This window comes from Neoarius graeffei, chromosome 4, assembly GCF_027579695.1.
Source record: "Neoarius graeffei isolate fNeoGra1 chromosome 4, fNeoGra1.pri, whole genome shotgun sequence".
In the NCBI taxonomy this organism is placed as follows: Eukaryota; Metazoa; Chordata; class Actinopteri; order Siluriformes; family Ariidae; genus Neoarius; species Neoarius graeffei.
The window spans coordinates 104035706-104324063 of record NC_083572.1 but is presented as its reverse complement, the minus strand read 5'-3'; the positions used below and the strand labels follow the sequence as shown (position 1 = coordinate 104324063).

At 42.3% G+C, this 288358-nt stretch overlaps 4 protein-coding genes across 6 annotated transcripts in view; all 4 read left to right on the top strand.

Annotated features, from left to right (window-relative positions):
- The window catches only part of uroc1 (urocanate hydratase 1), a 55670-nt gene extending 11421 nt beyond the window's left edge, over positions 1-44249 (top strand). Inside the window, exons 3-19 of the mRNA XM_060918393.1 lie at positions 9139-9232; positions 13542-13601; positions 19408-19536; positions 19662-19723; positions 19855-19921; positions 23093-23236; positions 27284-27372; positions 31051-31113; positions 31207-31386; positions 31587-31684; positions 32229-32301; positions 37814-38003; positions 40473-40571; positions 40934-41033; positions 41154-41235; positions 42127-42226; positions 44109-44249. Coding sequence (XP_060774376.1) covers positions 9139-9232; positions 13542-13601; positions 19408-19536; positions 19662-19723; positions 19855-19921; positions 23093-23236; positions 27284-27372; positions 31051-31113; positions 31207-31386; positions 31587-31684; positions 32229-32301; positions 37814-38003; positions 40473-40571; positions 40934-41033; positions 41154-41235; positions 42127-42226; positions 44109-44249 — 1771 coding nt within the window. The remainder of the gene's footprint in view (positions 1-9138; positions 9233-13541; positions 13602-19407; positions 19537-19661; positions 19724-19854; positions 19922-23092; positions 23237-27283; positions 27373-31050; positions 31114-31206; positions 31387-31586; positions 31685-32228; positions 32302-37813; positions 38004-40472; positions 40572-40933; positions 41034-41153; positions 41236-42126; positions 42227-44108) is intronic.
- A 13322-nt stretch (positions 44250-57571) lies between these two features.
- si:dkey-197j19.6 (actin nucleation-promoting factor WAS) lies at positions 57572-98623 on the top strand. Of its 2 annotated transcripts, none has more exons than XM_060918391.1 (8): positions 57572-57679; positions 58339-58482; positions 70216-70302; positions 70554-70641; positions 70753-70843; positions 96298-96523; positions 98229-98277; positions 98360-98623. In XM_060918391.1, exons 1-8 carry the CDS (start codon positions 57602-57604, stop codon positions 98368-98370), a joined length of 774 nt encoding a protein of 257 aa, XP_060774374.1. In that variant the 5' UTR covers positions 57572-57601; the 3' UTR covers positions 98371-98623. The 2 variants fall into 2 exon arrangements, with proteins under 2 accessions (XP_060774374.1, XP_060774373.1); XM_060918390.1 differs by having other exon boundaries at positions 58339-58488.
- Positions 98624-123589: 24966 nt separating this feature from the next.
- Positions 123590-247622, top strand: col28a2b (collagen, type XXVIII, alpha 2b). 2 transcript variants are annotated; one of them, XM_060920103.1, is made up of 36 exons: positions 123590-123704; positions 129128-129307; positions 138737-139311; positions 167742-167762; positions 167909-167968; positions 168939-168992; positions 171630-171674; positions 171765-171791; positions 172147-172191; positions 172310-172354; positions 174451-174504; positions 179241-179309; positions 186167-186235; positions 186380-186448; positions 187047-187115; positions 190870-190938; positions 191949-192017; positions 192334-192402; positions 203621-203692; positions 204910-204978; positions 205125-205196; positions 205329-205397; positions 205479-205547; positions 217237-217305; positions 217426-217494; positions 217594-217662; positions 226574-226642; positions 227044-227112; positions 227204-227284; positions 230067-230102; positions 231599-231635; positions 231737-232294; positions 235799-236151; positions 246722-246911; positions 247211-247402; positions 247518-247622. In XM_060920103.1, exons 2-36 carry the CDS (start codon positions 129133-129135, stop codon positions 247523-247525), a joined length of 3735 nt encoding a protein of 1244 aa, XP_060776086.1. In that variant the 5' UTR covers positions 123590-123704; positions 129128-129132; the 3' UTR covers positions 247526-247622. The 2 variants fall into 2 exon arrangements, with proteins under 2 accessions (XP_060776086.1, XP_060776087.1); XM_060920104.1 differs by lacking the exons at positions 235799-236151; positions 247211-247402; positions 247518-247622 and having other exon boundaries at positions 246722-246880.
- Positions 247623-262994: 15372 nt separating this feature from the next.
- On the top strand, positions 262995-279492 carry klhl41b (kelch-like family member 41b). The gene is made up of 6 exons (XM_060920110.1): positions 262995-264181; positions 270911-271068; positions 273153-273260; positions 275316-275501; positions 276182-276328; positions 279233-279492. The coding sequence occupies exons 1-6, from the start codon at positions 263084-263086 to the stop codon at positions 279342-279344; spliced, it is 1809 nt and encodes a 602-aa protein (XP_060776093.1). The 5' UTR covers positions 262995-263083; the 3' UTR covers positions 279345-279492.
- The last annotated feature ends 8866 nt before the right edge of the window (positions 279493-288358 follow it).

Genomic DNA, 288358 nt, shown 5'->3' with positions numbered 1-288358 from the left:
GACCAAGCACTTAACACCAAGTCGGTGCAGCATGACACAAGTACGACTCATTTAAAGTATGTGGAGAAGGAATGGAAAATGTCACCCACATTGTGAGTGCAAGTAAGTGCCTGGTACAGAAAGAGTACAAATGACAGCCTGATAAGGTATGCCTTAATTTCTGCTGGCTTCTATATAGATGAGATGAGCATGAGGTAGGTGAAAAGTGGTATGAGCACACACCACAGGAAGAGATGGATGATGAGGGTAAAGCGAAGATTCTGTGGGATTTCGATTTTCAGACAGATCAAGTACTTGAACACCATAGGCCTGATTTGGTGCTTTATAAGAACAAGCAGCAAGAATGTCTGACTACAGATGTACCTGTAGCTATTCTGAGTGATCATAATATTGTATCCAAGAAGATCGAGAAAATAGTGAAGTATGCAGAACTTAAGGTGGAGATCTCACGGCTTTGGGGATTACCAGAGTCGAAGGTTAAAGCCCTGTAATCATAGGGGCTTTGGGATCAGTCCTAAAGAAACTGAAGCCCTATCTTGACATTCTTGATGTTAAATATGATATTAAAACCTTGCAAAAGTCAGCACTGCTTGGAACAGCACACATATTACAGAAAGTTGTCTGAGGTCTGTCTGAGAAAATTGTCTGTCTGAGGTCCTTGTGACTTGACAGACTGCAGAAAATACCAGTACAAACTGACTAATCCAAAAAATTATGAATTGTGCGATGTAGAAATAATAATAATAAAAACAAACTAACTAAACAAACAAATAAACAGGAATAATACATACTGTATACTGTATTTTTTCTATATTTATTGACATAATTAGGGGGCCAAGAACCTAAATTGCTTAGGCACCATCTAGTCATTGTATGCTTCTTTCTTCTTCTTCTTCTTCTTCTTCTTCTTGGAGACCAAGGACTGAAGGTTGGGAGTCTTCTTCTTCTTCAAGTCCAAGCACCAAAGGTTGGGAATCTTCTTCTTCTTCGAGTCCAAGCACCAAAGGTTGGGAATCTTCTTCTTCTTCTTTTAGTCCAAGTACCAAAGGTTGGGAATTTTCTTCTTCTTCTTCTTCTTCTTGGAGTCCAAGCACTGAAGTTTGGAATTTTTCTTTATCATCTTCTTCTTCTTGGAGTCCAAGCACCAAAGGTTGGGAGTTTTCTTCTCCCTCTTCTTCTTCTTCTTCTTGGAGTCCAAGCACTGAAGGTTGGGAATTTTCTTCTTCTTGGCTAAAACTGACTGTGCAGACTGTGCTGACTGTGTAGGTCCTATAGACATGAAACTTGGTCAGTAAGTAGTACTCCCTCCCACTACTCAGGCAACAGAGATGGACCCGATCAGCCTAATGGTGATACTATAGAGATGCATTTTAAATTTTGGCCGATATCTTGATAATGTACCGGTAAGTCCAACAGTAAAACTTAACTTCAAAATGTCTCATTTAGCTCTGCCACTTGGATTTTTAGCTAATTTGCATACACAAACCCTACCTTTGATAAGTCATTCTAGTACACATGTCCTATCTTCATGGAGCGTCTAAGGATGCAAGTCTCAGGACATGTTTGTTCTGAACAGAGATGATCATATTTGAGTTGCTCTTTAGTCTGTTTTCAAAAGCTATATATTTTCAGTATTTGCAAAGCAGATATATTTATTAAAGAAACAGCATAAATAAATGTTCACTCCATTTCTGTTTCTGGTTGAGAGTACGCCATTCACATTTTGGTTGTCGCTTCTCACCAGAGATTTTCATTTTTCTTTTTTCCCCTTTTTTCTTTTTTGTTTGTGTTGTTTTATGTTTGTTTTTTGTTTGAGTGTTTTGTCTGCCAGTTGTGATGTCGCTCCGGATCTGGTTTTGGGCATCGGTTTCCTTCAGGCCTTGGTGCACTGTGGGTGATGCCTGTGTTCCTCACTATGGACTGCAGTGAGCTTGTTGTTCTTTTTGACATCAGGGTTGTCCAGTGCTCTGTGTGATGGTGCTTTTGTGTTTGCTTTGTGGATCCATGGCGCGGTGTTCTGAGTAATGTTGCCCGGTGGTGGCATGGTGACTGTGCAGGCAGTTTGGGATTTATCTTCGTGTGCCTGGTGGGATTGTGAAAGCTACGCCATTGGAATTACATCCTGACCCTCTTTTGGTGGACTTTCTTTTTTATTTATTTATCCCCCCACCCCCCAATTGTAACGCGACCTTGGGTGCGAGAATGACATTATATAAATTGAGATTATTATTATTATTATTATTATTATCACCCAATAGTAAATACCCCCTTGAATCGCCACCTTAATGTGGTGGAAGGGTTTGAGTGCCTCAGGGATTCTAGGAGCAATGTTGTCAGGGCAATTGCCCCTGGTATGGTCTCCTAAGGCAAACAGGTCCTAGATGAGAGGTCAGACAAAGAGCGGTTCTAAAAGGACCCTTATGAACGAAAAAACAGGTATCCGAGTACCCTCGCTCGGACCAGGAATACTGGGGCTCCACCCTGGAGCCAGGCCTGGGGGAGGGGCTCATTGGCGAACACTTGGTGGTCGGGCCTATATCCGTGGGGCCCGGCCGGGCCCAGCCTGAATGAGCAACACGGAACCACTCTCCTGTGGACCCACCACCCGCAGGAGGTGCCGTAAGGGTCCGGTGCATTGTGGATCGGGTGGCAGCCAAAGGCAGAGGCCATGGCATACTGATCCCCGGTTGACAAAACTGGCTTTTGGGACATGGAATGTCACCTCTCTGGTGGGAAAGGAGCCTCAGCTTGTGCATGAGGTTGAGCGGTACCGACTAGATATAGTTGGGCTCGCCTCAATGCATAGCTTGGGCTCTGGAACCAATTTCCTGGAGAGGGGTTGGAATCTCTTCTATGCTGGAGTTGCCAAGGGTGAGCGGTGCAGGGCAGGGGTGGGGCTATTGGTAGCCCCCCAGTTTGGCGCGCTAACACCGGAGTTCTCCCCAGTCAATGAGAGGGTCATTTCCCTGTTCCTTCAGGTCAGGGAAATGGTCGCTGACTATCATTTGTGCTTATGCGCCAAATGGTAGTTCAGAGTACCCGGCCTTCTTGGAGTCCTTGAGTGGGGTGCTAGACAGTGCACCACAAGGGGCTCCATTGTTTTACTGGGGGACTTCAATGCTCATGTGGGCAATGACAGTGAGACCTGGAGGGGTGTGATTGGGAGGAACGGCCTGCCTGATCCGAACCTGAGTGGTGTTCAGTTGTTGGACTTTTGTGCCATGCATGGTTTGGCCTTAACGAGCACCATGTTTGAGCATAAGGATGTCCATAAGTGCACATGGCACAAGGACACCCTAGGCCACAGATTGATGATTGACTTTGTCATTGTTTCATCTGATCTATGACCGTATGTCTTGGATGTCTTGGATCTATGACCGTATGTCTCGGGTGAAGAGAGGAGCAGAGCTGTCAACTGATCACTACCTGGTGGCGAGCTGGACCAGATGGCAGAGGAGGAGGCTGGACAGACCGGGCAGGCCCAAACAAGTAGTGAGGGTATTCTGGGAATGTCTGGTGGAGGCTCCCGTCCATCGGATCTTCAACTGTCACATCTGACAGAGCTTCAACTGCATACTGGGGGAGGATGGGGACATTGAGTCTGAGAGGACCATGTTCTGCACCTCCATTGCTGAGGCGGCCATGCAGAGCTGTGGCTGCAAGGTTGTTGGTGCCTGTCGTGGCGGTAATCCCCAAACACGCTGGTGGACACCTGTGGTGAGGGGAGCCGTCAAGCTGAAGAAGGAGTCCTATCGGACTTGGTTAGCCTGTGGGTCTCCAGAGGCAGCTGACAGATACCGACGGGCCAAGCAGAATGTGGCTCTGGCAGTCACTGAAGCAAAAACTCGGGTGTGGGAGGAGTTCGGATAGGCCATGGAAAGTGACTTTCGGTCGGCCTTGAAGAGATTCTGGCAAACTGTTCGGCGGCTCAGGAAAGGAAAACAGTGCTCTGTCCCTACTGTTTACAGCGAGGATGGAGTGCTGTTGACCTCAACTGGGGACATCATCCAATGGTGGAAGGAATACTTTGAGGATCTCCTCAATCCCACCTTCATGTTGTCCGAGGAGGATGCAGAGTCTGAGGGTGCTTGGGCGGACTCGCCTATCACAGGGGCTGAGGTTGCCGAGGTGGTTAAAAAGCTCCTTGGTGGCCGGGCTCCGGGGGTGGATGAGATTCATCCTGAGTTCCTGAAGGCACTGGATGTTGTTGGGCTATCTTGGCTGACATGTCTCTTCAACATTGCGTGGAGGTTGGGGACAGTGCCTCTGGATTGGCAGACTGGGGTGGTGGTCCCCCTTTTTAAAAAGGGGGACCGGAGAGTGTGTTCCAACTATAGGGGGATCACACTTCTCAGCCTCCCTGGGAAAGCCTATGCTGGGGTGCTGGAGAGGAGAGTCAAGTCGATAGTTGAACCTCGGATTCAGGAGGAACAATGCAGTTTTCATCCTGGTCGTGGAACACTAGACCAGTTCTTTACCCTTGCAAGGGTACTGGAGGGTGCATGGGAGTTTGCCCAATTGGTCTACATGTTTTTTGTGGACCTGGAGAAGGCTTACGACCGTGTCCCTCATGGTGCCCTGTGGGGGGTGCTTCGGGAGTATGGGGTTCAGGGCCCACTACTGTAGGCCATTTGGTCCCTGTATGACCGGAGCAGGAGTTTGGTTCGCATTTCCGGCAGTAAGTCGGACTCGTTCCTGGTGCATGTTGGACTCCGCCAGGGCTGTCCTTTGTCACTGGTTCTGTTCATAACTTTTATGGACAGAATTTCTAGGTGCAGCCAAGGGGTGGAAAGTGTCTGGTTTGGTGGCATCAGGTTCACGTCTCTGCTTTTTGCGGATGATGTGGTCCTGTTGACTTCATCAATCTGTGACTTACAGCATGCACTGGGACAGTTTGAGCTGAGTGCGAAGTGGCTGGGATGAGGATCAGCACCTCTAAGTCCGTGGCCATGGTGCTCAGCCGGAAACAGGTGGAGTGCCTACTCCAGGTCAGGGGGGAGTTGCTACCTAAAGTGGAGTTTAAGTATCTTGGGTTTTTGCTTACGAGTGAGGGTAAAGGGGAGCGGGAGTTGGACAGAAGGATCGGGGCAGCATCAGCAGTGATGCGGAAGCTAAATCAGTCTGTTGTGGTAAAGAGAGAGCTGAGCCAAAAGGCAAAGCTCTCAATTTACTGGTCCATCTATTTTCCCACTCTCACCTATGGTCACGAGCTATGGGTAGTGACCGAAAGAATGAGATCACGGATTCAAGCAGTAGAAATGAGTTTTCTCCGCAGGGTGGCTGGGCTCTCCCTTAGATACAGGGTGAGAAGCTTGGTCATTCAGGAGAGTCTCGGAGTAGAACTGCTGCTCCTCCACATTGAAAGGAGTCAGTTGAGGTGGTTTGAGCACCTTGTTAGGATGCCCCCTGGATGCCTCCCAAGGGAGGTTTTCTGGGCATGCCCCTCCGGGAGGAGACCCCGGGGCAGACCCAGGACACGTTGGAGAGATTAGATCTCTCGGCTGGCCTTGGACCACCTCGGTATTCCCCCAGAAGAGCTGGTGGAGGTGGCCAGGGAGAGGGAAGTCTGGGCTGCTCTGCTACCCCACGACCCGGATCCAGATAAGTGGTAGAAGATGGATGGATGGATAGTAAATACAGAATAGATGCTATTTGCTCTTTTTTTCCCTTGAAACATCTTATTTGACTTTCAGGACAGGTTAGTGGTGGCAATCAGTTTAAAAACTATGTTTAAAATAACTTTATTTTTGACCCTCAAAGGTTCATAAACATGTTGATATAGCCTGGACAGAATTTGAGTTTTATGTGCCTAGTTTATCTCAATACTAAACTAGACATTCTATATAAAATCTGTGTTGTTGTTTTTTTTTTTAATGTGAAACTATCCAAAATGATGCACAGGCATACAGTAAGGTTTAGGAACATTTTTTAGCTTCACAATGAGGAGTGTGTTAGTCCAGTGAGTGCATTCAACTTTTTAACCCTACCAGTGTTTTGTAATGAGTTTTACATTATTTTAAATCTCATGAAATGTTATTCAAGTAAGATGATTTTCTGACAACAGTAGTGTTAATTCAATTCATTGGTTCAGATTTGACTGAAATTTAGGTGTAAGGATGCTCTAGTTGAAGAAAATATGACAAAATACTCATATCATCCAGTAGTACAACTAAAAATATTAGGCCTTTACTCATCTTCTAATGTTATCAATATTAATGGATATGGTTGTGAAATAGCTGCACACAAATTAATGCTTTCTCAAAGTCTCTATAAGACCTTTTAGTCCTGCATTTTTTTAAAAACAATTTCTAAAGTCTAGCTAAATGTTTGGTGAAAACCCTGAACTTTATTGAGGCTAATCAATGTCCTGCAACTGCCTCAAAATCTTATTTTGAAGCCCATCACATCACCAATCCAATATCACAGTTATTTTAAACAGATTCAAATCTGTAACATCAACAATCATTTTTCCCCCCACAGGCAGTACATCATGACCCGAATGTAGAACACAGGCACTGATTTTGACTATAAATTAATCAGATGTAAAGAAATCAGATATGCTATTATTCTTCTATTTAACATATTACTGGCTGCATGTAAATGTAACCAATAAGAATGGAGTGCAACTGTTTGTAGCTAAGAAGTCTCCAGGAGTCCATGTGAGAATCCAGGACTAGAGGAATAAAACACCGTGGGCATGCACTTCTAGGAAAATAATCAATGATGAGCTGGTGTGATGCATTCCAGCACAAAGTGGAGTTACTCTTACCATGCTAGAGTTGATTATTTTCCTATTTGTTTAATTCTTTTTATACCACAACCAAAGAGTACCGGTACCTTTTATATTCATTAAAGACTGACACATCATACTTTCTTATCAGTTTATATTTATAGTTATTCCACAAAATCGAGTCATACGTGAGCTGATAGCCGATGAGGTGCATAGCACCTGGTTGGCTATAAGCCATGTATGATGAGATTGAGTGGAATAACTGTTTTATTCTATCCACATTCACTGGATTTTGAAAAACAGAGCATTTTCATTTTTTGCAAATTTGATAAATTAAAACTTTATGCAAAACGTCCAACAAAATCATTTCCGCTTAGAATGTCAACAAATCAGCGAAATGACAGTATCAATTTGTGGAAAATGCTATAATAATAATTCTTGAAAAATAAAAAAAGATACATTCTTACCATCACATACTTGTATTCCATATTTTGTTGCTTTTTTGTATTTTTGGGGGGTTTTGTTTTTGAGTAGAGTTTTTATTTCATCCTCAGCTGGTTCAGCAACATGCTCTGCCACTGTGTTTTTCTCTACTCACAGTATGTGAGCTGATAGCTTAGTAGTAGAGTAGCCAATCAGAGCATGCGATTGCTCATATCCAGTGAATGTGGATAGAATAATTACAGTGCCTTGAAAAAGTATTCATACCCCTTGAAGTTTTTCACATTTTTCCACCTTACAACCACGAACTTAAAAGTTTTTTTTATTGAGATTTTATGTGATAGACCAACACAGAGTAGCACATAATTGTGAAGTGAAACGAAAATGATAAATGGTCTTCAAAATTTTAAACAAATAAAAATCTGAAAAATGTGATGTGCAATAGTATTCAGCCCCCTGCGTCAATACTTTGTAGAGCCACCTTTTGCTGCAATTACAGCTGCAAGTCTTTTGTTACCACAAAAGACTCTACCAGCTTTGCACGTCTAGACACTGAAATTTTTGCCCATTCTTTTTTGCAAAATAGCTCAAGATCAGCCAGATTGGATGGAGAGTGTCTGTGAGCAGCAATTTTCAAGTCTTGCCACAGATGCGCAATGGGATTTAGGTCTAGACTTTGACTGGGCCATTCTAACACATGAATATTTTTGATCTAAACCATTCCATTGTAGCTCTGACTGTATGTTTAGGGTCATTGTCTTGCTGGAAGGTGAATCTCCTTCCCAGTCTCAAGTCTTTTGCAGCCTCCAACAGGTTTTCTTCCAGGATTGCCCTGTATTTAGCTCCATCGATCTTCCCATCAACTCTGACCAGCTTCCCTGTCCCTACTGAAGAAAAGCATCCCCATAGCATGATGCTGCCACCACCATGTTTCATAGTGGGGATGGTGTGTGCAGGGTGATAAGCAGTGTTAGTTTTCCGCCACACATAGCATTTTGCATTTAGGCCAAAATGTTCAACTTTGGTCTCATCTGACCAAAGCACCTTCTTCCACATGTTTGCTGTGTCCCCTACATGGCTTCTGGCAAACTGCAAATGGGACTTCTTATGCCTGTCTTTCAGCAATGGCTTTCTTCTTGCCACTCTTCCAAAAAGGCCAGATTTGTGGAGTGTATGACTTATAGTTGTCCTGTGCACAGATTCTCCCACCTGAGCTGTGGATTTCTGCAGCTCTTCCAGAGTGATCATGGGCCTCTTGGCTGCTTCTCTGACCAGTGCTCTCCTTGCTCGCTCTGTCAGTTTAGGTGGACGGCCATGTCTTGGTAGGTTTACAGTTGTGCCATACTTTTTCCATTTTTGAATGATGGATTGAATGATGGATTGAACAGTGCTTCTTGAGATGTTCAGAGCTTGGGATATTTTTTTATAACCTAACTCTGCTTTAAACTTCTCCAGGACTTTATCCCTGACCTGTCTGGTGAGTTCTTTGGTCTTCATGATGCCATTTGTTCTTCAGTGTTCTCTAACAAACCACTGAGGCTTTCACAGAACAAGTGTATTTATGCTGAGAGTAAATTACACACAGTAGGACTCTATTAACTAATTAGATGACTTCTGAAGGCAATTGATTGCACTGGATTGTATTTAGAGGTATCAGAGTACAAGGGGCTGAATACTAATACACACCACATTTTTCAGATTTTTATTTGTTTAAAATTTTGAAGACCATTTATCATTTTTGTTTCACTTCACAATTATGTGCTACTTTGTGTTGGTCTATCACATAAAATCTCAATAAAAAACTTTTAAGTTCGTGGTTGTAAGGTGGAAAAATGTGAAAAACTTCAAGGGGTATGAATACTTTTTCAAGACACTGTACAGTTATTGTTGTAGAGTGCATGAATTAATGAACTTGATTGAGCCACAATCATGTCTGATGTTGAAAACATCATGTCTGTGTGTTGCAGGGCGTATCCCATCGATCAATACCCCTGTAAGACCAGACATGCAGCAGCCATCATGCACATGATCATGAATAACCTGGATCCTACTGTAGCACAGGTATTCACACATCCACACTCTTAGTACATCCTCATCTATCACACCAGCACTAGAAGTGGGCCGGCATGCCTCCGTATGCAGTACCAGCTTGATTGAGTACTGGAACTTCTCATAAGCCCTGCTTTACTGAGGACGAGCAAAATAATGGTATTTTTGGTTGCACAAATAAACTAATTCCCTTGGCTCCTTATTAAATGGAATTTAAATTTCATTACTAATGCCACCAGATGAGCTAGTGTATAGCTATCATTTACATCAAATGTTTGTTTAACATCAAGCTAATTATCTATTTTCCCCCCCAAACCACAGCTTTAAACTGAAGGAACTCCTGCACTGACAGCACTATAAGCAAAAGCTTGGATATATTAATATATTTTGAATATTTGAATAATTGGTCATCCAAATTCCTCTTTATTTATCTTCTAATACACAGATCTTGTCACTGCAGAGCTGTGAGTAAGGAATAAAACACCCCAGAGAATGCTATTATAGGAAAAACTTGAAGTGTACTTGGTAGAGCACATACCTCCACCAAGCCACATATTATCAACATCAAAATCAAATCACTTGAACCAAGGATAATACTAAAGCTGTCCACCAAATTTCATTCATTCAGTACTTTTTTAGTTGCATTGGGAACAGGCAAAAAAAAAAAATCCTGGCTCTGCATACATATCCAGATTTGTATCAAAACCAAACCAATTGTTCCTTGGCCCATGGCTCACCTTTCCTCCAAATTTCATCCAAATCTGTTCACTATTTTTCTGAGTTGCATTAGGAATAAACAAACAGACAAATGGAGGTGAAAACATAACCTCCTCCAACACAGTTAGTGGAGGTAATAATCAAAGACGGGGTGTTGTAATGAAGAAAAACTTTCACTATTTTCCAAAAACACCATGTTTTATTTCTTTTATATGACACCAAATTGCCAGAAGTTACTCTTATTTTTATTAATTAAAGAATGTCATACTTTTTATCCACTTATAGTTTCATTAATTGTTTTGGAACATCTGCAAAACAAGTTAGATCCTGTTCTCACTTATGTTATAGCAGCTATAAACAGTTGTTTCCTCATCAGCCCCACCTTTTCTCTCTATTGAAGTTAATCAGACAAAAAAAAGACCAATGCAAAGCATAAACTCTATCTTGAAGACTTTGTATCTGAAAATGTCTGAAAATTATCACTAATGCCGCTTTTCCACTACAAACGCGGCTGAGCCGTGCCGTGCTGAGTCGAGCTGAGTCGAGCTGAGTCGAGCTGAGTGGGGCTGTTGGAGTTGCATTTCGACTACAACCGCGCTGAACCGTGCTGGCTGGAAGTGGGTGGACACATTGGGTGGAGTTAGCGAAAGTGGGTGGACGTCACGTGATGTCATTAAGCAGCGCAAACAGTGACATCAGTGACAGTGGCGGAACAAGTCAGAGCCGGGCCGGGGGCGGGGCAAATGACCGGGCCCTTTATTAAAGCTTATCATAACATCATTTTAGGCTACAAAATGTCCGCAACTGCGGTGTTTACCAATTTCAACACTACCGGGTGCAACTATGTTATTTAGTACATCAAATCCTTCAAACGAACATGTAACTCAGAAACAAAAAAAACATTAGGATACTGTACATGGCTCATAATAAAACATCAATAGCCTATACTGCGCACATTATTTGAAGGGCATACGAATGAGCGCTCAGAGGTTGCAACGGTGACAGGAAGAGTCAGAAATAAAAGGAGGGCGGTGCAAACCTCACTGAATGCACTGTGTTTACCAATTTCAGCACTACGGGGTGCAACTATGTTATTCTGTACATTAAGTCCTTCAAACGAACATGTAACTCAAACAAAAAAACATTAGGCGACATACTGTACATGGCTCATAATAAAACATCAATAGCCTACTGCGCGCATTATTTGAAGGGCATACGACGAGCCTTGAGCTCCGCGAACTCGTCCACGATGCTCTGTATGTCACTGATTCAGTGAGCTTTTAAGCGGTAGTCTCACGACCCGGATAGTAAACAATAAACATGGAGGACATGGAGTCGTTAGTGTTGCTGGTCTTGGTGCTGTGGCTTGTTGTCACCAACAACGCCAACAGATACTGGCAAGAGCGTATAGATGAGGCGAGGCGCATAAGGCTTCAGAAATTCTCCTAATTCATAATTCTTCTTCTTCCGGGTTTGCGGTGTTTACAGATCCCAGCGTGCTCGCGGGGCATGTGTGGGCATGTGAGGACACTCCTCCTCACCAATCAGTGCACAGGGGAGTGTCTCCTCACGCCCCAGCCCCACTCGGCACGGCTTGGCTCGCTTCAGCCCCACTCCAAAACGGTGCGAGTTTTGGGGGCTAAGCAGGGCTGAAACGAGCTGAGTCGTGCTGGTTTTTGGTAGTCGAAACGCGAGCCGTGTCGGGCTGAAGTGAGCTGAAGCGAGCTGAAGTGAGCTGAAAAAGGGTAGTGGAAAAGGGCCATTAGACAGACAGACGGCTTTGTATCTGAAAATGTCTGAAAATTATCACTTAGACAGACAGACAGACAGACAGATAGATAGATAGATAGATAGATAGATAGATAGATAGATAGATAGATAGATAGATACTTTATTCATCCTGAAGGAATTTATGGATGAAATTAAGGAGTTTAAGGTTATCATTTAACCTCTAAGCAGTGATTCTGCAGACTCCTTCCATAAATGTTAAATAAATGTCTCTTTAAAAGGCATGTAATGATTCACCCAATTCATGAATCGGTTCGATTCAGGATATTGAGTTCACGATTCAATCTTCCCACAATAAGATAAGATAACATAAGATAAAACTTTGTTAATCCTGGGGGAAATTATTGTGCCAAAAGTCACTCTATAACAAAACAATATAAGTTAAAATACAACAGTACAAGCTGGAGGGGAAAAAAAAACCCTGAAAACTGTGCAAGGAATAAATGCCTAAAAACAGTGCCTAATAGAACAACAACAGAAATACTGTAAGTTACATTAAGGGGAATAGAAAATACAAAAAACAGTGCCTCGATGGTTAGCATTCTAATAATAGATCAGCTGTCCATCTTACTGTCTATCAATATTTTTGAAAAGGAAAAAAACAGAAAATGCAGCATTTATTTCCCTATTCTTTATCAATTTAAATAATCCTTTTTGTTAAATAAAAAAATACTTTTGTTTCCAAAATAATTATTTCCAAACTTTGTAAAGGTGTTAACTAAAATATCTTAGCTTATTAAAAATGAAAAAAGTTAATAACAAATATTCCTTTTCTTAATAAACTTTTATGAAAATTTCTACTCCCTCCATTTGCTTCTCTTTTCTTTATCTTTCAGTACAAACAGAGCTCAGATTTTTTGTTAAATCTATTTGTACACAATCACACAACAGCTCTTGGGTAGTTCCTCAGTAATGGAATTACAGTCACAGCAAAATGTGGTAACTTTTTAACTCAAGATAATGGTATTAAATAAAAAATTCACACTGTATGGGGTATCTTTTGACCCTAAAAAAGCATAGAAAAAATGGCTATATTTAACTCTGAGTGAAAAGTCAGTAAAGGAATTACGTCAGAAAAAAAACTGAACTTTCATTTCTTAAAATTCAAACCAAGATTTCTCTGATGTGACATTGCTATAATTGGAGTAATGCTTTTTTTAAATATGGTTTTCAGTACATTTTGCCTTGGATTCCATACTTTAGCAAGATCACTGAGCTGACAAGTTAAGGCCATCTTAATAATTTCATAATTTTGACCTCTCTGCTCAAGAATTTCCCTCTTTCACATTTTAGATCTGTTTTTTGTGTGTTTTTATAGTATTAGAGCTGTGTTACTTCTGCTTATGGTGATGTCACATGCATTCCTGCTATTTCCCGCCCTCTGCTGTCTAAACAATGCAATTACAGCTAGGAAAAACTAACAGATTACACAGCCTGATAATAATAAAGGTTCATTATTCATTTCCTCGATTTGAATCATCATAAATTTGTACCACTATTATATCATTGTACGTGACATCGGTACTTCATCATATCAACAATTATGTACTTTTTTATTTCTTTATTTATTTTACTATTAAATGTAGTACACAATGTGGAGCATCCACCCTACAGGTCCCTGTGTAACTTTAACAGCTTCTTAGGAAAGCCCTACCATAGAAGCACCCAAATATAACTGTTGGAGTTTAGTGGAACACTGAAGGGGTTAATTCAATGCTGTACATTTTGCTGTGTAAACTAGTTCTTTGTCCTGGATTCATGTCATATAATCTGTAATCTGAATCAGTCACTCATTCACATCTGTATCACATTGCAGTTTCCACAGGAGCTGGTTACTTACGGAGGAAATGGACAAGTGTTCAGTAACTGGGCTCAGGTAATGTCTGTGTATAATTTAAATACATATCGATAAATGTGCATCTGAACTGTCAAAACCATTAACACACATATTAATTAGTGCTAACTTCAATATTCTGTACACAAGCTAACAAATACCTGCAATATGGCTCGCAAGAACAGGTTCTTCCATCACTGGCTCTCGGGCTTCACTTAAAAACATGAGATGCTGATCAGGCCCGGCTAGTGTACATGGGCTCGGAAACAAATGTCTTAAGAAGCATGCAAAAAAAAAAGAGAGAGAAGTGAAGTGAGCATGCCTGCGACCCTGTAGAACAGGATAAAGCGGCTAGAGAGAGAAGCTAAGTGAGCATGCCTGCGACCCTGTAGAACAGGATAAAGCGGCTAGAGATAATGAGATGAGATGAGATGAGATGAGAAGCGAAGCGAAGCGAAGCGAAGCTGGGGCTGATTTCTTTCTAGCCCAGACTGTAGATTCATGCAGCCTATCAATGACACTTCCACATTCCCCAAATCAGCAACAAGCAGGCTGTTTCGTACACAGTGTAGGCATGATAATTAACACTCCAAAGCATAAAAATCCAAAATTCCAGTCAGGGAACAGAATCAGCATTCCAGAACGAAAGGAAATCCAAGCCGGGAAAACTGGAAAAGCAAGGCAGGGTCAAACACAGTGATCAATCAGAATAATAACAGCTCAAAAGACAAAGTTTACTCACACTTAGGCCAAGTTTACATTAGACCGTATCTGTCTCGTTTTCTTCGCGGATGCACTGTCCGTTTACATTAAACCGCCTGGAAACGCCGGGAAACGGGAATCCGCCAGCGTCCACGTATTCAATCTAGATTGTGTCTGGTCCGGTGCTGTGTAAACATTGAGAATACGCGGATACGCTGTGCTGAGCTCTAGCTGGCGTCGTCATTGGACAACGTCACTGTGACATCCACCTTCCTGATTCGCTGGCGTTGGTCATGTGACGCGACTGCTGAAAAACGGCGCGGACTTCCGCCTTGTATCACCTTTCATTAAAGAGTATAAAAGTATGAAAATACTGCAAATACTGATGCAAATACTGCCCATTGTGTAGTTATGATTGTCTTTAGGCTTGCCATCCTTCCACTTGCAAGTGGTAAGTGATATGCGCTGGGATCACACACACAGCGGCTCAGTTCCGAATCACAGCTTGTGCACTACACTCGCGCGCTCTGTGAGCTGCGCAAGGCCGGAGTGCGCACCCTCCAGAGGGCACTCGCTGTTCAAGGCGGAGTGATTTGGAGCGCAGGATGCCTGCGGAGCCGAGCGTATCTGTGTATTGGTGTTGCTGTGTGCACGCAAATCGTGTATTAGTGTTGCTGTGTGCACACTAATCGTTTTAAAAACGTTAATCTGATGATCCGCTGATACGGTCTAATGTAAACATGGGCTTAGTGTCAAGTTCATGAGTCCTTCAGATGGTGCAAACATCAAATGAGTGTAACAATTGAAGAAGAGCTCAGTGAAAGTTCAGAGGAGGGCTCCCTCTGGTGGCTTTCTGGAGTACTGTCTATGATGGACGGATGAGGCGAGCTGTTTATCTGCCTTTAAGTGTGTGTAAAAAAAAAATATTGGATTTTAGGACTGTAATCTAATATCATCAGCACCGGTCTTCACTGCATATGAGCTAATCAGTCTACCCTGAGTTCATATGCAGGTTAGTGCAAATGTTTGCTCGCCCTGAGAAGAATTTACAACCTCAATTCCAAAAAAGTTGGGACACTGTGTAAAACATAAATAAAAACATACATATCAACCTATACGGAATGTCCGTATTTTATACGGATTTGATTCAATAAACGTAGTATACGGGCGTACAAATAAAGTTATACGGATTCTTTAAAAAAAACTTCAATATTTATTTAGAGCTATAATCAATTCCCACAATGATAAAAGAGCGCATAACATTTACAAACGTACTGTACACCACAGAAAGCACAAACAGCCTGTCACAGAGTGAGCCGTGACACTCGCGCACACACACACACACACACACACACACACACACACACACACACACCTCTCACGCAAGCGCACAGCGCATAGGCAGCAATCTGCCGGCAACATTCAAACATCTTGGCTGACCTGTCGCTGTGAGTTGCACTTCATTTCCATTACTGTTTTCTGTATGGGTATTACTGGTTTTCAAGCATTTCATACTCCACCGTTTGCCATAGTTTCTAACGAGAGCAGCATTTGTTGCGAGTGCAGGGAAAGGCCTACCAGCATTCTAGGAACATTTGTTTGGCTCCACTCAGATGTAAAACGCATCACACATTTCTAAGCATTTTCATCTCCCATCTGTTAAGCATTGTCTCTGGTCTAGGAAACACACGTACAAACTGGTTATTTCTAACGTCAAGTTTATTTAGTTCTAGCATTTTTATAACACAAAATAGTTTTTAGTAACTCATCACGCGAACTCCACATACTTCCTGTTTGTTGTGAGAAACCGAGGGACTGTACCATTGGCTTGTTATGGAGGGGTTTCGCGGGTGTTTGGTAGAACGGACTATTTTAACGGGGGTGTTTTACTGGTGTTGGGGAAACATGTATTTTACTATGCACTGAAGGGTTTTTGGGTAATGAAAATTATTTTAGATGTTTGTATATTTTGTGTTTGTTTCTTTAAATTGTTATTTTGTATTTAGGATGTCATTATTTAGTTGATTGATTAATTTTGCAATTTGGGCTCACCTGTGGGAGGGGCTGCGGGTATGTAAGCTCTGCAGTAGCTCCAGAGCCTCAGTTGTGGTTGGAACGTCTTGTTTGAAGGTACTGTGGTTTGGCTGACTAATAGTTTTGTTCAGGGTCTTTTTAATTTAGTCTGGCAAACTTGAAGCCGCTTTATTTTTGTGTTTTCTTATTTTGTTTGTATAGTTTTCTTTTTGGCAATTTGAACCTTTGGTTAGTGCACTGTAAATATTTGCACTATTTTAAGAAAAGTTTTGAAAATAGAAAAAAATATATATATTTTTGGAGGAAGAAGTTTTCCGGCTCTCTGTCTGCCCCACCGCCATCCATCCTTGCAACACAGCCAGTAAAGAGTCTTATGAAATCGCGCGTTATCTTGTGGTAGCCACACTTCATTCCACTTCTGATCATGCGCACACCGCATTGCGAGAATCCCACCAACCATGAAGTAACATTTTCTTTGAAAAGCGTATTTCCACCTGAGCGACTTTCAATAGCGACAGAAAAGATTCTGAATGGGCACTCCGGCAAAGAAATTCAAAACAATACAGTGGTAGGTTTCTCCCTGAATGGAAGGACCTTTTCAATGGCATAATCCAACCAGCAGCCTCCAAAAACGAAGAATACGCATACTGCATACTGTGTGTGCGTGACATCAAAGTTGCAGCATCGGGAGTGTATGATGTGAAAGAACATTTCAAATCGAAACTACATCAGCGGAATGCAAGCCAAAAGCAAAATCAGCCACTGATGACAGTATTTGCGCGCTCAAAAACTGATATGCCAACAACTGGAAAAGACAGAAAACACAAGGTAGTGGGGGTTTTAGTTCAAGTTAGGCAGTGCTCTGTTTACCCCACAGTAATGCTGACTGTGAGAGAGTTTTCTCTCAAGTCAGGAAGATACACATAGAGAGCAGAAAGAACCTGAATGCAGACACACTGACCTGGCCTACTGCAGTGTAAGATCAACACAGACACTTGCTGTGACATGCAGCCTAGTGAGGTATTGGTGCAGAGTGCTAAAAAAGCTGTCATGGAGTACAATTCAGAACATTAGAGTGACACTTTGTGTTTTTGTCAAACATTGGAGCTTTGTATTTATTCTGAAGGTTTATTGTTATTAATATTGAATAAAAAGTAACTGGGATATATCATTGTTAATTATCATTCAAATTTTAGGTAAATGATTTTAATTTGCATCTTATAAGGATTTTATAAGGGAAATAAGGATTTTGGAGGTTGGTTATACAGGTTTGATTGACCAAAGGTTGACATGTATGTAAAAACCGAATGTGAAGATTTGGCAATCATGGAAACCCTATATTTAATTGAAGCACAAACCCTATATTTAATTGAATACAAGCACAACATATCAAATGTTGAAGCTGAGAAATTTTATTGTTTTTTGAAAATGCTCATTTTGAATTTGATGTCAGCAACACATCTCAGAAAAGTTGCGACAGGGGCAACAAAAGATTGAAAAAGTTGTGTAATGCTAAAAAACAAATAATTAGGTTAATTGGCAACAGGTCAGTAACATGATTGGGTATAAAAAGAGCATCCCAGAGAGGCGGAGTCTCTGAGAAGTAAAGATGGGGAGGGGGTTCACCGCTCTGTGAAAGACTGGATGGGCAAACAGTGCAACAATTTAAGAATAATGTCCTCAATATAAAATTGCAAAGAATTTGGGGCTCACATCATCTATGGTACATAATATCATTAACAGATTCAGCAAATCTGGAGAAACCTCTGTATGCAAGAGACGAGGCTGAAAACTGACATTGGATGCCTGTGATCTTCAGGCCCTCAGGAGACACTGCATTAAAAGCAGACAGGTGTCTGTAGTGGAAATCACTGTATGGGCTCAGGAACACTTCAGAAAACCATCGTCTGTGAAAACAGTTCATTACTGCATCTACAAATGCAAGTTAAAACCAGATATAAACGATATCCAGAAATACCGCCACCTTCTCTGGGCCTGAGCTCTTTTACGATGGACTGAGGTGAAGTGGAAAATTGTCCCGAGGTCTGACGAATCAAAAGTAGAATTTTTTTTTAGAAATCATGAACACCACGTCCTCCAGGCTAATAAAGAGAGGGACCATCTGGCTTGTTAACAGTGCACAGTTCAAAAGCCAGCATCTGTGATGGTATGAGGGGGCATTAGTGCACATGACATGAGTAGCTTGTACATCTGGGAAGGCATCATTAATGCTGAATGATATATACACGTTTCAGAGCAATATGCTGCCATCCAGACAAAATCTTTTTCAGGGAAGGCCTTCCTTCTTTCACCAAGATAATGCCAAACCGCTTTCTGCACATATTAAAACTGCATGGCTCTGTAGTAAGAGTTTGGGTGCTAAACTGGCCTGCCTGCAGTCCAGACCTCTCGCCCATTTAAAACATTTGGCGCATTACAAAGCACAAAATACAATAAGGGAGACCCTAAACTGTTGAGCAACTGAAACTGCAAGAATGGGACAACATTTCTCTTTCAAAACTACAGCAATTGGTCTCCTCAGTTCCCAAATGTTTACAGAGTGTTGTTAAAAGTAGAGGTGATGCAACACAGTGGTAAAAACGCCCCTGTCCCAACTTTTCTGAAACGTGTTGCTGACATCAAATTCAAATTGAGCATATATTTTTCAAAAAACAATAAAATTTCTCAGTTTCAGCATTTGATATGTTGTCTTTGGACTATTTTCAATGAAACATAGGGTTTCCAAGACCTGCAAATCTTCACATTCTGTTTTTATTTACATTTTACAAAGCATTCCAACTTTTTTGGAATTGGGGCTGTATACTGACAAAATGTTTAGTCTGTTGTGTTTCACAGTTCCTAAACTATTTCAAGTTATAATGATCAAATAATGTATGTTAAGATATGAAAAGGTGAATCAATAAGTAAAGTATCAGTTCAAAAGCTTGCAACGTCCATTCTGAATAACCTGTATCATCACCTATGGCCTTTATACAGTAACTACCTCTAGCCTCATTTATATCCTCTCTTGGATCCTCTCTGTTTTAAAACATAAGCCTGTTGAAATGTGTTTAAAATATTTGTGCGTCTGTGTGTGTGTGTGTGTGTGTAGTTCTGGCTGGTGTTTCATTACCTCAGCACTATGACTGAAGAGCAGACTCTGGTGATGTACAGTGGTCACCCACTTGGTCTGTTTCCCAGCCTGACCTCCTCCCCACGCTGCGTCATCACTAATGGCATGGTAACACACACACACACACACACACACACACACACACACACACACACACACACACACACATACATGCACACACTTCATCTTACTCAGAATCTCACCATTTGATTTTGACGCTTATCATTTTGCAGGTCATCCCAAACTATTCCTCCCGGGAGAGCTATGAGAAGATGTTTGCTCTGGGAAACACCATGTGAGATCCATCCACACTGGCTCATGTTTCACACCACTATCCTCCTAATTGGACAATTACACATTTATTCTTAATCATGCATAAACTATTTACTTCACTGAGTTGTTTCATGCCTGTGTGCATGTGGTCAGGTATGGACAGATGACTGCAGGAAGTTATTGCTACATTGGTCCTCAGGGCATCGTTCATGGCACCATGGTAACAAACAGATTGCACATCTTATTGTTGTCCTAGTGTGTGTATGAATGACATTATAGCACAGTGCTGTTGAATTTTTCATTCTGATTGGTCAGAAGGTGTTGATTAATTTTCTAGAACAGCAACTCTGAGAGTAATACAGTTGCAAATCAGGTTTATATGAATGCTCTCATTGTTGGAATATGTAATAATTTCTATCAATCAATCAGTGGTCCATGGGCTTGAAAAAACCCTGTTGGTGCTTCATTTTCTGACATTTACCACTACCCTCCACCATTTTCCATCTTGCACCATCTTCATCATCTGGTGAAGGGCCCGGTCCCACAACACTGATAACGATAACCAATAATCTATACACTGGTGCTTGAAAGTTTGTGAACCCTTTAGAATTTTCTATATTTCTGCATAAATATGACCTAAAACATCATCAGATTTTCACACAAGTCCTAAAAGTAGATAAAGAGAACCCAGTTAAACAAATGAGACAAAAATATTATACTTGGTCACTTATTTATTGAGGAAAATGATCCAATATTACATATCTGTGAGTGGCAAAAGTATGTGAACCTCTAGGATTAGCAATTACTTTGAAGGTGAAATTAGAGTCAGGTGTTTTCAATCAATGGGGTGACAATCAGGTGTGAGTGGGCACCCTGTTTTATTTAAAGAACAGGGACCTATCAAAATCTGATCTTCACAACACGTTTGTGGAAGTGTATCATGGCACGAACAAAGGAGATTTCTGAGGACCTCAGAAAAAGCGTTGTTGATGCTCATCAGGCTGGAAAAGGTTACCAAACCATCTCTAAAGAGTTTGGACTCCACCAATCCACAGTCAGACTGATTTGTGTACAAATGGAGGAAATTCAAGACCATTGTTACCCTCCCCAGGAGTGGTCGACCAACAAAGATCACTCCAAGAGCAAGGTGTGTAATAGTTGGCGAGGTCACAAAGGATCCCAGGGTAGCTTCTAAGCAACTGAAGGCATCTCTCACATTGGCTAATGTTAATGTTCATGAGTCCACCATCAGGATAACACTGAACAACAATGGTTTGCATGGCAGGGTTGCAAGAAGAAAACCACTGTTCTCCAAAAAGAACATTGCTGCTTGTCTGCAGTTTGCTAAAGATCATGTGGACAAGCCAAAAGGCTATTGGAAAAATGTTTTGTGGATGAATGAGACCAAAATAGAACTTTTTGGTTTAAATGAGAAGTGTTATGTTTGGAGAAAGGAAAACACTGCATTCCAGCATAAGAACCTGATAACATCTGTAAAACATGGTGGTGGTAGTATCATGGTTTGGGCCTTTTTTGCTGCATCTGGGCCAGGACAGCTTGCCATCAATGAATTCTGAATTATACCAGCGAATTCTAAAGGAAAGTGTCAGGATATCTGTCCATGAACTGAACCTCAAGAGAAGGTGGGTCATGCAGCAAGACAACGACCCTAAGCACACAAGTCGTTCTATGAAGAATGGTTAAAGAAGAATAAAGTTAATGTTTTGGAATGGCCAAGTCAAAGTCTTGACCTTAATCCAATGGAAATGTTGTGGAAGGACCTGAAGCGAGCAGTTCATGTGAGGAAACCCACCAACATCCCAGCGCTGAAGCTGTTCTGTACAGAGGAATGGGCTAAAATTCCTCCAAGCCGACTGATTAACAGTTACCGGAAACATTTACTTGCAGTTATTGCTGCACAAGGGGGTCACACCAGATACTGAAAGCAAAGGTTCACATACTTTTGCCACTCACAGATATGTAATATTGGATCATTTTTCTCAATAAATAAATGACCAAGTATAATATTTGTCTCATTTGTTTAACTGGGTCCTCTTTATCTACTTTTAGGGCTTGTGTGAAAATCTGATAATGTTTTAGGTCATATTTATGCAGAAATATAGAAAATTCTGAAGGGTTCACAAACTTTCAAGCACCACTGCATATTACAGATTGGTTACTGATTTCATACAAATGATGCATCATGGATAAAAAAAAAAATTAAGAAGTCTAAAACAATTAAATGTTTGGACTGCCAAAGTTCATAATTAAAATATCTTACCTGCATTTTTGTTTACTTTATTAATTTACTATTGATATTTCATGGAAAATCACATATCTGTGAATAAAAGCTCTGTGCTTTGTTTTATATTTTTTATTTTCCATGAATCTGTATTCCATGATTTAATGATGCAAAAAGGATGTACAAAGATGCACGGGGAAAATATTACTTGCTCAGACAGTGTCACATGTAAACAATTACCTGATTGGTCAGATGTTTAGATCCAGGCCTGGAAAAATGGCTCCTGAAGCAACCTTACTGATACGGATAAACCCAGGCCTGGGCTATAGGTATTGTTATTGGTCTGGTGTGACCACCAACCACATAAACTGCGAGGGACCCATTTATTTATAGTTATCATTCTAGTTATAGTTATCTGTATTGTAGGACCGGGCCTGAAGGGTCTGTCCATTCTGTGATGTCATCAATCCACGCCCATCTAGGCTGCCCCTTTCTTTTGCTTCCATCAACCGTATCAAGCATGATTATCTTCAACAATTGGTGGTCCTTCATTCTACACACGCACCCAAACAGCCGAACTTTCCTCCTTTTGATGCTAGTTACAACATCATCTTCCTGGTACGCACATTGCCTGATCTCTTCATTCGTCACATAATGGAAGAACTTCACATCAAATAACCTTGTATAACGCTTCTTCATCTCGCATGTTTTGGAGGCATAGAACTAATAACACACTGAAAACACAAATGTGTAGCAGTTGTAGTTTCGTCCGTAGACTCAGTTCACCAGCATTCCACAACTTGTTGAATCCAACCAAAACACTATATGCCTTCCCAATCCTCTGGCAAGTTTCCTTACTGTAGTCATGGGCCCGTGTGATTAGGCGAATAACAAAAGACAAGCTTCCATGGAGGTATCCACACTTTGTAGCTGAGATGAAAAATTCCCATTTCTGAGTTATATAGAATGCAGCATCCCGTTCCTGAAATGTTCATTTGAATCACTTTAAACTTTCTAGATTCATGATTTATGACACAAGTGCTTTAAGTCAGTGTGCTTGAGTGCAAACCTCAGAAACAGAATAAACTTTAACCCATGACTGATTTCTGTTTTTTCTCTGTGTGTGTATGCGTGTGTGTATGCGTGTAGCTGACTGTGTTGAATGCAGGACGGCGTTACCTTGGAACGAGTGACCTGAGAGGTCGTGTGTTCGTATCCTCTGGTTTAGGGGGTATGAGTGGAGCACAAGCGAAAGCTGCGGTCATCGCTGGCTGTATTGGAGTCATTGCAGAGGTCAGACACTGATCAGACATTACCAAGCGATCTGAAGTTTACAGCTTAGCAGGAGCCGTTAATCTACTGTTCAACCTCAGAGTAATGATTGGATTAGATTAGATTAGATTAGATTAGATTAGATTAGATTAGATTAGATTAGATTAGATTAGATTAGATTAGATTAGATTAGATCCAGTGGTCAAAATCAGTGTTACTCAATCCTGGTCTTGGAGTAGCACATAGTTCTGAATCCATCCATCCATCCATTATCTGTAGCCGCTTATCCTGTTCTATTGGGTCGCAGGCAAGATTTTTCTGACTCGGATATTTATAACATCTCATTCATCTCATTATCTCTAGCCACTTTATCCTGTTCTACAGGGTCGCAGGCAAGCTGGAGCCTATCCCAGCTGACTATGGGCGAAAGGCGGGGTACACCCTGGACAAGTCGCCAGGTCATCGCAGGGCTGACATATAGAGACAAACAACCATTCACACTCACATTCACACCTACGGTCAATTTAGAGCCAACAATTAACCTAACCTGCATGTCTTTGGACTGTGGGGGAAACCAGAGCACCCGGAGGAAACCCACGCAGACACGGGGAGAACATGCAAACTCCACACAGAAAGGCCTTCACCAAGCTGCGCTCGAACCCAGGACCTTCTTGCTGTGAAGCGACAGTGCTAATCACTACACCATCGTGCCGCCCAGTTCTGAATCCTATCATGTTAAATATATCACACTGAGTTGCTCCAAGTGGTTATAGAACATGTAATGCTCACTGGCAGCTGATTTAGTGCCACTGCAACCAAAGGCATCTGACTACAGAAATCTGACAGTATTGAAAAAGTGTAATAAATTCTCAGAGCATGAGTGGTGCTAGAACACTTGTCTAAAACCCAGCAACAGGAAAACAGAATAAAATAACGCAAATCTCATGGTACAGACTGCAAAAAGTGACAGCTTAGCAAATGGAAATACATTTACTATACACACTCACTGGCCACTTTAAAAGGAACTTGTTCTTGATTCTAAGATTCCTGTTCTTGGCTGCAGGAGTGGAACCCAATGTGTTCTTCTGTTTTCTGTTGCATGCTGAGATGCTTTTCTGCTCACCATGGTTGTAAAGAGTTGCTATGAGTTGCTATATCCTTCCTGGCAAAAAAGTTCAAACCAATCTGGCCATTTTCCTCTGACCTCTAATCAACAAGGCATTTGTTTCCACCTACAGAACTGTTGCTCACTCAACGCTTTTGTTTTTCGCACCATTCTGTGTAAACTCTAGACTGTTGTGTGTGAAAACCCAGGAGATCAGCAGGTTCTGAAATACTCAAAAAACCAGTCCATCTGGCTCAAACCAATACCCATGCCACAATGAAAGTCACACTTTGAGATGACAATTTTCCCATTCTGATGTTTGAACATTGTGAACATTAACTGAAGCTCTTGATTTGCATCTGTATGATTTGATGCATCATGCTGCTGTCAAGGGATCGGCTGATTAGAGCACTGCATCAACCAGCAGGTGGATTTATGGGTGTTCCTAATAAAGTGGCCGGGGAGTGTCGTCTTTAATATATTATCAAGTATTTCCTATTAGAAGATTGCAGTACACCACCACCATGCGAGCGGCACCTCATACTTAACAGAAATGCATCAACTTGATTTTTGATAGCTTTTGCGACCATACGACGTCCGTACGTACAAACGATATACGTGTACCACTACAGGGAATCCGATAGTAAGTGCAAGGTGATGTATCTCAAACACTTGACCACCAGACAACAAAATTTGTATCTTTATTTACATAAGATAGATGAGTCCAGTGCTTATTTTTAATTTGCTTTTTAAAAAATAATGTTTGATTATTGGCTAACACGTTTTATAGAAAATATTCACGATGGTTTCATATAAAACTAGTTAAAACGGTTTTATTAGTCCACTAGCTTGTTGGACAGTTGACAGTTTCTGTCATGTAAGGGCAATAGACGGATGTAAATCTAGGAAAACATTGTCATAAGACGATGCAGGAATTTATTGAGGTGAAATACACGACGCTACACAATTTTACTCATTTCAAGCTTGAAACAGTCTTTGTTCTATTAGCAGATAATGTTGCTCATTTGAAGTACAGTATTTATTTCTACTGTAGAAAGAAGCAAATAAGAAAAGTGCAAGTTTGAAATGACAAACATGGCCACCATGGGTTACAACATCCAGTAACTACAGAGATCGTCATGTTCAAACTCACCATTTGAATGCACAATTACACTCACACAGTATTTAATGACTCACTTCCCACCAGTTCATTGTGAAGTACGTGCTCAGTGTTCATCCCAGTTGTTACCAAGACTTACTAACTTTGTCTCCCTGGTTTACGGATCTTGTTTTGGTTTTTACGTTTCTGCCATAACAAGTCTAGTCCATGCTGTTTGTTCATCGCCTGACCATTGTCTGTTTCTTAACCAAACTCTTGTCTTTCATTTTGGATTTCCCTGCAACTTTGAAAAGCAAAACTGCTGCTTACCTGCATATACCAGAGCTGCCATCTGATGTAAAGATCTTATATTTGGTTTATTGTAATTATATGTCTTATAGTAATAAATACTAGATAAATTTGACTATATTCAAGATATTTTCACTTGATGAGATTACTTTTTTTTTTTGCTTGTTTTGCTTTGTGATATGTAGACAAAACATATATTAATGGACTGAAAATTATCTTTATTACCTCAAGCTCACTTTGAAGAATGTTTGCATTTTCTGCAGGCTGATTTCCAGTACCATTCAAAAGTTTGTACACCCGTCCTCTACTCATTCATAGATTTTTCTATATTTGGACTTTTTAATTTGCCCTAGCAGCACTGGCACAAATTGTTACTCTCACGCAGGATCTTTCTTGTTATTATTATTATTATTATTATCCTAATGTTTTTTGAATGCTATTTCTCCCTCAGTTTTCAACCAATCATCACCAAATTTCACATGAAGAATACCTCTGGGCTGAATTATGTTGCTATGACTTTTGGTGGTGATCTGGATCACTGATCCGGAATGATCCATGAAAAATGGGATTTTTTTCAATCACTTATAATTCTGTCAATTTTCAGGATTCTTTCAATCAGTTTCTTTCATTTAGTTCAGGGTAGCAGGGTGCAACTTTTCCTCACTAAGCATCATTCTCTATCTCTTACGTTTCCAGATCTATAGGGTACAGTGTCCAGACATCCCAGTTTGTAACAGCTAGCACAAATTACTGTGACTTTAGTCACAGGCTCTATCTCGTTTGTACAGTGTACTGAAGACATCAAAACTATGAAATAACATCTGGATCATATATGGAATTATGTGGTAAACAAAAAAGTGTTGAAAAAAACAAAAAATGTTAGATATTTTAGATTCTTCAGCATCTCCAGTATTTACCTTGATGACGCTTTGTACACTACTGGCATTATCTTAACCAGTTTCATGAGGTAGTCACCTGGAATTCTTTTCAGGTAACAGGTGTGCCTCGTCAAAAGGTAATTAGAGGATGAGTTTCTTGCCTTCTTACTTTGTTTGAGATCAAACAGTAAATAGTAAATAATAATAATACAGTAAATAGCCCTATTCCACAAGTGTATCCATATTACAGTATGTCAAGAGCTGCTCAAATAAGTAAAGGGAAACAACATCCATCATTACTTTAAGACATGAAGTGACTTTTAATGAATAAAAATAAAGAAAAACACTGAATTCAAGTGTCTCCAAACTTTTGACTGGTACTGTTAGCAATTTGCTATTAAATGCAGGTCTGTCTTTAGAAGCTGCTCATCATATAATCTCACACACAGAACATGTTATTGCAGCCTGTTATAGAATCAATTCAAGATTTTATGAGGATCATCAAGTAGCATTCTTTCAATGGTGCTGAAATTACACAGTCTAAAACAAAAACTAGCTTTTGTGTTTGGAAAACAGGACCAAGACTGAGAAACTTTGATCTAAGTTCCTTGAAAAAGCCTTCAGAGCAGAAGCAGTGCTAGAGTACATATCTAACCCAACATCTATTTTTCCTGAAGGTGGATGAAGCTGCTCTGAGGAAGAGGCATGAACAGGGCTGGGTGATGGAGGTCACGAAGGACCTTGACCACTGTGTCCAGCGCATCAGGTTCCACACACAGCACACACATTCCTCTACTTTTTACACAGTCTCACAATCACCATCTCTGCCACACAAACCTATCGAAACGTCCTCTCACACAGCATCAAATAAAAACTCCAGCAGTTTAATCTAAGCTACATCCGCTGCATCTGGATCTGAGTCACCAACTAGGATCTGAAAATTGTTTTACTCCAAAATCATTTAGAGGTTAAATTGTGTTTAAAGCAGAGTTGTAGTCGAGTCACTAAACCTCGAGCCCGAGTTCAGTCTTGAGTCCCCAGTCTTCAAGTCCGAGTCAAGTCCAAGTCATTAAAGAAAATTTCGAGTTGAATCCGAGTCAAGTCTGAGAATAAGACTCCAACTGCACCATTTGACGGTGGCTGTTGCTGCCTTTATGTGAAAGCATCTCTGCTACTGTGTTGGACTAATGTTTCTGCTCAACTGCCCCATTTTAGTTAATAGGCTACAGATAAAAAGTTTTTCCATCACTCAGTAAGCCCTGCCCACTATCAACAGGGCAAATTACATGAGAGAGGGTTAACACTAGCTAGTTCATCGCTCAGCAAGCAAGCCCCGCTATCAACAGAGCAATGAACATAGTGTGTCACTTCCTTCTCTGGGTGGAATCTTGCCAAATGACGATTGAAGTTTGAGGTTGTCCCCGTCGTCTCCTCGATAGTTTTTCTACATATGGAACACATAGCAGTGCATTTTTACCACTGCACGAGAAGTCTGTATAAGCAAAGCGGACAATCCTAGGGGCATTCTCTCCAGGCATTTTAGTGCCATTAACATTAGTTTGTTCCTGAACATGACATATGAACAGGTGAATATGCATTCTCTTGCACAAAATTAGTATAATAATTAATGTAGATATCTTATGCCAAATTATTATGGCATGTTGCAAAAAATAAAGAAAAAAGCTAAGTCCTCATCTCCAATTTATGAGTCCGAATGCAGTTAATGCATAAATCCAAGTCTGAGTCATCAGTGCTCAAGTCCAAGTCAAGTCACGAGTCCTTAAAATTGGGCACGAGTCGGACTCAAGTCCGAGTCCTGGACTCGAGTACTACAAGCCTGGTTTAAAGCACCTCTCACAAGTTTATAACACAAATTCAGTGCTACAGCTATCAGACTGGAACAATAAAGGAAGGAAGATGACACAGGCCTGAAGGAAAATCTCACCAAAGCTATACTTTCCACCACTGGAGTAACATGTTCCAGTTACTTTACATTTTCTAGAAGGTTTCATGGTATCCCTATGCCATCAGATGCACTCAGCTACACTGGCTATGTTTCCATTCGCTTTATGCACATAATGTTAGCAAGAAATGTGTTGAAAAAAATTCACACCAGCAGCTTGTTTGCAATGAATAAACATTGTCGCATACATTTTCTTTTTTGCTCACAAAACGTTGTTGATGTAGATGACAAAAACATAGTCGAAATCTTTGTGTGCTAATTAACATGCTGTTTTATTGGTTTGTTGTAGCAGATGAATGTGATTAGCGATCACACATTTACATATTATATTATGTAAAGTTTTCATCCTAAGCCCTTCTACCCCGTAAAGCTACATATCTTAATATGTAACTTAAGATACACAGATGATATTGTATTAATAGCAACATCAGAAAAAGAACTACAAAAATTGTTGGACAGATTAATTAACGCAGGAAAGGAGTATGGTTTACAAATTAATACCAGCAAAACCAAGGTTATGAGACTTAATGGTAAAAATATTGATGTGGTAACTGAGGGGTCAAAATTGGAACAGGTGTCTGAACCTTGGCTTCAGAATTAAAGAAGATGGAGACTGTTACAAAGAAGTAACAGTATGTTTGGGACTTGGAGCAGCAGTAATGTCAAAGTTGAATACTATATGGAAGAATAGAGGGATTAGCATAGCAACAAAATACAGATTGGTAAAGGCACTTGTCTGGCCGGTGGCAACATATGGTTGTGAAGCTTGGGTAATCAGGAAGAATGAAGAGAAAAGAATTGATGCATTCGAAATGAGGTGCCTGAGAAGAATGATGAGAATACCATGGATACTCAATCGTCAACTGCTGGAAATAGTTAAAAGAAGGAAACTAAGTTACTACGGTCATGTCTCGAGACAGTTGGAGTCATTAGAGAAGGACATTCTATTCGGCCTTCTAAATGGAAAAAGAAAAAGAGGAAGACCAAGAAGAAGATGGATGGATGACATTGTCACGTGGACAGCGCTGTCGGTGCCAGATGCATATAGAGCGATGAAAAATAGAACAGCTTGGAAGCAAATTGTGGACACTGCAGCCCACCGTCGGAACGATGATATGGGCAAATGATGATGATGATGAAAGTTTTCATTTATTGGCAAACAATGTTATTGCCTTCCAAGTTGCACTACTGAAAACCCTATTGTCTGGAGATTGTGGGGCCAAGAGGGTGAAATTTGCTATGCTTTCTGGTTGGGAGGGGCATACTCTCGCTCCAGTGTCAGTCAAAAGAATACGAGCCAATTGTTGGCACCTGTGAGCTCATATACAGTCCTGTGCAAAAGTCTTAGGCACATGTAAAGAAATGCTGTCAACCAAATATAGCTTAAAAATAATGAAATGAAATGTTTCAACATTAAAAAAATACTATAAGCAGTAAGCCATAATAAATAAAACAAAGTCAATATTTGGTGTGAGACGACCCTTTGCTTTAAAAAAAAAAAAGCAGTCTCAGGTCCAATGAGTGCAGTTTTATGCGGAAATGCATAGGTTTTACTGAGCATCTTACAGAACCAGCCACAGTTCTTCTGGACACTTTGACTGGCACACTCGCTTCTTCATTTTGCACCAAAACCCAGCAGCCTTCATTGTTTTCTTTTTTAATCTGAAAAGTGTCTCTTATGTAATATGCTGCTCAGATACAAACATTTTTTTCTGTAACATTTAATGTTGTGCTGGAAAAAAAATGAATGTTTGGATTCTAAATTGTTTTTGTAATCTTTTGACTTGATAATGTAGAAGTCATAAAATAGAAATCTAGAACAAAGTTTGTATGAAAAAATAGGGTGCTAAAGACTTTTGCACAGTAATGTGTGTGGAAGAGGGTGGACTGTGCTTTATCAATCTCTCTATCAGTCTTCAGTCTTTTATCTGCAAAATCTGGTCAATAAGAATATTCAGGGGGCGGCACGGTGGTGTAGTGGTTAGCGCTGTCGCCTCACAGCAAGAAGGTCCGGGTTCGAGCCCCGTGGCCGGCGAGGGCCTTTCTGTGCGGAGTTTGCATGTTCTCCCCGTGTCCGCGTGGGTTTCCTCCGGGTGCTCCGGTTTGCCCCACAGTCCAAAGACATGCAGGTTAGGTTAACTGACCGTAAAATTGACCGTAGGTGTGAATGTGAGTGTGAATGGTTGTCTGTGTCTATGTGTCAGCCCTGTGGTGACCTGGCGACTTGTCCAGGGTGTACCCCGCCTTTCGCCTGTAGTCAGCTGGGATAGGCTCCAGCTTGCCTGCGACCCTGTAGAACAGGATAAAGCGGCTAGAGATAATGAGATGAGATGAAGATTATTCAGGAGAAATATTCAAGCGAAAATTTATGAAATGAAACACCATCTAGAACATTTCATGGAGTTCCTCACTGAGTTCCTGAACACAGTATTCATATTAAGAGTGTCTGATGTGAGACTCAGCTTTTTTTTTGCCTCACAGGGAAGCCAGGAGATCCAAGATGGCACTGAGTTTGGGTTACCATGGCAACATTGTGTCATTGTGGTGAGTGTTAATTAATGGTCAAGTTCACAAGTGCTGTCGAGTTTGACCGAGTAGATGTCCATGTGTTTGATCTGTGTGTGTGTGTGTGTTTAGGGAGCGTCTGTGGCAGGAGTATGAGCGCACTGGAGAATTACTGGTGGATTTGGGTTCTGATCAGACATCACTACACAACCCGTTTAGTGGTGGTTATTACCCGGTCCAGCTCAGCTTTACACAAGCCAACCAGCTCATGAACACTGACGCTCAGAGATTCAGAGACACTGTGCATGAAAGGTACACACACACCTACTACATACAACATACAACTTTTAAATTAAATACAGCTATTATGAGATCTGTTCACATGTGATTTGCAAATTAGGAAATAAATTGTAAACAATCTCATAAAACCATTCAATAAAGTAACTGCTGAGAAATCTGTGCTAAAATGGCTGCAAGGTTAACTCTGAACCCTGCTGCTGTTCTCTCTGAAGTCTCCGTAGACACGTTGCAGCCATTAATAAACTCTCAGAGAAGGGAATGTTTTTCTGGGATTATGGCAATGCCTTTCTACTGGAAGCCAAACGAGCAGGTGAGTGTTGTGTTATAGCTCATCTCAGCTTCAGGGTTTTCAGATCAGTTTTGTGCACATGTGGCTCACCTTCTCCTCCTGCTCTGGGTGGGTGGGTAGGTGGATGGATGGATGGACTGATGAATGGATGGATGAATGGATGGATGGACTGAAGGATGGACTGATGGATGGATGGATGGATGGATGGATAGACAGATCGATGGATAGATTGAAGGATGAATGGATTGATGGCTGGATGGATTAATGGATGGATGGCTGGACTGATGGATAGATGGATTGATGTATGTATTTATGAATGAACTGATGGATGGATGGATGGATGGATGGATGGATGGATGGATGGATGGATGGACAGATAGACAGATCAATGATAGATGGATGAATGGATAGATTGAAGGATGAATGGATTGATGGCTGGATGGATGAATGAATTGATTGATGAATGGATGGATATATGGATTTCTTTCTTTCTACATCTGGATATCTGTAAAACTGCTTTGTGACATTGTGCCTGTTGTTTGATTTGAATTGTTTTATGTTCCAGGTGCTGACGTGGAGAAGACAGGAGGAGGTGCTACAGAGTTCAGATATCCTTCATATGTTCAACATATAATGGGGTGAATTACTTACATAGACATGTACTTTTACACAGTGCAGCATGGTTCAGGTACTAATCTAAATCCAGAACAATCTATATGCTGGACAAGTCTGTTAACTGTTATAGAACCATTCAACTACTACTACTACTATTAAGTCAGTTTATTTGTAGAGTGCTTTTAATAGTAGACATTGTGACAAAGCAGCTTTATTGAAAAATAAAGATTTTAAATATATGAACTAATAAATTTATCCCAAATAAATGTATCTCTAATGAGAAAGCCTGAGGCAATGGCAGTGAGGAAAAACTCCCTGAGATGACATGAGGAAGAAACCTTGAGAGGAACCAGACTCAGAAGGGAACCCATCCTCATCTGGGTGATAACAGATAGTGTGATAACAAATAACTCACTTCTATAACTGTGTCCTATTGAGTCACAAAGTACAACTGTGTAACCAGGAACTTCATTATAGTTTTAGCATGAAGTCTGTTTTGTTGAAGTTATCAGCTGTTCATTGATGGAGACTTGAGTGCAAGGCTGTTCATGACAACTACAGTTCTAAAGTTATCATGGTGATTGTAGTCCAAAACCATTGTAGCAAAACTAAGAGTCCAGAGCCATCTTCTAAGTGCAACTTTCAACTGTCCATATGGGGCCGTCCTCCACAGGAGCAAATGTGATGAGACTTGTCATGGATGTCTGTACCTCAAAAGTAGCCAAAAAATATATTTACATGAAAGAAGTTGCCTGAAATGCTTTTATTGCACAGAACCAATGCAAGTATGAGTGATTCTTAGAAAAACACTGAAGTCTAAGTTTCTTCCATTAGTTTTGAAGTTGGGTCCCTTTTTGGGAGACCCGCCCTAGGGCCGCCCCAGGACCAGCCCAAAACAAAATGGAGACTCTTATTAAAATCATTGTAAAAGGACTTTGTTTGAAACACAGACTTCTGATTGGCTGCCTAATATGAGACTTCATTGGCTAAAACATATTTTCTGCTATTTTTCCAAAACAGACATGCTACAGTAGCATTTACCATATGGCATTCTACAGATTTTACTATGAAATGACAAGTCTGTGTTTGTCACACGAAATGATAATCAGTGGGGGACAACACAAGATAATCACATACACACGAGGTCCTCTAAACATTTAAACTCAAAGTGTACTTAGGCTCGGCTGAAGGAGCTTGATTTTAAAATACCTCCCAAGCATATCCATCATAAATTCATGCTAAATAATACAACAATTTCACCATGATTTCAAAAATAAGCAAGCTAAAAGATTTTGTGTGTGTGTCTGGATATATATATATATATATATATATATATATATATATATATATATATATAATTCCTTAGGAATTTTGTAATCCAAAGAGACACACAAGAGAGACACACACGGGAGAGAGAGAGACGAGCGAGACATGAGAGAGAGGAAAGGCGAGCGAGACGAGACGCATGAGAGAGCGGCGAGCGAGACAAGAGAGAGCAAGACAGGGGAGAGAGACGCATGGCAGCACAAGAACAGGCCATAAGCACAAGAGCCATAGAGGCCAGGATCTACCAGAGTAGATCAGACCCAAGATGCAGACTGTGCAAAGAAGCCCCTGAAACAGTCCAGCACATAGTAGCAGGGTGTAAGATGCTAGCTGGATCAGCGTACATGGAGAGGCACAACCATGTGGCTGGGATAGTATACAGGAACATCTGCAACCAGTATGGAATAGAAGTACCCAAGTCCCAATGGGCCATACCACAGAAGGTGGCTGAGAACAACAGGGCCAAGGTTCTGTGGGACTTCAGCTTCCAGGCTGACAAACAGATCCTGGCTAACCAACCGGACATAGTGGTGGTGGACAAAGAGCAGAAGAGGGTGGTGGTGATAGATGTGGCGATCCCAGCTGACGCCAACATCAGGAAGAAGGAACATGAGAAACTTGAGAAGTATCAAGGGTTGAAAGAGCAGCTGGAACGGATGTGGAAGGTCAAGGGTTGTGTGGTCCCCGTGGTAGTGGGGGCACTTGGGGCAGTAACCCCCAAACTGGGAGAGTGGCTCCAGCAAATCCCAGGAACAACATCTGAAGCCTCAGTCCAGAAGAGCGCAGTCCTAGGAACATCGAAGATACTGCGCAGAACCCTCAAACTCCCAGGCCTCTGGTAGAGGACCCGAGCTTGAGGATGACATGGATACCACCCCCCCGCCGGGGGTGAGACGGAGATTTTTTATATGTGTGTGTGTGTGTGTGAGAGAGACTGGGGGTGTGAAGCCTATAAAATATTGAAATGGTAGCACAGTCTTTCTAAACTAGTCAACAATAGATCAAAAAGATAACTGTGGCTAACAGACATGAATCTTCACACCTTTTGGTGCTTCCAGAGACAGAAAGGCTATGGGAATGCCAACACATTCTGAAGCTCTAAACCACAAGCTAGAGACAATTTTTTCTCACAGACTCCAGCCAGAAGTAGGGCATCAGAATGGATGAGGCAGGTCCAGAGAGCAGGAGAGGTCAGCATCACTGGTGTCTCAGGATCAGTGATGGGAATAACGGCGTTAGAAATAAACGGCGTTACTAACGGCGTTACTTTTTTTAGTAACAAGTTATCTAACTAATTACTTTTTACATCGTTATAACGCCGTTCCCGTTACTTACAATAAAATGCTCTGCGTTACTTTATTAAAGCTGTTCTCATCTGGCACGCTGCTCGCTCAGCCTTTCTTTACTCTGCTTTAGTGTGGGGCGGGGAGATGCGAGACAACGGCATAGTCAGCCAATCAGAGTAGATTTGGACAACATACGTAGGTAGGCCACGCCTACTACACTACTGCGCACTCTTTCAATCGGAAGACCCAGCGATGGCGAGCGGTCAGCCCAGCACTGCGCTTTCACATTGGAAATACAGCCATTACTTTTCATTACTTGAAATAAAAGGCAAAAATGTCTACGTGCAATGCACATTATGTCGAGGAACAAAGCGTTTGTCCTCGTCAGTGGCCAGTAATTAGTAACAATTTTAATAACTACAAAAATATATTACATTTGATAGATGTCTTATCTCACATTGTCCCACAAAAATATTAATATAGTGTAGATAACATTACTAACTGGTTCTGTTAATTGTCCATTTTGGTCATTAAACACATTTAACATTCACTTTTATTATGATTACACTAATTGAATTTGTTTTTTGTTTTTTGTTTTTTTTGGGGGGGACACAAAATGTAACGGAATAATTACTTTCCCTGGTAATTAGTTACTTTTATGACAAAGTAACTCCGTTACTAACTCCGTTACTTTTTGGGAAAAGTAACTAGTAACTATAACTAATTACTTTTTGAAAGTAACGTGCCCAACACTGCTCAGGATCGACATGTAACTCAACAGAGAGAGAGAGAGATTGTTAGATTTTTGAAGGGTGAGCACCATTTGATTTACCCAATATGCTACAACTTTAAAGATGCAAATTGTTGTTTTTTTGTGACACAAACAATAAAGATGAAAAAAAAAAAACAGAAATCTGGAGTGTACATAGATATTCACTCCCTTTCATATGAAACCCCTAAATAAGAGCTGGTCCAACCAATTCACTTCATAAGTCACATAATTAGTTGATTAAGATCCACCTGTGTGCAATCAAAGTGTCACATGATCTGTCATATGATGTCTGTATAAATCAACCTGTTCTGGAAGAACCCTGACTCTGCAACACTACTAAGCAAGCAACATGAGAACTAAGGAGCCTCCAAACAGGTCAGAGACAAAGTTGTGGGGAAGTATATATCAGGGTTGGGTTATAAAAAATATCCTAAACTTTGAATATCCCACGGAGCACTATTAAATCCATTATAGCAAAATGGAAAGAATATGTCACCACTACAAACCTGACAAGAGAAGGCCCCGCCCACCAAAACTCACAGACCGGGCAAGGAGGGCATTAATCAGAGATGCAACAAAGACACCAAAGATAACACTGAAGGAGCTGCAAAGATCCACAGCGGAGATGGGAGTAGCTGTCCATAGGACCACTTTAAGCTGTACACTCCACAGAGTGAGGTTTTATGGAAGAGTGGCCAGAAAAAGTCATTGCTTAAGAAAACACGTTTGGAGTTTGCCCAACATCATGTGGCAGACTCGCCAAACACATGGAAGAAGATTCTTTGGTCAAATGAGACTAAAATTGATCTTTTTGGCCATCATGGGAAATGCCATGTGTAGTGTAAACCAAACACCCTGAGAACACCATTCCTACAGTGAAGCATGGTGGTGGCAGCATCATGCTGTGGGGATATTTTTCATCTGCAGGGACAGGAAAGCTGGTCAAGATTGAAGGAACTATTGATGGCACTAAATACAGGGCAATTCTGGAGGAAAACCTGTTTGAGTCAGCCAGAGGTTTGAGACTGGGACAAAGGTTCATGTTCCAGCAAAACAATGACCCGAAACATACTGCTAAAGCTACATTGGAGTGGTTTAAAGGGAAACAATTCAATGTCTTGGAATGGCCTAATCAAAGCCCAGACCCCAATCCAATTGAGAATCTGTGGCATAACTTGAAGATTGCTGTACACCAGGGGTCTTCAATCCTATCCACAAAGGGCTAGTGTGGCTGCAGGCTTTCATTCCAACCAAGCAGAAGCTACACCTGATTTCACTTGTTTAATCATTTCACCCTCGTCTCCAATCAAGTGAGCCTCCAATTTGACTGTAATGAAAGCCTGCAGCTACACCGGCCCTTTGCGGATAGGATTGAAGACCCCTGCTGTACACCAACGCAACCCATCTAACTTGAAGGAGTTGGAGCAGCTTTGCCTTGAGGAATGGGCAAAAATCCCAGTGGTTAGATGTGCTAAGCTAATAGAGACATACCCCAAGAGACTTGCAGCTGTAATTGCAGCAAAAGGTGGCTCTACAAAGGATTGACTTGGGGGGTCTGAATACCTATGCACACTCCAGATTTCTGTTTTTTCATCTTAATTATTGTTTGTGTCACAATAAAACAATTTGCACCTTTAAAGTGGTAGGTATGTTGTGTAAATCAAATGGCGCTAACCCCCCAAAAATGTGTTTTAATTCCAACTTGTAATGTGACAAAACAGGACAAACACCAAGGGGGATGAATACTTTTGCTGTATATTAGACCCAAAGGCACACTGTATATTAGACTAGAGGAACAGAGATCAGTGTGCCTTTGGGTCTGGTTAGTATTTGGTGGGTGGCTGCCCACCAAATACTTCCCGCTGGCACAGGAAGGACTTAATATATGATTATTTACGAATTTTAAAGAGTTCTAATTGAAACACACTCTCTCAGAGTGTACTGTTAGCAGCAAAAAGAAACTACAAAAGCAACAATGGAGATACTAATCAATCTAATATTCCTTTTGTTTTATACAAAGACACATAAAGCTGTTGTTACAGAACAAGGTCAAAACATTACCACACCATGCCAAACTGTTTAATGGAAAAGCAGCATTATTGTCACAGAGAACCAGACTTGCTAATTCTGATCTTTGTCCTCTGTGTGTAGTGATATCTTCTCTCTGGGTTTTGGGCCATTCCGCTGGGTCTGTACCTCAGGAAACCCCTCTGATTTGGCACAAACTGATAACATTGCCACTACTGTGCTGGAAGAGATCAGCGCTACTGTTCCTGAGCGAGTTCGACAGCAGTACAGTGACAACATCCGCTGGATCCGTGAAGCTGGAAAACATAACATGGTATAGTCCAGTTATAATCCAGTACAATCCTGTATGTAGAACAGAGAATGGCTTCACCAGCACAGTAAGGCATTACACAGTCCATATGTTATTTGTACTAGCTGTCTGTACATGCAAAGGTTTTGAGTCCTATTTGGACTGGATTAGTTTGATATGAGAATGGAGTGGGGCAATATAATTATTACCAGTGTATCTCTGGGATTTTAGTCTCAACTGAATCTGTCATTTTTACAGACTGTGCGTTCCCACTTCTGGAAAGATCACAACACTATAAAAAGACAACCCAAATCCATCCATCCATCCATCCATCCATCCATCCATCCATTATCTGTAGCTGCTTATCCTGTACAGGGTCACAGGCAAGCTGGAGCCTATCCCTGCTGACTATGGGCGAGAGGCAGGGTACACCCTGGACAAGTCACCAGGTCATCGCAGGGCTAACCCCAAATACACCATATGGCTAAAAGTATATGGACACCTGGCCATCACACCCCTATGTGGTTCTTCTCCAAACGGTTACCACAAACTTGGAAGCACACGTCTTTATACACTGTAGCATTACAGTTTCCCTTCACTGGAATTAAGAGGCCCAAACCTGTTCCTGTTCCAGCATGACAATGCTCCTGTGCACAAAGTGAGCTCCATGAAGGCATGGTGTGTTAGGGTTGGAGTGGAACAACTTCAGTGTCCTGCACAGAGCAGTTTTGACTGAACTCAATCCCACTGAACACCTTTGGGATGAACTGGAGCCTCCTCAACATCCTAATATTCACTGCCTGATCTCACGAATGCTCATGTAGCTGAATGAACACAAAACCTCTTAGCCACACCCCAAAATCTAGTGGAAAGCCTTCACAGAAGAGTGGAGGTCATAATAACAGTAAATGGGGATTAATCTGGAATAGGATGTTCAACCAGGGCATATCAGCATGATGCTCAGGTGTTCACAAACTTTCGGCCATAATAGAGTTTGGTGTTTTTCTTCAGTATAAAGACCCAACAGAAAGTGCTTGCTATTTTATATCATCTCTTGCTGAAACCAAACCAAGGATCACTGAGATCCTTCTGAACGTACCAAGCTGCCACGTCATTAGTGGAATTTAGTAATAAAATTGTTTTTAAATAAATATTTTCTGTCAAATTATTGATTGGGGGGCGGCACGGTGGTGTAGTGGTTAGCACTGTCGCCTCACAGCAAGAAGGTCCTGGGTTCGAACCCCGGGTCCGGCGAGGGCCTTTCTGTGTGGAGTTTGCATGTTCTCCCCGTGTCCGCGTGGGTTTCCTCCGGGTGCTCCGGTTTCCCCCACAGTCCAAAGACATGCAGGTTAGGTTAACTGGTGACTCTAAATTGACCGTAGGTGTGAATGTGAGTGTGAATGGTTGTCTATGTGTCAGCCCTGTGATGACCTGGCGACTTGTCCAGGGTGTACCCCGCCTTTCGCCCGTAGTCAGCTGGGATAGGCTCCAGCTTGCCTGCGACCCTGTAGAAGGATAAAGCGGCTAGAGATAATGAGATGAGATTATTGATTGATTTTTTTTTTAGTAAGCAGCCATGTAATAAGTGGTATAATGTACAGTGAACTGTACATCATCATGAAATAAACCCCTTCAGAGTGAAGACCTGCATCATTCTGTTGGGGTTTATTTTGCAATAATGACCATCTCACATTACCCCTTACATAATATCTAAAATACCTTCACCAGCCACTTTAATAGGAACTTGTTCTTGATTCTTAGGTTCCTGTTCTTGGCTGCAGGAGTGGAACCCAATGTGTTTTTCTGCCGTTGCATGCCGAGATGCTTTTCTACTCACCATGGTTGTAAAGAGTGATTATATGAGTTGCTATATTGTTCCTTCCTGGCAGCTCGAACCAATTTGGCCATTTTCCTCTGACCTCTCTTAGCAACAAGATGTTTGTTTCCACCCACAGAACTGTCACTCACTCAATGTTTTTTGTTTTTCGCACCATTCTGTGTAAAGACTTTTGTGTGTGAAAACCCCAGGGGATCAGCAGGTTCTGAAATACTCAAACCAGTCCATCTGGCTCAAACCAACACCCATGCCACAGTGAAAGTCACACTTTGAGATGACAAATTTTCCCATTCTGATGTTTGAACATCGTGAACATTAACTGAAGCTCTTGATTTATATCTGCATGATTTGATACATTGGCTGATTAGATAACTGAATCAAACAGCAAGTATATGTATGGGTGTTCGTAATAAAGTGGTTGGTGAGTGTAAATAAAAATACAAATAAATAGTATAAATGGTAATATAATTTCCCAAATCAACATAACAGTGAGAAGTTTGTCTTCAAATTCTAGAAAGAAGCTTCCACTAATGTAAAACCTGTCCTTCTGTAAGCTTGGAAATTAATTCATGTTTTACAAACACACCCACACACACCTTGCGTAAATGAGGGTGTAAGTATGGAGTGATGATTTGATTGGTTCTTCCTCTGTGCAGGTGGTGGGCTCTCAGGCTCGGATTCTCTACTCAGATCAGAGAGGAAGAGTGTCTATTGCTTTGGCAATCAACCAGGCCATTGGAAAAGGCAGCATCATAGTAAAGCTGAACACACACACACACACACACACACAATTATACTACATCTTAGAATAATCCTTATACTTACTGCCCTTTGCATAAGTATTCACCCCTTTGAACTTTTTACAGTTTGTCATGTTACAACATAGGTAAAAAACAAAGCAATTTCTTGGTTGAAGACGTAATCCCTGATCTTCAGGACATGTTTTGATAATTCCTTGATCTTCATGAAGCAGTTTGTTTAGGTATGAAGTATCTCTTCATACCAGACCTGAACAAACTGCATCATGACTTAGAATTCTAATTCATTTAGTTCAAGAGGGGTCAATACTTGTGCAGTTCTCTGTAAGTGACATTACAATGAGGTTCTGTCTCTTCAGGCACCTGTAGTGATCAGCAGAGATCATCATGATGTCAGTGGCACTGACAGCCCCTTCAGAGAGACCTCCAATATATACGATGGGTCTGCTTTCTGTGCAGGTACATACACTGAATGGTTATTTACACACACACACACACACACACACACACACACACACACACACACACACACCTGAACAAGACAAACTCCTCGTGAATGTGTACGTTTGTGTTTTGTAGATATGGCCGTGCAGAACGTTATTGGTGACGCTTTCCGTGGTGCCACGTGGGTCGCTTTGCATAATGGAGGCGGGGTTGGATGGTAAACACACACCACTGTGTATTCTGTTATCCATAAACACTGATATATTATAGGGCTTTGTTACTGACTGTGTAATTTATTACAACTAACATCAGATAACTTTCTGCAAAATGCAGTATTTAAACTAATTCAAGGTGGTTTTGTATAGAAAATGTGCAATACCATAAAAAATGCCCTTTAGATAATTAGATTTGTTATTAATGATTAAAAAAAAACAAATATAGCATTTATTTCTCAGCATTTAGCCTAACAAAGTTTGCTTTAACTTTTCAGAGCAGCTGTTATAGAAAATGTATTAACTGATGAATCAGAGTTGAGAATTCAACAGTTGTGTACAATATTAACACCACCCGATGGGCAACATGGTGGTATAGTGCTTAGCACTGTCACCTCACAGCAAGAAGATTCTGAGTTCGAGCCCAGTGGCCAATAGGGGCCTTTCTGCATGGAGTTTGCATGTTCTCCCCGTGTCTGCCTCTGGGTACTCCGGTTTCCCCCACAATTCGAAGACATGCAGTTAGGTTAACATGGCCTGGAGGACACCCATGCAGAAAGGCCCCAGTCAGCTAGCAGGTTCAAACCTGGAACCTTCTTGCTGTGAGGTGTCAGTGCTAACCACTGCATCACCAAGCTGCCCCCTAATAATCCTGATTAACAGTAATAGCAATACTAAAACAACTACTAATAAAAGCAAAAAAAAAAAAAATTATATCACAAGATACAAGACTAATATTATAAGTGAGTTTGAAGTGAAACATTTTGTCTACAGATACAGTACAGTAGATAAATCAGGATTAGGAGTATCCCTTTAAGGGTTTATTTCAGAGACAGATTGATAACTCTGCTCTGATCATTGGTTAAAATAATCGATTCATTTTTCATTTGATACAGGGGTGAGGTTATGAACGGAGGCTTTGGATTGGTTCTGGATGGTTCTGAGGAGGCTGGAAAGAGAGCCCAGATGATGCTGAACTGGGACGTCTCTAATGGGGTAAATGAATTTCTGTTTACCTGTGTGAAAAAATAGACACCAGAGTCCATATATGAGAAAGTTCTTTGAACTCTTCTTCAGTTTTGCTTCATTTTATAAAATACAAGAGTTACTGTATTTATTCACTGAATATGTTAATTTAACATACTCTTGTATATGTCTAGGAGAAGACATTAATTGTGAGCAACAAAAAAGGGCTGAATAGTTGGTGACTTTTAATGTTTACCAGATCATGTGTAAGATTGGAACTTTTAGGATTTATTTAGAAATGGAACTATAATTCAAAAACACAAGACAACCAGTGTGGAAAACATATACAGATCTAGATGTCTAACATTAAAAACAGCAAAAACTACAAGGGCACTCAGTAGAGTGTATACCTCTGCCAAGCCACATACTCAGATTTGCATCAAAATCTATTCAGTTATTTCTTGTCCCATGACCCAGCTTTCCTCCAAATTTCATCAAAATTTGAGAGGGCTTAAGTGTGGGTGCCTATGCATGGCTGGTGCACCGGGTAAGGCCTCCCCGTTGCAGGCCCCAGTCCCAGGCCCTTTGGTCCTGCAGTCTGTTTCTTGGCCATGCAACAGGCTAGAGGTTCGTGCCAGGGCTCGTTGGAAAGGTGTCATCGAGGCAGAGGTGCCTGTGAAATCTGATGGTTGTGGGCCACAGCGTTGGCAAGTTATGGGCCTCAAGTGTGCAGGGTTCCGGGATGAATAATGAATGGACCCAGGGAGGTACTGGGCCATGTGAGGGCTCACCTCAAAGGTCTTGGCAAGGCAAAGGTGGCTATGAAATCTGATGATGCTGGGCCATGGCATTGGTGAGTTATGGAGCATGATGCCCACGGGTTCTAGAACAAATAACGGAAAGAGCTGGGGTCATACTGGGCCAAAAGGTCTTGGCAAGGCAGAGGTGGCTGTAAAGTTTGCTGGAGCTAGACCTTTCCATGGGAAGGTTAGGGATTTTTAAAGGCTGGCCCACGAGAGTGGCTCGAGCCAGGGATCCTCGGAAAGTTCTCTGCAAACCACGTTTGGGTTTAACATCAGATTGGGCCATGCATGAGCATCTCCAAAATGGCACATCTTGTGGGTTGTTCCCGGTATGCAGTGGTTAGTACTGAACAAGTATGGTCCAAGGAATGACAACTGGTGAGCCAGTGACAGGGTCATGGGTGTCGAAGGCTCATTGATTTTCATGGGGCACAAAGGCTAGCCCATATGGTCCAATCCCACAGAAGAGCTACTGTAACACAAACTGCTAATAAAGTTAATGCTGGCTAAAACAGAAAGGTGTCAGCATTAACTTTCAGCAGTTTGTATTACAGTAGCGCTTCTATGGGATTAGCGTATGGTATTGTTTGTGCTTTGTAACATTGTTTACTGCTCTGTTGGTGAGGTCACTCTTGAAAAAGAGATTACTTTTAATCTCAGTGAGATTTTACCTGGTTAAATCAAGATTAATTAAAATAAATTTAAAAGTGCATCAGTAGCAGGTTTTCCAAGCCACTTGCTCCAGAGGTGTCCCTTAAATGTCAAAAAGTCCCTCCCATGTCAGGACCTGATCTTCCCAGGTTCCCCCATCCCAGTACTAACCAGGCCATTAAGGTGCATCAGGTGGTGCCGATCTCCATTTCAGTAGCCCTCAGCCTCTCGCCTATTATATAATTAGGGTTACAGTGAGGGGCTAGTCCTCTGGTAGCCATGAGAGTTTGACTCCCTACTCACATCTGTATTGCAGCACTTCGCCAGATGGCAGATGGAAGACCATTTTTTTAATGGTCTTTGATATGACCCAACTATGAGTAGAACGACTCAGCCAATGTACTATTGTGTAATTTAGCTTTGCTATATTTGATATTCTGCTGTATGTTTTTCTGTAGGTGGCTCGAAGGTGTTGGTCAGGAAATTCCAATGCATATGAGACAATTCGGCTTAGCATGGAGGATAAGAGAGAGCTGAGAGTTACCATGCCTTATCATGTGCAGGATGAACATCTGCTGGAGCATGCACTGCAGGGATAGAGCTACACTCTAGTATCAGGCTTTATTTCACATTTCTCTCTAATGATGTTTAACCTCACAGATGAACTCCACTATAATTTGCTCACCATGTAAATTTATGAGAATTACAGACTTTCTAAACCCCTGAATGTGACTGGACTGTGACAATAAACACTGGAATGTGATTAAACATTACAATATTGTGGTTATTTGCAAAATTATGTATAAAATAAAAATAACATGTTGTAGGATACTGGGATTTATGATGATATCAAAAAAGTGGCTCACGCAATCTATAAACAGTAACCATAGCAACACACTCCAGTTCTAGCTACTATTAGCTAGCAAATTATCCTAGCTTGTGCACTATGTAAGACTTATTATCAGTAATGCAAATGAAATTATGATCTGGTCTAACTGATGATGAAAAGGCTGTTTCATCTTATTCTTTGTGGAACCTAAAAGTGATTTTAACGTTAATGAAAACATAAAATGTAGATCTTGGAATAAGAAGTACATCACAGCCATACCAGAGATGTTCTTAATACAGGGAGATAGCAAACATAGCAGTTTTCCCATTGATGTAAAATGTAACAGCTAACAGATAACTAGCTTTAGTTTGGGGTCATGCGTCTCTGTGAGTCAGGGGCAGAGCTAAAGGGGGTGGGCAGGGCCATTGACCCTGGGCCTTGGGCCCTCCCCCTAACTGTACAGGGCCCCACCCTTTGACATTCAGGCCCTCCCAATAAATGTGCCTTACGTGATTTCATTGGAAATTCCTTGAAACCTACAAGTTTTCACATGATTACAGAGTAGTTGACCTATATATCTCTCATTTTTGCTACACATTCTTATCATGGTTAAAAAAATAAAATAAAAAAAACCTGTGAAATCAGGATAGTTGAGGCTTTTCTTGGATTCGAGATAACTGTGAACGCATGTGCTTCTGAACTGGAGGGCCGAATTATTAGCTGCATTGAAGGGAATGGCTTAGATCTCTCCAGATGCCGTGGACAGGGTTATGACGGCGCAGCGAACATGGGCGGAATTTATTCTGGTGTTCAAGCGAGAATAGCGGAGCGGGACCCCCTTGCTTTGTACGTGCACTGTGCAGCTTATTGTCTGAATTTGGTACTGAATGATTCTGTCAAAACTATCCCAGAGATTAGACAGTTTTATGATGTGGTTGCCAACAGTGTTACGAGATGGGCATTACTTGGCGACTTATTGAGCCCAGAGAACAGGGACATAACCTTGAAACGCCTCTGCCCAACCCGCTGGTCCTCACACGACGATGCACTTGTTGCGTTAAAGTACAGATATGGAGATGTCATTAAAGTTCTCACTTACAAGCGAGAAAATGAATGAACGAGATGAGGCAGATGCACTTAAAAAGGCCATTACTAAATTTCAGTTCATATTTGTAATCAGCCTTCAGACAAAGATTTTGGAGTGCACTAATGCCATCTCAAAGTTACTGCAGGAGAAGACCATTGATCTCTTCAAAGTGTCTGCATTATTGCAGAATGCTGTACGAACTCTACAGGAGTACAGGAAGCAGTTTGATAAGGCAAAGGCTTCCACTCTGGCATTGGCTGTGAAATGGGGCAGTTAAATGCAATTTGTAGCCACCAGGTTGAAAAAAGTGAAACGCCACTTTGATCACCTTAGCGAAGACAGTCGGTTTTCCGATGCAGAACGTTATTTTCGGGTGAATGCGTTCTATGCATGCCTTGATGTAATCATTCAGCAGCTGTCACAAAGGTTTGTCAGTTTAAATCGGACTGCTCATTTGTTTGAGGCTATTCATCCAAATATGCTCCAGCATGCCAAGGACAAGGAGCTATACGAAGTGGCCCGTCGACTGTGTGATCACTATAGTCGGGATATTGACTCCAGCTTTCCTGGTCAACTAGTGTCATTTAGGGCTTGTTTCAAGGAGCAGATAGCGAGACACACATCTGTGCTTAGCCTGGCCAGGTTACTGGTAGTAGATCATCCAGCAGTAACTTCTACATTTAGTGAGCTGTGCACAGCCTTCTTGCTTTTTCGCGCTCTTTCTCCAAATTAAAATTTATAAAAAATTATCTCAGGAGCGCAATGGGTCAAGAGAGACTCTGTGGATTGGCCATCTTATCAGTTGAGAATGAGCGACCAAGAGCACTTAACATCCCTCAAATAGTCGACGAATGCCTTTTTAATGATGAATGCAGGTTTCCGTGTCGGCTTTGTAGTTGAAGACATGCTTACACAATATGCGTGTATCATTCATGATTGCTGGATTTTTTTTTTGTTGCTGTTGTTTAGTGTCTATTTGGAACATAATAAAAAATGATTGGAAAATACAGGCTATGTAGGCTTATAAAAAAATTAAAAATAAAATAATAATAATTAAAAAATAAACTTTGAGCAAGTTCTGTTCTAATATAGCCTGATTATATGCCGCAGGCCTTCTGTTTATTTGCAATTTCGCCATGGCTAGGTCCAAAGGCTACGTTCTTAAAAACTGCTTTTTGTTAAATATAGCCTGAGTAGGCCTATATGCCACAAGCCTTCTAATTTGTTTGCTTGCAATTTCGCCATGTGGGGGGGGGCCCTGATTGGTCTTTTGCCCCGGGGCCTTGTGTGCAGTTGTTCCGCCACTGCTGTGAGTCAATGGTATCAGTTATCTGAAGTTACTCAACATTCCCCTAATGTTTACAACAGTTCTTATAGTTCATAGCTAGCTAACTTATTTGCAGATTGGTGGGGTGGTTGATGTCAGAATCAAATTGAAGAACTGACCATGTGTAGAGTGTAGAGCTACTGTAAATGGCTTCCATTTGTCACAAAACAATCATTCTTTCCTCTCCGATCTTAGCAGGTGGCATCATAATTTGCTAGTCTTTGGGTAAGATGTTAAGGTAGTCTAATTGTTATGAAATCAGTTGTTTCACAAAATAGGAGTTTGTTCAGGGTACTGAGACACTTCTTCCATCGGAATCCATTCAAACAGAACAACCTCTGTCGTGGAAATCTGTATCTCAAAAGTAGCAAAAAATATATATTTACAGGAAAGAAGTTGCCTTAAACACTTTTACTGCCCAGAAACAATGCAAGCATGAGTGATTACTGGAAAAAAAAAAAAACACTGAAGTCTAAGTTTCATCCATTAGTTTTGACATTGGGTCCCTTTTTGGGAGACCCATCCTAGGACCACCCCAGGACTGCCCCAAAACAAAATGGCAGCTCCTATTAAAATAACTGTAAAAGGACTTTCTTTGTTTGAAACACAGACTTCTGATTGGCTACCCCAATATGGAACTTCTCAGTGGTTAAAACATATTTCCCACTATTTTTCCAAATATTTGGATTGTTTCCATCATGGCGCCCCCCGTGGCGAACGTGTTTGCGATGCACTCCCGACACCGATTGTCTTTATTGTTTATTTTAGTACTTTTGATTGTGACAAATGCTCAGTGCTTGTACACTAGGATCACCTACAGCAAAGACACACTTCTGGACATTGGTAAAATTCCCCACAGGCCCAGTCCAGTCCTTCTGGACTGTAGCTTTCTTCTCCTCGCTGACACCGACCGGAGCTACACTGACACCATCCGGCAGGCCGCATCATCACCAGACTCGAGTAGGCGAAACGGCCGACGATCCACACACCCAAAACGGAGGCACGGTAAGAGAGGTGGGCTACATGCTAGGCTAAAGGCTAGAGCTACAAGACCACTGCTACCTAGCCTTCTGCTAGCTAACATTCGCTCGCTCGAGAATAAGATGGATGAGCTGAGAACCAGGATAACATCTCAATGTGAGATCAGAGAGTGTTGTGCCCTGATTTTTACGGAAACCTGGACTACTACAAGCCTGCCAGACCTGGCCATTGAACTACAGACCCACTCCATGCACGGCGGAGACCGCACATCTGCTTCCGGTAAAAACAAAGGTTTGTTTGTGTGTGTGTTTATGTTAACAACAGATGGTGTACAGATGTACAGGTGGTTGAAAAACACTGTTGTGCAGACATTGAAGTGCTGATGGTGAAGTGCAGACCCTTTTATCTACCGAGGGAGTTCAGTGCTGTGTTTATGCTGGCTGTTTACATCCCGCCGCGGGACGACCGCACTACAGCGCTAGGACTACTACATGACATCATCGGCAAACACGAGACCACACACCCAGATGCCATGTTCATCGTGGCCGGGGATTTTAATCATTGCAACCTCAGGACTGTGCTACCGAAGTACCATCAACACGTGAGTTTTCCGACAAGGGACAACAACATCCTGGACCATGTCTACAGCAACGTGAGAAATGGCTACAAGGCTGTGCCCCGCCCCCACTTTGGACAGTCTGACCACATCTCTGTGTTCCTCTACCCAGCTTACAAGGCCCTTCTCAAACAAGCCCCCCCCCCCCCCCCCCCCCCCCCAGTGAGTAAAACTGTTAAAGTTTGGAATGAAGAGACTGATCTGGTGCTCCAGGACTGCTTCAGTTCTACAAACTGGGATGTGTTTAAGACTGCTGCTTTGAGAGAAGACTGTTCTGTGGATTTAGAGGAATAATGCATCTGTGGTCACCAGCTACATCAGTACTTGTATTAATGACATTGTCCCCACCAAGCGCTGCAAAATATATCCTAACCAAAAACCTTGGATTAACAGTGAAGTACGCTCCATACTACATGCATGCTCCACCGCTTTTGCCTCTGGTGACACAGATGGATATAAAAAGGCCAGACATGACCTATGCAGATCCATCAGGGAAGCCAAGAGGCAGTACAGACTGAAGCTGGGAGGATATTACAACACCTCAGACTCCAGATGCATGTGGCAGGGCCTGCAACACATCACCAATTTCCAGCAGAAGAACAGCAGGGTCACAGCCAACCACAACACATCACCAGATGAGCTGACTGAGTTCTATGCTAGCTTTGACACCCTCAACACCAACCAACACAGAGGGATTCTACCAACAGAGGCAGCACAGAGCTCTTCACCTACTGTGACCATAACCAAGGTGAGCAAGGTCTTCAGGAGGACTAACCCCCGAAAGGCTGCCGGCCCTGACAACATCCCCGGCCGTGCTTTGAGGGCCTGCTCCACACAGTTAGCAGAGGTCTTCACAGACATTTTCAACTTGTCCCTCTCCATGTCTTCTGTGCCCACATGCTTCAAGACCACCACCATAGTGCCCCTCCCAAAGAAAAACAATATAACATGCCTGAATGACTATTGCCCAATTGCACTCACTTCAGTTGTAATGAAGTGTTTTGAGAGGATAGTCATGTCATACATCAAAAAGGAGATCCCAGACACAATAGACCCCCTTCAATTTGCATATCGTCAGAACCGTTCAACTGATGATGCCATCAATGCAGCCATCCACACAGCCTTGTCACACCTGGAACACAGGGACACCTATGTTCGAATGCTGTTTGTGGACTACAGTTCAGCCTTCAACACCATCATCCCCAGCAGACTGACTGAGAAGCTCTCCACCCTTGGACTGACATCCTCCCTCTGCTGCTGGGTCCTGGACTTTCTCACAAACAGACCCCAGGCTGTCAGAGTCAGTACCAGAACATCCAGCACCAAGACAGTGAGCACAGGGATCCCCCAAGGCTGTGTGCTCAGTCCACTCCTGTACACCCTCTTCACCTACGACTGCACCCCCACCCAGAGCAACACTTCCATCATCAAGTTCACTGACGACACCACTGTCATTGGGCTGATCACCGGCGGAGATGAGAGAGCCTACAGGGAGGAGGTGGCTCAGCTGGTCTCCTGGTGCCGGGAAAATAAGCTCTCCTTGAATGCTGAGAAGACCAAGGAGATGATTATTGACCCGAGGAAGAGGAGGAGAGACCAGCACGCCTCGCTGCACATCAATGGGATACAGGTGGAGAGGGTGAAAACATTTAAATTCCTCAGAACTCACATCAGTGAGGATCTCACCTGGACACACAACACACAGCAGACCATCAAGAACGCTCAACAGAGACTCTTCTTCCTGAGGAAGCTGAGGAAATTTGGACTGTCCACCAAACTCCTCAGCAACTTCTACAGGTGCACAGTGGAGAGTGTTCTGACAAATTCCATCACTGTGTGGTACGGGAACTGCACAACTCAGGACAGAAAGGCTCTCCAGTGCGTCATTAAAATGGCACAGTTCATCTGTGGCGCTGTCCTCCCCCCACTACAGGATATTTACAACACCCGGGTCACAAAAAGGGCACAGAGCATCATCAGGGACCAAACACACCCACAACACAGACTATTCATACTCCTACCATCTGGCAGACGCTACAGGAGTGTGAAAGCAAGGACTACTAGACTGACAAACAGTTTTTACCCCCAGGCCATCAGGCTTTTGAACCACGGATTATAATCACCATCTACCTCTATATTTCCATCAGGCTTTTGAACCACGGATTATAATCACCATCTACCTCTATATTAGCAATTTTGCACAAGACATTGCACAGTATATCTACCTCTATGTTTGCACATTGTTTGTTTGCCTCTTTTTTAATGTTATCTGCATTTTTCATTCTACTTTTATATTTTGCATTCCATATGCACTTTATATTTTATATATCGTATTTTATATATACGGTGGTGTAGTGGTTAGCGCTGTCGCCTCACAGCAAGAAGGTCCGGGTTCGAGCCCCGTGGACGGCGAGGGCCTTTCTGTGCGGAGTTTGCATGTTGTCCGCGTGGGTTTCCTCCGGGTGCTCTGGTTTCCCCCACAGTCCAAAGACATGCAGGTTAGGGTAACTGGTGACTCTAAATTGACCGTGAGTGTGAATGGTTGTCTGTGTCTATGTGTCAGCCCTGTGATGACCTGGCGACTTGTCCAGGATGTACCTCGCCTTTCGCCCGTAGTCAGCTGGGATAGGCTCCAGCTTGCCTGCAACCCTGTAGAACAGGATAAAGCGGCTAGAGATGATGAGATGAGATTTATATATATATATATATATATATATATATTTATTTTTATATTGGTAAGCATAGTTTGGTCGGGCAGTTGCAAAATAAGAATTTCATTACCCAGTAATAAACCGCTGTGTCTGTTATTGTGTATATGACAAATAAACATCTTGAATCTTGAAGAAAATGGACATACTTGCATTTATCATATGGCATTCTAAGGGTTTTACTACTTAATGATGAGTCTGTGTTTGTCATGCGAAATGCTTTTACAATGATAATCAGTGGTGGAGAACACAAGATGATCATATACACACAAGGTCCTCTAAACATTTAAACTATTAGTGTACTTAGGCTCAGCGTAAAGGAGCTCCTAAGTATAACAATCAAAATTCATGCTGAATAATACAGTAATTTCACCATGATCTCAAAAATAATTGTAGCAAACTAAGGCCAAGTTTACATTAGACCGTATCTGTCTCGTTTTCTTCGCGGATGCACTGTCCGTTTACATTAAACCGCCTGGAAACGCCGGGAAACGGGAATCCGCCAGGGTCCACGTATTCAATCCAGATCGTGTCTGGTCCGGTGCTGTGTAAACATTGAGAATACGCGGATACGCTGTGCTGAGCTCTAGCTGGCGTCGTCATTGGACAACGTCACTGTGACATCCACCTTCCTGATTCGCTGGCGTTGGTCATGTGACGCGACTGCTGAAAAACGGCGCGGACTTCCGCCTTGTATCACCTTTCATTAAAGAGTATAAAAGTATGAAAATACTGCAAATACTGATGCAAATACTGCCCATTGTGTAGTTATGATTGTCTTTAGGCTTGCCATCCTTCCACTTGCAAGTGGTAAGTGATATGCGCTGGGATCACACACACAGCGGCTCAGTCCCGAATCACTGCTTGTGCACTTCACTCGCGCGCTCTGTGAGCTGCGCAGGGCCAGAGTGCGCACCCTCCAGAGGGCACTCGCTGTTCAGGGCGGAGTGATTTGGAGTGCAGGATGCCTGTGGAGCCGAGCGTATCTGTGTATTGGTGTTGCTGTGTGCACGCAAATCGTGTATTGGTGTTGCTGTGTGCACACTAATCGTTTTAAAAACGTTAATCTGATGATCCGCTGATACGGTCTAATGTAAACCCCACCTAAAAGAGTTTGTGTTTGTGTGTGTGTGAGTGAGTAAGTGAGAGAGAGAGAGAGAGAGAGAGAGAGAGACCCCAGTGTGTGACTGAAGGTGTGAGGCCCATAAAATATTGAAATGGGAGAGCAGTCTTTCTAAACTAGTCAACAGTGAATCAAAAAGATAACTGTGGCTACAGAGACTGAGATCTTCACACCTTTCGGTGCCTCCAGAGACAAAGTCTACAGGAATCCCAACACATTCTGAAACCTAAAACCATAAGCTAGAGACAAAATTCTCTCATACCTCAAGTTTCCCTTCGAAGATCCCACAGCTGTGATGCATTTTCATGGTCTGGAAATTGGAATCTCCCCTTTTAAAAACATCCCTGGCCATACTGTTATTCACACACCTTCACATCCTGTTTTTCTCTGTTCCCTTTTCGTCCAACTTCAAAATAACAGTTCTGTTTCATTAGGAACCTGACAAGTGTGTCTCTGTGTGTGTGTCTCTGTGTTATCGCTTTTCAACCAACAGGAAATGGGTTCTTGAACCAGTTCCATTCAGGAGTCTTTGAACCTTGGTGTCAACTAGCAAACCAGCCCACATTTCCACCAGTTTTGAGCAGAACTGTTGTAATCAAGGATGCATCATGAATGGAGGATGTTGCTCAATTCACAAAGGGATTAACTAGTAGGAGCAAGATAGTGGAGCTCATCAATTACCTCCAAACTTTTGTTATTGCAGATATTTGTTTTTGGTCCATTTTTTCCGAAGATGTATTTTTACCTTTTCTGTTGTGTTCTCCATTGCTGCACTCTGCTTCCTCTCCAAATAATGTCACACCCACTGATATCATCATGGTTCATGCTGGAAAGATCAGCTGTATTTTGGTTCCAGCTGGGAACTAACTTTTCAGATTCTGAACCAATTTATTTTTTGTCAGAATGCTCTGAATGGTTTGAAATTTGGTGCACGAACCAGAACAGAACCTGTTGATGGAAAAGTGTATCCAGGCCTAGATTGACCCTCAGGAGACTTGAGGGAGAACCTGGTGGCCCAGTTTGGTCAGCTAGCTTTTTTTTTTTCTGTGATGCAGGGAAACATCAGGCAAGTCCTACAATCCTTAACAAAGCCATTTGGTCCTTATAGTCAAACACAATTGGGTAATAAACCACTATTACATTTCAGGCATTTAGCAGACACTCTTATCCAGAACAACATACCCAGAACCATGTGGGGTGCAGTTGGGGGTTAGCTGCCTTGCTCAAAGGCACTTTAGCTATTCCTGCTGAACCAGGGAATTGAACCAGCAACCTTTTGGTCCCAAAGCTGCTTCTCTAACCCTTAGGCTGGGGGTCAGCAACCCGCGGCTCCAGAGCCGCATGGGGCTCTTTAGCACCCCCCTAGTGGCTCCCTGGAGCTTTTTCAAAAATGTGTGAAAATGGAAAAAGAATGATTTTTTTTTTTTTAATATGGTTTCTTAGGGAGAAAACCTGACGCAAACATTCTTATGCTGTAAAAATGTATGTAATATATTTCTCATCTCATCTCATTATCTCTAGCCGCTTTATCCTTCTACAGGGTCGCAGGCAAGCTGGAGCCTATCCCAGCTGACTACGGGCGAAAGGCGGGGTACACCCTGGACAAGTCGCCAGGTCATCACAGGGCTGACACATAGACACAGACAACCATTCACACTCACATTCACACCTACGGTCAATTTAGAGTCACCAGTTAACCTAACCTGCATGTCTTTGGACTGTGGGGGAAACCGGAGCACCCGGAGGAAACCCACGCGGACACGGGGAGAACATGCAAACTCCGCACAGAAAGGCCCTCGCCGGCCACGGGGCTCGAACCCGGACCTTCTTGCTGTGAGGCGACAGCGCTAACCACTACACCACCGTGCCGCCTGTAATATATTTAAAATACCGAATTTCAGAATTGCGCCAAATAGCAGAATTGCGTCATAGCCCTGCGGCACACAGTGCAGCACGGTGACAGGCGAGTGGCTGTTGTAAACAAACGGTTGTGTGTGATGGGCAATGGATCCAAAAGGCAAAAAGAGAAAGATTGCTGATGAGAACAGAGGATTTAAGGAAGAATGGACAGAAACGTTTGCTTTCATTGCCAATGCTGAAGGATTGCCTGCATGTTTGATTTGCAATGAGAAGTTGTCAACAAGAAGAGCAATTTGGAGCGACATTTCCAGCTAAAACATGCTAAATTTGCTACCGAGCACCCAGTTGGGACTGAGAGAAAAAGTGCAATTGCAGTGCTTGTGGAGAAATTAGAGGACCGCAAAAACAGTTTGAAGAAGTGGATTGCATCTCCAAACTCTACTACTGCTGCAAGTTTTGTTGCAGCCCGGGAGATAATAAAAAAGGATTCATTCATGAAAATATCAGAGTGCCTATTTTCGGACTTCAAAAACAAAACCGAGATAATCCAGAAAATTAAAGACATGCCTCTCTCCGCAAAGGCAGTGAAGGAAAGGGCCATTAAAATGGCAAACAACATCACCGATCAGCAAATCAAGGACATCAATTCAGCTCCAGCTTGCAGTCCTGCGTGAAGATTAAAGTTACATCTTACATGCCCGATGTTGAGAAGCTGTCCAGTGATGTCCGAAAACAGAAGTCACATTGAACAGGTGCAGGGGCGATTCTAGCATCTGATCTTTGGGGGTGCTTAGCCCCCAGAGCTGACAGAGGCACCTGGCTTGAACGACAGTGTTTCCACATTTATTCCGCATTTAGACTAGACTTAACTAGACAAGAAGACTAGACTAGACTTATGCAATGTTTTAACAGAAGCTGACCCAATAAACTATGATATCTACACATTTACAACCACTGACACAAATATTTACGTTATATTTTTAACTAAATAAGACCTACTACTGCATTTGTAATGTTGGAGCTATTCATTTTGAACAGTGGTAATTGTTACTTAATGTGTTATTGTGTATTGTGTAATAATAGTGTGTATTATTATGATTTTACATTAGTTTACATTAGTTTATATTTTTTGTTATATTTGTTATATTTTGGTCGTGTTCTTTTGATAGTCATTTGTTTAATTGTTTGCTTCGTGCATGTACGTTTCAGTGTCTGTTTTGATTAATTTGCTAATTATTATTATGTTATTTATGATAAATATATAAATATAAATATATAAATGATAAGCAAACGTAAACGCTATGTTACAGTAAATAAAATTGACTAACACACGGTGGTCCTAGCACCGTAGCACTTGTACAGCTCTGCACAAAAGTATCTCGATATGGATGATAAATGTCGTTTTTATCATTCTGTTCATAGACCAGGGAACATATTGCATTATGCATATTATTGTGTTGTGTTTAACAATTGTAATTCCAGTCCGTACCTTCACATCTCGCTATGCCAGTAATACTCAGGTGCTACTTCGAGTTCCTCATCGGCGTGGAATCCAGTTAAAAAAAACACCATGTCGTAGCAAGCACTCGCGCGGACAGGCAACCCAATCAGAGGGGACGCAAGGAGGAGAGGGATTTTACTGCTCATAGAACTATCACCTAACAGGTGAATTCAAGAACACACACACGGCCGCGCACACATTCATTGCGCAGTGCGCAAGGGCACTTATTTCTGAAAATTACGTCCAAAAGCAGTGTTTTTGAGGGTGCTGAGCTAGGGGGTGCTGAGATCGTTTTTGGGGGTGCTTGAGCACCCCCAAAAATAGGCTAAACACGCCCCTGAACAGGTGAGAACACAATCCCGTCATAGGCGCATATTTAGTAACAAAGTGGCTGTTTTTATGAATGGATTTCTGATTTTTGTCAGTATATATTTGGAAAGACACAATTATTGTGTTTTATCACTCAGGTCACTCATTGTGCGTGTCTGTTGCTGAGATAAGAGGGGGAAAAGAGAAGAGAAGAGAAGAGAAGAGGATGCTGCTGCGTTTGACCCTTGCACTGACTAGGCTACTTGGCATTTGCAGTAAACGAAAGAGAAGAGGATAATGCACAGAAATCGAACTTTAACTGTCTTATTTTAATTTTATTAATTTCGCTGTTCTACTGTGTTGTATTTTTTAAGCACGCTGCCTTCTAATTGCAGGCTGTTTTATTACTCGTTTGCGATTGTAGCCTGTGTATTTGTGTCTGATGCCGCGTAAGGGGGAGAATTAAAAAGGATTGTTTTAGTTACTCATTTGCACTGACTTAGGCTACTTAACTTGGCATTTGCGGAAAACTAAAGAAAATAGGATAATGCACAGAAATTGAAATTAAACTGGCTTATTTTCATTTTATATAGTCTACTTACCTTTTCAAAAGGCTGCTGTTTTATTTTTATAATTGCAGGCTGCTATTGCACTCTGTTGCCCAGATAAGGGGGAAAGAGAGGAGTTGTATTGAGGTTTGAAGAGGACTGCATTTCATTTCCATACTAAGGTCTGAAATTACAGGAGGCCTATGCACATCCCATTGTGTTTTTTTTTTTTCTCGAATCCTCAAAATAAAAAAAAGACACCAAAAATCTGTATTTCTATTTCTTGTATTTCTATAATTTAATCAATGCAACAAAACATAAAACATTAATATTGTAATGGAAGTTAAACTTGAAGCACCAAATATCGTAGGCTACAGCAGCGTAGTCACGTGGTGCGTCATTCTCTCCAGGATGCGCTGCAGGGAAAATAAACATTTAATCATGAATGCTCATTTTGTATTTGTAGCCTACTTAGTCGTTTTAATAGTAGGCTTATATAGCTAATATACTGACAGCCTATGTTGCCTTCATATTAGGCTTAAGGCTTTTAATTTTTTGCGGCTCCAGACAGGTATGGTTTTTGTTTTCTTGGGCCAATATGGCTCTTTGAACATTTTGGGTTGCCGACCCCTGCCTTAGGCCATGGTTTACCCCAGATGAATAGATGAACCAGACTTGGTGTACAGCATTATAGTTGTCAGTTGCTTCATCTGAATCCAGCTTAAATAAGAGCAGAGTGAAACAGAAAGCAAAGTAGAGACACTGAAGTATGTACAAGAAATGGACACAAACAGAAAAGCCAAAAAAAAAAAAAAAACATGAAATGTGAAACACTTTAAAATAACAGACATTTATAAAGTGACTTCAAGTTCAGGTCAGTTTGCAGGCTTCAAAATTTGATGTGTGTGTGTTGTATGGTATGCAACAAGACTTGTTTGAGCATAGTGTGCAATGATTTGCATTAGGAAGCAGGTGTGTGTGTGTGTGTGTTGACTCAGATGTAAATGTGTGTCTGTTATACACATTCCGAGAGCACAGTCTGAGAAGGAAGGTGATGGAAAGATGTCCCGGATTTTAAGTTCTCGTCTGTCGATCCGTGAGAAAGGCCTCGTTGTTACCCTGCTTGGTTCCAACTGCAGTGTGAGTCCACTTTACTCTTTCCATCAGTTCTCTTTTTTGCTTATGCACATCCTTCCTTTTCTCTTCTGAACTTTTGTCCTGCTCTAAGAACCAGCATCTGGGAGACTGAGACATTCACCTGGTCTTTATATCTGTAACAGGTATTGTTTAAACACTTGGAAGAAATCCAGGGTGCTTAGGGTTTCCTTCTATAACTAACAGCTTGGTACTTCTTCAAAAAGGAAGCATGGAGTGTAAACTCCTCTGTCCTGAAGATATCTGAAAAGTGAAAGGTACAGCTTGACCTCTGACTGAAAAAAAAGTGCTGACACTGGAGACTCCTTCCGTAAGTGTTGAATAAACTGAAGAAATGATAATTAATTGGAACAAAGCTGTGATCTGCAGCTGCACTTCTTTCATAGAGCTGCTGTTATAGAAAATTAATCAACACCTTCTGACCAATCAGAAATGAGAATTAAAGAGCACTGTGGAATAAAGCAGGATGCAGTGGCTGTTTATTTCGAGGCTCATTTGTTTGTGGGTTGTTTATTTCTCTTCCTGTATTACTGATTTTACTGGCAAATAGAGTACAACAGACAGCATTTGCACTACTCTGTGTGTGTGTGTGTGTGTGTGTGTGTGTGTGTGTGTGTGTGTGTGTGTGTGTGTGTGTGTTTTAGGTGTCAGCATGTGCCGTGGTGCAGTTGTACCTGGCAACTTCAGCTTGTAAAGGAAAAAAATCTGAATGGCAGATTCACAGTTGTGGAGTGGTGTGTCTGGTGCAGGATAAAACACTGCATTCGACATTTATACGGCTCTTTTGTGTGAAGGTTACACACACCACACACACACACACAACACAAGATATCATGCAAGTCTCTGATTTACTAATGTGTGTGTAAAAATGTGAAAACGTAATACCCCTTGTAAAAAAGTGTACAAATGATTGGACAGAGAATTGTATTTTTTTTAAACAGCAGAATAGCACGGTTGTGTTTGTTTCCCTTCATGACGATGTAATTTTTGGGTGTTTCTATAAAATTCAGGGCGGACTTGATGCTAAGATTTATTTTGCCTATGAACTTTAAGAAATGTCATTTATTTATTTGTGGACACCTGAAAAGTTGTGGTGTTGTGCTTGAGACCGGTCTTGATCTCAAGACCATTTTTTGATGATCTCTGTCTTGTCTCGGTCTCAAACGTAGAGGACTCTGAATTTTATTTTCAAGACCGGTCAAGACCAAAACTGTGGGGATTTCACTAAATTGTCTGTGCATTTTCTGATTTATTTGTGTACATCCTTACTGTGATTTGTTGTAAAATTTCCTGCTTCAAATGTGCCTCGTTGCTATTTTGAAAATTTTCTTCCTGTTAACGGCTGTCACCCCTCCCGCACCACACACACTGGTCTGGTCTTGACTTGATTTCAACCTCTCAAAGGCTTGGTTATGACTTGATCTCATTTCATCCCCTTGGTCTTGACTTGATCTCAACCCCTCAAAGTCTTGATCTTGACTTGATCTCAGCCTCTCAACATCTTGGTCTTGATTTGATCTCAGCCCCTCAGTCTTGACCTGCTCTCAATCCCTCAGTCTTGACTTGATCTCAACCCCTCAGTGTCTTGGTCTTGACATGATCTCAACCCCTCAAAGTATTGGTCTTGACATGATCTCAACCCCTCAAAGTCTTGGTCTTGACTTGATCTCAACCCCTCAAAGTCTTGGTCTTGACTTGATCTCAACCCCTCAACGTCTTAGATTAGATTAGATAAAACTTTATTGATCCCTTTGGGCGGGTTCCCTCAGGGAAATTAAGATTCCAGCAGCATCATTACAGATAAACCGAGAAAAGAAATAGAGAAAACTTCTAGATAAATTAAAATAAATTAAGTATTTACATATACAAATATAAAAAGAATAAGATATGGGGAAGAGAGGAAGGGGGGGAAGGAGGGGGAAGAAAAAAAATATTGCACATTATATTGCACATTGTCCAGTATTGTTAGGCTAGGCTACTGCTCCTTCCCATCTTCTGTCCTCCTGTTACCCCCCCCCCCCCCCAGAAAGGAGTTGTACAGTCTGATGGCATGAGGGACAAAGGAGTTTTTAAGTCTGTTTGTCCTGCACTTGGGAAGGAGCATTCTGTCACTGAACAGGCTCTTCTGGTTGCTGATGATGGTGCTGATTAGCCTCCTAAGGAAGTATAGCCTGCTCTGTCCCTTCCTGTATAAGTGTTTGGTGTTGCAAGTCCAGTCCAGCTTGCTGTCCAGCCACAGCCTGAGGTACTTGTAGGAATCCACAGCCTCCACCTTGACTCCCTCGATCAGAACTGGTCATGACCTTGGTCTGGACCTCCCAAAGTCAATGACCAGCTCCTTGGTCTTCGAGGTGTTGAGCTGCAGATGATTCCTGTTGCACCACACAGCAAAGTCCCTCACCAGGCTCCTATACTCCTCCTCTCTGTTGTCACTGATACACCCAACAATGGCTGTGTCATTGGCAAACTTCTGAATGTGACACAGATATGAGTTGTAACAGAAGTCCGCGGTGTACAGGGTGAAGAGAAGAGGGGCCAGTACCGTGCCCTGGGGTGCTCCGGTGCTGCTAATCACAGTGTCAGATGTGATGTTGTTAGGGTTTTGCTGGGATTCGAACCTGGTTCGCTGGTGTGATAATCCAGCAAACCCCCACTAGGCCACCAGGGGGATGACTCAAATGCAGAGGCGTGAGGCGGAAGTAGAAAAAGTATCAAAAGGTTTATTTACAATATATACAGTCCAAAAGAAATAATCCAAAACGCTCAGAAGATGAAGGGAAAAATAAGAAATATCCAAAGAACAAAAGTCAAAACAAAAGCCAAAAAAACAGAAAAGAAAAGGCAAAAATACCAATGCTCAGAAGATCCAAAAAACAGTAAATACTAGGTCCAAAAAGTCCAAAAAGAAAAGCAAAGTGAAAAACCAAAAAGACAAAGGCAAGGAACATGGTACAGAGGAAACTGGAGCTAAACATAACAGCACAAAGACTCCGTGACAAGAGGACTGAACTCAGGGGTATAAATACACAAACTAATTAAGGACAGGGTGGGGCAGGAAACAGGCAATAAGACAAAAACAAAACCCAGAACACAGTGGTGACCTCTAGAGGCCAAAATAAACATGACCAGAAAAGGAAATAACAGCGGCCTCTAGAGGCCAAAACAGTCCCAGTCCTAACAGGACCCCCCATCTAGGAGTGTCTCCTGACGTTCCCAGGATGATCAGGATGGGCCGAATGAAAGTCCTGACAAAGTTCTTTGTCTAGTATGTCCCGAGCTGGGACCCAGCAGCGCTCCTCAGGGCCATAGCCCTCCCAGTCCACAAGATATTGGAGACCCCCGTGAACCCGGCGGGAGTCCAGCAGGCAGCGCACGGTGAAAACAGTCTGACCCTGGAAGATGCGGGGGGGGGTTTCCTAGGGGCAGGGGCATACGTGGACGTCAGTACGGGCCGCAACAGGGAAACATGGAATGTGGGGTTAATCCTTAGCGTACGTGGTAACTGGAGCCGGTAGGAGACAGGGTTAACTCTGCGTACAACCTTGAAGGGGCCAATGTAGCGAGGAGCAAGCTTGCGGTTCTCCACCCACAGCGGAAGGTCCTTGGTGGACAGCCAAACCCGCTGCCCAGGGCGGAAAGTGTGGGCAGGTCTCCTGTGGCGGTTGGCCTGAGTCTGGTTGGTACTGGAGGTCTGGATGAGTGTCCTCCTGACCTTGCTCCAGGTCTTGCGACACCGTCTCACATATTGGTTGACCGAGGGCACCCCCGCGTCCTCCTCCTGGTCCAGGAACAGAGGTGGCTGGAACCCGAATTGGCACTGGAATGGTGACAGCTTGGTGGCCGATGACTGCAGGGTGTTGTGGGCATACTCTGCCCATGGCAGCCAGGTGCTCCACGATGTCGGGTTATCCATAGCCAGGCCTCGCAGGGTGGTTTCCAGGTCCTGGTTGAGCCTCTCCGTCTGGCCATTGGACTGGGGGTGGAACCCAGAGGAGAGGCTGGCAGTGGCCCCGATGAGCTTGCAGAAGCCATGCCACATTCGGGAGGAGAACTGGGGCCCCCAGTCAGAGACGATGTCCTGTGGAAGACCAAAGACTTGGAAGACGTGATTAAATAGCAATTTAGCAGTGTCAAGGGCAGAAGGGAGTTTGCACAGTGGTATAAAGCGGCAGGCCTTGGAGAATCTGTCCACAATGACCAAAATGACAGTGTTACCTTGAGACTCAGGGAGACCCGTGATGAAGTCGACCGCCACGTGGGACCAGGGATGCTGGGGAATAGGCAGAGGATGCAGGAGACCCTGGGGATGCTGTCGTGGGTTCTTGGTTCTGGTGCAGACCTCACAGGACAGGATGAATGACCTTACTTCCTTCTCCATGTTAGGCCACCAGAAGCATCTTTTCAGGAAGTCCAGGGTCCTCCGAGCTCCCGGGTGGGTGGTGAGAGGGGAAGAGTGACCCCACTGGAGAACCTTGGCCTGGGCTTGACGAGGGACATACAGGAGGCCCGGTGGCCCCATCCCAGGATCAGGGTCCCGGCGTTGAGCTTGTCGAACAGTTTCCTCAATACCTCAGCGGACAGGAGCCACAATCTGGGATACAGGGATGATAGGCCCAACTTCACTCTCCCTGTTGTTGGGTGAGAACAGCCTGGAAAGCGCATCCGGTTTGGTGTTCTTAGAGCCCGGGGTGAAATTGAAATGGCTGAAAAACAAAGCCCACCTAGCCTGTCGTGGGTTCAGTCTCTTGGCTTGCTGGAGGTACTCCAGGTTCTTATGGTCCGTCCACACCAGGAATGGATGTTGCGCTCCCTCCAGCCAGTGCCTCCACTCCTCAAGGGCTTGTTTAACCGCTAGCAGTTCCCGATCCCCCACATCATAGCGGGACTCCGCAGGGCTCAGGCGGTGGGAGAAGTAAGCGCAGGGGTGCGGCTTTCCTTCCGAGTGTTGAGAGAGCACCGCGCCGACACCACTGTCCGAGGCGTCCACCTCCACGATGAATGGTTGGGAGGTGTCCGGGAGAACCAGAATAGGTGCCATGCAAAAGCGGTGTTTGACGTCATTAAATGCCTTTTCCGCCTGAGGGGACCAGACATAGGAACCACCAGTCCTTTTGGTGAGGTCCGACATAGGTGCTGCTACGGAGCTGAAGTTCCTGATGAACTTGCGGTAGAAGTTAGCGAATCCTAAGAACCGCTGAACCTCCTTAACGGACTTGGGAGTAGGCCAGTCCTGGATGGCCAGGGTCTTGGCTGGGTCCATTTGGAGTTGCCCCGTTCGTACGATAAATCCCAGGAAGGAGACCTCGGGGACATGAAACTCACATTTCTGGGCTTTAGCAAACAGATTATTCTGTAAAAGTCTCTGGAGGACTTGGCGGACATGGTGGCAGTGCTCCTGTAAGGTCTTGGAGAATATCAGGATGTCGTCAAGGTAGACGAAAACGTATTGATTAATCATATCCCTCAAGACATCGTTGATAAGGGCCTGAAAAACAGCTGGTGCATTGGTGAGTCCAAAGGGCATGACCTGGTACTCATAGTGCCCTGACGGGGTGTTAAAGGCAGTCTTCCACTCGTCTCCCTGTCGGATACGGACGAGATGGTATGCGTTCCGTAAGTCCAACTTGGTGAAGATGGTGGCACCTTGGAGCAGGTCGAATGCTGTGGACATCAGTGGAAGGGGATAGCGGTTGTGCACGGTGATCTTGTTCAGGCCCCTATAATCAGTACATGGCCGGAGCCCCCCATCCTTCTTGCCGACAAAGAAGAAGCCAGCACCAGCGGGTGAGGTGGAGGGTCGAATGAACCCAGAGGTCAAGGCCTCCTTGATGTACTCCTCCATGGCCTTGCGTTCTGGCTGAGAGAGGGAAAACAGTCTGCCACAAGGAGGGGTAGTCCCAGGGAGCAAGTCGATGGCACAGTCGTAGGCACGGTGCGGAGGGAGAACGGCGGCCCTGCTCTTACTGAAAATTTCCTTGAGATCCCAGTACTCTGTGGGAACTTGAGATAACTCGGTGAGATCGGGAGGCTCGGCAGGAGACACAGGAGAGCTAGAGACCAGACAAGAGGCATAGCAAGCAGGACCCCACTCCACAACCTGGCTAGTGACCCAGTCTATACGAGGGTTGTGGCGGGTAAGCCAAGGAAGACCTAGAATAACTGGGAACTCAGGTGAAGGAATCAGGTGCAGGGATATTTCTTCCTTGTGACCTTGAGACTGGAGGAAGACTGGAGAAGTAACTTGGGTGACTCTTCCATCACCTAACGCTTGGCCATCGAGGGCAGACACAGACAGTGGGACTTCAAGAGGCGCAGTCGGGACATTGATGCTTTGGGCAAAGTGGATATCCATAAAGTTTCCAGTCGCCCCTGAGTCTAACAAGGCTTGACAAGAGTGGACGGACTCACCCCAGGAGATGGAGACCGGGATGTAGATTCCTTGGCCAGGGAGTCCGGGAGAGAGGGTAGGCCCCGTCACAACCCTCCCTCGGCTGGATGGGGTAGTCCTTTTCCCAAGAGCTCGGGACATGATGCTCGGAAGTGACCGGGCTTGCCACAGTAGATGCAGCACTTGTCCCTCCTTCTGCACTCCCTCTCGGCTATGGAGAGACGAGTACGGCCAACTTGCATGAGCTCTGGACAGTCACTGGAGGAGGTAGACGGGCTCCAGGTAGAGGCAGGGAGGCTGGGGAGGCTCAGGACTTGGCGGCATTCTCTCATCCTGTTGTCAAGGCGAGTAGAATGTGAGATCAGAGTTTTGAGGTCACTTGGGCATCCGATAGAAGCCAGACCGTCTTTGATGGGGTCAGACAGACCATGGTGGAAGGCTGACACCAGGGCAGTCTCGTTCCATCCACTTACTGCTGCAAGGGTCCAGAACGAGATGGCGTAGTCTGCAATGCTTCCCTCCTGTCGGACAGACATGAGCTTCCTGGCTGCATCTTTACTGATATCTGCCTGATCGAAGACCCTTACCAGCTAACAAGGTTATCACAAAGGCAATCTTGTGGCGATCTGTAATGTAGGTGGTAGGCTGGAGCTCAAAGGTGAGTTGGCACTGGGGAAGGAACTCCCAGCACTCACCGTGCTTGCCGTCATACCTCTGTGGTGCAGGAAGGCTGGGTTCACGAGGTGAAGGAGACAGCGTGGCAGGAGGCACTGGAGCGGGAGCAGGAGCCGGATCAGGATGAGGAGATGCAGGCAGAGGTGTCAGCTGTGCCAGGGTTTTCCCAATTTGCTGAAGCAGTACCTCATGGCGAGCAAGGGCCTCACGTTGGCTGGTGAGCGTTCGTCCATGAGCGTCCATGGTCGCTCCGAAGCGTGTCAAAGCTGCCATAATTCCCTGAAGGTTGGCCGGGTAGACAGTTGAAGCAGCCTCTGCCGGTCATGACAGAGTCTTTCTGTTAGGGTTTTGCTGGGATTCGAACCTGGTTCACTGGTGTGATAATCCAGCAAACCCCCACTAGGCCACCAGGGGGATGACTCAAATGCAGAGGCATGAGGCAGAAGTAGAAAAAGTATCAAAAGGTTTATTTACAATATATACAGTCCAAAAGAAATAATCCAAAACGCTCAGAAGATGAAGGGAAAAATAAGAAATATCCAAAGAACAAAAGTCAAAACAAAAGCCAAAAAAACAGAAAAGAAAGGCAAAAATACCAATGCTCAGAAGATCCAAAAAACAGTAAATACTAGGTCCAAAAAGTCCAAAAAGAAAAGCAAAGTGCAAAACCAAAAAGACAAAGGCAAGGAACACAGTACAGAGGAAACTGGAGCTAAACATAACAGCACAAAGACTCAGTGACAAGAGGACTGAACTCAGGGGTATAAATACACAAAATAATTAAGGACAGGGCAGGGCAGGAAACAGGCAATAAGACAAAAACAAAACCCAGAACACAGTGGTGACCTCTAGAGGCCAAAACAAACATGACCAGAAAAGGAAATAACGGCGGCCTCTAGAGGCCAAAACAATCCCAGTCCTAACAGATGTCTTTCAGCCTGACGTACTGCGGCCTGTCAGTGAGGTAGCTGGAGATCCAGGTGACCAGGCAGGGGTCCATTCGCATCCTGTTCAGTTTGTCCTGAAGCAATAGGGGCTGGATGGTGTTGAAGGCACTTGAAGTCCAAGAAGAGGATCCTCACTGTGCCATTTCCCTTATCCAGATGCGAGTGGGCTCGGTGTAGCAGGTAGAGGATGGCGTCTTCCACACCGACACCTGCCCGGTACGCAAACTGCAGACAGTCCTGGGCATGTTGTACCTGGGGTCTGAGGAAGCTGAGGAAGAGCTGCTCCAACATCTTCATCAGATGTGAAGTGAGTGCCACCGGTCGGAAGTTGTTCAGCTCGCTAGGCCGATTCTTTTTGGGAACTGGAACAATACATGATGTTTTCCAGAGGGTGGGCACTCTCCCCAGCTTCAGGCTAAGGTTGAAGATGCGTTGGAGTGGTTCACCCAGTTCAGCAGCACAGGTCTTCAGTAGTCGGGGACACACCTTGTCCGGGCCTGCTGCTTTCCTGGGGTGAAGCTTCCTCAGTTGACCTCTGACCTGGTCTGCAGTAATGCATGGAGATGTCTGTGTTGAAGTGGGGGAGGAGGGGGCTGCTGCAATGACTGGGGGGTGGTGTGTTGAGGGAAGAAGGAGAGATGGCTGCAGTGAGGGAGAGGGTGGGGGGGACGTGGGCTGGTTGAACCGATTGGAAAAAGTAATTCAACTCATTCACCCTCTCCACTGTCCCCTCAACGACTCTGGTCTTTGTATTGTGGCCTGTGATGGTTTTCACACCTTCCCAGACCTCCCTCATGCTGTTCTCCTTCAGCTTCTGCTCCACCTTTCTCCTGTAGCTGTCCTTAGCTTCCCTCACACAGCGTTTTACCTCCTGCTGTGCTGCTTTCATTGCCTCCCTATCCCTGCTCCTGAAGGTGGCCTTCTTCCTGTTGAGGACAGCTTTGACTTCCTGTGTTACCCATAGCTTGTTATTAGGGTAACACTGTACAGTCTTAGCGGGGGAGACCATGTCTGCACAGAAGTTAAGGTAATCCGTCAGACAGTGTGTCAGCCCCTCTACGTCCTCACAGTGTGGGCTAAAGGCCAATTTGTGCTGACAACCCAGTCCTCGCAGACGGCATCGCAGATAGCGTCTGCGTAGCCCCCCCACCTTCGCAGACGCTCTGTGCGCACCTCCCAAAAATTGTGACCACTGCAGAAGCCTCGCAGACAGCGTCGCAGACAAGAGGGCTCTGATTGGTCCACTCTACATCCGCTGTACATGCATTTCCGCTTCCCTACTTTCCCGTTTTGGTTTGTTTTCACGACTGCCATTTTAAAAACACGAGCGAAGATGGAGCAGCATGAAGAGCGGTTGATCGAGGAAGTACATACATCCATAGACATAGGATGTCTATGCGTACATCTATACGACTCCAGTTCTAGTCATTATAAGTAACCGGAGGATAAACACTCCACTAACCACACCCACCAACTACTCCTAGCGATTTCGTAACTTCACACCCCCTTGCGTTGTGGCGGTGAATAACATCGTGCACGCCTATTACTCCCCGCTCAACGATAAATTACAACTGTCTGCGAAAAGCTATCTGCGAAAGCCTTGTCGCAAGAGCATGCAGAGAGCACATCCCAGTCCGTGATGTCATAACAGTCCCTGAGGGCATCTTCCATTTCAGGGGACCACCTCCTGATGGAGCTAGTTGTTGCAGGCTGCCTTTGAACCAGAGGGGTGTACTTCGGCTGTAGAAGAACCAGGTTGTGGTCAGACTTCCCTAGTGGGGGGAGGGGTGTGACTCTGTATGCATCCCTCATATTAGCATACAGCAAGTCAATTGTCCTGTTGTTCTTTGTTGAACAATCACCAGCCTGGTAAAAAGCAGCCAAAGTAGAGTCCAAAGTAGCATGATTAAAGTCCCCAGAAATGATGATAAATGCCTCAGGGTGCTGTGTCTGCAGCCTTGCTGTTACAGAGTGAATCCTCTCACATGCAGCGGCTGCATCTGCCCTCGGAGGGATGTAAACACAGATGGTGATCACGTGACTGAACTCCCTCAGCAGATAATATGGCCGCAGGCTAACAGCTAGCAGCTCCAAGTCCGGGCAACATAAAACTGTCTTTACGGAGATATGTCCCGGGTTACACCAGCGGTTGTTAACATAAATGATGAGTCCCCCACCTTTGCTTTTCCCGCATGTGTTAGTGTCTCTGTTGGCTCTCACAGCAGTGAATCCCCTCAGGTCCATGTTAGCATCTGGTACAAGGTGTGTTAGCCATGTCTCCGTAAAGATAAATAAGCTGCTCTCCCGGTAAATCCGCTGGTTGTTCAGAGCGGAAAGCTCGTCGACTTTATTCGGCAGCGAGTTCACATTCCCCATGATAACAGAGGGAATGGATGGTTTGTAGCACCGCCGGTTGTCCGCTAGCCTAGCCTTTAGCTTAGCTCCAGCCTTGCAGCTCCTGGGTTTCCTCCTCAGCTCGGCCAGGATGGGGTGTCGTATCCTGGCTCATCCCATTGTTCTCAGGGCCAGCAACTCCTCTCTCGAATAAGTGAGAAAACTGGCTCCTGGTTGCGTGTTAAAGTTAAATATATCTATGTTATATAGTAAAATACACTATGTCATCGTAAGAAGAGCAGAAAAGTAAAAAAAAAGGTGGAAAGAGAGGTTTAAAGAGCTAAAAACTACAGAGCTACTGGAGAGGCAGCCGTCTCACACAGCACCCATATGTCTTGGTCTTGACTTGATCTCAGCCCCTCAACGTCTTGGTCTTGACTTGATCTCAACCCCTCAATGTCTTGGTCTTGACTTGATCTCATCTCAACCCCTCAAAGTCTTGGTCTTGACTTGATCTCAACTCCTCAAAGTCTTGGTCTTAAATTGATCTCATCCCCTCAAAGTCTTGGTCTTGACTTGATCTCAGCCTATCAAAGTCTTGGTCTTGACTTGATCTCAGCCTATCAAAGTCTTGATCATGACTTGCTCTCAGTTAGATGGACTTAATTACAACACGACTGAAAACTATTCTCAAAATTCTGACTAAATTTATCAGAAATTATTTATCAATAAAGACTGTGTTCCAGACATACTGTATAACTTCTTGTTTTTTGGCTTGGGTGTGTGTGTGTGTAATATTCTGAGAAAAAAACTCAAAATTTATTAATTTAATGTTGTACATTTAATAATAAAAGCTAGCAATTTCATAAACTGATGTTTTGATGTCACTGATATAATCATCAGAGTAAAATAAACAGTGTTTGAGTCAGTGATTTAAGAGTCAGTTCAAGTTTTTATAAATTCTCAAGAAAGTGCATCAAGTAAAAACTTGAGCACATACAGAATCAGATTGGATGTTGAATTTAGGCTTTTTTCGGATTCTATATGTGCTCAGGATTTTACTTGATGCACTTTCTTGGGACTTTATAAAAACTTGAACTGACTCTTAATCACCTTAAACACTGTTTATTTGACTCTGATGATATCAGTGACATCAAAACATCAGTTTATGAGATCGCTAGCTTTTATTATGAAATGCATAACAAAAGTTGTCTTGATGTTGTATATTTACGAGAAAAAAAATTAGATACTCTCAGAGATTATAAAGTTCTTAAGCATTTTTGCTCAAAAATTCAGAGAATAAAAAGTCAGAAATTCCAAGATAAAGAAGTCACAAATTTAGGAGAAAAAAACCCCCTCAGAAACATTTTTTTAAATTCTGAGATTAAACTCGTAAATTTACAAGAAAAAACTTGGATAATGTCAGCGATTATAAAGTTTTCAAAAAATTTGCTCAGAAATTACAAGAATAAAAATTCAGAAATTCTAAACTACAGGAAAACACAAATTTAAGAAATAAAAACTGGAAATTTCCAAGATTAAAGTTTTAAATTTACCAGAGAAAAAAAATTAAAACTTGGAAAAATATATATTATTTTTGGTGGGGGGGGTTCTTTTTTCTTTTTTTTTTTTTATGTGTGTATGTGTGTGTGTGTGCGAAGGAACCAGATCACCTCCCTGTGCAAGGTTGGATCAACATCACCACACCACAGACAGCACGGCTGAGCTGAGAGTTAAAGGAAATGAAAGGAAATAAAAGAATAATTCACTGAGACATTTTCGCCTACATTTCCCAGAATACACTGTGGCCTGGAAGCCACAGGACATTTTTTCTTGTATATTTGTGATTTAGTAATGTAAACATTTTGGAGTCTTTTTTTTTCTTCTTGCAAATTTATGACCTTATAATCTCTGATAATATCCGAGTTTTTTCTCATACTGTAAATGTAGGATTTTCATCTCGGAAATTCTATTTTTTTTCCCCTCAGAATATTAACCCCCACCTCAGCTGTTTTTTTTTTTTTTTTAATGGCCCTAAAATGGCCCTAATACTCTGTTGTACATACTCAGCCTTAAAGAAATGTAACTTTGTTCTTTTTAAAATATATTACCTGTATTTAAGCAAAAGTACCAAGTGTGGAAAGATACCAATACTATTTCTGTGATTGTCTCTGCAGAGGGCGAAGCTGCTCTGGGAACAGGAGTTGTACATACCTTTCATGTATACAACACCCCGCCCCTTTTTCCACACCTTCCTCAGTGACGTTAGTGACAAGTCTGAATTTCACCTACGCTCATTTTTAGATTTCTGATCTCCATTTTAAATGAACAGTCAACACTTTAACCTCATCTCTATCTATATCATTTCTGGGAATACATGGGAAAACCCCAAAAATTTTTTTACTTCAATTAACTGATGTTTAAGGGCACATGTTCAAAATGTTCAACTTGTGATACACTTGTACTTGTTCTGAAAAGAAAAATGGCAATAATGCATTCTTCCTTGTCTGTGTAGGAATGTTGGGCAGGGCTGAATTTTTCTGATGAGGAAGAGGCGAGTCGTTTCCACACAGCGGTACAGAGCTGCATCAGCAATATGAAAGGTTTACACACACACAGTGAAGCCACACAGTCTGTCACACTCATCAGGTGAGTATCAAGCCATCGCCTCTGCTTCGACTCTGATCAGCATTGTGTTGTATTGTGTTGTACAGCGCATCCTGTGCTTGTGCGGACTCACAGTCTGGACTCGACCTCCGGATGGCTGCTGAGGAACAAACTGAACACATGTCTGTCTGTTAAACAGTAAGGACCTCACCATCATTCATACTCACTTCCAAAATCATGGATCTTTGAATCTATTTCTCAAAATATAACCCGTCCAGTAGCTTCAAAGGAACTGACCAGGCAGGTACTAAGGATGAATGAATCAATCTGTAAAGGCATCGTGCAGCGACTGACATTTATATTAAAAGGTTCTGAGTGCAAAGTTGAATTCTGGGTAAAAATGTTCTATTTCACACACACCGTGTATCCTGTGTGTAAATGTTTTGCCAAGATAAAAAGCGTCCCACATTTTACGATTCCGGAGATTGCTGAAGCAAGTGAGCAACAATATCACGTGACCACCGTGGGGTGTGTTTGATCTACTTTTAACCAAAACAAGTCGGTGTAGGCAAACATGGTGGACTTGGCTCTCCCTCCAGCTAAAAGTCAGTGGAAAAGGAAAGGAAAGCCTGCCTAGTGAGCGCAACTATAAGCTAGAACAAGGTTAGATGACATGTCATTTTTCTGGACAGATAACTAAATCATTCTAGCTAGCACTTAGCTATCTTAGTCTTAGAATGCATGGGCTCAACTCCACGGTAGGGAGTATGGAGTTATATACCTAATGTTTTAATCTTACAGAGAAAGAAACAAGAACAGGAAAGCAGTAACAGAGAAAAGATCTATTTATATGTCTTTTGTTTCATGGATCTAGTTCAGTTCAGTGCTTTGCTAAGATGCAAACATCCATGGCCTACAAAGAGTCAACCATAAAGCACACACCCCCTCCCCTTTACTTGCCCGAGTCCTTTGTTCTGTCTTGCTGGTAGTAGGAAGTAGATCATATCACCCAATGAACCATCAGTGAGGGCAGGACTAAATACTAGGATGTCATTCTTGTAAGCCCAGTAGTAAACAGAGTCAGGGTTGTTGATTTCTTTGCCTAGTCTGTGGATCATTTTTGATGGAGTCCAGCATGTGCCCTTCGTTTTCTGCTCCAACACCATCTGGTCCACTGGCAAACAATGAAACCCTCCGGTGTGTGTGATGGCATCAGCTACACCTCTGTAAACACCAAAACACAGCAGTTTCTGATTCAAGAAACTCCAGAACTCCAGCATGCTTCCCTCTCTTTGTTTTCTTCTGGCATCGCATGAGTAAACAAAAGACCCAGAGGAATGCGACAGCGATATCAAAAGCTGGTTTCAAGTCCGAACTGGCTGATGGTCATAACTTCAAGAGAGTTTGTTGGTCACTACTGAATGCATGGTAGCACTGCATGTGCAAAAAGACCCAGTAATACAAAGTAAATAAACACTAATTTGCTGAGATGACTCGGCGATCTCATTGATGTTGCCATCTTGCAGTGCAACCAGAAGTCATTTGCGAATATGAACCACAAATTATATCCCTGCGACTCAAAACTCTCCGAGGTCGATGCAGAGTCATGGTGTTTTCTTGGTGGCGTCGCCATCTTGGTGTGACGCAGTTCCGTAGTTATGCTAATTAGTTAAAGCTCCTCGCGTTCGGCTGTTTCCTGTTTCCATAGGTTCGTACTGTTTACCTCAAGAGGGAGGAAAACATCCCAAAATGGAGAAAAGCGACCCTCAGGACATCGAAATGATCACATCTTGTCAGCATGATATTGTTCTTGTGGGACAGAGGAATATGCCATGCATGATTAAAAAAAATTAAAATTTCACATGACTTTGCAGTCAGTACCTTTAACCAGTGGGACCTTTTCTGGTGTTTAATATCTGTATGAAAGTACAGAAAAAGCTTCCTGCCAAACCCCATTCCTGATGCACACCTCCAGTCTTAAATAAATGCCCTATGTGGAATGTGATGGAGTGCCCATCACTACAGTTGAATATATGCTGTGACTGCCATGCCAATGAACCAGGTTTGGCATTCTGTAGACCTGGGTTCAAAGCAGGATAAGGTGACTGTTCTCTCGCTTTGCTACAGATGGTGTCAGAAGTGGGATGGCTTGCCAGGAGGCCATTGGAGGTGTGCCCTGTGCAAGGGCTGGGTGAAGCATGAGTGTGTGGGGCACCCTGGTATGGGAGGAGGGCTGGGGATGCATGAGGGACACCTGTGTGCACCTCCCGAAGGGGAGGGCAGTGTCACAGAGTCACAGGGGCCACCTATCCTGGGTGTCCCTCACAGGGCACACCTCCAATGGCCTCCCGGCAAGCCATCCCACTTCTGACACTATCTGTAGCAAAGCTAGAAAACAGTTACCTTATCCTGCCTTGAACCCAGGTCTACAGAATGCCAAACCTGACCACAACACCAAAGAGCCAGGCTCGTTGGTATGGCAGTCAGAGCACATACTCAACTGTAGTGATGGGCACTCTGTCACAGTCCACAGAGGGCATTTATTTAAGACTAGAGGTATGCATCGGGAATGGGATCTGGCAGGAAGTTTTTTCTGTACTTTCAGAGCACATACTCAACTGTAGTGACAGGCACTCCATCACATGGACAAACTTTCTCATCTCATTATCTCTAGCCGCTTTATCCTGTTCTACAGGGTCGCAGGCAAGCTGGAGCCTATCCCAGCTGACTACGGGCGAAAGGCGGGGTACACCCTGGACAAGTCGCCAGGTCATCACAGGGCTGACACATAGACACAGACAACCATTCACACTCACATTCACACCTACGGTCAATTTAGAGTCACCAGTTAACCTAACCTGCATGTCTTTGGACTGTGGGGGAAACCGGAGCACCCGGAGGAAACCCACGCGGACACGGGGAGAACATGCAAACTCCACACAGAAAGGCCCTCGCCGGCCACGGGGCTCGAACCCGGACCTTCTTGCTGTGAGGCGACAGCGCTAACCACTACACCACTGTGCCGCCCGACGAACTTTCTAAAAAAAAAAAAAAAATCCAAAAAGTGCACATCCTACAGTGGTGCTTGAAAGTTTGTGACCCCTTTAGAATTTTCTATATTTCTGCATAAATATGATCTAAAACATCAGCAGATTTTCACACAAGTCCTAAAAGTAGATAAAGAGAACCCAGTTAAACAAATGAGACAAAAATATTATACTTGGTCATTTATTTATTGAGGAAAATGATCCAATATTACATATCTGTGAATGGCAAAAGTATGTGAACCTCTCTGATTAGCAGTGAATTTGAAGGTGAAATTAGAGTCAGGTGTTTTCAATCAGTGGGATGACAATCAGGTGTGAGTAGGCACCCTGTTTTATGTAAAGAACAATGATCTATCAAAGTCTGATCTTCACAACACATGTTTGTCATGAACAAATGAGATTTCTGAGGACCTCAGAAAAAGCGTTGTTGATGCTCATCAGGCTGGAAAAGGTTACAAAACCATCTCTAAAGAGTTTGGACTCCACCAATCCACAGTCAGGCAGATTGTGTACAAATGGAGGAAATTCAAGACCATTGTTACCCTCCCCAGGAGTGGTCAATCAACAAAGATCACTCCAAGAGCATGGCGTGTAATAGTCGGCGAGGTCACAAAGGAGGCCAGGGTAGCTTCTAAGCAACTGAAGGCCTCTCTCACACTGGCTAATGTTAATGTTCATGAGTCCACCATCAGGAGAACACTGAACAACAATGGTGTGCATGGCAGGGTTGCAAGGAGAAAGCCACTGCTCTCCAAAAAGAACATTACTGCTCATCTGCAGTTTGCTAAAGATCATGTGGACAAGTCAAAGGGCTATTGGAAAAATGTTTTGCGGATGGATGAGACCAAAATAGAACTTTTTGGTTGAAATGAAAAGCATTATGTTTGGAGAAAGGAAAACACTGCATTCCAGCATAAGAGCCTTATCACATCTGTGAAACATGGTGGTGGTAGTATCATAGTTTGGGCCTGTTTTACTGCATCTGGGCCAGGACGGCTTGCCATCATTGATGGAACAATGAATTCTGAATTATACCAGTGAATTCTAAAGGAAAATGCCAGGACATCTGTCCATGAACTGAATCTTAAGAGAAGGTGGGTCATGCAGCAAGACAACGACCCTAAGCACACAAGTCGTTCTACCAAAGAATGGTTAAAGAAGAATAAAGTTAATGTTTTGAATGGCCAAGTCAAAGTCCTGACCTTAATCGAATTGAAATGTTGTGGAAGGACCTGAAGTGAGCAATTCATGTGAGGAAACCCACCAACATCCCAGAGTTGAAGCTGTTCTGTACGGAGGAACGGGCTAAAATTCCTCCAAGCCGGTGTGCAGGACTGCTCAACAGTTACCGCAAATGTTTAGTTGTAGTTATTGCTGCACAAGGGGGTCACACCAGATACTGAAAGCAAAGGTTCACATACTTTTGCCACTCACAGATATGCATTACTGGATCATTTTCCTCAATAAATAAATGACCAAGTATAATATTTTTGTCTCATTTGTTTAACTGGGTTCTCTTTATCTGCTTTTAGGACTTGTGTGAAAATCTGAAGATGCTTTAGATCATATTTATGCAGAAATATAGAAAATTCTAAAGGGTTCACAAACTTTCAAGCACCACTGTATCTGTAGTTATATCTGTTTGAAAGATTAACTGTTCATTCTGAAATCATACAGGCTATTCATATGCAGTTACATCCCTAACATCTAGACAATTGGTAAGCATTCCAGATTCATGTATCAACACATCCGCTGTCGATCTGGCACTTCAGCACATTATTCATATCAACTGCTAACAACTAAGCCCACATGCTCGTAATAGACTTCATAGCATCTCTGCGTTAATAAACCAAGTTAACCCTGCAAGCTATTTTTTCAACTTCACGATTTGAATGTGGCCTTTTGCTGGATATTTGACTTCCTGAGCAACAGAACACAGGTTGTAAACACAGGAAAGAACACATGCTCTCACTCCCTCAGCACTGGCACACCCAGGGGTGTTTCTGTTCTAGCGATTGAAAAGACCAGGGGCTAAGTCCGGCTTTCCTAGGGCTTGTATCTTTTAAGGGAGATTGGCATCGATAGGTTGGGGAGGTTATATCTAACTTTACAAAACAATATTATTACCCACATACATTCAAAGGTTATGACATCTTTATTAGTTATTTTTGCACTGCTGTTTTTAAATTTATGGAGTTAACTTCATTTTTTCTGTCTCATTATTATTAAGTTATCATCATCAACACTCAATGTCTCAGGAACTGAAACGTGTCAATTGATTTAAATATCAGTAGTAAAATTTATCATCAGGTTAATAAAAAATATAATTTCTCACTCAAGTATCTCTCCTTTAGGACCACAAAGATAAATTCTAACCTACGTTATTATATTCTCATCTCATTATCTCTAGCCGCTTTATCCTTCTACAGGGTCGCAGGCAAGCTGGAGCCTATCCCAGCTGACTACGGGCGAAAGGCGGGGTACAGCCTGGACAAGTCGCCAGGTCATCACAGGGCTGACACATAGACACAGACAACCATTCACACTCACATTCACACCTACGGTCAATTTAGAGTCACCAGTTAACCTAACCTGCATGTCTTTGGACTGTGGGGGAAACCGGAGCACCCGGAGGAAACCCACGCGGACACGGGGAGAACATGCAAACTCCACACAGAAAGGCCCTCGCCGGCCACGGGGCTCGAACCCAGGACCTTCTTGCTGTGAGGCGACAGCGCTAACCACTACACCACCGTGCCGCCCGTTATTATATTACAACATTCAAAATCCCAGATGACGTCCCATCTCACAAGACTATGATCATATAAATACGTCTTCCAAGTTTCTTTCTCTCTCTCTCTCTCACTCACACACACACACACACACACACACACACACACACACACACATATATGCAAATACCATTTTCTCCAATGCATCCAGTCTCAGTTGACTGCAGCAGCTCATTAGATTAGATTAGATTAGATTAGATTAGATTAGATTAGATTAGATTAGATTAGATTAGATTAGATTAGATTAGATTAGATTAGATTAGATTAGATTAGAACCCCGATTCCAAAAAAGTTGGGACAAAGTACAAATTGTAAATAAAAACAGAATGCAATGATGTGGAAGTTTCAAAATTCCATATTTTATTCAGAATAGCTCAAGTTTAGGGACAGGAATGTTAACCCATTCTTGTCTAATGTAGGATTCTAGTTGCTCAACTGTCTTCGGTCTTTTTTGTTGTATCTTCCGTTTTATGATGCGCCAAATGTTTTCTATGGGTGAAAGATCTGGACTGCAGGCTGGCCAGTTCAGTACCCGGACCCTTCTTCTACGCAGCCATGATGCTGTAATTGATGCAGTATGTGGTTTGGCATTGTCATGATGGAAAATGCAAGGTCTTCCCTGAAAGAGACGTCGTCTGGATGGGAGCATATGTTGCTCTAGAACCTGAATATACCTTTCAGCATTGATGGTGTCTTTCCAGATGTGTAAGCTGCCCATGCCACACGCACTAATGCAACCCCATACCATCAGAGATGCAGGCTTCTGAACCGAGCGCTGATAACAACTTGGGTCGTCCTTCTCCTCTTTAGTCCGAATGACATGGCGTCCCTGATTTCCATAAAGAACTTCAAATTTTGATTCGTCTGACCACAGAACAGTTTTCCACTTTGCCACAGTCCATTTTAAATGAGCCTTGGCCCAGAGAAGACGTCTGCGCTTCTGGATCATGTTTAGATACGGCTTCTTCTTTGAACTATAGAGTTTTAGCTGGCAACGGCGGATGGCATGGTGAATTGTGTTCACAGATAATGTTCTCTGGAAATATTCCTGAGCCCGTTTTGTGATTTCCAATACAGAAGCATGCCTGTATGTGATGCAGTGCCGTCTAAGGGCCCGAAATCACGGGCACCCAGTATGGTTTTCCGGCCTTGACCCTTACGCACAGAGATTCTTCCAGATTCTCTGAATCTTTTGATGATATTATGCATTGTAGATGATGATATGTTCAAACTCTTTGCAATTTTACACTGTCGAACTCCTTTCTGATATTGCTCCACTATTTGTCGGCGCAGAATTAGGGGGATTGGTGATCCTCTTCCCATCTTTACTTCTGAGAGCCGCTGCCACTCCAAGATGCTCTTTTTATACCCAGTCATGTTAATGACCTATTGCCAATTGACCTAATGAGTTGCAATTTGGTCCTCCAGCTGTTCCTTTTTTGTACCTTTAACTTTTCCAGCCTTTTATTGCCCCTGTCCCAACTTTTTTGAGATGTGTTGCTGTCATGAAATTTCAAATGAGCCAATATTTGGCATGAAATTTCAAAATGTCTCACTTTCGACATTTGATATGTTGTCTACGTATGTTCTATTGTGAATACAATATCAGTTTTTGAGATTTGTAAATTATTGCATTCTGTTTTTATTTACAATTTGTACTTTGTCCCAACTTTTTTGGAATCGGGGTTGTAGATAAAACCTTATTGATCCCTTTGGGAGGGTTCCCTCAGGGAAATTAAAATTCCAGCAGCATTATTGCAGGATAAACAGAGACTAGAAAATAGAGAAAACTTCTAGATAAATTATTTAAGTATAAATTAAGTATTTACACAAATATAACAAACAAGATATGAAGAAAAAAATGTAATGTAAGAACAATGTATGATACAGGGAATCTAGCACAAGTAACATCAGAGATGAGACAATACAATTTAGATATCCTTGGAGTAAGCGAAAGCAGATGGACAGGATCAGGGGGACTTAGGACTATCACAGGAGAGGCAGTGTTGTACTCATTTGTAGTATCTGGACAACACAAATTTATGCTGACATTAATATTGTGTGGCAAAACAAAAAATATCTATATTTTATCCTATGGGATGGTCAGCTGGCTGGTTCTGTGTAGGCTACATGCAGAATTAAAACATACGATTAAATTATGTCAGGACAACTATTGGTGTTTACGTGAACACAAATTGTTGCTGATCTGTTAAACTTAGTTGGGGCAAATAGACCCTGCTGTAGATATTCATTAAACCACTTGAACCTTTGAGCTAGCCTGCACACTAATCACACAGATCCTACGCTGTAAATTCAACATAACCAGGTGACATAGAGCGGTTTCTGTGCATCAACATAATTCGACAGATTACAGTGTTGATACATTCTGTACACTCCCCATTGGATTGCAACCTTGTCGTGGTCGAGGAGCTTGTGTGTCTCAGTGACCCCTAGAACTATGCCAGCAGGAGATTTATCTCCTGGTAGGGCCCTCCATTCTGGACAGGTCAAAGGGTTGAAGCAAGATGAAAAGCAATCCACTGGTCCTCGAGGTTGGGGGGGTGGGCACAGGGCTAACAACCCTGTCCCACAAAACAAATATGTTACAGAAACAGCAACAGAAGGAATCGACACTACCAGGCATGATGGACTTCCAGGGCTATTGATAAATGCCAGGATGAGTGCCAATGGTGAAAGCTGATTGGAAGCCAGTGGCAGGAAGGTGGAAGTTCTGAATGCCAAACATAAGACTAAGATAGGATTTTGGAATGTAAGAACAATGTACGATACAGGGAAACTAGCACAAGTAACATCAGAGATGAGACAATACAATTTAGATATCCTCAGAGTAAGCGAAAGCAGATGGACAGGATCGGGGAGACTTAGGACTATCACAGGAGAGACAGTGAAGGATGACAGACTCAGGGAAGGATGACAAACATCACAGAGAAGGAGTAGCTATCATTCTCAAATGCAGGATTTTTTGGCCTAAAACCAGATCTAATCAAGAGCTACTCAATAGATGCCAGATAGAGAGCATGGAGAATATCATAATGAGATGGCGCTGGAACTGGATAGGGCATGTCATGAGAAGAGAGCCAAACAGCGTCCCTAGAGTAGCCCTGCATTGGACACCAGAAGGTAGAAGAAAAAGAGAGAGACCCAAAACCACCTGGTGTTGGACTGTGGAGGAGGAGATGCAAACCATGAATCTGACATGGAGAAGTGTCCAAAAGACAGCTCAAAATTGTCAGGAATGGAGATCCTTCATTGCTGCCCTAAATGCCAGGCGGCATAACGGGCAGTAAGTAAGTACATTCTGTATACACCCACGGTTGATAACTTAACATCTGTTTTCATCTTGAAAAATCCAACAATAGAGGATTGTTCTGGGGTATTTTTTGAAGTCATCTTCCAACCAGTTCTGAATGTTCTTCTTCTGTTGGCGGTTACCAAAATGTTGAATGTGCACTGTGCAGCACTCAGTTATGTCCCCATGTTCCTCCTCCATCTTCGAACACTGCAAGCCAAGTTACGATCGGTTTCAGTCAGTTGCATGTCCAACATGTGAGACTGGATATGATGTGATTCATGAGGCAGCAAGTCTCCAATGTTGTTAAAAGCCCAAGCTGAGACAGTAGCTGTTTAGTTCGCAACATAGCACCAGTTGAGCTGCATCACAAGCAATTTCGCCTTCAACACAAGCAGCCAGCATTTTTTTTTTATTTCTGTCCTTCCAATTTCCAGCCATATCTGCTGATGTTTTCTTTCCTGGTTGCTTTGAATTTGCTGCCAGTCAATTTACACTCACCGGCCACTTTAATAGGAACTTGTTCTTGATTCCAAGATTCCTGTTCTTGGCTGCAGGAGTGGAACCCAATGTGGTCTTCTGCTGTTGCATGCTGAGATGCTTTCCTGCTCACCATGGTTGTAAAGAGTGATTAGTTAGTTAGTTGCTTGCTTGCTTTATACATCCCGAAGGAAATTAAGGCATCCAGTAGCTTATATACTGTAACACACATACAAATACAAAAAAAAAAATTGCAGAAGACAATTGTGAGAGGATTACAGATTCTAAAGCAAAATGCATAGTCCAAGTGGTTCAGTAGGATGCTATGGTACCGGTATAACAGAATGTGTATCATGGCGGTAGTGCAAAAAGTGAACAATACAGGGATATACCAGTGCAATTACTCTCTTATACAAAATACGAATACAAAATATACCAATCCAAGAATGTAAACGGCAATAAAAATTAACTATACAAATCCTTTAATACCCGTAAACAAATACTAGAATTAAAAGACAAAAACAACAGGTTAAAATTTAGGACAATACAGACAAGATTGTTTAAAAAGTCAAGATTTAAAAGATTCTTTTTTTTTTAGAACTTTTTATTTATTCACATAGGTAAAACACATAAAGATGTACAGTTTATAATTCGCTCAGTCCACATCATATTACCTTCACTCGTAAATACATACAGTATCTCCTTTCCATACAAGTCAAATATGAGTCACCTACCACATTCTTGAATTCTGACTTCTAGTATTCCACCAGTACAGATAAGTGTATTTGCAAAACCTAAACAGGTGCTACTGAGCAAAAAATAAATAAATCTCATCTCATTATCTCTAGCTGCTTTATCCTATTCTACAGGGTCGCAGGCAAGCTGGAGCCTCTCCCAGCTGACTATGGGCGAAAGGCGGGGTACACCCTGGACAAGTCGCCAGGTCATCACAGGGCTGACACATAGACACAGACAACCATTCACACTCACACCTACGGTCAATTTAGAGTCACCAGTTAACCTAACCTGCATGTCTTTGGACTGTGGGGGAAACCGGAGCACCCGGAGGAAACCCACGCGGACACGGGCAGAACATGCAAACCCCACACAGAAAGGCCCTCGCTGTCCACGGGGCTCGAACCCAGGACCTTCTTGCTGTGAGGCAACAGCGATAACCACTACACCACTGTGCTGCCCAAAATAAATAAATAAATAAATAAAATAAAAACAAAAAGAGGTATTTACAGCTCTTGTATCGCTTGAATGATTGGTTTCCATCTTCTCTCAATTTTTTTTAGTTTCAGTTGTAATCTTGCTGTAGTTTTTTCCATAATAAAAACCTTTTTTACTTTGTCTGTCCATTGCATTATGTTGGGGGGATGTGGCTTCAACTAGAGGTCTGCGCGGGTCAGATTTTTCAGTCCCGTTCCCGCCCGCGCCCGCATTGTGCAGTCCCACTCCCGCTCGCGCCCGCCCGCAAAGAATTATGATTTTCAGTCCCGCTCCCGCCCGCGCCCACAAAAAAATTATGATTTTCAGTCCCGCTCCCGCCCGCGCCTGCCATATCTTGTCCCGCTCCCGCCCGCAAATCCCGCATGATGCAGACGTTCGCGTTATTTCTCAGGAAAGTTCTTGTCTTGACACAGCATGATGGTGCCCAGCCCCCTACTTTGAGTGGATTTGAGCATAAATATCTACAGCTCACATTCACGTTTGTTATTATTTACCTTGTTTCTGAATTCAGCATGTAGTGTCTCTAATAATAATAATAATAAGTGCTGTCAAGCGATTAAAATATTTAATCGCAAATCGCATATTTTTATCACATGAGAAACCGTTGTAATTCTCTGATCAGCATTAAAAAGTGAATGGGCTTACTTTGTACCAATGGTGTGGTTTTTTTTATTTTTTTTTAATTGCAAAGCAGAGCTAGTAAGAGAAGTGAATTGATTTACTGCTTGAGTTAGTCTACAACTCTAATCAGAGAGACAGGTTACGCAGTGACGGTAGGCTTGACTCAATGCTATCCCAGAAATCCTTCCTGTAATATGCAAATTTGGCCGCCTCTGATTGGACAGCCAAATTTGCATATTACAGGAAGGATTTCTGGGATAGCATTGAGTCAAGCCTACCATCACTGTGTAACCTGTCTCTGATTAGAGTTGTAGACTAATGCAAGCAGTAAATCACTTCACTCATGGTTCTCTTGCTAGCTGGGTGTGAACTGCGAGTCATTAGAGTGATCAAAGGATTTCCCGTTAGGGTGATCAATGGCAAATTTAAGATGGCGTTCCTTACTCAATCTGGCAATCTGACTCTCTCTGCAAATTTAGGCATCTTAAAATGTTTTTATTAATGCCAAATAAAATATCCAGCACAAATTATATATGATAGACATAAATTAATAATTTATAAATTTTATTTCAAACACGTTTTTAGTTAGCGGGACTACAGCTTATCACCGCTCCCGCCCGCACCGCATATGTGCGCTCCCGCCCGCGCGCGCATATGTGCACTTCCAGTCCCGCCCACGCCTGCAATGAGCTTTCAAAATTTGTCCCGCACCGCACTGCTTTGCGGCGGGTCCCGCGAGTCCCGCGGGACTCCCGCGGGAGTGCAGGGCTCTAGCTTCAACCAACTGATTGTGATCATTTTCTTTGCTATCAAAAGCAGAACTTTCAATAAGTAGCTGCAATCTCTGTCTATCAGATCCTCAGGTAGTATTCCAAGTATATACAGGGTTGAGTCAAGATGCAGGTCAATATCCAAAATTCTTTTTATTTTTGTTTTCACACATTTCCAAAAATCTATGATCTTTGGACAATCACAAAATATATGAGTGAAGTCACCCACCATGCCACACTTCCTCCAACGTAAATCTGATGTTTTACTATATTTTGCAGTGACAGATGGGGTGTTAAAGTAACGCATCTTTACTTTCCATTCAAACTCCCTCCATGTTGGACTGTTAGTTAATTTATGTCCAGGTCTGAATGTTTCTTCCCAATCATCATTTGTTATTATTACATTTGCTTCCAATTCCCATCTTTCTTTAACATCCAAATTATTATCATTGGATTCATATTGTAGTGCTTTATACATTTTTGAAATCAGCCCTTTTTTTTGACTCTTCTTCTGTAAATGACATAAGCAGCTATTCGACCTTGGTTGGTTCTTTGCTTATTATTTCCCATTCATTGTGTTTCTGGAGGTAGTGTCTCAATTGCAAATATTTATAAAAATCATCATTTGGTAAATTAAACTCCTGTTTGAGTTGTTCAAATGATTTCAAAATTTGCCCTGTAAATATCTGTGCTATATATATTAACCCTTTATTAGTCCATTTCTCAAATCCTGCATCCATAGTACAGGGTACAAAGTCTGGGTTTTTGGCTATTTTTGTAGCTTTACTTACAGAGCTTGGTATATTTAATTTCTTTTGTATTGTCGACCATATTTTCATTGTTTCTATAATCAGATCGTTTTTTAATTTTAAGCTTCCTTTGCACCGGCCTGGTTACAAATGGGAGTGACTCCAAAGACACAGTAGGGCAAGCCCTTTGCTCCATCTCCACCCATATTGCATCTTTGTCTTTTGTTATCCATAATATAAGAGCTCTAAGTTGAGCGGCCCAGTAATAGTTCCTTAGATTTGGTAAGTTTAGCCCTCCCTTATTTAGGGGGGCTAAAAGTGTCTTATATTTAATTCTTGCTTTTTTGTTTTGCCATAAAAACCTTGACATACTTTTGTCCAGCATTTTAAAGGTGGAACCAGAAACCATAACTGGAAGTGATTGAAACAGGAATAATAGTCTTGGAAAGATATTCATTCTAATAGTTTCTACCCTCCCAATGAGAGTCAGGGGTAAAATCGCCCATCTATCCAAGTCTTTTTTAATTTCCTTTATCAATTTTCCGTAATTCGCATCATATAACTGCGAAACATTAGGAGTAATAATAACACCCAGATATCTAAACCCTTTATCGGTCCATTTAAACCCAACCTTTTCTTTTAACTCTGCTGGACATTTACCTGAGATCATCATAGCAATTGATTTGCTTTCATTGGTCAGATACCCTGAAATTTTCCCATATTCTCTAAGATTCTCCAACAGGGCTGGTATCGATAGGGATGGGTCATTTAAAAGTATTAGCAAATCATCTGCAAACAGAGATATTTTATGTTCCACCCCCCCTTTATCCCTTATTCCCAATATTTGATTTTTTGGCTTATTGATTCGGCCAGTGGTTCAATACTTATAGCGAACAACAGTGGACTCAAACAATCACCTTGTCTGACTCCTCTTTTGAGGCAGAAGAAATCTGAGCAACATCTGTTAGTTCTGATCCGTGATTTGGGGTCTTTATTTTTACCCATTCTATATAATTCTGGGGGAATCCAAAAGCTGATAATGTCTGGTACAAGAAGTTCCATTTCACCCTATCGAAAGCCTTCTGGGCATCAAGACTAAGCATCATTGAAGCCCGAGATTTGTATTTTGAACTTGAAATAATATTTATTATTCTCCTAATGTTGTTTGCTCCCTGCCTACCGGGAATGAATCCAGTTTGATCTATGTTAATTAATTTAGTTATGTATTTTTGCATTCGTTTTGCCATTATGCTTGTAAGAATCTTTAAATCATTGCAGAGTAGACTCACAGGTCTGTATCCTTCACATATAGTTGGATCTTTTCCTTCTTTATGTAGGACTGATATGATGGCTTCTGACCATGACTTGGGTGGGTCCCCAGATGATAGAGCATAATTAAATACTTTATATAGCACAGGTGTTATCTCCTTTCTAAAACTTTTGTAAAACTCTCCTGGGAACCCATCAGTCCCAGGTGATTTATTATTTTTGAGAGTTTTTATAGTATCCAATATTTCCTGTGTAGAAACTGGCCGAATCATTTCAGATGCCTCTTCCCTTGACAGGGTTGGTAAATTAATTTTTTTTAAAAAGGCTTGTGTGTCACTATCATTGTGGTCAGATTCAGAGTCGTCACATAAGCCTTTATAATACTCCGCAAAAGCCTCTGCAATTTCTTTAGGTTTTAATAGTTTGTTTAGATATGGGGCGTTTTCATCTCATTCATCTCATTATCTCTAGCTGCTTTATCCTGTTCTACAGGGTCACAGGCAAGCTGGAGCCTATCCCAGCTGACTACGGGCGAAAGGCGGGGTACACCCTGGACAAGTCGCCAGGTCATCACAGGGCTGACACATAGACACAGACAACCATTCACACTCACACCTACGCTCAATTTAGAGTCACCAGTTAACCTAACCTGCATGTCTTTGGACTGTGGGGGAAACCGGAGCACCCGGAGGAAACCCACGCGGACACGGGGAGAACATGCAAACTCCACACAGAAAGGCCCTTGCCGGCCACGGGGCTCGAACCCAGAACCTTCTTGCTGTGAGGCGACAGCGCTAACCACTACACCACCGTGCCGCCCATGGGGCGTTTTATTTTTGATATTATTCTATTTGTTTGGGCCTTTCTAAATTGAAATGTTAATAAGCGACTGGCTCTATTACCCATTTCGTAGTATCTTTGGCTTGTAAAATGTAGGGACCCTTCTGCTTTAAATGTTAAGAGATCATCTAATTTGCCTCTGATTATATTTAAGTCACGAAAAATGGATTTATCTGATGTTCTTTTATGTTCCGTCTCCAATTCTTTAATTTTGTTCTCCAATTCTCTTTGTTTTTTTAGTCGAGCTTTCTTCAGTCGAGATGATATTTCTATTATTTTCCCTCATATCATTGCTTTCCCTCCTTCCCATAATATTGATGGTGTTACCTCAACATTATCATTTATTTGGAAGTATTCCTTTAAATTCTGCTTTATTTCTTTTACTATACTTTCACTTGACAGAATAGATACATTCATCCTCCAATATCTGAAAAGGGGCTCATTACCTAGGTCTACGGTTAGGGTAATGGGTGCATGGTCACTTATAGTTATATTTTCTATTCCACAGTTCAATACTTTGTGTATATGTTGTTGTGACACATAGAAAAAATCTATTCTTGAATAGCTACCATGCGGGTTTGAATAAAATGTATAATCTCTCCTCTTTGGATTATTATCCCTCCATGGATCAGTAAGACTCTTTAGTCATGTTATTCAATACTGTAGATTTTTTTGTGCTTGGTCCCTGGTCTGGAGGAAACCTGTCCAATCTACCATTTTGTATTGTGTTAAAATTTCCCCCCATCAGTACCATTCCCTTTGCTTCACTGGATATTACTTTAGCTATCTGTTTAAAGAAAGTTTCTTTCTCCTCATTTGGGGTGTATACATTTAGTACTGAAACAATCATGTCTCCTATCGATCCCACAATCATGACATATCGTCCAGTGTTATCCTTAATCTCCTTTTCAACCTTAATTGGTGTACCTTTACCAATTAAGTCAAGTCAAGTTTATTTGTATAGTGCTTTTAACAATAAAAATTGTCGCAAAGCAGCTTTACTGAATTTGAACGACTTAAAACATGAGCTAATTTTGTCCCTAATCCATCCCCAATGAGCAAGCCTGTGGCAACGGTGGCAAGGGAAAAACTCCCTCAGATGACATGAGGAAGAAACCTCGAGAGGAACCAGACTCAAAAGGGAACCCATCCTCATTTGGGCAACAACAGACAACATGACTGTAACATTAACAGTTTTAACATGGGCGGCACGGTGGTGTAGTGGTTAGCGCTGTCGCCTCACAGCAAGAAGGTCCTGGGTTCGAGCCCCGGGGCCGGCGAGGGCCTTTCTGTGCGGAGTTTGCATGTTTTCTCCGGGTGCTCCGGTTTCCCCCACAGTCCAAAGACATGCAGGTTAGGTTAACTGGTGACTCTAAATTGACCATAGGTGTGAATGTGAGTGTGAATGGTTGTCTGTGTCTATGTGTCAGCCCTGTGATGACCTGGCGACTTGTCCAGGGTGTACCCCGCCTTTTGCCCATAGTCAGCTGGGATAGGCTCCAGCTTGCCTGCGACCCTGTAGAAGGATAAAGCGGCTAGAGATAATGAGATGAGATGAGTTTTAACATGAAGACAGTTTCGTTGATGTTGTAACTCTTCATTGATGGAAACTTGAGTGCAAAACTGTTCATGACAACTGCAGTCCTAAAGTTAGCCATCCAGAGTCACTGTGTAATCAGAAAACTTACTTCTAGCTGTATGTGGTCCTAGTACAAGTACTTCAAGGAGAGTAAAACATTCTAACTGATGATCTGATACAGTTGTATGTTTAACTACAAGGTCACTTTCATTGTCTGACCTTAAATTAGTAGTTTTAATTTTTTGTCGGATATTCTCAATTTTGTCATTAAAAAAGTTCATGAAATCATTGCTACTACATACTACAGGTGTGCATGTGTCTATAGTGGACTTATTCCTGGTTAATTTTGCTACAGTATTAAATAGGAATCAAGGATTATTTTTGTTATCTTCTATAAGGGAGGAGAGATATGTTGATCTCACAGCACTAAGAGCTTTTCTATACTTCAGGAAGCTCTCCTTCCATGCTAATTTGAACACTACCAATTTTGCAATTAAAATAGCTACCCCTCTCCTTTTGCCATATGAGGCATAAAATACCTGATCCACCCATTCCCTTTTTAATTTTCTATGTTCAGTGTCCATCAAATGTGTCTCTTGTAGTAAAGCTATTGAACATTGTAATTTTTTCAGTTGGCTAAGTATCTTCTTCCTCTTAATGGGATGATTCAGACCATGTACATTGTATGACACAAGCTTAAGCGTATTCATATTATTTTCAGGGCGGCACGGTGGTGTAGTGGTTAGCACTGTCGCCTCACAGCAAGAAGGTCCAGGTTAAAGCCCCGTGGCTGGCGAGGGCCTTTCTGTGCAGAGTTTGCATGTTCTCCCCGTGTCCGTGTGGGTTTCCTCCGGGTGCTCCGGTTTTCCCCACAGTCCAAAGACATGCAGGTTAGGTTAACTGGTGACTCTAAATTGACCGTAGGTGTGAATGTGAGTGTGAATGGTTGTCTGTGTCTATGTGTCAGCCCTGTGATGACCTGGCGACTTGTCCAGGGTGTACCCCGCCTTTCGCCTGTAGTCAGCTGGGATAGGCTCCAGCTTGCCTGCGACCCTGTAGAACAGGATAAAGCGGCTAGAGATAATGAGATGAGATGAGATATTATTTTCAAATGAGACCCACAAGCTCTACACCTCACCCAAAAGTAAGAAAATGCATAAAACCTTGCATAATAAAGAAAACAAAAAATGTACATGTTCATCAGAACCAGAACCAATGTATAACAGGAACAAGAACGAATGTCTTCCAAAAATCCCATCATCAGAGAGTCGTGGCGTTTTCTCTCTGGGGAAAAAGCACTACAGTGGTGCCTGAAAGTTTGTGAACCCTTTTGAATTTTCTATATCTCTGCATAAATATGATCCAAAACATTATCAGATTTTCACACAAGTCCTAAAAGTAGATAAAGAGAACCCAGTTAAACAAATGAGACAAAAATATTATACTTGGTCATTTATTTATTGAGGAAAATGATCCAATATTACATATCTGTGAGTGGCAAAAGTATGTGAACCTCTAGGATTAGCAGTTAATTTCAAGGTGAAATTAGAGTCAGGTGTTTTCAGTCAATGGGATGACAATCAGGTGTGAGTGGGCACCCTGTTTTATTTAAAGAACAGGGATCTATCAAAGTCTGATCTTCACAACACATGTTTGTGGAAGTGTATCATGGCACGAACAAAGGAGATTTCTGAGGCCCTCAGAAAAAGCGTTGTTGATGCTCATCAGGCTGGAAAAGGTTACAAAACCATCTCTAAAGAGTTTGGACTCCACCAATCCACAGTCAGACAGGTTCTGTACTAATGGAGGAAATTCAAGACCATTGTTCCCCTCCCCAGGAGTGGTCGACCAACAAAGATCACTCCAAGAGCAAGGCGTGTAATAGTCGGCGAGATCACAAAGGACCCCAGGGTAACTTCTCAGCAACTGAAGACCTCTCTCACATTGGCTTATGTTAATGTTCATGAGTCCACCTTCAGGAAAACACTGAACAACAATCTTTCGATTACGTTCATTATGTCTTATATTAAATATAGTTAGTTTTTTTTCTTTTTTATCAGACATCTAATTTATTGGGTTTGTTTACCTGACATGTTTCGACGTACAACTTCCGTCTTCCTCAGAGTGTCACCGGATGTTAATTGGTGACGCATCTTTTATCAGCTGCTGTTTCTGAAGGCGTGGCCTTCCTGTCTGGTTTGACAGGTCGGTCACGCCTTCTACTGTCTGTTTGTCCCCTGCAAGATGGCACTCCAGGTGTGGGAGAGCATGTATGCTCCCTCATCCCGGTTGATGGTCCTCGGGCTTCGCTTACGGATCTCCATGGCCTCCCTGATCCAGCGCTGATGTTTGTTATCTTCTGTGCGGATGACTCTGGCATTCCCCCAGTCCATAATGTGATTTTCCCTTTTACAGTGATCTGTTATAGCTGACTTATAATTTTCCTGTTGTGCCTTTTCTTTTATTGTTCGGGTTTGTCTTGTAGCTGTCTCCTTTTCGCACTCTTTCTTATGTTCATGTTTTCTTGTGCTGAAACTCCTTCCTGTCTCCCCAATATAAGTTTTATTGCATAATTTACATGGAATCTCATATATGGTGTTGCATCTGTTGTCCGGATGTATTCTGTCTTTGGGATGCACCAGGATCTGACGGAGTGTTGTGTGTGGTTTGACAGGTGTGTTAACATTGTGTTTCCTCATTACTCTTTGAATGCGTTCAGTTATTCCCCTGATGTATGGTAATGTAACTACTCCCCTGTGTTCTTGTTTGTTAGTTTGTTTTTTCTCTTTCTTCTGTGTTTTGTTGTTTTTAACCTGTTCCGCCCCTTTGGATATTGCCCATTGTGGATATTGACATGCTTTCAGTGCGTGTTGTATATGTTGTTCCTCCTGTTCTTTGTCCTGTGGATCTGTAATTATTGCTGTGCGTTCATGTAATGTTCTAACTACGGATATTTTGTGCATTATGGGGTGTTCGGAAGTCCAGTTTAAATATTGGTCGGTGTGTGTGGGTTTTCTGTGTACTTTTATTTTGATGTCCCCATCTTCTGTGTGTTGTATTTTTAAATCCAAAAATGCTATTGACTGCTCCGTTTCTTCTTCATGTGTGAATTTTATATTGCCGGTATTGTCTATGGTGTTAAGATGGTCGGTGAGTTGTTGAGTGTGTCCCCTCTTTACTTTTTCCAATATGTCGTCCACATACCGTTTCCAGAGTGTTGGTCTGTATTCCGCTGGTATTGTGGTGAGTGCTTTTTGCTCCAGATCCTCCATGAAAAAACCGCACATGATGGCTGATAGTGGGTCTCCCATGGCAAAACCTTCCTTCTGTCTGTAGATTGTATTCCTGAACTGAAAGTATGTGGATGTGGCGATGAATTGAAGGAGCTGAGTGATGTCTTGTACGGTGAGGTTTGTACGTTTCTTGAGCGTCCTGTCTGTTTTTAATTTGTCTTGTCCTATCTGTATGGTGGCTTCCGTGGGTGTTCTGGTGAAAAGAGATATGACATCATGTGAAATGAAAACTTCATCTTGCTGCATTTTGATGTTTTTTAGTTCTTCTGCCAGATGTTTTGAGTTTTTGCAGTGTTGGTCTGTGAGTCCTAGTAATGGTTTAATTATTTCGGTGAGTGCTTTTGATAAGTTGTATGTGACCGAACCAATGCTATCTACTATGGGGCGTAATGGTGTTCCTGGTTTGTGTATTTTTGGTGTGCCGTAAATCCTGGGGATGACATTGGCTGTGGGTACTAAATGATTGTAATCCTGCTTATCTATTTTATTTTCATTGAGTAGTGGTTTTAGTAGTGCTTTAAGTTTCTTTTTCTTGTCTTCTGTTGGGTCTTTTTTTAATATTTCAAATGCGTTGTCGCTGAGTAATTCATTCATTTTTCGTTCATATTCATCAGTGTCCATAATAACTGTTGTTCTGCCTTTATCTGCTGGGAGAATTGTGATATCTTTATTTTTTGCTAATGTTTTCATGGCTTTGGCTTCCTGTTTGGTGATGTTGCTGGGTGGTGGTTTGGCCGTTTTCAATATACCAGCTATTGCGTTTCTTAGTGCTGCTTTTTGTCCGTGATCCTGTATTTTCTCACATGCTAACTCAGTTGCCAGAATGAATTCGTCGTGTGGTATGTTGTTCGGTGTGACAGCGTAGTTGAGTCCTTTTGCTAGTATACTGCGTTCTGCTTGTGAGAGTTTGTACCTTGATATGTTGTAAATCCATTTGTTGTTGATGTGTGCGTGCTCCGGTTCTGCCTTCTTTTTCTGTGCGATGAGTTTGTCCAGTTTTCGTATTTGTCGGGTTTTTGTCTCTGTGAATTCCTGTTCGTGTATGTCTGCCAAGTGTCCGTGTATTGCTATTTCCATTTCCTTGTTTTGGGGAAACCGGCGTTTGAAAGTTTCCGTCTCTCTGTGTAGTTCGCTGTTGATATTATTTAGTTTATCCGTTGTGCACCGTATCCGTTCTTTTACCAGAGTCATCCGCACTTTCCTGATCATCTTTTCCGCGTTTCTGGTTGGAATCGGGTTCTTGATGTTCAGGCTGGCCGGTACGACTTCCTCATCCCGGCAGCGCAGATTGAATCTCAGGTGATTCCTGTAGCGTGCCCGTTTCCGTGTCAATCGCTCTAGGCGGCGAAACTCCTTGATGCTTTCGTCTCCGTAACTAATTCTTAATCTTCATGGAGATTGTTTTTTCATGGAGGATCTGGAGCAAAAAGCACTCACCACAATACCAGCGGAATACAGACCAACACTCTGGAAACGGTATGTGGACGACATATTGGAAAAAGTAAAGAGGGGACACACTCAACAACTCACCGACCATCTTAACACCATAGACAATACCGGCAATATAAAATTCACACATGAAGAAGAAACGGAGCAGTCAATAGCATTTTTGGATTTAAAAATACAACACACAGAAGATGGGGACATCAAAATAAAAGTACACAGAAAACCCACACACACCGACCAATATTTAAACTGGACTTCCGAACACCCCATAATGCACAAAATATCCGTAGTTAGAACATTACATGAACGCACAGCAATAATTACAGATCCACAGGACAAAGAACAGGAGGAACAACATATACAACACGCACTGAAAGCATGTCAATATCCACAATGGGCAATATCCAAAGGGGCGGAACAGGTTAAAAACAACAAAACACAGAAGAAAGAGAAAAAACAAACTAACAAACAAGAACACAGGGGAGTAGTTACATTACCATACATCAGGGGAATAACTGAACGCATTCAAAGAGTAATGAGGAAACACAATGTTAACACACCTGTCAAACCACACACAACACTCCGTCAGATCCTGGTGCATCCCAAAGACAGAATACATCCGGACAACAGATGCAACACCATATATGAGATTCCATGTAAATTATGCAATAAAACTTATATTGGGGAGACAGGAAGGAGTTTCAGCACAAGAAAACATGAACATAAGAAAGAGTGCGAAAAGGAGACAGCTACAAGACAAACCCGAACAATAAAAGAAAAGGCACAACAGGAAAATTATAAGTCAGCTATAACAGATCACTGTAAAAGGGAAAATCACATTATGGACTGGGGGAATGCCAGAGTCATCCGCACAGAAGATAACAAACATCAGCGCTGGATCAGGGAGGCCATGGAGATCCGTAAGCGAAGCCCGAGGACCATCAACCGGGATGAGGGAGCATACATGCTCTCCCACACCTGGAGTGCCATCTTGCAGGGGACAAACAGACAGTAGAAGGCGTGACCGACCTGTCAAACCAGACAGGAAGGCCACGCCTTCAGAAACAGCAGCTGATAAAAGATGCGTCACCAATTAACATCCGGTGACACTCTGAGGAAGACGGAAGTTGTACGTCGAAACATGTCAGGTAAACAAACCCAATAAATTAGATGTCTGATAAAAAAGAAAAAAAACTAACTATACTGAACAACAATGGTGTGCATGGCAGGGTTGCAAGGAGAAACCCACTGCTGTCCAAAAAGAACATTGCTGCTCATCTGCAGTTTGCTAAAGAACACGTGGACAAGCCAGAAGACTACTGGAAAAATGTTTTGTGGATGGATGAGACTAAAATAGAACTTTTTGGTTTAAATGAGAAGTGTTATGTTTGGAGAAAGGAAAACATTGCATTCCAGCATAAGAACCTTATCCCATCTGTGAAACATGGTGGTGGTAGTGTCATGGTTTGGGCCTGTTTTGCTGCATCTGGGCCAGGACGGCTTGCCATCATTGATGAAACAATGAATTCTGAATTTTACCAGTGAATTCTAAAGGACAATGTTAGGACATCTGTCCATGAATTGAATCTCAAGAGAAGGTGGGTCATGCAGCAAGACAACGACCCTAAGTACACAAGTCGTTCTACCAAAGAATGATTAAAGAAGAATAAAGTTAATGTTCTGGAATGGCCAAGTCAAAGTCCTGACCTTAATCCAATGGAAATGTTGTGGAAGGACCTGAAGCGAGCAGTTCATGTGAGGAAACCCACCAACATCCCAGAGTTGAAGCTGTTCTGTACGGAGGAATGGGCTAAAATTCCTCCAAGCCGGTGTGCAGGACTGATCAACAGTTACCGCAAACGTTTAGTTGCAGTTATTGCTGCACAAGGGGGTCACACCAGATACTGAAAGCAAAGGTTCACATACTTTTGCCACTCACAGATATGTAATATTGGATCATTTTCCTCAATAAATAAATGACCAAGCTGAATATTTTTGTCTCTTTTGTTTAACTGGGTTCTCTTTATCTACTTTTAGGACTTGTGTGAAAATCTGAAGATGTTTTAGGTCATACTTATACAGAAATATAGAAAATTCTAAAGGGTTCACAAACTTTCAAGCACCACTGTATGTGCATCCACAACCTATTCTCTAAGGTTGTTAAGAACTCAAAGTTTTAAATTCACTCTTAATAAAACCAATATTTCTGTCAGTTTAACAAGTAGTGCCTAAACTAGCTTCTCTCGTCTTTCACCAGTCCTTGTATTGAAGGCAGATATAAAAATAATTTCCTATTCTTAACTATTCCTTATTACACTTCACTTTTTTTTGTCCTTACTATATCAGTAGAGGTGTTGAGTGTACTCCATGAGGGCCTGTACGTCTGCTTCTGTGATGTGGGGCTGTCTCTGCCTCCCTCTCTGTCCTGTCGCCGTGTTCCAGCTGCTCTGCATCATCACTCTCTGCAGCTTCTCCGTCCTATCTTCGTCCACAATAATCCCCATGTCTTTTAACATAGGTGCCGCTTCCATTAGTGCGGCAAATGTTTTTGTCCCTGAGTCCAAAAACACTTTAAGCTGGGCTGGGTAGGAGGACTGCGCCTTCACGTTTTTCTCCTTCAGTATTTTGATGACATCCCTCACCTGTTTCCTCTTCTTTTGAACCTCCGTCATGTAGTCTCCATCGTGTAGATGGTTTGTCCCTCATATGTTGTCTTCTGTTTCCAGGCTTGTCGTATCACATATTCCTTAACTTTGTAATCCAAAAAAGCGCACAATGATCTCTCTCGGGGGGGGGGCCGCGCCGCCCCGGGTTTAGCCGCCAGTGACCGGTGCACCCTCTCGATGCGTATTTCCATGTCACCTGTGATTTGGATTTTGGACTTAATAAGTCCCGTAATGAAGTCTATGGTATCATTCTTCTCTGCGCCCTCTGGGATGCCGTGTATCCGTATATTGTTGCGTCTCATTCTTGACTCCAAGTCATCGCACTTAACAGATAGTTTGGCCGTTTGCTGCAGTAAGAAGGCCGCGGAGCGCTCCAGTCCCGTCGCCCTGTCCTCTGTATTTCCAATTCGTTCCTCCATGTGCCCCGCTCTTTGCTCAAGGGATGCCATTCTTTCCATAAGCTCTTTCATGTTCATTTCGAGTCTAGCCATTGCTCTCTTGTTGTCACTTGCTGCTTTGGCATGCTCCTGTTGTAATTTGCGTAGCTCAATTAATATGACCGCATCATGTTCACTGCTAGCTGACCCTAGCTGCTCCATCTCTGGACTCCCTCCCTCCGCCGACTCAGTACAACTTCCCTTTGCACCGTCCCCCCGCCCAGCCTTCCCTATCTTAACCATATTTTCCATCAACTTTGTTTGTCGACTTATTTTCCAGATTTCCATGCTTACTGCTGTTTTTGCTTTAGTTATTAGCTAGTTTTAATTGGTTTTCTGTAGAGCTACTTTTCCTGCTGCTATCTACAACATGGCGCCACCGGAAGTCCCTAAAAGATTATTTTAATATATATATTTAAAAGTCAAGATTTATAAGTCAAGATTTAAAAACAAGCAAACAAACAAATCAATCAAATCTTACAAATATTTGATGAGTTGCTATATTCTTCTTGGCAGCTCGAACCAATCTGGCCATCTCTGACCTCTCTTATCAACAAGGCGTTTGTTTCCACCCACAGAACTGTCATTCGCTCAATGTTTTTTGTTTTTCGCACCATTCTGTGTAAACTCTAGACTGTTGTGTGTGAAAACCCCAGGAGATCAGCTTCTGAAACACTCAAACCAACAAATACATCTGGCTCAAACCAACACCCATGCCACAGTGAAAGAAAGTCGCACTTTGAGATCACAATTTTTCCCATTCTGATGTTTGAACATTGTGAACATTAACTGAAGCTCTTGATTTGTATCTGTATGATTTGATGCATCGTGCTGCTGTCAAAGGATCGGCTGATTAGAGCACTGCATCAACCAGCAGGTGGATGTATGGGTGTTCCTAATAAAGTGGCCAGCGAGTGTATCATCATTCCCAAAAGATTTGTGTTAATATTACTAGGTCACCAGGGGATAAAATAAAATTTCAGCTTGACCATTTTGCTCCCATTGTTACACGACACCACAGGTTGGGTTAATTGTGAGAACAGAAGGACTTATCAAAGTGCAGTTAAAAGATTAGGTCTAAAACATCCTTTAATGCCGTGACTGTCTTACACTTGTTCAGGTCTGAATCCCCCGAAGCTCCACCATCTGTTGAATCAGAGGTGACCAATACTCGTTCTCTGGTGCAGAGGAAAGGACCCCTGCCTCCGATCCCCTCAGCTACGTCTAATCCTCCTCACCATGATCATCTGCAACAGAAATTTTCTATTCCCCTCCCTCCATCCTACCCAGCTCCCAAACTGAACATCAATCCAGCAGCTGTAAAGAAAAGTGTCAGCTTTTCACCCGTGAGTAAACAACAAGGACAGAACAACAATTACAGTGCCTTGAAAAAGTATTCATACCCCTTGAACTTTTTCACATTTTTTCACCTTACAACCACGAACTTAAAAGTTTTTTATTGAGATTTTACGGTATGTGATAGACCAACGCAGAGTAGCGCATAATTGTGAAGTGAAATGAAAATGATAAATGGTCTTCAAAATTTTAAATAAATAAAAATCTGAAAAATGTGGTGTGCATTAGTATTCGGCCCCCTGTACTCTGATACCTCTAAATATAATCCAGTGCAATCAATTGCCTTCAGAAGTCATCTAATTAGTTAATAGAGTCCTACTGTGTGTAGTTTACTCTCAGCATAAATACACTTGTTCTGTGAAGGCCTCAGTGGTTTGTTAGAGAACACTGAAGAACAAACAGCATCATGAAGACCAAAGAACTCACCAGACAGGTCAGGGATAAAGTTCTGGAGAAGTTTAAAGCAGGGTTAGGTTATAAAAAAATATCCCAAGCTCTGAACATCTCAAGAAGCACTGTTCAATCCATCATTCAAAAATGGAAAAAGTATGGCACAACTGCAAACCTACCAAGACATGGCCGTCCACCTAAACTGACAGAGCAAGCAAGGAGAGCACTGGTCAGAAAAGCAGCAAAGAGGCCCATGATCACTCTGGAGGAGCTGCAGAAATCCACAGCTCAGGTGGGAGAATCTGTGCACAGGACAACTATAAGTCGTACAGTCCACAAATCTGGCCTTTTTGGAAGAGTGTCAAGAAGAAAGCCATTGTTGAAAGACAGGCATAAGAAGCCATGTAGGGGACACAGCAAACATGTGGAAGAAGGTGCTTTGGTCAGATGAGACCAAAGTTGAACTTTTTGGCCTAAATGCAAAGCGCTATGTGTGGCGGAAAACTAACACTGCTCATCACCCTGCACACACCATCCCCACTGTGAAACATGGTGGTGGCAGCATCATGCTATGGGGATGCTTTTCTTCAGCAGGGACAGGGAAGCTGGTCAGAGTTGATGGGAAGATGGATGGAGCTAAATACAGGGCAATCCTGGAAGAAAACCTGTTGGAGGCTGCAAAAGACTTGAGACTGGGAAGGAGATTCACCTTCCAGCAAGACAATGACCCTAAACATACAGCCAGAGCTACAATGGAATGGTTTAGATCAAAGAATATTCATGTGTTAGAATGGCCCAGTCAAAGTCCAGACCTAAATCCCATCGAGCATCTGTGGCAAGACTTGAAAATTGCTGTTCACAGACGCTCTCCATCCAATCTGGCTGAGCTTGAGCTATTTTGCAAAGAAGAATGGGCAAAAATTTCAGTGTCTAGATGTGCAAAGCTGGTAGAGACATACCACAAAAGACTTGCAGCTGTAATTGCAGCAAAAGGTGGCTCTACAAAGTATTGACGCAGGGGGGCTGAATACTAATGCACACCACATTTTTCAGATTTTTATTTGTTTAAAATTTTGAAGACCATTTATCATTTTCGTTTCACTTCACAATTATGTGCTACTCTGTGTTGGTCTATCACATAAAATCTCAATAAAAAACTTTTAAGTTCGTGGTTGTAAGGTGGAAAAATGTGAAAAAGTTCAAGGGGTATGAATACTTTTTTAAGGCACTGTAGTAACCTTGCATATAGCTCTAATCACATTACAGTACTCTTAATTGTGTGTTTGTCATTTTTATTTATTACAGGGAGGAAATTATTCTTTTTCCTTCGACAAGCACAGAAGCACAGAAGCTGGTATGTGACTGGTTAATACACTTCTCACTCTATCATTTTTTAAAAACTCTTACCTCTTACAGCTTTATTTTTATTTTTGTAGATGACATATGAGCAGAAGCTTTCACAGAAGATCATGTGCAGCATTTTGTCTCCTGCTGAAGATCTACAGTAAAGCACTTTTTAACAGGTGGCCAGCTTTGGTCCTGCATTTATCTAAATTTTTAAAAAGTAATTTAATTAATTTCTCTATTTCATTATGTGTTGAAGTTTTAACGAAATCTATTTTATTTGTTGAATAAAACTGTCTCTGTGACTTTATCAGAAGCTGTACTGCACTTTTCCTTCCTGATGTCTGTTCATAAAATATCAAAAACCTCAGGTGACGTCATGTCTTTTTCTCCGTAAAATCAGCACCATATCACATTCATAGTGCAAAAAACTGATTACAGTCAGATTGTGTGTGTGTGTGTGTGTGTGTGTGTGTGTGTGTGTGTGTGTGTGTGTGTGTGTGTGTGTTAAACAATTTTTTATTAGGTTTAGATTATGTAGAGTAACTGTGCATACATGTCCCTGTGAATTGCCTGTTACTATGGAAACAATAATGTATTAAAATAAGCAGATTCATATACAGGACACAAAATTTCAATTCAATTCTGTTTATTTTTATTAATTAAGAGACATTTCATGTTTTAAAGTAACGACGGATGTCGTTTCTCTTTACTTAGTTGAGCGGTTCTTGATATAATATGTATGGATTACTACAGTTGTGGATGGAATAGGGCCATTTACTGTATTTTTTTATTCTTTGCTATTTACTGTTTGATCTCAAACGCATTAAGAAGGCAAGAAACTCGTCCACTAATTACCTTTTGACGAGGCACACCTGTTAATTGAAAAGCATTCCAGATGACGACCTCATGAAGCTGGTTAAGATAGAAGAATCTTTGTCACAGGTACACTCAAGCAGAGCAAAATTCCTCCTCTGCATTTAACACACACCCAGAGCAGTGGGCAGCTACAGTATGTTACAGCACCCAGGGAGCAGTTAGGTGCCTTGCTCAAGGGCATGTCAGCCATGATACAGAGGGAGGGGTAAGTGCTGTTCATTCACTCAATTCAGGAATCAAACCATCAAAGGCTGCTTCTCAAACCTACAGGTTGTGGCTGCCCCCAAAGAACTACTTTGCTCTCTTGTTGCCAAAGCCCAGGATCTCCTGGGGTTTTCACACACAAACAACAGTCTCTAGAGTTTACACAGAATGGTGCGAAAAACAAAAAAACATCAAGTGAGTGACAGACAGTTCTGTAAGTGGAAACAAACGCCTTGTTGATAAGAGAGGTCAGAGGAAAATGGACAGATTGGTTCGAGCTGCCAGGATGGATATAGAACCTCGTATAATCACTCTTTACAACCGTGCTGAGCAGAAAAGCGTCTCAGCATGCAACAGAAAACAGAAGAACACATTGGGTTCCAGGGGTGGCACGGTGGTGTAGTGGTTAGCGCTGCCGCCTCACAGCAAGAGGGTCCGGGTTTGAGCCCCGTGGCCGGCGAGGGCCTTTCTGTGTGGGGTTTGCATGTTCTCCCCGTGTCCTCGTGGGTTTCCTCCGGGTGCTCCGGTTTCCCCCACAGTCCAAAGACATGCAGGTTAGGTTAACTGGTGACTCTAAATTGACCGTAGGTGTGAATGTGAGTGTGAATGGTTGTCTGTGTCTGTCAGCCCTGTGATGACCTGGCGACTTGTCCAGGGTGTACCCCGCCTTTCGCCCGTAGTCAGCTGGGATAGGCTCCAGCTTGTCTGTGACCCTGTAGAACAGGATAAAGCGGCTAGACTAGAGATAATGAGATGAGATTCTGGGAAAATCCAACACACAATTTAGCCAAATTCCTATTAACTTCATATGTTTATAATGCAGCTTTGAACCTATGGGTGTACTCAATAGATAGATAGATAGATAGAGTGGTATGCAAAAGTTTGGGCACTCCGGTGAAAACTGCTGTTACTGTGAACAGTTAAGCAAGTTGAAGATGAAATGATCTCCAAAAGGCATGAAGTTAAAGATTACTTATTCCCTTTATATTTTAAGCAAAAACATTTTTTTAAATTTTCATCTTTTACATTTTCTAAATGACAAAAACGGAAAAGGGCCCGAAGGAAAAGTTTGGGCACCCTGCATGGTTAGTACCTAGTAACACCCCCTTTGGCAAGTATCACAGCTTGTAAACACTTTTTGTAGCCAGCTAATAATCTTTCAGTTCTTACCTGGGGGATTTTCGCGCATTTGTCCTTGCAAAAGGCTTCCAGTTCTACAAGTTTCTTGGGCTGTCTTGCATGCACTGCTCTTTTGAGATCTATCCACAGATTTTCAATGATGTTTAGGTCAGGGACTGTGAGGGCCTGGGCAAAACCTTCAGCTTGGGCCTCTTGAGGTATTCCATTGTAGATTTTGAGGTGTGTTTTGGATCATCGTCTTATTGTAGTACCCACCCTCTTTTAAACTTCAACTTTTTTACAGGTGGTGTGATGTTTGCTTCCAGAATTTGCTGGTATTTATTCGAATCCATGCTTCCCTCAATCAATGAAATGTGCCCTGTGCCACTAGCTGCAACACAACCCCAAAGTATAATCGATCCACACCCATGCTTCAGAGTTGGAGAGGTGTTCTTTTCCTGGAATTTGGCACCCTTTTTTCTCCAAACATACCTTTGCACATTGTGGCCAAAAAGTTCTATTTTGATTTCATCAGTCCACAGGACTTGTTTCCAAAATGCATCAGGCTTATTTAGATGTTCATTTGCAAACTTCAAAACGCTGAATTTTGTGGCTAGGACACAGGAAAGGTTTTCTTCTGATGACTCTCCCATGAAGGTCATATTTGTTCAGGTGTCGCTGCATAGTAGAACAGTGCACCACCACTCCAGGGTCTGCGAAATCTTTCTGAAGGTCTTTTGCAGTCAAACAGGGGTTTTTATTTGCCTTTCTAGCAATCCAATGAGCAGTTCTTTCAGAAAGTTTTCTTCATCTTCCAGACCTCACCTTGCTCTCCACTGTTTCTGTCAATTGCCATTTCTTAATAACATTACAATCTGAGGAAACAGCTACCTGAAAACACTTTGCTACGTTCTTGTAGCCTTCTCCTGCTTTGTGAGCATCAATTATTTTATTATTCAGAATGCGAGGGAATTGCTTAGAGGAGCCCATGGCTGTTGATTTTAGGGACAAGTTTGAGGAGTCAGAGAATTTATACAGCTTTGAAATCTGCATCATCTGACCTTTCCTAACAAAGAATTTGAACAAGCCACAGCTCAATAAGCTAATTAAGGTCTGGAACCTTAGTAAAAGTTACCTGAGAACTCAAATGTACTGGGGTGCCTGAACTTTCGCGTGGTGTTCCTTTTCTTTTTTCACTCTCCAATTGTACAAAACAAAATTTATACACAAATCTTGCAGAAAACGCTGAAATGTGTCATCTTTACCTTTATGCCTTTTGGTGATCAGTTCATCTTCTGCTCACTTAACTATTCACAGTAACAGACATTTTCAGTAAGGGTGCCCAAATTTTTGCATGCCACTGTAGATAGATAGATAGATAGATAGATAGATGGATAGATGGATAGATGGATGGATGTACACTATATAACCAAAAGCATGTGGACACCTGGCAATCACACCCATGTCTGGTTCTTCTCCAAACTCTTACCACAAACTTGGAAGCACACAATTGTCTAGAATGTCTTTCTACATTGTAGCATTACAGTTTCCCTTCACTGGAACTAAGATGTCCAAATCTGTTCCAGCATGACAATGCTCCTGTGCACAAAGCAAGCTCCATGAAGACACGGTGAGTTAAGGTTGGAATGGAAGAACTCGAGTGTCCTGCACAAAGCCCTGACTGAACTCAACCCTACTGAACACCTTTAATAATAATAATAATAAATGAATTTTAAAAAATATATGTTCTTCAACAAATAAAAATAGAAAATCATTTTATTTTTTATTAGGAGATATTTATTGAACAAGTCTTAAAGGAGTCTCGAGTGTCAGCTGGAGCTTTGTAGCATTTACCAGAAATTAAACAGTGTAATCAGTGGCAAATAGCTGTGGAATAAAACACTCCAGGCCGTGTGATTATATGAAAAGCATCACACCACCTCAGTGTGGATTATTTTTGTATAACTGCACAGTCTGGAGCATGTTACTCTATACTTATTACACAGCTTTGTTGAGTACTTGAAGCTGATTGGTCAATTGCGGCATTGTACAGTCTGTTATTTCTGTATAACAGACCATTGCTATGGACAACACCATTAACAGAAGCAATAAAATATAAATTTTGTTGTGTCAAATTATTGATTTGTTTCATAAGTACCCATGTAGTAAGCAGGATAATGTACATCAAGCTGGCCATTATGATGAAATAAACCCCTTCAGGATGTTCCAAGACCAGTTTCAATCATGACTGGCTCACTGTACATGACCCCTTACTTACTGCGCTAGGAACGTCCCATCACAATGTCCGTTTGTGATGTCAGCATGGCACATAACCACTAACCTCTTACACTTGGAATAATGAAAAAAAACCCAACAAATTAGCAGTAGAGCCTCTAAATACATCATAAATATATTTCAATATCTTTAATATGTTTCAGGGTGGTTGAGAATCACAAAGAGTCAGTAAGACATAAGTATAAATGTGGTCATTTTACAAACAGTAGAAGAAACAATGATTGCATTTTTTTTAATATAGTACTTAGAGATTTGACACAATGCCATATTACCCTACTGACTGTAAATAACACGTATGTGAGTTCAGTGCACACAATAAAGTAGCCACAATGGTAGCAACGGAAGACGCCGGTAAAACCAATGGCAACAGTGATGTATGGCCTTACAGCAATGATGGGAGTTTTTATGGTTTTCACAACTGCAGTATGGCATAGCTACAGCAAAATAAAATAAGCCACACCCCCAGGCAAACTTTTCACTTTTTGCAGAATGTTGTTCTGTGAACATTTTGAGATTGATGGTTGCGACGGAATGCTACGGTAGCCCCTGGTAGGCCATGTAAGCCTCACGTATGCCTCGAGGATGCTCACGGACGCCTTCATGGTTGTGACGGATTAATTCATCCAGCGCTTGACCCATGTCAATTTTCAACACGATGAAACTTTCCTGGGATCGAAGCCATGCCCTTCCAGTTGTCAGGGTAGTTCTCCATCTCTCACATATTCCAACGGTCCAGAATGTGTCCCTGGTTGACCCCTGGAAGGCTCAAAATCATCTACCATGAAGTGATTCTGGCTATGCGAGACCTTAGCTTAAGTAAAGTCAATCTCCTCAAAAGGAACAGGCTGTATTTCTGTGTAATATGTATTTCAGACCAAAATAATACATCTCACGTGAAACATAACTCTACTCACATTCTCTCTGCTGTTTCTTCTTAATTTTTTAGTGATGTAAATCCAGTTTTCAGTTTTATCCGTGGCCGTGTCACTGAGTACACTTGGCTTGGCACTGAAGCTATATTTCACATTCCACTCATGCTGTGAGTGTTTGTTCTCAGCAGGGATTTACTTTTCTTGTAGGTTCATGTTATCTCCACATTACAACATCTGATTCAATTCAGGAGAGGTTTGATCATTAATCAGAGAGAACATCAAACATTTGAGAGTGATGGATTCCCACACTGTGCCTGCTGGATCCAATCAATTTGTCCTCATAATTTCATGCCCAGCCAATTTAACCATGGGGGCTCCATATGGCTAAGTCATGGGATGGCATTTGGGCCCCCATTAGTCTGTCCACATGGGGCCCAAAAAATTTGTCTATGTCCTCTAAATGTGTGTCAGCATAGTTCATGTGGGCTACTAGTGGGGCCTAGGTGGGATACGAGTGAGGCCCACCGTCCCCTGGCCCCACATGGGGCATTTATTCATGTCATGATGTGGTCAGTTTCAGGATGTTTATAGGCAAGATTCACAGTAAACCTGGGCCATGGATAGTTTGCGATGCTTTTATTAAATGGTTCACTGATTTGATTGGATTTTTCACCAATTTGTCCAATTGGGGGAAAGGATATACTGTATCTCTGCAGTCCAAATGGCTTGTTTGCTTGCTTGGTCAGGTCTTCATTTGATTTCAGGTGGGTCTGCCTGCTCGCTACAGGTCCAGTCATGTTAGACGGTAGAGAGGAGCTGTCTCCATCTTTCCCTGTCCTCTGTGTCACACTTAGCCAGCTCCAAGTTGAACCCCTTTCCCCAAAATAGTATGTCTGATTGTAGTATTCACATCAGATTTGTCCATGAGCAACCAACACCCTGAAGGCTGAGGGCAGGCACCCAGTCAAGTAGATATCTAGGTAACTCCTGTAGCCTAGAGCCAGCTACAAACGGGCTATATATGAGATGGGGTAGGGTTAAAGGTAAAGTGTAGAATTATCTACTATTGAGACATGCTATCACATGTTAATTTGCTAGCCAAGTTGGAGCTATAAATTGCATCACTGGACTTTACAATTTGTGATATCCTAATGACAGCGCAAACACTTTTCAGGTGCATGGTTTTATGTTCTTAAGGACAATTATTTCTCATCTCATCTCATTATCTCTAGCCACTTTATCCTGTTCTACAGGGTCGCAGGCAAGCTGGAGCCTATCCCAGATGACTACGGGCGAAAGGCGGGGTACACCCTGGACAAGTCGCCAGGTCATCACAGGGCTGACACACAGACAACCATTCACACTCACATTCACACCTACGGTCAATTTAGAGTCACCAGTTAACCTAACCTGCATGTCTTTGGACTGTGGGGGAAACCAGAGCACCTGGAGGAAACCCACGTAGACACGGGCAGAACATGCAAACTCCGCACAGAAAGGCCCTTGCCTTTATGACGTTTATAACAGTATACTTAAAGTATACAATAATAAACTAAAAATAGGGACTTGAAGTATATAACTAGTACAATGGCAGTATATCGATAAGTGTACTTGTGGAATACTTTAAGCATACGAGAGGGATATACCAAGTATATAGATGATAGTATATAGATGAGTGTACTTGTTGTATACTTTAAAGTGTACTTTTGCAAACTTAAAATGAACTTTAAAGTATACTTTTATAAACTTGAAATGTTCCAATTTAGTCCGAAAAAGTATTAAATTTGTATACTTTCTAGTACACTAAAAGTACATGGTCTGTAGTATACTTGCTATACTTATACTGAAGCATACTTAATAAAATGAACTTTAAGTATACTACTTTTTGCTAAGGGGATCCATCTGGCTCAAACCAACACCCATGCCACAGTGAAAGTAAGTCACACTTTGAGATCACAATTTTTCCCATTCTGATGTTTGAAAATTGTGAACATTAACTGACGCTCTTGAGTTGTATCTGTATGATTTGATGCATCGTGCTGCTGTCAAAGGATCGGCTTATTAGAGAACTGCGTCAAACAGCAGGTGGGTGGGTGTACCTAATAAAGTGGCTGGGGAGTGTATAGTCCTTCAAACAAGTTTGGTTATTTTGCTAAAATGTAAAGGAATTATTTCTTATAGTCTGTAGTACAGTATTAAAAATATATGGAAAACTCATCATATACGCACCTCAGAAGACACCATTTGGCTCAGTAACATCACATCACCATGTAAATAATAAACTATTGCAGGTGCAAATCACAGGTTTAGATCAATGTACTTGTAATAATACAGTATATTCAAATCTCTCTAGTAACATCTTACACTTGTATGGCAGACACTATTGCTGGGTTTCAGTCATGCGACTTTTCTTAGCAGTTTTACCGGAAGTGAAATAGCTGGTGGTCTAAATGGCTGCCATAGTGCAAACAACTAGAGATAACTTATCAGAGTACGCTTGTAATCTAGAAGCCACTGCTCGCTTTAGATATATTCAGAAGATTGCTCTGTGCAATGGAATCGACCCCTACAGTCTGGGAAAGAAGGATTTGTCATACGATCTCGAAAACTACCCTTCAATCGAGTTCCCCGACCGACATCTTGAACTATCTGCTGTTGCAGATGTCCTTCTACACCGCAAAACAGATGAAAGCGTGGAAGAGTATGGAGGCTTACAACTTTTTTGTATGTGGCTGGGTAAAGGATCTTGGTATCAAGTCGCTGCCGAATGAATCCTGTATTGTTTTTGCCAGTGTAAGTATGGGTTTTTTTAAGCTTTTCATTCACGTCTTTACAACGAAGTGCTGCAAGTTGAAGTGTAAACAAACAACAGTTGGCTTGATTCTCACTTGTGTTGGCTCTTATGTCTCACCTAATTCATTCACAAAGATCATCAGAAACCCCTTTAAAGACTTGGATCTTAGTTAAACAAGACGGAGAAGTGATCACAGCACATTGTAACTGTATGGCTGGGTAAGAATTTTGTCGTGACCTTCATGCATATAGACTTTGTGAGAAATGAGGAGTAAACAAAGAAACAGCTGGGGACTTTAACGCTTCGTGACTAAAAAGAGTATCATAAAATAACGACACATAGCAAAAAAAAAGTACTTGGAAAGCACTAAGGACAGAGCTGAGAGGGATATACAAACCTTTCACCAAGTGATCACTGCAAACTCGAGCATGCTTCGACTCGACTCCCTTCGATTTCAGCGAGAGGTTCAAAAGCCACCTTTCTCGACGTCTTTTTGTGAAATCCTGCGTTCATGCACCCTTTATTAGTTCACGGGGAGCCCTGAAGAAACTTTTATCAGTTTCACAGTTTGATCAATTCGAACAACCTAAAACAACGCAAGCATAAGGCATTTTTCATGTAAGTAATGCGCCTTCTCCATACAAAAGCTTTATCAACTTGGAAGACCACCAGCTAAAGTTTTGAATAACTAATGAGACGGATATTGTCATGCTCTGCCCCAGACATCCACTCCAGAGATTTATTATGTCCCAGTTCAGTGCTAATCCGGATCTGGGATGGGACTTCCATCTGGCCTGTATTCACTTCCTGGTTTTCTATTCTGTGTATTTAAATGCTGTTCTCAGAAGGGGACTTTGCCAGAACATCTCGCTGGTTTTTCACGTAATATCTGCGCCCTTATTGCTTCTTGGATTTTTGCTCTCTGTTCTGCGTGTTCATTGCTACAGCTTTTTGCACTCACGTCTTGTCATTTTTTCATGTTTTTTTGTGCTACGTTTTTTATCTCCAGTTTTTTTGTCAGGACTATTTTTCATGTTTTTTCATGCTAGCATTTTTGTCCTTGCCTGTCTCATTTTTTGTCTGGATTATTTAGCTATTTTTGTTCGTTTACTCTTTGACTTCAATTAAATATTTTTTTATTTACTGGATTTTCTGGCCTGTGTTCTACTTTTGGATCCAAACTCACCACATCTCGCCCCCCTTAACAGTACATTCTGGCCAACATGGATCCAGCGGAACTGAACCATCTGAGAATGGCTATGCAGCAGCAGCAGCAAGGAGCCCTCCTCGGGACCCACCAACAGGAACTCAAGTAGATCACCCAGAACCTGGCCACCCTGTCCAATTCACTCAACCTCCTAGCCACACAACTTCAGCACTCCCAAGTCGTGCCTACCCCTGCCCAACTGTCTCTTTCCTCACCTCCCGCCACCACCGCTCTCCACAAACCAAGACTCCCTTCGCGTCAGCCTTACAGTGGAGAACCAGGTACCTGCAGATCTTTTTTGTCACCGTGTTCACTGATCTTGGAGCTTCAATGTCTGGCTTTCCCCACAAAATGCTCCCAGGGAGCCTATACCATCACGTTCCTCACCGGCAAGGCCAAGGAATGGGGAACAGCGGTCTGGGATGCCGACGCACCCTGTTGTTCCAGCTTCAAGGAATTCTCTGTGGAAATGAAGCGAACATTTGACCACTCTCTGTCCGGCTGGGAGGCGGCAAGAGAGCTCATGGAGCTGCAGCAGGGGTCCCGATCTACCTCAGATTATGCCATCAAGTTCCGGACATTGGCAGCATCATGCGGTTGGAACAAGAGTGCCCTGGTCGACGCATTCTTAACAACCTGTCCAATGCTGTTAAGGACGAACTTGTCTCTCGGGAACTGCCGTCGGACCTCTCCAGCCTGATGGACCTTGCCAATCATATTGACGCTTGGGTTCAACAACAGAGGAGAGAGAGGAACCGCCTCAACTTCAACCCCTCTCCACCTCCTGCCTCGTCCGTCGAACCCATGCAGGTAGATCGGGTATGGGTGTCAGTGGAGGAACGACTGCGCTGACGGAGCACGGGAGCTTGCTTCTACTGTGGTCAGCAGGAACACATCTGCCGAGCCTGCCCGCTAAATGGATGAGCCCACCAGTGAATCGAGGGGCCCTGGTGAGCAATGCTCAGAACCAGTCCCCTGCTGACCGACCGTTGCTCCCCATTATCATCAATCTCAACAACTGGCATCACCATCTTCAGGCGCTTGTCGACTCGGGGGCAGACAGGAACCTAATCTGCTTTGCCACCACCAAGGATCTCGGAATCCCGTTACTCGCCCTTGAGGTCCCTCTCACCGTCCTGACACTCAATGGCACTGGCTTGACCACCATCACTCACCTCACCACCCCACTCACCCTAAGGATTTCAGGCAATCACTCTGAAACAATACAACTTCACGTCATGAACAACCCTCACATTCCCGTTATTCTTGGACTACCCTGATTGATGCAGCACAACCCCCATTTAAACTGGACTGACCACACCATCTTAGGCTGGAGTCCTTCCTGCCTGGCCTCCTGCCTGAACTCTGCTCTGCCTCCCGCCAAACCACCGCAGCCCTCAGCCAGCGAGTTTCCCGACCTCTCTCATGTGCCTCCAGAATATCTGGACCTCAAGCCTGTCTTTAGTAAGACCCGAGCAGTGTCCCTTCCCCCTCATAGGCCCTATGACTGTGGTATCGACCTCCTGCCTGGGACGGCACCACCCAAGGGACATCTCTACTCTCTTTCCCCTGCTGAGAGACAAGCCATGGAGAAATATATCACTGAGTCTCTGGCAGCTGGGATCATCTGCCCTTCCTCCTCCCCAGCAGGGGCTGGATTCTTCTTTGTGGAGAAAAAGGACAAGTCACTCCACCCCTACATTGACTATTGAGGTCTCAACGCCATCACGGTCAAGAACCACTACCCACTACTGCTTATGACCACAGCCTTTGAACTACTCCAGGGAGCTAAGGTGTTTACTAAACTGGACTTACCCAATGCCTATCACCTAGTTAGGATCAGGGAAGGGGACAAGTGGAAGATAGCCTTCAACATCACCACAGGCCACTATAAATACCTTGTTGTCCCTTTCGGCCTGACTAACACACCCGCGGTATTCCAGGCGTTAGTTAACGACGTCTTAAGAGACTTTCTTAACACCTTTTTCTTTGTTTACCTGGACGACATCTTGATTTTCTCTCGCTCCCTGGAGGAACATCGGGGTCACATCCAGCAGGTTCTTCAACACCTGCTAGAGAATAAGCTGTTCGTTAAGGCAGAGAAGAGCGAGTTCCACCAAGGCTCTGTCTCGTTCCTGGGGTTCATCATCTCTCTAGCGAAGATCCAGATGGACCCCCTCAAGCTGGAGGCAGTCACTGACCGGCCCACCCCATCTTCGAGACGAGAGCTCCAGTGCTTCCTGGGGCTTGCCAACTTCTATAGGTGCTTCATCTGCGACTTCAGCACAGTGGCCAGACCTCTCTCAGCCCTGACCTCGACCAAGACCAAGTTCAAGTGGGGGGAGGAAGCAGATAAAGCCTTTTCCAGTCTCAAGCACAGGTTTACCACAGCACCCATTCTCACCATACCCGATTCAACCAAGCAGTTCATCGTCGAGGTCGATGCCTAGGAATCAGGGGCCAGAGCCATCCTATCCCAGAGGGCCAATGACAACAAGGTCCACCTATGCTCCTTCTTCTCCTACCAGCTATCCCCAGCCGAATGGAACGATGACATCAGCGACCGAGAACTACTGGCCATGAAACTAGCCTTGGAGGAGTGGAGGCACTGGCTCGAGGGGTCTGACCTCCCGTTCCTAGTCTGGACCGACCATAAAAACCTGGAATGCCTCAAGTCCACCAAATGTCTCAATCCCTGTCAAGCCCGTTGGTCTCTCTTCTTCTCCCGGTTCAACTTCATGCTCTCCTACCGCCCAGGCTCCAAGAACAGCAAACCCGACACCCTGTCCAGGATGTTCTCTTCCCACCAAGAGGAGTCCAAGCCACCCGAGACCATCCTTCCTCCACACTGCCTGGTAGGAGCCGCCATTCTAGAGGTTGAGATGCTTGTACAGAAGGCCCTGGAGCAGGACCCCGGTGAAGGTAACTCCAACAGCATTCCTCGTAACCATCTGTTTGTTCCTGGTCCTGTGGGAACCCAAGTGCTGCAGTGGGGTCATGGCTCCAAGCTGGCCTGTCATCCAGGAGCCGCCCAAACCCTGGCTCTCATCCAGCAGTGTTTTTGGTGGCCATCCATCAAGGAGGACATCCAGGAGTTTGTGGCAGCCTGCAACACATGCTCCCGGAACAAGACAGCCAATTGACCCCCTGCCAGCTAAGACCCCTTCCAACTCCACATCAACCTTGGTCTCACATTGGCCTGAACTTCATCACAGGACTCCCCAATTCAGGTGGCAACACATGCAACCTCACTGTTATTGACCGTTTTTTTTAAGATCATCCATTTCATTCCTCTGCCCAAGCTCCCCTCAGCCAAAGAGACCGCAGAACTACTCGTCCACCATGTTTTCCACCTACATGGTCTGCCTACCATCATTGTTTCTGACTGGGGTCCTCAGTTCACTGCACAGTTCTGGAGAGCCTTCTGCAAACTCATCGGGGCCACCTGTAGTCTTCCTTCAGGCTTCCACCCACAGACCAATGGCCAGGAAGAACAGGTGAACCAGGCTTTGGAGGTTGCAGTCAGGTGCATGGCGTCCAGGGATGCCAGTTCTTGGAGCAAGTACCTACCCTGGATCGAATATGTCCATAGCACTCTCCCTTCCTCTGCCACAGGTTTCTCTCCATTCCAGTTTTCACTAGGTTACCAACCACCACTGTTCCCCAGCCAAGAGGAGGAGGTCACTGTACCCTCAGCCCAGCTTTTTATACACCGCTGCAGGAGGACATGGGCATTGGCCTGGAGAAGACTCATTCGCTCCGCACTCGCATCCAAGAGGCAGGCCAACAAACGTCGCTCCAAGGCACCCACCTACCGAGTAGGTCAACAAGTTATGCTCTCCATGCGCCACCTGCCACTTAGGACCATCTCTCGCAAGCTAGCACCCAGGTTCCTTGGACCCTTCCTCATCAAGAAGGTAATCAACCCATGTTCTGTTAGACTGGCATTACCACTCACCATGCGATGTGTTCACCCTACCTTTCATGTATCTCAGCTTAAACCTCTGGTCTCTAGTCCTTTGCTGGATTATTTTGCTATTTTTGTTCATTTACTCTTTGACTTCAATTAAATCATTTTTTTATTTATTGGATTTTCTGGTCTGTGTTCTGCTTTTGGATCCAAACTCACCACATCTCGCCACCCTTAACAGATATGATGTCATGTGAAACCCAGCAATACACCCATAACCTACACTTAATAAAAAACAGCTTTTTAAAATGTTGTTTTTAGCTCTGCAATGTCTTTTTGTTCTGTTTCATAGAGAACACCTGGTCATACATTGTCTAAAAAAATAAATAAACTCAACAAAAAAGTTATTACATTACAGGCATTTAGCAGATGCTCTTATCCAGAGTGACATACAACATATCCAGAGCAGCCTGGAGAGCAGTTGGGGGTTAGGTGCCTTGCTCAGTGGCACGTCAGCCATTCCTACTGGTCCAGGGAATCAAATCACAACCTTTTGTTACCAAAAGTAACATCTTTGATTTCCCAAAGCTGCTTCTCTAACCATTAGGCCATGGCTATAAGCTACAAGCTTAACATTGTGCCTAGAGCTACACAGCAACGTAGCTCCAGGAGAAAAAAAAAACATAAAAAAGAGTGAACTTCAGACTATGTACATTTGATTTTTGTCTGATTTTTTCTTTTAAATCTTTGCATATGACCTGATGTGTGTTAACTATTAGGTAGCTTGAGACCATATGATGTGCTTCCTGTGAGTGATGTCATCCTCCTTGGCGAGATCAGACTTCCTGCAGGACCACTGATGATTTCTCTCTGTCAGGACTTCAGTGGCATCTTAGTGGGTAAAAAGGTGAAAATAGGACATCTCTGTACATCACACACACATTTTACACACAGAGCTCAGTGTGGATCATGGCCATTTTAAAGGATTATTTATGATGGATTGTGTCCATGTGTGCTTCTTTTTCTTCAAGGATGTGTTGGGAATTTAGGCTTCCATCCAAGATTCAGTCAGCTTTTCAGCCACCATCTTCCTCTTAATCCCGTGCAGTGTTAAAAAAAAAGTCACTTTACAGTCTGAGATAATGGAAACTTTATTGTGTAGGTCTGATCTAAGGTGCATGGTAGTCCTGTGTGTGTGTGTGTGGGGTTGGCAGCAACACATTACAGGTTAAAACATCATTGTGTTTTGCGGAATCATGTCGGAAATTTACCCATAGCATTCCTGAGTGACGGCTGACCCGCACCTGTCTTTACAGTGGTTTTGCAATTGAACAAAACCTCCTGAGGGCTGAACATTAAGTCATCGGCAACTAATGATTCGCAGGTACTTAACATTAACCTCTTATGTAAAAGCAGCAGAATGGTTAACTTTAAATTAAAATGCACGAATAGCTAAAAAGAAATCTATGCGATCTCAGAAAAAGCTCAAAAGTCCTAAACATAAAGGCCCTGATTTACCAAAGTGTAAAAACACATACAATACAAACGATGATTTACTGAAATGTTCCACCAATTTCCTCTCACATTATTTTCACTTTTTTTCTGAAAACCCTTCCAGTAATCATGTTGTGTTTAATGATTTAGAATCAGATTTACTCATGTAGGGGTTTCACAAAAAATAGCCTCAGTGAGGCTGTAGCTCATACTGATCACTGTTATTGTGTGTGAGTTTGGAATCCGATCGCTCCTGTAGGAGGAGTAGCAATTTTCATGAAACTGCATATGACCCCTGTGTACTGCATCCATGGCAGGTGGCGCCACCTGGTGAACAACTTTTGTTGGTATATGTCTTTAGAGTCTTCTGGGTGAGTTTCAGTGAAAACATCCCATCAGTTTATGAAGAGTAGCGTTTAATGTGATGAGTCACCCAAAATTTCAGACGCCCATAAAATTGTAAACATGACAGGTGGTGCCACTGTCTTGACAACTTTTATACATACAAACCTGAGGAACATTCCATTCATTAACCGTAACCACTTATCCTGTGCAGGGTCACAGGCAAGCTGAAGCCTATCCCAGCTGACTATGGGCGAGAGGTGGGGTACACCCTGGACAAGTCGCCAGATTATCGCAGGGCTGACACATGGAGACAAACAACCATTCACACTCACATTCACACCTAGGGTCAACTTAGAGCCACCAATTAACCTAACCTGCATGTCTTTGGACTGTGGGGGAAACCGGAGCACCAGCAGGAAACCCACACAGACACAGGGAGAAAATGCAAACTCCACACAGAAAGGCCCTCACCAGCTGCTGGGCTCAAACCCAGAACCTTCTTGCTGTGAGGCAACAGTGCTAACAGCTACACCACTGTGTTGCCGGACTTGATACCACTATTTTAAAGATTGTTTTCTTATCATTCATATTCACATTGAAGGAATTCACAATTATTCCTACCTCACTCAATATCCTATCGTACATCAGAAGATGCATGATAGGATATGCACGATAGATCAGTACATGCAAATATACTGGCATTCTGTGAAAACCTGTTAGCTGTTGCTGTGACAGAATTCTGGAAAACAGGCAAAAATGAAAAAAAAAAGTTTTCTGGAAATAATATACTTCTATACTTTAAGTATACATACACAAAGTGCAAAATCTAAATACTTTTTTTATCAAAATGAGGTGGAATTTTTGAAAATGTAGGTTAATTTCTGATGCTGCTTTGGCATCATGTTGTGCAAACACCCGGTTTAACAAAGCTAAGTGAGCTTTTCTAACAATTTGATGAAGTTTTTGGATAGTTAAATGCAATACACTGTCAGAAATAGGGCTACAATAACTGTCCCCCAAGGCACAATCTACACTAATGTACCCCCCAGGGTTTATTATTGGACCTCAAGGTGACCTCAATGTGTTCCTTTTTAGGGCCAAAAAGTTACATATATGTTCCCAAGCAATATATAAAAGGTATAAATAAGTACCTTAGAGGGTCCTGCCCCAGTGACAAACCATTGTACCCCAAAGGTATAGTAATGTACTGTAAGAGACCCTACGTGTGGGTGAAGCACAGAGGACGGCAGGACAGAGATCAGGTTTTATAAATTGGCTTTATTGCCACACTTTTCAGTCTAACAATAACTCGCACAGACACACACAACCGGCATCTGGTTCAGGGTTGAGATCCTTCTGCTCTCGCTCTCCCTCCTGATATAGGGCGCAGTCACTGGGAAGACACACAAACACAGGTTAATTGCTCTCAGGTGACGTGATTCTGCCACTTACCTTCCCTGACTCCGCCCTCCTGTCACAGACCGGCGCTTGACCATGCCCCCGCTGCCACATACCCCCACCGCCCAACTCAGGCCGGGCGGCCGTCCGGCCTGCAGCCGACTCCCCCCCCCCCCCCGACGGGAGAGGAAGTCCGCCATGACCATCTGCGCCCCCGGCCTGTGGACCACCTTGAAATTAAAGGGTTGGAGCGCCAGATACCAACGGGTGATCCGCGCGTTGGCATCTTTCATGCGGTGGAGCCACTGGAGGGGCGCGTGGTCCGAACAGAGGGTGAAAGGGCGCCCCAGCAGGTAGTACCGGAGGGCGAGAACCGCCCACTTGATGGCCAGACACTCTTTCTCTATGGTGCTGTAGCGCCCCTCACGCACCGACAGCTTCCTGCTGATATACAGGACAGGGCGGTCCTCCCCCTCCACCTCCTGGGACAAAACCGCCCCCAGCCCTCTGTCCGACGCATCGGTCTGCAACATAAAAGGGAGAGAAAAGTCAGGGGATTGTAGAAGTGGCCCCCCACACAGTGCAGCCTTTACCTCTGAGAAAGCCCGCTGGCACTGCTCCGTCCACTGGACCGGATCTGGTGCCCCCTTTTTAGTGAGATCAGTCAGCGGGCTGGTGACATCCGAATAATTAGGTATAAACCTGCGATAATAGCCAGCCAGCCCCAGGAACTGTCTCACCCCCTTTTTGGTCTTGGGCCTCGGGCAGGCCGCAATTGCTGCCGTCTTATTAATTTGGGGACGCACCTGCCCGTTGCCCAAGTGGAAGCCCAGATACCGTACTTCCACCCGCCCAATCGCACACTTCTTTGGGTTGGCTGTGAGCCCCGCTCGCCTCAGCGACCTAAGGACGGCCCTCAGATGTTCGAGGTGCCGCTGCCAGTCATTGCTATAGATGATTATGTCATCTAAATATGCTGCCGCATACGTGGCGTGAGGGCGGAGGACTCTGTCCATCAGCCGCTGAAACGTCGCGGGCGCCCCAAACAGCCCAAACGGAAGGGTGACGAATTGGTGTAAACCAAACGGTGTGGAAAAGGCCGTTTTTTCTCGGGATAGTGGAGTCAAGGGGATCTGCCAATATCCCTTCGTCAAATCCAGTGTCGAATAAAAGCGAGCAGTGCCGAGTCGATCGAGCAACTCATCAATACGAGGCATTGGGTACGCGTCGAATTTAGACACCGCGTTGACTTTTCTATAGTCCACACAGAACCGGACCGACCCGTCGGCCTTGGGTACCAAGACCACCGGGCTGCTCCAGTCACTGTAGGACTCCTCGACGATGCCCATTTCGAGCATGGTCTGAAGTTCTTCCCGAACCACCTTTTTTTTGTGTTCGGGTAGCCTGTAAGGGCGGCTACGCACTACCACCCCCGGGGGCGTCTCTATGTGGTGCTCTATGAGGTTAGTGCGACCGGGCAGGGGCGAGAACACATCCGAAAACTCGGTCTGCAACTGGGCGACCTCCGTGAGTTGGGTCAGGGAGAGGTGGTCTCCACAGGGGACTGGAGAGGTACGTGATGCCAATGTCCCTTTTTGAACCTCCGGCCCCAGCTCCGCCTTCTCTGGAACTACCGACACCAATGCCACGGGGACCTCCTTGTTCCAGAGTTTAAGCAGGTTGAGGTGGTAAATCTGTAGCGCCCCACCCCTGTCCGTTCGCCTCACCTCATAGTCGACATCCCCGACTCGCCGTGTGACCTCAAAGGGTCCTTGCCACTTGGCGATCAATTTGGAGCTCGACGTGGGCAACAGTACGAGTACCTTATCTCCTGGAGTGAACTCTCTAAGGCGCGTACCCTTGTTGTACAGGCGGGCTTGCCGTTCCTGGGCCTGCCGCAAATTCTCCTGAGTTAGGTGGGTGAGCGTGTGGAGTTTTGCGCGCAGGTCCATACCGTACTGAATTTCGTTCTTACTTTGTGAAGGTCCCTCCTCCCAATTTTCCTGCAGCACATCCAGGATGCCGCGCGGCTTACGCCCATATAATAATTCAAACGGGGAGAACCCCGTGGAGGCTTGGGGGACCTCTCGCACTGAGAACAGCAAGGGTTCGAGCCACTTATCCCAGTTACGTGCGTCCTCACTTACGAATTTTTTAATAATATTTTTGAGGGTGCGGTTGAATCGTTCCACTAAACTGTCCGTTTGTGGGTGATACCCGCTGGTGCGGATCGGCTTAATCCCCAATAACCCATACAGTTCGCGCAGTGTTCGTGACATAAACGTAGTGCCTTGATCAGTCAGAATCTCTTTCAGGATTCCAACTCGGGAGATGACGCAGAAGAGTGCCTCCGCAATACTGCGTGCTGAGATATTGCGCAGAGGCACTGCTTCCGGGTATCGCATTGCATAGTCCACCAGAACTAATATAAAGCGGTACTCTCGTGCTGACCGATCTAATGGCCCGACGAGATACATCCCAATTCTCTCAAACGGGGTCTCGATTAACGGTAGAGGGCGCAAAGGCGCTTTTGGAATGGCCACTGGGTTTACTAACTGGCATTCGCGGCATGCCGTACACCACCTACGGACATCGCCGCGAATCCCCGGCCAATAGAAACGGGCCATTATTCGGGCTAGTGTTTTATCCTGCCCCAAGTGTCCGGCCATGGGATTAAAGTGAGCCGCCTGGAATACCAATTCCCGGCGGCTCTTCGGAATTAAAAGCTGCGTGACGCGCTCTTTAGTTTGAGTGTCCTGCGTCACTCGGTATAATCTATCCTTCATAATCGCGAAGTAGGGGAAGGACGCGGTGGCGTTCGGCTGGAGCGTTTGACCATCGATTACTCTCACTTGGTCAAACACTTGCCGCAGAGTCTCGTCTCGCGACTGCTCTAATGGGAAATCCGCGAGGGATTCCCCAATAGAGAGAGGAGGAGCCGGCGGCTCCTCACTCTGACGCGGAGATGACGTAGACGGCTCTGTGACAGCTGCTCCCGCCAAAGCGACACCGGGACCTCCCCCTGTCAAATGGCAGGACCCACTCTCGACTAGATGTGTCATTAAACCCCGAAATCCCAGCCAATCAGTCCCCAAAATTAGAGAGTGGGTAAGGCGAGGATTAACCGCCACCTTCACTATAAATTTTTCCCCTCTGAAAATAATGTGGACCGACACCAAAGGGTAGCTGTGAACATCCCCGTGCACACATAACACCTTCACCCCTTGTGCTCCCCCCAATGCCTCGTTTTGAACCAGGCTTTGGCAAATTGAGGTCTGATTACAACCAGAATCCACCAACGCCTGATATGTAGCCCCTTGGATACTCACCGGTATGCGATACGCTCCGGCCCGATCGAGGGCGGCCTCTGGCGCGTCGGGGATCCGAACCACCGCGCCCACTTCCATTGCTGTGCACTGCTGTTGAAGGTGGCCCGGCTCCCCGCAGCACCAGCAAACCGGCCCGGGCTTTCCCTCTGCACCGGTGATCTGGGGCTCACTCACCTGAGGTGGGGGAGAGACAGACACAGAAGGGAGAAACGGGAGGGCACCGCGGGTGCGGCGGGCCGGCTGGGGGGGTGCCGGCCCCCGCCTCCGCGGAGGGGGAATGGGGCGAGGACAGGACACAGGAGGAGGGGGAGAGAGAGAGAGAAGAGGAGAGAAGAGAAGATGCCATCTGCTGTCCTGCCGCCGGGACAGCCGCCAGATGATCCTCCGCCAGCTCGACTGCCTGATCCAGCGACGCCGGGCGGTGGCACTGGACCCACTCCGCAGTTCCGGCTGGTAAGCGGGCGATGAACTGTTCCAGTACCACCTGGTCGACGATTCCCTCGGCGTCGCGATTGTTGGCCCTCAGCCACCGCCAGCAGGCGTCCCGGAGCTGCTGGCCGAACGCGAACGGCCGTCCGACTTCCTCCAGTCGCAGCGCGCGGAAGCGCTGGCGCTGTTGCTCCGGTGTGCGCCCCACGCGCTGGAGGACGGCCCGGCGGAGGTCCGCGTAGGCCAGCCGGCGGTCGGCGGGGAGCTGTAGCGCAGCCAGCTGTGCCTCTCCCGTGAGCAGGGGGAGGAGGCGCGCCGCGCGCTGCTCCATCGGCCACCCCGAGGCTTCGGCGACCTGTTCAAACAACGTGATGAACGCCTCGGGGTCGTCCTGCGGGCCCATCTTGGTGACAATGAGGGGAGACGGGCCCGCGGCCGGAGCGCTGGTGGACCCCGCCGACGCGAGGAGATGCCGGAACGCCTCGCGATCTTCCTGTTGGGCCAGCACCAGGGCTTCGAAGCGCTGCTCCTGCTCCTTTCGGAGCGTGACGAGTGCCTGGTGCTGGCTTTGCTGAGCCGTGGCGAGGGCGTGGACCAGATCGGCGAACGGGGAGGATTCCATGGGGCTGCTGGTTTGGTGCTCCACTGTCCCGGGTTTCAGCACCACTGTAAGAGACCCTACGTGTGGGTGGAGCACAGAGGACGGCAAGTCAAGTCAAGTCAGGTTTATTTCATCCATAAACATGGAAATTACAGTGCACATACCCATCCCATGCTCATAAAAACATTAGCATAAATATACACATCTCCTTTAAGAAACCATAAGGCCATAATAAATAAATAAATAAATAAATAAATAAATAAATTTAATACACTATGGAAAAGTACGCTTAAAGTGCTTGTTGTGCTGTCTAATAGCCTGAGGAATGAAAGAGAGAGCATACCGATTTGTCCTTGTCACAGGGGGCTTTAACCTACCACTGCGCTCCATAACCATCCCTGTCAAGTTCTCATGTAGAGGATGAGTAGGGTCCCCAATTATTTTCTTCCTCATACTTGCTAGGCGGTCCTCATATATTTTATCAACAGTATTTGACTCTCCCATCATTTTTCCAACCCTCCTAGTCACTCTATCAATCCTGGCCTTTTCAGTTACCCCAGCATTCCCACCCCATCCCACCACACAGTAACTCCACACGCTACATATTACTGCCATAAAAAACATCCTCACAACAGCTAAATTTACCTTGAAAGACTGCAGCTTTCTCAGGCAATATATGCGTGGGCTTAGTTTTTCCATCACTAAACTTAGATGGTCAGACCATGTAAGCTTGTCATTAAAAACTACGCCTAAATACCTGTATGAGTTCACTCTTTCCACTACTGACCCTTTAATTTCTACTGCTTCAGTTGTCATACTGTTTCTCCTATAATCAATAACCAACTCTTTGGTTTTCTTAACATTGAGTTCTAAGTAATGAGTGTCACAGTATTTAACAAAAGCTTTAATCTCATTTTGGTAGTGACTATAATCATCATTTTCAATCAATCCAATGAGGGCAGTATCATCAGCAAATTTTACAACTTGACAATTTGCGTTCAGTGGACGATAATCTGCAGTATAAACGGTGAACAAAAAAGGCGATAAAACTGTACCTTGAGGTGAGCCTGTGTTTGTCATAATCTTTTCTGACTTTACTTTTGAGTTTAATTTAACAAATTGAGACCTATTCTCTAAGAAATTAAGAATAAAATAAATAAATACACTCGAAACTTCCATCATCATCAGCTTGTTTACTAGAATGTGTGGTTGTATCGTATTAAAAGCTGAGCTAAAATCATAATACAGAATTCTCGCACACCGCCCCCTTCTGTCCAGGTGAGCATAAACACTATCCAGTTTAAAAACAATAGCATCTTCTGCCCCTCTCCCTTGCTGGTAAGCGAATTGGCAAGGGTCAAGAAACCTCTCCACCTGGGGCCTCAGATTTTTCAACACTATTTTCTCACATACCTTCATAGCTATTGAGGTTAAAGCCACTGGTCTTAAATCATTCATACACTCAATAGTTTTCTTCTTGGGTACTGGTATTATGCATGATTGTTTCCATACATCAGGTAACACATTTTGAGAAAAACAATAGTTAAAAATACTGGAAAAAATACTTGCTAATTGGAAGGCACAACCTTTTAACACCTTTGGAGACAGTCCATCTGGGCCTGCTGCTTTAGTGGCTTTCAGTTGCACAAGCAACCCATACACCTCCTGCAGGACAGAGATCAGGTTTTATAAATTGGCTTTATTGCCACACTTTTCAGTCTAACAATAACTCGCACAGACACACACAACCGGCGTCTGGTTCAGGGTTGAGATCCTTCTGCTCTCGCTCTCCCTCCTGATATAGGGCGCAGTCACTGGGAAGACACACAAACACAGGTTAATTGCTCTCAGGTGACGTGATTCTGCCACTTACCTTCCCTGACTCCGCCCTCCTGTCACAGACCGGCGCTTGACCACGCCCCCGCTGCCACATGTACTTTATTTTCTGAGAGTGTAGTGAAAAAGCTATAAGCCTGATCAGTTGAGTTTGTGAATAGATAGTGGCTGTCAAAATGTCTGCGAAGCTTCTCTGCCATCACATCATCATAGAGGGCATAGAACCACCAAGCCACATACTGTATTGTATTAACATCAAAATCAAGTCACTTGAACCTACAGGGATCTCCAGAAAATCTGAAGTAGCTGAATAAAAAAAGTAGTAGGCAGCTCTGGAATTTGCGTCAGCAAAGCCATAGTGGCACATCACCTGTGTGCTAATGTTAGGGGGGCATGCCCCCCCTCCAAAAATTTTGAAATTTACATGCCTTCTGGTGGCTGTTGGTGCATTCTCAGCTAATAAATTACAAATCATTTCCCTGTAAACTGCTTGCAAAATATGTATGAAATTTCCCTCCAGATGTGTGTGTGCTTGGCTTTCTCAGTTACCCTCTGTAGTATGCTGCCTGGCTCTGTAACATAACTACATGGTGTAACATAACTACACATGCTACAGCGTGGTCACGTGATCCGGCTCAGCCAATCAGAGTGTGAGAATTTATCAATAAATATGGCGTCACTTCTGGTCATGTTAGACCCTAATCAAAGACAATTTTGTGGTGAAATAATTGGATTTGCAGCAAATCATGGGCAGTGGAGATGAGGCAAGATTGAAAGGCAAGTTGTTGTTTTTCTGGGATCGAGTAGCCAGCGCAGACCATCTGTGTAGGTGTAGAAAACCACCGGTCTCTGGCACTTGTGGACATCTCTGACCTAAGATAATGCTAAAGCTGTATAGCATATTTCATCCAAATCCATTCACTACTTTTTGAGTTACATTGGAAAGAGGCAAAAAAATATATTGGATCTGTAAAAATATTTGGATCCTGGATGCACAAACATCCAAATTTGCATTAAAATCTAATCAGTTGTTCCTTGGTCCATGATCCAACTTTCCTCCAAATTTCATCAAAATCTGTTCACTACATTTTTAGTTACATTGGGAACAGTCAAACAAACAATGAGGAGAAAACATAATGTCCTCCAACAAAGTTGGCAGAGGTAAAAATAAACTTTAAAGTGTTTCAATGGTCTAAAAAAGACATGAATGAATGAATGAATGAATCAGCAATTATTTCCTCACTGATGTTAGCATGAACGAGGTCAACAGAGTGACGAGATAACGATGAGGCTAATGTTTAAACTCCATTCCCCCTTTTCCACCAAAGCAGTTCCAGGGCTGGTTCGGGGCCAGTGCTTAGTTTGGAACCGGGTTTTCTGTTTCCACTGACAAAGAACTGGCTCTGGGGCCAGAAAAAACGGTTCCAGGCTAGCACCAACTCTTTGCTGGGCCAGAGGAAAGAACCGCTTACGTCAGCGGGGGGGCGGAGTTGTTAAGACCAACAACAATAACAAGACCGCGAAAGATTGCCATTTTTAAGCAACGAGAAGCAGCAGCTGTACAAACGCGAAGTCATCCATTATTATTATTATTGTTGCTGCTGCTGCTTCTTCCGTGTTGTTTTTGCTTCGATATTCGCACCAAGGTTTATGCAAACGTAGCGACGTAACTGACGTATACAGCGACGTAACTGACGTATACAACGACGTAACTGACGTATACGGCGACATAATGACGTGGCTTCCCTTAGCACCACGAGCTATGGAAAAGCAAACTGGTTCTCAGCTGGCTCGCAAGTTGAACGAGCACTGGCCCCAAACCAGCCCTGGAGCTGATTTGGTGGAAAAGGGGTACATGAGAGACTTTTACCTCAGGTGACGATGCTGATAGTCAAAGTGATCATTAGCATTTCAGATTTATTAATTCTTTACAATTTCACAGTAATGTCATTTTTCCAAAATGCATTCGGCTCTAAATGTAGCGGTAGGTGCGGCTTCTGACAAAGGAACTGGAAAAAAAATCATTTTGGAAGGAACCCGACTTTAAAATGCCGGAAGATATCAGAAAATGTCAACAATTTCTCAGTGTAAAGGGTTTAACCAGGCCGCCACACATTAGTACTCAGATCTTAAAGTTCAGGAACAACTCACTTGACATTTTGAATTTGATTTCAATGTTTTTGTTAGTTTAGTCACACATAGACTTAACACTAGCACTTAAAGGTGTTGGCTTAAGCCCTTCATGACAACTGATAAACATATACGATGTCAGAAGGCCTGATCTTAGTAAATTCAATGTTGGGTTGATGTTTAAAGTCACAAGTCAAAGACACTTTCCTCAAAGTGTGTGCACTACTGCTAAACTGGAGTGCTAAACACTTACTTGTAATTACTTGTTAGCGTCATAGCACAAACATTAAAATTAGAAAGACTCCTTGGATGATGTCTTGGCTCATGAAGTACTTTTAGTATGTGAGGGTTAAACCGGGTACATTTCATTTTGGCTGAACCACATCTTTAAAGGGAGGAGCTGTGGAGTGTGAAAGCGCCTCAGGTTGGAAGCAGATGTGCTCACACTCGCATACACACACTTTGTCTTTAACATCTCACACTCATGCTCTGAGGCTCAGCGTGTGCCTTTCTCTCCGTCACTGTGAGATGTTCAGTGTTTTATGATTCTGGCTCAGTAGGATTGTTGTGTTTGTGCTCAAACTCATAAAAGCAGGTGAGTACAGAGAGGATGAGTGTGTCACTGGGTGTCTGTTAGATATAAAAGGATTTAGTCATGATTTTTTTTTCTTTCAGTAGTTACATGGAAAAGTGACAATGATCAATTAAGACTTAAACCATATCAATTATCAGTTTCTGTGAATTATTCAGTCGTTACAGTGAAACTATCATAATTAGAAAGCTATAGTACAGCTTTAAACACATTAAATTAGGAGTTATGAGGTGGGGAAGCTTTACTTTGACTATTATGTGCTATTACACTGATACATTATTATTATTATTATTATTATTATTATTATTATTATTATTATTATACGATTTACATTTACACCAAATTATTATAAAGCAGTTCTGCCACACTTATTGTTCACATAAACCAAAAGATCTGTGACATTAAAGGGTTAATCCTGAAAATGAAATGAACCAAAAAGTTTAATCTTTAACCTCGATTCAATCAAAATCTGGTAATTCAGTTACAAAGTTAAAACCTTGTAAAAAAACAAAAAGAATAAATAAAAAATGAAACCTTTTACACATCATTAACCCTGTCACTCTAAAATTGATAAAATCTATTTATGGATTAATCTCATCTCATTATCTCTAGCCGCTTTATCCTTCTACAGGGTCGCAGGCAAGCTGGAGCCTATCCCAGCTGACCACGGGCGAAAGGCGGGGTACACCCTGGACAAGTCGCCAGGTCATCACAGGGCTGACACATAGACACAGACAACCATTCACACCTACGGTCAATTTAGAGTCACCAGTTAACCTAACCTACATGTCTTTGGACTGTGGGGGAAACCGGAGCACCTGGAGGAAACCCACGCAGACACGGGGAGAACATGCAAACTCCACACAGAAAGGCCCTCGCCGGTCCCGGGGCTCGAACCCAGGACCTTCTTGCTGTGAGGCGACAGCGCTAACCACTACACCACCGTGCCGCCCCTTATGGATTAATATTCATATTAATATTGTATCTGAAGTAGTTTAAATATCTGAAACAGCAGCTCATTATCTATTCTATTAGATGGACTGTAAAAAATGAGTAAAATTGTTGCTCAAATTAAAGTTTACATCATAGTTTTCACTAAAAGATAAGAAGAAAGTGTTAATAATGATTGAGCTTAAAGGTTTTGGGTGCAAAGTTGAATTCTGGGTAAAAATGTTCTATTTCTATTGCTGTTGGAGTTTCAAGATGTTTTGCTGCACACACACACACACACACACACACACACACACACACCGTGTATCCTGTGTGTAAGTGTTTTGCCGAGATAAAAAGCGTCCCACATTTTATGATTCCGGAGATTGCCAAAGCAAGTGAGCAACAAGATAAAAAACGTGATCACCGTGGGGCATGTCTGTTTGACCTACTTTTAACCAAAACAGGTTGGCGTGGGCAAACATGGCAGACTCGGCTCTCCAGCCAGCTAAAAGCCAGCAGAAAAGAAAAGGAAAGCCTGCCTAGTGAGTGCAACTGCAAGATAGAATAAGGTTAGATGACGTGTTATTTTTCTGGACAGATAACTAAATCAATCTAGCTAGCACTTTGCTACCTTAGCCTGAGAATGCATGGCATTGACTCCACAGTCGCGAGTATGGAGTTATACACCTAATTAGACCCCGAAGCCGCCGCCAGGCGCCGCTAAAACCGCCATTTAGAATTTGAGCCGCCGCCAGCCAATAATTTTGTAAGCCAATTTGAGCCGCTATCTAATAAAATTTGGCTGAGCCACTAAGGATTGTGTACATCAAATAATGGGTTTATCCACATTATGAGCTACAAGAAAAGTGACACAAACATGATCAACTGTACACACTAGTAGTAACACAATAGAGACGTATAGGCATACACTGTAGAGATTTAGAACTGATATCACAGCACAGAGAGCCACCACAAGCTTGCCGTTGTGACTACCTGTCTGGCTTCCCGCCCCTCACACCGTTACCACGATACACTGGGGAACCCGGGAACCCACCCAGAGCATCAATCGACTCCGATATCGACGAGATGGCTGCATTCTTTGCCGCTGCTGAGGGAAAGTGTAAAGGTATTTTTTTTTGTTTGTTTGTTTGTTTCACATACTTCGAGATTGATAAAAAAAAAGTACTCCACCACTTTACTTTCATCATAGTAAGATAGCTGCCAGTCCTTCACTGGTCATTGCTAGTGAGAGTAGATAGCTAGATGCCTTCCTCGAACAATCCAGATTAGCTTATTATTAGCATTGAACTACAATCTTGCTAGATTTATATTTACAATGAAGTAAGAGACCAGGGGACCTGTGGTAATTTGCTATTTATTCCCCCCATTTGTTTGATCCGTTCGCCCGGATATATGCCACACAGTGACGTCCAGTATCAGCCATTTGTAGCCATAAACATTTTGGTGGCTGCAGCAGCCATTAAGGTTTTGGCTGAGTCAGCTAGCCAGCCAATAATTTCATCAGCCAGCCATTATCCTGAAAACAAACGGCTTCGGGGTCTACACCTAATGTTTTGATCTTATAGAGAAAGAATACAAAAAATAACACAAAAGCAGTAAAAGAGAAAAGATATATTTGTTTGGTTTTTGTTTCACCGATCTATTCACGAATATCAACCACAAATTATATCCCTGTGACTCAAAACTCTCCGAGGTCGATGCAGAGTCACGATGTTTTCTGTGCGTTGCCATCTTGGTGTGACGCAGTATGATGATTAGTTAAAGCTCCTCGTTTCCGTAGGGCCATACTGTTTACCTCAAGAGGGAGGAAAACAGTCCCAAAACTGAGAAAAGCAACCCTCAGGACATCAAAATGATCACATGATAAAATTTAACCATAGTTAAAATTTAACTTTGATCATTTTGAAAATGTAATGAAAAATGTAACTTGCCGTGTTAAAGGTATAAGGCAGGTCATTTATTTTACAAGCTTTTTTTTGGAATATTTCTTGAAATTTTCTTTCCATCCTGACAGCAATGAATAAATCAAATGCTCTGACAAAAAAAAAAAAAAGTCCATCACCTGTGGCACTCACACGGCTGTAAAAAAGCACGTCTGATCATTTCATTTGGTCTGAGTGACGTGATTGGGTATCCTACCTGCCTGTCTACTTGTCTACCTGCTCACTCTGCCAGTGCACTCATTGCACATGACCAGAACCTTCTACAAGTCCAGACAGACATATTTCAGACATATTACTAAAGCTAGCAAGCGAGTCAACAGCTGCAAGTACTAACAATAGCCATGTTCATTGTTTACATTCATTATGATCATGTTTGGTGTTTTCTTACATGTGAATGAGACATGATTGGATATGATAACGACATGCTAATCCCCCCCCAACACTCTCTCTCTCTCTCTATCTCTCTCTCTCTCTCATGGACTCATCCTCCAGCAGTAGTCAGGCAATGCGCGTTCATATGTTTTGGAGGAGTGGTTTTGGAAGGAATCCTGAAGGAAGGGGGTGGGATTTTTCACTTGGATACTTTAAAAAATGAGCTTAATCTTGCTGGTTTCTCCAACGTTGCCTACCCAAGCTTTAATTCTTACATTATTGAATTAGCTAATATGTAGAGTATTCTGTCAATGTTGTATTAACTGTTCAAGTCTCCATTTGAATTTTATAACATGTAAAGCTGCAGATATTCATTAAACACTTTCAAATTAACACAGCAAGACTGTTCTGATATGTGTACACTGTTACCATAACAACGCTGTTACCAGTCCTAGCAAGTAACAAATAAATATCCTACCTTGCTATGTAGATTTGTTTATTATTGTCAGTAATGCAGATGAAATAATGATTGGTGTAAATCTGGTGACGAGGAGGTTGTTTGTCTTCACTGTAGCTTTGGAGGTGGAAATTCAAAAGAATTTAAGTTGCTTGTGTGACTTGACTGTATGCAGCAACAGTTAAAGTGGGAAGTCAAATTTCATACTGGTGAGCATTCATAATTTAGTTATAGTGCAAAGATAGAATATTCTTTAATACATTGTCTATACAGCCCTGTGATGACCTGGCGACTTGTCCAGGGTGTACCCCGCCTTTCGCCCATAGTCAGCTGGGATAGGCTCCAGCTTGCCTGCAACCCTGTAGAACAGGATAAAGCGGCTAGAGATAATGAGATGAGACATTGTGGGTGAGCTGGAGCCAATCACAGCTGACTTCGGAGAAAGGCAGGACCTGGACAGGTCACCAATCTATCGCAGGGCTACACACAGACAAACAACCATTCACACTTATATTCACACTTATGGGCAATTTAGAGTAATCAGTTGACCCAATCAGCATGTCTTTGGACTGTTGGAGAAAACCAGAGCACACAGAGGAAACCTATGCAGGCATGAGGAGAACATGCAAACTCCACACAGAAAGGATTCAGTTGGCCATGAGGTTCAAACCCAGAACCTTCTTGCTGTGAGGTGGCAGTGCTAACAACTGTACCACCATGCTGCCCAAAGATATAATCCATCTATCCATCCATCCATTATCTGTAGCCGCTTATCCTGTACAGGGTCGTGGGCAAGCTGGAGCCTATCCCAGCCTGTGGGTGAGAGGCGGGGTACACACTGGACAAGTCACCAGGTCATCACAGGACTGACACATAGAGACAAACAACCATTCACATTCACACCTACGGTCAATTTAGAGCCATCAATTAGCCTAACCTGCATGTCTTTGGACTGTGGGGGAAACCAGAGCACCCGGAGGAAACCCACACAGACACGGGGAGAACATGCAAACTCCACACAGAAAGGCCCTCGTCGGCTGCTTGGCTCGAACCCTTGCTGTGAGGCGACAGTGCTAACCACTACACCACTGTGCTGCCCAGAGATATAATATTGGCAATAAATTTTTCATTGACACTTTGCCCTCCACTGTGAGTTGGCCTAGTCATTAGCGTGTCCACCTCTCAACTGGGAGGCTGTAAGTTCTACTTGCCATAAAAATGGTGCCTATTGCAACCTGGTGAGGAATACTGCAATACAGCTGTGAGTAGGGAGTCAAACTCTACCAGAAGACCAGCCCCCGACAGTAACCCTAGCTATGTTATAGTCGAGAGGCTGAGGGCTACTGAAACAGAGATTGGTGTTGCCCAATGTACTTTAAGGGCCTGGTTAGTACTAGGACAGGAGACTGTCTGGAAAGACCAGGTACTGGCATAGGAGGGACTTTGACTTTGTCCTCCATATTGTTTTCCTAACTTGCATCCTGATTGGGCATCATCCAAGGTGCTAACAGGAGCATTTATATAAATTGTGAGCTGGTAGTTCGAAAAAAAAAAATAGTGTCAAAGCAGACTTATTCAATACAGACATATTTTCTTGTGCTTAAAATATAGCTTAAATATATATTTGGCTTTTGATACAGTAGGTGTTGTTTGTGTGTGTGTGTGTGTGTGTGTGTGTGTGTGTGTGTGTGTGTGTGTAGGTGCAATGCAGCTACATGTGAGCTGGCTGGTGTTGCTGCTCGGGCTGCAGTGTGTTTGGGCTCAGCAGGACAATTATGAAGAAGACTATGATGAAGAAGAAGAGGAAGAGAGGAACACCAGAAGAAAATCCAAGAGCAAACTGCTCACATCCAACCTTAAACCAAAAAACAACGCTCAGTGTGAGAAATTACACCTGCACACACACACAATTATAATAATACAATAAAGTCATATTAACTCAGATTATACCACAGATTATTTTACTTGTATAGATTATAATGGTTAGGTTTTAATACATTGTAAGATAGCTTTAGTTTCTTGGTAATTTCTCACATGGAATATCCATGAAGCGTTTTCTTTTTGGTCATTTCGAGACCATAAGGGAAACCACAAATGCTGATGCTCCAGACACTTAAAACTAGAAGGCCTTTCGAGTTCATAAAATCGGTGAAATTAGGTCCATTTGAAATTTGGTCATTGTGATTATGTTTATTTTTGTAATATCTTTAAAAAAATCAGGCCATGCTGTGGCTGGGGTGTTATTTAATTTGAGGGGATTCCCGAGTAAATAATGTGCATGAAATCACTCGCTTTACACAGTCAAGCAGACAAAGGAAGTTCGTATACGCATGCACATGCGCACGCTTACCTGAGTCGTCTTCTTCATCTTTTGGGTTTTACAGCAGCTGGCATCCACAGTGTTGCATTACTGCCATCTACATGTAGCAAAAGGAGTGGGGGGGAATTGTAATGTTCTGACTACGCCACTAGGGAATTTACCTAGACCAGTATCACCTTAACAGGTGTCTCAGTTATTACCCATAGACTGTTCTATAGCACACAGGTTCGTTGTACCCGCAAGACAAGAAACGTGTTTCCATCCATGAAATTCAGTTTATTGAAAAAGTATAAAAATATATATATTTATGAAACACAGACTCTGCACTCACAACCACACAATTGTATGTACCACCTCAAATGGAGAGGGAAGAGGAGGAGAAAAAAAGAGAAATGTCTAGGCTGGGGGCTTACCCATGGAAAGGGCAAGTCTTTGGCCTAGGAAAGGTCCCAGGAATAAACACCCACTCACACGTGAACACACCCACAGCAAAAGATATCCAACTTGACAATCACACATGACCACAGCACACTGGAAAGAGAATTAATATAACTGGAGGTGGACACAATTAACAAACACACCCAAAGACACACACACATCTACTCAACAAAATTGGTATAAATCAAACAAAATAAAATACAAGTTAAACTGAATTGACCCAAAATTAATTCAAACAAAGCAACCCAAAACAAACAAACAAAACAACAAACAACTAATGAAAAGTGTATACTGGTGAGCCACGGTAGTTGTCAGAAATCCTCCCACCAGTACACAAAGGAAAAGAAGACACACAAAACAATTACCCCACACAAAGTAGGCCAACAGAAAACAAAATATAACAAACAAAGATGAATTACAAATACAAGCACTCTCTCACTCTCACAAACAATCACACACAACGCGAACAGAACAGCGACGCCACACAATTGCAGCTGACATACAGCAAAAACTCTGTTCGCCGTCAGACCAATCACGCAAAATCAGGGCCAAGCAAAACAGCAGAAGGCACCCCAATGAATGTCGCGTATGCCCATGATTCCTAAAATACATCATAAAATGTCATGTTAATAAAAAAATAGGTGAAACAACAAGTTCATTCTAATGCTCTATCAAGCTACATACCGGGGGAGCAGTATCAAGTTGCTTGAGACGCCAAATTCCACAGGTTCAGTCACGATTCTTTAATACTGCAGAAAGTTTCTCGGTTACAATAAACACTGAACAAGCTGCCAACATAAATAAACTGAATGGGAACCTACTGGTACAGGATATACAGACTCAGACGTGCAGCAAGGTATTAACGTAGCTCACCAACAGAGGCTGCAGAAAGTAGAACACATTACCCACAACGTGAGGAATAAGCCACGACAAAGAACAACACGCATCAAACAAACAAGAAATCTTACCGGCGATCAGGCGAAAACAGGTATACGGGGAGCCAAGGTAGGACCAGGAAACGAAGGCATTTTTTTCCTGGGCCAGCTCTCCATATCCTTATATATAAGCTCCCAGCATACCCATTGGCCCATGATCGCCATTACCAGGAGCTCCGCCCATTCATCCCACTACAATCTGTCCCCACCTTTTTTGCATCGTCGTCCCGACGATGGAACACCCGTCAACTCCCCACTTTAATTCCACGGCCTAAACAAGGCTGTGATTGCACTTGATGCAGAGTCGCTAGCACCAAGTGCCCCACCACCTACTGGTCGTGGTAGATGATAAATATTAGGGTGGTGACCAGCTGTGGGCCTTGTGGTCCGATGTAGGGATAGCCCGATGTTACCACACTGGTCCTCTACAGGGGGTGATGGTACAACTGGGGCGTTCACACTAGTCATGGTAGACCATAATGGCATGGGGAGCAGGTCTAATACGGCGGCTGGGCCCAAGGTGGCCTCAGAGGCAAGAGGGGGAAGTGCAGGCACAGCTCCGGGCACTTCGGGAGGATGTTGGGCAAATCACGCAAAATCAGGGCCAAGCAAAACAGCAGAAGGCACCCCAATGAATGTCGCGTATGCCCACGATTCCTAAAATACATCATAAAATGTCACGTTAATAAAAAAATAGGTGAAACAACAAGTTCATTCTAATGCTCTATCAAGCTACATACCGGGGGAGCAGTATCAAATTGCTTGCGATGCCGAATTCCACAGGTTTAGTCATGATTCTTTAATACTGCAGAAAGTTTCTCGGTTACAATAAACATGGAACAAGCTGTCAACATAAATAAACTGAACGGGAACCTACAGGTACAGGATATACAGACTCAGACGTGCAGCAAGGTATTAACGTAGCTCACCAACGGAGGCTGCAGAGAGTAGAACACATTACCCACAACACGAGGAATAAGCCACGACAAAGAACAACGCGCATCAAACAAACAGGAAATCTTACCGGCGATCAGGTGGAAACGGGTATACGGGGAGCCAAGGTAGGACCAGGAAACTAAGGCATTTTTTTCCTGGGCCAGATCTCCATATCCTTATATATAAGCTCCCAGCATACCCATTGGCCCATGATCACCATTACCAGGAGCTCCGCCCATTCATCCCACTACATACAGGTTTACCTTTGAGCGTGCACTGACAGTTCCATCATTCTGTCGCTAAATGAACAGCTGATCACACCGAGGTGCTCACTGAGCACCGATATTTATTAGTTTGGTCCTGCGTTTCCTTTCCTTCGTATAGAACATAACGTCTTTTCTTCTCGCTTTCTTTCCGTTACTGTAGTCGGTCTTTCACGTTTCATTCGCACACTCACATCCTCCATTTTTCTCTCCTGTTTCAAATTTGTATCCCACAGTGCCTTGTGTGAACGGGGAAAGCCCACCACGTGATGCATGATGTAGTATCTTGAATGAGGTCATGGTGAAGCAGGAAAAAATAGCAGAGAATTTAGGGCCACATGGGTCTAAATTTATTAATTGTTCTTTTTTTGGAAAAAAGTAATAAAATCGGAAGTCTGTGATTCGAATTCAGTAGCTTTCGGTCACTAAACAAAAATAATTGGGTGTCGGGGAAAATTCTGAAAGGCAGTCTACCTTTAGGTAGCACCAAGAAAGCCAGGTTTAGTGTTTCTTTAAACAGCACAATAGTGATCAGCTGTGCTCAGGTTTTCTAATGATGAATTAGCCTTTTGATATGATAAACTAAAATCCGCTAACACAATGTGCTATTGGATCTCAGGACTGATGTTTGTAGATTTGTAGTCATAGATATTCCATTAAAAATCAGCAGTTTCCAGCTCTAAGACATTTACAACACTAACAGGGTCAAGGCTGTATTTCTGATCAATCGAAATCTATTTTAATTGTAAACAAAAAATAATGATTTTCTTACAAAAGCAAAGCAATTTCTGTGTGATTCCAATCTTATCGTATCATAATCCCATAATCAAAGAGAATAGAATAGTACTGTAGTATAGTGTAATGTATTATAGTGTGTTACAACACCCACACTGGCCACTTTAAGAGGAACTTGTTGATTCTAAGATCCCTGTTCTTGGCTGCAGGAGTGGAACCCAGTGTGTTCTTCTGTTTCCTGTTGCATGCTGAGATGCTTTTCTGCTCACCACGGTTGTAAAGAGTGATTATATGAGTTACTATATCCTTCCTGGCAAAAACAACCCGAACCAATCTGACCATTTTCCTCTGATCACTCTTATCAACAAGGCATTTTTTTCCACCCACAGAACTGTCACTCACTCACTAACTCGATGTTTTTTGTTTTTTGCACCATTCTGTGTTGAGACTGTTGTGTGTGAAAACCCCAGGAGATCAGCAGGTTCTGAAATACTCAAACCAGTCCATCTGGCTCAAACCAACACCCATGCCACAGTGAAAGAAAGTCACACTTTAAGATCACAATTTTTCCCATTCTGATGTTTGAACATTGTGAACATTAACTTAAGCTCTTGATTTGTATCTGTATGATTTGATGCGTCCAGCTGCTGTCAAGGGATCGGCTGATTAGAGAACCGCATAAAACAGCAGGTACGGTAGATGTAGGGGTGTTCCTAATAAAGTGGCTGGTGAGTGTATACTATAATATTATATTGTATTTAGTATACTATAGTGTAGGGTAGTATCATAGCTTTAATTTCTAATCAGGTGTAATTATAGAATTATGGCCTCAGCATTATGCTGATTAATATGTGGAATTTCAAGCCTGGAAGATGTGATCTTATCTCGTCTTTCTGTCTGTGTGGTTTATGAATTTAATTCCCATTCACTGTCCTGAGGCAAGTTTCCTTTATGCCATGTGATATCCCTTAGCAAAAAGTAGTATACTTAAAGTTCATTTTATTAAGTATGCTTCAGTATAAGTATAGCAAGTATACTACAGACCATGTACTTTTAGTGTACTAGAAAGTATACAAATTTAATACTTTTTCGGACTAAATTGGAACATTTCAAGTTTATAAAAGTATACTTTAAAGTTCATTTTAAGTTTGCAAAAGTACACTTGAAAGTATACAAGAAGTACACTCATCGATATACTATCAATGTACTTGGTATATCCCTCTCGTATGCTTAAAGTATACCACAAGTACACTTATCGATATACTGCCATTGTACTAGTTATATACTTCTTTTTTTAAAGATTTTTTTTGGGCTTTTTTCACCTTTATTGGATAGGATAGTGCAGAGACAGGAAATGAGCTGGAGAGAGAGAAACAGGGAGGGATCAGGAAATAACCTCAGGTCAGAGTCGAACCCAGGTTCCCGGATTTATGGTATGGCACCTTAGTCAACTGAGCCACAACGCCCCTTAGTTATATACTTGGAGTCCCTATTTTTAGTTTATTATTGTATACTTTAAGTATACCTTTATAAACGTTGGTTATTTCACTAGTTTACTTGTTATACTTTAAGTTTGCTTGGCATATTACTTGTAGCTTACTATTTATATACTGGAAATATACTCCTTAAAGTGTTCTTAAAGTTTACTCATACTGTATGTACACAAGAGTGTGATGCATTTACAAAATCACAAGACAGAATGTTGAAAACAAGTTTGATATATTTTCAAACATTTCAAAAACAAAGACCTATGAAATCAAGTCCTTCCTTACTGGAGAAATTGATCAATAAAGTCAAGTCAAAAGTTTTTCTGTTTTTGTGTATGATTTTAAGGTACATAAAGATAATGCAATTGAGCACACATACTATATACTGTAAAGTTTTAAACTCCAGCATTATATTATACTAATATATAAATTAAATGTTAAGCATGAGTCGATGACTTGACCTTATTATGCATTTGGAGCAAGATATACTAAGTATTAGTACTTTGTGGCAGAAAAACGTAAAAAGTATACTAAAGTATAAGTTTTAGTATTAAAGTATAAGTGTAAGTCTTAGTATTAATGTGCTTAGTCTTAGACTTTTGTTTATACTTTTCAGTATAAGCCAAGTATACTTCACTATACTATTCTTAAGTATATAAAATATAGTTTATAAAAAGTCAACTTCAAGTATACTTCCTCAGTTTTAGTAAAAAATAAGTATACTCATAGTACACTTGAATAAACTTCTTTTTGCTAAGGGATGTGCTCTCTGTCTCAACCGTATACATGATTTATAGGAGCCTTTAGCACATTTAGGCTTTTTGCAGGGGTTTATGGGATAGAGCTCACCCCAGCCTGGTAAAGAGTGTGAAAAAGTCTCTGCTTTAGCACAGAGCTTTGAACTTTCAGTTCAGTTCACTGGGATGTGTTTACGTAACTCCCTCTCTACACACCAAAGTCTTTTGTGTGTGTGTGTGTGTGTGTGTGCGCGCGTATGCACATCACTGTTTCAAGTCACTACATGGTTACTGGGCATTCCTTATTGGAGTTTTCTTCTGTCTAGGGATGGGAATCACTAGAGATCTTATAATTTACAACTCCAAGTCAGAAAAAGTTGGGACGGTATGGAACATGTAAATAGAAAAAGAAAGCAGTGATTTCTCAATGTACGTTGACTTGTATTTCATTTCAGACAGAATGAACCCAAGATATTTCACGTTTTGTTGGTCAATTTCATTTGTTAATATATATCCATTCCTGCATTTCAGGCCTATAACACATTCCAAAAAAAGTTGGGATGAAGGTAATTAAGGGCTAGCAATGAGGTAAAACGATTAAATAATGATGTCATTATTTGATGAAACAGGTGATGTCAACAGCTGGTCGTAATCATGATTTAATACAAAATCAGTATCCAGGAAAGGCCTAGTGTTTGAGAGGCAAAGATGGGCTGAGGATCTCCAGTTTGTCAACAAATGCGTGAGAAAGTTTTTGACATGTTTAAAAACAATGTTCCTCAAAGAAAGATAGGAAGGGGTTTGGATATCTACGGTGCACAAAATCATTAATTGATTCAAGGAATCTGGAGGAATGTCAGTGCGTAAAGGGCAAGGGTTCAAGCCTAATCTGAACACCTGTGATCTCCGATCCCTCACTGCATCAAGAACCGTCATTCATCTATAGCGGATAGAACCACATGGGCTCAGGATTACTTTGGCAAACCTTTGTCAAGCTACAATACGGAGTTACCTCCACAAACACCAGTTAAAACTTTACTGTGCTAAAAGGAAGTCTTATGTTAACTGTGTCCAGAAGTTCTGTCAACTTCTCTGGGCTTGGAGGCGTCTGGGATGGACCATCACACAGTGGAAACATGTATTGAGATCAGACAAATCAGTATTCCAGGTCTTTTTTGTAAGAAATGGACATTGTGTGTTCCGGACCAAAGACAAAAACGACCATCCAGACTGTTACCAGGAACAAGTTGAAAACCCAGGGTGTGTCATGGTATGGGATTGTGTCAGTACCCTTGCCAAAGGTAACTTACACTTCTGTGATGGAGCATTAATGCAGAAAAGTACACTGAGATTTTGGAGCAACATATTTTGCCTTCAAGACAGCATCTTTTCCAGGGAGATTTCAACAAGACAACGCAAAACCACATTCTGCACACATTACAAAGGTGTGGCTGTGGAAGAAGAGGGTGTGTCCACTCTGTCCCCAATACAGAATCTGTGGAGAATTTAGAAATGAAAAATGAGACAGTGACGACGCCGTACTGTTCTACACCTTAAGACCTGTTTGCAGGAAGAACAGGACAAAATAACACCTGAAACACTTCATCACTTCGTGTCTTCAGTCCCTAAACATCTTTTAAGTGTTGTGAGAAGGAACGGCAACATTACAAAGTGGTAAATGTTTTACTGTCCCAAGTTGTTTTTGTTTTGTTTTTTTAAATGTTTTGCAAGAATCAAAATTGAAATGTGTTTATTTTGAAAAAACAATAAAATTAATGAGCTGGAACTTCAAATAATGTGAAATACAGATCAAAGATTATTTACAAATCATTATCATTGTTTTCAGTTTTAATTTCAATTTCAACATATTGTCCCAAATTTTCCTGATTTGGGGTTTGTAAATCAATATTGATTCAACAAAAAAAAAATCAGTCTTATTCTCTCGGTGTTTCTTATCAGTCACTCAATTTAATAATGAGCATTTGATTAAAACTCTTTTAATCTTTAATATTCTCATAACACTTCACTACAGGGCGGCACGGTGGTGTAGTGGTTAGCGCTGTCACCTCACAGCAAGAAGGTCCTGGGTTCGAGCCCCGGGGCCGGCGAGGGCCTTTCTGTGTGGAGTTTGCATGTTCTCCCCGTGTCCGCGTGGGTTTCCTCCGGGTGCTCCGGTTTCCCCCAAAGACATGCAGGTTAGGTTAACTGGTGACTCTAAATTGACCGTAGGTGTGAATGTGAGTGTGAATGGTTGTCTGTGTCTATGTGTCAGCCCTGTGATGACCTGGCGACTTGTCCAGGGTGTACCCCGCCTTTCGCCCGTAGTCAGCTGGGATAGGCTCCAGCTTGCCTGCGACCCTGTAGAACAGGATAAAGCGGCTAGAGATAATGAGATGAGATGAGATAACACTTCACTACACTGTTGCTGTACATTAATTGCCAAAATCTCTGCTAAACCTAATATTGTGACACATTCTATCATGTATTGAGGTGATTGCGGTATTTTCAGTCCTATCTCTCAGCCCTGGGCTTAATTGTATTTAGCGTTTTATTATTCATTACTCTTAGTGTTAAAGTGAGATGGCCTTTTGATTTCATAAAATTGGTGAAATTTAGTTCCTTCTGAAATGTGGTCATTGTGATATATGTTTATTGCTATCTCACAAAATATCAGGCCATTCCGTGGCTGGGAAGTTATTTAGTTTGAGGGGATTCCCAAGTAAATAATGTGCGTGAAATTGCTTGCTTCGTGCAGTCAAGCAGACAGAGAAAGTCCGTGTGCGCATGCACAGATTTACCTTCTTCTTCTTTTGGGTTTTACAGCAGCTGGCATCCACAGTGTTGCATTAGTGCCATCTACAGGTTTACCTTTGAGCATGCACCAACAGTTCCATCATTCTGTCACTAAACGAACAGCTGATCACACCGAGGTTCTTGCTGACCGCCGATGTTTATTAGTTTGGTCCTGCATTTCCTTTCCTTTGTACATAACATAACGTCTTTTCTTCTCGCTTTCTGTTACTGTAGTCAGTCTTTCACGTTTCATTCGCACACTCACGTCCTCCATTTTTCTCTCCTGTTTCAAATTTGTATCCCACATTGCTTTGAGCGAACAGGGAAAGCCCACCATGTGATGCATGACGTAGTATCTTGTATTGGGTCATGGTGAAGCAGGAAAAAGTAGCAGAGAAATTAGGGACACGTGGTCCTAAATTCATTAATTGTTCTATTTTTAAAAAACTAATAAAATTGGAAGTCTGTGATTCAAATTCAGTAGCTTTCAGTCCACTAAACAAAAATAATTGGGTGTCGGGGAAAATTCTTTTTATCACCTAAACGTGAAAAATCTGAAAGGCAGTCTACCTTTAAATGGAAATTATTATTAATTATTTCATAGAACTGATGAGTGGTTTCACATCTTCAAAATTTTCAACACTGCTTTGTTCTGCTTTTCTCAGCGCTCACGAATGAAGACTGCAACCTTGAGCTGGCATTTTTGCTGGACAGCTCTGAAAGTGCCAAAGACAACCACGGCCAGGAGAAGCGCTTTGTCAGTGAAGTGGTCGAGCGCATGCAGAACCTACACCTCCAGAGTGGACGCAAGCTGAGTTTTCGATCTGCACTCCTTCAGTACAGCAGTCACGTGATATCCGAGCAGACCTTCAGCCAGTGGAGGGGTGTGGCCAACTTCAAAGCCAACATCGCACCTATTCCTTACATCGGGCAAGGGACATACGTGACGTACGCCATCACCAACCTCACACGCCTCTATCTGACCGAATCAGGACCTGGAAGTGTCCGAGTGGCTGTGTTGCTCTACGATGGAGAGTCCCATCCAAAAAATCCAGACTTATTTTCTGCTGTGGCTGATGCCAAGAACCAAGGGGTTCGTTTTTTTGCTATTGGTGTCACACCTGCTGCCAGAGACACATCCAAAATGACACAGCTGAGGATGCTGGCCAGTTCTCCACCAACCCGCTACTTACACAACCTGCAGGATAAAGACATCGTAAAGAGGGTCATTAAAGAGCTGGTGAGTCCTCGAGTTTTCTCAGTTACATGCCAATATAAATTCATTTTAGAGATTATGAAATTTGCCAATGATAACAATTTTATATTTATTAAAGACCAGTACATTATAATATGGGCGGCACGGTGGTGTAGTGGTTAGCGCTGTCGCCTCACAGCAAGAAGGTCCTGGGTTCGAGCCCCGGGGCCGGCGAGGGCCTTTCTGTGCAGAGTTTGCATGTTCTCCCCGTGTCCGCGTGGGTTTCCTCCGGGTGCTCCGGTTTTCCCCACAGTCCAAAGACCTGCAGGTTAGGTTAACTGGTGACTCTAAATTGACCGTAGGTGTGAATGTGAGTGTGAATGGTTGTCTGTGTCTATGTGTCAGCCCTGTGATGACCTGGCGACTTGTCCAGGGTGTACCCCGCCTTTCGCCCGTAGTCAGCTGGGATAGGCTCCAGCTTGCCTGCGACCCTGTAGAAGGATAAAGCAGCTAGAGATAATGAGATGAGATGAGATAACAATTTTATATTTATTAAAGACCAGTACATTATAATATGGGCGGCACGGTGGTGTAGTGGTTAGTGCTGTCGCCTCACAGCAAGAAGGTCCTGGGTTCGAGCCCTGGGGCCGGCGAGGGCCTTTCTGTGTGGAGTTTGCATGTTCTCCCCGTGTCCGCGTGGGTTTCCTCCGGGTGCTCCGGTTTCCCCCACAGTCCAAAGACATGCAGGTTAGGTTAACTGGTGACTCTAAATTGACCGTATGTGTGAATGTGAGTGTGAATGGTTGTCTGTGTCTATGTGTCAGCCCTGTGATGACCTGGCGACTTGGCCAGGGTGTACCCCGCCTTTCGCCTGTAGTCAGCTGGGATAGGCTCCAGCTTGCCTGCGACCCTGTAGAAGGATAAAGCGGCTAGAGATAATGAGATGAGATGACATTATAATATTTTATCCGTTTTTAGTTATAGTGTTGAAAGATATTAAATTACAGCGACTAGATACTGTATCTGTTACAAATCACTGATAGTGAAGACTCTTTCCATAAATTTAAGTAAATGTCTTCTTCCAAAAAAACAAACAAACTGCATAACATTAACCAATAAACAGTATTATGTAAGACATCCATCATAGCAAGTCCCTGGAAATGAGCAATGACGTATCTCATCTCATCTCATTATCTCTAGCCGCTTTATCCTTCTACAGGGTCGCAGGCAAGCTGGAGCCTATCCCAGCCGACTATGGGCGAAAGGCGGGGTACACCCTGGACAAGTCGCCAGGTCATCACAGGGCTGACACATAGACACAGACAACCATTCACACCTACGGTCAATTTAGAGTCACCAGTTAACCTAACCTGCATGTCTTTGGACTGTGGGGGAAACCGGAGCACCCGGAGGAAACCCACGCGGACACGGGGAGAACATGCAAACTCCGCACAGAAAGGCCCTCGCCGGCCCCGGGGCTCGAACCCAGGACCTTCTTGCTGTGAGGCGACAGCGCTAACCACTACACCACCGTGCCGCCCGCAATGATATATATATATATATATATATATATATATATATTCATATAAACCTGCAGCAGCACTGCAGTCAGAGCTGCTGTTTTAGAAAATTATTCAACACCTTCTGAATAATCAGAATCAAGAATTCAGCAGTGCTGTGGTAACAGAAAATAGTGCTGTAAGCAACATTTATACGACATAACGAAGGATGTTAACACGCATGAATTATTAATTGACTATATTCAAATGTTAATGTAAGACAAAAATACTGGCTGTTTATGTTTAATCTGTTACTAAAAATCCAAAATCAATTGACAGCATTCACCCACAGAACTGTCACTACCCAGGGTGGAGGGTAGTCCTGCTCCTGCCTGAGTCAGCTGGGATTGGCTCTAGCTCACTGGTGACTCTGATGGATGGATGGACTATTTAAATCATACTGGCTGGAGTTGAGTGGTATATCAGATATATGCCATTGAGCTATCATGAATAGAATATATCTTATATACCATGAAAAAAAGCCAGCCATTATTATTATTATTATTATTATTATACATACACATTCCTTTCGGGTGTTCAACGTGTCTTTTTCTTTCAAAATTCTCTCAAAATCTTCTGTATTTAGCGAAACAAACCTGGCGGCGTGGCACGGTGGTGTAGTGGTTAGCGCTGTTGCCTCACAGCAAGAAGGTCCGGGTTCGAGCCACGTGGCCGGCGAGGGCCTTTCTGTGCGGAGTTTGCATGTTCTCCCCGTGTCCGCGTGGGTTTCCTCCGGGTGCTCCGGTTTCCTCCACAGTCCAAAGACATGCAGGTTAGGTTAACTGGTGACTCTAAATTGACCGTAGGTGTGAATGGTTGTCTGTGTCTACGTGTCAGCCCTGTGATGACCTGGCGACTTGTCCAGGGTGTACCCCGCCTTTTGCCCGTAGTCAGCTGGGATAGGCTCCAGCTTGCCTGTGACCCTGTAGAAGGATAAAGCAGCTAGAGATAATGAGATGAGATGAGAAACCTGGCGGCCATGTTTGTTTACAAATTCTCACAGTCGCTCACTCGCTAGCATGGAAGTTTTACGTCTCCAACGTGTGATGTCATGTTGTTTTGACAACCATGCAATATCCATCCATCTGTAGCCACTTATCCTGTCCGACAGAGTCGCAGGCAAGCTGGAGCCTATCCCAGCTGACTATGGGCAAGAGGCAGGGTACACCCTGGACAAGTCGCCAGGTCATCACAGGGCTGACACATAGAGACAAACAACCATTTCACACCTACGGTCAATTTAGAGCCACCAATTAACTTAACCTGACCTGAATACCTGTGGACTGTGGGGGAAACCAGAGCACCCAGAGGAAACCCACACAGACACAGGGACAGCATGCAAACCCCACACAGAAAGGTCCTCGTCGGTCGCTGGGCTCGAAACCAGGACATTCTTGCTGTGAGGCAACAGTGCTAACCACTACACCACCGTGCCGCCCAACCATGCAATATCATAAACCATATTCAATGCTCATTCTCCATTGGGTAGACTGATGTAATACATGAAGGATAAGCAATATGCTAACAATATTGCATGCTATCGAACCAAATGAATGAAACCCGTGAGAAGAGATTAGAACACGTGGTTTTATTCCATCAGAAAAGTGCCCCATATGGATAATATATAATATTAAATAAGGACACTTTAAAGGAGATATGCAGACCCTTTATTTTAAAATAAATTTCTGAGTGGATAGTATCTCCATCCTTGACTCTTGTATGCTGAATAAATGGGAATTTAAAAATATATATTTTTGAGAGTTAAAATCGACTGCAAAGTTGGCATTCGAGCTGCCCTGCTGAGCCAGCCAGCCCTGAGTGCGTGATGTCACAGCAGGAACCGGTTTTAAGGCCGAGGCCTTTTACAGCTATAGACCAAAGTCATATAAATAAAAATTTACGGTGAAAGTAAGAAATACCGTTACCAACTTGCTCAACTAAGACTGATTTGACGTCATTGATTGTGGGTTGACTCTCATTAAAACAGGATGGGTGTTATAACTTATGCAACATACATGTACATGCATGCATTTTCACTGATAAAACGTAAAAGGCTAATTAAATAATCAGATGAACTGAGACAATCATTTTCTGAAGCTAATTAAATAATCTTATACCGGTAACTTAAACACACAATACAAGTTACATGTATTAATCTAAATGCAGGTAAACAACGTGGTGTTTTTTTTTATCCAAATGAGAGTCGGAGCTTACCCGTCTGTGTTCTCGCTTCTTGAAGGCCGATCTTGTGGCTGATTGTTTTTGAAGCAATCTGACTTTCAGTTGTTCGTTCAGTTCTCTGTTCATTCACTTCTTCCACATAAGGGTGAGATGACAGCAATATCCAGTTTAGAAATAAGACGTCTGCTCCACTCATTCACTGTATCTTCATACTGTGTATTCCGCCATTACTGCTCAGCTCAGGCAATTACTAAAACCTGGGACGGGACAGGATGTCACCGGTTTTAGCAACAACCGTGGGGAGGTCACTGCCCGAGCGATATACCCCATCCCGTCCCAGGTTTTAGCAACAACCCTCAGCTCACTGAGGGAGGACTGGTGCAACTGAACTTTCCTTTTTTAAAAATAAATAAATACTTTCCTTTTCTCGTAGTTTTCTTTTTCTTTAATTGTTGATACTGCACCCTCTTTCAATACAGGCTTATAGCCAACGCTCCTCAACAGATCAGAGGTCTCGTACGAGTCTTCAGTAAAATGTGCAGAGCAGAGGAGAGACCACTTCATAGGCGCCCAATGTGCCCATGAACTTCTCGCAAAACGCATCCAAATCTTTGCAGTTTGAACATTCTTGGGCCACGAATGCAACATAAATCCACCTTCTGTCATGTTGCTGTACCGATCAGCAACACATCTACGTGGCATGGTGATAAATTAGCTCAAAATGGAGGATCGGAGTTGCAGTCTCATCTCATCTCATCTCATTATCTCTAGCCGCTTTATCCTTCTACAGGGTCGCAGGCAAGCTGGAGCCTATCCCAGCTGACTACGGGCGAAAGGCGGGGTACACCCTGGACAAGTCGCCAGGTCATCACAGGGCTGACACATAGACACAGACAACCATTCACACTCACATTCACACCTACGGTCAATTTAGAGTCACCAGTTAACCTAACCTGCATGTCTTTGGACTGTGGGGGAAACCGGAGCACCCGGAGGAAACCCACGCGGACACGGGGAGAACATGCAAACTCCGCACAGAAAGGCCCTCGCCGACCCCGGGGCTCGAACCCAGGACCTTCTTGCTGTGAGGCGACAGCGCTAACCACTACACCACCGTGCCGCCCCGGAGTTGCAGTCAGCTCTGTGTTTTAGTGTAGCGGAAATGGCGATGAGACCGATAGACTTCCTGCTGTGACGTTACGGACATCAAGGTCATTCACTCAGACCGCTACCTATATGAATCACTTTAATCGTAAAAATTACTAGAATAGATTTATTGTTAAGGCTTAAAACTATTCCTGTGCCATTCTTGAGGTCTCAAGGCATTTATAGACAAAAGTGAGGCCATGGCTCTGCGTATATGCTTTAATGTAATTTGCAAAATACATTCACTGGCGGGTGGCACGGTGGTGTAGTGGTTAGCGCTGTCGCCTCACAGCAAGAAGGTCCTGGGTTCGAGCCCCGGGGCCGGCGAGGGCCTTTCTGTGTGGAGTTTACATGTTCTCCCCGTGTCCGCGTGGGTTTCCTCCGGGTACTCCGGTTTCCCCCACAGTCCAAAGACATGCAGGTTAGGTTAACTGGTGACTCTAAATTGACCGTAGGTGTGAATGTGAGTGTGAATGGTTGTCTATGTCTATGTGTCAGCCCTGTGATGACCTGGCGACTTGTCCAGGGTGTACCCCGCCTTTCGCCCGTAGTCAGCTGGGATAGGCTCCAGCTTGCCTGCGACCCTGTAGAAGGATAAAGCGGCTAGAGATAATGAGATGAGATGAGACATTCACTGGCGGGTGGCACGGTGGTGTAGTGGTTAGCACTGTCGCCTCACAGCAAGAAGGTCCTGGGTTCGAGCCCCGGGGCCGGCGAGGGCCTTTCTGTGTGGAGTTTACATGTTCTCCCCGTGTCCGCGTGGGTTTCCTCCGGGTGCTCCGGTTTCCCCCACAGTCCAAAGACATGCAGGTTAGGTTAACTGGTGGCTCTAAATTGACCGTAGGTGTGAATGTGAGTGTGAATGGTTGTCTGTGTCTATGTGTCAGCCCTATGATGACCTGGCGACTTGTCCAGGGTGTACCCCGCCTTTCGCCCGTAGTCAGCTGGGATAGGCTCCAGCTTGCCTGCGACCCTGTAGAACAGGATAAAGTGGCTAGAGATAATGAGATGAGATGAGACATTCACTGGCCACTTTAATAGGAACTTGTTCTTGGCTGCAGGAGTGGAACCCAATGTGTTCTTCTGTTTTCTGTTGCATGCTGAGATGCTTTTCTGCTCACCACGGTTGTAAAGAGTGATTATATGAGTTACTATATCCTTCCTGGCAAAAAAGCTCGAACCAATCTGGCCATTTTCCTCTGACCTCTCTTATCAACAAGGTGTTTGTTTACACCCACAGAACTGTCGCTCACTCAACTCAATGTTTTTTTGTTTTTTGCACCATTCTGTGTAAACTCTAGAGACTGTTGTGTGTGAAAACCCCAGGAGATCAGCAGTTTTTGAAACACTCAAGCCAAATATACTCATCTGGCTCAAACCAACACCCATGCCACAGTGAAAGAAAGTCACAATTTGAGATTGCAATTTTTCCCATTCTGATGTTTGAACATCTCATCTCATTATCTCTAGCCGCTTTATCCTTCTACAGGGTCGCAGGCAAGCTGGAGCCTATCCCAGCTGACTACAGGCGAAAGGCAGGGTACACCCTGGACAAGTCGCCAGGTCATCACAGGGCTGACACACAGACAACCATTCACACTCACATTCACACGTACGGTCAATTTAGAGTCACCAGTTAACCTAACCTGCATGTCTTTGGACTGTGGGGGAAACCGGAGCACCTGGAGGGAACCCATGCGGACACGGGGAGAACAAGCAAACTCCGCACAGAAAGGCCCTCGCCGGCCACGGGGCTCGAACCCGGACCTTCTTGCTGTGAGGCGACAGCGCTAACCACTACACCACCATGCCGCCCATGTTTGAACATTGTGAACATTAACTGAAGCTTTTGATTTGTATCTGTATGATTTGATGCATCGTGCTGCTCTCAAGGGATCGGCTGATTAGAGAACTGCATCAAACAGCAGGCGGATGGATGGGTATTCCTAATAAAGTGGCCGATGAGTGTATTTATTTCAGTAGACTAGTCAGTGAATTACAACTACAAGAACGAAATGATAACTATAACAACTTTGATCATGTTGAAGTGCCAGTGGTATGGGATATAAGGGAAGTTAATTGGTCTTTCACTTGAAAGGACTAAAAGCTCTACTTCCTCCCAAACAGAATGTTAAGAAGTTTCACCAACAGAGAGGACAAACATGGTGTAAATCACAGCAGTTTGGTGAATGTGTTCCAGATACGCAGTAGTGAACAAAGTATGGGTTTGTTTTGAACCGAACTCCAAAGTTGACTTTACATTGGGCCATTGGTAAAAATTTCTCTCAGAGGCATCGCTGTGAACACAGCTGCTGTGATTCCTGCTTCCTGCTGTCACAAGGGAGCCGTAACAACACAAAAACCTCTGTATATTTTATGTCTGTTTTCCCGCTTTGAAGTCGAGGCATTTTTACCGTGTTTGGATTGGAAAAAGCAAAGGATAAACGTGAGCAATGTTGTTATACGGCATCTGTGCCAAGATGTGACATTATATTATACCACAGTGTTGTTGAATTCTCTAAACTGATTGTTTTGATTGTGTTGATTAATTTTCCATTATCGCAAATCTGTTAGTAGTTGCAACTACAAATCACAGATATACTGTACAGTCCCAGTCAAAAGTTTGTACACCCCTACTCATTGTAGAACGATACTGAAGACATCAGTCAAAACTATGAAATAGCATCTGGAACACGCACACACACATACACACACACACGTATATATTCTATCCGCATTCACTGGATATGAGCAATTGCACGTTCTGATTGGCAACCCTACTACTAGGCTATCAGCTCATATACTGCAAGTAGAGAAAAACAAAATGTCGGCATGTGTTGCTGAACCAACCGAGGATGAAAGAAAAACTCTACTTGAAAACAAAACCCCAATAAAATACAAAAAAGCAACAAAATATGGAATGAAAGTATTTGATGGTAAGAACGTCTCTTTTTTATTTTTCAAGAATTATTATCATCGCATTTTTCACAAATTGCTCCTGTCATTTGGCCGGTTTGTTTAAATTCTAAGCGGAAATGATTTTGTCTGATGTTTTGTATAAAGTTTTTATTTATCAAATTTGCAAAAAATGAAAATAAAAATGGTCTGTTTCTCAAAAATGCAGTGAATGTGGATAGAATAAAACAGTCATTGCACTCAATTTCATTGTACATGTGCCTCAGCGGCTATCAGCTCATGTACGACTCGATTTTGTGGGATTACTGTTTTTTATATATATATATGGCGGCACGGTGGTGTAGTGGTTAGCGCTGTCGCCTCACAGCAAGAAGGTCCGGGTTCGAGCCCCGTGGCCGGCGAGGGCCTTTCTGTGCAGAGTTTGCATGTTCTCCCCGTGTCCGCGTGGGTTTCCTCCGGGTGCTCCGGTTTCCCCCACAGTCCAAAGACATGCAGGTTAGGTTAACTGGTGACTCTAAATTGAGCGTAGGTGTGAATGTGAGTGTGAATGGTTGTCTGTGTCTATGTGTCAGCCCTGTGATGACCTGGCGACTTGTCCAGGGTGTACCCTGCCTTTCGCCCGTAGTCAGCTGGGATAGGCTCCAGCTTGCCTGTGACCCTGTAGGACAGGATAAAGCAGCTACAGATAATGAGATGAGATATATATTTTATATATATATATATATATATATATATATATATATATACATACAAAATATGGCTCCACTCGTATTTTTCATATGAGCGCCATTTGGGACATGGAGAACCAAAACCATGACATAAATCTCAAAATGTCAGTCATGAGAAAATCGATGAATTGTTTTGATAAATTTGGGGACTTTTTCTTTGTGAATGTGTCGATATAATAAAAAGAAAATCACATTGACTTGAAGATATGAAGTTTATCTTATCATGTTGAAAAACTCAAAATTTTTATATGAAACACATCACGGATCTGAGTGACATATTTCCCGATATTTCACTCTGTTGACGTCACTCCCAGTGTTTTCCCGCTGACTAGACGCATGTTGTCAAAAAGGCAAACCAATTCTCATTATCTCTAGCCGCTTTATCCTTCTACAGGGTCGCAGGCAAGCTGGAGCCTATCCCAGCTGACTACGGGCGAAAGGCGGGGTACACCCTGGACAAGTCGCCAGGTCATCACAGGGCTGACACATAGACACAGACAACCATTCACACTCACATTCACACCTACGGTCAATTTAGAGTCACCAGTTAACCTAACCTGCATGTCTTTGGGGGAAACCGGAGCACCCGGAGGAAACCCACGCGGACACGGGGAGAACATGCAAACTCCACACAGAAAGGCCCTCGCCGGCCCCGGGGCTCGAACCCAGGACCTTCTTGCTGTGAGGCGACAGCGCTAACCACTACACCACTGTGCCGCCCGCAAACCAATTCAAAATTAAAATTCTTCTGAATAACTTTTTGTTGTTGTTGTTGTTGTTGTTGATGATGTGTCCATATAATAATGGTGGAATGAAGATATGAAGTTTATCTTCTGGTGTTGAAAATATTTTCAACCGGTCGCTTAATTCACTCATTCGCCTCACAGCAAGAAGGTCTGGGTTCGAGCCCCATGGCCAGCGAGGGCCTTTCTGTGCGGAGTTTGCATGTTCTCCCTGTGTCCGCGTGGGTTTCCTCCGGGTGCTCTGGTTTCCCCCACAGTCCAAAGACATGCAGGTTAGGTTAACTGGTGAGTCTAAATTGACCATGAGTGTGAATGGTTGTCTGTGTCTATGTGTCAGCCCTGTGATGACCTGGTGACTTGTCCAGGGTGTACCTCGCCTTTCGCCCATAGTCAGCTGGGATAGACTCCAGCTTGCCTGTGAACCTGTAGAACAGGATAAAGCGGCTAGAGATAATGAGATGAGAATTAGGTGATTTTAAATTTCATGACAACAACACATCTCAAAAGAGTTGGGACAAGGCCATGTTTCCCACTGTGAGACATCCCCTTTTCTCTTTACAACAGTCTGTAAACGTCTGGGGACTGAGGAGACAAGTTGCTCAAGTTTAGGGAAAGGAATGTTAACCCATTCTTGTCTAATGTAGGATTCTAGTTGCTCAACTGTCTTAGATCTTTTTTGGTGTATCTTCCGTTTTATGATGCGCCAAATGTTTTCTATGGGTGAAAGATCTGGACTGCAGGCTGGCCAGTTCAGTACCTGGACCCTTCTTCTACGCAGCCATGATGCTGTAATTGATGCAGTATGTGGTTTGGCATTGTCATGTTGGAAAATGCAAGGTCTTCCCTGAAAGAGACGTCGTCTGGATGGGAGCATATGTTGCTCTAGAACCTGGATATACCTTTCAGCATTGATGGTGTCTTTCCAGATGTGTAAGCTGCCCATGCCACATGCACTAATGCAACCCCATACCATCAGAGATGCAGGCTTCTGAACTGAGCGCTGATAACAACTTGGGTCGTCCTTCTCCTCTTTAGTCCGAATGACACGGCGTCCCTGGTTTCCATAAAGAACTTCAAATTTTGATTCGTCTGACCACAGAACAGTTTTCCACTTTGCCACAGTCCATTTTAAATGAGCCTTGGCCCAGAGAAGATGTCTGCGCTTCTGGATCATGTTTAGATACGGCTTCTTCTTTGAACTATAGAGTTTTAGCTGGCAACGGTGGACGGCACGGTGAATTGTGTTCACAGATAATGTTCTCTGGAAATATTCCTGAGCCCATTTTGTGATTTCCAATACAGAAGCATGCCTGTATGTGATGCAGTGCCGTCTAAGGGCCCGAAGATCACGGGCACCCAGTATGATTTTCCAGCCTTGACCCTTACGCACAGAGATTCTTCCAGATTCTCTGAATCTTTTGATGATATTATGCACTGTAGATGATGATATGTTCAAACTCTTTGCAATTTTACACTGTCAAACTCCTTTCTGATATTGCTCCACTATTTGTCAGTGCAGAATTAGGGGGATTGGTGATCCTCTTCCCATCTTTACTTCTGAGAGCCGCTGCCACTCCAAGATGCTATTGCCAATTGACCTAATGAGTTGCAATTTGGTCCTCCAGCTGTTCCTTTTTTGTACCTTTAACTTTTCCAGCCTCTTATTGCCCCTGTCCCAACTTTTTTGAGATGTGTTGCTGTCATGAAATTTCAAATGAGCCAATATTTGGCATGAAATTTCAAAATGTCTCACTTTCGACATTTGATATGTTGTCTATGTTCTATTGTGAATACAATATCAGTTTTTGAGATTTGTAAATTATCGCATTCCGTTTTTATTTACAATTTGTATTTTGTCCCAACTTTTTTGGAATCGGGGTTGTATATCATCTCATCTCATCTCATTATCTCTAGCCGCTTTATCCTGTTCTACAGGGTCGCAGGCAAGCTGGAGCCTATCCCAGCTGACTACGGGCAAAAGGCGGGGTACACCCTGGACAAGTCGGGGTACACCCTGGACAAACTTTGCACAGAAAGGCCCTCGCCGGCCACGCGCTCGAACCCGGACCTTCTTGCTGTGAGGCAACAGCTCTAATACATGGAATATCATGAAAAAGTTCTTTTTTTCGTTATTTAATTCAAAAAGGTAAACTTTCATATATTCTCTATTCATTACATTTCAAGTGAAATATTTCAAGTCTTTTTTGTTTTAATTTTGATTATTATGGCTTTTTATGGCTGTTTTTACTGAAACTCAAAATGAAATATTCTAATATTTTGAGATATTGGATTTCTGATTTTCATGAGCTATAAGCCACAATGCCGATGGAAATAGATTCATTCATGTATAAGTTGTGTGTGTAAATCAATATGACTGAAGGGCAAGTATTACATTTGTAAAAGCTGGTTTCTGCTATTTAAAGACAAAATTGAACCAAAATCAAATTCATTGTTCAGTATCTTGATGAGAAAGTTTTTCAAAGTTACAGCTTAATATTACCAAGGTAAAATTGCTTCATGTTACATCTTCACTGCATGTTCACACCCTCAAGCGTTTAAAGAGACCGTGAAAAGTTTTTACACTGATAACACCTTATAAACAAACACACATTAATTTTTGCATTTATATAATACTAGCAGGTTACCCGGCATTGCCCGGGTTTTGCAAAATTCCGTGTTGCCCCCAGACTTCCATGTCAAATTTGGTGAAGATCTGTTGAGAAGTAGTGATGTTAACCCAAGACAAACAAAAATCCAAACATCCATCACCCAGGGGCCCACCGGGGACCCCCTGGGGCCCGTACATTAATTTTGTTTATATCTGCAAAATTTCAGGGTCATCCCTGGACCTACTTGCCAAATTTGGTGAAAATCCACCAAGAAATGGTGACGTTAGCTCAAGACAAACAAACAAACAAACAAACAAACAAACAAATAAACTTTGTTGCTTATTATTATCAATAAACATATTTTCTTCACCATCTCTCTCTCACTGCTTTGAATCAACCTTACACCTGGCATTCAGTAGAATTGATCAGATTGCAATAACAGATCAGCTTTATCTTTATCTGAGATCCCACTACCTCATGGTCAAAGTGTCTGAGATGCTGCATTATATAGTGTTTCAGTTACATGTGGTTTAAATTTCCCAGGAATTTTAGTGCTATTTTATTCATATCTACATGTGGCTTTTATGGAGAGAGAGGGAGAGAGAGGGAGAGAGAATAATCGATGAAGTAACCAGGAAAAGCTTGAACACGTCCTTGACATTTGATCTTTAAAACCATCTAAAAGGCATCATTAATCACCTGGGCAAAGGGTTGACGCTAGTAAATGATTTACAGTAATAGTACAGTACATTAGGGGTTAAACATTTCCTGGAATGCAGTGTTTTCTCCCTGTTTAAACCTGACAATGTGTGTGTGTGTGTGTGTGTGTGTGTGTGTAGGGGAGGGAGGGAGGGAGACAAGAGCGTATGATGTGTCCATCAAAGTATTTAACAGGTCTGTGTGCATGCGTATGTGTATTTCTGCCATTCTCATCCCCTAAAAACCTGAGAAATTGTAATTAATTTAAATGAAACAGTTGCACATTCATTAACTGTACGCTTACAGACATCTCACTCGTTCAGTGGAACTCCTGTAGTGTTAATGGACAGCAGGACATTTTTGTGTCTGGAAGTAGCAGCGATTTCCCCAGAGGAAATTCTTCTTGTTTGAAGTGAGTTATGTGGCCTTTAGATTGAAACTCTTTGTTGTGGTGAGTTGCCCTTTATATTTCTGAGCTCATCTCGCACCCCCCACCACCACCACCACCACCCACCCCACACGCACAATTGCTCTCCAGAACATTCCTGTTAAGAAACACACACACACACAGTGTGCTTTTTAGATACTTGTATATGTTTGTGCCACCATTTTCTTTCCCTCTAGTCTCATCATGCCTTGGATTTACGTTTGAAGATGATTCAGTTTACCGTGGAATTAAACATGCTGACTCACAGTGCATGAACTCACTGTGTGAATGCTAAAAGCAGTAAATTGTGCCCCATCAGGTCTCTGGGTTTATTAGATTTACTCAAAACACGATTGTGTGACTTGGACCTGAAACACACTCGTTTTCTCTGAATTCCATTGCAGCCTTTGTTTAGAAATTCAAGCCACCTGCCAATTATAGGAGCATTATCAGATCTGCTTTAATATCAACAGATCCTTGATTAAGGTACCATTCATCATGGCACACCTTCAGCTTGTTCAGTGTGCTGAGTGCAGGATGTTTAGTCATTCTTCCTCTTTCCTTAGTGATAGCTTTACTTGTGATAAGTGCAGATTAGCTAGCTCTCTGACGGAGAAGATTGCAGCTTTGGAGGTGCATATCCAGACTTTAGAGAAGGTTAGTGAGAATGAGAACAGTGTCATTTCTGCAGGGGAAAGTCTGGATGCCCTAGGTGGAGTTAGTAATCCCCAAACTCCGGCATTAGAGTCCTCACAGCGGGGCGAATGGGTGATGACTTGGTGGCATAAATGTAGAGCCAAAGCTACCGCTGAGGCTCACCCACGGGAGCACCAATCCTCTCCTCTCCACTTCACATGTCAAACAGGTACACTCTACAAACAGGGGACTCTATCATACGGCATGTGAAATTAGCTAGGTCTTTAGGGGCACCAGCAGCTTTAGTCAGGTGTATACTGGGAGCCAGGGTGCCGGACATAGCAAGTAATCTTAGGGTCCTAGGCAAGCACAGGTTCTCAAAGATAGTTATCCATGTAGGAGCTAATGATATATGCCTTCGTCAGTCTGAGGTTACTAAGAGTAACTTTGTAGAGGTGTTTAAATTAGCGAAAGTGATGTCCGATGCTGTAGTATGCTCTGGCCCCATCCCAATGTGGTGTGGTGATGTAGCTTACAGCAGGTTATGGTTGCTGAACTGCTGGTTGTCCAGGTGGTGCTCTGAAAGCAGTTAGATAATTGGACTAATTTTGAGGGCACTGCTGGCCTGTTAGGGTGAGATGGTATCCATCCCACTCAGGAAGGTGCTGCTCTCATTTCTTGCAGCATAGCTCATAGTCTCAGAACAGGTATAGTTAACTTCTGACAATCCAGAGCCAAGGCCAGGGAGCAGACAAACAGGCTAAACCGACTTTCTGCTAGCTGCACAGAGTCATCACTCAGGGCCCACTACATCGAGACTGTGTCTGTTCCCCGAGCTCAACAAAAAAGTAGAAATACTCAGTTTGTTTCAGTAACCTAATCAGTATAAAATTAGATCATACTGACTGTATAGCCGCTGCCAGCACCTTTGATTTAAAGGTAGGGCTATTAAATATTAGATCTCTTACATCTAAAGCACTAATTGTTAATGACCTTATTACTGATCAGGAGTTTAATGTACTGTGTTTAACAGAAACATGCATTAAGCCAAATGAATATATAGCATTAAATGAAGCTAGTCCTCCTGGATACAGTTATATACACCAGCCTCGTCTAACTGGCAGAGGAGGAGGCGTCGCGGTTATTTATAATGATTATCTAGGTGTAACACAAAAACCTGGTTATAAATGTAATCATTTGAAGTTCTTCATACTAATATAATGTATGTAGCCTCGAAAAATAGGTCTACCCAGTTAATTCCGTTACTTATTATTTACAGGCCCCCGGGACCATATTCTGAGTTTCTTTCTGAATTTGCGGATTTCATCTCAGACCTGGTTATTTCCTTAGACGAAGCGTTAGTTGTCAGAGATTTTAATATTCACTTCGATAACCCTGAAAATCCTCTGAAAACAGCGTTTGTATCCATTTTAGTTTCAGTAGGGATTAATCAGAATGTCATAGGACCGACCCACAATGGTGGTCACACTCTCGATCTAATACTAACATTCAGGTTAATATAGAAAATATAGTCACACTTCCACAGTCTGAAGTTATCTCAGATCATTATCTCATCTCATTCAAAATAATATATGCACCTCACCATGCTATTGTATTAAACATACATTCACGTCAACTACTGCACGGAGTTTTATAAATGATCTCCCAGAGTTATCAACTTTGATTGGGTCACTGTCAGCCCCTGCAGAACTTGATCAGGCAACTGAATGCTTAGAGTCAATGTTCCGCTATACTTTAGATAATGTAGCTCCTCTTAAAAGGAAAATGATTAGAGAGAAAAAAATTAGCACCCTGGTATAATGATGACACTCGCACTTTAAAACAGACCACTCGAAAATTAGAACATCACTGGCATCAAACAAAATTGGTAGCGTTCAAATTAGTGTGGAAGGAGAGCTTCCTGAAGTATAGAAAAGCTCTTAGTGCTGCTAGATCAACATATCTCTCCTCCCTAATAGAAGATAACAAAAATAATCCTAGAGTCCTATTTAATACTGTAGCAAAATTAACCAGGAATAAGTACACATGCATACGTGTAGTATGTAGTAGCAACGACTTCATGATTTTTTTCAATGACAAAATTGAAAATATCCGACAAAAGCTAAAACTATTAATTTAAGGTCGGACAATTTAAGTGACCCTGTAGTTAACAATATAACTGTATCAAATCAGCAATTAGAATGTTTTACTCCCCTGAGAGAAATCAAACTAATTTAATTAATCTCCGCATCAAAATCTTCAACTTGCGTACTAGATCCCTTACCTGCACGTCTATTGAAACAGATAATACCAGAAGCAATTGAACCACTTCTAAAAGTAAATCTTCCCTTCGAATTGGCTATGTACCCAAATCCTTTAAACTAGCAGTTGTCAAACCCCTGATTAAAAAACCCGACCTTGATTCCTGTCAGCTGTCCAATTATCGGCCAATATCAAACCGTACCTTTATCTCCAAGAGCCTAGAAAAAGCTGTGGCACAGCAGTTATGCTCATATTTACACAGGAATAACATCCATGAAATGTATCAGACAGGATTTAGACCTCATCATAGCACAGAGACAGCACTGGTTAAAGTAGTAAACAACCTACTGTTGGCGTCTGATCAGGGCTGTGTCTCGCTGCTTGTGTTGCTTGACCTTAGTGCAGGCTTGACACCACTGATTATTCCATTCTCCGGGATAGACTAGAAAATGTTGTGGGAGTTAAGAGAATGGCCCTGGCTAAATTCTTATTTAACTGATCGCTATGAGTATGTTGATGTAAAAGGTTATTTGTCTAGACATACTGAAGTAAAGTTTGGTGTTCCACAAGGTTCTGTCTTGACTACAGTGCAGTACAAGACTACAGTAGTACAGTAGAGGCTAACATAAAAAATAACTAAGCTGGAAACAAATCAGTGAGACAAAGATACTAAATCAGCTAAAAATGCATAACCGCAAATTATTTGTGACAGATAACAGTGCTAACCTTTATTTAGACATTCACTTTTACAACCCCGATTCCAAAAAAGTTGGGACAAAGTACAAATTGTAAATTAAAACGGAATGCAATAATTTACAAATCTCAAAAACTGATACTGTATTCACAATAAAACATAGACAACATATCAAATGTCGAAAGTGAGACATTTTGAAATTTCATGCCAAATACTGGCTCATTTGAAATTTCATGACAGTAACACATCTCAAAAGAGTTGGGACAGGGGCAATAAGAGGCTGGAAAAGTTAAAGGTACAAAAAAGGAACAGCTGGAGGACCAAATTGCAACTCATTAGGTCAATTGGCAATAGGTCATTAACATGACTGTGCATAAAAAGAGCATCTTGGAGTGGCAGCGGCTCTCAGAAGTAAAGATGGGAAAAGGATCACCAATCCCCCTAATTCTGCGCCGACAAATAGTGGAGCAATATCAGAAAGGAGTTCGACAGTGTAAAATTGCAAAGAGTTTGAACATATCATCATCTACAGTGCATAATATCATCAAAAGATTCAAAGAATCTGGAAGAATCTCTGTGCGTAAGGGTCAAAGCCATAAAACCATACTGGGTGCCCGTGATCTTCGGGCCCTTAGACGACATTGCATCATATACAGGCATGCTTCTGTATTGGAAATCACAAAATGGGCTCAGGAATATTTCCAGAGAACATTATCTGTGAACACAATTCACCGTGCCATCCGCCGTTGCCAGCTAAAACTCTATAGTTCAAAGAAGAAGCCGTATCTAAACATGATCCAGAAGCGCAGACGTCTTCTCTGGGCCAAGGCTCATTTAAAATGGACTGTGGCAAAGTGGGAAACTGTTCTGTGGTCAGACGAATCAAAATGTGAAGTTCTTTATGGAAATCAGGGACGCCGTGTCATTCGGACTAAAGAGGAGAAGGACGACCCAAGTTGTTATCAGCACTCAGTTCAGAAGCCTGCATCTCTGATGGTATGGGGTTGCATTAGTGTGTGTGGCATGGGCAGCTTACACATCTGGAAAGACACCATCAATGCTGAAAGGTATATCCAGGTTCTAGAGCAGCATATGCTCCCATCCAGACGACGTCTCTTTCAGGGAAGACCTTGCATTTTCCAACATGACAATGCCAAACCACATACTGCATCAATTACAGCATCATGGCTGCGTAGAAGAAGGGTCCGGGTACTGAACTGGCCAGCCTGCAGTCCAGATCTTTCACCCATAGAAAACATTTGGCGCATCATAAAACGGAAGATACGACAAAAAAGACCTAAGACAGTTGAGCAACTAGAATCCTACATTAGACAAGAATGGATTAACATTCCTATCCCTAAACTTGAGCAACTTGTCTCCTCAGTCCCCAGACGTTTACAGACTGTTGTAAAGAGAAAAGGGGATGTCTCACAGTGGTAAACATGGCCTTGTCCCAACTTTTTTGAGATGTGTTGTTGTCATGAAATTTAAAATCACCTAATTTTTCTCTTTAAATGATACATTTTCTCAGTTTAAACATTTGATATGTCATCTATGTTCTATTCTGAATAAAATATGGAATTTTGAAACTTCCACATCATTGCATTCCGTTTTTATTTACAATTTGTTCTTTGTCCCAACTTTTTTGGAATCGGGGTTGTATTTTAGGTTTGTAAACCGAGTGTATTATAGGCAGTGTTGTAGTCAAGTCACGAAACCTCTAGTCCGAGTCCAGTCTCGAGTCCCCAGTGTTCAAGTCTGAGTCAAGTCCAAGTCCTGAAAAAAATTTTTCGAGTTGAGTCCAAGTCGAGTCCATTATTGATCCAAGTTGAGTCTGAGAACAAGACTCCAACCGCACCATTTGACGGTGGCTGTTTTAGCGCCATTAACATTAGTTTGTTCCTGAACATGGCGCATGAACAGGTGAATGTGCTTCTCTTTATCAGGGAGTGTGAAGTATTCTGTCAGAGATGGTTGGGAGACAGATATAAGTGCAGAAGGTGTGTTTATTAATCCAAGTGAAGACGGTAAACAATCCAGAATAGCAGGCAAAATTGTAAAACAGTGAAACAGGCAACAGGTTGAGTGAGGCACAAACAGGCTATTGTAGACTCGGCAGAATCAAAGACGAGAAACAGGAACTCAGGGATCAGGAAACCAAACAAGGAAATAAGGCTCGGTAATGTCTCAGCAACACAAATCAATACTTCGCAAAGTAAGTGCGTTTTCACAGTTTTTATATCGGTGCGCTGATTGCACCTTAATCCTGTCCAGGTGTAAGTCGTTTACAGCACTTGCGCGAGAGTCCACTTGGCATGAGCGCTATTCGGAGCACGCCCGAGATTGCATGAAATTACTACAAAATTAATGTAGATATATCTTATGCCAAATTATTATGGCATGTTACAAAAAATAAAGAAAAAAATCTGAGTCCTTGTCTCCAATTTACAATTCCAAATGCAGTTAATGCATGAGTCCGAGTCCAAATCCGAGTCATCAGTGCTCAAGTCCAAGTCGAGTCACGAGTCCTTAAAATTAAGGCACAAGTCCTGGACTCGAGTACTACAAGCCTGATAATGGGTAAGACACAGTCAATTGGTCACTGAAAATTGATGTTTTGTTATAAACTGTACATGCAAAATGGCTCATTTTCTAGCAACATTAACTAGCTATGAGCTGTACCGTACACTACACTGCAGGCATTCATGTATATCATAAATGTGTACTTAAAGGATATACACAGAACCTTTATTTTTAAATAAATTTCTTAATGGATAGTATCTCCATCCTTGACCCTTGTCTGCTGCATAAATGGGAATTTAAAAATATATATTTTTGAGAGTTAAAATCGACCACAAAGTTGGCACTCGAGCTGCCCCGCTGAGCCAGCCAGCCCTGAGTGTGTGACGTCACTACAGTAACCGGTTTTAAGGCCGAGGCCTTTTACAGCTATAGACCAAAGTCATATCAATAAAAATTTATGGTGAAAGTAAGAAATACCGTTACCAACTTGCTCAACTAAGACTGATTTGACTTCACTGATTGTGGGTTGACTCTCATTAAAACAGGATAGGTGTTATAACTATGCAATATGCATGTACATGCATGCATTTTCACTGATAAAACGTAAAAGGCTAATTAAATAGTCAGATGAACTGAGATGATCACATTCTGAAGCAAATTAAATAATCTTATACTGGTGACTTCAACACACAATACAAGTTACATGTATTAATCTAAATGCAGGTGAACAATGCATTGTTTGTTTTATATCCAAATGAGAGTCAGAGCTTACCCATCTGTGTTCTCGCTTCTTGAAGGCCGATCTTGTGGCCAATTGTTTTTGAAACAATTTGACTTTCAGTTGTTCGTTCAGTTCTCCATTCATTCGCTCCTTCCACGTAAGGGCGAGATGGCAGCAATATCCAGTTTAGAAATAAGACAGCTGCTCCACGCTTTCTCCATTTATCTCCATACTGAGTACTCCCCCATTACTGCTCGGCTCAGGCAATCCGGGACGGAACGGGATGTCACCAGTTTTAGCAACAACAACAGGGAGGTCACTGCCTGAGCAATATGTCATGTCCCGTTCCGTCCCAGGTTTTACCAACAACTCTCGGCTCACGCTCCGAGAAAACTGGTGCAACTAAACTCACTTTCCTTTTAAAATAAATAAATAAATGAATGAATAAATACTTTCCTTTCCTTGCAGTTTTATTTAATTGTTGATACTGCACCCTCTTTTAATACGGGCTGATAGCCAACACTCCTCAACAGATCAGAGGTCTTGTATGAGTCTTCAGTAAAATGTGCAGAGCAGAGGAGAGACCATTTCATAGGTGCCCAATGTGCCCGTGAACTTCTCACAAAACACGTCCAAATCTTTGCAGTTTGAACATTCTTGGGCCATGAATGCAACATAAATCCACCTTCTGTCTTGTTGCTGCACCTGCCAGCAACACATCTACATGGCATGGCAATAAATTAGTTCAAAATGGAGGATCGGAGTTGCAGTCAGCTCTGTGTTTCAGTGTAGCGGAAATGATGATGAGACCGATAGACTTCCTGCTGTGACGTTACAGATCTCAAGGCCATTCACTCAGACCGCTACCTATATAAATCACTTTAATCATAAAAATTACTATATTAGATTTATTGTTAACGCTTAAAACTATTCCTGTGCCATTCTTGAGGTCTCAAGGCATTTATAAACGAAAGTGAGGCCATGGCTCTGCGTATATGCTTTACTCATCCCCTATTTGCTATTAGACTGTCTTTTGCCACTGACACAATCTGCAGATACTGCAGTTTGCCTTTGCTCGGCAGTATTGCACTGCAATAGCTGACTTTGAGGCACTCTGTGGATTTCTGGGTTTTTTTCCTTATTGGACTACAGAAACATCTGGTTTTCAGTTTATGTTGGACATTCATGTACACAAATGTCACATACACAAACTATTTGAGTGAGAGTATCTCTTAAAGCTAGACAGCCTTTCGATTTAATAAAATCAGTGAAATTTAGTTCCCTCTGAAATGTGGTCATTGTGATATACAGTATGTTTATTTCTGGAAGATCTCACAAAATATCAGGCCATTCTGTGGCTTGGAAGTTATTTAATTTGAGGGGATTAAAGCAAATAATGTGCATGAAATCGCTCGTTTCGCGCAGTTAAGCAGACAGAGGAAGTCCGTGTGCGCATGCGCTGGTTTACCTTCTTCTTCTTTTGGGTTTTACAGCAGCTGGCATCCATAGTGTTGCATTGCTGACATCTACAGGTTTACCTTTGACCGTGCACTGACAGTTCCATCATTCTGTCGCTAAACGAACAGCTGATCACACCGAGGTGCTCGCTGACCGCCGATATTTATTAGTTTGGTCCTGCGTTTCCTTTCCTTCATATAGAACATAATGTCTTTTCTTCTCACTTTCTGTTATTGTAGTCGGTCTTTCACGTTTCATTCGCACACTCACGTCATCCATTTTTCTCTCCTGTTTCAAATTTGTATCCCACAATGCCTTGTGCAAATGGGGAAAGCCCACCACGTGATGTATGACGTAGTATCTTGAATTGGGTCATGGTGAAGCAGGAAAAAATAGCGGAGAATTTAGGGACACATGGCCCTAAATTCATTAATTGTTCTATTTTAAAAAATAAAATAAAATTGGAAGTTTGTTATTCGAATTCAGTAGGTTTCGTTCCACTAAACAAAAATAATTGGGTGTCAGGAAAATTCTTTTTATGACCTACACTTGAAAAATCTGAAAGGCAGTCTAGCTTTAGTTAAAATAATGCGTACAGTAAATCCAGTTTTCTTGGACAGTTTGATTCTTTTGTGACTTGATTATTATTTTGTTATTATCCTGTCTTTTTCTTCAAACTTTGCTGCATTTTTTCCACAGTCTTCAAGCTTGCTGTAAATATTCATTAATAATATTAATATTTAAAATACAGAATTTCTCCTGGAGCCTTAAAATATAACAAGCCAATTCCATTGCACAGTGATGCTTGAAAGTTTGTGAACCTTTGAGAATTTTCTATATTTCTGCATAAATATGACCTAAAACATCATCAGATTTTCACACAGTCCTAAAAGTAGATAAAGAGAACCCAGTTATACAAATGAGACAAAAATATTATACTTGGTCATTTATTTATTGAGGAAAATGATCCAATATTACATATCTGTGAGTGGCAAAAGTATGTGAACCTCTAGGATTAGCAGTTAATTTGAAGGTGAAATTAGAGTCAGGTGTTTTCAATCAATGGGATGACAATCAGGTGTGAGTGGGCACCCTGTTTTATTTAAAGAACAGGGATCTATCAAAGTCTGATCTTCACAACACAGGTTTGTGGAAGTGTATCATGGCACGAACAAAGGAGATTTCTGAGGACCTCAGAAAAAGCGTTGTTGATGCTCATCAGGCTGGAAAAGGTTACAAAGCCATCTCTAAAGAGTTTGGACTCCACCAATCCACAGTCAGACAGATTGTGTACAAATGGAGGAAATTCAAGACCGTTGTTACCCTCCCCAGGACACGGGCGCAGATAGAGGGGGGGACGGGGGGGATTCGTCCCACCCAGATTTAAATTCACCTCGTTCGGTCCCCCCCCACTTACAGGGAGGAAAAAACGTCTATGCTGTCTTTCTTTGCATAAGGCAAACCTCACGGAAAAATCAAAAGACTAATTATCATTCGGTTTATTGCGGTGCACAGCAGTACTTTTTTTTATTGATTTATTTCGCAATAGAAACATATACATAACATGTGAACATATAAATGTAAATATTGAGGAGGATAACACAAAAAGTAAAAATACTTATTTCCATTGTGGTCCTCGAAATACATACATAGTTGCAACTGCGCAGACTGCACGGGTTGCGAGCTTGAGCTTGGTTGCTATGGTTACCCACAACAAATTTGACAGGTATATCGGGAACAGCTCCTCCTAGTTCAGGACCCCAACACGGCATGATGAAGGGTGCCAAAAGGCAGAAAACAATTGCATCGTTTTTTCAAAAAAAAAAAGACTGTAAGTAAACTGTGCCTTACTTTATCATATCACCTTGCAATTTTTTGATAGTCTGTTCAAAGTAATGTCGTAGTGAAAGTAAAATCGTACGGAGTAGAGAAGCCTTTCTGGTAGCCTCCTTCTTTCGGTGGTAGCCTGTAGATACAGTGCTCAGAAGGCAGTTTTAATGTTTAATCTGGCGTTCCCTGCCATAATTTCAGCGAGCATAGTGTTTCATAAGGAAACTTTGCGAAGAGTTGTTGACTGACTGCCGCTCATGCGACACACAGGCATAGTTAGAAAGTCAGGATGCACTGGTTTACACTTTACACACACACATGTAGCCCAGCCTCTCGCTATGTTTAACAGTTGGAACTTAGCGGTTTTAAAACTAGTTTTGCAATTTCTGTGCGTGATGATAATGTGTAAACTTTGGCTTTCCATAGGCTATGTTAAAATGTTATCATTGTCCTGGCCTGCAGGTAGTTCCTGGTGATGGCAGTGAGGGAGGTGAAATAACATGTATACACACTACCGTTCAAAAGTTTGGGGTCACCCAGACAATTTTGTGTTTTCCATGAAAAGTCACACTTTTATTTACCACCATAAGTTGTAAAATAAATAGAAAATATAGTCAAGACATTTTTCTGGCCATTTTGAGCATTTAATCGACCCCACAAATGTGATGCTCCAGAAACTCAATCTGCTCACAGGAAGGTCAGTTTTATAGCTTCTCTAAAGAGCTAAACTGTTTTCAGCTGTGCTAACATGATTGTACAAGGGTTTTCTAATCATCCATTAGCCTTCTGAGGCAATGAGCAAACACATTGTACCATTAGAACACTGGAGTGAGAGTTGCTGGAAATGGGCCTCTATACACCTATGGAGATATTGCACCAAAAACCAGACATTTGCAGCTAGAATAGTCATTTACCACATTAGCAATGTATAGAGTGTATTTCTGATTAGTTTAAAGTGATCTTCATTGAAAAGAACAGTGCTTTTCTTTCAAAAATAAGGACATTTCAAAGTGACCCCAAACTTTTGAACAGTAACGGTAGTATATATATATATAATTATACACAAAATGGAATCATTTGCTGACAGCTCAATCCCCCCCAGTTCAAAAATCCTATCTGCGCCCCTGCCCCAGGAGTAAAATCACTCCAAGAGCAAAGCGTGTAATAGTCGGCGAGGTCACAAAGGACCCCAGGGTAACTTCTAAGCAACTGAAGGCCTCTCTCACATTGGCTAATGTTAATGTTCATGAGTCCACCATCAGGAGAACACTGAACAACAATGGTGTGCATGGCAGGGTTGCAAGGAGAAAGCCACTGCTCTCCAAAAAGAACATTGCTGCTCATCTGCAGTTTGCTAAAGATCACGTGGACAAGCCAGAAGGCTACTGGAAAAATGTTTTGTGGACAGATGAGACCAAAATAGAACTTTTTGGTTTAAATGAGAAGCATTATGTTTGGAGAAAGGAAAACACTGCATTCCAGCATAAGAACCTCATCCCATCTGTGAAACATGGTGGTGGTCGTATCATGGTTTGGGCCTGTTTTGCTGCATCTGGGCCAGGATGGCTTGCCATCATTGATGGAACAATGAATTCTGAATTATACCAGCAAATTCTAAAGGAAAATGTCAGGACATCTGTCCGTGAACTGAATCTCAAGAGAAGGTGGGTCATGCAGCAAGACAACGACCCTAAGCACACAAGTCGTTCTATCAAAGAATGGTTGAAGAATGCCTTGCGTATGTACGGCATATCACGATATGTGGCAGTAAGAAAGGAACGTCTCAGCATTGCCAGCTTACATAGCTAATACTCTAGGATGCGTAATATGATCTTCTTGTACACCAGGATGCAGTGTATTTTTAAGTCGCCACTTAAAAATCCGTAGCACATACATAGCATTGTTGAGTTATTGCACTCCCTATCCTCTGCTCGCTCTCTTAGGTCCAATAATCAAAACTTACTGTCTGTCCCACGTACCCGCCTTAGGACTTGGGGTGATCGTGCTTTTGTAGTGGTTGGCCCCAGGTTGTGGAATGACTTACCTGCTGAACTCAGGTTTGCTCTTTCTTTAAATGCTTTTAAGAGCCAATTAAAAACACACTATTTTAGACAGGCTTTTGGCTAGGTTGTTTTTATCTGTTATTTGCTTTTCTTATTGTACAACTGGGCCCACTTTGTCTTTGAATTTGTTTTAATTTATACCTTTTTTATTAGGTTTGTTTTGCTTGCTATTGTTTACTATTTATTTATATTATTTTTATTTCTTCCTTTCCTATTGTTTTTGGCTTTGATACATTGTAAAGCGCTTTGTGACTGTTTGTCTGTGAAAAGCGCCATACAAATAAATTTTACTTTTTTTTACTTATAGCAGCTTTGATACGTCACACATATGTATTATACAACCCTGATTCCAAAAAAGTTGGGACAAAGTACAAATTGTCAATAAAAACGGAATGCAATGATGTGGAAGGTTCAAAATTCCATATTTTATTCAGAATAGAACATAGATGACATATCAAATGTTTAAACTGAGAAAATGTATCATTTAAAGAGAAAAATTACGTGATTTTAAATTTCATGACAACAACACATCTCAAAAAAGTTGGGACAAGGCCATGTTTACCACTGTGAGACATCCCGTTTTCTCTTTACAACAGTCTGTAAACGTCTGGGGACTGAGGAGACAAGTTGCTCAAGTTTAGGGATAGGAATGTTAACCCATTCTTGTCTAATGTAGGATTCTAGTTGTTCAACTGTCTTAGGTCTTTTTTGTCGTATCTTCCATTTTATGATGCGCCAAATGTTTTCTATGGGTGAAAGATCTGGACTGCAGGCTGGCCAGTTCAGTACCCGGACCCTTCTTCTACGCAGCCATGATGCTGTAATTGATGCAGTATGTGGTTTGGAATTGTCATGTTGGAAAATGCAAGGTCTTCCCTGAAAGAGACGTCGTCTGGATGGGAGCATATGTTGCTCTAGAACCTGGATATACCTTTCAGCATTGATGGTGTCTTTCCAGATGTGAAAGCTGCCCATGCCACCCGCAGTAATGCAACCCCATACCATCAGAGATGCAGGCTTCTGAACTGAGCGCTGATAACAACTTGGGTCGTCCTTCTCTTTAGTCCGAATGACACGGCGTCCCTGATTTCCATAAACAACTTCAAATTTTGATTCGTCTGACCACAGAACAGTTTTCCACTTTGCCACAGTCCATTTTAAATGAGCCTTGGCTCAGAGAAGACGTCTGCGCTTCTGGATCATGTTTAGATACGGCTTCTTCTTTGAACTATAGAGTTTTAGCTGGCAACGGCGAATGGCACGGTGAATTGTGTTCACAGATAATGTTCTCTGGAAATATTCCTGAGTCCATTTTGTGATTTCCAATACAGAAGCATCCCTGTATGTGATGCAATGCCGTCTAAGGGCCCGAATCATGGGCACCCAGTATGGTTTTCCGGCCTTGACCCTTATGCACAGAGATTCTTCCAGATTCTCTGAATCTTTTGATGATATTATGCACTGTAGATGATGATATGTTCAAACTCTTTGCAATTTTACACTGTCAAACTCCTTTCTGATATTGCTCCACTATTTGTCAGTGCAGAATTAGGGGGATTGGTAATCCTCTTCCCATCTTTACTTCTGAGAGCCGCTGCCACTCCAAGATGCTCTTTTTATACCCAGTCATGTTAATGACCTATTGCCAATTGACCTAATGAGTTGCAATTTGGTCCTCCAGCTGTTCCTTTTTTGTACCTTTAACTTTTCCAGCCTCTTATTGCCCCTGTCCCAACTTTTTTGAGATGTGTTGCTGTCATGAAATTTCAAAATGTCTCATTTTCGACATTTGATATGTTGTCTATGTTCTATTGTGAATACAATATCACTTTTTGAGATTTGTAAATTATTGCATTCCGTTTTTATTTACAATTTGTACTTTGTCCCAACTTTTTTGGAATCGGGGTTGTACGTGTATGGCGTAAAAACAAAAGCTACGCAGCAGTGACGCAGTGGGAACATTGCTCGAACACCTATTACACCATGCGAACACTTTAGTTGACGTGTCTGATGAAGGTGGCTCCAGGGCTGGCTGGGTGGATGCGGCTGATGTCTTCCCTCTTCCCTTGCCCTTCTGGGGTCCTAACTTCTTCACTGGCATGATGCTTTCTTGACTCTGACAAATGACAATGAATGCAGCATGAATGCCACAGATACGTCTCAGGTATGCAGCAGCAATGCCACATGTAAGAACGAAATGCCACGCTAACAAAATGGTTATGCCGTGGCAACACATCGTTCACTGTGCATACGCCTCAGTACGCCATAACTTTACACCCCTTGAACCCCATACAAACCCAAGATACACCACAGTCATGCCAGTGTGACAGTCGGCCTATTTGGTTTGTAGCCATGTTGAATTTAGTGCGTTTGGTCCATGGCAGGCGTCATTTATCCACGCGATCTTCACGAGACTTGTGCAAGACTTCGAAATGTGAAGTGTCAGCCAGGTGTCAGTGCCGCCATTTTGAAAACTGGTTTCCAAACGAAATATTGCACAAAAATGAGTTTAAATGATGATTACTGCCTACTTTTTTCAAACTTTCCTGATTGCTATCAAAACAAACAAAACTTCCAGCTTGATTACATCAGCATTCGAAGGAGGGCGCGCTCGTCTTTTGACAATGTTGGCAGATGTTGGTCACTTTGATTTCCGCTGTACATTTTACTTCCGTCCTATGATGTCTCACATAGGTCTCAACGAATCTTGTTTACGGCCATTGCTTTGACATATGGACTGATATATTACATCACATATTTCAAACACTCATAACTTGCTATAGCAGTGACAAAATAGCGATCAAAAATGCATTCCTATGTTTAATAAAATGAGATAAATAGAATTTTGATAATAAAAAATTTGCCTTCAGTTCCCCTTTAACTGAAGCCTATTTTTCTTGCATGACATCACCTCGAGCAAGGAGCAGCATGAAGTCCAGCGCCTCTGTCTGAGTGTCGAATGAAATCGCAGTATATCACAGTGAACTGTACAACCCCAAATCAGAAAAAGTTGGGACGGTGTGGAAAATGCAAACTAAAAAAAGAAAGCAGTGATTTCTAAATGTACTTTGACTTGTATTTCATTCCAGACAGAATGAACACGAGATATTTCATGTTTTGGTGGTCAACTTCAATTTTGATAAAACTGACCCCACTCGCAAGCCTTGTGTAGTGTAATGATGTAACTCAAAGTGGTTGCTGATCTTGAATGTAATGCTGAGGCATGTGGAGATTTTCACCACAAAATTGAATTAATATTTTTTCCTTTTTCCTATTCTAGACAGAGTTGGCAGATGAGGCGGTGAGTGTGCATTTAAAAAATGTAATTTAATCATGAAGTCATCACATCTTTCTATGGACCATATTCTTATGTGTGTGTGTGTGTGTGTGTGTGTGTGTGTGTGTGTGTGTGTGTGTGTGTGTGTGTGTGTGTGTGTGTTTTTACAGTGTCCTATGGAGAAAAGGTGTGTGTGTGAGAAAGGAGAGAGCGGACCAAGTGGGCCAGCTGTAAGTAACTACACCCCAATCTATGATCCTGATGGGCATGGTCTTTTCCATTATGACTCCGCCCACACAAGAGCTCACTGAATGATTTACTGAGGATGAAAATGATATCAACCACATGCCATGGCCTTCACAATCACCAGATCTCAAACCAGTTAAACAGATTTTTGAGCGGTGTACCAAAACAAAATCATCACCACACCAACAGCAAATACTAAAAATTTTAATTTTGTGTAATGTTTGTATTATACAGCGTATTTTTTGAAGGGCGCCAATAATTCTGGTGCAGACAGAATTTCCACACACTCTCTCAGAGTAGAGAAGAGTATGATGTGTGTTTTTAGGTCGAATGAAGACTCAATGTGCCGTGAAGCTGTTATACCGACCTGCAGAGCTTCACAGTAGCTGAGCCGTTAGATATTTAGAGACAATAAGACGAGAGTTTGTGGAGGATTTCGGTTTCTTTTCACCTCTCTCCTTTACACACAGTGTTTGTAAGGTTTTATTCCTTTGTAAGGATAAATAATTGGAAGTATTTATTCTTGACCAAGAAGGCAGTAATTCAGGATAATTGGGTAGTGAGATGTTTTTCAGCATTCACCTCAAGCATGGAGAATCTCGCGATAATTAACCTGCAAGCTACAACACATTCATTGAATTCCTTCTCTTTATCAGGGGTATTTATTTATTCACAGAGTTGTATCATGGGGAGAAATAAGCCAAATCCATTACTGCTTATTATGTAAATTAAATCTGTTCAGCTGTAGAGCCTAATTTCTATCCAGCACATCTGTAGGGTATGTGTGATCATCATGGACAAGATTTTTGAAGCATTTTCTGCCAGTGAAAAAAGAACAGAAAACCTGTTTACTGCAAACTACATGTTATTTGTTCATTCCCAATAATATGTGTCTTGTCTCTACTTTACATTTTACTTTCTCTCTCTCTCTCTGTCTCTCTCTCTGTATGGCAGGGGAAAAAAGGTCGACCAGGAGATGATGGAAGTCCAGGGCCGAAAGGGCAGAAGGTCAGTAAAACATTTCCGCTATTAATATAAAATGCAGAGGTGCCAACATGCACAGTTAAAGTTTTTTGACAAGATACCAACTGTACCTACACTCACCGGCCACTTTAATAGGAACTTGTTCTTGATTCTAAGATCCCTGTTCTTGGCTGCAGGAGTGGAACCCAATGTGTTCTTCTGCTGTTGCATGCTGAGATGCTTTTCTGCTCACCACAGTTGTAAAGAGTGATTATATGAGTTACTATCCCTTGACAGCAAAACGATGTATCAAATCATACAGATACAAATCAAGAGCTGCAGTTAATGTTCACAATGTTCAAGCATCAGAATGGGAAAAATTGTGATCTCACAGTGAAGTGTGACTTTCTTTCACTGTGGCATGGGTGTTGGTTTGAGCCAGACGGACTGTTTTTTTTTTTTTTTTGAACATTTCAGGAACTGCTGATTTCCTGGGGTTTTCACACACAACAGTCTCTAGAGTTTACACAGAATGGTACAAAAATCATACATCGAGTGAGTGAGCAAGTGAGTGAGCGACAGTTCTGTGGGTGGAAACAAACGCCTTGTTAATAAGAGAGGTCAGAGGAAAATGGCCAGATTGGTTCGAGCTTTTTTGCCAGGAAGGATATAGCAACTCATATAATCACTCTTTACAACCGTGGTGAGCAGAAAAGCATCTCAGCATGCAACAGAAAACAGAAGAACACACTGGGTCCCACCCCTGCAGCCAAGAACAGGGATCTTAGAATCAAGAACATGTTCCTGACAATGTGTTTGATTTAATTTCATGAATTCCATTTGTTATCTTATTATTCATCATACTCTCCGACAGGACCAGTCAAAAGTTTGGACGCAGCTTCTAATTCAAGTTTTTTTCTTTATTTTTATGAATTAAAAGTCACTTTATATCTTAAAGTAATGATGGATGTTGTTTCTCTTTACTTAGTTGAGCAGTTCTTGATATAATATGTATGGATTACAGTAGTTGTGGATGGAACAGGGCTATTTACTGTACTGTTATTATTTACTATTTACTCAAACACATTAAAAAGGCAAGAAACTCATCCACTAATTAACTTTTGATGAGGCACACCTGTTAATTGAAAAGCATTCCAGGTGACTACCTCATGAAGCTGGTTAAGAGAATGCCAAAAGTGTACAAAGCGTCATCAAGGTAAATGCTGGCTACTTTAAAGAATCTGAAATATGAAACATAGTTTTGTTTTTAACACTTTTGTTTACCACAAAATTCCATACATGTTCCAGATGTTATTTCATATTTTTGATCTTCAGTATTGTTCTACAATGTAGAAAATACAAAATACAGAAAGGCATATGAATGAGTAGGGGTGTACAAACTTTTGACTAGTACTGTATATACAGTAATTTGTATTATTTTTTACATTATATACTTTATCGTTATGCACTGTATTATATGGATTGGCTACACACTGGACACATACTTAGTCCATTCATTTTTACATAACAACTGTATAAACTAATTTCATAACGTTTCTTCTTATGGCGTGCACTAGGATTGTCTTGTTAGCAATGTTGGTACCTCTGGTCACATTTATTAGGATAATATACAGTTATTCTATTTGCACCTTTCATAGTTTAGACCCCTGACTGAATGTTTTTCGATCAGACAAATATATCAGCAAAGATAGCAACAAGAGTGTTTTAATAACCAAAAGATTAAGCAGAAGTGAATGCTAGTGGTAGCTAGAGAGTTCATTATGTAGCATTTTCCCACAGACAGTGTGTAATCCAGCTCAGAGTGTCTACAGGACTTGTTTTTTGGTCATAGCATAAGCCAATGTTCCATAATATATTTATAATTTCTTCAAGATTATTCTGAAGTGAGCATATATTGAAACTGGAAGGGCACTCGGTAGAGTTCATACCTCCGCCAAATCACATAGTATAAGCATCAAAATCAAATCACTTGATCTTAGGATAATACTAAAGCTGTCCACCAAATTTCATCCAAATCTGTTCACGACTTTTTGAGTTACGTTGGGAACAAACAACAAAAATCCTGGATTCACATCCATATCTGGATTGGCATCAAAATCTAAATAATTGTTCCTTGGCCCATGGTCCACCTTTCCTCCAAATTTCATCCAAATCCATTAACTACTTTTTGAGTTACATTGGGAACAGGCAAACAAACGGAGGTGAAAACATAACCAAAGTTGGCGGAGATAATGACATGTTGTGATTGACTGTGTATAGTCTTTTCTCCTCAAGATTTGATTGGCACTTTCCAAATTTGAGGCCTTCTAGATGTTAAAATGAAAACATTGATGTACAAATTAACATTAATCGAAAATTCTGGATGTTATTTAGAAATCATTTTGCATTCACTCCTCATTTATGAACACCGTGGTGTTGCAGTGATGTATGATTTATAAATGATGTGAAGTTGTTCCTTGGTCCATAAACTACCTTTCCACCAAATTTCATCAAAATCTGTTCACTATTTTTTGAGTTACATTGGGAACAGGCAAGCAAAGAAACAAACCAGCAAAAGCAAAAGCATAACCTCCTCCAACACAGTTGACGGAGGTAATAAATCCTTTGACATGTACATGTCAGACTTTACATGACTAAAATCTGACTTTCTGCTTCCTGTAGGGTGAGAGAGGACATCAAGGGTTGCCAGGGCAAAACGGCTCTGAGGTCAGTCTCTGTTTTATTCTTTATTTTTTATGGGCTGAATCTGATTTTCATCACATTATGTAACATAGTGGCTGTGCTTTTGGTCATCAGGGCAAACCGGGACGTACAGGAGAAAAGGTAAGAATTATGGTGGTTACATAGTTTATTAAATTCACTTATTGTCATGAAAAAATCAAGATCAAGATATATTTATTTGTCCCGGAGGAAATTTGTCTTGGACAAACACATAGCTGCCACAGAACATCCAACACGACATTGACAATTTCATACGAATGATGACAATACACATAAAGATACATAAAGTACATAAAGTGCACTACCTAAAGTGCAAACCCAAATACTGGTATTGTACTGGTACTCCCCTGATGATCTGATTCTCCTGCCACTTTTGTTGTTCTGATTTTAGTTGTAAGTTTGTACATGTTTTTACACCTAAGTAAATCACGGCTGCTTTTTTTTTCTTTTTTTCCAGGGAGACAGAGGTGAATGCGGGATGCCTGGCATCAAAGGAGACAGAGTGAGCTTGCTACTCCTCACACACACTATACACAGTCATGGACTAAGCATCTGCTGACCATCCAATGGACAGCTCATTGATTTTGATCCAGATCTTCTGTGTGATTTGTTCCTAACAGGGTCCTGAAGGTCCAGTGGGCATCAGAGGAAACAGAGGACTGCAGGTTTGTTGTTTGTATGTTGTTATACGTGTATCATCTCACCCTTTCCCACATGTTTTATTGCACTTCTCAAGTTCTACATTATTTCCTGTTGGTTAGTTCATAAGTAAATAATAAAACACTCAGTGTTATGCTGGACTGTGAAAATAATCATTGACAGGAGTTTATTATTTTCCCAAACTGTTTTATTTGACAATGAGTATCAATTAAAGAATGACACATCATACTTTTTATCCATTTAGAGTTACATTTAATGTTGTGCAAAGTAAGTTACTTCCTGTTATCACTTACATTATAACAGATACAGACATTTGATCCATCAATAGTCTCTATAAGACAAAAAAACATGCAGCTTGCTACAAGTGACAAAACCCCTCTTTCCTTCAGGGGTGATTTCTCAGAGACAACAAGGGAAGCCGAGCTTCCCCTAAAATTCTCTCCCCAAACTGCAGCATCTACGACGTTGAATTCTCATTAAAACAATAACTTGCATAACATAATATATGCCCAAGATTGTATTTACGTTCATAACTATCCTGTAACTTATTTGAGTGATGTCTGATGGACTTGCAGTTCGCTACGAGAATCACCTTTGCTGCTAGGCTGTAACCAGCGTTGCCAGATACTGCTGACGTTTCCAGCCAAAATATGTTCAAAACCCGCCAAAATGCACTTAAAACCGCCCAATCTGGCAACACTGGCTGTAACCTTTCTTATTTCAATGGGCTCTATGGCTGGCAGCCGGGTATCCATTGCAGTCTATGAGACGGCTCTGAACAGCCAATTTCGGCTAGTTGTTATTGGTTAAAATCGACAAAATCATCACTTCCAGGGAAGCCGGGCTTCTCTGGGACTAAACGAGACAGTGGGAGGGACAAGAAGCCAGGCTGATGAAGGATTATTGGAGGTAGTGTTTGAAAGACATGAGGAGGGCGGTACTTCGGCGAGGAACACAGAAGTATGATCAGTCAGTCCCCAGCGGATGTCGAGAAAGTGTAGTCGTGTGCCAAAGTGCTGTCCGACTTTCTTTTCATATAAACGTTTCTTCTCATTGATGTCTCTGTACATTACTCTGTAAATAAATGTAAATATTACTCGTTGTGCTCCGTTAACTTTCATCCATTCTATCAGTTTGATCATTCGCGAATTCACTCGTTTATTTCATTTGTAGTTCTATCTGGTTGTAGGCTAGCTTGAGCCTTATTGGGATCTGCAGTGCTAGCTGCTAACAGAAATTGGTGAAGTCTCTGGAAAGCACAACCAGCTAGTATGACAGGGTCACAGACCATTTTCTGGAAAAGGAGCGGAGGGCAGAATTTGTGTATAAATAGTGTGCATCATATAATGTTCATGAATCTGAAGTGTGTATATTGTTCAGTAATGTTAAGAGAATGGTGGGCTCTGTGTTATAGGTTATACCTGGGTATAATATTCAAGGTTCTGTGTGTTGCATAGCCTACCTGGTTATGAATTTCCAGACTGTGTTGCAGAAGATGTTCAAGGATGTGTTGCACAGCTGGGTGTTGTGTTAAAGACTCTGTGTTGCATATCAGGGTATGATGTTCAAGGCTCTTCGTTGAATAGCCAGTGATTTTTGGATGTTTGATATTTTTGATTAAGGATATGAGGCACTAGCCTGGCAAGCCAGACTATAACATGAAATGTACAAGCAAAAATACTTTCTGCCACTAGGTAGGGTTGTCTAGTTCACTATGCTAATGGGGCACACCTTTCTATGCTTTGATATCCGGCCTACAGGTTTTACGATGAATGCGTAAAATGGGCTTCCCCTGTTTTAAAAACCAGCAGCCGCCACTGCTTTCCTTAAAACGTTCCCATGTCTTTATAAGTGTTACAGCTTTACCGACAGCTGTTACAAAGCATTGACACTGGAGATTCCTTCTAAAAAGTACTTCAATAAATGTCTCCTCACAGAAACTTTCACGAGTATCTAAAAACCTCTCAAAAAACAGCCATATATTGACTATGAACAGAGAGATAAATCACAAAAATGACAATGACATCGTGACAGTGTCTCAGCTATTTTGTTAGGTGTATGTTCTCATTTTTTGTTTGTTTGTTTGTTTGTTTTAATTTAGGGTTTGCCTGGACCTAACGGTGACACTGGACCCCAGGGACCACCTGGACAGAAAGTAAGTCAGATACACACATCTCTCATACAACATTTTAGCATTCTCAGTCTATATAATGCACTAAGTTCAGACATATTCGTATGGCGCACTAGACTCATTCTGCTGTATGTGGTGCACTCAGCCTAGTGCATTACTAACCCCATTTCCAGAAAAGTTGAGATATTTTCCAAAATGCCACAAAAACAAAAATTGGTGATTTGTTAATTCATGTGAACGTTTACTTAACTGACAAAAGTACACAGAAAAAAAAGACTTTCAATAGTTTTACGGACCAACTTAATTGTATTTTGTAAATATAAACAAAGTCAAAATTTGATGCCTACAACACACTCAAAAAAGGTGGGACAGAGGCATTATTACCATTGTGTTAAATCATCTTTCCTTTAATCACACTTTTTAAACATATGGAATCTGAGGATATGAATTATTGCAGTTTTACAGTTGGAATTCATGCTTGACACAAGACTTCAGCTGCTCAACAGTCTGTGGTCGCTGTTGTCTGATTCTCCTCTTTATGATGCGCCATACTGTACATTCTGAATCAGAGACAGATCTGGACTGGCAGCAGGCCAGTCAAGCACAAGCATTCTGTGTCTATGAAGCCACGCTGTTCTAGCCTGTGCAGAATGAGGCCTGGCATTGTCCTGCTGAAATAAGCATGGACTTCCCAGTAAGAGACATCATCTTGATATATATGTCTCTCTAAAATCCCAATATATGCCCCAATATATCAGTGGTACCTTTACACACATGCAACTCATCCATGCCATGGGCAGTGATGCCCCCCATACCATCACAGATGCTGGCTTTTACACCTTTCTCTGATAACAAACTGGATGGTCGTGTTCACCTTTGGCACTGAGAACTCAATGTACGGTTTTCCCGAAAACAAGCTGAAATGTGGACTCATCTGACCACAGCACGTTTCCACTGTCTTTCAGTCCATCTGAGATGAGTTCAGGCCCAGAGAAATCAGCAGTGTTTCTGCATAGAATTGAGGAATGGCTTCCTCCTTGTGTAATACAGTTTCAGGTTGCATTTCTGGATGCAGTGGTGGACTGTGTTAAGTGACACCGGTTTTCCGAAGTACTCCCGAGCCCATGTGGCTATATTTGTCACATTAGCATGACGGTTTCTTAGGCAGTGCCACCTGAGGGCTCGAAAGTCACACACATTCAGCAGTAATTTCCGACCTCACCCTTTGCACACTGAGATGTCTCTGAATTCCCTGAATATTTTCACAATATTATGGACTGTAGATTTTGAAAGACCTAAAATCTTTTGTTGAGAAATGTTCTTTTTCAACTGACTCACAATTCTCTCACGAATTTTGGCACAAAATAGTGAGCCACAACCCATCCTTGCTTGCAAAGACTGAGCATTTGGTGCTGCTCCTTTCAGACACAATCATAATACCAATTAATCTGCTTATTGTGGAATTTTCCAGAATGGTGTTATTTGAATATACTATAAACTTTTCAGTCTTATTTTGCCTCTGTCACAGCTTTTTTTGAGTGTGTTGCAGGCATCAAATTTTAACTTCATTTATTAGCTCACCCAGCCAGAGGCCAGGCTGGATGAGCTTATGTAATCACGCGTCGTCTGTCATCCATCCACAATTTGCAAAAATCGCTACTCCTCCTATAGGATTGATCAGATTTCGGTCAAACTCACATACAATGTTCCCCAGGTGGGTGTGCATAAAAATTGTCAAGATGGTGGTGCCACCTATTATATTTATGATTTTATGGGCATCTGAAATTTTGGGGTGACTCATCACATTAAACACTACTGTTTGTAAACTGCTGGGACGTTTTCACCGAACCTCACCCAGAAGACTCTAAAGACATGTACCAACAAGAGTTGTTCACCAGGTGGCGCAACCTACCATGGATGAGGCTACAGAGGGATCAGGTGCAATTTCACGAAAATCGCTACTCCTCCTATAGGAGTGATCAAATTTTGATCAAACTCATATGGAACGTTCCTCAGGTTGGTATGTATAAAAGTTGTCAAGATGGTGGCACCACCTGTCATATTTAACATTTTATGGGCATTTGAAAATTTTGGGTGACTTGTCACACCAAACATTACTGTTTGTAAACTGCTAGGATGTTTTCACTGAAACTCACCCAGAAGAATCTAAAGGCATATTCCAACAAGAGTTGTTTACCAGGTGGCACCACTTGCCATGGAGGCGGCTACACAGGGGTCATATGCAATTTCACAAAAATCGCTACTTCTCCCACAGGATTGATCGGATTTCAAACTCGCACACACCAACAGTGGCCGGTATGAGCTCCAGCCTCATTGAGGCAATTTTATTTACAAAATACAATTAAGTTGGTTAGTAAAACTATTGAAAATCTTTTCTTTTTACTTTTGTCAGTGAAATAAAGGTTCACATGAATTAACAAATCATAGATATTTGTTTTTATTGCATTTTGGATAAATATCCCCACTTTTCTGGAAATAGGGTTAATACATAAAATATGATGACAGAACCTACTGCACTACATAGATTGAGAGTAATGAACTTAATGAGCATTATGCAGACTAAGCACTATAGAGAGTAAGAGTGTGTCAGGCCAGCTACATCGTATACACCCCGTGTTTTATGCAGGTTCAGACTAGTTCACTATGTAGAGCAAAGTGTATTCATTCTCCCAGCTTAAACAGTACACTATTTCTAGAGAGTCTAGTGCATTATGATGACTGAAGCTAGTGCATGAATGTAGACTGAACCTACCAAACTATACAGAATAAACCTCGTGCACTATGGAGATTAGGCTTGGTGTAATTTAGAGTCCATGTCAAGTGCCCTATACAGAGTAAGGCTAAGGCATGATCCCATTTAACCCTTATACACTATTTCTGGTTAGTTTACTTCATTCAGTACTATTCTGACTAAGTAGTGTACACTGATCAGTAAAAAGTGTATCATCGAGTGCAGTGTGTTTTTTTCACTAACAGCAATGTGATTCAGAGATAAGTGAAGTTTTCAGTACGTATTTAGGTCAGATTGACACAAAAACACTGTTTAAGTGATATTACGCAACCTTCACTAGAAAGTGTGCTTATTATATTCGTGTTTGACTTTGATACGTACCCTCCAGCTCTGCACAAACCCACTGCCAGTCCCGCAGCTGCACGTGAGATGTGAAAGCATAATCATTTCTCTGGAATGTTCTCTAAATTCTCTGAAACTGAGTGCTCAAAGAGTATTCACTTACGCTAGTCAAAAGTTTGTACACCCTGCTTATAGAAATCTTAATTTTGACCTTTTTTTTTTACAGTTTTAGAATAATAATAAAGACACTAACACTATAAAATAACAAAAATGGAATAATAATAGAAAAATAATGCCGTGAGGAAAAAAATTGTTCAACAAATCAAAACTATTTTAGTTTTTAAAATTCTTAAAAGTATTCCTGCTGAAGCTTTGCCCAGTCTCTGAACTTCACCCAGGAAGATTTTCTAAAACTTCCCAAATGACCAGAGATCTCAATAGGCAAGGCAAGGCAAGTTTATTTATATAGCACATTTCATACACAGTGGCAGTTCAATGTGCTTTACAGAAGTAAAAACAGAACAGTAAACAATAGAAAATAAAATTACATAAAATAATTGGGGAAGAAAAATAATAAGAATTAAACAATAGTAGAAATAAAATAATAAAATGAAATAAAGTTCAAAAAAGGAATCAGCCTCGAGATTAATTATTATTATGGGTTTAACTCATAAAGCGCGCTCTTCCCGTGGCTCTTCCACGAGGATCACCAACAATCGTCCCGCAGACAAAATCTACGAGGATCACCAAAAATCATCCCGCAGACAAAATCTACGAGGATCACATAAAGCGCACTCTTCCCGTGGCTCTTCCACGAGGATCACCAAAAATCGTCCCGCAGACACAATCTACGAGGATCACCAAATAAAATCGTCCTGCAGACAAAATCTACGATTTTGATATTGCGGGTCTACAATATCCATTTTACTTCAGAAATAAATGTACACATGAGCATTAGCTTTACTATTTATATGCCTTTTGACTGGTCATGTGACTGGTCAAGTTTATTTTTAGGTTCAGTCTATGTAGTGCACTATATGGACTGAGCTTATGAAAGTAAATATTCCACTACACTATGTTGACCAAACCTAGAAGACTACATAGACTTATAGTGCATTTGGACAAGTTAAGCTCGTGCAATATACAGACTGAGCCTAGTGCACTAACTAGACTGCACCTTCTGCACCATATACACTGAGCTTGATATCACTGATAAAGCATAAGGATTAGTAATGTGGGGCAGCACGGTGGTGTAGTGGTTAGCGCTGTTGCCTCACAGCAAGAAGGTTCTGGGTTCGAGCTCCATGGCCGGCGAGGGCCTTTCTGTGCGGAGTTTGCATGTTCTCCCCATGTCCACGTGGGTTTCCTCCGGGTGCTCCGGTTTCCCCCACAGTCCAAAGACATTCAGATTAGGTTAACTGGTGACTCTAAATTGACCGTAGGTGTGAATGTGAGTGTGAATGGTTGTCTGTGTCTATGTGTCAGCCCTGTGATGACTTGGCGAGTTGTCCAGGGTGTACCCCGCCTTTCACCTGTAGTCAGCTGGGATAGGCTCCAGCTTGCCTGCGACCCTGTAGAACAGGATAAAGCGGCTAGAGATAAGATGAGATTAGTAATGTCTGTTCACACAACCTAGCTAAGATCAAATGTGTGTTTTTGTGTTCAGGGAGAGAGGGGCTTTCCTGGACTACCGGGACTTCAGGGTGAAACTGGAATAGGTATTGCTGGACCAAAGGTAAGATATCATCCAAGACAAAAGTATAGCTGTAAGATTAGACTCAACCACTTGAATGTAAGAAACAGTCACGCCAACCTGAGCATCCTGTAATTGAGAGATTATGTGCTTGTATTGCAATGATGCCTCAGCCATCATTGGCTCAGCGTCTGAGAGAAAGTAGAGGTGGAATCGTTTCTAGATTATTCTTTATCAAGCCTGTATATAAATGTTTATCTGCACCTAAAGAAAAAGGCTATAGTCTAAAAACATTATCCTACATGTCAATTTATTCCTTTAGTTCATCCTTGTATCTTTTTTATCTCATCCATTATAATGTTGAATGTTTGAATTCATAAACTGATCCAAGTTTGCACACTTCTATTCAAAAGTGTTTCATCATCAGGCCTATTTTATTCAAAAGTCATCATTTTATTCCCTGAAAGGCACTCAGATGCTTAATTCAGTATTGAGAGGATTAGCAAATGATTAACTAGAAGAGCACTTAGAGTGTATACCTCCGCCAAGCCACATATTCAGATTTGCATTAAAATCTACTCAATTGCTCCTTGGTCCATGGCTCACTTTTCCTACAAATTTCATCCAAATCCATTCAATATTTTTTGAGTTACACTGGGAAAAGTAAAAAAAAAAAATCCTGGCTCCGCATACATATCTCAGGATCCATACACATATCTGGAACCTGAACGCACATACATATTCAGATGTGCATCAAAATCTACTCAATTGTTCATTGGCTCATGGCTCATCTTTCCTCCAAATTTCATCCAGATCCATTCACTACTTTTTGAGTTAAGTTGGGAAAAGTAAAAAGAAATCCTGGATCCGTATACATATCTGGATCCTGGATGCACACACATCTGGATTTGCATCAAAATATAAACAAATGTTCCTTGGCCCATTGCCTCACCTTTTCTCCAAATTTCATCCAAATCTAGTCACTACTTTTCGAGTAATGTTGGGAAAGGAAAAAAAATCCTGGATCCGCATACACATCTGGGGATCCATACACATATCTGGAACCTGGATGCACATACATATCCAGATGTGCATCAAAATCTACTCAATTGTTCATTGGTTCATGGCTCACCTTTCCCCCAAATTTCATCCAAATCCATTCACTACTTTTTGAGTTGTGTTGGGAAAAGTTAAAAACAAAAATCCTGGATTCGCATACATATCTGGGTGCTGGATGCACATACATATCTGGATTTGCATCAAAATATAATCGAATGTTCCTTGGCCCATGGCTCACCTTTCCTCCAATTTCATCCAAATCCAGTCACTACTTTTTGAGTTACATTGCGAAAGGAAAAAAATCCTGGATCCACATACAACCCCGATTCCAAAAAAGTTGGGACAAAGTACAAATTGTAAATAAAAATGGATTGCAATAATTTACAAATCTCAAAAACTGATATTGTATTCACAATAGAACATAGACAACATATCAAATGTCGAAAGTGAGACATTTTGAAATTTCATGCCAAATATTGGCTCATTTGAAATTTCATGACAGCAACACATCTCAAAAAAGTTGGGACAGGGGCAATAAGAGGCTGGAAAAGTTAAAGGTACAAAAAAGGAACAGCTGGAGGACCAAATTGCAACTCATTAGGTCAATTGGCAATAGGTCATTAACATGACTGGGTATAAAAAGAGCATCTTGGAGTGGCAGCAGCTCTCAGAAGTAAAGATGGGAAGAGGATCACCAATCCCCCTAATTCTGCGCCGACAAATAGTGGAGCAATATCAGAATGTCAAAGACCAGACAGGAGAGGAGATCAAATGCACTCGAACCACAGTTTATTAATAACAGGGGAAAAGGGAGTTGGGAGAATGTGTGTGTGTGTGTGTGTGTGTGTGTGTGTGTGTGTGTGTGTGTGTGTGTGTGTGTGTAGTTCAGTGGCAGGAGGACTGAGAGGCAGGGATGGCTGGTGGGAGCGTGGTGGTGACGTCTGAAGTCTCCCATCCAAGTACTCATTTAAAATAGACTGTGGCAAAGTGGAAAACTGTTCTGTGGTCACACGAATCAAAATTTGAAGTTCTTTATGGAAATCAGGGACGCCATGTCATTCGGACTAAAGAGAAGGAGGACGACCCAAGTTGTTATCAGCGCTCAGTTCAGAAGCCTGCATCTCTGATGGTATGGGGTTGCATTAGTGCATGTGGCATGGGCAGCTTACACATCTGGAAAGACACCATCAATGCTGAAAGGTATATCCAGGTTCTAGAGCAACATATGCTCCCATCCAGACGACGTCTCTTTCAGGGAAGACCTTGCATTTTCCAACATGACAATGCCAAACCACATACTGCATCACTTACAGCATCATGGCTGTGTAGAAGAAGGGTCCGGGTACTGAACTGGCCAGCCTGCAGTCCAGCTCTTTCACCCATAGAAAACATTTGGCGCATCATAAAACGGAAGATGCGACAAAAAAGACCTAAGACAGTTGAGCAACTAGAATCCTACATTAGACAAGAATGGGTTAACATTCCTATCCCTAAACTTGAGCAACTTGTCTCCTCAGTCCCCAGACGTTTACAGACTGTTGTAAAGAGAAAAGGGGATGTCTCACAGTGGTAAACATGGCCTTGTCCCAACTTTTTTGAGATGTGGTGTTGTGAAATTTAAAATCACCTAATTTTTCTCTTTAAATGATACATTTTCTCAGTTTAAACATTTGATATGTCATCTATGTTCTATTCTGAATAAAATATGGAATTTTGAAACTTCCACATCATTGCATTCCATTTTTATTGACAATTTGTACTTTGTCCCAACTTTTTTGGAATCGGGGTTGTACATATGTACAGTGCTCAGCGTAAATGAGTACACCCCCTTTGAAAAGTAACATTTTAAACAATATCTCAATGAATACAATTTCCAAAATGTTGAAAAGACAAAGTTTAATATAACATCTGTTTAACTTACAACCCCAATTCCAAAAATCAGAACAGAACAGTCTTCCACTTTGCCACAGTCCATTTTAAATGAGCTTTGGCCCAGAGAAGACGTCTGCGCTTCTGGATCATGTTTAGATACGGCTTCTTCTTTGAACTATAGAGTTTTAGCTGGCAACGGCGGATGGCACGGTGAATTGTGTTCACAGATAATGTTCTCTGGAAATATCCCTGAGCCCATTTTGTGATTTCCAATACAGAAGCATGCCTGTATGTGATGCAGTGCCGTCTATGGGCCCGAAGATCACGGGCACCCAGTATGGTTTTCTGGCCTTGACCCTTACGCACAGAGATTCTTCCAGATTCTCTGAATCTTTTGATGATATTATGCACTGTAGATGATGATATGTTCAAACTCTTTGCAATTTTACACTGTCAAACTCCTTTCTGATATTGCTCCACTATTTGTCAGTGCAGAATTAGGGGGATTGGTGATCCTCTTCCCATCTTTACTTCTGAGAGCCGCTGCCACTCCAAGATGCTCTTTTTATACCCAGTCATGTTAATGACCTATTGCCAATTGACCTAATGAGTTGAAATTTGGTCCTCCAGCTGTTCCTTTTTTGTACCTTTAACTTTTCCAGCCTCTTATTGCCCCATCCCAACTTTTTTGAGATGTGTTGCTGTCATGAAATTTCAAATGAGCCAATATTTGGCATGAAATTTCAAAATGTCTCACTTTCGACATTTGATATGTTGTCTATGTTCTATTGTGAATACAATATCAGTTTTTGAGATTCCTAAATTATTGCATTCCATTTTTATTTACAATTTGTACTTTGTCCCAACTTTTTTGGAATCGGGGTTGTATAACGTGAAAGTAAGGTTAATAATATAAAATTAGGTGACACATTTTTCAGTTTTACTCAAATTAGGGTGGTGCAAAAATGAGTACACCCCACAACAAAAACTACTACATCTAGTACTTTGTATGGCCTCCATGATTTTTAATGACAGCACCAAGTCTTCTAGGTATGGAATGAACAAGTTGGTGACATTTTGCAACATCGATCTTTTTCCATTCTTCAACAATGACCTCTTTTAGTAACTGGATGCTGGATGGAGAGTGATGCTCAGCTTGTCTCTTCAGAATTCCCCAAAGAAAATGATTTCTTTACACCACAAAGGTGAAGGCTACTAGAAGATCAGCAAAGCTTTACTTATCAGTCAGAATACTGTAGCAAAAGTGGTACAAAAATTTAAGAAAGATTTTACTGCAACCATCTCACAGAGACGTCCAGGTCGTCCATGGAAGTTAACACCTCGACAGGAGCGTCTTCTGATGAGAAGGGTTGAAGAAAATCGGCATGCAAGTTCACTACAGTTATCTAAAGAAGTAGAAAGCCAAACTGGGGTGACTATTTCCTGTGACACAATACGGCGTACGCTGCAGAGGAATGGCATGCATGGATGCCGTCCACGAATGAAGCCTCTCCTAAAGCCCAGGCACAAAAAAGCCCACCCAGAGTTTGCCAGGGCCCATGCTGACAAAGATGCAGACTACTGGGACTCTATACTCTGGAGTGATGAGACCAAGGTAAATGTTTTTGGAACTGATGGCTTCAAAACTGTATGGCGCCACAAAGGTGAGGAATACAAAGAAAACTGCATGGTGCCTATAGTGAAACATTGTGGTGGCAGTGTCCTTATGTGGGGCTGCATGAGTGCTGCTGGTGTCGGGGAGCTACATTTCATTGATGGCATCATGAATTCACAGATGTGTTGCTCTATACTGAAAGAGAAGATGCTACCATCACTCCGTGCCCTTGGTCATCATGCACTTTTCCAACATGACAATGATCCTAAACACACACCTAAGGCCACTGTTGGATTTCTGAAGAAGAACAGGGTGAAAGTGATTCAGTGGCCAAGTATGTCTCCTGATCTGAACCCAATCGAACACCTACGGGGAATTCTGAAGAGACAAGTTGAGCATCACTCTCCATCCAGCATCCAGTCACTAAAAGAGGTCGTTGTTGAAGAATGGAAAAAGATCGATGTTGCAAAATGTCGCCAACTTGTTCATTCCATGCCTAGAAGACTTGGTGCTGTCATTAAAAATCATGGAGGCCATACAAAGTACTAGATGTAGTTTTTGTTGTGGGGTGTTCTCAATTTTGCACCATCCTAATTTGAGTAAAACTGAAAAATGTGTAATCTAAGTTATATTATTAACCTTACTTTCACGTTATAAGTTAAACAGATGTTATATTAAACTTTGTCTTTTCAACATTTTGGAAATTGTTTGTACTCATTGAGATATTGTTTAAAATGTTACTTTTCAAAGGGGGTGTACTCATTTACGCTGAGCACTGTATCTGGGGATCCATACACATATCTGGAACCTGGATGCTCATACATATCCAGATGTGCATCAAAATCTACTCAATTATTCCTTGGCCCATGGCTCACCTTCCCACCAAATTTTATCCAAATCCCTTTACTACTTTTTGAGTTATGTTGGGAAAGGGAAAAACTCTGGATCCACATATATATTCAGATTTGCATCAAAATCTATTCAGTTTTTGCTTGGCCCATTGAACATCTTTCTCCAAATTTCATTCCATTCCATTCACAACTTTTTGAGTTACACTGGGAACAAACAAACAAGCAAACAAACCGAGGTGAAAACATAACCAACAAATTTAACGGAGGTAATAACGTTGTGATTGACTGTGTACAGTCTTTTCTCTGCAAGATTTGATAGGCACTTTCCAAATTCAAGGCCTTCTAGATTTTAAAATGAAAACATCGATGTGCAAATTAACATTAATCAAAAATTCTGGATGTTATTTGAAGATCACTCCTCATTTATGAACACCGTGGTGTTGCAGTGACGTATGATTATAAATGATGTGAAGTTGTTCTTAAGCTGTAATACAGTAGGTGAAACAATTCATATTTATGTTTCTAACATGTATAAAGAGGCACGTTCTTTCATTGGGCTCTAAAGCAGAACATTATGGAGCATTAAGGGACATGCGCAAAAAAAAACCCCAGAAAAGATCTGGTGCGCACATCATCTGTTAGATGATTTATGATGTCCTTCTGGTGCATTTCGCATTCTGAAGATATATATCGTACATTTCGTGTTCTCAACTATATCCCTCTGTACAGCCATTCTCCTGTCAGAAACACTTCATCGTATTTATGGAGTTCAGGCTTCTCTCAGGTAGTTCCTCATGTACACCAGAAACTTTCTATTTTTATTTTTACATGTGTCCCTTTGGGAGCTCCATAGAACATAGTGTATGTTGAGTGATAAAATTATCTTTTTATGGTTTTCTCCAAAGTATAGCTGATTTCTTGCAGGAAAGATAATAAACCTGAGGGGAAGTGAAGTGAGGAGGAGAGAGAGAGAGAGAGAGAGAGAGAAAGAGGAGTGTTAGGATTTAAACATTATTAACCATCAAGACTTGTGAATTTAGTGTTTTATTATTATTAATTTAATGCACTATTTTAATAATGCAGTTATTAACACAACTACTAAAATCACATGCCATTCCAGTTTAGGGATGTAGCTCACCACTGCTAATGTAACAGTAATGTCAGTAAAATGTAGAATTTATTCATTCATGTTCATTTTGTAATGAAGATGACCATGAAAAATGATGTTCAGCAATTAATGCAATTATTATTGTTCTATTATAGCCATTAGCCATTATTATAACCATTACGGAAGCCATGGCCTAATGGTTAGAGAAGCAGCTTTGGGACCAAAAGGTTGCTGATTTGATTCCCTGGACCTGGAATGGCTGAAGTGCCCTTGAGCAAGGCATCTAACCCTCAACTGCTCCCCAGGCTGCTCTGGCTATAAAAGCGTCTCCTTAATGTAATGTTGTGTGTGTGTGTGTGTGTGTGTGTGTGTGTGTGTGTGTGTGTGTGTGTAGGGTGAGATGGGACTTCAGGGCAGACCTGGACCTCCTGGACCTCCAGGACTTGGAGAACCTGGCCCACCAGTAAATACACACAATTTGTTATTGGGATGGTTATTCATTTTATTAATAGGCTTTTTTGTTTATTGCTCGTGTGTGTGTGTGTGTGTGTGTGTGTGTGTGTGTGTGTGTGTGTGTGTGTGTGTGTGTGTGTGTGTGTGTGTGTAGGGGCCTCAGGGGCCACAGGGAGTGCAGGGAGAGAAAGGGCCTCCAGGAGAGGGATTACCTGGGCCAAAGGTACGCACATTATGCCAACATTTACGTAAGGAAAGTTACATGCAATCAGAACCAAGTTACCGAGCAGCTTTTTGGGTCTTGATGATGTACTGACTACTGACAGAGTCCTACTGTTACAAAAAGCTGACACTAGGCACTCCTTCTTTTAAATGCTTGATAAATGTCTCTTCACAAAAAATTTCACCATATCAACACTTTTAAGATTTTCTTTGTAAAATGTGTCAAAACACAGGTTTTTAGTTCCATTTATTGTTCACTACAGTATGCAGTATGTACAGTGTCTGTACTTGTACTAACATGTACCACATTCATATAAACCAGGGATTTGCAGCTGCGCTACCTATAGAGCTGCTGTTATAGAAAATTAATCCACACCTTCTGACCAATCAGATTTGAGACTTTATCAGCGCTGTGGTAAGGAAGTGAAACGAGGGAGAAAAGATGGACCTGGGGCCACCTGGAAAGATGGGCTCCAGATTGAGCACGTTGGAGGGCTTTGGTGGTGGCCTCATGCTCTGTTATGGGTGACGAGGACTGATGATGATGATGATGATGATGGTCAGAGAGGTGTGATTATCGTCCTTCTTTATTTTCACAGGGAGAGCGAGGAACAGAGGGCCCGAGGGGACCGAGAGGACCAGCTGGACCTGGAATTAAAGGACACAAGGTAACATGAGAAAACATTTTGCCATTACTCAGGACACATTTGGGTTAGGGTTAGGATTTATGCAAAGGTATCAAGAGGGAATATAAAAGTAGCTCAAAAATCCCCATCATGATATGTAGGGGCCTCTGGACATTTGAAACAGAGTGTTATACAAGTCTTACATTTAACTGGATTCTAGGTTAAAGGTGCACCAAATGATTAAACACTTATTCACAGCAGATTTCAGCTCCAGAGGCAGTTTTCTGTAATAGTTCATTATCATCATCAACTGTCATCAGGTTGTGACAGACAAAAAATCATTTTCTCTGTCAGTGTCTATAACAGAGCGAGCCATGACATGTCTGATTATCCAGCCTTTGGCAACAAGCAATTACAAGAACATGCAGTCAGTATGGAGGGGTTTTGTTTTTGTTTTTTGTGCTGATGTATATGATGAGGTGATTCCTCAGAAATGAATATACAGCATGTAAGGAGATTTGATTTATATTAGAAGTGTTTTTAGTAATATAGATATTTAATCACTGCCTAAAAGCAGAGCTCTTGAGTGAGTTTATGAGCAAAATATTTAAAAGGGCACAAAATCACTATGAATAGAATAATAATATTACAGCACCATGAATGAACCATCGAATTGTGTCGTGTCGTGATTTTCACCTCAATAAATCACTGTATTGTCTTATGACAGTGAGACCAATAATGAGAGATGCATCGCAGTTATCTCATCTTATCTCATTATCTCTAGCCTCTTTATTCTTCTACAGGGTCGCAGGCAAGCTGGAGTCTATCCCAGCTGACTACGGGCGAAAGGCGGGGTACACCCTGGACAAGTCGCCAGGTCATCACAGGGCTGACACATAGACACAGACAACCATTCACACTCACATTCACACCTACGGTCAATTTAGAGTCACCAGTTAACCTAACCTGCATGTCTTTGGACTGTGGGGGAAACCGGAGCACCCAGAGGAAACCCACACGGACACAGGGAGAACATGCAAACTCCGCACAGAAAGGCCCTCATCGGCCACGGGGCTCGAACCCAGACCTTCTTGCTGTGAGGCGACAGCACTAACCACTACACCACCGTGCCGCCCAATCTCACAGTTATTATTATTATTATTATCATCAGCTCAGGGGCGGCACGGTGGTATAGTGGTTAGTGCTGTCACCTCACAGCAAGAAGGTCTGGGTTCGAGCCCCGTGGCTGGCGAGGGCCTTTCTGTGCGGAGTTTGCATATTCTCCCCATGCAGGCCCGTTTCAAGCTATTTGGGGGCCCTCGGCAAAGGGGGATCTGGGGCCCATAATTATCCCCCCCTCGACGAAAGGCCTTATGGCCGCCTACCCACTGAAGACTTAATAAATAAACTAGTGCTGTCAAGCGATTAAAATATTTAATCGCGATTAATGTCGCGACTGTCATAGTTAACTCGCGATTAATCGCACATTTAATCGCACATTTTTGTCACATGAAAAAACATTGTAATTCTCTTATCAGCATAAAAAAGTGAATGGGCTTGCTTTGTACCAATGTGTTTTTTTTTTTTTATTGCAGAGCATAACACGTCTTGTCACAGCCACTGACATCCATAACTTCCATATTAGATGAGAAAACCAAGGGATGAAAAATAAAGTGCATATCACTGTGAAAATTTTAAAACATGTTTTATTTTACTCTTCATTAGTTTCTTTTGAAAAGAAGTATTTGCCATAAAAGAAGAAAAAAACAGATAACAAAAATAAAAACATTCATCATACGTTCAAAAACGTTCATCATAGTGTGGCACTGTATTATCTAATTCTCACTGCTTATAACTATACACCCCCCCGGTGGAGATGAGCTGGGAAACTGAAGACTGAAGGAACAGTATTGAAAAGTATCTTTCCAGTCTCACCTGTGAAAGGTAATCCCATGTGATCTCGTTTGGACGGTAAACCTGTTGGTACAGTTAAATGAAGCACATGAATGAGGCATCTTTATTCTTGGCTACTGTCTAGACGATACGGTTGAAGAATCTCCACTTTGCCCCATCCAATATGGCGGCGAGGATGTTTATATGTCTATGCCTTTCTCCATCACTCACACGTACTCTTATTGAAGCAGCGCGTGACAAGCCTCAACAGGAACTACGGGTGACTCGCAGGGCCAAATTAGAATTTGCGTTAACGGCACTATTTTTTTTAATCGCGTTAAACTGAGATCGCGTTAATGCGTTATTATCGCGTTAACTTTGACAGCACTAAAATAAACATCACACATATTGTAATCATTCTTACGATTTTTACTTCATAAATGAACTCTTTACATTATTATAAATAATTATCAAACCCAATTAAACACAAGAATAGACAAAATATACACACACACATATATAACTACCATTAACGTAAGCTAGCTACCAAATTTGCTTGTCGACCCGCTTGGTATTAATGAGTGTGTACATTCTCACTTACCAGTGTCTTGTTTTTTTCTGTCTTCCTCTTCCCGTTTCTTCTTTCTCTTCTGGCTCCCTGAGGGGTAATTTCGCTTCATATTTGATTTTGGGTTTTTTTGCCGTGGAGCTCTGCAACCACTTGACTGGACGGAGATGGCCATTGAGGGGTTGACAACAGACTGTCATTGCACTTTTTGGCCAAAGCATGTAGGGAGGCGCTGTTGTGCATTAGAGGGCCCCCCTTGGAACTAGGGTATTTCAACAAGTGTCATTAGGCGCTGCGCTGCCGCGCTCAAAAAGTTGTCATTGCTATTGAATACATAACCAGTCGTTCGGCAGCGGGGGCCCTTCAAGGGCTGGAGCCCTAGGCAATTGCCAAGTCTGCCTACCTTGTTGCAACGGGTCTGTCCCCATGTCCATGTGGGTTTCCTCCGGGTGCTCCGGTTTCCCCCACAGTCCAAAGACATGCAGGTTAGGTTAACTGGTGACTCTAAATTGACCGTAGGTGTGAATGTGAGTGTGAATGGTTGTCTGTGTCTATGTGTCAGGCCTGTGATGAGCTGGCGACTTGTCCAGGGTGTACCCCGCCTTTCGCCCGTAGTCAGCTGGGATGGGCTCCAGCTTGCCTGCGACCCTGTAGAACAGGATAAAGCAGCTAGAGATAATGAGATGAGATGAGATTATTAGCTCATCCAGCAGACAGGCAATGAGCTTATGTTATCATGTGTTGTCCGTCGTCCATCCAGTGTCTTCTCTCTCAATTCCTCACCGATATTTATTCTTTTTGGCAAGAAGGTAGGTCTGCCTGGGATGCATATGGCTTCTACCCAAATTTTCATAATTGCAATTAATAATGAAGATATGGAGTAATTAATCAATCCCTAACGAGCAGTTTCCAGACAAATCGCTGCTTCTCCCTCAATTCTTCACCGATTTTGATTCTTTCTGGCATGAAGGTAGGGGTACTTAGGGTGCATATAACTTCTATCCAGATTTGCTTAATCACAACTTTTAATGAAGTTATGGACTAATTAAGCCTTAACGAGCAGTTCAACAAAAATTGATTCTTCTCAGTCAATTCCTCACCGTTTTGGATTTTTTCTGGCAAATAGGTCAGTATTCCTAGGGTGGATATCGCTTCTATATATACAGTAGCTTGTATATAGTGTACATAGCTTGCAACATTTATTGCACAAGGTGGCCCACTTTAGATCGTTCCTTCTGGACTAGACTGGGCTGGAGTGAACTACGCCGTTATTGACAGTCTCGTTATTATTATTATTATTATTGATGGACATTTTCCATATTGTGTGTCTTTTAGGGTGACTATGGACCTCCTGGGCCACCTGGACCGATTGGGTTTCCTGGAATAGGTATACAGGGAGAAAAGGTGCTGAAAAAAAACTTATTAAATTAAAATACACAAGTCCCCCCCCCCCATATTTTGTGCTTGTGTAATTTCACTATAAAACTACATATCATAATAAAGACTAGTGTGCTCACATGACTCATTAATGCTTGTACTAAGCCTTATTTCCTGTGGTGTCAAAAAGTACTGTAGTACATTCCATTAAAATACTTATAGGGATATTGAAAATTACTAATATTGTCATTGTGGCTGATATGAGCAGTTAATGCATGTGAACAGAGTTCAATAAGTTTAAGTTTATTTTTACTTATATTGCGCATGTTTCATACAAATATGTTCACATGCGCATTACAATAATTAAGTATGTGTACAACAACAACATTGCACAAAATTTAACCCCAAAATTGCTGAAAAGGAAAACCTAAAACATAACCAAAAATTATTGAAAAACATAAAATAAATTAATAAAACCATCTAAATATAAACATTAATGATGAAAAGCCTCTTTAAAAAGATAAGTCATAAAAATATCTACAGATCCTGTGTTGCAAAGCTCCCGAAGTAATTTGTTCATTGAGTTCAATGGCTCATTGATGAACAATGTCCGATGCACCAGAAATATTGAAATTAAAAATTATTTTAATTTGTGATATTTATATATATAAATTTGTTAATATTTGACAATATTTTAAATTGCATCTTTTTGTAGAAGAAAAATGTTTCACTATTTTAGCTTAATTATAGTGAAATGTCATGACGTTACATTATAGTGCTCTCATAAGAGAAAACATCAGTATAAATATCCTTTCGAAGCACTACATTGTTTGTTTCTATAATATTTGCTGTAATTGTATTGGACCGAAAAAGCACATGGAGCAGGATAAAAACAATGGACATTTTTATTCAAGGATATTTGACACATTCTTGATTCGATGTTCTAGATTAGATGATAGTCTTCAAATTCCTACTGCACAAAGGTGATTCTTATGGATCATAATTAATGGACAACTTTTCATCATTTTTGGTTTTAGGGAACTGAGGGACCACGTGGTGCCCCAGGATTCAGAGGCCCACCAGGAGAAGGTTATCCAGGACCGAAGGTAAGAAAATCCCATTAATTAGGAAGCATTAATAAGCAAAATATACTTGGGATGCCTTTTTGGGAAATGTACATTTGATAGACATGTTTATCTAAAGCAAACGCAGCCCTTTAAGGTTTAAGATCTAACAGCAAAATGTGGGTCTTGGTCTTTTTGTAACACAACATTATATTGCATGTTAAATTGTGTTTTGCAACAGCACCATACAACACTACGTTAATGAAAATGAAATAAATCCAAACAACACTAGATGATGACTAATTCATGGATATTTAACAATCTAAAGAGTTTCTATATGTATGTGTTTTGGTCACAGGGTGATCAAGGATTACCAGGAGAAGTCGGAGCACCAGGAGTGAGTGGAGTGGGAGAACTAGGACCAAAGGTTTGCCTCAAACATTTGTGTGGTACTTGAACACACACATCACATTCATTCCATCAATCTTCATATTTTATTTGAAATATTACAGTATGTTATTTGCGGCGCTCCATACTTAAGAGAAAATGGTAATGCATCAACCTGATTTTTGATGGCATTTGCGACCATATGATGTCTGTCCATACAAAAGACTTAAGTGTACCATCACAGGGAACCTAATCATAAGTGCAAGGCAAAGTATCTCATAAACACTTGACCACCGGACAATGAAATCTGTATCTTTATTTCCATAAGATAGCTGGGTTTTTATCCAGAGCTTATTTTTAATTTGCTTTTTAAAAAATAGCGTGGGATTATTTACTAACACATTTTATGGAAAATACTGTATTCACGACAGTTTCATATAAAACTCAGTTAAACAGTTTCATTAGTCCACTAGCTTGTTGGACAGTTGACAGTTTCTGTCATGTAAGGGTGATAGATGGATGTAATCACAGGAAGAGTTTTATTGAAAACATGCTAGCAAACAGATCCAAAATGGAGACAAAGGGCGAGTTGAAAAACAGGCAGTGGTGGACTGAGGCACAGACAGGATATCAGAGGGAATACAATACTCACAGTCCAAAAACACAAACAGGGTCAAAACCAGAAAAATGATCCAAAATACAAGGCTTGGTAACGTAGAGCATATACTTCACAAAGTCTGTGTGTTACTGTGAGTTCTGATATGTATGTTCTGTGATTGCGCTCTAATCAGGAACAAGTGCATGGTAATTAATCCTAATGGTTCTGCACTCTGAGCTCCAACGCATGTGGACATAAGAGATTGTGATAGTTCCCTGATGTGGGTGGAGTACAGAAGCAAGGCAGGCGGGAGCTAATGTTCAGACACGCATTTATTAAGAACTTTTCAGCTCCTCACTCAGCACGCTAGGACATGTATGTGTCTATACACACACACACACACACACAGAGAGAGTCATGCTCTGGTCCCAGTACCCCTTCTCTGCTCTCCTACTCCTCTTATGCTCCATCACTGCAAGAAACACACACACACACACACACATACACACACACAGAGCACGGTGGTGTAAGTGGTTAGCACTGTCGCCTCACAGCAAGAAGGTTCTGGGTTCAAGCCAGGTGGGGGCCTTTCTGTGTGGAGTTTGCATGTTCTCCCTGTGTCTGCGTGGGTTTCCTCTGGGTGCTCCGGTTTCCCCCACAGTCCAAAGACATGTGGTTAGGTTAATATGGGACGGCCTTGGGCTGAGGTGCCCTTGAGCGAGGCACCTAACTCCCAACTGCTCCCCGGGTGCTGTTAGCATGGCTGCCCAATGCTCTGGGTATGTGTGTGTGTGTGCTCATTGCTCACGTGTGTGTGCATGTGTGTGTTCACTGCTTCAGATGGGTTAAATGCAGAGAGGAATTTCACAAGTGTGTGATGAATAAAGTTGTGCTTTCTTTCTTTCTTTCTTTCTTTCTTTCTTTCTTTCTTTCTTTCACACACACACACACACACACATACACACATATCAATTGACAACAGGTGTAACGACTTGGCCACTCACCTTCCCTGACCCCGCCCTCCATTCACAGACTGACGCTCGGCCATGCCCCCGCTGCCACATACCCCCACTGCCTGACTCAGGCCGGGGAGCCATCCAGCCTGCAGCAGACTCCCCTCCCCCCCAACGGGACAGGAAGTCCACCACCACCCCCGGCCTGTAGACCACCTCGAATTTAAATGGCTGGAGGGTGAGATACCAACAGGTGATCCGCGCGTTGGCATCCTTCATGTGAGGGAGCCACTGGAGGGGCGCGTGGTCCAAACAGAGGGTGAAAGGGCACCCCAGCAGGTAGTATTGGAGGGTGAGGACCACCCATTTGATAGCCAGACACTCCTTCTCGATACTGCTGTACTTGCTTTCATGCATCGAGAGCTTGTGGCTGATGTACAGCATGGGTCATTCCTCGCCCTCCACCTTCTGGGACAGAATGGCCCCCAGGCCCCTGTCCGATGTGTCTGTCTGTAAAACAAAGGGGAGAGAGAAGTCAGGGGAGTGTAAAAGTGGCCCCCCACACAGTGCAGCTTTTACCTTAAAGAAAGCCTGTTGGCATTGCTCCGTCCACTGGACCGGATCTGGTGCTCCATTTTTAGTGAGATCAGTCAGCAAGCTGGTGATGTCTGAATAATTAGGTATAAACCTATGATAGTAGCCAGCCAGCCCCAGGAACTGTCTCACCCCCTTTTTGGTCTTGGGCCTCGGGCAGGCTGCAATCACTGTGGTCTTGTTAATTTGGGGACGCACCTGCCCATGACCCAAGTGGAAACCCAGATACTGTACTACCACCTGCTCAATTGCACACTTTTTTGGGTTAGCTGTGAGACCCGCATGCCTCAGCGACTTTAGGACAGCCCTAAGGTGTTCCAGGTGCCACGGCCAATCGTTGCCATAGATAATGATGTTATCAAGGTACGTGGCCGCATAGGTGGCATGAGGGTGGAGGATCTTGTCCATGAGCTGCTGGAACATCGCGGGAGCCCCAGATAGCCCAAAAGGAAGTGTGACAAATTGGTGTAACCGAAATGGTGTGGAAAAGGTCATTTTCTCTCAGGATAGAGGAGTCAAGGGGATCTGCCAATATCCCTTCATTAGATCCAGTATCGAATAAAAGCGAGCAGTGCCTAATCGATCGAGCAACTCGTCAATGCAAGTCATTGGGTATGTGTCAAATTTAGACACTGCGTTGACCTTTCTATAGTCCACACAGAACTGGACCGACCCATTGGTCTTGGGAACCAGGACCACTGGGCTGCTCCAGTCACTGTGGGACTCCTCGATTATGCCCTTTTTGAGCATGGCCTTGAGTTCATCCCAGACCACCTTTTTTTGTGTTCGGGCAAGTGGTAAGGGTAGCTACACATCACCACCCCCGGGGGCAATTCAATGCGGTGTTCTATTGGGTGGGTGCAGCTGGGCAGGGCCAAGAACATGTCGGAAAATTCTGCAACTTGGCTACCTCCATAAGTTGGGCCAGCGAGAGGTGATCTCCACAAGGGACCAGAGTCACTTGAGGTGTGGGTTTTTTTTTTTTGTACCTCTGGCCCCAGCTCTGCCTTCTCGGGGACTGCCAACACCATGGGGACCCCCTCATTCCAATGTTTAAACAGGTTGGGGTGGTAAATTTGCAATGCCCCACCCCTATCTGTTCACCTCACCTCATAATCGATGTCCCTGACTTGCCGTGTGACCTTGAAGGGCCCTTGCCACTTGGCGATTAATTTGGAGCTCAACATGAGCAATAATACGAGCACTTTGTCTCCTGGTGTGAACTCTCTAAGTCTCATGCCCCTGTCATACAGTTGGACTTGACGTTCTTGTGCCTGCCGCAAATTCTCCTGGGTTAAGTGAGTGAGTGTGTGGAGTTTTGCGCACAGGTCGAGAACGTATTGAATTTTGGTTTTGCTAGGCAAAGGTCCCTCTTCCCAATTTTCTCATAGCACATCCAAAATGCCACGTGGCTTCCGCCCATATAATAATTTGAACAGTGAAAACCCTGTGGAGGCTTGCAGGACCTCTCGAACTGCAAATAACAGGGGCTCAAGCCATTTATCCAAATTACATGCATCCTCACTTACAAATTTCTGAATAAATTTTTCAGGGTTTAATTAAACCCTTCCACTCAGCCATCTGTTTGTGGGTGATAGACACTGGTGCGGATAGACTTAATACCCATTAACCCATACAGTTTGCACAGTGTGCGTGACATAAATGTAGTGCCTTGGTCTGTCAGGATTTCTTTCGGAATCCCAACCTGGGAGATAATATGGAAGAGTGCTTCTGCAATACTGCATGCTGAGATATTGCGGAGAGGCACTGCTTCCGGATATTGCGTTGTATAGTCCACCAGAACTAAAATAAAGTGATATCCTTGTGCTGACTGATCTAATGTCCCAATGAGATCCATCCCAGTTCTCTCAAAAGGGGTCTCAATTAGAGGGAGAGGGCACAAAGGTGCTTTTGGAGTGGCTGCAGGATTTACTAATTGGCATTCATGGCACACCGCACACCACCGATGGACATCCCTGCGAATCCCTGGCCAATAGAACCAGGCCATTATTCAGGCTAGTGTTTTATCGTGCCCTAAATGTCTGGCCATGGGGTTAAAGTGAGCCGCATGGAATACGAGTTCCCTAGGACTCTTTGGGATTAACAACTGGGTTATTTGTTCACCGGTTTGAGTGTCCTGTGTCACTCGGTACAACCTATCCTTAATAATAGCTTAATAGGAGAAGGCCAGTGTCATGCTTGGCTGGAGAGTTTGACCATCAATTACTCTCACTTGGTCAAATGCATGACACAGAGTCTCGTCTCATGACTGCTCTAACAGGAAATCCTCAAGGGAATCTCCGAGGGAGGGAGGAGGGGCAGGCTGCTCCTCACTCCTCGTATTGTCCTGATGCGATGCTGATGTAGACGGCTCTGTGACAGCTTCCCCAGTCAATGCCACACCGGGACCTTCCCATGACATATTAATGCAGGACCCACCTCTTACTATGTGTTCCATCAGTTCTTTAAACCCTGGCTAATCAGTCCCCAAAATTAGCGAGTGGGTGAGACAAGGTTTACCCACCATCTTTATTCTATGCTTCTCTCCCCAAAATAGAATGTGGACGGACACTAATGGGCAGTTGTGAACATCCCCATGCACACACAATACCTTCACCACCTGTGCTCTCCCCAGTGCCTCACCTTGCACCAGGCTTTGGTGGATTGAGGTCTGGTTACAGCCGACATCCACAAAGGCATGATATGTATCCACTTGTACACTTACCGGTATACGATACGCTCCGGCCCGATCGAGGGCAGTCTCTGGCGTGTCGGGGATCCAGACCACTGCGCCCACCTCCATCATGGAGCATTGACCTTGAAGATGTCCCGGCTCCCCACACCGCCAGCACACTGACCCAGGCTCTCCTTCTGCACCGGTGTTTTGGGTGTCACTCACCTGAGGGGGAGAATACACAGACACGGAAGGGGAAAATGGGAGGACATCACATGTGCATCAGGCCAGCTGGGTGGGAGCTGGCCCCTGGCTCCACAGTGGGGGAACAGGGCGGGGACGGGAAGCAGAGGGAGAGAGAGAGAGAGAGAGAAGAGGAGAAGAGGCAGCACATCCTCCTGCACATCCTCCTGCTGTCAGAACTGCTGCCAGGTGGTCCTCCATCAGTTTGATGGCTTGTTCCAGCTACACTGGGTGATGACACTGGACCCACTCCGCCGTTCCTTCCAGAAATCATGCGATGAACTGTTCCAGTGTCACCAGGTCAATAATTCCCTCGGTGTCATGGTCATCCGCCCTCAGCCACCACTGGCAGGTGTCCTGGAGCTGTTGGCTGAATGCAAATGGCTGGCCAACCTCCTCCAGCTTCAGCGCCCAGAAGCGCTGATGCTGTTGTTCCGGGGAGCAGCCGACATGCTGCAGAATGGCTTGCTTTAAGTCAGCATAAATGAGCCGGCTGTCGGTAGGGAGCTGCAGTGCAGTTAGTCAGGAGAGGAAGTAGGCACGCTGTGTGCTGCTTGACTGGCCACCCCAATGCTTCGTGCGGACCCATATTCATTAGGGTGAGGTGGGGAGAGTCCGCTGTGGTGGTGGTCAAGGACCCTGCTGATGTGAGCAGGTGCTGGAACTCCTGGCAATCTTCTTGCTGGGCCAGCATCAAGGCCTCGAAGCATTGTTCCTGCTCCTTCTGGAGGCCAATCAGTGCTTAATGCTGGTTCTGCTGAGTGGTAGCGAGGGCACAAATGAGGTCCTTGAACAGTGAGGACTCCATGGGTGGGCTCCCTTCTGTACTCCCAGGTTTCAGCACCACTGTGATAGTTCCCTGATGTGGGTGGAGTACAGAACCACAGCAGGTGGGAGCTAATGTTCAGACACATGTTTATTAAGTGCTTTTCAGCTCCTCCCACCTGCTGCCTTGTAGGTCATGTCTCTTTAGACAAAGGTTCGGGGAGAAAACCCCTAAATCAAATCAGGAGGGAGGGACCCGAAGGCAGATGTTAGAGCAGCTCGACCCTTCATCTGGCATCCCCTGCAGTGACACTAACTCAACAGATGTATTGATCCATCTCTCCTCTGGATGTTGTTTGTGAAGCCGAGAGAGAGGAAGTGGGAACTAGGCAACACATTTTCTCTACACACAATGCCCAGACACAGCAGTTCAAGAGGTGGCAAAGAGGACACTCTGCGCTCACGATCTGCAATAGTGGGAAAACAACATGGAGGAGGGCAGTTTACAGGTTATAAATTCTCTCAAACTGGCAAATGAGAGAATGCCATGGGTGCTTCTCAAAGGTGGGAGAGGTCATCGCATCTCACTGACCAGCTAACGCCCGCCCAAGCTGGGCAGCCCCCGGCCAATTAGTTGCTGGGCCGTCACACCTGTGTGCCTCTCTGGGTGCAAGAGGATAGATCAAAAACCAAATAGCAGGCATAATCAAGTACCCACAAACAACAAGCAAAGAAAACGAAAGGCAACTTTGTTGGGACTTGGAACCTCGAATGTCCACACACTCTGTCAGGGCATAGAAGAAGACCTCACTGATGTGAACAGCATCAGGAAAACAGCAATTGTTGACAGAGAGCTCAACAGACTCAAAGTGGGCATTGCTGCCCTACAAGAAATGCGTTTAGCCAATACTGGATCCATCAGAGAGAGAAACTGCTCACTCTTTTGGCAAGGGCTTGGAGAAGAAGAACGACAGCTCTATGGTGTTGGGTTCACTGTACATAACAAACTTTTGGACTCCATCACCACCCCATCAGCCATATCTGAGCGGCTCGCGTCACTGACACTCACAACGCGTGCAGGACAAGCAACCATCATAAATGCCTATGGCCCTACCCTGAATGCAGACCCAGAAGCAAAGGGCAAATTCTATGATGACATCCACTGTGTGCTCCAGCTAGTCCCTGTGGAAAATCAACTATATGTCCTCAGCGACTTCAATGCCAGAGTAGGGAGTGACCATCTCAACTGGCCATCCTGCTTAGGGTCCTTTGGCATCGGAAAAATGAATGATAATGGGCAAAGACTCTTGGAGCTCTGTACTGATCACGGACTGTGTGTAACAAATACATACTTTGACTGCAAACCACACTACAAGGTCTCCTGGCAACATCCCAGATCGTGGCACTGGCATCAACTCGATGTAGTCCTAACCAGGAGGAAAAGCCTCAACTCAATCAACATGACTAGGTCGTTCCCAAGTGCAGACAGTGACACTGACCATGCTCTGGTCATCTCCAAAGTCAAGCTGGAGTGAAAGAAAGTTCACACACAAAAAACACCCAAAACAGCAACGTTGAGCACATTCAACATGAAATGCAGGCCTAGGCAGGAGGAATTCTCCACTAGACTACATCATCTCATTGAAAACCAAGGTGGAGGTACTGAAGAAGATCCTCACCCAGAAGAAATATGGGAGGCACTCCGCACAGCCATGTATGATGCTGCCTCTGAGATATTTGGAAAGAAAACTACCTCCTTCAGAGAAGACTGGGTAGAAGCAAACCAAGAAACCCTACTACCATTGCTTGAAGAGAAAAGAGATGCATTGCTGGCCCATGTAAGATCACCCAGCCAATCCACATATGATAGGCTCAGGGAAGCCAAGCACAAGCTGCAGGCTGAATCCAGAAGATGTGCAAATGACTACTGGAATGCATTGTGCAATAAGATACAGAAGGCTTCTGACCATGGTGGCCTCAAGACCATGTTCCAGAAGATCAAAACCGCCTTAGGACCACAGGTCACTAAAGTGGCTCCAATCAAATCAAAGACTGGTGAGCTCATCCATGACAAGAGCCAACAGTTAGAGCACTGGATTGAGCATTACTCAGATTTCTATTTGGTTGAACACCATCTAGACAGCAATCTCCAGCTCCCAAGACTACCCGAAATGACAAAACTTGATGCAGAACCCACTCTCCTTGAGCTGAGCAAGGCTATTGATGATCTCCCTTCTGGTAAGGCTCCAGGCAGTGACTCCATACCAGCTGAGCTCCTGAAGTACAACAAAGAAGCCATCATCCCTCATCTCTACAACCTTCTTCTCTGCTGGAGAAAAGGCACCATACCACGAGACATGAGAAATGTAAAGATCATTATGCTGTACAAGAACAAGGGCAACAAGGGTGATTGCAACAATTACCATGGTATGTATCGCTGGCAAAGCCTTTGCTCATGTGGTTCTGAGATGTCTACAACTACTTGCTGACCAAATTCTGCCTGAAAATCAGTGTGGTTTCCACTCAAAAAGGACATATTCTCTCTTCATCAACTCCAAGAGAAATGTTGTGAGCAACAGCAACTACTTGCCATCATCTTTGTGGATCTGACTAAGGCGTTCAATATGGTCAGCAGATCAGGTCTGTTCTGTGTGCTGGAGTCCATCGGCTGTCCACCCTCCCTATGTCACATCATATCAGCATTTCATGAAGATATGCAGGCAACTGTCCAGTTCGATGGTTCACAATCCAACAGTTTTGCAATCAAGAGTGGGGTCAAGCAGGGATCCATTTTAGCTCCAACCCTATTCAGAATTTACTTTGCCATTCTGCTGTCTACTGCTTTTAAGGAAACCCCTGGCGAGAAATCTGCATTCTGCATTGGTAAGCCAATGGATCGCTATTCAATCTGGCATGCTTCAGGGCCAAAATGAAGGTGAAGGAAGCCACCATACATGACTTACTCTTTGCTGATGACACAGCTCTGGTTGCCCATGATGTTGCCACTCTACAACACATGCTTGACAGGCTCAACTCAGCATGCAAGTTATTCTCACTTGTGATCAGCGTCAAAATTGTTGTACTTACCCAAGGAATGCAAGAGAACCATGAAGCCTTGAAGTTGGATGGGAAGCCCCTAGACGTGGTGGACAAATTCTGCTATCTGGGCTCCACTGTGACTTCTAGCATTTTCCTTGATGAAGAGATCAACTCAAGGGTTGGGAAGGCAGCTGTAGCCTTTGGAAAGCTGTGCAAGTGAGTGTGGCAAAACAAGCACCTGAACGATAAAACCAAGGCAAGAATCTATGAAACTCATGTCCTCAGCTCCCTTCTGTATGGCTCTGAGACCTGGACATGCTACAAGAGGCACGAAAAGAAACACATACCATCTTAGATGTCTACAAAAGATCTTCAACATCAAGTAGCAGGACAGAGTCACCAACACCGATGTACTGAGAAGAGTAGGCCTGACCACCATCATGACTACAATCAGCCAAAGAAGACCGAGATGACTTGGCCATGTGTCCAGAATGGATGACTGCCAAATTCCAAACCAGCTGTTGTTTGGCCAGCTGGCTACAGGCTTCAGACCCCTTGGAAGGCCCAAGCTGCGCTACCGAGATGTATGCAAAGAAACCCTGAAGGACTTCCACATCCCCTTCGGAAATTGGGAATGGTTAGCCAGAGAGAGAGCCACATGGAGACATGCAGTATGGACCAGTGCCACAAGATACAAAGAGGAGTGTAGTGCTTACGGAGTGTGGGTGGAGCACAGAGGACGGCAGGACAACGCTTTAGATACAGAGAAGGCTTTTATTTCTCAACTTTTCAGTTAAATTGCCAGTTTCTAGTATGCGGCGTAACACACACACACACTCTGTGTTCTGGTCCCGGGTTGCGCTCCCTCTGCTCTCCCTCTGCCTCCTTAAATAGGGAGCGGTTACTGGGAAAACACACAAAACAGAGGTTAATTACCGTCAGGTGTAGCGATTCTGCCACTCACCTTCCCTGGCTCCGCCCTCCTGTCACAGACCGGCGCTTGACCATGCCCCTGCTGCCACAATGAGATAGCAGAACAATGGGAGAGAAGATGCCAATGAAGACACCAAAGGACTAGCCAGGCAACACCATCATCAATCAACCTCACCTGCAGCCACTGCAACCACCTTTGTCTATCCAACATCGGTCGTATCAGCCACGAGCGACATTGCAGTGACAGAAGACAATTTCCACACTGATATGAACTGTTACGACCGTCTGACTAGACGAAAAGAGCCAACAACAACTTCAGCTCCTCACTCGGCACTCTAGGACACGTATGTGTCTATACACACACACACGGACACACGCGCACACACACACACACACACACACACACACACACGGACACGCACGCACACACACACACAGTCGCTTTCTGGTCCCAGTACCCCTTTTCTGCTCTCCTACTCCTCTTATGCTCCACCATCACTGCAAGAAACACACACACACACACACACACACATCAACTGACAACAGGTGTAATGACTTGGCCACTCACCTTCCCTGACCCTTTCCTCCATTCACAAACTGATGCCCGGCCACGCCCCCGCTGCCACAGAGATATAACCAGAAAACTGTTTGACAGATTGAGTTGGATATTGGATGGTAACTATACAGTAATGCTGTAAAGTAAAAGCACTGGTTCACTGTGTGTTACTCAGAGTCCTTATATGTATGTGCTGTGATTGAGCTCTAATCAGGAACAGGTGCATGGTAATTAGTCCTAACGGCACTTCATGTGCACGCAAATGTGTGTGGATGTAAGAGATGTAACCAGACATCTGTTTGACATATCAAGTGTGATATTGGATGGTAACTCTACAGTAGTGATGTAAAGTGAAAGCGCTGGGTCCCTGCTGTCCACCAGGCACCCAGCAGAGTCACACCATAATAAATGTGGTGGTGTCGTTTCTGGCGCATGGCATGTGGTGTCAAAGAAAGGAATAAATATGTATTCATAACTGCGTTGTGTATCTCATTATTGGTCTCACTGTCACAAGACAATGCAGTGATTTATTGAGGTGAAAAACATGACACTACACAATTCGATGGTTCATTCATGGTGCTGTAATATTATTATTCTAGTCAGGTTGATTTTGTGCTGTTGCAAATATTTTACTCATGCACTCAGTCATCAGGAGCTCCACTTTTAGGCACTGACTAAATATCTTACTGTATATAAGGTCAAAAGAGCTAGACTATATGGATTATATCTTTTCAATCACAAACCCCCAAAACAGTCCAGAATCAAGTCCTAAAATCTGGTCTCGACAGCTTTCATTCAGAATGAACAAATCCAATCCACATGATGAATCACCAAGTTAATGGATTGCTCTAAGACCTTTGGACCTGACTTTATGCACTATGATGAAGTTCTTCTCCTCTGCAGGGTGAACCAGGAGCGCCGGGATTATCAGGTTTACCCGGGTTACCTGGAGAGGATGGCGCTCATGGACAAAAGGTAGTAGTCCTAGTCAAATTGTCCATCCTGTCTGTAAAATAAATATGACACTTTAAAATATGTCTTTTTTTTTCTTTATATAACAGGGTTGAGCTCAAAGTCACATGCTGAAAACATTTGTTTTAGTATTATCCTGCTTTTTAGTGGAAATTTAAAAGTTTACATTTAGACTTATGGCATTTGGGAGACAACCTTATCTAGAGTGATTTAGGCCCAATCCCAATTCTAATTTCTACCCCTTCCCCTCCCCCTTCCCCTTGGCCCTTCCCCTTGAAACTGAGCTACAAGGGATAGGGCTTGAAATTCAACCCTTACGTATTGGGATAGCCCTTCAACGATCGCATACGTCATCGCGTACCTCCGTCAGCGTTTACATTAGCAAAACGCGACCAAATGCGTCATTGGCTGCAACCAGCCACTACAGTCAGAGCCAGAGATCTCTGCTGGCAGGGTGTGATTTGTTAACTAACACCACAGAATGGGATATCTTTGGCGCTTCGTGCACCACATCCAACAGAATGAGGTGTCAGAACACTCATGTAAACAATAAAAGCGAGAATAACAGAACAAAATGTACGCAGTCAAGCAACCGAAAACAATACTCACTCCCAAAGCTTTTTAGCAGCAGCTTGGATTTCAGAAATCGCTGCTCATTCTCAGCTCGAAAGCGAATCAAGCGGCGTGTTTCCTCTGGATAACAACTTAAAACACGTAAATAATGGAGAAAATACATTTATGACAATCTTTTGCCGCGGGAACCGCCATCTTTCTGAAATCCGCATGAAATCTCGCTGAAATCCGCATGGCATTGTGGGAAATCACTCAAACCCCTTCGTTCGGAGTCAGCTCCAGGAAAATCTCCGTTTGGAGGGGTACAGAAGCCCTACCCCTTCCCCTACCCCTCCGCGTTAACTGGGATTGGGATACCCCTACCCCTTCACATGAACGCGCAAAATGGAGGGGAAGGGCCAAGGGGTTGGTCCAAGGGGTGAAATGGGATTCGGCCTTACATTCATCTCCTTTTTTATACAACTGAGCAGTTGAAGGTTAAGAGCTCAGCAGTGGCAGCTTGGCAGTGCTGGGATTTGAACTCATTACCTTCCAATCAGTACACTGCTTCAAATGTGTCATAATTGAAACTATAACAGCTAAAACTGGAATAAACTCCAACCAAAATGATGGGATCATGTGTGTGTGTGTGTGTGCATGCATGTTAGGGAGAGCCTGGTGTTCCTGGTACGAGAGGGCCGGAGGGAGCAGCAGGTGTTGGAACACAAGGAGAAAAGGTAAACTCTTTTCTTCTTCTTCTTCTTCCTGTTACTCTTATTTTAACAGCCAGTCTGTTCTCACTGATTGTCATTTTGAAATCAGTCAGGTTCAAAACTGTTTTTTAGTTATTGGATAAAGAAGTGTGTTTTATACTTTTGGACAGGGAGATCAGGGCCAGAGAGGAATCCGTGGATTAGCAGGACCTCCAGGAATCACCGGACCATCAGGAGCAAAAGTGAGTAGAAAGAAAGAAAGACTTTAATTTGCTTTGGAAAAAAGATAATTGTCCCATTAATTTTGAAATGTGGGCAGTAACACGAGTTGAAGTCTTCTGCTCTAAATAACGTTGTGTTTTGTCCTCCTCTAGGGTGAACCAGGAACACCAGGACGTCTCGGCTTACCAGGACTTCCAGGACGTGCAGTCGTTGGAACAAAGGTACAACTGATGAGTTTTGCTCCATTCAGTATGTGCACTGATGTGTACACTCTGTTACAGACATGTTTAATGCTTTTACAGGGTGATGTAGGTCCACCAGGTCCTCCAGGACCACTGGGGGAGACAGGATATGGACTTCCAGGACCAAAGGTATTCCATAATGATGGATGAATAGAAATAGTGCATGCAGTTTTAGAGTTTTCGATAAGTAGGATCCAAGTTCAGAATTTATTTTGGAATAAATGTAGGACACAATTAAAGTCATTAAAGGGAGGCAAAAGTGTCAAAACCAAATGGACGAACAATTGGCAAAGGAAGTCAATCTGTAAATAATCTAATACCAGAAACCACCTGAAATGAAACAGACGATATGGTATATTGGCTCAGAAATACAATCAGAAAGAAGGCAAGACTTCGCAATGAACCACTGACATCCAAAGAGTATCAAACAGTGAATAGACCCCTGGCACATGGCATCACGCATCATGTGATAATTTCTCCTGGGGGACAACCAGACACTGTCTTTCCTGTAAGCAAGGCTTAATCTGTCTTAAATATGGTTCATTTTTGCTGTTTTTGGTTGTTCCAGTTGTTCAAAGAGAGAAAAAGTTAAAAGGTATTGCTGTCTCCCTGGAACTTTGTCTTGAACTTCTGATTGTGGCTGATAAACTTGAGCTGGGCATTTCTTTTGAAAGCTGCGATGATCTGGCAACTTGTCAAGGGTGTACCCCGTGTCTCGCCCATAGTCAGCTGGGATAGGCTCCAGCTTGCCCGCAACCCCACACAGGATAAGCGGTTATGGATAATGGATAGATGGATGGATTTCTTTAGAAAGGAAATGTCTCTAATCTAGGAGTAGGACTTTTTTTCACAGTAGTAGGAAGAACCCAGTATGCCTTTTTATCTGTAACTGTCAGTGAATTCCTTTGTTTCGCGCCAGCTTCAAGCCCACAACAATGATGCTATGTGAGAACAGCGCTTTCCAAGGCCTGCCATATAGTTGCAGTGTGCGGCCACAATCTTGCCATTTTTTTTCACTGACAATCCACAGAGTTAAAGGTTTTTTGGTCATTTTTTGTGAGTAGTTAACCTGGAATAGAATATAGGTTATATTCAGTCATGTGACTTTTGCTTGTGAGTTTACTTCCGGTGAATGAAGTGGTGGTCAGACAAACTGATTTGGCTGCCATTATGTAAAGAGCTAGTGAAACCATCTCTGACTATTTTCACAGTTTAGAGGCCAATGCATGCTCAAGATACCTCCAGAAAGTTGCTCTTTGAAATGGGATAGAGCCTTAAGGTGATGATACATGGGGCAACTTTTTAGGCAATGTTGCCAGCAACAGGCAACCAGGTGAGACACAGGGCAACTAATTAGGGCAACAGACAATTGGCAACAACCAATCAGTGGTGGGTTTCCCAAAAGCCTCTTAATGCTAAGAGCATCTTAACTAGGAAAGAGAGTGTTAATTGTGCTGCTCGCGGTACCATCTAACAATGATCTTTGTGCTTCGATGGTTTTGGGAAACTCGGCACAGATAAGAGCAACTCTATTGCCAGGGACACAGACACCACAAAGATGGACACCGAAACATTTGCAGCTGTCACTTTTGTCTTGCCTTCAGCCTTTATTTCGCTTAAGTCAGTCTCACTTCTGGAACAAAACTGAATAGATACTCTGGTCAAAAGATAATTTGTCATTATTTTAACATTTATACAGTGGGGCAAAAAAGTATTTAGTCAGCCACCAATTGTGCAAGTTCTCCCACTTAAAAAGATGAGAGAGGCCTGTAATTTTCATCATAGGTACAATTCAACTATGAGAGACAGAATGGGGGAAAGAATCCAGGAAATCACATTGTAGGATTTTTAATGAATTAATTGGTAAATTCCTCAGTAAAATAAGTATTTGGTCACCTACAAGCAAGCAAGATTTCTGGCTCTCACAGACCTGTAACTTCTTCTTTAAGAGGCTCCTCTGTCCTCCACTCGTTACCTGTATTAATGGCACCTGTTTGAACTCATTATCAGTATAAAAGACACCTGTCCACAACCTCAAACAGTCACACTCCAAACTCCACTATGGCCAAGACCAAAGAGCTGTCAAAGGACACCAGAAACAAAATTGTAGACCTGCACCAGGCTGGGAAGACTGAATCTGCAATAGGTAAGCAGCTTGGTGTGAAGAAATCAACTGTGGGAGCAATTATTAGAAAATGGAAGACATACAAGACCACTGGGTCGATCTGGGGCTCCACGCAAGATCTCACCCCGTGGGGTCAAAATGATCACAAGAACGGTGAGCAAAAATCCCAGAACCACACAGGGGGACCTAGTGAATGACCTGCAGAGAGCTGGGACCAAAGTAACAAAGGCTACCATCAGTAACACACTATGCCGCCAGGGACTCAAATCCTGCAGTGCCAGACGTGTCCCCCTGCTTAAGCCAGTACATGTCCAGGCCCGTCTGAAGTTTGCTAGAGAGCATTTGGATGATCCAGAAGAGGATTGGGAGAATGTCATATGGTCAGATGAAAACAAAATAGAACTTTTTGGTAAAAACTCAACTTGTCGTGCTTGGAGGAGAAAGAATGCTGAGTTGCATCCAAAGAACACCATACAGTGGGGCAAAAAAGTATTTAGTGAGTCACCAATTGTGCAAGTTCTCCCACTTAAAAAGATGAGAGAGGCCTGTAATTTTCATCATAGGTATACCTCAACTATGAGAGACAAAATGAGAAAAAAAATCCACAAAATCACATTGTCTGATTTTTAAAGAATTTATTTGCAAATTATGGTGGAAAATAAGTATTTGGTCAATAACAAAAGTTCATCTCAATACTTTGTTATATACCCTTTGTTGGCAATGACAGAGGTCAAACATTTTCTGTAAGTCTTCACAAGGTTTTCACACACTGTTGCTGGTATTTTGGCCCATTCCTCCATGCAGAGCTCCTCTAGAGCAGTGATGTTTTGGGGCTGTCGCTGGGCAACACGGACTTTCAACTCCCTCCAAAGATTTTCTATGGGGTTGAGATCTGGAGACTGGCTAGGCCACTCCAGGACCTTGAAATGCTTCTTACGAAGCCACTCCTTTGTTGCCCGGGCGGTGTGTTTGGGATCATTGTCATGCTGAAAGACCCAGCCACGTTTCATCTTCAATGCCCTTGCTGATGGAAGGAGGTTTTCACTCAAAATCTCACGATACATGGCCCCATTCATTCTTTCCTTTACACAGATCAGTTGTCCTGGTCCCTTTGCAGAAAAACAGCCCCAAAGCATGATAGTTGAGGTATACCTCTGATGAAAATTACAGGCCTCTCTCATCTTTTTAAGTGGGAGAACTTGCACAGTTGGTGACTGACTAAATACTTTTTTGCCCCACTGTAAGTTAAAATACCCACATTATTCTGTTAATAATAAACTTTTAAAATCTCTTTAAAAATGCTACTAGCCTCAATCATATATGCTATAACTAATAACTGGCACATACATCACAAAAACAGAATCGTTTAATTCTCATCTCAGCAAAATGAAAAAAGGACATGGACCAGGAGATGCTGCTGAGGAGGAAAAGGGGCTGACAGAGCTCCTGAAAGGCTCTCTTTCTTTTTTAGACCCTGAAGTTTGTACTGTTTTGCCCTCAGGTTCCACAAGTAGTCATGCTATGTATGTAAATTAGATCAGATGATAAGTTAGACAATCTCGATTACAACTCACAAAAAAAAAATCATGAGCTGCCCGTCACTTTTACATCTAACTTGACGCAAGAGAGCTAACATTATCCCTACATAGCTAGCGATAACTTTCAGCTAACTAGCAAAAACCACCGCTAGTTAGCTAAATCCCATTCAATCTCTATGGAGCAGTGGTTAGCTAATGGCAGTTTACACTTAGCTGAAAGAAATCGATGTCTTAATTACAACCTGAGCACATAAAAATAGATGTCTGTTGGTTCAGCATTTGATGAGGTAAATTCACCACTTTGGGTTTACACATAACAACTCACCGGTATAAAAAGATATAAGTTGTCTTTCTTTTCCTTTTCTTCACTGTCGTTGAGACGCCGCCATCTTTGTTGAAAATTTCAGAAGCTCTCAGGTGGTCATATGATTTACTGCTAGCACTCTGATTGGATGAGCTTAATAATAAAAAGTTGCCCAAAACAATCAAAATCGTTCAGATAGAAATTATATTTCCCAATCTCAATGGGAAAGTGTCAACACACAATTGCCCGGCAACATTTCCCGAAAAAGTTGCCCTGTGTATCATCAGCCTTACACACTAATAAAGAAGGAGTTTTCCTATGAGTTGGAAAATTATCCATCCACTGAGTTCCCTGAAATCTCAAACTACCTGGTGCTGCAGACATCGTTCTACACAGACAAACAGATGAAAACCTGGAAGAGCATGGAGGTGAACAACTTTTTATATGTGGCTGGGTTAAAGATCAAGGCACTACAAGATAAATCCTGTATCATTTTTGCCTGAGTAAGTAGGACTTTTTGGGCTTTTTGTATGCATCTTTGCGATGATTGCGAGGAGTCTACAAGAATTAGTATCAAGTGTAAATAAACCACAGCCACTCAATTCTCAATCCTCCCTGCTCTTCTCTTCCAGCAAACGATAAGGTTTTTTTTTAATTAAAACAGAGAAAATGCAATGAGAAGGTACATTCCAAAATCGATGTAGCTAACACTACGCCACAAATTTACATCATCACTCCAGTCATTTCAAGGAATTTTGCACGGATCATAACCACTAATTATAAACTCTAATTTCCATGTTGTTAGGACTGGGACTGTTTTGGCTTCTAGAGGCCGCTGTTATTTCCTGTTTTTTGTCTATGTTTGTTTTGGCCTCTAGAGGTCGCCACTGTGTCCTGTGTTTTGTGTTGGTGTTGATTGCCTGTTTTCATTAGTGTCACCTGTTTCCAATTTATTTTGTGTATTTATACCCCCTGAGTTCAGTCCTCTTGTCACGGAGTCTTTGTGCTGTTATGTTTAGCTCCAGTTACCTCTGTTCTGTGTTCCTTGCCGTTGTCTCTTTGGTTTTGCACTTTGCTTTTCTTTTTGGACTTTGTGTTTACTGTTTTTTGATCTTCTGAGCGTTGGTATTTTACCTTTTCTTTTCTAGTTTTTTGCTTTTGTATTTGACCTTTTGGATATTTTATTTTTCCCTTCATCTTCTGAGCATTTTTTGGATTATATTTTTGTTTGGACTGTAAATATTGTAAATAAACTTTTTGATACTTTTCTATTTCTGCCTCACACCTCTGCACTTGAGTCATCCCCCTGGTGGCCTAGTGGGGGTTTGCTGGATTATCACACCAACAAACCAGGTTTGAATCCCAGCAAAACCCTAACACATGTATATCTTTGCTTCTTCTGACTTAGATTATGCAAGTAATCCAGTAGTAAAGCTTTTTTAGCTGTAGTTCGTACTACAGACATCTGACATCTTTAATAGCGCTTATCTTCAGCATGTAAACAAAGTTTGCTTGTCCCCCAGGACAAGGGTAGCAACAGTTGCTAATGTAAGTGTGACGTCAGTGCAAGGGGTCTATGAATGAAGAAAGATGATGCGGATCAGTTGACCTGAATATGGCTTTGTATTCAGGTATTGGAGACCTCAGTAAGTGTGTGGTGGAAGTCTCAGGGAAGACTAAAATCCAGTCTTATCTTGCAAAATATCAATAATAAACAGCGGAAAAGAAAAAACATCAAAAACAACATGAATTAGTATAGGCAATCGTATGGGGCTGAGTAAAATTAAGGATTAATTTCATGAGTGATTTTGAAGTTTTGAAAATTGCCAGAGTAACGAAGCAACGAGGGCAATTTCAGAACTTTGAAATCACGAGTGAAATTGATCCTTAATTTTACGAGGAACCATACGATTACTTGTTTATAATATATAGGGCCAAATTCATACTTCGGAAACCATTCAAGTTCACAACATTTGTCATTCACGTTTTCTGAACCAGTCAGGGCGCAAGACTATCTTGCACGTTTGAATCAGTTTCTAAAGCGTCTTTCATCATGACACGGTGACACGACACGAGGATTTTGAAAGTGGTTTACAAAATTTTATTGGAACTTCTTTACAAAAGCCATTTTGTTGACAAAATGTGCTAATTTTTGTAACCATAACCAAGCAATGAACTAACCAATAGCATTTCAGAAAGATGGCCCCGTGTTAAGGAAAAAACGCCCTCCTTGATTGACCAATCAGAATTGAGTAATTTGGCCCTATGTATTATAATGAACATTACTGTCACCTGTGCTGAAGGACTGCATTACTGCTTGAACCTGGAGAACTTACAGAGACTCTTTGGCCCTTATGTACTAAAATAAAGAGGCTAATTTTTTTTTTTGCATCAGATAAATTGTTTATTGCAAACAAGAATAGTGTAAATTATATTACGTGTAGGAAATAGCCAGAGAAAAAAATGTGTAAAAAAAGCTTTACTTGATATTTGTTCACAAAATCCAAGTGTGTGTGTGTGTGAGAGAGAACGGGTACCAAATGTCAAACAAAAATGTTAATTAAAGGTAGTGAGATTGAAAAAACAAATTCAAAATAAGTCACAATTCAGCAAAATGGTCTGATTATCCAAAAATATTGACATACATAATAATAATTCTTTTTATTTTGGCTTCAATTGGCAGAAATTCGCTTGTGCCAATTGAATACTGTTCTTTAAGTGATGTTTAAAGGTGCTATCAACTGTGCACGTGTTGTTACACACACATACTTTCATTAAGAGACCTGACAACTAAGCAGTTTGATTTTCTCTTTGTACTACAGCCTTTTTTTAATTAAATAAATGAGATAGAAATACACATGGCACAAAATATTTACACTGATCAGCCATAACATTAAAACCACCAACAGGTGAAAAAATGAATAACACTGATTTTTCTATCCACATTCACTGGATATGAACAATCACGTGCTATGATTGGCTACTCTGCTACTAGGATATCAGCTTAAATACCATGAGTACAGAAAAACGAAATGGTGGAGCGTGTTGCTGAACCAACCAAGAATTAAATAAAACTCGACTTGAAAATGAAGCCCCAAAAAATACAAAAAAAAAGCAACAAAATGTGGAATAAAAGTATTTGATAAGAACGTATCTTTTTTCAAGAATTATTATAGCATTTTTCACAAATTGCTCCTGTCATTTTGCCAGTTTGTTGACATGCTTCATCTCTAAGCATTAAAATTTGTTGAATTTTTTTTTAGATTGCTTCAAAAGCTCAAAGAAGTTTGAAAATTACAGAACTGAAATGTCCAAGGACGAATTAAACAAATGTCTAAAGCTATTCTATACCTCGGCATGACAGCAAGACGGCCCTTTCTACAAAAAAACAACACTAAAGTCAGACATTGTGCAGCCATTGATAGGTTTTTAAGAAGTCCGCCTGAGCGGAAATGATTTTGTCAGACGTTTTGTATAAAGTTTTTATTTATCAAATTTGCAAAAAAAAAAAAAAGAATGATCTGTTTCTCAAAATCCAGTGAATGTGCATAGAATAAAACAATTATTCCACTCAATCTCATCGTACATCTCATGTATGACTCAATTTCGTGGAGTAAGTGTTAATTATCTCATTACAGTGGCACCTGTCAAGGGGTGGGATACATTAGGTAGCAAGAGAACAGTCAGTTCTTGAAGTTAATGTGTTGGAAACAGGAAAAATGGGCAAGTGTAAGGATCTGAGCGACTTTAACAAGTGCCAAATTGTGATGGCGAGATGACTGGGTCTGAGCATCTCCAAAATGGCACATCTTGTGGGGTGTTCCTGGTATGCAGTGGTTAGTACCAAACAAACGTGGTCCAAGGAAGGACAACTGGTGAACCGGTGGCAGGGTCACGGGTGTCAAAGGCTCATTGATTCACATGGGGCATGAAGGTTAGCCCATGTGGTCCAATCCCAAAGAAAAGCTACTATAACACAAACTGCTGAAAAAGCAGTTTCTGTTTTTCAGCAGTTTGTGCTACAGTACATTACATTACAGGCATTTAGCAGATGCTCTTATCCAGAGCGACGTACAACATACCCAGGGCAGCCTGGGGAGCAACTGGGGGTTACGTAGGTGCCTTGCCCAAGGGCACTTCAGCCATTCCTGCTGGTCCAGGGAATTGAACCAGCAATGTTTTGGTCCCAAAGCTGAGTCTACAGTAGGTCTTCTGTGGGGAAAAAGACAGCTAGAAGCAATGACCACAACAAATTGAACAGAGCTGTTTTTCATATTAGATACCTACTATATGTACGATTCTAAAGTTTTGATTTTTAAAAATGACCAATATTCCTGTTATGGTCAGTGCTTGAATTTAAAACATTTATGTAACTTCCAAGCCTCATATAGGTTTTTCCGCATACAAGTATTCTGAGTATTGTAGACTGGCAAATGCTTTCAAAGGGTACAGTGGTGCTTGAAAGTTTGTGAATCCTTTAGAATTTTCTATATTTCTGCATAAATATGACCTAAAACATCATCAGATTTTCACACAAGTCCTAGAAGAAGATAAAGAGAACCCAGTTAAACAAATGAGAAAAATATTACACTTAGTCATTTATTTATTGAGGAAAATGATCCGATATTAAAAGTATGTGAACCTTTGCTTTCAGTATCTGGTGTGACCCCCTTGTTCAGCAACAACTGCAACTAAACATTTCCGGTAACTGTTGATCAGTCCTGCACACCGGCTTGGAGGAATTTTAGCCCATTCCTCCGTACAGAACAGCTTCAACTCTGGGATGTTGATGGGTTTCCTCACATGAACTGCTCGCTTCAGGTCCTTCCACAACATTTCGATTGGATTAAAGTCAGGACTTTGACTTGACCATTCGAAAACATCAACTTTATTCTTCCTTAATCATTCTTTGGTAGAACGACTTGTGTGCTTAGGGTCATTGTCTTGCTGCATGACCCACCTTCTCTTGAGATTCAGTTCATGGACAGATGTCATGATATTTTCCTTTAGAACTCATTGGTATAATTCAGAATTCATTGTTCCATCAATGATGGCAAGCCGTCCTGGCCCAGATGCAGCAAAACAGGCCCAAACCATGATTCTACCACCACCATGTTTCACAGATAGGTTAAGTCTCTTATGCTGGAATGCAGTGTTTTCCTTTCTCCAAACATAACACTTCTCATTTAAACCAAAAAGTTCTATTTTGGTCTCATCCGTCCACCACAAAACACTTTTCCAGTAGCCTCCTGGCTTGTCCATGTGATCTTTAGCAAACTGCAGACAAGCAGCAATGTTCTTTTTGGAGAGCACTGGTTTTCTCCTTGCAACAACTGCCATGCACACCATTGTTGTTCAGTGTTCTCCTGATGGTGGACTCATGAACATTAACATTAGCCAATGTGAGAGAGGCCTTCAGTTGCTTAAAAGTTACCCTGGGATCCTTTGTGGCCTTGCCGACTATTACACGCCTTGCTCTTGGAGTGATCTTTGTTGGTCAACCACTCCTGGGGAGGGTAACAAGGGTCTTGAATTTCCTCTATTTGTACACAATCTGTCTGACTGTGGATTGGTGGAGTCCAAACTCTCTAGAGATGGTTTTGTAACCTTTTCCAGCCTGATGAGCATCAACAACACTTTTTCTGAGGTCCTCAGAAATCTCCTTTGTTCATGCCATGATACACTTCCACAAACATGTGTTGTGAAGATCAGACTTTGATAGATCCCTGTTCTTTAAATAAAACAGGGTGCCCACTCACACCTGATTGTCATCCCATTGATTGAAAACACCGGACATTAATTTCACTTTCAAATTAACTGCTAATCCTAGAGTTTCACATACTTTTCCCACTCACAGATATGTATTATTGGATCATTTTCTTTAATAAATAAATGACCAAGTATAATATTTTTGTCTCATTTGTTTAACTGGGTTCTCTTTATCTACTTTTAGGACTTGTGTGAAAATCTGATGATGTTTTAGGTCATATTTATGCAGAAATATAGAAAATTCTAAAGGGTTCACAAACTTTCAAGCACCACTGTAAATCATAAGAAGTCTATCAGCAAGGGAAAAGATAAAACATGGAAACAGCAATCACAGAATACAAGGTTCAGAACTTATACAAATATAAAAGATGGCAAGACTTCTAGACTGGTACCAAAATTCAAAAAAGTGCTTATTTAAGGAGTTAAAGGCATTTGAGACAAAGTCGGCAAACAGTCTTATTTTGTCAATTTGCATGTGCCGAATTCAAATCTGCAATATGCCGAGCTCTATCTGATCTCTGTTGACCTCTAGAGGTCATTGAACTTTGGGCCTGTAAACGTCTCAGCTGAACCCAGTTTCTCAGCTTTCTAAGGAATGAAATGTACTAAAATGATTAATGAAGTTAGCAAATGGCCTTGTTTGTTAAATGTTTGGGTGCTGAATTCATTTTTCATTTGTAAAATGACATATGACCTCTGATAACCTCAAGGTCATTAAACTTGGCCTATAGGCCTATGCATTTAACGGCATTTTTAAACTGACTTTACTCCCCCAAAAAGAATATGAACAGACAAAAAACAAATAGAAAGGAACAAATACAACATTAAATGCCAGTCCATGTACATGTGACTTACTTTTCACAATGAGAATGCCTAGGCGATCACCTTACATAACATTGCATTACATTTAGCGGTTATTCTTTATACAAAGCTACTGAAAAAAGGACAGATTCAGCAGCATACAAAATGTGGGGGCATACAGGGTATACAGGTTAATCAGGGTTAGTATATATGAGAGGTTTTTTCTTTGTTGTTTGTTTTTTGTAAAGGCTTTACCCCATTCAAAACAAAACAAAAAACAAACAACAAAGAAAAAACCTCTCATATATACTAACCCTGATTAACCTGTATACCCTGTATGCCCCCACATTTTGTATGCTGCTGAATCTGTCCTTTTTTCAGTAGCTTTGTATAAAGAATAACCGCTAAATGTAATGCAATGTTATGTAAGGTGATCGCCTAGGCATTCTCATTGTGAAAAGTAAGTCACATGTACATGGACTGGCATTTAATGTTGTATTTGTTCCTTTCTATTTGTTTTTTGTCTGTTCATATTCTTTTTGGGGGAGTAAAGTCAGTTTAAAAATGCCGTTAAATGCATAGGCCTATAGGCCAAGTTTAATGACCTTGAGGTTATCAGAAGTCATATGTCGTTTTACGAATGAAAAATGAATTCAGCACCCAAACATTTAACAAACAAGGCCATTTGCTAACTTCATTAATCATTTTAGTACATTTCATTCCTTAGAAAGCTGAGAAACTGGGTTCAGCTGAGACGTTTACAGGCCCAAAGTTCAATGACCTCTAGAGGTCAACAGAGGTCAGATAGAGCTCGGCATATTGCAGATTTGAATTCGGCACACCCAAATTGACAAAATAAGACTGTTTGCCGACTTTGTCTCAAAAATGCCTTTGGGTGTCACAATTCTGGATTTTGGTACCAGTCTATTCTCACTCAGTGAAACTTTTAACTGGTTTGTTTAATTCAGGAAAGGAGGACCTCTGTTGGCATGGAAGTGTAATGTCTGGAGGTGTAACATTCTAGAGGAATGTGACAATAACAATGATGTGGCCATCATTAGATTTCAACTTATCAAAAAAAGTGTCCTGGAATATCTGCTATGAAGTAACTAAACATTTTATTGATCAACATTGAAATGTGTTTCAAGGTACTTTAGCTTTGACCTGCATTCTAATGGAGATCATTTTTAATCCTGTGTCTACATTTACACTCATATTTGAACAGTAACCAAAACCAAAATCTGTTTTGATTGTATTGCCTCTTGCTGTTTTGTTTCTCAGGGTGATCGTGGAGATGCAGGTCCTCCTGGACCATTTGGGCCAAAAGGAGATGGCTACCCTGGCCTACCGGTATACATTTCTCCCTTTTTTTAAACTCTGTGAACTTTTTATCAAGATGAAACATCTGTGATTAGTTCTTGATGATAAAGTTTATCAGCAAGAATTACTCTCGTTTTGCATTTATTCCAGGGTCCACCTGGACTTCCTGGGCTTCCTGGAGAGCCTGGTCCAGAAGGTTTGGGTCTCCCAGGACCAAAGGTATCCTCTTTCACAACAATGTATATGTCTATAGTGTGGATATATGTTATATATATGTGTGTGTGTGTGTGTGTGTGTGTGTGTGTGTGTGTATTGTAGGGTGATATTGGGTTTAGAGGTTTGCCAGGGCAACCAGGACCACCAGGAGAGGGGCTGCAAGGACTACCAGTAAGTCACACCTAGTGGGATGACAATTTTAGCCATTTATTGGCTCATCTGACCATAAGGCCGATGAGCTGTTGCCATGGCATTGGGTCTGTCATCCACAATTCAGTTAAATTGTATCTCCTCTGTCAATTCTCCACAGATTTACATTCCGATTGTTTTGTTTGAAAGAACTCATCACTCCACACAAAACTTGGTTATTGTTTTGTCAAATTTTTTGCTAACGAGTTACTAATTAGGCCAAATTAATGACTTTTCCAAGTCTCTCACTAAAATTGTATATCCTCTCTCATTTCTCATCTGATTCCAGTTCTGATCAATATTTTGGGTAGATCTTCCCTCAGGGAACAAACCTTGGTCATTTGTTTGTTTGTTGATTTTCTTGTTGTAAACTATTTGTTTACAACTTTGTCTATTTTCAGTTAAATCATATCTCCTCCCTCAGTTCTCACTGGATTTCAGTTCTGATTGTTTTATTTGAAAAAACTAGACCTTCTGCACAAAACTTGGTCATTGTATTGTCAATTTTTTTGCTAACAAATTAGTAATTAGGTCGACTTAACACATTTTCTTCTGACTAGAATTGTATCTCCTCTCTCATTTATCATGCAAATTCAGTTCTGATTGATGTTTTGGGTGGATCTTCCCTTGAGGAACCAAATTTAATCCTTTGTTGATTTTCCTGTTGTAAACAATTTGTCATGGAGGTTGGTCCTCTCTCACATTGTCACATTTCAGTTCTGTTTGATGTTTTGGTCATCGTTGTTGTTTTGATGGCAGGCCAGATGAGCTACTACACCCTTGATGTTCTGGTTCATTTAACAAGCTTGAAATCTCAGTTTTACCTGAATGATATGATAGTTCAGTTGACTGGATATTTGACTGTGTGACTGTTCCTGATTAACCGTATGTTCACATTAGCAGTGCGATGTGACACGTAAAAAGCAAAAGAAAATCAATCATTTTTACTGAGAGTTAAGTGGAACTGAGAAGTTAAACTAGACTTTCTAGTCACGTGAAAGGTTTGTATATCCCTCTCAGCTATGTCCTTAGTGTTTGCCAAGTACTTTTCTTGCTATGTGTCATTATTTTATGATTTTATTTTTTAGTCACGAAGCGCTGAAGTCCCCAGCTGTTTCTTTATTTACTCCTCACTCCTCGCAAAGTCCATATGCATGAAGGTCATGACAAAATTCTTACCCAGCCTGTAGAGACGGGTAACCATGGAAGGCAAGTCTTTGTAACCAATGAGGAGTCAGGAGAAGGATGATGTACGCAAAGGATGGTTAAATTTATTTTTAACTAATGACAGCTCCCAAAACCGTGCAGAATATTTACAGTGAATCAAAAAAACCTGAAAATAAATAATGACATGATGGTCAAACAAAAAGGCAAAAAATAATACTGGAAATAAAGCTAGCTAACTACAGCAATAGCGCATACAAAATCACTCAGACACTGAGTTAACAAGGCCTACCACCCACAGGTCCGCACTCATCGCTCGCCCCCCTAGACTGACTCAGGTAACTCTTTTAACAGAGTTCAAGTACTCGTTCCCCCGATGGATCATACCACTGTTGCAAATTACATGGGAGTAAACTGACAGTGGAGCACTGAAATAGGCAAAAGAAAATAAATACAACAAAATACTGAAATACAAATCAAATGTGCTAGCATAGAAACCAATAGTACATGTACTAAAATCATAATCAAACCATAAATAAACTTGAAACACAAGATAACACAAATTGGAACATACCATAATTAAGTACGCGCAGCACTCGTGCATGCCTGAACATGCCTAACCTGAGAACACCAGTATATCAACTCAACAGTGACCGTGCAGGCTCTTTTACAAGAGTGAGGAAATGCTACGGCACTGGTAAGTTGGTTATCACACATTTTATAGGCATTAGCAAACTCTTATAGCTTTAAAACATGTTGATTACACTGGCAAGAAAGTTTACACGCGAGAATGATTAAATAAACCTATCGCGGCTGCAGTGTCTCTGGAATGTTTATGTCGGCGTTTCGCAGAGTTTAAGATATGTAAAATGTTCGACAGCAAACTTAACCGTGTGCACCCGAGTTAAGATAATACTGCACATGAAACACAACATATAAACAGTGTAAACTCATGCAACAGTCCGCTGTAATGTCTTTATCAGGTAGTAATCCACGAGGCAGTTTGAATGGGGAGAAAGCATCCTGAAAGTTCAAGGCAGGCGTCATGAGAACTTACGTGATGACGTGGTGGCCAGCCATGGCATCACACACCCCCACCCTTAAGACTGGCCCTCCTCATCAAGGCGGGACAGGAAGTCTGCAGTCACGTTTGTCTTTCCACTACGGTACCTCACAGCGAACCGGTATGGCTGCATTGCCAGGTACCACCGGGTCACCCTGGCATTGCTGTCCTTCATGCGGTGCAGCCACTGTAAGGCCCTGTGGTCAGTCTCAACTGTAAAGTCCTTGCCCACTAGGTAGTATCGAAGGGTGTCTAAGGCCCACTTAACAGCCAGACACTCCTTTTCAACTGTCGAATACCTTGTCTCTCTTGTGTACAGTTTCCGGCTGATGTACTGGACCGGCCTCTGGTCCTCACCCTCACCCTGGAGCAACACTGCCCCAAGGCCAATGCCGGATGCATCTGTCTGTACGGTGAAGGGCAGATCGAAGTCGGGGCTTTACAGGACCGGCCCCTGATACATACACTCCTTAAGCTCCTCAAAAGCCCGCCCACAGGCTTCTGTCCAACGGACCCTGTTAGGAGTGTTCTTGCATGTCAGGTCTGTCAGCATTGCTCCCCTGCTGGAAAACCCTGGGATAAAGCACCTGTACCATCCGATCAACCCCAGAAACGACCGGACGCCCTTCTTGGTGGTGGGGGAAGGACAGCTGCGGATGGCCTCCACCTTGTCGACCTGAGGCTTGACGACTCCACCCCCTAGGATGTATCCCAGGTAGCAGACCTCGGTCCTGGCCAGCTGACATTTGGCGGGATTGGCCACCAGGCCAGCCTGATGGATACAATGGAATACATCCTTGAGGTGGCTCAGGTGGTCTTCCCAGGTAGAACTATGGACCACCACATCATCAATATAGGCTGCTGCGTAGTCCTCGGCCCCCCTCAACACCTGGTCCATTAGGCGTTGGAAGGATGCGGCTGCCCCATGCAGCACGAACGGCATCACGGTGAACTGGTACAGTCCAGATGGCACTCTAAAGGCAGTCAACTCCTGAGCCTCCGGCGCAAGGGGGACCTGCCAGTACCCTTTACAGAGGTCCAGGGTGCTGAGGAATTTCGCCTTACCCAACCTCTCCATGAGGTCATCGACCCGTGGCATGGAGTAGGGATCAAAGGCAGAAATGGCGTTCAATTTCCTAAAATCCACGCAGAAGCGAAGGCTACCGTCCTTCTTTGGCACCAACACGACGGGGCTGCACCACTCACTGCGGGATGGCACAATGACTCCTGTCTCCAACATGCCCTCCACTTCCTGTTTGAGTGCCAGGATCAGTCGTGCTGGCACCCGGTAACAGGACTGGCGAACAGGCCCTGGAGATGTTAGGCGAATGTTGTGCTCTGTCAGGGTGGTTCGTCCTGGCTCCTCCCGGAACAGGCCTTTGGGGATGCAGCGTCGTAGCTCCCTCTGCTGTCGATGTGGAAGGTGCCCCAGGTCCGGTTGAGAAGGCTCCCCCTGGGCAACGGGGAAGTATTGCTCTCACAGCTCTTCCTCCTCCGCGATGGCTCGTGCCCACAGTTGGTTTTTTGGCACCTCCTCCCGAGGGATCCACAGCTTCAACAGGTTGATATGAAAAACCTGCTTTGTCTTGCGGTGTCCAGGCATGGCTATCTCGTAAGTGACCGGACCCATTTTACGAAGGACTTCAAATGGGCCTTGCCACTTTGCGAGAAGGCTGCTCTCTGCAGAAGGAAGCAACAACATAACCCTTTGTCCTGGCTGTAATGACCTGCTACGAGCACTACGGTCGTACCATGCTTTTTGCTGGTCTTGGGCTTGCACCATGTTGTCATGGGCCAAGGTGGTGAGCTGGTCCAGCTTGTCTCTCATCTGCAGGACATAGGAGATGACGTTGGTCTGCTGTCCAGGTTGGCTCCCTTCCCAGGCCTCACGTAGCACATCCAGGAGTCCCCTCACAGGCCGTCCAAACAGCAGCCCGAATGGTGAGTAACCTGTAGATGCCTGGGGGACTTCACGGTAGGCGAACTTCCGCAGCATGGATTTCAGTGTCTGGTTGAATCTCTCAACCATGCCATCGGTCTGGGGGTGGTACGGTGTAGTTCTAATCCCCCTAATCCCCAGCAAGCTATATACTTGTTTCAGAAACTTGGAATTGAAGTTTGTGCCTTGGTCAGTTAAAATCTCTTTGGGTATCCCTACCCTAGAAAATAACTGGATTAGGCAATTGGCTATCTGTCTAGCCCTAATGTTTCTGAGGGGGAACGCTTCTGGATATCGTGTGGCATAGTCGCAGATCACCAGTATGTATTTGTGCCCTGCTCTGCTCTTCTCTAAGGGACCAACAGTATCCATGGCAATGCGTATGAATGGTGTGTCAACTATGGGGAGGCTCACTAATGGTGCTTTGGTTCCTCTGCCGGCTTGTGATGTCAACTGACACTCTGGACACGACTTACAATAGTCAATTACATCTTCATAAAATCCTGGCCAGTGAAACCTACTAGCAATTCTAAGCAGAGTCTTTTGCTGGCCCAAGTGCCCCGCCCATGGCACACTATGGCCCAGCTTAAGAACAATGTTTCTCAAAGCACTAGGGACTACCAACTGTTCACCTTCGTCACTCACTCTGTACAGTTTTCTGTCCCTCAGCACATGACACTCCTTGCCCCTGGAGTTAAGCTTTACAGCCTCCTCAGCAGTCACCACTTTCTCAAACAGTGGCTTAAGATCATGTCACTTGTCAACAACGTGTCAAAATCATCAGTAATTACATCTTCCTCACTCATTGTAGGAGAGGGAAGAGTCTCGTCCAGTTGCGTACCTCTGACCTTGTCAGTTCTGCGCTCGGCTCGGGACTTCTTCTCTGCCCAGACTGGATACTGTAACTCATTCCAGCCCAAAGCAGAGGCATCCTCCGCCTTGCGCTGAGCTCTTATGGTAACACAGGCCATAGCCGTACTCTTCTCTTGCAACAGGTCAGCTAATATAGGGACATCCTGCCCCAAAATAACAGGATATGGTGCCTCATCCATAAGACCTACCCTCAGCAGATAAGGCTGTCCATCAATGTCAATAGTCACATTAGCTGTCTCATGCTCTCTGATGTCACCATGAATGCATCTAACCTGCACAGTGCCAGTTCTAATTACATGCAGTGATCCAACACAGCTACGGTGTATGAATGTTTGGCTACTGCCAGAGTCCACTAAAGCCAACCAAGTCTTTCCTCTGATTTTAACAGGGACCATAACATCAGTTCCTGTGGGCCTATTATGATTAGCACTAGAGGCTTGGGGGATAAAACCGAGATTAGACTCAGTGGGCGGGAGTATGGGACATTCAGGTTTTATGTGCCCTGGCTGACCACAGTTATGACACACTATCTTGGGCTTAGGCTGAGTGCGTGTTGTGGGTGGTTGCAGTGCTGGTGTGTGTTGGGTGTGCCTAGTATACCTAGCCCCCCTAAAGTCACGACCAGTACCACCCCCTGGCTTACCCAAACCATGGCTGCCGGTGTCTCTGTTCTGCCGTTGGTATTGACTGGAATGGTCTATACAGCCCAGCTGAAGTCCTCTCCGGCCCCGCCTGGCAGACATCTAGGTCTCTGCCAGCTGTGCTGCCTCAGCTGACGACTGAGGGGCATGTTCTTTAATCCAGGTGTGGATTTCCGGGTTGACCATCCACAGGAATTGCTCCAGCACGACCAGGTCTCCGACTTCCTCCTTGGTCCACCCCTCTGGTGTGACCCACTTCATGTATAGGTCTTGGAGTCTGGCCTGCAGCTCCCGCGGTGTCTCGCCATCCAGCACCTCCTTGGATCAGAACCTCAGCCGGTAGGTCTCTGCGTCGATTTCATACTTCCTCAGGATAGCACACTTTACTTTTACATAGTCCTGGGTGTCTCGAACATCCATAACCACATAGGCTGCACGTGCTTTTCCGGTAAGCAACGGCACCAGATAGAGTACCCATCCGTCCAATGGCCACTGGCTGGCCAAAGCTATCCTCTCAAAAGTTGTCATGAAATGCTCAATGTCCTGGTCCTCCTGGTATGGGGACAGCTTGGGGGCAGCCCACATCATGGGCAATGGGGTGGGGCCATGGTGATCAGACACCTTTACAAGACTGGAGGGCATGTTGCTCACCCTGCTTGCGCCGTCTTCAGATGGTTCCACGCTCAGCGGACGAGATGCTGATGAGGCGGTGGACTGACCTGGGTCCACGCTGTGCGGGTGAGATGCTGGTGGGGTGATGGACTGCCTCTCCAGCCGTTCTGCACTGATGACCGCCTGGAGCTGGCCAAACTGATGTTGGAGGGCCTTCAGTCGCTGGTCCTGCACCTGGGCTTCTCTCTCCCACTTCTCGTCACACTGCTGTTGCTGTATGATGAACCGTCTGAGGGTGGCCTCTAGGCCACCTCCGCTGTCGCTGACTGCAGGTTTATGCTGGCTCGTACCCTCGGCTCCATCCTCCCCGTCACTGGACACGCCACGGGATGCCGTCCATCCTGCTATCATCCTGCAGCTTGACTGGTATTGTTCGTCTCACTGGTTGCCGGTCACTGGTTCCCAAAACTGCTGCCACCAAATGTAGAGACGGGTAACCGTGGAAGGCAAGTCTTTGTAACCAATGAGGAGTCAGGAGAAGGATAATGTACGCAAAGGATGGTTAAATTTATTTTTAACTAATGACAGCTCCCAAAACCATGCAGAATATTTACAGTGAATCAAAAAAAACTGAAAATAAATAATGACACAATGGTCAAACAAAAAGGCAAAAAATAATACTGGAAATAAAGCTAGCTAACTACAGCAATAGCGCATACAAAATCACTCAGACACTGAGTTAACAAGGCCTACCACCCACAGGTCCACACTCATCACTGGCCCCCCTAGACTGACTCAGGTAACTCTTTTAACAGAGTTCAAGTACTCGTTCCCCCGATGGATCATACCACTGTTACAAATTACATGGGGGTAAACTGACAGTGGAGCACTGAAATAGGCAAAAGAAAATAAATACAACAAAATACTGAAATACAAATCAAATGTGCTAGCATAGAAACCAATAGTACATGTACTAAAATCATAATCAAACCATAAATAAACTTGAAACACAAGATAACACAAATTGGAACATACCATAATTAAGTACGCGCAGTGCTCGTGCATGCCTGAATGCGCCTAACCTGAGAACACCAGTATATCAACTCAACAGTGACCGTGCAGGCTCTTTTACAAGAGTGAGGAAATGCTATGGCACTGGTAAGTTGGTTATCACACATTTTATAGACATTAGCAAACTCTTATAGCTTTAAAACATGTTGATTACACTGGCAAGAAAGTTTACACGCGAGAATGATTAAATAAACCTATCACGGCTGCAGTGTCTCTGGAATGTTTATGTCGGCGTTTCGCAGAGTTTAAGATATGTAAAATGTTCAACAGCAAACTTAACCGTGTGCACCCGAGTTAAGATAATACTGCACATGAAACACAACATATAAACAGTGTAAACTCACGCGACAGTCCGCTGTAATGTCTTTATCAGGTAGTAATCCACGAGGCAGTTTGAATGGGGAGAAAGCGTCCTGAAAGTTCAAGGCAGGCGTCATGAGAACTTACGTGATGATGTGGTGGCCAGCCACGGCATCACACAGCCATACAGTTCCAATGCGCCGTGATCATTTCTCCGTCTTGTTCAACCAAGATCCAAGTCTTTAAAGGGGTTTCTGATTATCTTTGTGAATGATTTAGCTGAGAGATAAGAGCTAACACACGTGAGAATCAAGTGAACTGTTGTTTGTTTACACTTCAACTTGCAGTGCTTCATTGTAAAGATGCGAACAAAATGCTTAAAAAAAATACTTACACAGGCAAAAACAATACAGGATTCATTCTGCAGTGACTTGATACCAAGGTCCTTTGCCCAGCCACATACAAAAAAAGTTGTAAGCCTCCATAATCTTCCACGCTTTCATCTGTTTTGCAGTGTAGAAGGATGTCTGCAACACCAGATAGTTTGAGATGTCGGGGAACTCGACTGAAGGGCAGTTTTCGAGATCGTATGACAAATCCTTCTTTCCCAGACTGTTGGAGTCGATTCCATTGCACATAGCAATCTTCTGAATAGATCTAAAGTGAGCAGTGGCTTCTAGATTACGAGCATACTCTGATAAGTTATCACTAGTTGTTTGCACTACGGCAGCCATTTAGACCACCAGCTATTTCACTTCTGGTAAAACTGCTAAGAAAAGTCATGTGAATGAAACCCAGCAATAGGCGAAAGGCTGAGGGCTACAGAAATGGAGATTAGTGCTGCCCATTGTACCTTAAGGGCCTGGTTAGTACTGGGATGGGAAACTGCCTGGGAAGACCAGGTCCTGGCACGTGAGGGAATTTTTGGCTTTACACAGAGACTGTATAGACTTGTGTGAGGTATTTTTTTGGAATATTATGCAAACTAACAATATGGCATCAGAAGAGAACATTTATGTCTAAACAATAACTTTTATAACAGTGGTGACTAAAATTATATGGTAAAGGTAGTCAAGGACATTTTTACACAAAGTGTAGAGGTATTGAGCTACTTTGAGCAGTAGTGTTTTTCTACAAATAGACAACAGATACAGTGGTCACTAAAGACCAGTGTAGAGATGATATGATGAAAAATCAAAGGCAATTTTTCTTTATCTTGGAAATCTGCAGGGCAACACAGGAAGGCCGGGACTTCCTGGTCCACCAGGACCCCCAGGGCAGGGGATGCAGGGGCCAAAGGTAAAAGAAACACAAGCAAACATCCATGTTTATGTATATACACATGGCATGGTAGTGGAACGTGTTGCTCTGGTAGACGTATCAAAGGTACCACAGTGGTTTGAGGCTTTTAAACACTTCAGTGATTGAAATAGTTTCACCAACCAGAAACCTCCAGCTAACACTGGTGCTGTGGTCAGAACCGAACAATAATTAGGGCTAGAGAATGATTAACACACACTATAGAGGAATAAAATTTGTTCTAGTCTCTAACTGTAACACATACAAGGTGGCCTAATGAGAAGTGAGCATTGAATAATGCATGCATAGGTGTTGAAGGTGATTAAAAACATCTGTGATGCTGCTGTGCCTGTCTTTATGCACACCTATTTTGACAACTCTGTGTTTTAACATTGTTTCAGGGTGAGTTTGGAGCTCAGGGCTTGGTTGGGCCAAGGGGACAACCTGGAGAGGGTTTCCCAGGGTCAAAGGTCAGTGTTTAACACTGTCAAATGTAGAAAATGTACAAAATGGAAGTTAGTACTTTTCTAAATGTGTCTCTATTTCTTTCTTTTTTTCTAGGGTGATCGTGGTGCTCCAGGGGATAGGGGCCAGAAAGGAGTTAAAGGTGACGCTGGGGATCCAGGACCATCAGGCCAACCAGTAAGTCCCATGACAATACACCAATCAGCCATAACACTATGACTACTGACAGTTGAAGATGTGAATAACATTGATTATCTTATTACAATGGCACCTGTCAAGGGGTGGGATATATTAGGGAGCAAGAGTTGATGTGTTGGAAGCAGGAAAATTGGGCAAGCATAAGGATCTGAGCGATTTTGACAAGGGCCAAATTGCGATGGTGAGATGACTGGGTCTGAGCATCTCCAAAATGGCACATCTTGTGGAGTGTTCCTGGTATGCAGTGGTTAGTACCGAACAAAAGTGGTCCAAGGAAGGACAACCGGTGAACTGGCGAGAAGGTCATGGGTGTCAAAGGCTCATTGATTCGCATGGGGCACAAAGGCTAGCCCATATGGTCCAAACCCACAAAAGAGCTACTGTAGCACAAACCGCTGAAAAAGTTAATGCTGGCTAAAACAGAAAGGTGTCACCATTACCTTTTTCAGCAGTTTGTGCTACAGTAGCTCTTCTGTGGGATTGGACCATATGGGCTAGCCTTTGTGCCCCATGCAAATCAATGAGCCTTTGACACCCATGACCCTGTCATAGGTTCACCAGTTGTCCTTCCTTGGACCACTTTTGTTCAGTACTAACCACTGCATACCGGGAACACCCCACAAGTTGTGCCATTTTGGAGATGCTTAGACCCAGTCATCTCGCCATCACAATTTGGCCCCTGTCAAAGTTGCTCAGATCCTTACATTTGCCCATTTTTCCTGCTTCCAACACATCAACTTCAAGAACTGACTGTTCTCTTGCTTCCTAATATATCCCACCCCTTGACAGGTGCTATTGTAATGATATAATTAAATAATATTCGCTGGCGTTGAGCGGTATATCAGATATATTCCATTTACAAGCATGATATTGAAAGAATCCATGTCCCTGATGTTCTCAGAGGCCACGGCGACACAGTGGCAAGGCGTAGCCTAAACTTCATTGAGACTTGAAAAGTGCATTTACATTTGGAGATCCTTCACCGAGGTTCACAATTGGTTGGGCGAAGGGTTCATGAATATTTGGCCAATGTTTGGCATCAGTTAGACGATGCATTTGTGATCATCGCTGATTGGTTGAGCTGATGTCACACATTGTTGGAATCTATTGAGCAAGGCATTGGTGATCATTCTCCTGCCAGACGCTGATGCATACGAAACCCTCAAGCATGCCTCCTAGGAAAAATGCCAGGTCTCCTCAAAAGAACATCAAATGCTCGCCTGCTGTGTGACCACAACTTTTAGCTCACCTCACTATACATCACCATTAAAATGCTTCATTTTCATCGGTAACCCATCGCATAGCATCGTGAGCTGTAGCGTAACCCTAGCCTTACTGTGACTGCCTGATCATTCAGCAGTGCCAATGCATCGCCGATGCCATATGTCACTCTTTTTTTCTCTGTAATGCTTTTTTATCCCCTGCTGGCTGAAAGGCCCAAAGGGGGATTATGTCATGGCGATGTCCATCTGTCCATCCCGGGAAGGGTACTCACCTTCTGAAATCAATTTCTCTCACAATTTTTGGAGGAATTTCACGAAACATGGCAGGATTCTTTGTTATATATCAGTAATATGCATATTGTAATTTCATTCAATTCAGTCACATTTTACCAGAGTTACAGCCTTTGATTAATAAAATTATATTTTGACAATTTCATGAGAGTGCGTTTCCCTTCTGAGATCAACTCCTCTCACAATTTTTGGATGAATTTCACCAAACTTGGCAAAAGGCTTTGTTATATGTCTGTAATACGCATATTGTAATTTTGTTCAATTCAGTTGCGTTTTACCAGAGTTGTGGCCCTTGATTAACAACCTTGTACTTTCACAATTTCATGAAGGCCTTCTAACATCAACTCCTCTCACAATTTTTGGATGAATTTCTCGAAGCTTGGTAAAAGGCCTTGTTATATGATGGTAATACGCATAATGCAATTTAATTTAGTTTGTGAAAATTTGACCAGAGTTTTGACCCTTGATTAAATAACTTACACTTTGACAATTTCATGAGGGTGTATGTTCTTCTGAAATCAACTCCTCTCACAATTTGTGGAGGAATTTCACCAAACTTGGCAAAAGGCTTTTTTATATGACAGTTATATGCATATTGAAATTTCGTTTAATTTGGGCAAATTTTACCAGAGTTGTGCCCTTGATTATTAACAAACTTGTACTTTGGCAATTTCATCAAGGTGTGCTTGCTTTCTGAAATCAACTTCCCTCACAATTTTTATCCCCCGCTGGCCAAAAGGCCCAAAGGGGGATTATGTCGTGGTGATGTCCATCCGTCCATCTATCCCTCCGTCCGCCCATCCCGGGAAGGGTACTCATCTTCTGAAATCAACTCCTCTCACAATTTTTGGAGGAATTTCACAAAACTTGACAGGATTCTTTGTTATATGTTGGTAATACGCATATTGCAATTTTGTTCAATTCAGTCGCATTTTACCAGAGTTATGGCAAAGTTGCCAGTGGGGGATATTGTGCTCTCAGAGCACTCTTGTCGTTTATTTTTTCAAAAATGAATGAGCCAAAGAAATGATTTGGTTACTCCAAGTGTATTTGATCAGCCAATATACTGCTGTTTCTTCTTATAGATTTTTTTTTTTTGCACCAGAGCTACAAGACTAATGTAAGCTAGGAGAAAAGTAAAGCTTATAATCTTTTGTTGAGCATCATACAAACTACACATTGGTTTTGGATGTTGATTTTAGACCTGATTGTGGAATTTCCATGTAAATTAAACTTGTGTCTTTCAGGGTCAACAGGGAGCGAAAGGAGAGCTGGGTCTGACGGTGAGATTTCTATGATTTAATAACATCAAGGTTCAAGATCCACAAAGCCACACACACTGATGCAGAAACATCAGATTCATTAAGAAAAACTCCAGAGATTTTCCCTTTTGTATTGCACCCTTTTATTTATTATAAAACATACTTGACAACTTTGACTAGCCACAGCATGAAGTTATGGGAAAGGGTAGTGAAAGCTAGGTGAAGAGGAGAGATGGAGATGTGAGCAGCAATATGGTTTCATGCCAGGAAAGAATATGACAGATGCAATATTTGCTTTCAGAATGTTGATGAAAAAGTATAGAGAAGGCCAGAAGGAGCTGCATTGTGTGTCTGTGGATTTCAAGAATGCATATGACAGGGTGCCGAGAGAGGAGTTGTGGTACTGCATGAGGAAATCAGGAGTGGCAGAAGTATGTGAGATTGGTGCCAGATATATGTGAGGACAGTGTGACAGCAGTGAGATGTGCAGTGGGAATGACAGAGGGATTTAAGGTGGATGTTGGATTGCACCAGGGCCCAGCCCAAAGCCCTTTCCTGTTTGCAATGTTAATGGACAGGTTGACAGACAACATCAGGCAAGAGGCCCCATGGACAATGATGTTTGCAGATGATATTGTCATCTGTAGTGAGAATAGGGAGCAAGTGGAAGAAAAGTTAGAGACATGGACGTATGCACTAGAGAGAAGGGGAATGAAAGTCAGGAGGAGCAAGACAGAGTACATGTGTGTGAATGAGGGTGAGGACAGTGGAATGGTACAGCTACAAGGAATAAACATGGTCAAAGCAGAGGAGTTCAAATATATGGGGTCAACTGTATAAAGTAATGGCGAGTGTGGAAGAGAAATGAAGAAGAGTGCAAGCAGGTTGGAATGGCTGGAGGAGAGTGTCAGGAGTGATTTGTGACTGAAGGATACCAGTAAGAGTGAAAGGGAAAGTGTACAAGACAGTAGTAAGAACAGCAATGGTGTATGGTTTGAAGACAAAAAGACAGAAGGCTGAACTGGAGATAGCAGAGTTGAAGATGTTGAGATTCTCATTGGGAGTGACAAAGTTGGACAGGATTAGAAATGAGAATATTAGTAGGACAGGACACGTCGGATGGCTTGGAGATAAAGTAATAGAGGTGAGATTGAGATGGTTTGGACACGTACAGAGAAAAGATCCAGGGTATATTGGGAGAAGAATACTGGAGATGGAGTTGCCAGGTAGAAAGAAAAGAGGAAGAGGAAAGATGAGATTTATGGATGTGGTGAAGGAGGACATGAGGACAGTTGATGCTACAGGAAAAGATATGAAGGACAGGAGGAGCTGGAGTGATATTATCTGCTGTGGCAACCCCTAATGGGAACAGCTGAAAGAAGAAGATAAACAATGTTAAATAAATGTCTACCCACAGAAAACTTGCTTTTATTTGATAAATAAGACATTTTGGTTTAATTTGTTTTACAATGATTCAACTGATGATTCGCTGTGCTCATGTGGCCTTCATTTTTCAGAGAGAAGACGTTATAAGAATAATACGGGAAATATGCGGTAAGGTTCTGCTACCTTCTCAGGTTCTTTTTACCTTGTAATTAAGAGTATATATTTTACAAAAACATTTTGCACTAACATTACAAACACACAACTTTCAGGATGCGGGATTAAATGTAAGGAGCGTCCAATGGAGCTGGTGTTTGTGATTGACAGCTCGGAGAGTGTTGGTCCTGAGAACTTTGAGATCGTGAAGGACTTTGTGACAGCGCTGGTAGAACGAGTGACAGTAGGAAACAGTGCCACACGAGTCGGCCTTGTGCTCTACAGCCTGGAGGCTCGATTGGAGTTTGACCTCGCCAGATACGCCACGAAGCGTGACGTTAAACATGCCGTGCGCAGGATGACCTACATGGGCGAGGGCACTTACACGGGCACAGCCATCCGCAAAGCCACACGTGAGGCCTTCCGCAGCGCCCGTTCCGGAGTCAGTAAGGTTATTGTGGTCATCACAGATGGACAAACAGATGAGCGTGACTCTGTTAAGCTGGAAATCGCAGTGCGGGAGGCGCACGCTGCTAACATTGAGATGTTTGCTCTTGGCATCGTGAATGCCAGTGATCCAGCACAGGCTGAGTTTCTCCGGGAGCTTGATCTCATCGCATCAGACCCTGATAGTGAGCACGTCTTTCAAATTGATGACTTTAACACCCTACCAGGTAATACATGTTTTATTACCTCAGTTAATTACATTTATACCACAGCGCTGTTAAATTCTTGATTATGATGTCCTGAGATCTGAATTAGAAAATTATTCTTCAACCATGCAGTTGCAATTATACCCTAATGTAAGGTATCATAAGCTGTGTTTGACATTGTTGACAATAAATATTCAAATACAAACAGGATAATACCTGTAAAAGACTGAGGCCATTAGTTAGCTTTCTGTATAGCTACAGTGGTGCTTGAAAGTTTGTGAACCCTTTAGAATTTTCTATATTTCTGCATAAATATGACCTAAAACATCAGATTTTCACACAAGTCCTAAAAGTAGATAAAGAGAACCCAGTTAAACAAATGAGACAAAAATATTATACTTGGTCATTTATTTATTGAGGAAAATGATCCAATATTACATATTTGTAAGTGGCAAAAGTATGTGAAACTCTAGGATTAGCAGTTAATTTGAAGGTGAAATTAGAGTCAGGTGTTTTCAATCAATGGGATGACAATCAGGTGTGAGTGGGCACCCTGTTTTATTTAAAGAACAGGGATCTATCAAAGCCTAATCTTCACAACACATGTTTGTGGGAGTGTATCATGGCACAAACAAAGGAGATTTCTGAGGACCTCAGAAAAAGCGTTGTTGATGCTCATCAGGCTGGAAAAGGTTACAAAACCATCTCTAAAGAGTTTGGACTCCACCAAACCACAGTCAGACAGATTGTGTACAAATGGAGGAAATTCAAGACCATTGTTACCCTCCCCAGAGTGGTCGACCAACAAAGATCACTCCAAGAGCAACGCGTGTAATAGTCGGCGAGGTCACAAAGGAGTCCACCATCAGGAGAACACTGAACAACAATGGTGTGCATGGCAGGGTTGCAAGGAAAAAGCCACTGCTCTCCAAAAAGAACATTGCTGCTCATCTGCAGTTTGCTAAAGATCACGTGGACAAGCCAGAAAGCTATTGGAAAAATGTTTTGTGGATGGATGAGACCAAAATAGAACTTTTTGGTTTAAATGAGAAGTGTTATGTTTGGAGAAAGGAAAACACTCAGTGCGTTTACATGCACATAGAGAGAATCGAATTTCTGCCGTTGCTAGACTGAAATCGAAGTTCAAAATGCCATGTATACACCTTAATTCGGCTGAAATTGAACCGAACTTGATTTCTCGGAATCGAGCTACACGACCTAGATTATGCAATTTCTGCCGAGCTACTTAGTGCATGTATACCCTATTGAGCTACGTATTCGAGCTACTTACTTCAGCACTGCCCCTTCCGGAAGTGACGAGTAATGAGTCCACAAGCGGGAAACACAACAGCCTCGGTCGGCATGACAACGAATCATGACAACGGCATGATGAATCTTTTCTTTTTGTGGCATTGTTTGCACTGTTAAAATTTAGCTCACTTACTGTATCACCAAATACATCTGTACAGCTGTTGCATAGCTGTGAATTGTGTACATAAACAAGTCATTGTATTTGTGTGTGTGTGTGTGTGTGTGTGTGTGTCCAACATCTGAAGAATGTCAATAAAAACAAAACAATTGAACTTTTTGTGTGTTTATTAAGACATAAGTTAAATTGTAAGCAAAAAAATATTTTTTGTAAGCAAAAAATGGACTTTAGAAAAATATACAATTGTGCAAAATAAGTTGTCTTACAAAACAGTGGTCTGCGCAGGACAGTTTGTAGCCATACAGTCTGTTAGAGCAAGCCTAACAGCTTGAGCACGGAACTTGTGAACACGGATAACTTTGTTTATACTCCTGAATAGCTCTTCTTCATGATGACAACCGGAAGTGTACCAACACGATGGGGCGTGTAGCGCCACCTATGGCTTGGGTGCACAATGTACCTCACACAATAGCTCGATTTCCTTGTGTGCATGTAGGATTGGATTTCTCTGGCACCCCTGCTGGGATCCTTAGCTCGATTACCAACAGTAGCTCGATTTGGATGTGCATGTAAACGCACTGACTGTGTTCCAGCATAAGAACCTTATCCCATCTGTGACACATGGTGATGGTAGTATCATGGTTTGGGCCTGTTTTGCTGCATCTGGGCCAGGATGGCTTGCCATCATTGATGGAACAATGAATTCTGAATTATACCAGCAAATTCTAAAGGAAAATGTCAGGACATCTGTCCATGAACTGAATCTCAAGAGAAGGTGGGTCATGCAGCAAGACAACGACCCTAAGCACACAAGTCGTTCTACCATAGAATGGTTAAAGAAGAATAAAGTTCATGTTTTGGAATGGCCAAGTCAAAGTCCTGACCTTAAATGTTGTGGAAGGACCTGAAGTGGGCAGTTCATGTGAGGAAACCCACCAACATCCCAGAGTTGAAGCTGTTCCGCATGGAGGAATGGGCTAAAATTCCTCCAAGCCAGTGTGCAGGACTGATCAACAGTTACCAGAAACATTTCTCATCTCATCTCATTATCTCTAGCCGCTTTATCCTGTTCTACAGGGTCTACAGGCAAGCTGGAGCCTCTCCCAGCTGACTATGGGTGAGAGGTGGGGTACACCCTGGACAAGTCACCAGGTCATCACAGGGCTGACACATAGACACAACCATTCACACACACATTCACACCTATGGACAATTTAGAGTCACCAGTTAACCTAACCTGCATGTCTTTGGACTGTGGGGGAAACCGGAGCACCCGGAGGAAACCCACGCGGACACAGGGAGAACATGCAAACTCCGCACAGAAAGGCCCTCGTCGGCCACGGGGCTCGAACCCGGACCTTCTTGCTGTGAGGCAACAGCACTAACCACTACACCACTGTGCCACCCCAGAAACATTTAGTTGTAGTTATTGCTGTATAAGGGGTTCACACCAGATACTGAAAGCAAATGTTCACATACTTTTGCAACTCACAGGTATGTAATATTGGGTCATTTTCCTCAATAAGTAAATGACCAAGTATAATATTTTTGTCTCATTTGTTTAACTGGGTTCACTTTATCTACTTTTAGGACTTGTGTGAAAATCTGATGATGTTTTAGGTCATATTCATGCAGAAATATAGAAAATTCTAAAGGGTTCACAAACTTTCAAGCACCACTGTAGGCCTTAACATACCATGGGGTATGTTTGGGGAAGCCATGACCAAATGGTTAGAGAACCAGCTTTGGGACCAAAAGGTTCTTTGGGACCAAAGGTTCACTGGTTCTATTCCCTGAACCAGCAGGATTGCCTCAAGTGCCCTTGAACAAGGCACTTAACCCCCAATTGCTCTGGCAAGTGTGGTGGTGTATCTTGTGTCTGGTTAGCCAAAGAAAAACTGATGACACAATTATCAGTTTGGGTGTGAACCCAGCAATAATAATAATAATTAACATACCATCTACTGGTATATATTTCTTGCACATTTCAAGGGAAATGCTCATTTAACACTGCAAATATCATCGCATTGTTTTAACACATTTCCAAGAGAGAGGAAACATGTCTAATGTCAGACATTTCCATCTTCCTTTCTCAGCTCTGGAATCCAAATTGGTCAGTCAGTTTTGCGAGGATGAGAATGGCGACATCGTCAACCGCATTAATGGCAATGGATACAGTGACCATGTCAACCGCATCAGTGGTTCCCTGTATGAGTTTGATAACAATGGAAACCGCATCAACAATGGTGGATATTATCACAGAAACAATGTAAACCCAACACATACCAGGACACACTCTGGTACTTTTACGCACACCAGTACTCACAGTGGGACACATACCAGTACTCACAGTGGGACACACACTGGTACTCACACTGGAACACACACTGTCTCAGTCAGTCATGGAGGTGGAAGAGGTGACAGTCTTCCAGTACTTGTCACTCCAGCGGTAAGAGTACTTTACTGCCCTATATCTGTTCCGGTGATCATCAGATTGTTAATAGTAAAGGCACTTGTGTTTCTGTTATTCAACAAAATTTTTAAACTCAGCACTAAACTTTTAACATTTCATCAAGATTCTTTCATTTTTCCTTCATTCAATCATTCATTTTCCTTCCACTTTTTCTGGTGGAGGTTGTAGTAGTATTGGGTTGAGAAGGACAGCCCAGACCTCTCTAGCCCTAGCCACAAATTCCAGCTGTTCCTAGATGTCAGTAACAGCACAGAGGATCTCAGTTCAGAGCAGCCTCCAAACATGGCCACAATGAACTACAATTCCCAAGCGCCACAGCACCCCTTCTCCCCTGAGAACTGATGACACACTGGTTCCTAGTTTCCCATTAATCAGCATGCCTATAGAAACACGACTCTGACAGATAGACTTTGCGAAGTATCGCTCAGCGTTCTACACCTGATCATACCAGCCTGTTAATCCAGTGTCAGTCTTTCGTGTTCCTGACCTCATTTCTGTTTGTTTCTGATTGCAACTTTTGTGTACCCTCCGATATTCCATTCGCACATCGATCAACCCTTGCCTGACTTTGACTACAACTTCTGGATCATGATTTGGATTTGGCTGTCAGTTTGCGATACACCTGCTCTCCCCTGCACTTGCATCAGTAAGTACCTGTACTCTGACACTAGAGGATCCCCAGATGTTCCCCAGCCAACTGTGAGATAGAGCTAGTCCTGGGTCAGCCCTGAGATCTCTGTCCAGTATATCATGCCTGATACAGTTTTTCCAGGCACTGACATGAAGCTTCCTTATAAGGTGCCCAAACCACATTGACTGGCTCCTCTCAATTCAAAGGAACAGTGACTCTACTCTAAGGTTCTCCTGGATTGTCGAGCTCCTCACCCTATCATAGATAGTAAGCCAAGCAATCCTCTGGAGGAACCTCATTTCCACAGTCTGTACTTGTCACTTTATTCTTTCAGTCATGGCCCACAGCATGTGACCATAGGTTAGGTTAAGGATGTAGGTTCACCAGAAAACAGACAGCTTCATCAACACACTGAGCTCCTAGTTCACCATCATGGACTGGAATCGTGACTGCAACACTGCTGCTTCTTAATCTTATGCTCTCTTTTTCCATCACTCATGAATAAGATTCCAAGATACTTGAACTCATCTGCCAGGGGCAAGGTTTCTCTCTTCACTTCAAAAGAGCATACCACTCTGTTCGAGGATGGAGCCGTGGCCTTGGACCCAGAGGTGCTGATTTTCATCTCAGCAGCTTCTACACTCAGCAGAACAACATTCAAGTCAAGTCAAGTTTGTTTGTATAGCGCTTTTAACAATAGACATGATCCCAAAGCAGCTTTACAGAATTTGAATGACATGAGCTAATTTTATCCGTAATCTATCCCCAATGAGCAAGCCTGTGGCGACGGTAGCAAGGAAAAACTCCCTCAGACGACATGAGGAAGAAACCTCAAGAGGAACCAGACTCAAAAAGGAGCCCATCCTCATTTGGGCAACAACAGACAACATGACTATAACATTAACAGTTTTAACATGAAGTCAGTTTCGTTGATGTTATAACTCTTCATTAATGGAAACTTGAGTGCAAAACTGTTCATGACAACTGCAGTCCTAAAGTTAGCAGTTAAAAAGTTAACTGTAGTCCTCAGCCATAAAAGCATTACTGTAAGTGTCCACAGGAGCGATGTGATGAGACTCCAACCAGACATAGGGCATCAGGAAGGATCAGGCAGGTCCAAGAAGCAGAAGAGGTCAGCATATCGATCTCAGGATTGACATGTAACTCAGAGGGACAGTTTGTTTTTTTCTGGGGAGGGGAGGGACGACACAGGTTGCTAGGTATGCCCAATGTCACCTGAATAAGTAGGAACAGTATACATTTTGTGCTAAGTACAAGCAGGGACTCCAGCAAAACTAACTATGACAGCATAACTAAAAGGGGAGAGCCAGAAGGTAACACAGGCATGAGGGAGCCCCAGAACATAAAGCAGCAGCCACTACACCGTCAACAAACTCAAGTGAGCAAGCGAGTGGGGACTGACAGCATCCATACATCCCAGTTTACCAAAACACTCTATGTCTGAGGACCCTCCAGATCTACACCTTTACCTTATAAACACCATTAACAAAAGGCTTGACTAAACAGATATGTGTTCAAGTTCAAGTCAGCTTTATTGTCAGTTTCTTCATATGCACAGGTCATACAAGGAAATTGAAATTACGTTTCTCTCAATCCCATGTAAAGACATAGACAAACATAGGACTGACATTAACAAGACAAACATTAAAGCGCAAGACAGGACCAATAACAGTGTAACAAGCAATAAGTAATAATAAAGTAATGATTAAAAAAAATTGAAACATTTAACATTTAGAAAAATAATCTAGGCTAAAGACAGGAAGATAAGAACAAGACTAGTATACAAGACACACAGTACAGTACAGCACAGTCCAGGGCAATCCAGTTGAGGTTATCACAGTAGCAGCATTATGTAGAATAATGTGTTAAATAATAATGTGTTAATAATGTGTAGCAGCATTCAGTAGCAGCATATGGTAAGTTGTAAGTTGTTATATTACAGGGCCCAAGGCAGTACTTATGAGATAGATCAGGTAAGGTGCAAAGTCACATGTGTAGTTCCATAGAGAAGTCTTTTCCGTGGAGGGCAGCAGCAACAAGAAACAGTGTATGGTGTGTAAAAAAAGTGAGGTAGTGCAGGTAAAGGTGCAAATGAGAAGTCTTTTCCGTGGAGGGCAGCAGCAACAAGAAACAGTGTATGGTGTGTAAAAAAAAAGTGAGGTAGTGTAGGTAAAGGTGCAAAAGTCACAAAGTGCAGTTCCATAGTCAGAGTCTTTCCTGAGTTCGAGTCTTTCCGTGTGTGTGTGGGGGGGGGTGTTCCTGAGTCAGTCTTTCCCAGGCGGGGGGGGCAAGATCCTAACTTCTTGGCTGTCTGGTGGGTGGAGCTGTCAGTGATGGGAGAGAGGGGAGGGAATTCAACATCCTGATGGCCTGGTGGATGAGTCTGATGGTTCTGGACCGGAGGCTCCTGTACCTCTTTCCAGAGGGCAGGAGGCTAAACAGGTTGCGTGCTGCCTAGACTTAAACGCTGAGACTGTGTCTGATTCCCGAACACTACTTGGAAGGCTGTTCCATAACTGTGGGGCTTTGTGAGAAAAGGCTCTGCCCCCTGATGTAGCCTTCACTATACGAGGTACCAGCAGACAGCCTGCACCTTTTGATCTAAGTAGGCGTGGCAGGTCATAAAGGACCAGAAGTTTGCTCAGGTACTGTGGTGCGAGACCATTCAGTGCTTTAAAGGTCAATAGTAGTATTTTATAATCGATACAAAATTTGATTGGGAGCCAGTGCAGTGTGGATAAGACAGGGGTGATGTGGTCATATTTTCTAGTTCTAGTAAGGACTTTTGCTGCTACATTTTGAACTAACTGGAGCTTGTTTATGCACTTATTGGAACATCCAGACAGTAAGGCATTACAATAATCCAACCTGGAGGTAACGAAAGCATGGACTAGTTTTTCCACGTCATGTAGTGACATTAAATTTCTTATCTTAGCAATATTTCTGAGATGAAAGAAAGCTATCTGAGTGATGTAATGTGAGTTTCAAATGAAAGACTGGGGTCAATAATCACTCCAAGGTCTTTTACTGCTGCACGTGAAGAAACAGAAAGGCCATCCAGAGATACTGTGTAATCAGAAAACCTACTTCTAGCTGCATGTGGTCTGACTACAAGTACTTCAGTCTTGTCAGAGTTAAGCAGAAGGAAGTTAATAAGCATCCAGTGTCTAATGTCCTTTACACATTCCTCAATTCTATTAAGCTGGTGTCTCTCATCAGGTTTTGCAGAAACATACAGTGGTGCTTGAAAGTTTGTGAACCCTTTAGAATTTTCTATATTTCTGCATAAATATGACCTAAAACATCATCAGATTTTCACACAAGTCCTAAAAGTAGATAAAGAGAACCCAGTTAAACAAATGAGACAAAAATATTATACTTGCTCATTTATTTATTGAGGAAAATTATCCAATATTACATATCTGTGAGTGGCAAAAGTATGTGAACCTCTCGGATTAGCAGTTAATTTGAAGGTGAAATTAGAGTCAGGTGTTTTCAATCAATGGGATGACAATCAGGTGTGAGTGGGCACCCTGTTTTATTTAAAGAACAGGGATCTATCAAAGTCTGATCTTCACAACACATGTTTGTGGAAGTGTATCATGGCACGAACAAAGGAGATTTCTGAGGACCTCAGAAAAAGCATTGTTGATGCTCATCAGGCTGGAAAAGGTTACAAAACCATCTCTAAAGAGTTTGGACTCTACCAATCCACAGTCAGACAGATTGTGTACAAATGGAGGAAATTCAAGTCCATTGTTACCCTCCCCAGGAGTGGTCGACCAACAAAGATCACTCCAAGAGTAAGGCGTGTAATAGTCGGCGAAGTCACAAAGGACCTTGGGGTAACTTCTAAGCAACTGAAGGCCTCTCTCACATTGACTAATGTTCATGTTCATGAGTCCACCACCAGGAGAACACTGAACAACAATGGTGTGCATGACAGAGTTGCAAGGAGAAAGCCACTGCTCTCCAAAAAGAACATTGCTGCTCATCTGCAGTTTGCTAAAGAGCACGTGGACAAGCCAAAAGGCTATTGGAAAAATGTTTTGTGGACGGAGGAGACCAAAATAGAACTTTTGGTTTAAATGAGAAGCGTTATGTTTGGAGAAAGGAAAACACTGCATTCCAGCATAAGAACCTTATCCCTTCTGTGAAACATGGTGGTGGTAGTATCATGGTTTGGGCCTGTTTTGCTGCATCTGGGCCAGGACGGCTTGCCATCATTGATGGAACAATGAATTCTGAATTATACCAGCGAATTCTAAAGGAAAATGTCAGGACATCTGTCCATGAACTGAATCTCAAGAGAAGGTGGGTCATGCAGCAAGACAACGACCCTAAGCACACAAGTTGTTCTACCAAAGAATGGTTAAAGAAGAATAAAGTTAATGTTTTGGAATGGCCAAGTCAAAGTCCTGACCTTAATCCAAAGGAAATGTTGTGGAAGGACCTGAAGCGATCAGTTCATATGAAGAAACCCACCAACATCCCAGAGTTGAAGCTGTTCTGTACAGAGGAACGGGCTAAAATTCCTCCAAGCTGGTGTGCAGGACTGATCAACAGTTACCGCAAACGTTTAGTTGCAGTTATTGCTGCACAAGGGGGTCACACCAGATACTGAAAGCAAAGGTTCACATACTTTTGCCACTCACAGATATGTAATATTGGATAATTTTCCTCAATAAATAAATGACCAAGTATAATATTTTTGTCTCATTTGTTTAACTGGGTTCTCTTTATCTACTTTTAGGACTTGTGTGAAAATCTGATGATGTTTTAGGTAATATTTATGCAGAAATATAGAAAATTCTAAAGGGTTCACAAACTTTCAAGCACCACTGTATGTTGATCTAGCAGCACTAAGAGCTTTTCTATATTTCAGGAAGCTCTCCTTCCACGCTAATTTGAACACTACCAATTTAGTTTGATGCCATTTATGTTCCAATTTTCGAGTGGTCTGTTGTAAAGTGTGAGTGTCGTCATTATACCAGGGTGCTAATTTTTTCTCTCTGATCATTTTCCTTTTAAGAGGAGCTACATTATCTAAAGTATGGCGGAACGTTGACTCTAAGCATTCAGTTGCCTGATCAAGTTCTGCAGGGGCTGACAGTGACCCAATCAAAGTTGACAGCTCTGGGAGATCATTTATAAAGCTCTGTGCAGTAGTTGACGTGAATGTATGTTTAATACAGTAGCGTGGTGAGGTGCATATATTATTATTCAGGCATATTTTGAAGGAGATGAGATAATGATCTGAGATAACTTCAGACTGTGGAAGTGTGACTATATTTTCTACATTTAACCTGAATGTTAGTATTGGATCGAGGGTGTGACCACCATTATGAATCGGTCCTATGACATTCTGATTAACCCCTACTGAACCTAAAATGGACACAAACGGTGTTTTCAAAGGGTCTTCTGGGTTATCGAAGTGAATATTAAAATCTCCGACAACTAAAGCTTTGTCTAAGGAAATGACCAGGTCTGAGATAAAATCTGCAAATTCAGAAAGAAACTCAGAATATGGCCTGAGGGGCCTGTAAATAATAAGTAACGGAATTAACTGGGTAGACTTATTTTTCGAGGTTACATACATTATATTAGTATGAAGAACTTCAAATGTATTAAATTTATAACCAGGTTTGTGTGTTACACCTAGATAATCATTATAAATAGGAACTAAATCTAAGCTAAAGGCTAGGCTAGCGGACAACCGGCGGTGCTACAAACCATCCATTCCCTCCGCTATCATGGGGAATGTGAACTCGCTGCCGAATAAGGTCGATGAGCTATCCGCACTGAACAACCAGCGGATTTATCAGGAGAGCAGCTTATTTATCTTTACGGAAACATGGCTAACACACCTTGTACCGGATGCTAACATGGACCTGCGGGGATTCACTGCTGTGAGAGCCGACAGAGACACTAAAGCATGCGGGAAAGGCAAAGGTGGGGGACTCATCATTTATATGAACAACCGCTAGTGTAACCCGGGACATATCTCCATAAAGACAGTTTTATGTTGCCCGGACTTGCTGCTGCTCACTGTTAGCCTGCGGCCATATTATCTGCCGAGGGAGTTCAGTCACGTGATCTCCATCTGTGTTTATATCCCTCCGAGGGCTGACGCAGCCGCTGCATGTGAGAGGATTCACCCTGTCATAGCAAGACTGCAGACACAGCACCCTGAGGCATTTATGATCATTTCTGGGGATTTTAATCATGCTACTTTGGACTCTACTTTGGCTGCTTTTTACCAGGCTGATGCCTTTAATATCTGCAGGAAACTCCTGTGGATGTTCTATCAGTCTGTGGTCGCCAGTGTCCTGTTTTTCACCGTGGTGTGCTGGGGGGGCATCACATCCAAGAAGGACACATCCAGGCTGGACAAACTGATCAGGCAGGCCAGCTCTGTGGTCGGCATGAAGCTGGACTCTCTGGTGATGGTGGCAGAGAAGAGGATTATGGACAAACTATTGAACATCATGGACAATGCCAGTCACCCTCTGCACACCATCATCAGCAACCAGAGGAGCCTGTTCATTGACAGAATGTTCCTTCCCAAGTGCAGGACGAACAGACTTAAAAACTCCTTTGTCCCTCATGCCATCAGACTGTACAACTCCTCTCTGGGGGGGAGGAGGGGTAACAGGAGGACAGAGGACGGGAAGGAGCAGTAGTCTAGCCTAACAATAAGCGATACTGGACAATGTGCAATATAATGTGCAATATAAAGTGCAATATCTCTTCTGCTGCCCCCCTTTTTCCCCCTTCCTCTCTTCCCCATATCTTACTCTTTTTATATTTGTATATGTAAATAATTTACTTTAATTTATCTAGAAGATTTTTCTCTATTTTCTATTCTCTGTTTATCCTGTAATGATGCTGCTGGAATCTTAATTTCCCTGAAGAACCCTCCCAAAGGGATCAATAAAGTTCTAATCTAATCTAATCTAATCTAATCTAATCTAATCTAATCTAATCTAATCTAATCTAATCTAATCTAATCTAAATAACCGCAATGCCTCCTCCTCTGCCAGTTAGATGAGGCTGGTGTATACAGTATAACTGTATCCAGGAGAACTAGCTTCATTTAAAGCTCTATATACATTTGGCTTAATCCATGTTTCAGTTAAACAAAGTACATTAAACTCCTGATCAGTAATAAGTTCATTAACCATTAGTGCTTTAGATGTAAGAGATCTAATATTTAATAGCCCCACCTTTAGATCAAAGGTGCTGGCAGCGGCTGTACAGTTAGTATGACCTAATTTTATATTGATTAGGTTACTGGAACAAACTCTGAGTATTTCTACTTTTTTGTTTATCTCAGGGAAAAGACACAGTCTTGATGTAGTGGACCCTGAGTGATGACTCTGTGCAGCTAGCAGACAGTCAGTTTAGCCTGTTTGTCTGCTCCCTGGCCTTGGCTCTGGATTGTCAGAAATTAACTAGGCCTGTTCTGAGACTATGACCTATGCTGCAAGAAATGAGAGCAGCACCTTCCTGAGTGGGATGGATACTGTCCTGGCCTAACAGGCCAGCAGTGCCCTCAAAATTAGCCCAATTATCGATAAAACCCACACTGCTTTCAGGGCACCACCTGGACAACCAGCAGTTCAGCGACCATAACCTGCTGTAAGCTACATCGCCACGCCGCGTTGGGATGGGGCCAGAGCATACTACAGCATCGGACATCGCCTTCGCTAATTTAAACACCTCTACAAAGTTACTCTTAATAACCTCAGACTGATGAAGGCGTATATCATTAGCTCCTGCATGGATAACTATCTTTGAGAAACTGTGCTTGCCTAGGACCCTAAGATTACCTGCTATGTCCAGCGCCCTGGCTCCCAGGCTGAGCTAATTTCAAGTGCATGTTAAAGATCTGATAGTGCTGAGAGAACATCTGCAAATAACAAGGATATTACTTCTACATTACAGGCATTTAGCAGATGCTCTTATCCAGAGTGATGTACAACATACCCAGCGAAACCCAGGGAGCATTTGGGGGTTAGATACCTTGCTCAAGGGCACTTCAGCCATTTCTGCTAGTCCAGGAAATCGAACTGGCAACTTTTTGGTCCCAAAGCTGCTTCTCTAACCACTTGGCCTTCATATTGGACATCTCTCCAGTGCTGACTGCATTTTGATATCCTGTCCATGTGTCCACCCACCTTAAATGGGTTCAACTCTGTGCTAATAATTCTAACACCACACTAATGTAGTGACTCCTCACAAAAAGACCTTAAGGCACACCATCAAAGGCCTTTTCCAAACCCACAAAACACATGTAGACTCTGCCTACAATTAAGGTACTCCTACGACTCCTCACAAAAGTGTGTAAAAGTAAAGAGCTGGTTCTGTGGCTTGGGTGGAACCTGCACTGTTCCTACTTAATCTTAGGTTCAACTATCGGATAGAGTCTCTTCTACAGCAACAGAGACCACCATTCCAGTTTGATAAGGGCACTGTGCCAGCTTCGGTGGTGTAGTAGTTAGCACTGTCACCTCACAGCAAGAAGGTTCTGGGTTCGAGCCCAGTAGCCAACGGGGGCCTTTCTGTGTGGAGTTTGCATTTTCTCCCAGTGTCTGTGTGGGTTTCCTTCGGGTGCTCCGGTTTCCCCCACAGTTCAAAGACATGCAGGTTAGACTGACTGCATGAATGGTTGTTTCCCAAGCTCGGAAATAGGAGGGTTGCAGCAGGTGTAAAACTATGCTCCAATTAATATGACATGTGGATCAGTAGGGTCCACATGGCAGTATCCCCACACACATAAGTGGGACAAGCTGGAAAAAGCAGACACTCCTATCCAGAGAATCCCAGTGAGCAGTTGAGGGTTAGGTGCCTTGTTCAGCTATTCCTGCTGGCCCAGGGAATCAAACTAGTAACCTTTTGGTCCCAAAGCTGCTTCTCAACTCTCTTAACAGCACAAACCCAACCTTGTCCCCTGCTTTATCTCGTCTATCCCTGCAGCCTTGCTGCTATGAAGTTTTCTAACCTTAGCCACTGAGATACAATAGATCACAACCTTGTCAGGTTTCTGGCACTGCATCCTGAAGTGAAGTCAAGTCTTTAGGAACTTGATTTAAGAAGTTCAAGATTTAAGTAGTTCCTCAAAGTACTTCTTCCAATTCTCAAAAATATCCCCACTAGAGGTCAACATTGCTCCATACCTGTTTGGCAAAGCTTGCATGATCTCATTTTCCTGAGGTACTGAATGTTTTTGGGGCCATCTCAAAACCTTTTCCATGATCTCTCCAAATTCCTCAAATGCTCAAGTTTTTGCAACTGCAAGCACTTTTTCCATAGCCCTTCTGACCTTCCTGTACCACTCAATTGAATCAGAAGGGCTGTCCTGGGGGCCTTAACCTGTTTAACTTCTTCTTCTTTTGGCTGCTCCTGATTAGGGGTCGCCACAGTGGATCTTTCATCTCCATTGCTCCCTGTCTTCCACGTCCTTCTCTACCACACCTGCCATTTTCATGTCCTCTCTCACCACATCCATGTATCTCCTCTTTGGCCTTCCTCGTTTTCGTGTGCCTGGCAGCTCCATCCTCAACATTCTCCTTCCAACATGCTCTGCATCTCTGTAATGCTAGTCGGTGTGTTAGCTATTTCACTGTAATAGCTTGTTTTAATGGAATGCTAGTTCATGAGTTAATCTGTTCATTATAGCAATAGTTGATATGTTAGGGTTTTTTTTATTAGGATTACAAGTGAGCTGTATTTTCTGCATTTTAGTGAACATAAATGACCAGTCTGTAATGTTGGTGGAACTAAATCAGATACAAAGGGATCTAAAGTAAATAGAAGAACATATTTTTATCAAAAATATGACCAGACACATGGCCTCAGTTTGAATGGTCATGAATTTATCTTTGTGATCAGGTACCACACACAACAGGCATTCATACACACAACAGCTCAGAGCACAGCAACAGGGGAGATGTTCCATCATATAACAGACCATCTACACATGGCAGACCTTCATCATCATCATCATCATCATCATCAACTGTAATCACGTCATCCACTTCGGTGCATTATGTCCCCGCTCCACGACCTCCTTTACCTAAAGGTAAACACACACACACACATCATACTTTTAATCCATTTCCAGTTACCTTGAATTCTGTTGATACTTACTTAATAGCAGCTATAAACAGTCTTTCCCTCACCAGCTTCTTTTCTTCCTTTCTTGTGAATTTAAAAAGATATTAAAAGCCACTTGACATGTTACCAAGAAATTGGAACTCCTTTGCATGGAAAACTTTCCTGGAAACTCCACACACTGAACATGTTTGGGTTGATTTGCTTTGACAGAGATTTTGTGTTGCTTTATGTAATAACAAGGTGTGTGTTTGTGTTCATTGTCAGAAATTGTGCCCCTGGACCCTCGCTGCGAGCTGGTCCTGGATCAGGGTTCATGTCGTGATTACAGCATCCGCTGGTACTATGATCACAACGCTAATGCATGCGCACAGTTCTGGTATGGAGGTTGTCATGGCAACCGCAATCGCTTTGATACTGAGGACGAATGCAAGAAGACTTGTGTAGTCCCACAAACAGGTATACACACACACACACACACACACACACAGTATTGTGAAATTTTCACAAAGACAGCTCAATACAAATAAGTAAGGTTTGTTGTATGATCATCCTGTTTTGTTTTTTTCCCCAGGAGGATGAGGACTTTTGAGGATGCTGATGATATGACATTGACTGTTATTGACTGCTATGATACAGTGGTGCTTGAAAGTTTGTGAACCCTTTAGAATTTTCTATATTTCTGCATAAATATGACCTAAAACATCATCAGATTTTCACACAAGTCCTAAAAGTAGATAAAGAGAACCCAGTTAAACAAATGAGACAAAAATATTATACTTGGTCATTTATTTATTGAGGAAAATGATCCAATATTACATATCTGTGAGTGGCAAAAGTATGTGAACCTTTGCTTTCAGTATCTGGTGTGACCCCCTTGTGCAGCAATAACTAACTGCAACTAAACGTGTCCAGTAACTGTTGATCAGTCCTGCACACTGGCTTGGAGGAATTTTAGCCCGTTCCTCCATACAGAACAGCTTCAACTCTGGGATGTTGGTGGGTTTCCGCACATGAACTGCTCGCTTCAGGTCCTTCCACAACATTTCCATTGGATTAAGGTCAGGACTTTGACTTGGCCATTCCAAAACAGTAACTTTATTCTTCTTTAACCATTCTTTGGTAGAACGACTTGTGTGCTTAGGGTCGTTGTCTTGCTGCATGACCCACCTTCTCTTGAGATTCAGTTCATGGACAGATGTCCTGACATTTTCCTTTAGAATTCACTGGTATAATTCAGAATTCATTGTTCCATCAATGATGGCAAGCTGTCCTGGCCCAGATGCAGCAAAACAGGCCCAAACCATGATACTACCACCACCATGTTTCACAGATGGGATAAGATTCTTAGGCTGGAATGCAGTGCTTTCCTTTCTCCAAACATAACGCTTCTCATTTAAACCAAAAAGTTCTATTTTGGTCTCATCCATCCACAAAACATTTTTCCAATAGCCTTCTGGCTTGTCCCCATGATCTTTAGCAAACTGCAGACGAGCAGCAATGTTCTTTTTGGAGAGCAGTGGCTTTCTACTTGCAACCCTGCCATGCACATCATTGTTGTTCAGTGTTCTCCTGATGGTGGACTCATGAACATTAACATTAGCCAATGTGAGAGAGGCCTTCAGTTGCTTAGAAGTTACCTTGGGGTCCTTTGTGACCTCGCTGACTATTACATGCCTTGCTCTTGGAGTGATCTTTGTTGGTTGACCACTCCTGGGGAGGGAAACAATGGTCTTGAATTTCCTCCATTTGTACACAATCTGTCTGACTGTGGATGGTGGAGTCCAAACTCTTTAGAGATGGTTTTGTAAACTTTTCCAGCCTGATGAGCATCAACAATGCTTTTTCTGAGATCCTCAGAAATCTCCTTTGTTCGTGCCATGATACACTTCCACAAACATGCGTTGTGAAGATCAGACTTTGGTAGATCCCTGTTCTTTAAATAAAACAGGGTGCCCACTCACACTTGATTGTCATCCCATTGTTTGAAAACACCTGACTCTAATTTCACCTTTAAATTAACTGCTAATCCTAGAGGTTCACATACTTTTGCCACTCACAGATATGTAATATTGGATCATTTTCCTCAATAAATAAATGACCAAGTTTTATATTTTATCTCATTTGTTTAACTGGGTTCTCTTTATCTACTTTTAGGACTTGTGTGAAAATCTGATGATGTTTTAGGTCATATTTATGCAGAAATATAGAAAATTCTAAAGGGTTCACAAACTTTCAAGCACCACTGTATCTACAATACCTCAGTCAATCTCCCTGAGAGAAGTGCATGTAAATGGCTAAAACATGCTTCCTTTTTCAAATTGTTAACACTCATAAGCGCCACACCAGTGATTTGTTGTGTAAATACTTTATGTACTTTTATATAAGTACTGGATTTATTACAGCAACACCTGTAAAGAGAGGTCAGGTGCAGCTCTGAATATCTGATTGAACCATCAGAACTACGTTTATTGCATCAAACACCAATCCAAAATTTGACTAGGTTTAAGACTTTTCTGAATTTTTGAATGCACAGTCCTGATTCATCACAAAGTGTTGATTCATTTTTTTTTATAACAGCAGCTCTAATAGTAGTGCAGCTGCAAATCACAGGTTCATATTAACGCGCTTGTTTGAATATATTTCTATTTTATTTCTATATGAACAACTCACACAGGGACTTGTATGGTCTATGCTCAACATAACCAGATAAAAATGATGGTGAAGAATGTCCCATTCTGTTTTAACAAAGAAAAATGTTTAATCATTTATATAGTTTTCTGCAAGGAGACATTTACTAAACATTTATGGAAGGAGTCTCCAGTGTCAGTGCTTTGCAATAATCAGAGGTAAAGCTGCAAATTTAGGTTTTCTGCCACTGGAAAGTCTTCAGGAATGAAAAGCTTGAGCTTTTTGGTTTCTTAATGATGTATCGTTGTTTAATCCAACCCCAATTCCAAAAAAAAAGTTGGGACAATGTGTAAAACAAATAAAAACAGAATATGAAGATTTGCAAATCATGGAAACTCTATATTTCATTGAAAATAGTACAAAGACAACACATCAAATGTTGAAACTGAGAAATTTTATTGTTTTTTGAAAAATATATGCTCATTTTGAATTTGATGTCCGCAACACATTTCAGAAAAGTTGGAACAGGGCAACAAAAGACTGAAAAAGTTGTGTAATGCTAAAAACACTAATTTGATTAATTGGCAACAGGTCAGTAAGATGATTGGGTATAAAAAGAGCATCCCAGAGAGGCGGAGTCTCTCAGAAGTAAAGAAGGGGACGGGTTTACCACTCTGTGAAAGACAAACAGTGCAACAGTTTAAGAATAACGTTCCTCAATGTAAATCTGCAAAGAATTTGGGGCTCACATCATCTATGGTACATAATATCATTAAAAGATTCAGAGAATCTGAAGAAATCTCTGTATGCAAGAGACAAGGCTGAAAACTGACATTGGATGCCTGTGATCTTCAGATCCTCAAGCGACACTGCGGTGGAAATCACTGTATGGGCTCAGGAACACTTCAGAAAATCATCGTCTGTGAAAACAGTTCATTACTGCATCCATAAATGCAAGTTAAAACCAGATATAAACAATATCCAGAAACACCGCCACCTTCTCTGGGCCCAAGCTCTTTTACGATGGACTGAGGCGAAGTGAAAAACTGTCCCGAGGTCTGACGAATCAAAAGTAGAAATTCTTTTTAGAAATCATGGACACCACGTCCTCCAGGCTAAAGAAGAGAGGGACCATCTGGCTTGTTATCAGTGTACAGTTCAAAAGCCAGCATCTGTGATGGTATGAGGGTGCATTAGTGCACATGACATGGGTAGCTTGTACATCTGGGAAGGCATCATTAATGTTGAATGATATATACACGTTTCAGAGCAATATGCTGCCATCCAGACAAAATCTTTTTCAGGGAAGGCCTTCCTTCTTTCAGCAAGACAATGCCAAACCGCTTTCTGCACATGTTAATTCTGCATAGCTCTATAGTAAAAGAGTCCAGGTGTTAAACTGGCCTGCCTGCAGTCCAGATCTGTCTTCCATTTAAAACATTTGGCACATTATGAAGCGCAAAATACAACAGAGGAGACCCTGAACTGTTGAGCAACTGAAACTGTATATCAGGCAAGAATGGGACAACATTTCTCTTTCAAAACTACAGCAATTGGTTTCCTCCGTTCCCAAACATTTACAGTGTGTTGTTAAAAGTAGAGGTGATGCAACGCAGTAGTAAACACACCCCTGTCCCAACTTTTCTGAAACGTGTTGCTGACATCAAATTCAAAATGAGCATATACTGTATTTTTAAAAAAAACTATAAAATTTCTCAGTTTCAACATTTGATATGCTATATTTGTACTATTTTCAATGAAATATAGGGTTTCCATGATTTGCAAATTATTGCATTCGGTTTTTATTTACAGCTTGCACAGTGTCCCAACATTTTTGGAACTGGAGTTGTGAATAAATCGCAATTGTTTGCAGATTGCTGTGAGGAAAAAAATTCGGGGGATGTTTCAACTTTGGGGTGAACTGCACTTCATCACACCACACCATTGTTGATTATTTTCCTATAACAAAATACACGTTTCAATTCCTTACATATTTAGTACATTCGATTTGTATGCATTATCTGTTATTGTCACTGCTTTGAGTCAATCAGGACACTGATTTTTTTACTCTTGAACAATGTTTCAGAAACATCTAATTTGATCAGATTTCTTTGGTGTTTGATAACCGACTCTGATTTTTGCTAAATGACAGGGATATTTATAATTCTTGTTTAATGCATTATGGCCTGTGTGTTATGATCATTGAAATAGCAGTGAACAAGCCATGTTTCATAATTAACATTGCCAGTGTAACATTTTACTTCCACATATAGGTACTGTATGTGTTTAATGTTGTTTGTATTATTCTAGCTTTCATACAGCAAACTTTTGTAATAAAAATGTTTACAGTCTTTATCCTGATCAGGGTCATATTGGATCTGAAGTCAATCCCAGGTGAAAATAAACTCAGGATGGGATGCCAGTCCAAAATATAGCTCTCTTTAACCATGCTTTCACACACTGTTGCTTGTAGCTTGTCAGTGTTCACTGTCCATCGTTTTTGTTTTGTTTTTTCCCAGTGAGAAACAAGAGCATTTATATATAATTTCTAAATGTAATTACTTCAACATTAATTAAATACTTCACTAATCAATGGAAATTGGTTGTATAATTTACATGTTACATTCTAAGCTTTGTACAATCCCAAATCAGAAAAAGTCCAGACAGTATGTTGAAGTTGAAATTAAAACGGAAAACAGTGATTTGTAAATAACCTTTGGCCTGTATTGCACTCAAAACAATATAGCAGCACATTATTTGATGTTTTACCTCATGATTTTTTTTAAATAACAGTGATTCTTCAGATAAGGGACAAAACATGTCCGAGAGATGAAACTCATTTTTGTGGTTAAATATGTAAATAAAATATGTCACATAATTATCTTAAATAAAAAAACAAATACAGATTTGCACTATAAAGTATGATTTAAAGGTTTTGTACACATATATTTTATTTTACATGAGTGAATGTGTTACCAGCACCGTAAATAAACCTTGTCCGAAAGCAGGTTTCATAATTTCTTAACACTTAAAAAATTGTTTAAAGTAAAATAAAACAAACATCATAGCTACTGTCATCAAGTATTCTAATTAATTATTCAAACTGTACACAAGTTTACAATTTGAGAAACATTTTTGTGTAATTTTTAAGCGATTGAAGTCATGTCCAGAGTTTCTGTCAACACCATAAGATTTTTCAAAAATTAGAAAAAAATCAGGCATTATTGTGGGCAGCTCTCAATCTAAGGACCCCTTTACACTTCCTGCTTGATACACATGCCATGAGGCCACTGCTCTGGTAAGTTAATATTTTATATTTTTCCCCTGAACTATCTCTTTTAGAAATCATTTTGTGTCACAGCCATAGTGTGTCAACACCATAGTCAATAAAATTCAAGATGTATTTGACTCTTTTTGTAATGAAAGCTTTATTTAACTTTATTATTGAGGCCACAAGCAGCCGGTGAAAAACAAGATGGCTTCTGCCAAAAAACACAAGTTATGATGAAAAGTAGACTACTTTGTCAACTCCGTCAAACGTCAACTCCATAAGATTTTTTGTCTTATGGAGTTGGCCTTATGGTGTTGACAAATGTGTGTCATTGGGGCGACTGTTAAGAGATGTGCCGACAGAATTGTTCTCAGAGGTCAGGACATTGTGGATGGCATGACATTTCATCAGCTGGTGTCCAGTTGCCTAAGTGGAGTCCACCTACACTATATCACCAATGATGACTTCTTGACTTATGATGCTGTTCTCGCCCAGCCCCTGCGATCCATCACAGGAACAAGAAAGATCCATCAAGTTGTGGCTCAGCGCAATATGATTTACTGTAGACAGATGTCATGTTTTTGTAACGAGCCAGAAATTTGCCATTGTTTCAATCCAGTTGCACACCAATTCCATGGCATCTCTCAGCACCAGGATGAACGTGCTCAAATACAGAGTGATGAACATGCTCAAATACAGAGTCCTCTTGCGATGTTGGTGGAAGCAATGGAAAATGAGCCGCAGAGAACACCTGAGGGCTTAACAACAACAATAGGGCCTAGTGATGTCCACATCGGAGATTGGCTTGCTGTCATGTACGACCATAACTGGTGGTTGGCGAAAGCCCTCAGAATGGATGAAGAACATGGAGATGTTCAAGTTGAATTTTTTCACCCTCATGGTCCAAACTCTCGCTTCCAAAGAAAACAAGGAAACCAGGATGTCTGCTTTGTCCAATTTGCTGATGTCATAGTTAAACTTGGTGAACCATCCTCACCAGTCCGTACAAGTCGAACCAGGGACATATACCAGCTCTCTTTTGAGGTTATGGACTTCATAGATGAGGAACTTTTCAATCGGTTGTTGCCAGGTCTTTAAACCCATTTTCATGAGTTCAATATTTCCAGATGTCCATAGGCTTAGTTACTGAATGTTCTTTGTTACAACCTCACGGAGAAGTACACCAGAAATAAGTGCCACATATATATTTGTATGATAATGTGTGTGCATGCCACACACACACACACACACACACAAAATGTTCTATTGCATCAGTTGTTTGGTTGAATGTCTGGATGTTATTTTGTTTTACAAGAATATTTGACTTTTCGCTCTGTATAAGATATAAATATGCATACTGCCTGGTTCATGTTTTTAAAGTAGGTTTTAATTCAAATATATGATTAACCCTAAGTGGTATTTTATGTCAATAAAATGTTCAATGAAATTATCTCCATTTCCCTTCTATTTCGTCAACACCGTAAGTGGTGTGTCAACACCGTAAACAGCTTGTCAACTCCATAATATGACTGTTAAGTTAATTTTTTCTTTAAAAGGATATTTTATTACATTGTTTCAAGTTGTTACAATAAAAACACTGCATTTCCAAATTAAATGTGTATACTTTATATTGCTTAATACCATTGTTTGTTATGGAGGATAAAAACTAAATGCATAAAGTCACATACCGGTAAATATAGTCAATAACATCTTAATAAATTAACTTTTAAAAGTAATATTACTAGTTTGAAAACACAGACAGAATGACACAGATTAAAGCAACCTCCAAGAGTAAAAATGCCTGGAAAAACTTTAAAATAATATATATATTTTTACATTTCTTTGTGTCTTATGGTGTTGACAAAATCTCTGACTTGCCCCGCAAACATGAAAATAATGTTAAAAATCTTGACCTGGGAGATTGTCCGAAAACTGTATAAGAGGGCCAACACCTTGTGCAACCATAATATATGAATATGTTTTGGAAATAATGAGATTTTATTTTTAGAAAATCAAAACCCCTTTTGTCCCTGATCTCAAGAATGACAATTTCAATTTTGATCCTTGCAACACATTTCAAAAAAAGTTGGGACAGTAAAACATTTACCACTTTGTAATGTTGCCATTCTTTCTCACAACATTTAAAAGATGTTTAGGGACTGAAGACACCAAATTATGAAGTGTTTCAGGTGTTATTTTGTTCCATTCTTCCTGCAAACAGTGACATAGTTTTATGGAATCAATTTTGTGCCAAAATGTTCATACAATACTTTTGAAATATCAAACAAAAACAACAAATCAAAATACAAAAAAAGAAAAAAAAGTCAATTTTTTTAGACTGGCAAACAAATTATTCGTGTAATCGTGCAAAATATCAGTCTATTACTCTTCAGAAACCTTTTTTGTTCCGCGTCTTTCTCAGTTTTGCTTGACGTAATTTATTTTGGTTGCGATTCCAGCTTTCTCGTTTGCGCTCCCTGACTTTTTGCTTGCAGTTTTGGCACAAACTTCACGTGTGGGTGGGCTGTCCAGGAATGCATTCCCATTGGGTAACTTGCATTTGACTGACAGCTATGCTCAGCCATTCCCCCGGAGGCTGTTGCGGCCATTTCCTACTCGGATTCTGGCGGACTGTTTGACGAGTGACCGATCCATTGACGGTAAACAAGGATGGAGTGGACTTCAGTGGCGACTATGATATTGAATTAATTCAACAAAGAGTAAATTCAATATCATAGTCGCCACTGAAGTCCACTCGATCCTAGTTTACCGTCAATGGATCGGTCACTCGTCAAACAGTCCGCCAGAATCCGAGTAGGAAATGGCCGCAACAGCCTCCGGGGAATGGCTGAGCATTTCTGGACAGCCCACCCACACGTGAAGTTTGTGCCAAAACTGCAAGCAAAAATTCAGGGAGCGCAAACGAGAAAGCTGGAATCGCAACCAAAATAAATTACGTCAAGCAAAACTGAGAAAGACGCGGAACAAAAATAAAAGGTTTCTGAAGAGTAATAGACTGATACTTGCACAATTACATGAATAATTTGTTTGCCAGTCTAAAAAAATTGACTCTTTTTTTGTATTTTGATTTGTCGTTTTTGTTTGATATTTCAAAAGTATTGTATGAACATTTTGGCACAAAATTGATTCCATACATCGTCACTGTCATTTTTTTGTTTGTTTGTTTGTTTTAAAATTCTCCACACATTCTTTCTTGGGGACAGAGGGGACACACCCTCTTCTTCCACAGCCATGTCTTTGTAATGTGTGTCTTGTTGAAATATTCTTTGAAAAGATGTCATCTTGAAGGCAGAATATGTTGCTCCAAAATCTCAGTGTACCTTTCTGCATTAATGCTCCATTACAGAAGTGTATGTTATCTTTGCCAAGGGCACAACCCCATACCATGACACACACTGGCTTTTGGACTTCTTGCTGGTAACTGTCTGGATGGACCTTTTCCTCTTTGGCCTGGAGCACACAGCGTCCATTTCTTTAAAAAAAAGAGAGAGAGAGAAAGACCTGGAATACCGATTTGTCTGACCACAATACATGTTTCCACTGTGTGATGGTCCATCCCAGACGCCTCTGAGTCCAGAGAAGTTGATTTTGCTTCTGGACACAGTTAACATAAGGCTTCCTTTTTGTACAGTAAAGTTTTAACTGGTGCTTGTTGAAGTAACTCTGTATTGTAGCTTGACAAAGGTTTTCCAAAGTGATCCTGAGCCCATGTGGTTCTATCAGCTATAGATGAATGACGGTTCTTGATGCAGTGCCGTCTGTGATGACGGGTGTTCAGCTTAGGCTTGAGCCCTTGCCCTTTACGCACGGAATTCCTCCAGGTTCCTTGATTCTTTTAATATTATGCACCATAGAGGGTGAAATATCCAAATCCCTTCATAAGTTTCTTTGAGGAACATTGTTTTGAAACATTTCAATAATTTTCTCACACATTTGTTAACAAACTGGAGCTCCTCAGCCCATCTTTGTTCCTCACAGAGTAGCCCTTTCCTGGATACTGATTTTGTACCAAATCATGATTACAATCACCTGTTGGCATCATCTGTTTCAAATCACATCATTATTTAATTATTTTACCTCATTACAAACCCTAAATTGCCCCCGTCCCAACTTTGTTTGTAATGTGTTGCAGGCCTGAAACACAGGAATGGATGTATATTAACAAATGAAATGAAGTTGACCAACAAAACATTAAATATCTTGGGTTCATTCTGTCTGAACTGTAATACAAGTCAAAGCACATTTATAAATTACTGCTTTCTTTTTTATTTATTTACATTTTCCATACCGTCCCAACTCGGCACGGTGGTGTAGTGCTTAGCGCTGTCGCCTCACAGCAAGAAGGTCCGGGTTCGAGCCCCGTGGCCGGCGAGGGCCTTTCTGTGCGGAGTTTGCATGTTCTCCCCGTGTCCGCGTGGGTTTCCTCCGGGTGCTCCGGTTTCCCCCACAGTCCAAAGACATGCAGCTTAGGTTAACTGGTGACTCTAAATTGAGCGTAGGTGTGAATGTGAGTGTGAATGGTTGTCTGTGTCTATGTGTCAGCCCTGTGATGACCTGGCGACTTGTCCAGGGTGTACCCCGCCTTTCGCCCGTAGTCAGCTGGGATAGGCTCCAGCTTGCCTGCGACCCTGTAGAACAGGATAAAGCGACTAGAGATAATGAGATGAGATGAGATGCCGTCCCAACTTTTTTAATTTGGGGTTGTGCAACCTTCATTGGCAGATTAGCAAAGCAGGGTAACTCTACTAGCTACAGTATATACACTAACCAAAGGTGTCAAAACTCTCTGCAACTTCCTTCCAGGCTTTTTTTTATGTAATGTTTCTATAGACATTTAATGAAAGGCCATATATGACAATAAAAAGAGCATGGTTATTTTTGCACATTGGACAGTAAATGGAACTAATTGCATGCAGGAAGTTGTGAGTGTGGATGAATGGTCAGCTGTCGCTTTGTCATTTGGTAGTGTGCACTTAGGGTGAGCGTGTAAATGTTTGTTGCATATAAACAAAATTAACCTTGGCATAATGGAGGAACAACCCCATAAAATGCTGTAATATGATGTCAGTTCCCAAGCCCTATTCATGCATCTGTACTCTTTTTTAAACTGTCATTACCTGAGCTGTGTGTATGAGTGAGAGACCAACCAACCCATCCCCAACCCCCCTCCCCCCAGCCTCTTTGAAAGACTTCAGTTACACCACTTACCCACCCACCCCAACACACACACACACACACCCCAACACACACACACACACACACACGTTTGACATACTATCATTGTAAGGACCTTCCACTGATACCACTGATATATCTATAACAAAGGGGGGGGGGGGGGGGGTGTTCCATATAAACTCTGTTATAGATTTCTATTTTATGACTTCTAGATTATCGAGTCAGTACAACAATATTTTAGAGTCCGAACGTTCATTTTCCAGCACAAAATTAAATGTCACAGAAATAAAAGGTTTGTATCTGAGCAGCATATTCCATAAGACAGCGCTTTTCAGATGAAAAAAGAAAACATAATGAAGGCTGCTGGGTTTTGGTGCAAAATGAAGAAGCGAGTGTGACAGTCAAAGTGTCCAGAAGAACTGTGGCTGGTTCTGTAAGATACTCAGTAAAACCTACAGCTCATTTCCGCATAAAACTGCACTCACTGGACCTCAGACTACTATTATTTTTTAAAGCAAAGGGTCGTCTCACACCAAATATTGACTTTGTTTCATTTATTATGGCTTACTGATTACTGTTTATAGTATTTTTTTATGTTGAAACATTTAATTTCATTATTTTTAAGCCATTTTTGGTCAACAGCATTTCTTTACACGTGCCTAAGACTTTTGCACAGGACTGTAAATCTAACCCTAACCTTAACCTCTTGCAGTAAAGGGCAGTTTTCGTCCTGGGAACCAGCCAGAAGCCAAACTGCCAGATATTTCTATCCTTGTGGGGAAATTCGGTCCCCACCAAGACATAAAAACATACCCACTCATACTCACACACCTTCCTGTGGTGAGGTCGGTGTTAATTTTAGTTCTGTCTCTAGTGCAACACAGTCTTCTGAGTGTAAGAACAATCTGCAGGCACAACAGCTGTTAAGACATTCTTATTTCACAAATATGGGTTCAAGACAACATATTATAATGCCATTTTAAATCTAAAATGCAAAATTTGTTGAAATAAATGTCATTTTAATGACTTTCAAAGCAATGTTTTGTTTTGTCATTTATTATCTGTGGTTTAATTTTCATTCTTTCAAACCATAACTGTAGATTATATACATTAGTTAATAATTATTCACCAAAAGTGAAGTGAATATCGGTGAATAAGTCAGTTATTATTCGCCGATATTAACTGAGCCTGATGTGGGTAATTGTTTTAGTATAAATACAGTACACAGGTAAAAAAAAAATATTTAAAAAAATAAAAAAGTTTTTAAAAAAATTTATTTCAAACTTCAAAAGTGGCATGCAAATGTAATAACAGCATGGTGCAGACTTGTGTCACTTATCGACATTGAATCACCTAAAATCCTTTGTTTTGAAATCAGTAAAATAAATCACAATCCCACCTTCCCTTTGAATAGTTTTAGACCAAACTTTGTAGCATCTTTAATGCTTTTAGGAACAGCATTTTCTTTCATCATAATTCTCCCTCACTTACGGTGACGAAACAATCGGCCGCCATTTTGCTGAGTTGCTCGAGGTGATTATTGAGAAATAGTCCGAATTTCTAGACCAATCTGTGCACGCAATTTTCTATAATCACCTGTATATTTACAACCCCGATTCCAAAAAAGTTGAGACAAAGTACAAATTGTAAATAAAAATGTAATGCAATGATGTGGAAGTTTCAAAATTTTATTCAGAATAGAACATAGACGACATATCAAATGTTTAAACTGAGAAAATGTATCATTTAAAGAGAAAAATTAGGTGATTTTAAATTTCATGACAACAACACATCTCAAAAAAGTTGGGACGAGGCCATGTTTACCACTGTGAGACATCCCCTTTTCTCTTTACAACAGTCTGTAAACATCTGGGGACTGAGGAGACAAGTTGCTCAAGTTTAGGGATAGGAATGTTAACCCATTCTTGTCTAATGTAGGATTCTAGTTGCTCAACTGTCTTAGGTCTTTTTTGTCGTATCTTCCATTTTATGATGCACCAAATGTTTTCTATGGGTGAAAGATCTGGACTGCAGGCTGGCCAGTTCAGTACCCGGACCCTTCTTCTACGCAGCCATGATGCTGTAATTGATGCAGTATGTGGTTTGGCATTGTCATGTTGGAAAATGCAAGGTCTTCCCTGAAAGAGACGTCGTCTGGATGGGAGCATATGTTGCTCTAGAACCTGGATATACCTTTCAGCATTGATGGTGTCTTTCCAGATGTGTAAGCTGCCCATGCCACACGCACTAATGCAACCCCATACCATCAGAGATGCAGGCTTCTGAACTGAGCGCCGATAACAACTTGGGTCGTCCTTCTCCTCTTTAGTCCGAATGACACAGTGTCCCTGATTTCCATAAAGAACTTCAAATTTTGATTCGTCTGACCACAGAACAGTTTTCCACTTTGCCACAGTCCATTTTAAATGAGCCTTGGCCCAGAGAAGACGTCTGCACTTCTGGATCATGTTTAGATACGGCTTCTTCTTTGAACTATAGAGTTTTAGCTGGCAACAGCGGATGGCACGATGAATTGTGTTCACAGATAATGTTCTCTGGAAATATTCCTGAGCCCATTTTGTGATTTCCAATACAGAAGCATGCCTGTATGTGATGCAGTGCCGTCTAAGGGCCCGAAGATCACGGGCACCCAGTATGGTTTTCCGGCCTTGACCCTTACACACAGATTCTTCCAGATTCTCTGAATCTTTTGATGATATTATGCACTGTAGATGATGATATGTTCAAACTCTTTGCAATTTTACACTGTCGAACTCCTTTCTGATATTGCTCCACTATTTGTCGGTGCAGAATTAGGGGGATTGGTGATCCTCTTCCCATCTTTACTTCTGAGAGCCGCTGCCACTCCAAGATGCTCTTTTTATACCCAGTCATGTTAATGACCTATTGCCAATTGACCTAATGAGTTGCAATTTGGTCCTCCAGCTGTTCCTTTTTTGTACCTTTAACTTTTCCAGCCTCTTATTGCCCCTGTCCCAACTTTTTTGAGATGTGTTGTGGTCATGAAATTTCAAATGAGCCAATATTTGGCATGACATTTCAAAATGTCTCACTTTCAACATTTGATATGTTGAATATGTTCTATTGTGAATACAATATCAGTTTTTGAGATTTGTAAATTATTGCATTCCGTTTTTATTTACAATTTGTACTTTGTCCCAACTTTTTTGGAATCGGGGTTGTATACTAAATATATTTTTAACAGTTATTCCATGAAATCGAGTAGTACATGAGCTGATAGCCGATGAGGCGCGTAGCACTGAGTTGGCTATAAGCTATGTACGCATGACATTGAGTGGAATAACTGTTTTATTCAATCCACAGTCACTGGATTTTGAGAAACGGAGCTTTTTTTGGTTGTTGTTGCAAATTTGATAAATAAAAACTTTACACAAAACATCCAACAAAATCTTTTCCGCTCAGGCGGACTTCTTAAAAACCTATCGATGGCTGCACAAATTGACTTTCGTGTTATTGTTTTTTTTGTAGAAAGTGTCGTTTTGCTGTCATGCCAAGGTATAGAATAGCTTTAGACATTTATTTAATTCTTCCTTGGACATTTCAGTTCTGTCATTTTCAAACTTCTTTGAGCTTTTGAAGCAGTCTAAAAAAAATTCAACAAATTTTAATGCTTAAAGATGAAGAATGTAAACAAACCGGCGAAATGACAGCAGCAATTTCTGAAAAATGAGATAATATTTCTTAAAAAATAAAAAAGATATGTTCTGATCATCAAATACTTTTATTCCATATTTTGTTGCTTTTTTTTGTATTTTTTGGGGTTTTGTTTTCTAGTAGAGTTTTTATTTCGTCCCCGGTTGGTTCAGCAACACACTCCACCATTTTGTTTTTCTCTACTCAAAGTATATCAGCTGATAGCCTAGTAGTAGAGTAGCCAATCAGAGCACATGACTGCTCATATCTGGTGAATGTGGAATACACAGTTCATTTCTGACTGATAACCTTTCCCCTATGATGAATTTTTTTTTATCCTGATGGGAGTGGTTTCATAAAGGATGACTCCACCCCCTTCTCCATGGCACGAGGGCCCTCTGAATGGTTTGACGAGGATGAAAGCGATGTAAATCATATGTTATGGCCTTCACATTCACCAGATCGCATCCCAATTAAACACTTGTGAGATTTTAGAGCTCTCAACCACTGTCATCAAAACACCAGCTGAGGGAATATCTTTTCGAAGAACGGTGTTCATCCATCAGATAAAATTGCAGAGACTTTGGAGCTTTTTCAGCAGCTCAGCATAACCAAATACCTTACTATCTCATGTTATGGTTGTTTGTTTTTTTCCTTTAATTTGTCATCTGTATTGATGATGTTGCTGATATCATTATTTTTTTTCATTATGTCACATCTACCTACTGGCATAAAACTTAAAAAAAGGAATGAGTAAAGAACACGTTATGTCCATAATGCAATTTTTACAGTTTTGTAAATCTTATTGTAGTGTCACTGACGGGTTACTGGGTGCCATTCAGAACCAAACCGATATAGAGAATATACGGTAATTTAAAGTTAAGGACATTAGGGTAAGTGTGCTAAGTGGAGCTGGAGCTGTAAGCTGTCATCTGTTGCAGCAGCTGTTTCTCATCACTGTCACTCTGACCTGAGAGGTGTTAGCATTCAAGACACACACACACACAAATAAAACGCACATTTACTCCACAAACTGCTGACAAAACCATTGCTGAATGTCCATACTCAGTATCATCCTCTCTGAGCTGAACGAATAAAGCTTCATTGTGTATTGGAGCCCTGGGAATCTCTGTGCAGCCTGATTTAAGTGACAGCTGCAGTTCAGAGGTGCTGGCACATTTGGCTGAAGGGGGTAGAACAGAGGGAGGGCACAGCTTAAATTTAGAACGAGCAGATTAAATAACAGCCTCTTCAGACCGGCAAGCTTTTCGCCACTCTGTCCTTTTCCTGTTGGGACGGTGTGGCAAGCAGGAGTGCAGCCACCATCTCCTCTCCTTTCCTTTTTTTTCTCCTTGTCCTCTGTGAGAATGGATCCCAAAGCCCTGCAGGAAGAGCTGCGTCTTTTCCAGAGTACTCTTCTCCAGGATGGCTTGAAGGAACTACTGAATGAGAACAAGTTTGTGGACTGCACTCTGAAGGTTGGTGACCGCTGCTTCCCATGCCACCGTCTCATTCTGGCCGCATGCAGCCCGTATTTCAGGGACATCTTCTTCTCTGAGGATGGCAAGGTCAAAGAAGACCTCAAAGAAGTGACCTTAGATGACGTGGACCCCAACATCCTGGACATGATCATCAAGTACCTTTACTCAGCCGAGATTGAGCTCACAGATGGAAACGTTCAGGAGATTTTTGCTCTTGCTAACCGTTTCCAGATCCCATCTGTGTTCACTGTGTGTGTAAACTACCTCCAGAAGAAGCTCTCCCTTTCTAACTGCCTTGCCATCTTCAGACTCGGACTCGTCCTCAATGTACCAAGGTTGGCCGTAGCTGCCCGTGACTACAGCGCTGACCGCTTTGAGAGCCTCGCCAAGGAAGAGGAGTTCCTTCAGCTGGCACCACATGAGCTCTTCGCCTTGATCGGTGCTGATGTCCTTAATGTGGAGAAAGAGGAAATGGTGTTCGAGGCACTCATGAAATGGGTGCGTGGTGACAAGGAGAAGCGAGCTAAGACCCTTGGTGATGCATTCGAGTGTATCCGTTTCCGTCTGCTGCCTGAAAAGTATTTCAAGGAGAAGGTGGAAACCGATGACATCATCAAGGCCGATCCTGATCTCCAGAAGAAACTGCAGGTCATCCGAAATGCCTTTAAGGGAAAGCTGCCTGAGAGAAAAAAGAAGGGGAAGAAGGAAGGAGAAGAGGATGATGAGGAAGAGCTTCTGCCAGGTTACCTGAATGATAATCAGAGATTAGGGATGTACAGACGCAATCTGATCCTAATGATCAATGACACAGCTGCAGTAGCGTATGATGTCGCAGAGAATGAGTGCTTCCTCACTGCTATGGCTGAGCAAGTGCCTAAAAACCATGTGAGCATTTGCACCAAGAAAAACGAGCTCTATGTCATCGGTGGCCTGTTTGTTGATGAGGACAACAAAGAGAATCCTCTTCAGTGCTACTTCTATCAGGTAGTTAATAATTTAAACACACATGAATATATGGATGGTTAATAGTATCCAGCTTCCAAAGTCCTCTCAAAGGATTGGTTCTGATTTACACAGTTACAACTAGCTAACTAACATTAGCTACTAGCTAACTTAGTTACTCTAAGCTAGACAACTAATATTAACTGCTAATTATCCAAGGTTTACTTTTACAACCATTATCTCATTAACAAGGGCAGCACAGTGGTGTAGTGGTTAGCGCTGTCGCCTCACAGCAAGAAGGTCCGGGTTCGAGCCCCGTGGCCGGCGAGGGCCTTTCTGTGTGGAGTTTGCATGTTCTCCCCGTGTCCGCGTGGGTTTCCTCCGGGTGCTCCGGTTTCCCCCACAGTCCAAAGACATGCAGGTTAGGTTAACTGGTGACTCTAAATTGACCGTAGGTGTGAATGTGAGTGTGAATGGTTGTCTGTGTCTATGTGTCAGCCCTGTGATGACCTGGCGACTTGTCCAGGGTGTACCCCGCCTTTCGCCCGTAGTCAGCTGGGATAGGCTCCAGCTTGCCTGCGACCCTGTAGAAGGATAAAGCGGCTAGAGATAATGAGATGAAATGAGATCTCATTAACAAATATTAACCACTATCTATCTTAGCTAACACTACTTAACTATCTTAATCACAAGCTATTTTAACTCACTTTATCTAGCTCATTGACATCAGTGACTAGCAAACTGAATGTAATTCTTCTAGGTAGGTTGGGACACTGAAGGATGGAGACAGGCGGGATAATTTGCTCGAACGTTTATTTTCACTTTACGTTTTTCAGCTTATTTTTATTAGTACACACACACACACACACAGGCATAAATGCAAACAGCTCTGTGCTGGATCTCCCTCTGGGCTCTTTCTCTCCCCCTTTTAAGCCCTTTGTCATCATACACACTCATCAGCGTTGCTCACATTCAGGTGTGATCACTTTTGCCACTTACCTCCCTTGGCCTCATTCTCCATTCACAGACGCTTGACCATGCCCCCACTTCCACATACCTCCACCACCCATCTCAGGCCAGAGAGCCGTCCAGTCTGCAGCTGACTCCCCTCTGCAGGAAAGGAAATCTGCCATAACCATCTGTGCCCCCAGCCTCGAACTTCAAGGGTTGAAGAGCCAGATACCAACGAGTGATCCATGTGTTAGCATCCTTCATGCAGGATGTGATCCAAGCAGAGGGTGAAAGGGTGTCCTAGCAGGTAGTACCAGAGGGTGAGAATCCCCACTTGATGGCTAGACATTCCTTGTTGATGGTGCTGTACTTAGTCTCTTGTACTGAGAGTTTCTGGTTGATGTACAGCACCAGGTGCTCCTCCCCCTCCACCACCTGGGACAAAACAGCCCCGATCCCCCTGTCTGACCCATCCACCTGCAAAATAAAATGGAAAGAAAAATCAGGGAAGTGTAACAGTGGTCTGTCACACAGTGCAGCCTTTACCTGAATGAAAGTCTGTTATCATGGCTCCATCCACTGGACCAGATCAGATTAAGGAGGCATATCTGCTGTGCCCTACCTTTATCCATTCGTTTAACCTCATAATCAATGTCCCCAACTCATCAAAGGGCCCTTGGAACTTGGCAAGTAATCTCAAAGCTTGCAATGTCAAAAGAGGAGCACGAATTAGCACGTCTTCTCTTCTGCGGATGCTGAACCTCCGTCGCCTTGACACTGTCCTCAGATGCAATCGTCTCCATTGGTTTGGACACATCCAATGCAGTAATTCTTGGATCAACAGATGTACTACCTTGGAAGTTGAAGGAGCGAACAACCATGGCCGACCTCAAAAAAGCTGGAAAGAATCTGTCCATGCTGACTTGAAGCTATGGAATATCACAGAGGAGGCAACTCATGACCGTGCTGAATGGAGAGCTCTGCTGAAGACTGCTAATCATACACACATCTGATGTGTCAACTGACTCAAAACAGATAGTGAGTGAGTGAGGGAGGGAGGGAGGCGTGCATAATAAAGCAAGCACCTTATCTCCCAGTGTGAATTCTCATAGGTACACACCATTGTTATACGGCTGGGATTGATGTTCTTGTGCCTGTCACAAATTCACCTGGGTTATGTGACAGAATGTGTTGAGTTTTGCCCGCAGGTCAAGAATGTATTGAATTTCATTTTTACTATTATAAGATCCCGCCTCCCAATTTTCAGCAACATCCTGATGATGTCCAGGATGCCATGAGATTTGTGGCTGTACATTAATTCAAATGAGGAGAACCCGATGGAGGCTTGCAGGACCTTTTGTCAAGCAAATAACAGGGGTTTGATCCATTTCTCCCAATTTCAAGTGTACTTGCCTTTCAAGGGAATTCCTGCTCCATGCGGCTCACCATAAACCCATAGCTGGACACTTGAGGCAGGATAAAACACTGAACAGTCTCATGGCTTGCTTCTATTGGCCAGACCAATAGATCAACAAACCACATTTACAAATCATGTTTTTAAATGTTTAGTTAAACCATTTGACCAAGCTGTCTGTCTGTGGGTGATAAATGATTGTATGGATTGATTTAACCCCCAGTAATTCATAGAGGTTGCAAAGTGTGCATGACATAAGCATAATGCCCTGATCAGTCAGGATTTCTTTCAAAATCCCAACTCGGGAGATAATTTTACACAGTGCCACTGCAACATTGCATGTGGAAATGTTGCACAGTGGCACGGTTTCTGGGTATCACGCTGCATAATCTACTAGGACTAAAATAAAGTGATGTCCCTGTGTAGTCTGATCTAATGTCCTGACAAGATCCATGCCAATTCTTTCAAAGGGGATCTTAATTTGGGATAGAGGGTGCAATGGCAGTTTTGGAGTGACCGGCAGGTTTACTAGTTGACATTCACAGCATATCACACACACACCACTTGTGAATGTCACTACAAATGCCTGGCCAATAGAAGCAAACCATGAGACTGTTCAGTGTTTTATCCTGCCCCAAGTGTGCATCCGTGGGTTTATGGTGAGCCTTATGGAACAGAAGTTCCCTATGGCTCTTTGGCACAAACAATTGGGTTGTCTCTTCCTGAGCCTGAGCATCCAGCATTACTTGATACAGCCTATCCTTAATAATTGAAAAATATGGATGGTTGAGCACAATGTGAGGCTGGAGAGTTTGATCATTGATTACTCTCACTTGGTCAAAAGCATATTTCAGGGTCTCATCACACAACTGCTCCACTGGGAAATCCCAGGGAACTGGATTTGGAGGGGTCAACTCCCACTTCCATGGTGCAGGGATGGGGGTGTGGGAAGGGGGGAGGGACAAGATGGGGGGGTGCCTGCCTGCCATCAGAAATGCCACCAGATGGTCCTCAGCCAAGTAGATCACATCCTTCAGTGACACCAGGCAGTGGCACTGGACCCACTCCGCCACTCCCCTGGCAACTGGGCAATGAACTGCTCCAGCACCACCTCATCAACGATTCCCTCAGTGTCACAATCTTCTGCCCTCGACCACCACTGGCAGGTGTTGCAGAGCTGCTGGGAGGATGCGAACAGCCAGCCAACCTCCTCCATGGTCAACATGCAGAACCACTGACATTGTTGCTCAGGGGTGCAGTCGGCATGCTGCAAGAAGGCTCATTTCAGTTCCAGGTACTCCAGCATGTTGTCAGTGGGTAGTTGCTGTGCTCCTCGCTGGGCCTCTCCAGACAGGAGTAGCAGTAGCCGAGTCACTCGCTGCTCTTCCAGACATTCTCACACCTCTGTGGCTTGCTCAAAGACTTCCAAGAAGGCCTCTAGATTGTCTCGAGGCCTCATTTTGGTGAGGGTGAGCTGGGGGAAGCCCCTGACCACCACAAGGACTGCTGCTGGGGTACCCAGCCATGCAATCAGGCTCAGGAGCGCCTGCTGATAGTCCTGCTGAGCCTGGAGCAGTGCTTGGAAGCACTGCTCCTACTCCATGCACATGGTAACGAGCACTTGGTGTTGGTTTTGGTGCATGGTGGCAAGGGCATAGACCAGGTCCTTGAAGGGCAAGGACTCCATGATGGCACTTCAGTTTCAGTCTCCCAAGTTTTGGCACAAGTGCAATGCTCCATGGTAGATTGGGACACTGAAGGATGGAGACATTGCTCTGACTTTTTTATTTTCACTTTATGCTTTTCAGCTTATTTTTATTACTTTGATTATCTACACACACACACACACACACACACACACACACACACACACACACACACGCACACATGCAAACAGCTCTGTGCTGGATTTTTCTCTTCACCTTTTAAGCCAGGGGTGTCCAAACTGATCCATGAAGGGCCATGTGGCCGCAGGTTTTCATTCCAGCCATGCAGCAGCACACCTGACTTGGCTCATTCAATCAACTGAACTGTCTTCACACAGTCAAATACTTGCAGCCACACTCACCCTTGATTAAAGGGTGGGTGTGTCAGTTGATTGAATAAGCCAAATCAGGTGTGCTGCTGCATGACTGGAATGAAAACCTGCAGCCACACGGCCCTTCATGGATCAGTTTGGACACCCCTGTTTTAAGCCCTTGGCCATCACTCAAAAAGAGGAAACGCACACACGCTCATCAGATTTGCTCAAATTCAGGTGTGATTGCTTTTGCCATGCACCTCCCTTGGCCTCACTCTCCATTCACAAACACACACTCAACCACGCCCCAGCCAACACACTTAAGTTAGCTAACTAATTAATCATACCTACGAACGATCTTAACTGACATTAGATATTAGACAGCTAAGCTATTTTTAGGTAGGTAACTAATATTAATTGCAATCTAACTTAACTCTTGCTATCCAAGTAACATAATACCAACTAAGAGACCAACTTGTAGTTAGCTATCATGGCTAATATCTTCTAACTAGCCAACATTAACTAACATCTAGCTAAATTAGATATAGCTAGCTCATTAACATTAATAACTAGCCAATTCAGCTACCTAAGCAACATTTACTGAAATATTAAGTTGTAGATAGCTACAAAAGGCTTGAAGTCATGCCTTTTCCTATTAGTGTCATTGTAGTTACTAAAAAATATGCTTGAAGATGAATAATTGCATAGAAAGCAAGCAAATGATTAAATTATTAAAAAATTAAAGAAATGTTTTCTGAAGATAACAGTATCTTGCAGTATCTTGAACATTAATAAGAGTAATGTTATGTTATCCAAAATATTCTACCTTTCTATTTCAGCACACTAGCAAAAGGCTAATTTGCACGGTTTTAAAGTTGAGAAGTAGAGGAAAGTTTGTATACATGCTCATGCTCATAGTAGAAGACATTTCATTCAACTAATAACTAAGTAGTATCAAATATATTCCTTTATTGATCCCTATGGAGGGAAATTCAGAAGTTACAGCAGCTCAAGTACCGAGTAAAATATAAATAATTATTATACATACAGGACACTTTTTCGATGGAATAAAAACATGTATTCTATTCCTTTCTACCAGGTTTCATTCATTTGGTTTGATAACACGCGATATTGTTATCATATCGCTTATCCGACTTGTATTACATCACTCTACCAAATGGAGAATAAGCGTGCAATATTGTTACGATATTGCACATTTTCAAGACAACATGACGTCAAACGTCAGAGACATAAAACTTCCATGTGAGCGAGCGAGCGACTGTGACAATTTGTAAACAAACATGGCCACCAGGTTTGCTTCATTAAAAATGGAAGATTTAAAGAATTTTGGCTGCCAGGTAGCTTCGTTGTGTGTAGCTGTCGATGTTGATTTTAAAAGTAATGAAGTAAATTACACAAAGAACTGAATGCTTAAGTCTGAGTGAAAAATACTGTGGCGAGCGTGTGTGGAAGAAGAGTCTGGAGACAGAAATCTTAGTTTCTCAGTTGTTAGCTTGTGTTACTAGCTCTCAATAGCACTGGCTTGACTGCACTAGTGTTGGCCTTCGCTAACACTATTGATGAACGCTACACCGGCTGGAAGATAACTGGACTGCTGCACTAACAGCACTGAGTCGCGAGTAAGCTAGCGTTGGTCTTCGCTAACACTACTGCTCAAAGCTATACTGGCTGGAAGATAACTGGACTGCAGCATTAACAGCACTGAGTCGCGGGTAAGCTAGCACTGACCTTTGAGAATGCTGATATAAAGAAAGTGTGTATGTATAATAATAATAATAATATTGACTGGCTTTTTTTCGTGGTACAGCAGATATATTCCATTCAGCTACTCATCTTTGACTTGTTCAATATCATGCTAGCTGAATGGAATATATCTGATATACCACGAAAAAACCCAGCCAATATTACTTAAATGTAGATGAAGTTTTTTAAAAAAGAGAATAGAACTAAATAAGGACAATTGTGCACAAAAGACAGCAACAAACAACAGGAATTGGTAGTGGCACTACATTCACTAGTGGTGTAGAGTCATATAAAATGACACAAGTGAAGTGAGGGAGCAGTAGCTATTCTGAAATGTAATTGGTGGAACAGGAAGCAATAATAGTGTAATGTATGATAAGGTACATGATATTAGTGCAGATAAAAAATATCTTGTTATAACAATAAACTTTTCATGTTATTGCCTGATACTGAGCCGTTGTTTTTTGTTTTTTTCTGGTATGGCACGAAGACACTTCTGTAGTATATAGGCATTACTCCAAAGGGAAAAACTGTACTTTCTTTGACTATATGCAAGTTAAAATTGAAAATAAAATATTAAATATTAAACATGTGATTATCATGGCATGTCTTTATTTTGTAGCTGGATGCTCTTGCATCTGATTGGATAGCACTACCCCCCATGCCGAGTCCCCGCTGTCTCTTCGGCTTAGGGGAAAATGGGAATCTGATTTTTGCTGTTGCTGGAAAAGATCTGCAGACCAATGAATCACTCGACTCAGTCATGTGTTACGACACCGAGTGAGTTTCAGAGCTTTATTCTTCAGATACAGTACTGTGCAAAAGTCTTAGCCCCCATATATTTTTTTCATACAAAATTTGGTATAGGTTTCTATTTTAAGAGTTCTACATTATTGACTCAAAACATGAGAAAAAACATTTTAGAGTTCCAAACATTGTTTTTTTTTCCAGCACAAAATTAAACATTACAGAAAAAAAAGATCGTATCTGAGCAGCATAGTCCATAAGAGAGCACTTTTCAGATTAAAAAAAGAAAACATCATGAAGGCTACTGGGTTTTGATACAAAATGAAGAAGTGAGTATGACAGTCAAAGTGTCCAGAAGAACTGTGGCTGGTTCTGTAAGATGCTCAGTAAAACCTACAGCTCATTTCCTTATTAAACTGCACTCATTGTACCTCAGAGTACTAATTTTCTTTTAAAGCAAAGAGTCGTCTCACACCAAATACTGACTTCGATTCATTTATTATGGCTTACTGATTACTGTTTATATTATTTTTTGTAATGTTGAAACATTGCATTTCATTACTTTTAAGGCATTTTTGGTTGACAGCATTTCTTTACATGTGTCTAAGACTTTGGCACAGGACTGTAGATAGATAGATACAACACCGATTCCAAAAAAGTCGGGACAAAGTACAAATTGTAAATAAAAACGGAATGCAATAATTTACAAATCTCAAAAACTGATATTGTATTCACAATAGAGCATAGACAACATATCAAATGTCGAAAGTGAGACATTTTGAAATTTCATGCCAAATATTGGCTCATTTGAAATTTCATGACAGCAACACATCTGAAAAAAGTTGGGACAGGGGCAATAAGAGGCTGGAAAAGTTAAAGGTACAAAAAAGGAACAGCTGGAGGACCAAATTGCAACTCATTAGGTCAATTGGCAATAGGTCATTAACATGACTGGGTATAAAAAGAGCATCTTGGAGTGGCAGCAGCTCTCAGAAGTAAAGATTGGAAGAGGATCACCAATCCCCCTAATTCTGTGCCGACAAATAGTGGAGCAATATCAGAAAGGAGTTCGACAGTGTAAAATTGCAAAGAGTTTGAACATATCATCATCTACAGTGCATAATATCATCAAAAGATTCAGAGAATCTGGAAGAATCTCTGTGCCTAAGGGTCAAGGCCGGAAAACCATACTGGGTGCCCGTGATCTTCGGGCCCTTAGACGGCACTGCATCACATACAGGCATGCTTCTGTATTGGAAATCACAAAATGGGCTCAGGAATATTTCCAGAGAACATTATCTGTGAACACAATTCACCGTGCCATCCGCCGTTGCCAGCTAAAACTCTATAGTTCAAAGAAGAAGTCATATCTAAACATGATCCAGAAGCGCAGACGTCTTCTCTAGGCCAAGGCTCATTTAAAATGGACTGTGGCAAAGTGGAAAACTGTTCTGTGGTCAGACTAATCAAAATTTGAAGTTCTTTATGGAAATCAGGGACGCTGTGTCATTCGGACTAAAGAGGAGAAGGACGACCCAAGTTGTTATCAGCGCTCAGTTCAGAAGCCTGCATCTCTGATGGTATGGGGTTGCATTAGTGTGTGTGGCATGGGCAGCTTACACATCTGGAAAGACACCATCAATGCTGAAAGGTATATCCAGGTTCTAGAGCAACATATGCTCCCATCCAGACGACGTCGATTTCAGGGAAAACCTTGCATTTTCCAACATGGCAATGCCAAACCACATACTGCATCAATTACAGCATCATGGCTGCGTAGAAGAAGGGTCCAGGTACTGAACTGGCCAGCTTGTCCCAACTTTTTTGAGATGTGTTGTTGTCATGAAATTTAAAATCACCTAATTTTTCTCTTTAAATGATACATTTTCTCAGTTTAAACATTTGACATGTCATCTATGTTCTATTCTGAATAAAATATGGAATTTTTAAACTTCCACATCATTGCATTCCATTTTTATTTACAATTTGTACTTTGTCCCAATTTTTTTGGAATCGGGGTTGTAGATAATTCAATATACAGACAGACAGAAAAATAAACTGACAGACAGACAGATATGACAAGGCAAAGGTAATCACACCCTGATCTCCCTTTACAGGAAGATGAAATGGAGCGAGACGAAAAAACTTCCACTGCGCATCCACGGCCACTCAGTGGTCTCGCACAATGGCCTGGTCTACTGTATCGGGGGCAAGACAGACGACAAGTGAGTGTGTGTGTGGGTGTGTGAGTGTATGTTTTGTACCATACATCTCCTTACAAAATCTTAAACATATCAACATACTTTTTGTTCTCATATATATATATATATATATATATATATATATATATATATATACACATACATACATACATACATACAGTGGTGTTTGAAAGTTTGTGAACCCTTTAGAATTTTCTATATTTCTGCATAAATATGACCTAAAACATCATCAGATTTTCACACAAGTTCTAAAAGTAGATAAAGAGAGCCCAGTTAAACAAATGAGATAAAATATAAAACTTGGTAATTTATTTATTGAGGAAAATGATCCAATATTACATATCTGTGAGTGGCAAAAGTATGTGAACCTCTAGGATTAGCAGTTAATTTGAAGGTGAAATTAGAGTCAGGTGTTTTCAATCAATGGGATGACAATCAGGTGTGAGTGGGCACCCTGTTTTATTTAAAGAACAGGGATCTCTCAAAGTCTGATCTTCACAACACATGTTTGTGGAAGTGTATCATGGCACGAACAAAGGAGATTTCTGAGGATCTCAGAAAAAGCATTGCTGATGCTCATCAGGCTAGAAAAGTTTACAAAACCATCTCTAAAGAGTTTGGACTCCACCAATCCACAGTCAGACAGATTGTGTACAAATGGAGGAAATTCAAGACCATTGTTTCCCTCCCCAGGAGTGGTCAACCAACAAAGATCACTCCAAGAGCAAGGTGTGTAATAGTCAGCGAGGTCACAAAGGACCCCAAGTTAATGTCTAAGCAACTGAAGGCCTCTCTCACATTGGCTAATGTTAATGTTCATGAGTCCACCATCAGGAGAACACTGAACAACAATGGTGTGCATGGCAGGGTTGCAAGGAGAAAGCCACTGCTCTCCAAAAAGAACATTGCTGCTCGTCTGCGGTTTGCTAAAGATCATGTGGACAAGCCAGAAGGCTATTGGAAAAATGTTTTGTGGATGGATGAGACCAAAATAGAACTTTTTGGTTTAAATGAGAAGCGTTATGTTTGGAGAAAGGAAAACACTGCATTCCAGCATAAGAACCTTATCCCATCTGTAAAACATGGTGGTGGTAGTATCATGGTTTGGGCCTGTTTTGCTGCATCTGGGCCAGGACAGCTTGCCATCATTGATGGAACAATGAATTCTGAATTATACCAGCGAATTCTAAAGGAAAATGTCAGGACATCTGTCCATGAACTGAATCTCAAGAGAAGGTGGGTCATGCAGCAAAACAATGACCCTAAGCACACAAGTCGTTCTACCAAAGAATGGTTAAAGAAGAATAAAGTTAATGTTTTGGAATGGCCAAGTCAAAGTCCTGACCTTAATCCAATGGAAATGTTGTGGAAGGACCCGAAGTGAGCAGTTCATGTGCGGAAACCCACCAACATCCCAGAGTTGAAGCTGTTCTGTATGGAGGAATGGGCTAAAATTCCTCCAAGCCGGCGTGCAGGACTGATCAACAGTTACTGGAAATGTTTAGTTGCAGTTATTGCTGCACAAGGGGGTCACACCAGATACTGAAAGCAAAGGTTCACATACTTTTGCCACTCACAGATATGTAATATTGGATCATTTTCCTCAATAAATAAATGACCAAGTATAATATTTTTGTCTCATTTGTTTAACTGGGTTCTCTTTATCTACTTTTAGGACTTGTGTGAAAATCAGATGATGTTTTAGGTCATACTTATACAGAAATATAGAAAATTCTAAAGGGTTCACAAACTTCCAAGCACCACTATGTGTGTGTGTGTCTCTCTCTCATTATATATATATATATATATAAACTTAGATGATGTGTAATGTCCACCATACAAGTCCCTGTGGACGTTGTTACCATAGAAACGATAATTTATTACACTGACGGCATTAGTACGTATATTTAATCTGCCTTACATTCAGAACTACATCGCAGCCATGCAGTTATAGCGTATGAACCAAATTACCTGCTCTGTGGTGTCAAATAACACTAATGGAGGGCGATTTATGATGACAGTGTAAAGATGATGTTCCTTTCTGTCTCTCTCTTTCAGTAAAGCAATAAACAAGCTGTTTGTGTATAACCACAAACAGTCTGAATGGAGGGAGCTGGCCGGTATGAAAACCCCCAGAGCTATGTTTGGAGCTGTGGTGCACAATGGCAAAATTATCGTCACCGGAGGTGTTAACGAAGAGGGACTGACCGCCGCCTCGGAGATCTACGACTTCACCACTAACAAGTACATAAGACAGGATTATAACTGCTGTAAATATACACTCACTGACTCCTTTATTAAGAACACCCATCCATCCACCTGCTGTTTGATGCAGTTCTCTAATCAGCCGATCCTTTGACAGCAGCACGACACATCAAGTCATACAGATACAAATCAAGAGCTTCAGTTAATGTTCACAATATCCAAACATCAGAATGGGAAAAATTGTGATCTCAAAGTGTGATTTTCTTTCACTGTGGTCTGGGTGTTGGTTTGAGCCAGATGGACTTGGTTTGAGTATTTCAGAACCTGCTGATCTCCTGGGGTTTTCACACACAACGGTCTCTGGAGTTTACACAGAATGGTGCGAAAAACAAAAAACAAACAGTCAGTGAGTGAGTGAGTGAGCGACAGTTCTGTGGGTCGAAACAAATGCCTTGTTGATAAGAGAGGTCAGAGGAAAAATGGCCAATTGGTTTGAGCTTTTTTGCCAGGAAGGACATAGTAACTCATAGCAACTCTTTACAACTGTGGTGAGCAGAAAAGCGTCTCAGCATGCAACAGAAAACAGAAGGCCACATTGGGTTCCACTCCTGCAGCCAAGAACATGAACCTTAGAATCAAGAACAGGTTCCTATTAAAGTGGTGAGTGGATGTGAGTAAGTCATAAATATTACTACTGCATATCTTGATTTTTTTTTTAGGTGGGACATGTTCACTGAGTTCCCGCAGGAACGCAGCTCTGTGAACCTGATGAGTAGCGATGGGAATCTCTACGCCGTTGGAGGCTTCGCCATCGTAGAGCTGGAGAACAAAGAAGTCGGACCTTCAGAGATCACTGATGTTTGGCAGTATGTTTTTCTTTTTTTTCTGAAAATGCACATTGGAGTTATTCTAGTGTGATAAAAATGTCACTGTGATTAAAGTGATGGGATTTATTGTGTCATGCTGGAGCACTTTAGGAAATAAGTCTGGGTTCGGAATACATATCGCCATCTCTCTCTCTCTCTGAAATATTTAGCAGTTATTCCACAAAATCGAGTCGTACATGAGCTGATAACTGACGAGGTGCATAGCACTGAGTTGGCTATAAGCTATGTACAACAAGATTGACTGGAATAACTGTTTTATTCTATCCACATTCACTGGATTTTGAGAAACAGAGCGTTTTTATTTTGATTTTTTGCAAATTCGATAAGTAAAAACTTTATACAAAACGTCCCACAAAATAATTTCTGCTTAGAATGTAAACAAACCAGTGAAATGACAGGAGCAATTTGTGAAAAATGCTATAATAATAATTTCTGAAAAAAATGTTCTTACCATCAAATACTTTCATTCCATATTTTGTTGCTTTTTTTGTATTTTGGGGGTTTTGTTTTCAAGTAGAGTATTTATTTCGTCCTTGGTTGGTTCAGCAACACACTCCGCCATTTTGTTTTTCTCTACTCACAGTACATGAGCTGATAGCCTTGTAGCTGAGTAGCCAATCAGAGCATGCGATTGCTCATATCCAGTGAATGTGGACAGAATAATAATAGCTAGTCTTCAGTAGTTCTCCACATTGTCCCATTTTCTTTTGGTTCTTTTGGGAATGAAGTGTTCCATATTGGAATCCTGGTTAACGAACCAGTTGCTAGTTGGCATCACGTGAATTTAACTGTTTACTTTCAACAGCATTAAATAAACCATCCATCCATTTTGGCATATGACTACAGTGACGTGGCCACTCTGACAGCTTCAGCCATCAAAGTGTCTTGGGAACATTACAGTCGTGGTTTCCTGTTGCCTTCTACTGGATTATTGTAGAAGTTTTCTCCTCTAAACCATTCACACTCACGCCTATGGACAATTTAGAGCCACCAGTTAACCTAACCTGCATGTCTTTGGACTGTGGGGGAAACCGGAGCACCCGGAGGAAACCCACGCGGACACGGGGAGAACATGCAAACTCCACACAGAAAGGCCCTCGCCGGCCACGGGGCTCGAACCCAGAACCTTCTTGCTGTGAGGCGACAGTGCTAACCACTACACCACCGTGCCGCCCCCATTAAATACTTAATTAGATTGGGAAACATATGAGAGTTCTACATTATGATGTGGTCGTTTAAATATTAACCCTATCTCACGCCTCAATTTCTTGACAGTTTGAATACCTCAGATTTAAGTAAATGTTACAAACTTACAGTTTTCATGTACAAAGGATTTTGCGACATAAAACCCAGGCTGGATGTATTTTTCACCTCAGTGTTCCTGTTGTCTTTTAAAAAGGACATGGCAACGGATCAACGTACACTACCGTTCAAAAGTTTGGGGTCACTTTGAAATGTCCTTATTTTTGAAAGAAAAGCACTGTTCTTTTCAATGAAGATCACTTTAAACTAATCAGAAATCCACTCTATACATTGCTAATGTGCTAAATGACTATTCTAGCTGCAAATGTCTGGTTTTTGGTGCAATATCTCCATAGGTGTATAGAGGCCCATTTCCAGCAACTCTCACTCCAGTGTTCTAATGGTACAATGTGTTTGCTCATTGCCTCAGAAGGCTAATGGATGATTAGAAAACCCTTGTACAATCATGTTAGCACAGCTGAAAACAGTTCAGCTCTTTAGAGAAGCTATAAAACTGACCTTCCTTTGAGCAGATTGAGGGCCCGTTTACACGAGGACGCTGTCGGGTAAAAACGACTAAATATTTTATCGGAAGTGCCTTTCGTCTACACGGGGACGGCGTTTCCGAGGCTGAAAAATGAAAAAAATTGAAAACGCCTTCCAGAGTGGATAAGTTAAAAACAGCCCCCATTGCATATCCGTCTAAACTACCCAATACGCGAAACTCTGCTCGGATCTGCTCACGTCGGGTACGCGTTTACGTCATACATATGTCATATACTGTACATGCCAGCCCGGGAAGTAAGAAAGTAAGTAAAAAAGTAAGAGCATGTCTGATTACATCGATCCAACGGACCTTCAAGCTGCTCTGGCAGCTTTAATAAACGTCCAGGAGTCCTTCGAACATCTATACCGAATCTGCACACATACCGTTAATGAACAGAGGCGGGTATAGTATGCTCTTACTTTTTTACTTACTTTCTTACTTACCATAGCCAGAGTAGTCAAAGTTTTCGCGGCGCAGATGTGCAGATCAGACAAGACGGAAGACGTTGCGCATGCGTGCAGACATAGCGGAGGTCTTTCACAGCGCCACCTAGCCGCCTGGCATGCACATCCAATTGAATTCCACACATTTATGCGTCACCGTATAGACGCAGATTTCCTCCTTGAAAACGGTCGTGTAGACGCGGAAAAAAGTGAGAACGAAAACGGACTTTTGCGTTTTTGTTTCAGACCGTCCCCGTGTAAAGTGGGCCTGAGTTTCTGGAGCATCACATTTGTGGGGTCGATTAAATGCTCAAAATGGCCAGAAAAATGTCTTGACTATATTTCCTATTCATTTTACAACTTATGGTGGTAAATAAAAGTGTGACTTTTCATGGAAAACACAAAATTGTCTGGGTGACCCCAAACTTTTGAACGGTAGTGTACATCTGAGGTCTATCGTGATATTTAATTGAAACCTACATCAATTTTTTTTTTTTTTTGGCACAAAGAAAACCATGACTAACATTGGGGGATGAGAATGCATTCCAAACAGCACTGTGATCTCATGTTTGTGCATTAAATCATTCGTTTGTGTGTGTGTGTGTGTGTGTGTGTGTGTGTGTGTGTGTGTGTGTGTGTGTGTGTGCGCAGATACGAGGAGGACAAGAAGCAGTGGAGTGGTATGCTAAGAGAGATGCGTTATGCATCTGGAGCCTCGTGTGTAGCGATGCGCCTCAACGCTGCCAGGATGCCCAAACTCTAAACACAGCCTTCCCAAGTGTTGCTTCCTGTCCAGATGCCCTTCGACCCCCAGTACCCAGCTCTGTGCATGGGGTCAAAGGGCATCTTCATGATTATTCACTTACTCAAGAAGAAACTAAACAGTTGAGTAATAAATGTGTGTTTATATATTTTTGACTATGGCTTTATCTCAAATCGCATACTTTTAGTTGTACTATGAGTACTGTGAGGAAACTATTGATTAATACCTGGATGATCTTCTAGAACCTGGATTGTTGGAAGCATCTTGCACTTATGAGTCACATCCTACATTACGCAGCAGAGGGAGCAGAGCTTTCAGAGGCTATTCCAGTTTGAAATGTTTAACACTGCAGGTACAAATTAGAAGAGGAAGGTTTACAGCAGGCATTTTGGATTGTTAAATGGATAGATGTTGCCATAGAGGCTTTTCTGACATGATGTGACATTTAGTGTGTTTGAGATGTTACTGTTCAACAAACATCCAGGCACTAGGTAGTCAAATACGTAGTGTATCGGGTAAGAATGGAGTCCATAGTACGCAATTTGAGACGGATCCCATGCCTGGATTTAGGATACATGTTAAATATTCAGCTTTATAAGACTTCATTACTTCACGCAGATCTTAAACTTTATTATTTTATTATTCTGAATAATGTCAACAACAGACATGGCCAGGTTCTACAGCTTTTTTTTTTTCTTTCTTTTGTAATTTAAACAATTAAACATTTTTAAAACATATGTCTGGTGTCCTCAAGAGATCATTGCAGTTGGGTGGTGAACGATCTCTTTATATGGTACAGTGAGATGAATAAAGCGTTTAATTTATGACCAGATGATTCCTTTTCAAACTAATTCATATTTGGAAGGTTTGCAGCAGGAATAGAAGATCAAACTGAAGTGGATTTCCTCAGCGGTACCGATTCATTTCATTCAACAAGCTGTTGTAGGCCACAGGATAACAAAGGAATAGAATAATCAACGTCAGGGTACTAACACTTGGCTTCACCACATCACCCCATCATTGATTATTTTCCATTAACAGCATGACACAGGCCCTGTTCCTGAAATCACTGACTCATTCACTACTCCCTACTCACTATATAGTGAGCTCATTGGTAAAATGAAAAAACGCTTTCGGACACTACTCATCTCATTATCTCTAGCCGCTTTATCCTTCTACAGGGTCGCAGGCAAGCTGGAGCCTATCCCAGCTGACTACGGGCGAAAGGCGGGGTACACCCTGGACAAGTCGCCAGGTCATCACAGGGCTGACACATAGACACAGACAACCATTCACACCTACGGTCAATTTAGAGTCACCAGTTAACCTAACCTGCATGTCTTTGGACTGTGGGGGAAACCGGAGCACCCGGAGGAAACCCACGCGGACACGGGGAGAACATGCAAACTCCACACAGAAAGGCCCTCGCCGGCCATGGGGCTTGAACCCGGACCTTCTTGCTGTGAGACGACAGCGCTAACCACTATACCACCGTGCCGCCGCTTTTGGACACTACTCCGTCGCACAATTAAAACATGCCAGATCAGTCGGCTGGTGGGTTTTCAAAAGAATAAACACACGCATGTATTTCTGTGATAAATACACATTATACTGAGTGTATTTCCCACATTAATAAATACAAAGTACTTTGAGTTTGCTGCATCTTTCAGTTCTTTTAAATCAAGGCTGAATACTTTCTTCTTTGCCGCTGCCTTTTCATCTCATCTCATCTCATCATCTCTAGCCGCTTTATCCTTCTACAGGGTCGCAGGCAAGCTGGAGCCTATCCCAGCTGACTACGGGCGAAAGGCAGGGTACACCCTGGACAAGTCACCAGGTCATCACAGGGCTGACACAAAGACACAGACAACCATTCACACTCACATTCACACCTACGGTCAATTTAGAGTCACCAGTTAACCTAACCTGCATGTCTTTGGACTGTGGGGGAAACCGGAGCACCCGGAGGAAACCCACGCAGACACGGGGAGAACATGCAAACTCCGCACAGAAAGGCCCTCGCCGGCCCTGGGGCTCGAACCCGGACCTTCTTGCTGTGAGGCGACAGCGCTAACCACTACACCACCGTGCCGCCGCCGCTGCCTTTTATTAAATCAAATTTGAGGCTTTTGATTAATTCCTCCTCGTTCTGCACTCTAACTTTTATTCTTGTATTTTATCTGTCTTATTCTATTTTAGCTTTTTTCTATTCACTTAATATTTTTAATTGCACTTGAATGTCCATTTATAATGTGTTTCTTCCTCCGTCCATTCATCCTCAACACACTTTTTTTTCAGCATTCTTCTTCTTCTTCTTCTTCTGGCTGCTCCCGATTAGGGGTCGCCACAGCAGATCTTTCGTCTCCATTGCTCCCTGTCTTCCGCATCCTTCTCTACCACACCTGCCACTTTCATGTCCTCTCTCACCACATCCATGTATCTCCTCTTTGGCCTTCCTCGTTTTCGTTTGCCTGGCAGCTCCATCTTCAACATTCTCCTTCCAGCATGCTCTGCATCTCTTCTCAGGATGTGCCCAGACCATCTCAGTCTCATCTCTTTCATTCCCAAGCTCTCCATATGTGCTGTCCCTCTGATGTGCTCGTTCCTTATCCTGTCCAACCTCCCATCGCAAACCTTAACATCCTCAACTCTGCCACCTCCGACTTTGCCTCCTGTCTCTTCGTTAAGGGTACGGTCTCCAATCCATACATCACAGCTGGTCGAACTACTGTTCAAGTTCAAGTCAACTTTATTGTCAATAATGCCATATGTGCAGGACATACAGAGAATTGAAATTGCGTTTCCCTCTTATCCGCAGTGCAAACAGTAATAAACATGAAATATAAAATATAGGTACAAGGTATAAACTATAAAAAGGAAAAAAGGGGGGAGGGGAAAAAACCCCGGGGGGGGGTTTACACACAAGCTAAAGCTATCTAAGAAAAAACAGTGGCAATGCAGAAAGTGCAAATGTGGCAGTGTGAACAGAATTAACGGTATAAATTTAAATGTGACGAATGACAATATAAACAGAATGAACAATGTAAACGGGAACAGCAGTCTGACATTATAGTAATTATCAGTATAAATATAAATAAATAAATGGCAGTATGAGCAGAATTTTCAGTGTAAGTATAAATATGGCAGATATAACAGTATAAACAGTGTAGCAGTGAAGTCTATCAAAGATTAAAGATGTATAAAGTGTAAACAGTGTTGCAAATTAACTATTTAAAAAAAGGCAGTATGAGCATAATTTTCAGTGTAAGTATAAATATGGCAGATATGTGAAAAGTGTAAACAGTGTTCGAAACAGTTTCTATATTGAGGTTTTTCACCCACGTGACCAAGTCATGTGATGCATCGTTAGGCTGCCATTTTGGACGTCACGGCTCGAATCAGTTTGAATGCGAGGAAGGCGACAAACGAAAAACATAAAAGAAAAAGGAGCGAGATGCAGAAAACACCTTCACTATCCAGCGACGTAGGGCACTTACAGGGCGAGCAGAGGGAGAGGTATTTGCAAAAATTGAGGTTAGCAGGCTTAGAGAACGACGTTTACTTGCTTCCACCAGGATTGTTCACTGACATACGGAAGTACACGAAGCCCTCGTCTTTACCTGACTTCAGCCCACATGATCTGTATACCTATGTCGTTAAAAACCCATCGCCATACACAGGTATTGATCTGAAAGCGTATACGAGTTTGGATGCCTACAAATATTTTGTCAGGCTGGGTAACATGCCTACATCAGCGGGTCGTCCCTGGAGCCGGTGGTCGCCATCTTATTACAGCTAAGGTTTGTTCACATTTTCATTTACTTTCGGTCCTCAGGATAAACAAAATGTTATTAAATGTTATTGAAATAACTTCTTAGTCTGTTGAGACATGGCCCGTTATAAATTTGCTGTTACCAGGCAATGACCAAGAACTGTATTATTAGGGTCGGTGTCGGTGTTGTAGCAGGAGCGCAGGTGGCCAAGTGGTTAGAGCGCTTGACCACTAAGCGAACGGTCCCTGGTTCGAGTCTCGGCTCGACGGGGATCTGGGGCTCGCTCCCTGTCCACCCAGCAGTGAATGGGGACCTGGTGGAAACAATGGGGAAGTTAAAGGCGGCGAGGAAAGGAACTGGCCACCCTACCTCACTATGCCGATGGCCCAGGACAAGTGCGCTCTCTAACAGGCACTCCCCCAATGTACGAATCGTATATGGGACTCCCCTTTGCTTTGCTGTGTTGTAGCAGTGTACTAGCAGCTAGCTGTTAGCACTAGCTAATGTCAACAACATAGTAGCTAGTATGCTACTGTAGCAATGTTTACGTTCAGTCATTTGGATGACTGTTAAAACCTTTCAGTCTCAAGTTTTTCCTTTACTGTATTTACTAGTTTACTGTAATTATGATCCGGCAGCTATTTACACCGGATCCAGTGTAAATAGCTGCCGGAGCGCGCTGCTTAATTTGAGGGGGAGCAAGCCGGAGCGCGCTCCGGAACCTCGGCCGGAGCACTCCGGGAGCAAGCCGGAGCGCGCTGCTTAATTTGAGCAGGAACAAGCCGGAGCGCGCTCCGGCAGCTGTTTACACTGGATCCGGTGTAAATAGCTGCCGGATCATAATTACAGTAAACTAGTAAATACAGTAAAGGAAAAACTTGAGACTGAAAGGTTTTAACAGTCATCCAAATGACTGAACGTAAACATTGCTACAGTAACATACTAGCTACTATGTTGTTGACATTAGCTAGCTTGACCTTCAAAATGGTGGACACCGGGGCGTCACGTGACCCTGTGACATCAGGTGAAATACCTCAATAGTGCAATTAACAAAAAAAAAAAAACCAGTGTAGACAGTATTGTAAACAGTTTTAACATAGTGCAATTGAATTCCGTTACAGTTCGTTAAAGTGGCTGGTGACATTTGGTTTGTGTATTAAGGGAAGGGGGTACTGGCCTGGGAGGGAGTTCAGCATCCTGACGGCTTGGTGGATGAAGCTGTCTTGTCTGCTGGTTCTTACCCGGAGGCTTCTCATTCTCCTCCCAGGAGGCTGAAGAAGTGGTGGTTGGGATGGGTGGAGTCGCCCACAATGCTGAGTGCTCTGCAGGCCAGGCGTGTGTTGTAAATATCCTGAAGGGAGGGTAGGGGGACACCGATGAGCTTCTCAGCAGCTCTCACTATGCGCTGCAGGGTCTTCCGGCAGGATGCAGTACAGCCGCCGTACCACACAGTGATGCAGCTGGTCAGGATGCTCTCGATGGTTCCGCGGTAGAAGGTCTGCATGATAGGGGCTGGTGCTCTAGCTCTTTTCAGTCTGCGGAGGAAGTAGAGGCACTGCTGAGCTTTCCTGGCCAGCGATGCGGTGTTGCTGCTCCAGGAGAGATCCTCGGTGAGGTACACACCCAGGAACTTGGTGCTGCTCACTCTCTCCATACGCAGAGCATTTTTTTAACATAGTTAAGGGGAGACCAAATGGTCTCCCAGTGGCCAGATTTGGTCCCCTAGTCAATGCCAAACCAGCTTCACTGGGAGACCAAATTTTAAACCAAGTTATGTCTTATCATTTGGTTCAATCAGTTGCAATTAATTAACCAAGTACCATGTAAGTATACATTTAACAAGGAAAACGAAGATCTATGTTATAAGATATACACACAAGATCATGTTGGTTAAGAAAAACGAAACTAAAATTTGGTTACTGAGATGGCTGATGTCAGAATCCGATGTCATTACTGTGTAACTTTGAGTGTCTTTGACATAACATTTGTGCTTGGTAATTGCTCTTGATAGCTGTGTAGTCACTGTAGTGTGTTTGTCTGTATGGTGATTGGTGAACCATTTTGCATCACAGAATATGCCGCAGCGGTGCAGCCGCATGGACTCTGGGGCCTGTGATTGTATTGCCCAGACCAGTTGGTCTCCTAGTGGAAAATCCTTAAAAATGCTCTGAGCGGCACCATTGATGGTCAGTGGAGGATGCTGGGTGGAGGCTCTCCGGAAGTCTTATACATCTTACCTTTCACTTTTGCTGGGACTTTCCAATCACAAATGACTCCCGAAATCCTTCTCCAACCGCTCCACCCTGCCTGGACTCTCTTCTCTCACCTCACTATCGCAGCCCCCATTTTCCTGCATAGTTGACCCCAGGTACTTGAATTCACCAACTCAGTTCTTTTAAATCAAGGCTAAATACTTTCTTCTTTGCCGCTGCCTTTTATTAAATCAAATTTGAGGCTTTTGATTAATTCCTCCTCGCTCTGCACTCTAACTTTTATTCTTGTATTTTATCTGTCTTATTCTATTTTAGCTTTTTTCTATTCACTTAATATTTTTAATTGCACTTGAATGTCCGTTTATAATGTGTTTCTTCCTCCGTCCATTCATCCTCAACACACTTTTTTTTTCAGCATGACGGTGTATATTGCTTGGTTAGTGACCACTGGTTAATACACTACTTTTCATTAGATTAGATTAGATTAGATTAGATTAGATTAGATTAGATTCACTTTATTCATCCCACATAGGGGAAATTCATGTGTTACAGTAGCAAGAAAATATCAAACAGATAACAAATAAAACTGAAATAAAAATTAGACAAACGAAGGATTAAATACAGAGGGCTATTTGCATTATCTACCGTGAAAAAGTATAGAAAAATTGCCTTATTGAGAGGCTCGGAAAAATTGCACATTACAGGTAGACTCTGTATATATACACACATATACACAAATTATATATATATATATATATATATATATATATATATATATATATATATATATATATATATAAACTATGCATAAAATAGTTTAGGGCCTATATTATTGCACATAATAATTGCATCGATGAGAGATGGCAGAGGTAGTAGTGGTGAAGTAGTGCAAATTAAACAACAAACAGGTTATTGGTGCTACATTACAAGTTGTGGGTGTTATACAGTCTGACAGCAGCAGGTATGAATGACCTGCGGTATCTCTCCTTCTTACACCGTGGGTGTAGCAGTCTACTACTAAATGAGCTGCTTAAAACCCCCACAGCCTCATGTAGGGGGTGAGAGGGGTTATCCATGATAGAGGTCAGCTTGGCTAACATCCTCCTCTCACCCACCACCTCAATGGAGTCCAGAGGACAGTCCAAGACTGAGCCAGCCCTTCTGACCAGTTTATTAAGTTTCTTCTTTCATGATGCATTGAGTGCACTATATCCATTTTGGCATATCACTGCGGTGACATGGCCGCTCTGACGGCTTCAAAGCCATCAAAGTGTCTATGGAACATTACAGTAGTGGTTTCCTGTCGCCTTCTACTGGATTATTATACCATTCACACATGTGGACAATTTAGAGCCAGCAATTAGCCTAACCGGCATGTCTTTGGACTGTGGGAGAAACCAGAGCACCCAGAGGAAACCCACACAGACACGGGGAGAACATGCAAACTCCACACAGAAAGGTCCCCGTCAGCTGCTGGGCTCGAACCCAGAACGTTCTTGCTGTGAAGCGACAGTGCTAACCACTATACCACTGGTGCACAATATTGAGGTATTTCACCTGACGTCACAGGGTCACGTGACGCCCCGGTGTCCGCCATTTTGGACGGCAAGCTAGCTAATGTCAACAGCAGTAGCTGGTATGTTACTGTAGCAATGTTTACGTTCAGTCATTTGGATGACTGTTAAAACCTTTCAGTCTCAAGTTTTTCCTTTACTGGATTTACTAGTTTACTGAGCTAGCGCGTGCGCTAGCCAGGCTCCCGGCCGGCGAGCGCGCTAGCCAGGCTCAGTAAACTAGTAAATCCAGTAAAGGAAAAACTTGAGACTGAAAGGTTTTAACAGTCATCCAAATGACTGAACGTAAACATTACTACAGTAACATACCAGCTATGATGTTGTTGACATTAGCTACTGCTAACAGCTAGCTGCTAGTACACTGCTACAACTACACCGACCCTAATAATACAGTTCTTAGTCATTGCCTGGTAACAGCAAACTTATAACGGGCCATGTCTCAACAGACTAAGAAGTTATTTCAATGACATTTAATAACATTTTGTTTATCCTGAGGACCGAAAGTAAATGAAAATGTGAACAAACCTTAGCTGTAATAAGATGGCGACCACCGGCTCCAGGGACGACCCGCTGATGTAGGCATGTTACCCAGCCTGACACAAAATATTTGTAGGTATCCAAACTCGTATACGCTTTCAGATCAATACCTGTGTATGGCGATGGGTTTTTAACGACATAGGTATACAGATCATGTGGGCCGAAGTCAGGTAAAGACGAGGGCTTCGTGTACTTCCGTACGTCAGTGAACAATCCTGGTGGAAGCAGGTAAACGTCGTTCTCTAAGCCTGCTAACCTCAATTTTTGCAAATACCTCTCCCTCTGCTCGCCCTGTAAATGCCCTACGTCGCTGGATAGTGAAGGTGTTTTCTGCATCTCGCTCCTTTTTCTTTTATGTTTTTCGTTTGTCGCCTTCCTCGCATTCAAACTGATTCGAGCCGTGACGTCCAAAATGGTAGCATCACATGACTTGGTCACGTGAGTGAAATACCTCAATAGGGTGTAATAATTCTCACTATACCTTTGGACAGCACTACAACATGGCAAACTCACTATATAGTAAGTAGTGAGTGATTTCAAATACAGGGAGGGTTTTATCCCTTACATTATAGACATTCAAACCACAAAACAAAGAAGTGTTTCCTGGGACATAAAGAATAACACAAAATAATTGTGTTTTTATTTATCTTTATTTATGCATGATCATAATGAAGGTTTAAGTATGTGTGGTGTTACTAAAATTAAATTTGAGTTGAACACACATTTTGGATTACAACAAAACAAGCTAACGCCATTTACAATTGCTCCAAAATGGCGGTGTGACGAGGGGCGTGGTCACAAACGGGGCGTGGTCGGTTGCCTCAGCGCCAATAACCTTGGGTTTGACAGTTATTGTAAAATGTTTAATTTATTTTCATCATGTTAATGTTTATAGGCTAACTTCGATCAACAGCTAG

Coding starts and splice junctions, on each gene's coding strand:
- si:dkey-197j19.6 (XM_060918390.1), top strand. CDS start 57,602: ATGTCCCGGATTTTAAGTTCTCGTCTGTCGATCCGTGAGAAAGGCCTC. Junction 58,489..70,215: donor TACGGCTCTTTTGTGTGAAG/GTTACACACACC, acceptor TTGTCTCTGCAG/AGGGCGAAGCTGCTCTGGGA. Junction 70,303..70,553: donor TCCACACCTTCCTCAGTGAC/GTTAGTGACAAG, acceptor TTGTCTGTGTAG/GAATGTTGGGCAGGGCTGAA.
- col28a2b (XM_060920103.1), top strand. CDS start 129,133: ATGCAGCTACATGTGAGCTGGCTGGTGTTGCTGCTCGGGCTGCAGTGT. Junction 186,236..186,379: donor TTGGAGAACCTGGCCCACCA/GTAAATACACAC, acceptor GTGTGTGTGTAG/GGGCCTCAGGGGCCACAGGG. Junction 204,979..205,124: donor TTGGAACACAAGGAGAAAAG/GTAAACTCTTTT, acceptor ACTTTTGGACAG/GGAGATCAGGGCCAGAGAGG.
- klhl41b (XM_060920110.1), top strand. CDS start 263,084: ATGGATCCCAAAGCCCTGCAGGAAGAGCTGCGTCTTTTCCAGAGTACT. Junction 271,069..273,152: donor GTCATGTGTTACGACACCGA/GTGAGTTTCAGA, acceptor CTCCCTTTACAG/GAAGATGAAATGGAGCGAGA. Junction 276,329..279,232: donor GAGATCACTGATGTTTGGCA/GTATGTTTTTCT, acceptor GTGTGTGCGCAG/ATACGAGGAGGACAAGAAGC.